This window comes from Symphalangus syndactylus, chromosome 18 (assembly GCF_028878055.3).
Source record: "Symphalangus syndactylus isolate Jambi chromosome 18, NHGRI_mSymSyn1-v2.1_pri, whole genome shotgun sequence".
NCBI lineage: Eukaryota > Metazoa > Chordata > Mammalia > Primates > Hylobatidae > Symphalangus > Symphalangus syndactylus.
This window is the reverse complement of record NC_072440.2, coordinates 95,679,946-95,968,303: the sequence shown is the minus strand read 5'-3', so window position 1 is coordinate 95,968,303 and position 288,358 is coordinate 95,679,946. Positions and strand designations below refer to the sequence as shown.

General features: G+C 42.0%; 1 protein-coding gene across 3 annotated transcripts; it reads right to left on the bottom strand.

Annotated features, from left to right (window-relative positions):
- Window positions 1–166,066: 166,066 nt before the first annotated feature.
- Window positions 166,067–276,866, bottom strand: CYRIA (CYFIP related Rac1 interactor A). Of its 3 annotated transcripts, none has more exons than XM_055251861.2 (12): window positions 276,766–276,866; window positions 234,785–234,940; window positions 204,301–204,380; window positions 182,183–182,304; window positions 180,523–180,628; window positions 178,539–178,675; window positions 177,995–178,072; window positions 177,699–177,815; window positions 177,528–177,607; window positions 175,997–176,123; window positions 171,691–171,761; window positions 166,067–169,615 (listed from the first exon to the last, which is right to left on the bottom strand). In XM_055251861.2, the coding sequence occupies exons 3-12, from the start codon at window positions 204,368–204,370 to the stop codon at window positions 169,552–169,554; spliced, it is 972 nt and encodes a 323-aa protein (XP_055107836.1). In that variant the 5' UTR covers window positions 204,371–204,380; window positions 234,785–234,940; window positions 276,766–276,866; the 3' UTR covers window positions 166,067–169,551. The 3 variants fall into 3 exon arrangements, with proteins under 3 accessions (XP_055107836.1, XP_055107837.1, XP_055107838.1); XM_055251862.2 differs by having other exon boundaries at window positions 234,785–234,937; window positions 276,766–276,849; XM_055251863.2 differs by lacking the exon at window positions 276,766–276,866 and adding an exon at window positions 236,650–236,666.
- Window positions 276,867–288,358: the final 11,492 nt, after the last annotated feature.

Sequence of the window (288,358 nt, the reverse complement as noted above, 5' to 3'; positions counted from 1 at the left end):
TTTCAAAAAATTAGGTTTGAAACTTTAGTCATGAAGTTAGCAACCATTTACATAGTCCAACACCTTTTAACCGACTGCCGAAGTGACAAGGCACTTCAGCAGCAGGACAAATGCCTCCATGGGGGGTTCCTTCAGCCCCACTCGTGGGCTTCTGCCGTGACCTTTTCTTCCCCACAGTGTTCTTGTTGGTCTCTACTGCAGCCTTAATAGCGATATCAGGTGTCATGTCCCAGGGGAGTAAAGAGTCAGGGAGTGAGAGCCCGGAAGGATCGTGGTTGCCCATGCCAGGGTGACATGACCCCTGTGCGTGGAGATGCTCCTGTGAAAGCCCTTCCAGGCCAGGACACAGCTCTACTGGCCTCCTTCCAGGCCAGAGGCTAACACTCAACCTAAAGAGGGACTGGGAAAGAGACGGGAGCTGGGGAGGTGTTGGCCAGGGAGGCTTCAGAGAATGTGGGCTACAGAGTCTGGTGACAGAAGGTCTTGATCTGCTTTTAATTAATTAATTAATTAACTCATTATTTGTCTGAGCAGAACTCAAGACTTGGAGACAGAAAACCATGGTGTGACCTCCAGCTCTGCTACTATCTTATCTTTTGACAATGTGCTCACTGCCTAATCACTTTGGGCTTTTGTTAACTTAATTCTGAAGGGAAATGACCATCTTTATACAAGTTGCAGAATGGTAGGGTATGAGAATAACGAGTGTTGAAGTACTCTGTGAGCTTTAAAAATGTACACAAATAGAATAAAGGAGAGTCATAAGGAAACATGTGTTGATCTTTTCCTAAGGATCCTTTCCTTAGGAAAGGCAAGGTGAAGGAAAGAAACATGAATAAGACATGCTGTTGACATACAAAAACCCAGAACAGACAAGAGTCAAGCTAGACTAAAGGGCATTTTGACAAATGCCCACATCCAAGAGAAGGGGTAAATCCAGGACTCAGTGGGCCATAAACAAGCCACCCACCCCAACATTTTACCAGGAAAGTCCCAGGAAAAGAGCTAATATTAAATTCCATCCTGGGATTCTTACTTATCCAGAATTCCATCATTGCACATCGATATCGCCATACCTGGTCTTGGGGTTTCTTGTCATCATTTCACAATGAATACTGGAGTCAACAGGCAAATAATGTTTCTGCATAAGTCAGCTGGGGCCAGGGTACCTAACCATGGAAGTAGTAACTCTCAAACTTGACCTGGTGAAAGACTTCCTGGTGGTGTTTATTAAAATGTAGAGACCCAGGCCCTCCCCACAAAGATTCTGACTTTGTAGGCAGCAGCCCCCAAATCTGAATTTCTAGAAACTCTCTAGTTGGAGGTAGGCCATATGGCCACACATTGAGAAAAACTGAATTTAGACTTCTCTGAGATAGCCACATGAGTCCAAATTGTCAGAGCTGGCAATCTCTATACAGCTTCATCATTTTATTGCTGAGAAAACTTTGCAGAGGGAGGAGGTTGGTATTCACAGAGCATATGAGATGTGTCGAATGCTGTGCTGGCATTCAACTTAGGCCTTCTCATTTCATCTTCACCATGCATCTGGTTCCTTCCACTGAAGGCACTTAGATGTATTCCACCTTGAGATCAGGACATTAACCTGCCTCTCTGCTCCGACATCTGGGCAGCTGAAGGAATAAAACAGAATGTGTCTACAGCCAGTACACATTTGTGTGCTCTGTGATCAGTGGGACTTTTCATTTTGTGGACTGCTTCCTCTCTCTTTCACCCCTCAAGAAGCACATCATTTGCTTCTCTCTTCAAACTCTTTATCTTCCTCCAGCTCTTCACTCTCAAACAAAATTCCTATTCTTTCTTCATTAAAAACATTGTGTCCTACCATGGTGGCAACACCCATAATCTCAACACTTTGAGAGGCTGAGGCAGGAGTAGCACTTGAGGCCAGGAGTTTCAGACCAGCCTGGGCAACATAACAAGACTGTATCTCTACAAAAAATTAAAAACTCAGCCGGGCATGGTGGCATTCGCCTGTAGTTCCAGCTACTCCGGAGACCAGGGCAGGAGAATCACTTGAGCCCAGGAGATTGAAGCTGCAGTGAGTTATGACCACACCACTGTGCTACAGCCTGGGTAACAGAGTGAGACTCTGTCTAAAAAAAAAAAAAAGAGGCCTGGTGTGGTGACTCACGCCTGTAATCCCAGCACTTTGGGAGGCCAAGGTGGGTGGATCACTTGAGGTCAGGAGTTTGAGACCATCCTGGCCAAAATGGAGAAATCCTGTCTCTACTAAACATACAAAAAATCAGCGAGACATGGTGGTGGGTGCCTGTAATCCCAGCTACTCAGGAGGCTGAGGCAGGAGAATCGCTTGAACCCGGGAGGCGGAGCTTGCAGTGAGCTGAGATTGCACCACTGCACTCCAGCCTGGGCAACAAGAGCAAAACTCCATCTAAAAAAAAAGGAAAGAAAATTCCAACATCTCGCTGGACTTCCCATCTATCAGTCATGAGTTAACTTAATACATCCACCCCTCTCCAATTCCTTTTCTCTGGTCTCTGGGAATGAGGCCCCTTTCCTCCTGCTTGAGGACATCTCTTCTCATGTCCTTGACCTGAGTTTCCTCACCGTATCAGGTGCATTAATTTCTCACCACAACTACTCCTTCCTGTGTCTTAAATCCCCTTTCTGTTGCTTTCTTCTCAGACCAGAAATCTGTTGAAGCCTCTTCTACACTAAAGCACAATCTCTTCCCACACTTTATTTCCTTCTAGTCATGCTGTGATCTCACTTCTTTCCTTGTCACCCAAACTTCTTGAGTGTTATTGTCTCTCTCCACTCTTACCTCCCATTTGCTGTTCAACCCATTTCAATCTGTCTCCCAGTCACACTCCTTTAATACGATTCGATTTGCTAAGGTTACCTTACTGCTGCCCAAATTCAGTGGATATTTTTCAATCCTTCTTCAGTAAGATAGGGATATTAATGCTTAGCTCTTAGTGCCTATCAGGTTGTTTTAAGAATCAGTGCTAAATGTATGGAACTGCTGGGTACACAGACCTATCACAGAATAACAGTTCAGCAAATGATTCCCTTTTCCTTCCTCCTCCTCTTCTTCCTCATTATTATAATTGTTGCTATCATTATTTCAGGGACTTCAGGTGAATTTGACACCACTGGCCATTTCCATCTTTTAGATTTCATGACATCTATCATCTTAGTGCTCTCATCCTCTGACGATTCCCCCAATCTCCATAGGCTTCTGTCTTCTTTCTCCCAAGATCGGTATTCCCTGGGAGTCTTTCTCTGGTCCTTTCTTCAACTTACTCTTCCTGCTGTCCTTGGTTGATCTCCTGCTTGCAGTTGCTAGTTACAAGCCAATAAATTCTGTTTTCCCCCCACTCAGACATGCCCCTGAGCCATGTGTCCAGCCTGCTGGACATTTCTTCCTATTCTGCAAGACCTGGCACATAAGAGTTGCTCAAGAACCGTCTGGCCTCTTTAGGGCCCCAGCCAATTTCTATACAATATAGTGAAGCTTGGGCACAGCAGCCTTGACTCTACCCAGAACAGCCTAGTGTGTGTGTATATGTGTGTGTGCGAGCGCACGTGCACGTGTGTGTGTGTGCACGTGTGTGTGTGCGTATGTGTATGTGTGTTTGTGCATGTGTGTGTGGCAGCTCTAGGCTCTACTGTTCTCCATTAGAGATGGAGCACATTTGATAATATGGAGCTATGGTCACAACTGCCAGGTGGCATGTAGCTACTACCTAGAGAGAAGGATGAAGGAGAGGTTAGCTGAAGAGCTGGAGCCAGTGGCAGGCAGAAGTAATTAAGGCAGCTTTCACAATGCTATGGAGGGCCTGGGCTGTATCTGGCAGAAATCATGGCAGAGACAAAATGGAATCCTAAAGTTTCAGAGATTAAAGTGAAAGTTTGTTTCCAAGTTCAAATACTAATTTCTTATATGCTTAGCTTTTAACTTTCCATAAATATGGGCAGAATTGTTGGCACATGAAAATGCCACATCCCTAAACCTGACACAGGACCAAAGGAGAAGTGTTTGGTTTTGAATTTAGACAAAGCTTGGCTCCTCTGATAACTGTATGACTTTGGTCAACCTATTTCACTTTTCTGAGCCTCAGTCATCTGTATCAGGAGGGTGACAACATCCTGGTTCTCTCATTTACTCAACATTTATTGAGAGCTTTGTTAGTCCCTGGCAAGAAGCTGGGTGCTAAACTGCTGAGATAACTCAGATATGTCCTTGCCCTAGAGGACTGTAGAGAATAGAAGAGGAAATGGGCACACATGCAAGAAACAGCTGTCAGCTTAGTCTGAGGAGTGTGGAAAAGCAAGAAATAAAAAACCATGCCCAGGTTTCTGGCTTTAGAAATCAGGAAGAGGATGGGTCGACTCAACCATGGAGAGGAGGAACCCAGCAGAAGGGCCAGGTTTAGGGTGGGAAGAAGACAAAGTTCAGTTTTGACCATACAAGATGTGAGATGCTTGCAGGGTGTCCACGTGGAGATGCTGGGTAGGAGAGAAATGCATCTGTCTGGGCGTCAGGAGAAACTCTGGAGTTGGAAACACCTATTTGGAGTCCTCAGCACAAACCCATTCTGTGAGCCCTAGAGCAGATGAAAATGCTCAGAAAGTGTATACTAAAAAGACAGCCACCTTGACGAGGGCAAGGAAGGAGAAGCCTGGAAGGGCTCCTTGCATAGGTAGGAGGAAGAATGAAGAGCATGGGAATATAGAAACCCGGAGCAGGAAGAGGGTCAGTAGTTTTGAACACTGCAGAATTCAAGGAAGAAGAAGATGACAGAAACACCTCTGATGGCTTAGCAACAGAGAGGTTCTTGAAAGCAATTTCAAGGAAATAATAAGGCTAGAAGGTCTGGCTTAGACAGGAGAACTGCTGACTCTTCTAGTAAAACTTGAGGAAGACTGGAAAGAACAGGATGTAGGTAAGTTTGCGGAGGATTTGGCAAGATGTTGTTGGATTTTCTTTCTAGGAATCTTTCCTTCCTTCCTTCCTTCCTTCCTTCCTTCCTTCCTTCCTTCCTTCCTTCCCTTCCCTTCCTTCCTTCCTTCCCTCCCTCCCTCCCTCCCTCCCTCCTTCCTTCTTTCCTTCCTTCCTTCCTTCCTTCCTTCCTTCCCTCCTTCCTTCCTCCCTCCCTTCCTTCCTTTCTTCCCTCCTTCCTTCCTTCCTTCCCTCCTTCCTTCCTTCTTTCCATAGGTTTTTGGGGGAACAGGCAATATTTGGTTACATGAGTAAGTTCTTTAGTGGTGATTTGTGAGATATTGGTGTACCCATCACCCCAGCTGTATACACTGAACCCAATTTGTAGCCTTTTATCCCTCATCCTCCTCCCACCCTTTCCTCCTGAGTCACCAAAGTCCATTGTATCATTCTTATGCCTTTGCATCCTCACAGTTTAGCTCCTACTTACGAGTGAGAACGTATGATGTTTGATTTTCCATTGCTGAGTTACTTCACTTAGAATAATAGTCTCCAATCCCATCCAGGTTTCTGTGAATGCCATCAATTCATTCCTTTTTAAGGCTGAGTAGTATTCCATTGTATATATATATATACTACGGTTTCTTTATCCACTTGCTGATTGATGGGCATTTGGGCTGGTTCCACATTTTTGCAATTGTGAATTGTGCTGCTATAAACATGCATATGCAAGTATCTTTTTCGTATAATGACTTCTTTTCCTCTGGGTGGATACCCAGTAGCGGGATTGCTGGATCAAATAGTCGTTCCACTTTCAGTTCTTTAAGGAATCTCCACACTGTTTTCCATAGTGGTTGTACTAGTTTACATTCCCGTCTTTCTTGTGGTTTCTAATTTGTGTGTGACACCATGACTGACACTTGCTCTTAGTCAGGGCCAGCTCGTGAGGTGGGAGGTCTGGGAGAGAGAGGGTCATTTGATATGGACTGAGGAGGATGGGCATGGGCCAAGCGCGGGAGGCATGGAAAAGTTTCAGACAATGTCACAGACCCAGATGGGGAGAGACTATCAGTTTGCACCAATGGCAACCTGTATCCCTGTGATTTTCTGCAGGAATGCACCACACTCTGGATGTAGGTGCAGAGAAGATGGCTGGCTGGCTGGATCCAGGGTTTTAATGTTTCCAGGTAAGTTTAAAGAAAAGAACAACTGACCTCCTGACAAGCTGATGGACAAGAAGAAAGCAGAGGGGCTAAGAGATAAGCGGTCTCTATGAAATCAAATTAGCGGAACGCTGAGGTAGCAGGATGAACTGAGAAAAAGCTGGATGGGTTTGAGAGCTGTGATCAGAGACAGACAGATCTACACTCAGGGTTTCAGGGCTGGGGCAGCTCCAGAGAATGCAAGTTCCAAGGTGAAGTCATGGGAATGGGTGGCTGAAATGGGATGGAAGGAAAGGTGACAGGAACTAGGTTGATGTCACTCAGGGAAAGGGTGGCGAGAAATCCCGAGATCTGGGAGTCAAGCTCCTTAGCCGGAGGACACTGTTCAGGAAGCTGTACAGCTGGCTCAGGAAAGCGGACGTGTATCCCTCCAGTGTGGGGAAGCAGGGGAGTGTACGTGTGTATGCCAGGGATTCGGCATCTGGGCTTTGGTAATTTGGCAATATGCCACTCTCATCAAGCCTCTGCAGTGCTCTGTTGAGCCAGATTCTTCCCAGAGTCCCTGATTCCTGATGCTGAGCCTACCCCATCACCTGCTCTCCAGGGCAACCCTTGAAGGCGGCAATTCATCCTACAGTGGAGCCCTCAGCAGTGACTGGGGAGCCCTAGCCCCTGGGTCAGCCATAACAGAGCAGCTGCCATCGTTGGCTGAAGGCTACTTCTTGGCATTCGCCGGCAGGTTTTGTTTAGACAGAGGAGGCGCATTGAGAAATGCTTCCAGACTTGTGCCTGGGGACATGGGGGAAGCACAAGAGCACATGGAGCGTTTTAAAGCCTTCAAAAGGAGTTTTGGTGCCTGGCCCCGCCCTAAACGTTTGCACCCAGATATGGTGTTTCCGTGTGCGGGTCTCATACCTGTGCCTGACAAGTGGGAGGCCGCTGACAAGCAGCCTCAGTGGCTCACAAATGGAGCTTGGTTTAAAGTTCAAGTCATAACTGGATGGTGCCTATTTGTCCCTGACTAAACTCAGCACAAAAAAAGGTTGCACTTTTTTTTTCCTAAAAGGCAGCAAATGTGGACAAATATTAGCTCTTGGAAATAAAGGGGGAAGTTATTCATTCACTCAGCAGCATTTTCCAAGCCATCAATCTTCCGAGGATTTCTATTGCTTTAATCATCAAGGTTGTTTATTTGGAGCAATTTCTGAGAGAATAAAAGTACCTTTGGCCTTTATCTGCTGTCATCAAAGCATCCATTAGGGGACTGGAGCCCTGTAGGGAGGCTCAAGGGATTATTCCGAGAGGTTTGCTGAAACGCACAGGAATTCTGCTTTTTCTTCTCCCTGGTGCGGCAGTGAAGTTTAAACTGTAATCTGAAAGGTTGAGTTTATCGTCAGGTTTGTACCATTTGAACAGGATTTTGTTCAAGGCAAACCTACTGATAAAAGCATTTTAAGTGACCTGGAAAAAAGGCCGGCCTGCCTGCCTGGAAATTGTGTGGCCTCTGACAGTCCCCGAGCCTTGGGGTTCTGACAATAGCACGATGGAGTCCCTAGCAGCCTGTACAGTAACAGGATGTCATCTTCTTGGGGAGGGCTGGGGGCAGAAGCAAGAAAGAAGACGAGTGGTCCCTGCCCTGCCAGAAGGTGAAGCATCACGCTGCTTGGTGAACTAGAAGTGGGAGGAGAAAGAATTGAAATTATGTGTAGCCTGTGGGTAAATGCTTCTGGATGTACACACATATGCACAGACACAGCACACATGCACACACAGCACACATGCATATACACACACACACTCACACTCACCACCCTGTGCCTCACAGGTGCCTCTGCCTCAGGTGCCTCCCAGCTCCAGTTCTGTCCAGAATGCCACCTCCCTTCCACTGCCTCCCAGGCCCTTTGCACTCCTCTGCCTTCCAGGGCACGTCTTCAGGCCTCCTGGACCAGCCCCTGCCTGTCGGATGTGGACCCCTCAGAGGGACAACAGGACCCCCTGACTGTGAGTGCCCTTGCCCCACTCTGGGTTCCGGGAAGCAAGGGCCGGGAACCCTTTGCTCACTGGAAAACACATGAGCAGCTGCTCCGTGGCTCAGCCTGAGTAAGCAAGAACGGCTGGTGTGGCCGCCTCCCCAGGCTTCTCTCTCAGCCTCCTGCTGTGTCAGCTGTGTCCCCACACACCGGAGAAGCCAGCTCAGCAGTCATCCTAGAGGAGCATATGCCACACACACACACACACAGCATAGAGATACACACACACCATAGACACACACACGCCTCACACACTATAGAGACACACACACAGCATAGAGGTACACACACACCACAGAGACACACACACACATCATAGAGACACACACTTCACATCACTTAAAGACACATGTGCATTACACACACAGCATAGAGATACACACACAGCACAGAGACACACACACACCACACACACATACCACGCACACCCCAGAGACACACGCACTTCACGTATGACAGAGACAAACACACCTCATACACCACAGAGGAAAACACACACCACACACCATAGAGACACACACACACCACACACACCTCACACACCACAGAGACACACACACACCACACACACCTCACACACCACAGAGACACACACACACCACACACACCTCACACACCACAGAGACACACACACCTCACACACCACAGAGACACACACACCTCACACACCATAGAGACACACGCACACACCACACACACCTCACACACCATAGAGATCTTCACACACCATAGAGACACACACATACCACACAGACCACAGAGACACACACCTCACACATGACAGAGACACACATATACACCTTAGAGATACACACATATTCCAGAGACCCCTCTCTATCTATACATATCTCTATATAAATCTAGATAAATACAGATATAGATATACACACCACACACACACACACACACAGAGACACCATGCCACAAGCACCATAGAGATATGCACACACACACATCATGACACAAATACCCTAGAGCTAGACACACACCATGACACACACACCTCTTAGCGACACATACATAGGAATATCTGCATAAACATAGATCTCAGACATCTGCATATCTCCATCTATTTCTCCATCTCTACACACACTGCAGAGACACACACAAGTACCCCACAGGGACCTCTGCACACACACAAACCACACCACACACATATCACAGAACTACATGCCACAGAGACACCTACACATACTACACACACACATACATGCCATGGGAACATCACACACACGTGCACGCCACGGGGACATCTACATACATACATACCCTACAGACAGAGGTACACACACACACCCCATGGAGACATCTACACACACACACTCATCTGTTACAAAGGGAAGAAACATGCCAACCTTTGTGCGCAAAAACGGCCACACAGGCAGGCAAACAACCATGAGATGGACATGTCATGTGCACGTGCTGCACACACTCAATTGTGGACGCCCCTCTGAAGCCTCCAGGCTGGCTTATCAGAGGCATCCCTGGACTGGGCCAGACCTGGAAAAGAGAAGGGGCAGTGCAGGAGAAAAGGCAGTCAGTGTTTGCATAGGAGCTTCCCAGACCCTGCAGCCCGCAGGACCCGAGATCAGATCAGAGGGAAAATCCCTCCTGTGATGGGTGTTGAGACCAAGAGAGTGGGGAAGGGCCAAGCATGGTGGAAGTGTGGCCTTTACTGCAGGCCCCATGGTTGACTTGCTCTGTGGCCTTGAGCAAGAGTCTCCGTGATCTGGGCCTCAGGTTCCCCATCTGTAAAATGGAGTTAATGCAAAAAGCAAATGACAGGAAACACGTAGAGGTGTGGGAAAAGATCAAAGCTGAGAGCTTATTGCTATCTGTGTGGGTATTTTATTTATTTATTTTTTACTGGTAGAAAAAAAAATCCCTTCTTGAAGATCTGCAGTCATCGGAAAAGGAGGTAATAGATCATGTGCTACCAAGGATTATTAAGGGATGCAGGAGGCGTCTTCCTAACGCTAAGGTCTAGATCAAAATCAACCACATGCTTTTTGTTTCTTTTCTTTTCTTTTTTTTTTTTTTGTGATTATTTTCATGGCCACTTCCCAGAGGAGCTGGGACACTGGGATGAGCACCGGGGCTCCTGAACACTGAGTCCAGGGCTCTGCCCTTCTCTGTTTTCCACGATGCCACAACTTTTTTAGACAGTGTTTTCAGGATAATCTATTTCTATTTTCCAGATTCTTGGGGGTGTCCCTGAGTAGAGTCAGATGAAGATGGGAGAAAGAGGGAATGCAGCTAAAAGGAGGTTTGGTGGTAGTGCCTGGCCGGCCTGTAGAGGCCAGGAGCCAAGTGACCATGGTGCTGGCAGCCAGCGAGGCACCTGGCCACCCTGCTGAGCCTCCATTCCCCTACTCCCTGGGGCTGCAGTGTGGCCATGAGCTGACTCTACCTATACTGTGAAAGGTCTATGCCTAGCCTGTGATCCTGGTATGTTTGAAGTAGCTAGTTTAAACTTCAACTAAACTAATTTGTCCAGAAACTCTAGTGGAGCTTTCCAGACCCAAATTCATCACCTTCTATTGTGTGAAGGCTTATCTGAACCCCTTGGTGTCCCAATGCCCCTGCTATGCCACTATGCCACGGGGATCCCACTGCCATAGAGCAGATACCAATTGATATAGATTAGTGACTGTGTTTTCTCCACTAGACTCTGAGCACTTTAATTTCCAACTCTTAGTACAGTATGTGGCTCAGAGTATGTGTATAGCAAAGGTTTGCTGAATCATTGAACTAAGTTGCATTTTCTGGTTTTGTCTCTGGCTGGAAATTCTGTGGGCAAAGGAAGTGCTACAAGAAAGCTAGAGTTGATGCCATGTGTCACAGGAGAGATGTACAAGGAAAGCCTTATGAAGTTCCACAGAAGCGAGGTCACATCCACTCCAGGGCATAAAAAAGGCTTCTGAGAGAAGCCGGCCTTGGGATGGATTGTACAGAATAGACAGGTATCTTGCTTTCTATCTGCCACCCTGGGAGGCTGGGGCTCCTCTGACTTTGACCTTCAGGCCTAATCATTGCCTTGTGAGACGTTATGGAGAGTAGTCACATACATTTGCTTGGAATCACTCCATTTTCTCTTGGCAAATAGGTCTAGCTCAAGGTGGACTCAGTGCTTCTTGTGGACATTGTATCCCTAATTTGAGTGGTTCGCTGCCTCTTGGAAACCCACACTTCACTCTGCAGGCAGCACTCTTCCAGCCTCTATCACACTGTATTAGTGACACATTAGTTTATGTGTCTGTTTCTCCCTCCAGACAGACACCTGTGAGCTCCTTGTAGCCATCCATGCAGTCATCTTTATCACTTTTCCTGTTTGGCACACAGTAGGCAGTTTGTCTCTAGAAAGTACTTCTTGAAGGGTTGAAGGAAGGAACTAGACGTGGTGAAGCTGTCAGGAGGCTGGTGGCTCAGGGATCCCTGGATGGACGGTGACTAGTTTCAGACTCTAATCCCCCACTTCCCAGTGGTTTTCTGCACAGAGGATGAAGCTTTTAAGTTGAAGTTGGCTGGGGAAGCAAAATTTAGAAAGCTGCATTTCATACCCAGATGTACCAGCCATTAGTGACATAGAAGATTTGCTTTTCTTATTTTGGTGATAGTTGAAAGCAGATATTTGAAAATAGAGCTCTGTCTCACAATAAAATAAGACCACTTGGAAAACGTATTCTGAGTTTTTTGTCATTTAAGTTAAAGAGCATCTTCCTAAACAAAAACATATTCCTAGCGTAAGAATTTTCAGTCATTGCTTTTTATGTTCTTTCTAACTCATTCTTATGCCTTCCTAGAAATATGGGATTACTCATTAAATGACCCAAGTCAGCATTTTTTGAGCACAGTGTCTACATTTGTCTCGAGCTCTTAACAAATGAAGTCTAATTCCGGAAAAATAGTAGCATTTCTGCCTCATTTATTACTGTTTCCTTTGTCTGAAAAATGACCACAGGGACTAGATGTTCACAGGTGCAGGGAGTAGTGGCCAGTCTTTTGCTCAGTTTATAATGGGGTGGGGTGGTAGGTGATGCAGCGTAGAGGGAAGAACAAGGTCTCTGGTGTTCAACAGAGCTTGGTTCAACTCTTGGTTGCATATTGGAGTAGATGTGTGCTTCTCTGAACTTCTCTGAAGCTATTTCATAATCTTTAAACTGGGATTTCTCATATATAAATGGTTATGATGCTGGCAAGGTTTAAAGATATGATGTCTATAATGTACCTAGCATTGTATGGCATAAAATAAATGTTGCATAGTAGCTTCTCTTATCATTATCATCATATTATTATTAACAATAATAATAATTATTGAGTGAACAGTAAATATTATAAGTTCATAAGACATTTGGTTCCTATGACTTATAAAAAATCAGTATAAAGAGGCAGGAGCTATTTCACTCATTTCATCTCAATTACAGTCACCACGGAGCATCATCGTTTCTTAAAAGAATTTTAAAATCACATTACAATAGTCAATTCTATCATTCTTTAAATAAATATACAGATTAGATCAAGAGTTCAAAGTTTAGATCAGATGTAATTTTTTAGATTCTAATTAAACATAAGGTCTGTATTTATGTATGGAGATGTGGGTATTTGTATGTGCAGCATATAATATATACATATATTTTTGAATATATATAAGGGAACAATTTATGGCCTCATAAGCATACTAGAAACTATACATTTGGGGCTGGGTGCGGTGGCTCATGCCTGTAGTCCCAGCACTTTGAGAGGCGGGTGGATCACAAAGTCAAGAGTTTGAGATCAGCCTGGCCAACATGGTGAAACCCAGTCTCTAATAAGAATACAAAAATTGGCTGGATGTGGTGGGACATACCTGTAATCCCAGCTACTTGGGAGGCTGAGGCAGGAGAATCACTTGAACCCGGGAGGCTGAGGTTGCAGTGAGCCAACATCACGCCACTGCACTCCAGCCTGGGCAACAGTGCAAGACTCCTTCTCAAAAAAAAAAAAAAAGAAGAAGAAGAAACTATGCATATGAAAATATACCTATGCAGTGGTTCAGGATGTACTCATTTACTTTGTAAGCCAATTTACTATCTGATGCCAATCAGATTTAATATAAAATATTCTATAGCGACATTAATAAATTTTCACAAAATAAACATATATATGTGATTATAAACATATTAATATGTGTTTATTTCAAATGCGAAATTATTTTCAGATGCCCATGTCTTAGGAGAACCCACTGTGAGAAATATAAACACTGTGCCTGACATGCAGCCCCAAGCACAAGCTTGACTGAAGGCTCTAGAGGGCCAGACACCTCAACTGTGTCACACGTAATTGATCCCAAGCAGGCCATGGTTTGTCAGAACAAGATTAGGGCCTATAACGCTGAGGGGAGGATGACTTGAGCCCATTGGACAACTCTGTCCAAGAAGCTGTCAACCTGCTTAGCGTGGCTGGGAAGTGGCTTCATTTATCAACCTAAAATCTCTTTCTGTAATTCTTGGCCATTTCCTTTTTTTCTCTTCTCAGGGAGACTGGAAGAGTAGGTTGTGACCTTTCTTATACTTAGGCTCTGTCCAGAAGGAGCCATAAGGATAACCACCAGCTCTTCAAAGGCGTCAGATCCCTGGCAACCGCACAGGGGATTTTCCCAGCACTCGAGCAAAGGATCCTGGGGATACGGGTGGTTTACCCCACTGGGGCCACTGCTGAGGCTGCATGTGGTGAGCCGTGGCCAGTGCACTGCTTCTGGGGACAACACGGCCCTTCAGCATGACACTCTGCTGGGGGCCACGCAAGGGGCCACAGGAAGGACACAAGTTGACAGTGTTTCTTTTGGGGAAGCAGCTCACACTAAAGAAACCTGTTTCAGGTGGCTTTGGAAAGTTTTCCAAAGTTCACTTTTGATTTGCGGTGACAGGGGGTGGCATGCAGGGCAGAATCTAAATATCTCTGAGAACACACTTTGAAGAAATTTCAGCTTGTAGGTACTGAAGATAACATACCACAGAGTATATATATATATATATATATAAATATACTTATATATGTTTATAGACGTGTGTTTATATATATATATGTTTATATATATGTGTGTGTATATTTATGTATGCGTGTGTGTGTACCTATGTTACATATATATAATATATACACACACACATACATATATATGAGTGTGTACATATGTAACCTACATAAAATACAGAGTTTATATCTTGACTACCTTTTAGTATTTGTGACCTAATTGAATCCTTGCAAAAATCCTGATACAGATATCAAATCCATTTTACAGAAGTGGGAACTGAGGATGCGAGTTTAGCTAGTTTTTCAAGTGAAAAGCTGGGCTTCAAACCTGAGCCTTCTAATCTCCTTTTTCTGATCACCATGGTAGCCAGTGAAAATATGACTTCAGTTATGGAGAGATTGAATTTAAAATTATGGACCACAGCCACATTGCTGCTGATGCTGTTTTGAGTTAGTTGCTTTTCATTGACAATACATCAAAATATGAAAATGCAGGTGCTTTATGTGGACAGAGGAAGACTTTGAGAAGGGTATCACTGTTCTCTAAAAGCTGCCTAAACTTGCTTGCTGATAAGTAGAGCTTTTTATATTCCAGTAGTTATTACAATCATAATAATATAATTATTTATTGAACAAATATTTATTGTGTGCCTGCTATGTGCAGGCACAGGGAACAGAGAGTGAAGTAATTTGCAAATGTCCATGTCTTCATGTAGCTTAAATGAAGTGATAAGTGATTAATTGTCAATGATCCTGTTTCCCTGAGAAGGATGTTTTGTTTGCAGGTAGAGAGAATGTGGCTTGACTCACTGGGATGTGGACCGGGGACATGTGTTTCCTCTCCCATCCAGGTGAAGAGCAGTGTAACTGGTCTCAGGGATGTCTGGAGTGAGCCATCCACACACTGCAGGCTAGACCGTGCTTTCCTCTCCTCTTCTTGGCCTCTCTTGGTGAACGTGATCCAGCTGCTCAAATTGTCCTTCTTCATTTTTCTTACTGCTCCCCCTAGGCCCAACAGACCTCAGTGTCATTGTCAGACAGGGACTGTATCTGTCTCTCTCTGTTCCCAGTTTAAATAAGTTGTGGAAGGGCACTGATGGACCCAGATGGGCTGTGTGTTCTTTTCTGGGTCTGCCACAGATGTGAAGCAAGGCTGAATCTGTGAGAAGCCAGAACTGTCCTGGGAGTATCTGCACCACGCAGTCAGAAGGAGGCAGTGGCGTTTCCCCGATGGAGGGGGACATGATGAGTAAACTACACGCATCTACTACACAAGGTCATTCCTTTAATACTGTATCACATGCAATGGGCTTTTATAAATGTCACTCTGCAACAACTAACTCCACCAGCTCTGCAGGACAGAAATTATGATCCTCACTTGACAGTTGGGGAAACTGATATCACAGAGGTAACACTGGCCAGAAGCCACACAGCTAGTCAATAGCAGAGGCAGGATTTAGGTGCTGATTTTCCAGATTCAAATTCATATTTTGAAAGAGACTGAAAGGGCTTCTGAATTTCCAGAGACAGAGTCAATCGATCTTTGTGTAATCTTTGTGCTCCATATTTTCTTGTAGGTGGATGCCTTGAACTCTGGCAATTCCAGTATGGCTCTCTGTTAAAAATTTGTTGGATCAATGAGAAACATGGCTCCCTGGTCAAGCTAGAAAGTTGGTATTTTGTAAGTGTATGGTAATTTTAGGTGGTATGGGGTAAAAGCATTAACTGGATTTTTCTAAACTATCCACTTTATCACTGTGGGAAATTCTACACCATCCATCATGGCAGCACATCAAAGCTTTTTGTTTGTTTTCTTACTGACTCTCTTTCTAAAGCAAGGGTAGAATTAGGATTCCAGTAACATTTATTTCCTCATCCATCTGCTCATCTATCCACTCATCCATCCAGGCCTTCCTCCACTGACACTTCCATCCATTATGCCGTCTACTCCTTCAAAGTCTATTTACCACGTGCTTTATGCCAGGCAATGAGCTAACAATTGAATGAAACAGAGACAATAGAACACAAACTCTTTCTTCACTGGGCCCTCCGTCAAGGTTAGGAGGCATCCACTTATTAACAAATAACTCTAATACCAAAGGCAGCTCCACTGAGGACATCTAGAATTCTGAGAGTCATTAAATAAATATTCAATGCATAGGAGGTAGCAGAGTGTTTCCAGACCAAGACCTGTCACTTGATTATGATTTGATGTGGCATTAATACATTTAAAGAAAGGGTACCAATAGGAAGATCATGGACATAGAAAATCAGGATTAAGAGAAACAAACGTCAGAATCCATCTCACGGTGTCCAAGTGATGGGCACCTGAGCCTTCAGCCATCAGGTTATTGTGGAGGTTGCCCTTTTGAGGAATAGCATCTCTGACTTCGGAGTCCACGTGTAATATCCTCCCCCAATCCTTCTACTTCTCTTCTTTTGAATATAGGATCATCAAACAACATGTGGAAATAATTTTAATTCTAAGGTACCAGGATGTCAGGATAGGCAGAGTATGTAGTATCTTCAATAGGGTGTTCAAGTAATTTAGTGCCTGCACATAGGTATCCTCACTTATCAGTCAATGGGTTTGCATTCTGATTATTTATAACTTTTTGCACTTTTAGTTAATTTGATCCTGCCACCGACATTCTTCTGGGAATCTCAACAGATCAGGGTCAAAACTCTGAAGCAGACAATCTTCCGTCATGCTATTGTTCTTACAGAGCCCTGCCTGGAACCAGTTGGCTTATCTAGAAAGCATCTGAGTCTCATTCTCATCTTCATCTCCTCCCCATCCACCTTCTCTTTCCACCCCATAACAATATGGTGGATGCGAGGATGAATGGAACATTCGAACAAGTGAAGAAGGAGGCACAATCTCTCAATCAGAAGAACTACAAATGGGAAGTAGAATTTGAGCTGAGCCTTAAAAAGGCGAGAATGATTTGGATAGGTAGGGAATGTAGGCAACTGCCTTCCAGCCTGGAAGAAGCACATGAACAACTACACAGAGGTCATGGGCAAAGTGTATTCAAAGAAAGGTACATGGGGATGTGGTAGAAGCTCAGAAAGTTAGCCCATGAGGATGGAGATGTTGACTGACTTGATACTGTAGAGATTTGCAATGCCTTATAAGGAACTTGGCTTTTCTCCTAGGAAAATAAAGGTGTTAAGCTGAGAGAATGGTGTGATCAGATTTATGTTTTTGCATTTTCCCCCCAGAAGCAGTTGGAGGGATGGGCTGGGGATTGAGGTAGACAGTATAGTTAGGGGACAGCTGCATTGGTTCAGGATAATCTGTTTCCAATCTCTGAGGCAGAATTACAATTTCTGGGACTCTGTGATGCCTTTTACACATGAGGTCAGAATTTCTTCTGAATCGTTATGAGTGTCTACACCCATAAACTACTTTGTGTGTTTTAATTTATTTCCAATCAAACTGAAATGCCAGTAAGCTGTTCCACATGTATCACCAAACTTATGAGAAATTAAACTCAGCTCACAATATTTACTGAGCACTGATTGTGCACACAGCATGCTGTGAGACTCTATGTGGAAGACAAAAGGCATAAGATGCAGATTTGTTCCCCTTTGGCTTATTTCCCATCTCATGGGTGGGTGAAATCTATGGCTGATCCTAGTCCCAGGAGACTTATCTTTCCTGCCGGGTTCTGGGTTGAGTTGACAGGGGTCTTGGCTGGCAGGCGTCTTGCAGCTGGGTCCTGGAGTGGAGAAAAGTAGAGAAAAGGAACTTCTGGGACAGGGACCTTGGGGATGAGATGCTTTCTAGCCCTGGGATTCATTCTTGAGCAAGACCTTTAGTGGAACTAGCATTGAAGTTCTGACATCCTACTTGGAGTTGCGCCTCAGTAGAACAGTTTCAGAACTGTTGGGGCACAGGCACCCATATAATTATGCCTGATTGGATCACAGGCACACAGAGATGATGCTGCCATGAATGTCAGGTTGTACTCCTCTCCTGGAGGTAGAAGGGCTCACCAAGGGGCACAGCTAGCTGCCCAGGCGCAGCCAGAGCAGGTGGGACCTCTCACTGACTCATCTCATAGTAGCAATAGACAACAAGTTTCACTTGATTTTACAATCCCCCTGGGTTTTTTTCCCTTTCCTGTAACTTGAGAAATCAGCAGTTCTAGGTGTTATCTGGGGCCTTACAGTTTGAGGCAGCTCTCGGACAGTGGCGAGATTTGCATCTTAAGTGGCTGTGAGATGTTCTGAGAAAAGAAACTGAGGCCAGGAGATGGGAGGCCTGGGTGAACTGTGGGCTCCACCTGGGGAGATCTTGGGAACAATGACAAGTGTGCAGCCTTTCTGTGTTATAAGACATTGTTCATTTAGCCTCACAATTTTTTAGGTGAGGGAACAGAAACTCAGTTAGGATGTTGTGCCTGCTCTGGAAACAGTGGCAGAGCTGGGACCAAAACTAAGTTTTTATCTGCAATTCGTATGTCCCTTTGTGCCAAAATAGAGAAGTCCCTTGAGCCTAAAAACCCAACAGTATTAGAATTTGTAAACTAAAGACAATAACATATTAGATGCTTGTTATTAGTCTGCTAATAACAAAATACCATGGGTTAGATACTTTAAGCACAGAAATTTATTTTCCACAATTCTGGAGACCAGAATTGGTTTCTTCTGAGGCTTATCTCCTTGGCTTGTAGATGGTTGTCTTCTTGCTGCGCCATCACATGGTCTTCCCTCTGTGTGTGTCTGTGTCCTAATCTCCTTTTCTTATAAGGATATCAGTCATAATGTGTTAGGGCCCACCTATATGACCTTCTTTTAACTTAATTGCCTCTTTAAAGACCCTATCTTCAAATACAGTCACATTCTGAGGCTCTGGGGTTAGGATATCCACATATGGATTTAGGGGAGATATAATTCAGCTCATGACAATGCTTAACATATGTTTATAGTATTAAAAATATCTACTCACTATAGTTAAGGGAATTTTGTGAGGCTTGATGGAGACAACTCATTCACAACTCTTTCAATCACAAAATGCTTACCGAAGATGTCTCCTTTAGATACTTGAGTGCTTAGATACAGTACTGCATTGAACATTGCAGCAACATGACAGGCTTGTTGTCACTATTTCCATTTCACAGATGAGGAAGAGGAGCTTTAGGAAAGGATATAAATCTACTCCCAAAATTGAACACAGAGAACAGTGGAGTCGGGATCAAACTTGCATCTCTGTGGACAACCTCATTGTTAGAAAAAAAGCAAGTGAAAATATTCTGTTTTCAGGATATTCTCTGAAATTCTGTTCCTTTCCCACGTGCCCAGCTTTTGCCTGCACTGAAATTATTAAACTGACAAGGGGGGCAGGTGGGTAGAATGCAGATACTATTGCTTTCAGAGAATCCAGCTCCATTGGGCAATCCTTTCTTACTGTCTCAGCCGAGAGAAAGAGCCCCTAGCCAGAGGGAATCAAATACTTTTCAAATGTCTCATTAAAATAAAAAGGTGATTCTTGCATTGGTCCTATGATAAAGACTACAAAGCAGCACCATGAAAACTCCCTGGTTTACCCTTCTGAATAGGCCTCAGCTCCAGCAGCAGAATGAATTAGCGGCCACCCCATTATCTGTAACCCTTAGAGAGCGCAACCCAGGCTTTGATCTGCCAGTGTCAAGGAAACTGATAAAAACTCGTTCTGTTTCTAAGCTTTCCAGGCCTGAAATTCTCTTTTCCCTTCAGCGCGCTATAAATGACCCTCTGAAGTGGCTAGGCATTCTTTCACAGTCTTGTTTCCAATCTATTCATAACCACGGTTATCAATTATTATACCAGCTGGAATTTCTGAGGGCCAGGAGGCTGTCAGGAGCTCTAATTGTGGTTCAGGGATAAAAGCAAAAACACACAAATTTTAACCAATCATAATTAACTTATTCTCCAAGTGCAAGGAAAAAAGAACCCCCCCCCAAAACAAAACAACACAAAACCAAGGCCTATGAATCCCCTCCACTAATCACTCTTGAAAGCAGCCAGGAAGGGGGAGAGGGACTCTTTTATTACCATGGTCGCTCCCAATTGGCTCCCAGAGGAGGAGTGGGGCCAACTGGCAACCAGAGAAGTTCTTAAATCATCAGGGCTTTTTTTAATCTTAAAAAACCCTCATTTTTCAAAGTAGCATGATGTTTTCCAAGCTCCTGACAGAGCTTTGAATAAAGAGGCATCAATTTCTCATTGAACCCAAACAACTGACTGAGTGGCCCAAAATATTTCACTAAAAAGAAGTGCAGTGGCAGCTATCACATTAATAAAGGAGGCGCGTGTGACCTGGAAGGGGGCCCCGAGTCATCCGATCCCCAGGCGCAAGGTTAGGCAACAGGTTGAGCTGGGGAAAGCCTTACTTAGCACAGCCCCGGCACTTAGTAGGTGCTCAAGGGGCTAGCTCCTGTCCCCGCCCTGCTCCTTTCTTAGACTGGCCAACAGCCAGATGTCTTGGAGGCATCTGGCTAGTGGCAAAGGCATCTGAATGGAAGGCCCATGATGTCATGGAAAAGGCACGGCTTTGGAGTGTGACAGCTCTTCGTTTTTAAGCCTCTCTGAGACTCAGTGTCCTCTCTCTTACAATGGTGATAGCAGGCCCAATTTGTAGAGTTGCTATGGGGGCAAGGGATAAAGCTCTTAGCAAAGTGCCTGACATAAGGTGGGTGCTAAGTAAATGTTTGCTGTGGCTCTCGATGCTGCTTTCGGGATATGTAGTCATTTCTGGCAAAGGGCTTCAAAGACCACCTCCTCTTTCTATATTGCCTTTCAGCATCCACACAGAATTCTTCTGCAATCCTTGTTAGGAAAGCAGATCAGAGGAAGGGTTAGAGTCATCTTATAGCAAACATGCTGGGGAAGGACATCAAAAGAAGAGACAAAACAACGTTTTCCAGGACAAAGAAAAGAAGGCATTAATGAAACGATTAAGCAATATCATTCTTTCCACATAGAGTCTCTGGTTACAGAAAACCATATTTTTATTTTCATCGCTGGTATTTAGCACTGCGAAGGCACTGAAGAAGATCTCACCAGTGTGTATTTATATTATGTTATGAGATCAAGAATCCAAGTGTATTTGTAACATTTGTTGACAGAATTGCAGCCCAAGGAGCTTGAGACTTTGATATATAAAAGATGTGCAAGTATTCTCCTGGTAGTTTTTGTTCATAGAAGCAGACATAACCGTGTCCTAAAATTTTTTCACAAAGGAGCATTTTCTTGAAATATTTACATATATGGTAGGAGAGAATATTTTGAAAACATTCTCCTCCTTGGGTCTAAGTTGGAGGATAGATCATCAGGATAATTAGTTTTAGCTGTCCCAAGAATCAACTCCCCCCCCAAATTGAAATAGCTTAACACAAGAAGAGTTATTCCTCACTCAGGTGACATCAGATGAGGGTGAACATCCTTACTCTATCTTGTGGCCATGATGTGAGGACTATTCATCCAAGATTTTGACAACCTAGTAAGAGGCATACATGCCTGGGATAGCTTCAGCCACAAGTGATATAAATTACTGCCATTCATTCTGACCAAAACTGTGAATATGACCCTATTCTAATCACAAGGGAAACTGGAAAATGTAGGGGAGCACATGAAATATTTGCTGAGCAGAAATGGTCTCTGATATAGGGAACATTAGAGATCTTCCCTTGGCTCTGCACCCATGTCATAGGAGTGTTCTTAGGAGGGAAGAGAAATGAGATAAGGCTGTTGGAATGCAGGTTCCTGAACAGAGTAGCCCAGTGCATAGGGTTGCCTCTGCCCCAGGCAGGAGTTTATAATCTCCAAAGGGCATGGGAATCTGTTGCAGTACCAATGAGTTGATATTTGGGGGCAATGCACGGAATTTTTTGGCACCAGCATTTTTCAGCGCTGAGTAAGGATTTCTATGTCAAGCATAGATCAAGAAGATCCACTCATACCCAGGAAAGGGACTCTGGAAAGGGGCTGTCAGGATGTTGATTAGAGGTGAAGGCCGCTGCTCACCAGCCTAGGGCTCAGGGTTGGAATTCAGCTGTAAATGGAAACTGATGAGAAATGGCCACCTGCTGGAAGGCCGGGCAGGCAGAGAGACTAGTTCCATACAATGGGAGTAAGATAAGGAGGCTGTGGCTTTAGGGTATTGCAGGTGCCATGGTGATGTTCACCCCAATGAACATCTGCTAAGGGAGTAGAGAAAAATTCTGGAGTGCACTGGAAGGGATTTAAGGGAGTCCTATAAAGCCAAAAAGGTCAGAGTGGGCTGAGCCTGCAGGGGGGTAGGTATTTTTAATGGTTGCCAGGAGGGGCTGGGCAGACTAGGACAGATAAAATATATAATATGTTCCTGTACAGTGATACCTGAACGGATAATAATTGCTGCTACTTTAAGTGACTTTTGGGTCAGCTTCTCTCTTTCAAAGCTAATCATCTAAAGGAAGAATGGGATCCTACAAAGGACTCAGTAGGGCAAGTCTGGCAGAGAAGAGACTTATGATAGTAATTGTGAGCCGGGTACATGCAGTGCTTTTCATTTTAATCCATGTGCTGATTTGTCCCTCACTGAGTTTATTAGGCAGGCAAGGATTATATTTGTTACTATGATATTAATGAGGAAGCTGTGATCTTTTGGAAAGCCAAAGTGATCAGCTCATAGATGAGCAGCTAACACATCACAGGGCTGGAATTCAAACCCAAACCTTCTGATTCTAGCTCTGTGGTATTCCTTGCCTGTTAGCAGAAGGAAACAATGATTGTAAGAGCTGCTGTAGTGGTACCTGCCACTTTTCCTCCTTCACTTTCTCCATCATCATTATCATCACCCTCATCACTGCCCTCAACATTACTATTATCACCATCATCACAACCACCAAACTCACAACCATCATCTCCAACATCACCTCCATCATTACCATCATCACCACAATCACCATCGTCATCACCACCATCACCACCATTATCACAGTCATCACCATCAATACCATTATCACCTTCAGCACCATCATCACCGTCATCACCAACGCCGTCATCACCAATGCCGTCATCACCATCATGACCACCATCATCATCATCGCTACTATCGTCATCATTGCTATCATCATCATCTTCTTCATCCTAAAGATAATCCCATTGCTCAGCAATGAGTAATATCTATCCTTTCAGTTTGTTCCTGGTGGCAATGAGTTTGCATTAATTCATTCAAAAGTCCTCACTCACTTCCTAACCAATAATTTTATTCAAAAATGGGTGGTAATTATTTGGTGTAAAAATAATAATCCTCATTTCATTTAGCTTCAAATCTTCTCCTTGTGCCTTCTCAAGGGGCTCACAGAAGACCCAGTTTTATCTGAGAAACCAAGGAAAATGAGTCTAGGAGGGTGAGAATGGTCATTTGGTCATTCACTCTATCAATAAACAGCCACTACTGTACCATGTAGTGCTCTGTAGTTACCAAAGACAGCACCTACTATACCATGTGCTAGCTTGGGGCTAGATGGTGGCATAATAGAGATAAATAAATTTCATTCCCTGCTGTTGGGGTCTACAGTCTGGTAAATGCTACACTTCATTGGATCTCTGTAGAAGTGAATTCTTGAGTCTTCCTTTTTAAATTTTATTTTATTTCAATAGTTTTGGGAGAAGTGGTGGTTTTGGTTACAAGGATAAGTTCTTTAGTGGTGATTTCTGAGATTTTGGTGCAAATAACATCAGGAAAAACTCTTCTTGATTTTTTTTTCATCTCCAAATTTTTGAGCTCTACCTTCCAACTCAAACATTGGGCCAAATGTTTGAACTTACATGTAGAGAACAGATTTGAGAATATTATCGCATGATTGTTCCCTAGACCACTAGGTGGTCAGCAAACTACGGCCCAAATCAAGCCACCTGTATTTGTTAATAGGGTTGTGTTGGAAGACAACCACACTCACTCATTTAAATATCACCTATGACCACTTTGGAGCTACATCAGCAGGCTTGAGTAGTTTCAACAGAAAACATATGGCCTGCAAAACCCAAAATAGCAAATATCCTGCCTTTGAGGAAAAGTGTCCTGGCCTCTGCCCCAGATTCTGCCTTAGATCCTGTTATTGCAAATGAACTATTGTGCCTGTCTAAAGCCATGACCTCTGCTTGCACACTAGATCTTATTCCCCCATCTACTCAAGAACACCATTTTGATTAGTTTCCCTTCATCAATTTTGCACACTCTATTGGATTATTCTATCAGATTACAAACATGCTGTTATTTCTCACATTTTAGACTACAAAACAAAACCTTCTTCTGGCCCCTCTTATTCCACCAGCTACTGCCCACTTCTGAATACTTCTTTGCAGTGCAACATTTCAAAAGAATTGCCAACTCTAATTCCACTTCTGCTACTCTTTTTTGAACTTACTCTGACAATGAAACTGTTTTTGTTAACATCACTGATAACCTTCAGTTTGCCAGATCCAATGGCCAGTTCTTGGTCTTCATCTTACTTGACCTCTCTTCAACATTTCACACAATCAATCCTCCTGCTGCCTTCTGCCTTTACTCCTTTTCCTCACCTGACTTCCAGAACACAGAACTTCCATGCCTCCCTCCCACCTCCCTTCTGCTCCTTCTCAGCCTTTTGTCTGATTCCTCCACTTCTCCCATAGTCTAACCTTTGGAGAGTTTGAGATGCAGCCCTTGGTCTTTGGTTCTCTCTTCACCCACTTCCTTGATTTTCTCATTTACTTTTGTCGTAGTCAGTTCAGGCTGCTATAACAAGTTAGCCTAGGCTGGGTGGCTTAAACAGCATTTGTTCTTCAGGGTTCAGAAGTCTGAAAGCCCAAGATCAGGGTGTCAGCATGGTGAGAGCCTCTCTTTTGTTGTATCTTCTCATGATGTTTCCTTGGTGCAGGCACAGAGAGTGATACAGTAATTCCATCATGAAGGCCTTGCCCTGGTGACTCATCTAAAACTGATGACCTCCGAGAGGTCGAGTCTCCAGATACCATCATATTGGAGATTAGAGATTCAACATATGAATTTGATGGGCACACATTCAGTTCACAGCAAGTCACATGGCTTTAAATACCACCTATATGCTGAAGATCCCCAGATTTTTACCTCTGCCCTAGTACTTTCTCTTTTTATAAGGCTCATATCTCACTGCCTGCTCAACAGATACGTGTGACTGTGGACGAGACATCTTAACATTAACATAATGAAAATGGAAACTTTAATAACTCCTCCTCATATGCACAGTAGTTGAGGCACTTACACTGTTTAAGCCCCACACTTTAGTCATTCACGTCTCTGCTTTAACATCCCATGTCCAATCCATGAGGAAAGCACACCAGTTATATCATCTTGTCCGTTGCTCTGCTACCTACGAGTCTCCAAGCATCTCTCACCTGGATATTACTACAATTGCTTCCTGTTTTCCCTGCTCCTACAGTTGCTTGCCAACTCCCCACCAAGCCCCCACTCACCACATCCTCAGTCTATTCATAACAGAGTAGTCAGCTACTCTTAAAAATAGGTCTGATTGTACCCCTCCTTTCCTTAGTTCTTTCCAATGGCTCCCCATTTCACTCATAGTAAAAGCCAAAGTCCTTCAACAGGCTGGTAGGACTCTTATGTCACCTGGTTCCACATGACCTGGCCCTACCATTCTGATCTCCTCTCTGCTTTTCACCCCTCACTCTGCTCCAGCCACACTAACCTTCTTCAATGCATTGAACATGCTAGGCACCCTGATGCTGCAGGATTTTGCACAGATTGTCTCCTATGTCTGAAACTCTCTTCCTGCAGATATGCAAGTCTTTGCTTAAATATTGCCGCTCACTGAGGACTATTTACGTTTTACTTCATTAAAATTGCCAACTGACTTCTTCAGCAGGTTTTTCATCCATGAGTTATTTTCCCCATAGTGTTTGTCCCCTTCCATTATGCTAGATTCTTCAGTTAACTGTTATATCTGCTGCTGATAATTCACTTCCCTTTACTAGAATGTAAAATCCCCTGGGACAGTGATGGTTGTCTCTTCTGTTCACTGATTTATCCCACATGCCGTGAACAAAGCCTGGCTCCAGTAAACGCACTCAACAAATATTTGTCCAATTAATAAATCATTAAGTATGAGCTACTGATCAGTTCAGACAGTGAGTAACGTTCTCTACTCTTAAAAAGAAAACACTGGCAGCCAGAGATAGACTTGGGAAACTGTCAGGAAGAGGCAGCCGCAGAACAGCCCAGGATGTTTCGGCTTCCGTGCTGCTGACCAGCGGTCAGAGGTTCCCAGGGCACATGGCTAAGTGGAGCTCACTGCAGGAGAGGCCTGCATGTCCCAGATAAGGAGGCATCATGTGCGGTGGCTGTGGCTATGATGAGTGCAAGGACTATTTTTATATAACAGAAGAGAAGATAATCCTACAGACATGATGTCAAGGTCTGAAACAAGTTGTACCATCTCAGGGAAGCTGGCAAGTGATGCTATTTAACCCAGAGACACCTCATTAGCAGACAATGTTTGGAAGCCTTACGAAGGAATTTATAGGTTGTTTCTAGCCAGGAAAGATTTCTTTGTGTTCCCGTGGTGTTTCTATGGCCTATGAGTGGCTTAGGGAACTCTCCTGGGGTTGGAGAAGCACAGACTGGGGGTCAGAAGAGGATTTGAGGTTATGCCTCTGTAACTTGAAAGTCTTCTACATTGGGCAAATTTCATAACCTGTAAACACTTTGATTTCCTTTTTTGTACAGTGGTGATAAAAGTGTCTACTTTTTTAAGACTGAACTTAGGATAGAATAAAACCATAAATGTGAGTGATTTTATCAGTTATAAAGACAATATAGGGCAATTCCTATGATTATACACAAAAACAAAGAATGAATGACTATGTAATGCAAATCTGTGAGATATCACTTAATAAACCCCAAACAATCAACAATGATTTGCTGACTACTTATGTTAAACCCAATACGTGTTCAGCACATCGAGGGTTAGAGAGTGTGGGGCAGGGCCATTATGTGTGAGGAGTGACCAGCCTTGTTATTCACTCATATAGTCATGGAGCAAGGCAAGACATCATTTCCACAATTCTGAAGTGTAGTTGACTGTGTCTCCTGATTTTATTTAGTTCAACTGATATTCTATTGATTTATTACTATGATCCAGGCCTTTAAGATAAGTTATAAGATATATCAACTGAGGAAATATTTATGGATCTAGTTTGCAGATGAGGAATTGTAGCGTCTGATTGGTAAAGTGGGTATCACAATATTGCACAATTATCATGTGGCAGAACCAAGCTCTGGATTTTTCTGATTTCAAGTCCTGTGATTTCCCCTTAGTCCATCTGTGTCACATATGAAAGCCATCTTCCTTTACCTATAGGAGTATGGAAACTTAAGAGGACACACTGGCCAGGCGCAGTGGCTCAGGCTTGTAATCCTAGCACTTTGGGAGGCTGAGGCGGGTGGATCACCTGAGGTCAAGAGTTTGAGACCAGCCTAGCCAACATGGTGAAACCTCGTCTCTACTAAAAATACAAAAATTAGCTGGGCATGTAGTAGGCGCCTGTAATCCCAGCTACTCGGGAGGCTGAGGCAGGAGAATCACTTGAACCCAGGAGGTGGAGATTGCAGTGAGCCAAGATCGTGCCATTGCACTCCAGCTTGGGCAACAGAGCAAAACTTCCTTCTAAAAAAAAAACCCAAAAAACAAAAAAGACACACCAGTACTGTGAAATCTCACTTCAACACACATTTGTTTCTATGAAGTTAATGTTTGTGTCCCTACAAAATTCCTATGTTGAAGTCCTAAACCCCAATGTGATGGAATTTGAAGGTGAGGACTTTGGGAGATGATTAGGTCCTAAGGGTGGAGCCCTTATGAGTGGGGTTAGCTCCATCTCATGAAGGACCCCAAGAGATCTCTCTCCCTCTTCTCTTTCCCTCTTTCAAATGTTTTTTGACTGACTGTACAAACAGTAGAATGAAGGGATGAAGATGCTGAATTCAAAGTACTCTAAGCTCTTTCAGCACTTTGATCTTAAATTTATGTGAAGATTGTGCTGTAGCTTAATCATTTGTATAGACTGTTTCTGCTTTTATCTTTCTAATTTTTATTCATTTACTGAATTTATTTTTCTATTTTAAGAAAAATTTTAATTGACACATAATAATAGTATACATATGTGGGGTACAACAGAATGTTTTGATGCATGGATACATTGTGCAATGATAGAATCACAGTAATTAGCATATGTAATCACCTCAAATATTTATCAGTTCTTTGTGGTGAAAACAACCAAATTGCTCTCTTCTAACTTCTTTTTTGAAATATACACACATTAGTGTTACTATAGTGGGCCTGCTGTGCACTGGAACACCAGAACTCATTTCACCTATTGAACTGAAACACTGTACCAGTCGTCTAACCTCTTCCCAACCCCTTCACCACTGCGCCCTCTAGCCTCTAGTAACATCTATTTTGCTCTACTTCTATGAGCTCAACTTTTTAAAGTTCCACATAGGACTGAGATCATGTCATGTTTGTTGTATTTCCACGCCTGGCTTATTTCACTTAACACAATACCCTTCAGGTTAGTCCATTCTGTCACACATGGTAGAATTTTATTCTTTTTTATGGCTGAATAGTATTTCATCACATACATATACCACATATTTTTTTATCCATTTGTGCCATTCGACAAATGTTTGTATACATTTGTGCCCAGGCACTGTCCTAAGAATAGGTAAATAGCATTAAACAACAGAGTCAAAGTCATTGCCCTCAAGAAGCTAACATCCCAGAATCAGAATGGGAAACAGACCACAAACAAACAAGCAGAGCATGCAATATAAATCTGGGGGCCAGGTGCAGTGGCTCACGCCTGTAATCCCAGCACTTTGGGAGGCCAAGGTGGGTGGATCATTTGAGGTCAAGAGTTTGAGACCAGCTTGACCAATATGGCGAAACCCCATCTCCACTAAATATGCAAAGATTCACCTGGTGTCATGGCGGGCACCTGTAATCCCGGCTGCTTGGGAAGCTGAGGCATGAGAATCACTTGAACCCAGGAGACGGAGGTTGCAGTGAGCTGAGATTGCACCACTGCACTCCAGCCTGGATGACAGAGTGAGATCCTCTCTCAAAATACTACTACTACTACTAATACTAATAATAATAATAAATAAAAATAAATCCAGGTACTGATAAACTAAAGAAAGATGTCAGAAGGAGATGGAGATTCTTTTTTAGGAAGGGGGACTTTGAAGATGAGAACATTTAACTGAAGATCTGATGAAGTAATATTTTATAAAAAATAAACTATTTTATACTATAAGTTATTATGAGCCAATGCTTGCCCTTCAGTTGTACCCTAGGCCAAAACTATCTTTGCAGCCGCCCTGCCATATAGGTTGTCTCATCGTGGCTTGAGGAAGGATGTGGAACTTCTCACAACATCACAAAGCACTGTGTTGCACCACTGGACATTTACAATTTTTAAGTGGTTTTGCTTTTTACTGAACTCAAATGTGTCTTCCATTTAACACCCACTGGAACTAGCTTTTCTTTCTGTGAACAGAAATTGCCAATTGTTCATCAAAATCTTAATTGTCTTCTTTTTGGACCACAGCTGGGTTCCATCTCTCTGTCTCCTCTGCAGTTGGGTGTGGCCATGTGGACATGCACCTGAATTATAGCTGAGGAAATACGGGCAAATTGATGCCCCTACAAGGCCTGGCCCATGAAATCCTCGGGCATGAGTGCCCTCATACTTATTTCTCTCTGTCAGCTGAACCCAGACAATGATGCAGCCCTAGCAGCAGAACTACAGAAAAACTTGGAAGGAGTTCTGGATCCCAGAATTACCAAGGGAAGGAGGGAAATCTCATGCACTTATTTACTTTCCCAAGACTGTCAACATGAGCTAGAAACAACTTTTGGTTTTGTTAAGCCAATACCTGTTTAAGTGTAATTCTATAGCTGTGTTGAGTGTCTTTGAGTTTAATTTTATAGCAGCAAAATTTGTGTTTGAGCTTAATTTTATAGCAGTAAGTCTAATATAACTATGGCACTCTGGAACAGAACAATATATCTGCCAGATATCCATGGCTTTCCATACCTCTGATATCATTGATTGTATTTGCAGACCTATCTTAATATCAAAATTGATTTCCATAAACCCATATATTTCCAAAAGACAAAATGAAGGAAAATACAAGCACATGTAAGATCTATTTCTGAAACTTTATTTCCAATTTAGAGTGTGTGAACTGGCACATGGCAGGTAGTATAGCAAGTGGTCAACAAATGTTTGTCCAGTGAATGAATGGTTGCACTGTGATGAACTTCATATGCCAAATGGGTAGATAGTGGCATCTGGGGGCAAGTTTCTTACCTGCAAGCATTTCTAGGTCAATGTCTGTGGATGGCTGCAGGTACCACAGAGACTTTGAACATTGCACCATACCAAAGGAACATGTTACCTTATTTCTGGCTCAGCAAAGATAGGAGAATAGTAGCCAAAAATGGTTTTACCCACCTGTTTTATTTTCATGGGAATTTGATTTATAAAATTTGAATTACTTATATTTAGAAAAGGATTTTAGAGGTAAAACTGCCAAATTGCTACTGGACCTGGAGTCCTAGGATAGCCCATCTGTTCTGCCTGCAACATTGGGTGTTGCCATCCTTCTGAAGAGACGGCTTGCGCAAACTTGGGAACCAAGGCAGAAATTGCACTTATGTTTTCAAAATTTATCAAAAGCACTTCTATGTGCCAGACACAGGGCTGTGCCCTCTACACACACACATCAAGCAAATAAGCTGAAGTGGAGCTGGCCATATGGGAAGGGGTGCATATCGTATCCCTTTAGGAGTTCAGGCGAAGCTGACAGTCATGAGTCTGGGTGCTTATGAACGTTCTCTTTCTCTTTTATAAATTGTTTCTGGGCATCCATGTTCCAGACTAAGTTGAGACCATACCATGGAGGCATACAAAGATGACAATTCTTAATTATTACTTATATTTGACCCCTTTCCAAAAAAACCTGAGGTAGCTTACACAGATATGAAAAATAGACTTAGATAAAAATAAAACACCATTAAAAGCACATAATTATCAACACAGTAAAACTTGCAAAATTAGAAGAATAATGATAATATCTAGTGGCATACTCTAATGTCCTGCAGTCATTTATGCTGAGCTTCAGTGTGGACTCTGAATGTCCCAGCAGCCAGTGTAGACAGAAGTGTGATCAGTTACGTAATTCAATCATGCATGATGGATGTATATTAGTTGCTCAGGAAAAACGTGTATTCTTAGACTTGGGACATGGAGAAATTGTTACTATGTGATTCCATAGAGACAATTTGCTGTGTTGTTCTGAACCAAGTTCTTAATAACATTGTGATAAGTGTAACAGAGAGACTATAAAACATCTCGGTGTCAGCCATGCTTATAATGCCAAAGTGTCCCTCATGGGATTGATGAGGGATGATTGTCCAGGAACGCAGCTTTCTATGGCCAGATGCAACAAAAGTTTTCATGGAATAGACATTCTATCTGACATCAAATCTTGTTTATTTATTTTTCATAAATGAGCTGTCACTAAGTCTTAGAGAACAGAACTGGTGACACGCCAGTCCCTGATTTAAAGACTCCCAGGGCATAATAGCTGTTTGCGACATGTTTCTCACTTTTCCTTCCTTCCCATGCTTGAGTCCCCAGTTTCTAGAGATTTCTTTTGTTTTTTCCCCCTCACCAATGCCCACTCTTGAAAAAGCACTGATTAGTGAGAGCCAATCTCTGGATCCCTTGCTCCACTTTAGGAAGGCAGTCATTGTTTTTGATATTATTTAAAGACTTCTGCTTCAAAGTGTCCCTAATATAAGCTCTCATACCCTCACATTATAAAGGCAGTTGAACTCTTATGAGACTGGAAAAAATTCATCCATCAACTAGAACACAAGGCAGAGAAGCTGAGAATGATGATTTGTAATTGGTAAATGCTTTGCCACCTGAAAAAGATCAGCACAGCCACCCTGGAACAAAGGTGGGGCACTGGTGTGCTTCTCCCCATGCACTGTATTACCAGGGTCTAGGCACCCAATGGCTGCATATGAGAATGCTACCCAGCCATTCTGACCTTCTTTTTTTTTTTTTTTTTTTTTTTTTTGTGAGACAGAGTCTCGCTCTGTCACCCAGGCTGGAGTGCAGTGGCCGCGATCTTGGCTCACTGCAAGCTCCGCCTCCTGGGTTCACACCATTCTCCTGCCTCAGCCTCCCGAGTAGCTCAGACTACAGGTGCCCGCCACCACGCCCGGCTAATTTTTTGTATTTTTAGTAGAGACGGGGTTTCACCGTGTTAGCCAGGATGGTCTTGATCTCCTGACCTCGTGATCCGCCTGTCTTGGCCTCCCAAAGTGCTAGGATTACAGGCGTCAGCTACCGCGCCCAGCCGAGACAGCCCATTTTTAAAAGGTGATTTTTTTTTGTAGCATTACTACTCTCCACCCTCCTCATCAGAAGCTTCCGTTCACTATCTGGTAAGAGATATTAAACAAAACAAAAGACAAATGATAGAAGAGGATTGGCTATAGAATGTTGCCTTTAGAGAAGTGTCAGTATCAGAAGCAAAGCACTGTAGGCGAGGCTGAGGACAGAAAAGAAGCCCAGAAGGCCTGACCTGAGCAGAAGCTTCAGTCTGCACCCATGTGGCCAAACAATAATTTAGGACCTGGAGAAAACTTCCTTAACATGAAAAAGAATATCTGTGTTCAATTCAGCAGCTGACTGCAAACACACTTCATGGTGAAATGCCATGGATGTTCCTTCCAAAATAAGGAAAAAATAAAAATTACAATTATTACTTAACTTTTCTTTTGCAGATGTTGTGTATTTGCAAATGTTTAATTAGTCTGGCTAATTAAAGTGCCAGATACTGTGTTAAGCATTGGGAACAAAATGATGTGAAAAACATATACGGTGCCCACCCTCATGGAGTTTCCAGTTTGTAAGGGGGATAGATAGCCATTCATTAAGTAATCATATGTAGCATGTGAAACAGAATTAATGATAAAGCTGCAAAGGAGAGCTCCATGGGTACTTTGAGCATATGTAATTGAAGGAGTTGATCTAGAAGGAAGGCTTTCCAGAGAAAGTGAGTCTAAAACTCAAGTGGAGAGATGTTAAGAGTTTACTAGGTGAAGAGGGGCACTTAGAACAGTTCTAGAAATGACACGTTAGAGGGGGCTTGGACGGGTGGGTGTTTGCAGTGGTAGCAGAGGTTGGGAAAGTAGATAAGAACCAGCTATGCTGTGCACTACAGGCCACAGTAGGGAGCTTCATCATTATCTTGAAAGAAACAGAAAGACATTGACATTTGATGCATTCAGGTGGCATGATCATTTCATGTTGAGGATTGTCCAGGTGACAGTACTAAGAATAAACTAGGAGGCTATCAGTGGGAAAGCAGGTGGCCTTGGCAGGAAGCTCTGGCCTCAGTGAAGGTGAGAGCTGACGTGAACTTGGACAAGAGTGGCATTGGTGGGGAAGAGAAGTGGACAGGCTCAGCCAGCACAGTAGTATATGGAACATAATTGAGAGGAAGGATCTTGGAAGGAGGAGCACAGTGCTCTCGTTTACTGGAAATACAATTATCTACCTAGAAAACCAAGGATGATTAGGGAAAATTCTTTTCAATTATTAAGAATTCAACAAAAAGCCAAATTATAGAATATTATATATGGATATCCTATATTTCAGCAAAAAGAAGATGCTATAATAAAGAAGTTAGTGTATTCATAATAGCAAAAGAATATAAAATACCCAACAATAACATAAATAAGAAATGCATGAGAACAAAAAAAAATTTACTTACAAATGTAAAGGAGGACCCAGATGAATGAGTAAAAATATGATATCCTTCAAAGAGAAGAATACATATTGTATTCCTTCCAAATCTATTTATAGATTGAATACAATACTGATGTCAGAAATTCCATAAAGATTTCAAAAATCATGACAAAATAATTTGACAATTCATCTGGAACATAAACAGATAAATAATTTAAATGTTTGTTATAGTTTACTTTAAATGGTTGCTTTTTTAATAGAAAGGAAGGGAAGGAAATTCCCTACCAGATATCAAACACTATAAAGCTACAGTTATTAAAAAAATTAAATATGTGATTCTGGTGCAAAACTCACCTAACATTTTAATAGAAAGATGACATATTGCCTTGAAGCAGATGGCAACATACAATAAAAGTTTCATTACAACCCCATAGGGAAGGAATGGCTATGCAACAAATAGGGCTGGGTTTAGCAATGCAGTTGTAGGAAAGATTCCCATAGGAAGGTCTTTCTTGTTTTGAGCCACAATGGTTCATCAAAATTATCATGGTAAAAACAAAAACAAAAAACTTGTAAATTTTTTGAGTTTTGAATTTTGCACTAGAGAGACTCTAACTCACAGAGCTTTTTCAGGAACTGACATCCATAATAAAGTTAAAGTCTTACTCCAACACTTTTCTTTGTAAATAGAAGGTAAAGAAGCACCGCAATACAAAGACTTTGTAATGATCCTTCTCACCTGTAGGTATTACCCGATTTGGTGACAAAGTGTGATGAGTCTATAAATTGAATATGTATTTTATCGCCTCCAGGTCCCCAAATATTTTTGTCCAGTATGTTCTTAATAGCTTTGTATTTTTTAGATTTTTTTTAAGTGGTCCCTCGAACAACTGATTCAGAAGTATGCTGGCATACATACATGTTTGGTGATCTTTAGTGTATTTAAATGCTACTTGATGGGAAGAAATACTAGCATGTTTTCTCTCTTCTCTCTGCCTGCAGTTACTGATTCACTTCTATAAAATACTCAGAATGATATGGCTAAAGAGAAACATCTAAAGTTTATGCATATTTCAAAATGTTTCTAATTTTGTTTCAATTTTCTGTGAGACCCACAGTTTCTACATTTATTTAACGAAGCCATTAAATATCCCATTGGCTTTGGGGAAATGAAGATTCAGAGCAACAGCATTTTCTGAGTATGTCTGATTCAGGCACTATGGGGTGTGTAGTGGAGAGTTAGAGATGAAGCAGGCCTTGTGCCTGTCTCTTGAGACCTCATAGTCAAGGTCTATGTGAGCCCCCACACTCTGGCCAGTCCCCTTTGACCAATGTGATCAATGGTCGCCTTTGCTCATGGGGTTGCCTATTGTATCTGGGTTAAAGCCCTTTTTCTGTGAAAAATGACATGATCTTGTGGGGATCCAATCTCAACTTCAGTCTTGGTCTCTGACACAGTGTTCTCAATCATAACCCATAGAAACAATTCTTTTTTTTATTTATTTTTATTTATTTTTATTTTATTTTATTTTATTATTATACTTTAGGTTTTAGGGTACATGTGCACAATGTGCAGGTTTGTTACATATGTATCCATGTGCCATGTTGTTTTGCTGCACCCATTAACTCATCATTTAGCATTAGGTATATCTCCTAATGCTGTCCCTCCCCCCTCCTCCTCCCAAAGGACTATAAATCATGCTGCTATAAAGACACATGCACACGTATGTTTATTGCAGCACTATTCACAATAGCAAAGAGTTGGAACCAACCCAAACGTCCAACAACAATAGACTGGATTAAGAAAATGTGGCACATATACACCATGGAATACTATGCAGCCATAAAAAATGATGAGTTCATGTCTTTGTAGGGACATGGATGAAACTGGAAAACATCATTCTCAGTAAACTATCGCAAGGACAAAAAACCAAACACCGCACGTTCTCACTCATAGGTGGGAATTGAACAATGAGAAACAATTCTTTTAGTTTAAAGTTGGGTAATTATAAACTTGCTTTTGAGGGGGCAGGAAGAGGGAAGGAAGTTGGAAACATTGATTACAAGGCTGAATTAAATACTAACACTAATTTCTCATTTCAATTTAAGCAAAAAGGGGGCCTTTCTGAGAGTTCTCATGGTTTTGAAACATTAAAGATTGGGAAGGTGCACCCTATGGTTAATAGTGATGAGCTTCATACATCTGAGGCCATCCTCTTGACCCTCCTTGCTCAGGAAAATTTTCTGTTTGGGAGAATGAAGAGCACAAACCAGATAGTATATTCAACTGTGGAGAAATAATGACAAATTTCATTCAGCAACTATATGGAAGAGAAAATTTGATTTCCAAGTTGTAGTCATTTTATTGCAGTACCTGATCATAAGAGAGTAAAACCTTCAATTGAAGTTACAAAGAATAGGGCAATGATACATGTCAGCCTTTCATGTCTTCCAATAAAGTCTCAGTCACTCCCCATAATTAATTACTCTTCTTAGTGAAGATCTGGATAGTTCATTGCTTAGTACTAATCCCTGTGAACAGGCTCTCCCTTTCCATCGATTTATCTAGATTTGGCTTAGTGTTTACTATTTAGGCATCATTCACTTTGTAGAACCCCTGAAATTCATAGATCTCTGATTGCTTCCCAGGCACTATGCTATGGGTTCGGGCATGCATTATCTTACTCAATTCTCACACACTGTAGGTAGATTATAATTTTCAACTCACATAGTTAAGAATAAATAACCAATAGAGGCTTTGAACAGAAAGTAAGTGGCTTTGTTGCCTGGATTCATCCATTTATAATGAGGTAATTAATATATGGCAATTTAAAAAAATCCCAGCTGCTTCTCCGAATAGGCAGAGAAACCAATATCACAGAACAAATGATGCATATTATGTGAGGAATCATTTGTGTGCCTTCCTAAGTTATGGAACTGTTAGGTTGGTAGGTACCCACTGAGTTAGAGGAAGGTTCAACAGAACCTTTTGGGCTTACTGAACATATTCAGGTGCAGGATTGGTACTGGTATGGGGAATTCAGACACTAATAATCTGCCCTTTCTCCATGAGGCTCTCAGTGTGGTGGGTGCAGTGGTAAGTGAGGGTGTGATGCATTGAAACTGAATACTGGAACAAAGCTGTGTGCATCCAGTGATGACCACTGGAGCTGCCCACCCAGGCAGAGGCACAGGACCTCTAAGCTGAGAAAAGCCTTCAAGGGTGGGTGGGCCCATGCAGGCATCTTGCAGGAGATGAGCTTTGCCCTGGCTCTGAAGCCTGATTTAACCACAGTAGATCATCCTTACTCAAACTGGCTCTGTCAGGAAAACAGTCCCAAATACTAAGAGTTTCTTACAGGGGTGGGCTTATGGTGCCGTGGGGCCAGGACTCCAGCTCCACTTCTCTGCAATGACTCTCAGCTGCACCTTGTGAGTTTTGGGTTGCAGTACAATGACACAAAAGTCCCAGGAGCCAAATCCAGACAGGATGAAGGCCCAGGGGAAGAATAAAAACGTCTTTTTCTCATTCTTTGAAGCAAGAAAAACATTCCCAGAATCCCCCCAGAGCATTGGCCAGAATTGCATTACATGACAGATACTAAACCAATCACTGCCAAAGGGAGGGAGATAACTCTGATTGGCTTGAATCCATCAAAGTTTCCTCTTAGAACTGGGGATAGGGAGTAGCTTGGGAGCAGGTGACTTTCTGAAAGTGATCTGGGTTCTGTTAGAAGGAAGAATGAGCAGAATGACATTGTGCTGCAGGTGAACAGCTGAGCACATTATGCACAGAGATATTTCATTTTTTAGATAATTAGAATAGGAAGAGGACCTTCTACACAGGGCAAAAGTGAGGCTGCCTCGTTTGAGGAGAAATGGTTAATTTAGCTGAAGCATGAAAGCAAGAGGGGGAATCACTGCAGAAGAAGATATTCTGGACAAAAATACAATTATATATCAGAGAACTCTTAATTTCTCAAAAAACACTTCACTGACTCTCACACCAACTAGAACAGCAAGTATCAACAGAGGAATCTGAAGCCCCGAGCAGGTGAGTAAATCTTCCAAGGTCACACAGCCTGTAAGCAACGAGGTCTGGTGACTCTCTGTCTGGGATCCTTTTGCAGTTCCTTGGCAATTAGTTGAGGCAGGTATATTAGTTATCTACTGCTGCGTAACAAATTATCCCAAATTTGGGAGCAGATCAGCTCAGTGGTCCTGGCTCTGCTGAGATTGCAGTGAAGCTGTCAACTGGGACAAACCATCTAAGGCTTGTGTGGGGCTGCAGGATCTGCATCTAAGCTCGGTTGCATGGACTTTGGCAGAAAGCCTCAGTTTTTCCCCACGTGAACCTCTCCACAGGGACCTCTCCACAGGGCTTCTTGCATTTCCTTATGGCTTGGTAGTGGCTTCCACTACAGCCAGCAATAAGAGACAAAGAGCAGGACAGAAGCTTCAATGACCTGTATTACCTAAATTTGGATGCCACACTCCATCATTTCCACTACATTCTGTTGGTTAGAAGTGAGTCAGTAAGTTCAGCCCATACTCAGAGGAAAGGTAATTAATCTCTATCTTTTGATGGGAGGAGTATCAAAGAACTTATGGGCATATTTTAAAACCATCACAGCAGCAAAAATGCAACATGCATCCTGACATCTGGGATGAGTTCACCATAGAGAAATCATTCAATCTGAAGGCATTAAAATACAAAAATGGTACTCCATAAGGATAATAGACCAGATGACTCAATAGGAACCATGGTGATGGTGGGGACTGGGATTTGACTGAGGCTCACCAACAAAAACCTCAATTATATTGGTTCCATAGCAGTGCATAAATTTGGAGAGAGAGCGTGTAATATGTATGGTGGTAAGGAGTAGGTGAAATTCCCTGCTCATCATTCTGCCCTAGTAATATGCATTAAATGCTCACTATTATAATCCAAATGACACACCATCCTTCTTTCTGCTGACTGTGAGGCCTCAGGATACCTAGGTCTCTGTCTCAAGGTTGGGCAGTTTTTCCCATGATCAGAAAATACAAGATCTTTTACTAGTACCCTCTTAGCAATTTCCAAAATGCTGGAGAGAGCTCAGCATTCTTGGACCAGAAAGGCAAGCACAGAGTGGTACCTCCCCCTACCCCTTCTACAGCCCCAGTGAGGACTTTCAATCCAGTGGCCTCATCCCAGGGAACCTTGGGAGAGCTGGCAAATACTCTAAACAGATAAAAGATAATTGAACAAGGAGTGAGTAGTAAACGGTGACAAAGTGCTATTTCCATAATAAGCTTATCTGAGTAAACTTTCTCAGAGCCCCTGAGTTCCAGAGCAGGGTGTGGATTTGGCAATAGTAAAGAAACAGGCCACACCAGGAATGTCTGGGGAGCTAATGAATGCCCCTGAAGTGGTTGACGTTCCTATCTCTGCTTTGGATCCCTGCCACCTTGACTCGAATGTCAGACGGTGTTTAATTGGCAAACAGGGCTTCAAAGGGTTGCTGGGCCCTGCTCCCAGGGCCCTGGGGCTGTTAATGTTTAATTGTCATGTGCAAGGGCCCACTAGCTCTTGGTAGATTTGGGTGTTTTATTGCACCTTGAAAAAGCAACGTTATGAGTCTCCTTCTTGCTCCATGGACATTTTTACAGACATGCTTTGGAGTCACATGTTGCCTCACCTAAACTCTGAGTAGCACAGTCACCATGTTATTCAGCAGGGGTGGAGAGAAACACCTTCAAGCTGAAAATACTCCAGATTTACTGCATGTGTCCTAAAATCAAGAAATATTGATTTCTTGGGAGCATCTGGATCAGCAACAGAGAAAAAAAAAAGAAACTGAGTTGAGGGTTTAGGTTGAGGGAAGAGAAAAAAGACACAGAAGTGAAATTGCTAAATGGCAGATCATACAAGTTCTTCATTGAATGCTGGTGGCACCCACTCTCCTTGACACTGGCTCTGTTACTCATGACTCTGCTGGAAATGCAAATCTTTAAAAAAAATCCCACTCCCAAAAGGGCCTATTTGCTTTATATTGTTCATGTAATTTAAAAAGTCTAGAGACTGTCTTAATAAGACTTTATAACCTTCCTCTAATTACATAGGGAAGAATAAGAAATAATAGAAGACAAATACTTTTTTTTTTCTAAACTACATGGAAATTGTGAATAAAGGAGTAGCTTCCAACTTCCTGACATTTGAAAAGCACTGTTTTGAATTGAATATGAATGATTCCTTTGAATTTTCAATGCAATTCCATTTAATTGAATACGTCTTCATTGAGTGCTTACTAAGTGTTCATATCAAACAATTTCTTTGGTTTTGAATTAGTGGCTTTTACAGAAATTGTTTCTTTTGTTGAATTCTGGAAATGTATCGGTTTGTTGTTTTAATCATCCTTTTGCTGATTGTGAATATCTCTCTAAGGAAGGAATGTAAAGAGAAATATCTAATTACACCACTTATATCAGAATGGCAAAGTGTATATTTATCTTGTTTGTTAATTATATATGTCACAGCTAAAGACCAAACATCAGCTAATGTCGACATTAGCCAGAAGGGCCTGGCACACATCAAGAGCTGGGTGGATCACAAATAAAATACAACATAGAAAGTGGAAAGCATATAGACCTTTTTATATGTTTATATTGAATCAAATTTTTTTTTGTTCTTTTTTGCACGTTCTACATTCCAAACAGCCAGATTTTCATATGGTGGATCTCTAAGAAGTAGGTTTTACAGTAGAATTGCCACTATGAACAGGTTTCAGGGTCTCCCAGCATGTGTTAGATTTTCAGGCAATGTAGCAGACACTTAGAATCTTCCAAAGGATGTAATCTCTTTTCTTTAGCTCTCTTGTTTGCCTCAGTTCCCAGTCCCTCCATCTCTACCACTGATTTAGCGATTCCTCTCCTTTGACAAACGGTAAGCAGACAACCCCTTCCAATCAGAGCCTGTGCTATGAAGTTCAATCACATCCAGGGTTCTCAGCCCCAGAGCTTCAGCCGCCTATGAATGTAGACGGGGAAATAGCCTATTGTGCACAAAGCACGTGCCCTCCAAATCCATATGCACAGTTAATTAGTTGAGAGCCCTAAAATGTTATGTGATTCCTTTCTTAATAGAAATGAGAAGTTGTAAAGATGAGAGGCCTTTATTCACACTTTATCAGCTATTTTAAATTAAGGGGTATATTATCCTCTGGATAGATTTACAGGAACACCCATTATGCACCTAACTCCTATTATCATTAATGGCGGTAAATGCATGCACACACAAGCTCAGCACTCCGGGCTTTACACAAGAGGCCACTCTTTTCCTCCTGTTATTAACAATTCCTGCTCCACATTTCTTAAATATCTGCAAAATGAAACAAAACATTGTTTGTGACTTAAAGACTATCTGGGTATATGTTTTTCAAAGGAAATTACATTGGTACATTACATAGGTTTGCAAATTTACATTATGATAGCAAATGATTATGACTGCTGCTGCTCACCCTCTTCGAATCCCCCTAGAGAGGAACGCACAGGAGCAGGGGTGCAGAGGTGGGTGGCAAGGGGTGGGGTTTCCCATGTCAGTGTGGCATAAGGATCTGGTGGCAAGGAGTTGGAACTTTAGCCTGTCGACTGTTTTCTTTCAGTGTTGGCAAAGCCAGCACTGGAATGTATGGAAGAGATAGAAAAGTGAGAAAATAGACTGCTAAGCAGAACTTCCAACTATGGGGAACAGGCTATTATTATATCCCTTCATTAACTCATTCATTTGCTTATTTATCCGTCCATTCCTTTGCTCAACAAATATGTATTAAATACCTAGTGTGTGTGTGCCTAGCAGGGTGCTGGGCTATGAGCACCTAACAGTGAAGAAAGATTAGGGCTTCGTACCAAGTTTAGTGAAACTATAAAATTAAACAACTAATTGCACAGTTAGCTGTGTGATCTGGGAGACGTGCTGGGAGCCATGAAGAACTTGGCTGAGTGGAGGGGGCAGGCAGGAGAGACGCCTCAGGAATAAATGCAGAGCCTAACTCTGAAATGAACGCACAAGTCATCACGGTGATAGGAGGTGGTTTAGCAAGAGCTTGCTGGGTGGGAGGAGCAGCATGAGCAAAAACCTGAGGAAAGCAAGATCCAAATTCTGGACCTGCCAGTCAATAGTAACAATGTTTGGTCCTTCCTTCTGAAACCCTGTACAGAAAGGTGCATTTACTTTTTCCCGGCTAAAACAGGCATGTAATAAGGGTCACCATTTACTACCATGCATCAGTGTGCCATGAAGCTGAAGCTAGACCCCTGCCAAATGAATTCTTAGGGTTTGGGTTGTAACATCAGCACAATCTCTACTAAACACCCCCGCTCCCCAGTCACACTGGACAAATCACCTCTGTGCTCCCTCTGCACAAGGGTCAAATTTGGCGGGATGGGCTGTGGAAATCCTCTATACCTGTGTTTGTCAAATGATCTGTAAGGAAGGATCAGGTTCTTAAAAATTCTGTTGTAAATGGATACTTTTATAAAATGTAATCAAAACGAATTACTAGAAAAATGATTATGCACTTTGATGTCATAACCATATCAATTTCTGGAAAACTCTTCTGAATGCTTGCTCTCAATATCTGTACTTATCTCATTGCAGATTGATAGCACACAGCTTGCAGACCACACCTCGCCTTCGAGACTAGGACTATCCCTATGCTCCACACCTTGCCTCACTGACTTCCAGCCAGACTGTCAGCTAGGACTATATCTACAACTCTAGAAATTATTTACATTTCCTGCCTGGGCCACCTCTTGGGCAAGAGGTTTTCCTGTATTACACCCCCACAGCAAGAAATAGTATTTTATTAATTAGAAACTCTAAGAGGCACTCACCTCAAGTCCTGGTATTTCTAGGGCTGGGAAAGTGACCCCAGGTGTTTCATGCCTGTTTCATGCTTTGTTTTCTAAAAACTTCAACACTCATGTAAGGACTAAGATTCAAAAGCCAGCAGCACAGCAGATTGGAAAATCTGGGCTAGTGACTCTCAGCATATGCTCAGCGCTGAAGACCCAGACAGTTGGAAAAGGAGACCTTTAGACTCATTGTTCTTTGGATGTGCCTGGGAGTCTAAGAAGGGCATCTCCAACCCTGCTGGTGGGTTGGGAGAAAGATAAGCAAAGACAAGTGATTGACTACAGAGCAGAGTGCAGTGAGATCCCTGCATGGGCTCTGGTCCCTGCTGGAGCTCTCTTTCAGCAGCCAGCCTGTGGGCATCTGTATTATGACCAGTCAGGAACTTGGCCCTGGGAAGTTGGAGGCATGGATATAACACAAGTCCCTGAGAACTTTAAGGAAGGAACCCCAAGAGATATCAACTTCCCTGTTGTTTGCTTTCTTTCCTCTGCATGACTTTATGGACTTGGAGGAGGACCTCAATGCTTAGTTTCCACCTCACTTATCTTACTCTGAGCTATTGTACTGGGTTATCTTGCCTACCAACATGACTCAATTATTTCACTGAAACCAGTAACTTCCAAATTAAAGCTCTAAAGAACATTCTTTACTGAGCTCCAGATTGCATATCAAATTAACTCCTAACTCTACATGATAGACAGAACAATGCTTCCCCTCAAAGATGTCCATGTCTTAATCCTCAAAACCTGTGAATAAGTTATCTTTACATAGCAAAAGACACCTTGCCAATGTGATTAAGTTAAGGATCTTGAGATGAGGAGATGGTCCTGGATTATCTAGGTGAGCCCAAGGGCATCAGGAACCACAGAAGAGGGAGGCAAAAGGGTCAGAGTCAGAGGAGATGTGATGACAGAAGCAGAGGTTGGAGTGATGACGGGCCATGAGCCAAGGAATGTGGGCAGACCCGAGAAGCTGGAGAAGGAAAGGGACAAATGCCCCTGTGGAATATACAACTCAATTCCAGAAGGAATTCAACTCTGCCAACACCTTGGTTTTAGCCTAAGACTATGTCACACTTTTGATCTTCAAAACTGTACAATAATCAATGTGAGTGGTTTTAAGCCTCTTAATAATTTGTAGCAATTTTTTACATCAGTAGTAGGAAACCAGTACACCCCTGGGTATCCCAAACTCACCATCTGCCCTCCAAAATGTGATGCTTCCTCTGAACTATTCATTTCAAGGCATAGTACCACGACTCTGCTAGTTCCCAAACTAGAAACATGGAGGCCATCTCAACACCTCCCACTCGCTTACCCACAATGTCCAGTGGCTTTGTTTTAAGACAAAGTGTTTAAAGGCAAAGTTCAAAATCCTTAAAGGGATCCACAGGGCCCTGAAATGTGCCCCAGGATCTCACTGACCTCCCTGGCATCCATCTTTGGCTGGATGGGCCTTTTGAGAACGCCTAGAGACAGCTCACACGTTCACTCTTGCTCCTAAACCAGCCTGGAAGGCACACTTCCCTCCTCCACCACCCACATCACTGGCAACTTTTTGAGGAATCAACTCTCGTGGCTTTTCCTCCAAGAAGCCTTGTCTGTATCCACCGCTGAAGTTAGGTGCCCACTTCCCTAAATTATCATGCTTCTGTCTTGTAACAGTCACCACAAGTATTATGTTCAATTTATCTCCTTCCAGTTATTTTGCCATCTCATGAAAGCAGGAACCACATCTGTCTGGCTCTTGACTATAGGCTATATTGCTGCACAAAAGCAGTCACTCAGTACTATTTACTGAAAACAAAAACAAAATAAAAAGAATAGGTGAGCAAGATTCCGGGAGGAGCTCAGGGATAGGATCTGGGATGTAGCCACCGTGGGGATACTCAGGAAGGCTCGGACTCCCTGCTCACCTGGAAAGAATGCTGATGGAAGGTTTTGCTTGGCCCTTGTCCAGAATGAATCCATGGATCTGCCCTGACAGATCAGGGGCTGCAGGCTCCCCAGTGGTTGTTCAGGGTCTGGGTGGTAGATCATAATCAGAACTGATGTTTCTTGAGCTCTTACGTAACAGGCACTTCAAGTGCTTTAGTGGATTAACTCATTTATTCCACCCATGAACTCCAGGTTGCTATGGAGTTTCCAACATGGGTTCAAGGTGAGGATTAAATGAGTTGATTCCCTATTATTAATGTTATTAATAACTTAATAACAATTGCATTTAACAGATGAAACAACTGAGGTAGAGAGAGGTTAAGTGTTTTGCCTAAGATCAGACATCTTATAAGTGACAGAGCTAGGATTTGAACCCACACACGCTGACTCTAAAGTCCTTGTCTTAAACAGCGTGTTGTGCTTCCTACAGCAGGAAGGCAGGGACTCGCTGAGGTTACGTGAATCAGTCTCCAACCATTGATATTGGCCTATTTACTTTATTCACAGGTATTTGCTGCTAATCTGCTGGGTGTTAGACACTGTGCTAGGTGTTAGGAATGAGCAGATGAATGTCAGGTGCCTTAAAAAAGTGTGGACTTGAGTGAGAAGGCAAAAAAGAATGAGTATAATGTGATGTGGCAAGAGGGGACATGAGGTCGAAGCCCAGGACAGGACTTAGACCTGCTTCCTGGGTTTTGAAAGGGTTGTAAACTGCCTAGGTGAAGGAGAGGTGAGGAAGGGCTACCAGGTAGAAGAGAAAGTGTGTGTGAGGGCACAGGCACGGGAGGGCAAGACCTGTCGGGGTAAATTGCTCATAATTCTTCCAGCTCAGTGTGGCAGAAAGGAGGGTGTGGAGTGGTGCTATAGTGGTGTGAGGAAGATGAGGCAGACTGGGGTCAGCCTACAAAGACTGGGAACACCATGCCGAGGACCCCAGTCAGGTCACATCATTCCTACCAGCCCAGGAAAGCAGGGACTGCCTTTCTTCTCCTGCCTGGGTTACCACTCAGTTCCCAGCCTGAAGAGATGCATGCAAGCTATTTAGCAATGACAACAGTTGGTTTGAATTGACCAACTGGATCAGATGCTGGCCAGGTAAACAGCTGGAGCCTCCTGGCAGCATATCAGCTCATCCTTAGCTCCAGCACATGGTGACATTCTCTCCAAAGCTGTGAGGACAGTGGAGGAAAGTGCATTTTGTCATTTCTTGGGACAAGAGCATGGGAACAGGCATCTCCTGGAATGGCCCTTCCACAGGAAGAGAAGGGGATGCATGGCACAGAGGAAGGATGGGGCACCTGGATTCAAAATCTGCTTCCACTATCCACAGAGCCTGGGATGTTGAAGAATTAGTTTTTTCTCTTGGAACTTGCTTTCCTTACTTAGTAAAATAAAGTTATTTTACTTGTAAAATAAAGTTAATCCTATAAACACTACAAGGCTATTGTGAAGGTCAAATGAGACCAGGCATAGGAAAGTATCTTGTAAACAGCAAATTGTGAAAAACAAATACAAACACAACAGAAAACAGAAAACAACAACAAAGGTCTTAGTTATAAAGGACATGAAACTTTCATTTGACCCACTTTAGAGATCATTCATTCCTTCAACAAATAATAATTGAAGCCCTACGATGTGCCATACCTTCACACATTCTAAGAATTATTCCTATTTACACACTTTCAAGAAACCCATCATTTCCTGTTGGGAAGGACACCCACAGCATCCCCTCTACCCCAGCCCCCAGCAGAACCCATGGGGATGCCTCTGCTGCTTTCTCATTTTCTTTCCTTGGCTTTGTCCCACCTGAATCACTACTGAATTCCTCCTCTAACAGCTTCTTCCTGGGTGCCCTTGACTGGCAGAAGCAGCCATGGCCTCTGCTTTAAGATGAGGTCAGCTTGTGTAAAGAGTGCAGATTAACTAATATAGGCTCCTCTGTTAGAGGGAGCCAAGTATATTTGTGCACTTGCCCAGCCAAGGAAGGCATTGTCCCTTTCTTAGAGGTCTTCCAGATTGTCAGCGTCTTAATCTGAATGGGCAGCTCTCTGGTGAAGGCCCAGGCGCCAGGGGAAGCCAATTGAGGAGCCATTTACAAGTGGAGAGGGTGATAAAGGAGGTTTGAGTACTTCCATCATTTCCACTGTCTGAAAGAGGCCTGCATTTACTATCAGAAGATCTGTGTCTATCTCTTCAGTCTCAGCAATCTCCTTTGTAAAATTAGGATAATAATAATCTCCTTCTTTCAGGACTATTATAAGGAACAGATTAAAATAATGTACAGGAATCAATTCTGTGTATGATAAACCCCAGGCTGCCATAACAAAATACCACTGGCTGGGTGGCTTGACCAACAGAAATTTATTTTCTCACAGTTCTGGAGGTTGGCAATCCAAAATCAAGGAACCAGCATGGTTGGTTATTTTCTGGTGAGGCCTCTCTCCTTGGCTTGCAGACAACTGCCTTCTCACTGTGTCCTCAGGTGACCTTTTCTATGTGTGGGCACATCCCTGGTGTCTCTTTCTCTTTTTACACCCCTCACTGCCCCTTATAATCTCATTTAACCTTAATTACCTCCTCAAAGGCCCTATCTCCAAATATAGTCACAGTGGGGGCTAGGGATTCAACTTATGAATTTGGGGGGGACATCATTCAATCTGTAACATCTGGTATTCATGCAAACCATATCATCATCAATACTCAGTGCTCACCTCAGAAACAAACATGAATCGGTCATAAAGGTTTTTCAAAGCAAAATGCTTGGAAAATAAATCATGAATTTGTAGGGACATTTCCAAAGCCAAACTGAAATGTTTCCTTTGACTTTCTCTTATTTCACCCACATCCCAGCTACACTTATTGGCCCTCAGAAGACAATATCCAGACTGGATTTCTTGGTGAGAAATGCCCCTTGGAGATCTCCTGCAGTCAGTAGATGCAGAATCGTTTCTCCAGGGAGTGAGCTGGCCCTGCTCTCAGCTCTGAGCCTTCCCAGCTTCTGAGGCAAGACCCCAGATTCAGGGCCCAGACTCCCAGAGCTTTCGGTCATCAAATTCTCACTTGACATTCTGCCTTTAGTACCAGGAACACAGCAAATGATACATTCAGCTCAGCATAGCTGGCTGCCCGCGAACAAACCTTTCTTTTACCTGAAAGCTTGCCTGGTGTTGAAGGGGGCAAATAAAAAGTCACTCTTTTGAAGATAAATACCATTTTGAGTCATTTCTTTCAGGAGCTATTTCAGCCAGGTGTTCCCATCGCCATGGAGTACAGAAAGAGACTTACCTGACAGACCTGTGAGGATGTGAGGAAACTTGCCAGGGAAGTGAATCTAAGATCATTATTCTTAATCAGCCTGGGAATGAATAGAAAATGAGTCAGAGGCTCCCATGAAGCACGTGGCAACAGGAATGGAACCAAAATGCCTATCTTCAAGGTAGGTCTTGACTGAGCTAAGCTTTTTGCTCTTTCAAAGCTTGTTTTGGTCCAAAACTATTTCTGATGGAAAGTAACATTTATACACCAGAAAAAGAGCAATTGACATTTCTTTTTACATTCCATTGGGGCTGCTTAGCCCAGGTCACAGGGCAGAGGGGACTTGAGCGCCGAAGAAGAGAGGTCAAGAGCCCCAACCTGCAACTGGGGCTTGGGGGGTGCTGAGGCTGAATGGGGTGTCCTCTGGTAGGGGCCAGGAGGCACACCCAGTTAAATTTGTAACCCTTAATTGTTTAGAGTTGTTGTTATCATTTTTCCTTTTTGTTTCTCTAGGTAGTCATTCATTTATGCAAAAGCAGTAACAAGAACAGCCGATACCAGGCACTGGGAATGCAGAGATCAATAAGAGACTTTAAAAAAGTCTAAATCGAGAGGAGGACATAACAGCTGGGTGGGTGTCAGGTTTTGTTTATTCAGCTGGTTAAATATGTCACTGCTCTACCGAACACAGCCTCAGTTCCAACCTGAAGCCCTTGCTGAGTTAAAATGATTGCCAATAGTAAATGGGCCTATTCACTTTCTTGTCTATGCCTCTCTTCAAACCATACAACCTTCTGTATGGAACTAATGTAGATGCACAACCCTGGCCCAATAACCGTTGTCAGTGAAATGCCATCAGGTGGCAGATTTAAGGATCGGATCCTGCACACTGCCATCTCTAGAACGGGTCGGAGGTATCAGGATTGTCTTAGACCAAGCAGAGTTCTCAGATGAGCAGCATGAAAACACATTGCTGGTCTACAGTGGGAGGATGGAATGATGTTCTGGAGGCAATAGTAGCCAAGACCAGATTATAACTAACTCTTTCTGTTATTTTACGTTACTTGAAATTGACATGCACATAATTTAACAGAAATCAATTTGTGTTTGCATGCTTATGATGACAAAATGAAGAGCCGTTCTCCCTCCCCCAACTCCGGGTCTCAAGTCTTAGAGGCAATCCTTAAGTCTTTAAACTATTTCTCATTGGATTTAGCTCTTTGTCTTTTTTTTTTTTTTTTTTTTTTTGAGACGGAGTCTCGCTCTGTCTCCCAGGCTGTAGTGCAGTGGCACAATCTCGGCTCACTGCAAGCTCCGCCTCCCAGGTTCACGCCATTCTCCTGCCTCAGCCTCTCCGAGTAGCTGGGACTACAGGCGCCCGCCACCACGCCCAGCTAATTTTTTGTATTTTTTTAGTAGAGACGGGGTTTCACCGTGGTCTCGATCTCCTGACCTCGTGATCCGCCCACCTCAGCCTCCCAAAGTGCAGGGATTACAAGCGTGAGCCACCGCGCCCGGCCTCTTTGTCTTTAAGTAACGCAATTATATTGATCTTTTTCTGACGAATATATTTACGTATTATATATGACATTTCTCTACTGACAGGTGAGGATTTAGCATCTTGTTTCTGCCTCCACCACCACTACCCACACATACTCTTTCCCTGATTCCTGGGGCCTGCACACTACTGCCTACAGGCCGAATCCAGCCACCTGCCTGTTTTTCTGTAGTTCCTTAGATCAGGATGGATTTTACATTTTTAAAAATTTGTGAACGGACACAAAAACAAAAATATGCTACAAAGCCTGTATGTGGCCCACAAAACCTAAAATATTTACTGTCTTGCCTTTTACAGAATGTTTGCCATACCCTTATGTACCCTTCCAAAATAGTAGCATTTAAATTTTGGCAAAATTAGTAATAATTTTTTGCATTGTTATGATTAAGTAAATATTGTTTATTATGGGTTTAAGTCCTGTGATAATATTCCCTGTTTTGTACAACTTTTAAAAAATCTGGCATTAATAATTGTACTTACCAGTCCAGGTGTTCATCAATTCTCAGTCTTTGCCAGGCTCTAGTCATTGTATAATATGTCTATTAACATTCCTTTTAAAATATCAAGACTATCATATAATGCACCTTCTTCTTTTTCATCTCAGAGACCTCTTTCCTGGGTCCCTCTGGCTTTCTGTTCCACTTTACCTTCTGTCTCCAGGCACAAATGCCATTCTGGTGCTTTGCTGGATCACCATTTCTTGAGTCCTATGTCTTCTCCATCTTCTCTTTCCTTGGTATATACACTTTTTTTTTTCCAGGAGAACCGTCTCCAGTAACCTCCCAAGAAAGAAAATATAGAAAATGTGGGGTTTTTTTAAGGCCTTGATATCTACAGATATCTTTATTCTATACTCACACCCACCCTTGACGTTTGGCTAGATGAAGAATTCTACTTTGAATTGGGATTTTTATCTCAGAATGATGAAGGCAGGATTCCCTTATCTTTTAGTATCCTTGTCTTTCATTCCCATTTAAGAGCAGGTCACTGGAAACCTCTATGTCTGTGTGACCAAGCCGCTTAGTTGCTTGACTTCACTGTGTGGTGACAGCAGGAGGGAGACGAGTTGGCCACTTATTAGAGCGTTCCCAGGTGCCCACATCTGGATGTCTCGTATCTGAGCTCTTTCATTCTTATAGACAAGACTCCTGCATTTTCTACCATGAGGAGCGCATATCTGGCTTCCAGAGTTTTCAGGAAGAAGGCTGAATCCATTTCCCCTTAACCCTCTTGTTTTCTACACTGCCTTTCATCCCTCCCTCTCCCATATCTGGTGTCTGAGGCTACAGGTCACCATTTCAGTTTCTCTAAAAAACTAAACTGTGGTCCCTTGCTTGGTTATTTAAGGTCTGGGAGGAGACTTGGAGGCTCAAATGTTTCCCATTTTGATATTAAACCAAACCAGTCATTTTAGCTTCACGCTTCCTTCACCTCCACTCCACTCCCTTCCTCCTGCCTACTGCAGTCTGTGGTTCCTGGCAAGCCCAGGTGCAAAGCTCCCTGACAGTTCCTTTGGACTTTGTGGTTTGCTTCACAAGCACCTAAGGTGCTACTTTCTCCTCTCCGCCACTCGTTCACTCTACTTTGGTCTCCAAAAAGTCTGATTTGCCTGCATTCTCAGTGACTCATTCTGTGAAAGGGTCAGGACAGAACTGAAAGATGGGACTGAAAAAAACCTTTTTCTAAGGAGTACTAAAGAGTGACTTGCAGCGAATAGTTTGTAGTAAGACACATTCAGAAATGATGGTGTCTCAGCATTCATTTAAAAACTGAGTTGTTATGTCCCAGGCTGTGTGCTAGGGGATGAACATGTATGACTTGGTTGCTGCACTCAGAGGCTGGGGTGGGTGAAAGGGTAGATAGATGAATTAACATGATGTAGCACCCAGAGAACATGCACTGAAGCAAAGAAGGGCAGGAGCTGAAAACTCCAGATGAGAGACATATAGCTCAGGAGGTTGGAGAAAACTTCCTGGTAAAGGGTGGAGATAGCTGAGTAGGTTGAACTTTTCAGTTAGTTGAATGAAGTAGTTGTTCTTAAGTTTCCTGGAGTCTCATGTAGGGTGGTCAGTCTCATCTTTTCCTAATGATGGCACCAGACTTGGCATATCTTCCAAGCCTGGACCCTGTCCTATGGACACAGTTTAGTCTATCAGTACATGAGGGACGGGGCTCTATGTCCCAGTTGCAGTGTGCAAGGGTAACATAGAAACCAACTCTTCCCAAGTCTTACTTCCTAAGTCTTACTATGTGCCAGGAATTGCGCTGCTCCTCATGCATTTATCTCATAAAATGTTCACTGTACTTTTATGAGCTGGCTAGGTCCTTTTATATTACTCCCTTCAAAAATGAAGAAACCTAGAGTTAGAGAAGTGAAATCTCTTGCCAAAATATCTGCTATATATGGTAGGACCAGAAATTGAGGTCTAGTTATTTTGAATTATAAGATTATACTCTCAACCACTAAGATACATCATGTCCCATTTTTTTAGGATTGCCCTTTTCTCTGGGAAGGGAGTGAAATGCTGGGCATACTGGGAGTGGTGGTGTGCTAGATGCAGGGATCCACACTTAACTCAGAGTTCAAAACCAGCTCAGGCAGGCCCTGCTCTGGGCCAAGTCTACAAACTGGGAGGTGTCTGGGTTCATACAGGGTAAACGCTCATCCCCAGGTCTCAAGAAAATGCCATCTAAACAAGCAAGGACTTCACTCTAAGCCCTCTCCCAGAGCACAGAGTATGAAAGGCATTGGAGAAATAAGGACTTTCTCCCTGCTGCCCACAGCTGTGAGTTGGTTAATGAAATTGATGGGTCAGGAGCCACTGGCCTCCAAGGTTTATTAGTCCAGTCTTTGAGCTGACCCAAGCTGCAGGCACTCCAGACCGAGGCCACAAACTGTGAGGCCAGGGCTCAGCCAGTCCCCCTGCTTCTGAATCACCTCACAGGACAGGCAGACCCTGTGGCTTCAGAGAGAGTTATGAGCTCTGGCATCCTGTAGTGAAAGAAACAGGCGTCTTCCCTCAGTCAACTGCCCTTGACACACCAAAAACACAATTCATGATTCATGAGAACTGTTTCTTTCTTCAGACAGAACCCTTGGCTTTGCTTTGGGCCTAGGAATAAATTGGCCACAATCAACTCTCCTGAAGAAGTGGTTTCCCCACCACATAATTCTTTTTTCTGAGGACAATGGCTTTGCTCAATGTGGTACAGGGGAAGTTTAACCAAAGGAAAAACTGAGCCCACACTGATAAAATATCACTGTTATCAAGGGACCACCAGGCGTGAGAGTTGAAGCACCCTCGCCTTGCGGTGGCTTCAGAGGCGCCCTTTGCATACATTTCCAACGGCCCCTTAGGATGGATGTCCCCTCCCCCTAATACACACAAACAATATCGACAATTCTAGAGTTCAAGCAATTCAGCCTTTATAACTGAAACTTATCCTCCAGTCCTTCCTTATCCCCCACATGATTCATGATGTTGCCTTTACCACCTGGCAGTCACCTCTCTAGGGCAGGCTGTGTGGCATTGGAGACACCACATACGACCTGGAGGAGCTGCTAGTGTTGACTATTGAATGTCTGCTATGTGTTGAAGAACTGTAATAGATGCTTACATTTGTTATCTCATTTAATCCCCAACAATTCTATCAGGAAAATAGTATTTTTTTAATGTTTACAAACAGGTTCAAAGAGTTAAGCAAATTTTTAAGATGACATATTTATAGTGTGGGGCTTCAACTAGGGCTATCTGAAGCAAAGGAGCACATGTAGGCTGCCACCTAAATGTCTTTACCTGTGTTAACCTGAGAACCAGGTCTAAGAAAAAGGAAAATGAAACCTAGGTATGTTTTTGCATGGAATTTGGATAAATCTGCTCTTTCCACGAAATCCCAAAGTGCAATGGTTTTCTGACTCAGAAGCAGAAGTACCTATGTGTGGACCCCAAGTGGGGAGCATTGCCCAGTCTGGCCAAGACCTTCACTTGCAGGGAGACACTTTAAGTGTGGTGATGGAATGATGGGAGCTAGGAAGTCATCCTTTCATCCCGAAGAAAGAAGAAAAGTGACTTGGGGCTGGCTCTCCAGACCCTCTTCCTGCCCAACCAATCAAGGTGGGTACCAGCGAGGTCCTATCACACCACAGTGTCATGCCCTCACCACAGAGCAAGGCTCTCCTGGTCCTCTAGACTAAAATAGTCCCTCACTCTGAGAACAACAGGCCCAGGAGATGGTCTTGCTCACCTTCTCACTATTGCTTCAGTCTCCTCTATCTTAACCACTTCATGTTTTTAAAAAATATAAATATGATTTATCCCTTTAAGCACAATCTATTGCATTTGATTCTATTAGACAAATCCATTAGATAAGTATTCAGTTGGATTTAGTAGATGCACACTAAGATTGTGCAAAATGAGCTTTAGGGATATGGGGAAACATTAGAACATCTTTTTTTTTTCCCTAAGTTTTTATTGGATATACGGCTTATAACACATACAATACATTTACAACAGATTATATATATATATATTGGCCGGGCGTGGTGGCTCACGCCTATAATCCTAGTACTTTGGGAGGCTGAGGCAGGCGGCTCTCCTGAGGTCAGGAGTTTGAGACCAGCCAGGCCAACATGGTGAAACCCCATCTCTACTAAAAACACAAAAATTAGCAGGGTGTGGTAGTACACGCCTGTAGTCCCAGCTACTCGGGAGGCTGAGGCAGAAAAGTCTCTTGAACCCGGGAGTCAGAGGTTGCAGTGAGCCAAGATCGTGCCACTGTACTCCAGCCTGGCCAGGCAACAGAGTGAGACTTCATCTCAAAATATAAGTAAATAAATAAATTATATATATATATTTGTGCCAGGCCCTGGGAAAGAGGGGAAGGGGTGCAGAAGGAAAAGTGTGTTATTAGATAGTAGTAGTATTTAGATAAACATTTATTGTTTAGATACTTAAACTGTCAGTAGACATTATTTTTAATTATTTTATTATTGTTATCAGTAGGATTATTTAGACAAATTTATTTGACCTTTCAGAGTTCCATCTTTCCTTTTATTTTTTACAAAATTTCAGTAGTTGCATTTAGAATGTTATTTCTAGGTGTAGAATCATCCCGTGCAGTGAAAGGGGAAGGCTCAACTCTGTTAGAAGCTTCCCACACTCCCTGACACAGCCTCTCCGTAAGGCAGTAACTTAGAGTCTGAGGAGGAAGTGGCAGGTGAGGTGAGGCTGAAGCTTCACACTCCAGACAAGTGCAGACCTCGTTCCCTGGCGGCAGCAGGGGACGGCATTTCCTTCCACGTCTCCTGCTTCTGTGGGGGCCATGCCTGCAGTGTACTCCACCTTTTCTCTCTTCCTTCCTTCAGAGAATCGAACTCCTAGTCAGAGTTATCCTGGAGTTCTCTTGTTTCCTCATCATCACTTGACACACCTCTTTCTAGTTCACCAAATTGTTACCTGGAGTCCACCCCCTAAATATTCTGCCTGTTGCCTCCTCTCTGCTTCAACTTCTGTGGCTTTTCATTCTTCATCATTTAGTGCCCAGATTACCCTGACAGCTTCCTAACCTTCCTCCCTGCTTCCAGACTGACATCTTCTCCCAATCTCCATTCTGCAGTTACTTTTTTTTTTAAAGCAAGAATGTGATCCAATCACTGCTGTTGTTGAAACGTCCTTCATTGACTCACCACTTCCTAGCCTGTTAAACCAGGCCTTGCATAGTCTGGCCCCAAGCTTAAGCTCCCACCACTCCCTGACATGCCACTAACATTCCAATTGTACGCCGTGCCTTTGCCCTGTTTGTTTCTAGACCTTTGCTGGAATGTGCCAGGTACCCTTCCCTTTCCTTCTCGAATACAAAATCCTTCCTGTCCTACAAAACCTTGTTCCATGTCACTCACATGACTCAGTTCCTAGACCACAAGAAGAACTGATCACATTCTTTTCTGCTTGCCTACTGCACCATAGCTCTTATGACTCTGTCATCACTGTATGTTTACATAGCTATCTATCGTATTGGACTAAGAGCACCTTGAGGGTCAGGGATTATGTCCTATCATTGCACTCTCCACTCCAGCAGCTCCACACAGTTCTGAGTACTACAGTAGCTCAGACAAATTCCTTCCTTCACTATAGATTGTCACTGGCTCAATTCCTCATAAACCATGGCATTTCTCTCACTGAGAAGTTTCAGGGCACTCCAGTAATGACCATTATTGGATCTAAACAGGAATGCCTCGCCACCAACACAGTTCTGCTAAGGGTTAAGAAATGCACATTGTTTTAGAATCTGGAAACCAGCCTTCCTAGCTGAAGCATCTGGATTCTGGTCAAAGTAGCACTCTAGGGAACCGCTACCACTCATTCACAATTGGGCTGCAAGATAAAAATGTTTTCCACCCTTAGCCTCAACACTCTCTCAGCGATTCAGAGAGCTCCAGACATATGTTGAAATGGCAAACACTGTCAGAAATAATTGGTACATATGGGAAAGGGAGGTGGCACTTAGCAATATTGAGATGCATTTAGGAGATTAACATATTTTGTGGGTCCAAGAACAAAGATATTTGAAGTGAAATTCACACAGGCAGAAGCAATTAGGGAGGGACTGTCTGCATCTTAGGTACATTCTGTCATCACCAAGATGGGGTGAATAAGTTTATTCCCCACCCCACACCAGAAAGCTGTCCCTTTCTCTCTTCTCCACTTTGAGTTCCCTTGTATACTCTTCCTCCCTTCCCCTTAATCAGTTACTCATCTCCAGGGGCATGTAAGTTCCTCTGCATCTTTTTCAGAGATTGTGTGAATAAAGAGTGGTGTAGACCTCTAGGTAATGAAAGAGAGATGAACCTGTAGGAGGAAGAAGTTAAGAGCATGAAAGGGGAGCCCCCATAGCTGGCAACTTCTTGTGCTCAGGCTCAACTGTAAGTCTTCAGCAACTCTACTAGCAAAACAAGAGATTGGCCAATGCTCCAAAAAGTCAGCCTTAGCTGCTTCAGAAGACAGATATTTCTGGCTCTAGCTAGAATCAGGTGGGTAGGAGAACCCTGGAGAAGTACTTCTCTCTAACTATAGCTTAGTGGCCTCATCCCTGGAGAATTGAATGGAGAGATGACATTTTCTTCTGAAGATAAAAGCTGCCTGCAGCTGGTAAGGCTCAAGGCTGAGCAGTGGTATCTGGTTGGCTTTGCTGAAAGCAAGCACAGGTTCTCATATTGGGTTTAAGACTTCTGCATATGGTTATGCAGGTAGTGCTCTGCTCAAATTTAGAAGATGCCACTTGTATAAACTCTACCAGGTGATATTCAGATACACCCTAATTAAATGGATCCCCCTAGAGGTGAACAGTGCATAAGCTATGCAGTGATGAGTGGCAGCCCTGCCTAGGGAGAGAGCTTCAGATCTACCAGAGTAATCCTGTACTTCCTGTAACATAACTCCATGGTTCAATTGGATAGGTTGTTTTCTGATTGGAAAGGACATATATAAATTGCGGTGATCTTCTCTTCTGGAATAAAAATCAGGACCCATGGTTGGCAAAAGACTCTTTGATTTATGATGTCACTGTTAGTGTGTACTCTTAAAGAGTACAACAATACATTATTTTTAGTTAAATAATTAAATAATTTTTATCAAAAAGAATAAACTTAATAGCATATTGGAGTGATCTTGGAAAGCTTGGGGTATTCAAAGGTTGTACAGATAAGGCGCTAAAAAGACATCATATTCCACTAACTCACTCTGCCATAACAAAATACCACAGACTGGGGGGTTAAACAATGAAAATTAATTTTCTCATAGTTCTGGAGGCTGAAAGATCCAAGATAAAAGTGCTAGCCTTTAGTGCTGGAAGTTCTGGCCAGAGCAATCAGGCAGGAGAAGGAAATAAAGGGTATTCAATTAGGAAAAGAGGAAGTCAAATTGTCCCTGTTTGCAGATGACATGATTGTATATCTAGAAAACCCCATTGTCTCAGCCCAAAATCTCCTTAAGCTGATTAGCAACTTCAGCAAAGTCTCAGGATACAAAATTAATGTACAAAAATCACAAGCATTCTTGTACACCAATAACAGACAAACAGAGAGCCAAATCATGAGTGAACTCCCATTCACAATTGCTTCAAAGAGAATAAAATACCTAGGAATCCAACTTACAAGGGATGTGAAGGACCTCTTCAAGGAGAACTACAAACCACTGCTCAATGAAATAAAAGAGGATACAAACAAATGGAAGAACATTCCATGCTCATGGGTTGGAAGAATCAATATCGTGAAAATGGCCATACTGCCCAAGGTAATTTATAGATTCAATGCCATCCCCATCAAGCTACCAATGACTTTCTTCACAGAATTGGAAAAAACTACTTTAAAGTTCATATGGAACCAAAAAAGAGCCCGCATCGCCAAGTCAATCCTAAGCCAAAAGAACAAAGCTGGAGGCATCACGCTACCTGACTTCAAACTATACTACAAGGCTACAGTAACCAAAACAGCATGGTACTGGTACCACAACAGAGACATAGATCAATGGAACAGAACAGAGCCCTCAGAAATGATGCCGCATAGCTACAACTATCTGATCTTTGACAAACCTGACAAAAACAAGAAATGGGGAAAGGATTCCCTATTTAATAAATGGTGCTGGGAAAACTGGCTAGCCATATGTAGAAAGCTGCAACTGGATCCCTTCCTTACACCTTATACAAAAATTAATTCAAGATGGATTAAAGACTTATATGTTAGACCTAAAACCATTAAAATCCTACAAGAAAACCTAGGCAATACCATTCAGGACGTAGGCATGGGCAAGGACTTCATGTCTAAAACACCAAAAGCAATGGCAACAAAAGCCAAAATCGACAAATGGGATCTCATTAAACTAAAGAGCTTCTGCACAGCAAAAGAATCTATCATCAGAGTGAACAGGCAACCTACAGAATGGGAGAAAATTTTTGCAACCTACTCATCTGACAAAGGGCTAATATCCAGAATCTACAATGAACTCAAACAAATTTACAAGAAAAAACAAACAACCCCATCAAAAAGTGGGCAAAGGACATGAACAGACACTTCTCAAAAGAAGACATTTATGCAGCCAAAAAACACATGAAGAAATGCTCATCATCACTGGCCATCAGAGAAATGCAAATCAAAACCACAGTGAGATACCATCTCACACCAGTTAGAATGGCCATCATTAAAAAATCAGGAAACAACAGGTGCTGGAGAGGATGTGGAGAAATAGGAACACTTTTACACTGTTGGTGGGACTGTAAACTAGTTCAACCATTGTGGAAGTCACTGTGGCGATTCCTCAGGGATCTCGAACTAGAAATACCATTTGACCCAGCCATCCCATTACTGGTTATATACCCAAAGGACTATAAATCATGCTGCTATAAAGACACATGCACACGTATGTTTATTGCGGCACTATTCACAATAGCAAAGAGTTGGAACCAACCCAAATGTCCAACAACGATAGACTGGATTAAGAAAATGTGGCACATATACACCATGGAATACTATGCAGCCATAAAAAATGATGAGTTCGTGTCCTTTGTAGGGACATGGATGAAACTGGAAAACATCATTCTCAGTAAACTATCGCAAGGACAAAAAACCAAACACCGCATGTTCTCACTCATAGGTGGGAATTGAACAATGAGAACTCATGGACACAGGAAGGGGAACATCACACTCCGGGTACTGTTGTGGGGTGGGGGGAGGGGGGAGGGACAGCATTAGGAGATACACCTAATGCTAAATGACGAGTTAATGGGTGCAGGAAATCAACATGGCACATGGATACATATGTAACAAACCTGCACATTGTGCACATGTACCCTAAAACCCTAAAGTATAATAAAAAAAAAAAAAAAAAAGTGCCAGCCAGTTCGTTTCCTAGTGAAGGCTCTCTTTCAGCCTTGCAGGCATCCACCTTTTCTTTGTGTCCTCGCATGGTGGAGAGTGCAAGAGAGAGAGAGTGTGAGCCCCTCTTGTTTCTTCCTCCTCTTATAAGGGCACCAGCCCTATCAGACTAATGCATCTTCTGACTTTAGGTTCTTGTGACCTCATCTAACATTTACCACCTCATCACAAGCCCTATCTCCAAATATAGTCACATTGAGTGTTAGCACTTCAACATACAAATTTGGGGGTGGGAACACAAACATTTATTTCATAATAGATATTAAATATTATCAACTTGCCTCATAAACCCTAGCCCAATATAAACCCATCCCCTAAAATGGCTCCCCTAATCTCTACTTTCTGATGTCCATGCCCTTGTATGAACATCAAACACTGAATAAGACTCAGTTCCGAAACCTGTGCCTTCCTCCTTGCTCTTTTAAATCACTTGCTCTAGGGGAAGCTAGCTGCTCTCTGGCAAGGTCAATAGAGAAGCTCTATCAATAGGTCCACATGGTAAGAAACTGATTTATTAGTGACCTGCAAAGTTTTGACTCAAGTTTTATTGGGCAGAAACACTGCCAAGCTTACATAGAAAGGAGAAAGTATAAAATGGAAAGGGATGTTTGGACACCTAAACTTTTGAAGACAGGAAACAGACCACAAAGAGTAATCAGCTACAAAAATATGCTGCCTTCGTGGAAAAGGAAGAATGACTAAAACAGTGGAATCAAGAGCTCAGAAGATGGAGTCAAGAGCCATGGAGAATAATTCTTGGGTAGGAAAGGAATGGATTCTTAAGGAACTTTCAATGAAAGCCTGGCTGGATTTCAGAATTGCCCTTAATCAGTGACTCCCATATGCCTCCATTTCCCCCTTTATTGAGGACATGTGTCTAAAGTAGTCATCCTACTCTTGCCCAACTATTGTTTGTTTGTTGGATGTGTGGAGGGGGATAACTGGTGTCTTCGGTTTTAGATAAACTGATTTGGAGAGGTTGTATTCAAGGAACCAGGACTAAGGAGACTTGTCTGCATCTCATTTAGATAATGAGCTCTTGGATGTGGAACTGATGCCATAACGGGATAAGGTTTTGGGGGCCTGGGCAGAGAGTGAGCGTGTTTTGCATGTGCAACATGAATTGTAGGGTAGGTAGCCTCCCAGAAGGCTCTGGTGATTCTTGCATCTGAGGTCCATGCCTTTGTATGGCCCCTTCCCACTTGGAATAAAACTGACCTGTGTCACTGACACAACACATTCGTAAAAATAATGGTGTGTGACTTTGAGGCTGGGTTGTAAAAGATACTGCAGTTTCCACCTGGCTCTGTTTTGGATCCTTGCTCTGGTGGAAGCCAGAGCTTCCATGCCGTGAGGACATTCAGCCACTGGGAGAAGTCTTTTGGTGATGAACTGAGGCCTCTTGCCTGCAACTAGTAATAACTTGGCATCTGGTGAGAGACTACCTTGTAAGTGGATCCTCCAGCCTTCATCAAGCCACCTCCTGAGAGACCCTAACCTATAGCCATGCAGCTAAGCTGCTTCCAAATTTTTGACCCACAAAAATTATGAAAAATAATAATTATTTACTATTGTTCTAGGCTGGTACACTTTACAGTAACTTTTATATAACAATAGATGACTATTATATACATGATGTGCTTCTTGATCAAAAAATTGATAAATTAAGAAGCAATAAGCAAAATAAAATAAAAAGGCATTCATATCTCAAGGAGCCCTGGACTAAGGTCAGAAGACCCAGGATCACTCCCTATGGTATCATTAAATACTGCACCACCTTGGCCAGGGGACTTGTTCCGTGACCACAGGCCTTAGGTTTCTGGTTTGTGAAAAGGTGCTTGACTCAAATGACCTGCAAAAGACATTACAGCTCAGGCACATAGAGAAATTCTCTAGTTTCTTCAATCAGGCAGTGCCAAGGCCCAGAGTATACAGTAACTACTGGGTTCAGTTAAAGCCTACATAGCCAGACTGGTGCTTTGTGGTGAGGTTGATAAACTGCATACAGATAGTTGTTCAATAACACTACCTGTTTATCACCAGAAAAAAAGTGTCACCAGAATTTTCATGCAAAGTGAAAGAGAGCTCTTGGTACCAAAGCTTTTGACAGTTGCAACAAGCAGAGATGTTTTCGAGGTAGTGTGGGATGGTGGAAGGACCTCTGGAGTTTAGAATCTTGCTCTGCCTCTAACTGCTGGTGTCACCTTAGGCAAGAGACTTCATCATCTCTCAGCCTCAGTTTCCATATCTATACAGTGGAGATAATGATAATTATGAGGACTTGTAGGGTTGTTGATATGGTCTGGCTCTGTGTCCCCACCCAAATCTCATCTCGAATTGTAATCCTCACATGTCAAAGGAGGGACCTGGTGGGAGGTGATTGGATTATGGGGGCAGGTTTCTTCCTTGATGTTCTTGTGATAATGAACTCCCACAAGACGTGGTTATTTGATAAGTGTCTGGCGCTTCAGCCTTCTCTCTCTCTCCTGCCTCCTGGTAAAGAAGGTGCCTGCTTCCCTTTTGCTGGCCACCATGATTATAAGTTTCCTGAGGCCTCCCCAGCCATGTGGAACTGTGAGTCAATCAAACCTCTTCCCTTCATAAATTACCCAGTCTCAGGTAGTATCTTTTTTTTGTTTGTTTGTTTGTTTTTTTTTTTTTTGAGACAGAGTTTTGCTCTTGTTGCCCAGGTGGGAGTGCAATGGTGCTACCTCGGCTCACTGCAACCTCTGCCTCCCCAGTTCAAGCGATTCTCCTGCCTCAGCCTCTCAAGCAGCCGGGATTACAGGCATGCACCATCACGCCCAGCTAATTTTGTATTTTTAGTAGAGATGAGGTTTCCCCATGTTGGTCAGGCTGGTCTCAAACTCCTGACCTCAAGTGATCCACCCGCCTTGGCCGCCCAAAGTGCTGGGATTACAAGTGTGAACCACCGTGCCTGGCCTCAGGTAGTATCTTTATAGCAGTGTGATAACTGACTAATACAGTTGTTGTGAGCATTAAAGAGCAGATATGTATGAACAAAAGTGCTTTTGTTTATTTGTCATTATTTTGGAAGGGTTCCTTTGGGGCAAGTAGGAGATTTAGTAGAGAGCTGCTTATGTTGAATTTTTGCCAAGGTGACATTTAATATATTAAGATTCAACTGACACATTAAATTTAAAATTTGGAGGGACACAAGGCATATCAACCCCCTCAAAAAGACAGTGTTAATAATATGTTTTTTCCTCAAATTGTGACATGATGTCACAGAGTCAGCAGCACAAACCTCAATTTCTAGTTTAATTTGTTAGAAAGAAATGGAAACAGACATGCTTGTGCTAGGAAAAGTGATCCAAATGTTTCTTGAGACTGCTCCCACAGTCTTTCCCTCAAAGAATAGACATTCTAATAAACAAATAAGCCACTGATTATATAGACTTTAGGGCCCAGTTTCCGTCTTCATCCATCTTCATGCCTCCCTGGCCTTCACTGATGATACCTCCCGAGCCTGCAAGGCCCTCTTCTTCAGCTTTCAAGTGTGCTTAAGCTTAAAGCACACTTCCTCCTTCCAGCCCTCCTGGATGTTTGCAGGCAGAATTAGCAGTTACCAGTCATTCCACTGCCCCCTTTCCTAATGTTATAATCATTCTGGTCGAATAACAGACCCTAACTTTCCCTTTACACCAAAGACTGAGCTCCAGGAGGACAGAGGTCATTTGTCTTTTCAGTTTACCTTCTGTAGCTAATAGCTTATTGGTAGCTTTTAAGTGACGTTTATATTGAAGAAGGAAGGAAGGGAGGGGGACAGAAGGGAAGCAGGGAAAGAAGGAAAATGGCGGAAAAGGGAAGACAAAAGGGAAGACACAAGGGAGAAAGAATTATTGCTTTTCTATTACTTATAGGCACTTTTCTGATCAATTTTAGTTGAGGTTAATCATCAAAGTATTATTATTATCTTCATTTTATGGAGGAGGAAATTGACGCTTAGAAGTTGCCAAAGATTATGTAGCCTGTAAGTGATGGATTGAAAGGAAATGCCATGGTGGGTAAGAGAAAAAAAAAAACAAAACAAAACCAGAAGGCTTCAATAGAGGGTGATGAGGAGAGGAGCCAGCTGAAGAGTTGGGCTATTTTGGGGAGGGCTGTAAAAATTGATGATATTGCTGTGCATAACAAAATCCCAACAAACAATGTAATTAAAAGAGAGTTGTTGCATTGGGATTTTTGTGAAGGGTCAGGGAAGAAGTGGATGAGAGGAGTAGGAATCATTTTTATTCAGTATTTTTGGAGCCTCAGAGCTAATTGATAACAAGGCCCCAACATCAAATGTGACTGCAGGGGGAGTGAGACCACAAGCCAGACCTGCACCCACTTTGAAGCTGAGCAGTAACTGATCTTGCCCCCTTGGGTCTAAAGAAGGCTGCCAGCAGGCTGAGCAGAGGAAGCAGGTTTGCTTTCAGTAGTCTCTCCCAGCCAGAACTGGCCCAGGTGAAGGGGCTTCTTCTGATCTAGCTGTGACTCATGCTCCTTCCAAGGTTACCCTTTTTTTATTATTATTATTATACTTTAAGTTCTAGGGTACATATGCACAAAGTGCAGATTTATTACATATGTATACATGTACCATATTGGTGTGCTGCACCCATTAACTCATCATTTACATTAGGTATATCTCCTAATGCTATCCCTCCCCGCTCCCCCCACCCCATGACAGGCCCCAGTGTGTGATGTTCCCCTTCCTGTGTCCAAGTGTTCTCATTGTTGAATTTCCACCTATGAGTGAGAATATGCAGTGTTTGGTTTTTTGTCCTTGCGATAGTTTGCTGAGAATGATGGTTTCCAGCTTCATCCATGTCCCTACAAAGGACATGAACTCATCCCCCCGCCCTTTTTTTTTTACTCTGCCTGTCTGAATTACTGCTTTTTCTTTTTTCAGTCTGAACAATTTCTGTGTGCTCTTCTCCTCTCACAGCTTCAGTTACAAGACAGAAGCTGATAATTTCTGCATCTTAGCTTCAACCCAGATTTCTCCCCTGAGCTCTAGACCCACACTTAGAACCAACTGGACAGCTCTGGCTGACTGTGTCATATGTGTGCCTCAGTCTCTCCAAGTCCCCTTATCAGGGATGAATTGAAATTTTGTTGTCTGCTCAACTTTGAACAATTGGTTCTAAACTTGGAGGTTAACTGGTGAAACAGACATGTTTCATATTGACCCTTAAAAACCTTAATACTCCTTATTTAAAGATGGGGAAAATGAGTCCCAAGGCTTATGGAAACTGAACCCAGGGGGTGAAAGTCTCCTCTAAAGTCACTCACATTAAGAACAGAGTTGAGATATAAGCCCACATTTTTCTGAAGACTCTACCTATGACTTTTAAATATAGGCTTCTTGGAGAGGGTGGACTTAAGTTGGAATAATTCAATTAACCATGTTAGGATTGAATGTAAAGTCATTTATTGGGAACTTTGAAATTATTGGGGATGAAAGACAAGTTTAACTATTATTACCACTGCCTCTTGGTTTTGGATAATAACAGTTGCTGCCTCCAACCACCAGCTTCAGCCAAGCAGCCTCCAGAATTTTGTGTTTCAGATGTGTAAAAATAGGCCGCAATAACAACAACAATAACAACAACATAGCCATCATCAACAACACCAAGAAAATTTTCTCTCAAATACTTAAAATGTATTTCCAGTACTTAAATCAGAAATGTCAGGGGATATGTTGTCTCAGGTAAGCTGCATTTACTCATGATAAACCAAAGATTTGCAAGCAGACATTTTAAATAGACTCAGGATATTTCCTTTTTGTAGTTCAAAAGCCACTTGGTCCTAGGACCATTTAGGCAAAGCAGTTATTATGGTCCCATGTGGGAAAAGGCGGGTGAGGCTGGAATGTGCGCAGTAAATACGAAACCCCATCTACAGAGCTCCACTTGCTCCTGCTGCTCTGTTGAGGCTAATTGGAGGAGAGCAACCTTTTTGAGAAAGGAAAGAAATTTCTGGATTTGAAGCAGATGTCTGAAGCTTGCCGAATCTACAATGCAGGCTTTTAAAAGAAATATTGCAATAATTAGGAGTCCGGTTTGAAGTCAATGTGTTGCTGTAAAAATTAAGGATGTTTACAACTGTGGGAAGGTTCTCTTTAAAAACCCAATTCTGATTCCAATTTGCTAGCAAATTGCATCCTGGCCCCATGGAGGGAGTGATCAGGGGACCTGTTTAATAGATCAGGATGCTCAGTGTGCAACCAAGAGGGTGATTTTCACTTGCTGTTTATGAAATATAAATATGAATTCCCATGTATGATGCAGAACTCATTTGCAGAGTTTTATAACCCCAAAATATAGTTAGAAAGTTAAAACCAAACAGAGTGTTTGGTTTTCAGTCTCAATTGACTGAAAAACAAAAACAAAAACAAACAAAAAGCCCCAGAAGATTTAGCTTTCCTTGTGTGGTCCCTGGAATGGGAAATCTAGTATTTGCTAAAATTACCACCGTTTCTCAGGTATTGGTTAGTGATAAAACACCATATTATATTCAATGTCAAGCTATTCAAGGACAACAAGTGGGACAATATATGGGCTGAGTTTTCCTGCAGTCATGGATCATTATTAAGTATCTGGAAAAAATAATTTTACTTGCATAGGTTAGAAGAGGAAAAGATGCTTAAGTTTATTGGTCAGTCAAGAATACGACATTAAGTAGAAAACGTTATCATAAAGGGGAATTGGAATGCAATACACCTGAGTACAAATCTAGTTTCTACAACTTAGTAGTTCAGTGGTCATGAATTTTTGAACATTGATTCCTTAACTATACTGGGAATAATAATATCCACTTTCGTAGATTTTATATATAGGTATATATTGTATAATATCTACCTTTATTGATGAGAATTGGTTGTAATAGAGCATGTGAAACACTGTGGCATGGAAACACTCCAGGCACATAAGAAACCCTGAACCCTCTCTCACACACACATACTCTCAATACACACACTGTTTTATTTGCTAGATGGTATATTCACACATTAGGAGGTCAGTGTCATTGTTGAGATGATATATCTTATAGTAGTTAAGAGGAGAAGGGAAGGAAACTATGTTAGTGTCAATGAAATATTTCCCAATAGCTCTTCTTCCTTTTTGTAATAGAATCCCCAAGTTCTCACTAGGCACAGAACTGTTCAGCTCCAGGAGAGGATATTTTTCACTGCATCTTTGCCATATAACTAGGTTATGTCCAAAGAGATGTGAGTAGAAGCAATATATGCGATTTTGATATCATGCCACTTGTGCTCCACCTCTTTCTCTTCCTCCATTGGCAAGAACATGTACGCAATGGTAGTGAGGCCATTTTATCCTGCAGATGAAGTCAACACCCCAGTGAATATAGGGATAACAAAATAGAAGGAGCCTGGGTCCCTGGATGACTTTTGTGGAGCAGACCTTCCTATACTTCTGGAACTATCTACACTTCAGACTTTCACAGGAGAGATAAAAATAAAGGGCCGGGTGTGGTGGCTCACCCCTGTAATCCCAGCACTTTGGGAGGCTGAGGCAGGCAGATTACAAGGTCAGGAGATCAAGACCATCCTGGCTAACACAGCGAAATCCCGTCTCTACTAAAAATAGAAAAAATTAGACAGGCATGGTGGCATGTGCCTGTAGTCCCAGCTACTTGGGAGGCTGAAGCAGGAGAATAGCTTGAACCCAGGAGGATGAGGTTGCAGTGAGCCGTGATCGCACCCCTGCACTCCATCCTGGCCAATAGATCGAGACTCCATCTCAAATAAATAAATAAAGCTGACTGGGCATGGTGGCTCATGCCTGTAATCCTAGCACTTTGGGAGGCCGAGGTGGGTGGATCACCTGAGGTCAGGCATTCGAGACCAGCCTGGCCAACATGGCGAAAATCTATCTCTACTAAAAATACAAAAATTAGCAGAACATGGTGGTGAGTGCTTGTAATCCCAGCTACTCAGAGGCTGAGGCAGGAGAATCACTTGAACCTGGGGGGCGAAGGTTGCAGTGAGCCAAGATCGCAGCACTTCACTCTAGCCTGGGCAAAAGAGTGAGACTCCATCTCAAAAAAAAAGCTATTTTGTTTCAGGCACTTTTATTTTGCTCATTGTTAAAGCCCCTAAACAAATATCCTATTATAGAAACTTATCTTTATTGTGGTTAAAGCTCAAATTAGATCACAGCACTTCTCTGATCTGGAAACTTCTGTGGCTTCCTGTGGTTCATCAGTGAATGGCTTGTGACAGGACTAAGAATGGCGAGCTCCATGGCAGGGAAACCAGCCTAGCTGGAGTGGTGAGTAGTGGCTGCTGAATAGAGGAAGATGTTTGGAGAGGAGAGTTGAGGCCACTGTGAGGAGCTTTATTTAATTATAAAGGTAACTTTAGGTTGTTAGGTTTAGAAAGTAATTCTTGGGATTTTCATCTAGCCGGGCTGAATACTAGATAATTCAGTTCGATTTACCTATTGCTAGGCATTTTTAGAGTTCCATTTTGAGTATGCAAACAAACATGGAATTGACACTGAGGTTCTTCTTCAAGGCCTATGCTTCACATGACATGCAATTCTTAAAGAACCCCCTCATTACCCTGCATCATCTCAGTCTAGTTGAATTGTGAGTTCTCCTATGTTCCGTAGTGTTCAATCACTAATTCACTTATTCAGAGTTCACCAATTTCACAGGCTTATTGAGCACTTGCAACGTGCTTGGTCTGTATTGCATACTGGGAGTACAGATATGCATAAAACCTGACCCTTATGGTCATGGACTTTGTAGTCTAGGATTTATTAATACTCATTGTCAGTGATGGGGCTTCCCCTCTATGATGCGTCTTTTAAAAGTGCTGTAAATAAAGAGACAGCCCTTGTCTTCAGGAAGCCCATAGTCCACAATGGTTATTAAATACAGTCTTCATTTCATTCTGCCCTATAATTATAGATAGTTGTATTTTATGCTTGGCCCAATCACCAGAGAGTGAGTTCCTTCCAAACAAAACCTGTGTTATTTATCTCTAGTCCTCTCCCTCTCCACACAAATATTTCCTGCCTAGCATATAGTAAATATGCTACAATATTTGCTGAAAGAAAATTCAATCTATGTAGTCAAAGACATTACTCCACATGTAGACATTTCCATTCTACAGAAACAAAGGCACATGCAGAGGCATTTTTGATTTCTCAATCATTGTAGAGCACCATCACACTAATTATTGCCAAGGGAATAATTTTAAAACACAAAACAATCATATCTGCTTTAATGCTCCTCCTCACATTTCTGTTATTAATGGTAAGAGATGGTGATAATTCATTTCTCCTCTATGTTTTCCAGAAACTCTTTTGTAACTGGTAAAACTCAAGTGGTTTTTATACTTCATTTATGAGGCAATAACTGAATAAGTGGATTTTTACACTTCATTTATAAGGCAGCAACTGAGATACCTGGGTAAAAGTTATTTTGAACTAATTTTTCAAGACAATTTCAATTTTCAGCACCAAAACCTGCATTTGCATAAAGGAGAACAAATTCATGCGTCAAGTCACTTCTTCAATCTTAACTCATTTTGTTTAGAGGAGGGAAAAATTGGTTTAGAAAACATGTATTTAAAATGCATTTCTATATGTTAATTAAAACATCAACTATAATAATCTATTAATTTTTCAATACTGTTAATCAAATCTAATACATAGTGACACATGCAAGCTAGAGCAAAACTGCCTTTAAGATATGTCAATGTGTTCTACACACCTAACCAATAAAGAGGAAGTTGAAGGACTAATCTTAAAGATTGAGTATAAGAAATCCTTAAAATATCTTCCAGAGGCCCAAAGAAGAGTCTTCAAAAAAGGATCAAATAGAAATACTTGCCTAACACTAGCCTGTGTTAAGCATGGTGCCTCTAGCAATTACCCGAAATATGGAAAACAATGACCTTACACAGTGTTTTACTGGTGATTTAAAAAGAAAATGCAAGGTTTATTTCAACTAGAAAAGGAAAAAAAAGTCAAAATAACTGTCTCATTAAAGAAATAACCGATGGTCTTCTTTAACTCAGGGCCTTAAGGCCTTTGGCTTAGATGATTAAAAGAACCTCTTAACTGGCCTCTCACTGCCCTAAATGCAAGCCCCCCTGAATATGGAGGCCAGAAAGAGCTGTCTAACTTGCAAATTTGACAATGTCACTTCTCTACTTAAGATGTTTTAAAGCTCCATCACTTTTAGGATTCACAACACAGCACACAGCAGTGGCTTCAGAGCATGGGCCCAGGGACCTGCTCTGGTCCATGCTGCCAAGTTTCAACTGGTTCATGGCTAAATGACACAAAAGAAGTGCACCAGAGCAGGTTGTTCAAAAAGCTAAATTAGTTTGAACTGATTTGATTTATTAAAAGCATGTTTCTTGATTCTGAGGTAATACCAGTCTCACTTTTTTGAAACTCCTTATTTTGTGAAATGATAGTTATTGATAGGCGTGTTTTGTGTTTTAACGCTCTTATTTGGCAAATTTAAAATTTGGCTTGACCAGCGATCAGTGGCTCTTCTTGCTGACCGAGCCTCCCATCCCCTCTCAATGACCATGGAGACCTTTCTGCATCTCTGGCATGTCTCCTATCAGACCCGTCGGCTGGGCTGTCTATCGCTAGCCTCCACTCCAGAGTCACCTCCCCTGTCTCCAGGGTGCCTCCCCTACAGGTCCACTGGCTCTTGTCTCCACTTCTGTGTCACATAGAAGTGAATGGAGCCTCAGAAACACCAAGACCTTTTCTGCCTGACTGTATCCATCTGTCCTCAGAATTGGGCGTGGAACACTCCTTGTTCTCAGAGACCAAAGGTGAGTGGGGAAAGAGCCCCTTTGTCCATTATCTCGCTTACTTGTCATAATGCTCTTATCAGATATGTACTATTAGGTCCATTTTTACAGATGAGGAAGTGGAGATAGAACCATTGCTCTTGACGGACAGTGCTTGAGCTAGCAAGTGAAAGAGATGAGATTTGAGCTTCAGTCATTAAACTCCTATTCATTCGTCGATCTCCAGCATCTAGCAGAGTTCCTGGCACCTAGAGGATATTTGATAAATAATTCAAATAAGTGAGTGATTTGTTCTTCATTGTTTAATCCTTATTTTAGCTTATGATTTTTTCTGATAATAAATATACTTGCATGTTGTGTGAAGTTCATGTGTTAAAATGCAAAGAAAGCTCACCTGAAATCCTCCCACTAGGAAGTAACTTCGTTAACATTTTCATCACTATCATTTCACACATTTATTGTAAATATATACCTTTTATATTAAAATGTCACAAAATGGAATATTACACATGCTTTTCACAACTTACTTTTTCACTGAAAATATTTTGGATAATTTTTCCAAATGAAAAATAGAGATCTATGTGTGTTTTGTAATATTTTAAAAATTCATTTGGATGTACTGTGATTTAACTATATTCGTTTCATGGCAGTATAAGTTGTTACCAGCTTGTTTGGGTATTATAATGGATGCTGTGCTGAATATTCCCACATATACATTTTAATAAGCTTCTTTGATTATATTCTTAAGATTAATTTCTAGAAGACAATTCTTAGAATCAAAATATAAATATATCTTTAATTAAAATACAGATTACTAAACTGCCTAGAAAAGGTCACTGATGTGCTTTCCCACAAATCATGCCTGCGAGTCAGCACGCTGACAAGCAGGACTGGCAATGCTGGTTTCCTATTAGAGTAACCTGGAGTGCTCTGCAACAAAATGAAAACAAAAGGAAGTGAAGCTCACACACTGTCTCAAAACCAAGTAAATCTGTGTTAAGTGGTAAATCTATATTTAATGTTATAAGAAAAGATGACTGTTTTTTAATGTTATTGTATTATTTTGCTTTTCCTCTAGAAATATATATGTTCCAGTGTTTCCCATCCTTGACAGCATTTGATTTTGTCAGTCTTAATTTTAGTCAATCCACTGGTTACATAGTGCTATATCATTATGGTTTTAATTTGTATGTTCCTACTGACTAATGATGTAGTGTATTTCATGTATACATTTACCATTCATGTACCTTTTTTCATAAAGTGTTTTCTTCCACACTTTTTTTTTAATTGGAATACTTGTCTTCCTTTTGTGGAACTGTAGAATTTTCTGTTTATTCTTAATATACACATATATTTAACGTATTCTGGATATAAGTGCTTTGTAAGATATATGCTTTGCAAACATTTTCTCTTAATGTCTAACATTTCTCTAATACTGTTTATTGAAAGATAAACAATTTTAATTTTTTTGAAAATCAAATTGTTGGCCGGGCGTGGTGGCTCACGCCTGTAATCCCAGCACTTTGGGAGGCTGAGGCGGTTGGATCACAAGGTCAGGAGATCGAGACCAGGTAAAACCCTATCTCTACTAAAAATACAAAAATTAGCTGGGCATGGTGGCACATGCCTGTAGTCCCAGCTACTTGGGAGGCTGAGGCAGAAGAATTGCTTGAACCTGGAAAGTGGAGGTTGCAGTGAGCCAAGATCATACCACTGCACTCCAGCCTGGTGACAGAGCGAGACTCCATCTCAAAAAGAAAAAAGGAAAATCAAATTTTCATACTTTTTTATCCTTTATGTCTGTTGCTTTCTAAGTAATCTTTGCCCATGTCAAAGGTACAAAAATTATTTTCTTCTAGAACTTTTATACTTCCAGTTTTATGTTTAGGTCTATCGTCCATTTTTAGTTAGTTCCACTGCTTTTTAGTTGTATGCTCTATAAATTTCAATTTGGTCAAATTGGTATACAGTATAGATCAAGTCTACTCTGTCCTTAATAATTTTTTTATTTTTTAAATCAATTACTGAGAGACAAGTGTTGAAATCTTTAAGTATAATTGCAGATTGGTGTACTGTTGCAGTTCTGTCAGTTCTATCTTAACATTTTTTGAAGCTATGATATTCAGTTTATACAAACTTAGAATTGTTATATCCTCCTGATTAATTTACCTTAATAACTTCATGAAAGTCTGTCTCTTTTGGTAATATTTTTTGTTCTGAAATTTTGCCTAATATTAATATGCATATTCCACTTTTCTATGGACAAGTGTTTATGTGTTATTTTGTTGTTGTTGTTCTTTACTTTAAGTGTATCTTCATATTTATACTTTACATTTATAGCAGGTTTCTTATGGCAAACATTTCCTTGAGTCAGTTGGCGCTTGTAATTTTTAACCAGTCTAATAATCTTTGCATTTTAATTCGAGTGTTCTATCATTTTCATTTAATGCGATTATCAATGAAGTTAAGTTTAAATCTACTAGTTTGCTATCAATTTTCTACTTATTTCATCCATTCTTTAATCTTTTTCTTTTTTACTGTATTTTGATGATTTTATATATTTTAGGATTCCATCTTCTCTATAATGTATTTTTAGTTACTACTACTTTCCCCACTAGTCCTTGCTGTTATTGCTGTTACACATTCTAAAATTATTAAATCCCACATAGTGTTATTCGTATTACTCTGACTTTAAACATCCCTATAACTTAAGAAATTTTTTAAGAAAAAAAAGGGAAAATACCTTTTTTGTTTTTTTTTTTTGAGACAAGGTCTTTCTCTGTCACCCAGTGCAGTGGCACAGTCATGACTCACTGCAGCCAGCCTCAACCTCCCAGTTTCAATCAACCCTCCAACCTCAGCCTCCTGAGTAGCTGGGACTCCAGGTGCATGACACCATGCCTGGCAAATTTTTTTTTTTTTTTTTTAATTTCTATCTGATATCGTTTTCCTCCTACCTAAACACTGTTACTTCCTTCAACATTTTTTAATAGCATAAGTCAGCTGCCAATAATTTTTTTTCAATTTTTCTTTGCCCGGAAAGTTTTCATTCCATCATTATTTTTAAAATTCACTTGGTAGGTTCTAGATTTACACTTTTTCTTTTACTGCCTTAAAACTATTTCCCATTGTCTTCTGTTTTTTATAACTTTTGTAATAAGTCTGCTGTAATTTTTTGTTCCTGTATATGACATGGATTTTTTTTTTTTCTGTCAGCTTCAAAAAGTTTTCTTCATCACTGTTGTTATAGAAATTTCATGATGATGTGCTCTGGTGTGGTTTTCTTTGTGTTTCTTCTGAATAGATTCATTGAGGTTTTCTGAACTGTGTGCTTATAGTTTTCAGCAAATTTAGAAAAATTATTCAGCTATTATTTCTTCAAACATCCTTTTCCTCCCCACATCTCTGTCTTCTCCTTCTGTGAACTCACTTACATGTATGTTAGTCAACTTGATATTGTTCCACAGGTCACTGATGCTGTGTTATTTCTTTATTTTTATTCTTTTTATATCTATGTTTCATTCTGGATAGTTTCCATTTACTTGTTTTCATGTTCACTGGTGGTTTCTTCCACATGTTTAATGTGCTGCTAATCTCTTTGGCCGTCTTTTTCTTGTCAGATATTGTCCTTTTCATCTCTAAAAGTTTTAGTTTTCTTTTCTTTTTTTTTGTTGTTGTTGTTTTATTTTTGTTTTTGAGACACAGTCTCACTCTGTCCTCCAGGCTGGAGTGCAGTGGCGCTATCTGCACTCACTGAAACCTCTGCCTCCTGGATTCAAGTGATTCTCATGCCTAAGCCTCCGGAGTAGCTGGGATTACAGGTGTGCATCACCACACTTGGCTAATTTTTGTATTGTTTAGTAGAGATGGGGTTTTGCCATGTTGGCCAAGCTGGTCTCGAACTCCTGGCCTCCCAAAGTGCTAGTATTACAGGTGGGAGCCACCGTGCCCAGCCATCTCTTGAAGTTTTATTGGGTATTTTTAGTATCTTCCATTTATCTTCTTATCATGTTCATTTTTTTTACATTCTCGAATTATTAATGTAAATTTATAATAGCTGTTTTAATGTTCTGTCTGCTAATATCATCTGCTCTATCATTTTTAGTGTCTGTTTCTATTGATTGATTTTTCTTCTAATCCTGGTTTGTATTTTTGTGCTTCTGTGCATGTCTGCTAAGCCTGTCAATTTTTACTAGATGCCCAACACTGTGTATTTTATGCTGTTAGGTTCTGGGTTTTGTTATAATTCTTTAACATGAACTCTTTTTTTTTTTTTTCCTGACATGTAGTTGAGTAACTCAGCATAAGCTTGACCCTCTCTAGGATTGCTTTTAAACTTTGTTTTGGGAGAACCTACAGCAACTTTTATTCTAGGGCTAATTTAACCCTATTACTAAGTCAATACTTTTTGGATGACTGTATCAACTATTAACCAATTTTCATGAGCTCCCAGAATTGTTTAGCCTCCTAGTTTCTGATGTTTCTTCTTCTTTTTCCCTTCATTTCACTGAGTTTCTCCTATGCATGAAGAGGTAACTAGTCAGTCAAAGAGTTAGGGCTGGCCCCTTTGCAGATCTCCAGACCTCTCTGCAGCTTCTTTTTTTTTTTTTCCAGTATTTTGCCTGCAAGTTGGCTTTCTGGAATTCTGATTTCTGTCCTCAACTCAGTGAGACTGCTGGGTCTTGTTTGGGTTCTCTTTCCTGCACTATGTACTGAAACTGCCTCCAGGCAGCAAACTGGGCAATTGTAGGGCTCACCTCATTTGTTTCTCTTCTCTCAGGGATAACAGACTTGCTCTGCTATTGCCCAGTATCTGAAAACAGTTGTTTCATGTATTTGTCTGGTTTTCTAGCTGTTTATGGTGAGAGGGCAGTTCCCATAACAGTTCATCCTTCATGGTCAGAAGCAGATGTTGGCATCAATATTTCATAAATTTCTATGGGTTACTCCATTGTGCAGCCAGGGTAGAGAGCAAGTGCTTTAGACACTCGTCAATATCAGTTTTGCTTGTCTTTTAAATCCTTGTCAATTCTTTACATGAAAAATGATGCATACATTTTTTGAACTTCAATGATTTGTGAGGTTGAATGACTTTTTATATTTACTGAGCAATTGCATTTTTCTTTAGACTAGCCTGGTTGAGATTTTTTACTCTTCTTTTTCTCTTTGAGAAATTTGCTTTTTCCTGATAGGTTTGCAGTAGCCCTTTAGACAATAGTTCCCCCTTATCCGAGAGGGTGCATTCCAGGACCCCAAGTAGATGCCTTAAACTGCAGATGCATTGGACCTTATATATTCTGCTTTTTTCTTACACCACATACCCTTGGTACAGTTTAGTTTATAAACTAGGCATGGTAAGAGATTAACAATAATAACTAATAATAAAATAACAAGTATAATAATATGCTGTAATAAAAATTATACAAATATGGTCTCTCTCTATCTCTCTCAAAGTATCTTATTATACTATACCCACCTATTTCCAGACCACATTTTACTACGGGTAAGTGAAGCCAGATAAAGGGGGACTACAATAGGTTACTGATATTATTCTTTCCCTGCCATTTATGTTACAAATGATTTTTCCAAGTTATTATGCATGTGTCAGCCTTGCCTGTGGTGGTCGCAATATGGAGTGTGTTGAGGGGAAGGCCACAGTTTGTGCCATGAAGACTCTTCTGATTTTATACGTAGTCAAATATACCAGTTGTTTCCTTTATGGTTTCTGGCTTACATCTCATCTCGTGAAAAATGCTTTTCTGTGGCATAGTAGATGGATTTATTTTGTTTTCAATAGTTTTCCTAAAGGACATTCCTTCCAGGGCACATTTCAAAGAAAGGGCTTCTTTTTAGTGGTACTTTGCCTTTTTTGGTTAACAAACCCTTAGAAATCTGAAAGACCATAATAGATCTTATGACCTCAGAAAACTGCATATGTGCCCATATGCCAAAAGTCTTCATAGATTCTGGGTTTTAGACCCCTATTTAGTGACCCCTATTGTGTCAGTCAGGTTTCTCTACAGAAACAGAACCAATAGGAGACAGACACAGAGAGAGGTAGATATAGATACAGTAATAGAGATAGAGATAGATGATAGATAGATAGATAGATAGATAGATAGATAGATAGATAGATGATAGATAGATAGAGATAGATATAAAAGAAGGTTTATTATGAGGGTTTGGTTTATGTAATTATGGAGGCTGAGAAGTCCCACAGTCTGCTATCTGCAACCTGGAGACTGAGGAAAGCTGACAGTATAATACCAGTCTAAGAGGGGGAAGAGACTGATGTCCCAGCTCAAGCAGGAAGGCAGGAAACAAAAAGTGATGAATTCCTTCTTCCTCTTCCTTTTTGTTTTATTTAGACCTCAACAGATTGGATGATGTCCACCCATATTGGGGAGGGCAATCTACTTCACCGAGTCCACCAATCCAAATGCTAATCATCTGGAAACATCCCCACAGAGACACCCAGAAATAATGTTTAATCTGGGTGTCCCATAGCATGCTCAAGTTGACACATAAACTTAGCCATTACATCTATCATAGATTGCCTATGAAAGAAGAATCTATTACTGGTATCTGTGAGTGTGAGAGCCAGGAAGGCTGTGGCTGGCTTCCCTGTGGTCAGCTTGGAAGTGCTATTGATGTGGACGAGGCTTTTCCCTGGGGCATTTCTTCTCATAGGGGTCCTCCCTCCCCACCCCAAGATACTGATACTTCACATTTTAGTGAAGTGCACAGTAGAATAGAAGAAGCTCTGAGTTAGAAATTAACAAAGGACTGAGGTTACATTGAGGCAAGTGGGATTCTGACCCCTGCAGGACAGCCACAGTTTGATCCTGCAGATGAGCCCAGTTCCAGACAACATTTTCCTTAATCCTTTAGACTCCCATGCCTCTTGCAATCCACAAGAGATTCCTAACTGACTGTATTTTCTTAGCTTGTTTCCCTCTTTAGGTGATGCAGGAAGCCAAGGGGCTGGAGTGAGAGAAATGGCCTCGCCCTTGTTGAGATTAGGCTCTTTAGAGTCTTTTCCCTGGATAGCAGGTCTTCATCATGGAGGACACTCTGGGCTACTTCAAAATGGTGACTTTCCTCCTCTTCCCTTCCACATTTTCCCCTAGAGGTAGACAGGGATCTTTTCTGGCTTTGGATCTTTCTTTACTTTGAAAACTTGGAGGAGTTCCTAGAGGTAAACCCCACAGATGTCCCACCATGTAACCCTGCCCAAGAAGCCAACAGAAATCTCTTCCTGCCTAAGAGATTGAATGGCTCCTTGACCCCCATGGGGACTGGTCTCTGGAATCTAAAGAGAAAGACAGCAGTGGAGAGAAATGAGGTTTTACAAGCAGTTGGGGCCCAGGCCATGAAAGTTTGTTTAAACTTTCTCATATGCCCATTCTAGGGGCAGTGAGGAACCACCTAAGAAGAGTCTGTAAGTGAGATTTTCAGATTTGCATTTCCAGAGATCACCCTAGTACTTTGTGAAGGTGGGATTAAGCAGAATGAGTTAGGAGTCAATTGCCATCATCTGGGACAGAGACAGGGAGGCAGTGGCCTGAAGTGATAGTCCTGGAGAAAAAGAGAAGTTTAAGGGTCCAACAATATAAAGAAGCAGCACATTTGGTGACTGATGATGGCTGGTGGCAGAAAAAGGCACTGAGTCTGGACAGGCTCAGCATGTCACAGCTTCCAACCTCCCAAAAGTGCTCCATGGAGCTTCAGCCCCAGCACATCTGATCTCCCTCTTGCTCCAAGGAGGCAATGAAGGGGGCATAGAAGTGCCTTCTGAACTCCCTTTATCCACCATCAGGCACAAGAGTCAACGTGTTCACAGGTAATTGTTGAGCATAGTCTACTTAGATTCTAATCATACCATGAAACACTTACTTGAAATTCATAACATGGGAACCATGTTAAACTATGAAAGATTGGCAAAATATGAAAAGAACCTCGTCTACATGACTAACCTGAATGTGCCAATTAAGCTAACTAGCAGCAGCTTATGCAATTGTTTTGCATCTGAGAAATCTCCACGCAGAAATGGACTTGGCTGAGTACAAAGTGCTACTCCATTATAGGCTCAGATAACATTAGACCAGCTGGGTATGCCAGCCAGCTAGGCTCACATCACAGTCATGGGAACAGCAAGAACCCACAAACCACTGTCTGAACCAGCTCCCTGCTTTCTGGAAGAGGCCATTGCCACTCAACTGATGAAGCCATTGCATCACTGAGACATCAAACAAAAAACCCACACCCTTAGAATCAAGCACTTCAATTATGACACATAGCCCAGGAAATTTTCTTTTAAAAGATAAATTATAAAAGCATCAGTGTCACTTTAAGGTAAGCTTTTATTCTTTTTATTTGACCTCTCTGAAATTATATGAAAAACTGAATGATAAAAAATGCCTATGCCAATTGGATAAAAATTTGGAAGGTGAAAAAAATATATGAGTATTCACAGTCAGAAGAGCATTTTTATTTCTCCCAACACTTTCAACCCAAAAGTAAGCTCAGTATGCTGTGCTCATCAGTTCTCAGCAGCAGAGACTGAAATACCATACTTTATTCACAGGACAGAACGTGCGTCTATTCTTGACTCCAGTGGACAGAACATCCTCAGATTCCTTTGCAAAACTATTTGTGAGGCGCATCCATGATGAGCCCATCCCATCGTGGTCCATCCATTCTTAGAGCTGCTTAGGAATTTGGAATTTCCATGAGACACAGTGTTGATTTCCTCAAAAATTCTCGTTCTCAAGAGTGAACATGTGGACACTCTCACCTATCTGGGCTTTTTTATTCTGCAAAAGACTTTCCTTTTTGTAGATTCTTTCTTCAACACCCCTCTAATAGCTGGCTACATGTAGAGCCAACTCAGACTTTGAGTCAGACAGACCTGGGTTTAAGCCCAAGCTTTAGCACCATCTGAGAGTGGATATTTGGGTGAATCACTTTTCCTGTCTGGGTCTCACTTTTTTAATCTGTCTAATGGAGGTGCAGTTTAAGGTCATTGTGAGAAACATATGAAAAAACAAAGAAAAAATGTGAAACTATTTTATAAACCTTAAACTCTCATATAAATGTAAAAAAGAAAAGTGGCTATATGAACAAGATATTTCAAAATGAGCTGAGTTAGTAAAATTTATCCACCTAAAAATAAATGTTTTGAAACAAAAGGAGCAAATCAATCCTGTGATTATTTAAGAGTAAATAATATAATTCCTATTTTGTAAGAAAAATATAATTATGTTCATTTATGTAATGTAGAAATGCCCTCACATTGCACCGTACATAATAAAATAAATGACACAAGCAAAAAAAAAAAAAAAAAAAGACAGAGAGATAATTGTTCACCAAGATGAACATGCAGACATGTCACAGATACACAGTACACCCAATGAAGTCAGCCTATGCTCATGTGCTGGTAGGACTACTGAGCAAACCTGTTACCCCCCTTGTAACAGAATTGTGGGTGTGGGCAAGGCTTTTTCAGTATGATGCCTGAAATCAAGGGGAGTATTGCAAGGGTAACTGTTGGAGCCAAAGCAACCTGTCTAATTGGCTTATGTGGCCTAATCTGTGCTCAGATAAATGTAAGCCTGATGCTACTTGTCATCTACACACAAATGTAGCTACTGTCATCCATGCAAGTCACAATTCTCTTCTCTAGGATGTCAAAAGATAGAGGTGGCCCATTTCTCACTTTAGAGACAGAAAGAAACTCTGAAAGCGGGAATGTAAACAAAGCTCCTAGAAAAAGCAAGCTCATGACTAAGTAAAGCCCCAAAAGTCCACCCAAATCAAAGTAACAAGAGGCAAAGGCCACAGCTCAAATCACAAAAGATGGAACAAGCCAGGTGTGCAGAGAGCAAATGAAGGGGCAGCTGCTCAGTGACAAATGCTCTGTGGGGCTTGGGCCATCTTGTTCTTTCTGAATGGCCAGGGAAGAATGTTTGACAACTTCCTCTGCATTGTATAGCGGCAAATCTATGTTTTTAAATTGAGAGAAAACTTCAGAATATATTAATTTATGCAGAAGAGCTGTTTTGTTGAATATATTTATCAGTCGTACTTCTGGAAATTGAATTACATTTTCAACATAAAAAACTTGCAATATAGGGAGCTTTCTATTTTATAATGCTGATGCTTGCCAGTGAAGATGTGGCTTAGGTAAACGTATGTATATGAAATGCAGCATTTGAATGGCACTCCTAAAATGCAGGCAGCATTCTTGGTGCAAAAGACTATGAGAGCAAAGACATTTACCTAAAACGTGTGCTTCTCAGGTATTTTTCCTAATCATCTGTGTCACACTGATTTTGTAAATAGAATGATAAACCAGTCCCTTAGATCTGCATCTTCCTCTACAAAACCTTTTTCAGCACTCTTTGCACCTGGTCCTTGTAACCGTTCTGGGATATAATGGCAATAATCCCATTTTACAGATGAGGAAGTTGAGCCTCCGAAGATCTAGCTGATTGGGGAAGTGTCACAGGGCCAGTTTGCTGAGCTCATCTAGAGCTAGTCTAGTGTTTTCTTCCTTAGAACTTTTCTTTTCCTTTGAGAACTGCATCGTTATGGAACTAGAAAAGCATTGGCTTAGGAAGCAGGAGAATTGATTTCTCCTTTCTGCCCTGTGACTAATGCATTGTGTGTCAGTCCTGTTAGCCCTTTCTCCATCTATGACTCTGCACTCAACTGGGGGCTCACTGCCCCGCAGTGTGTTGTGACATGGATTCCTTACTGGTTTCTCTGCTTCCAGGCCCCCTTCAGAGTCATTGTGTGTGCACAGTTGCCAGAGTGGGCTTTCCATGACACAGACCTCTGTGTTACACATGCTAACCTAAACCACTTCAATGGCTTCCCATTCCCCAAAAGATAGAGGCCACATTTATTAGCCTGGCTCATATGGTCCTCCATGAGCTAGTCTTTGCCTGTCTTTCCAGCCCCATTTCTTGTTCTTCCTTCCTCCATACACCATGCCACAGACCTGTCAATATGGAGCATACGCAGATGTCTCTTGTCTCTGTCTATATTACCCTTTCTTAACTTGCTTTCACCCATCTGATTTCTACCATAAGACCTTTGTCACGAATTTCTTTGCCTAAGACATCATCTCTTGCCATTGTGTGCTCTGCCCTTCCTCAGCAGGAGGTGCCTTCAGCGTTTCCCCTCTGGGGTCCCGTAATCACTTATAAATATCATCACTGCATTTTGACTTACGAAGAAATAATTTTTTTAAAATAGTTGCTCCTATATTGTCTATAAGGTTTCATTTTTGTTTTGATTTTAAGTTCATGTCTGAGTCATCTTTCAGTCTCTGACATGTAGTATTGTATCCAGCACATGGTAGATGTTAAAGAAACATTTACTGAATACACCAATGAATGAATGAAAACGATTACAGTATCTCTCTGGGGCTTTCTACTTACGATCTTTCCAAAGTCTGATTCACGTGCATGCTCAGAACATCTTGCCAGAACAGATTTTTTCCCCTTAAGGAGATTTTGTTGCTTTTCACAGTGTGCTTCTTTCTAACAAGCCGCCGGAAGAGTTGTGAGATGAATGCCTTGCACTAGAACCCACAGGAACCAGGAGCTGGGCAAGAGCTGCTGTGGCTCTCCTGCTAATCTTGGTGGACAGCTCTGCCTGCAGTGACAATGAGGCCACCCATGCTGTCGATTGATGTGGCCAGGGCAAGCCTGAGCATGGGTGGTCAGCCTCTCTGGCTGGCCGAGGTGTGGGTGTGTGGGAATCCGCTCCATACCCACACAACCCAGGATGCCAGTTCTTTCCTGGGGCAGTATAGGGAGAAGGCGAGCCCACTCCTCCTGGGAGACAGGGCAATGCAGGGCCTTGCCAGGCTTTCCAGGTCCTCAGAGGCATGGCCAGAAGTCGACTCATAAGCTGAAGTGAAACAGAAGAACTTGGTCTTGGAGAACAGACAGCAGCATGAGAGGTGTCATTCATCACAACACCCTCACTTATAGATGAAGAAACTGATCTTAACAGGACGGGTTTTTCATGATGGCCCTGCAAGTGAACCTCAGGGCACTTACCTTTGCATTGCAAAGAGAAAGGAGAAAGAAAACTAGTCCTTCCAATGCTCAAGACCGTGGTCCAGCACACCTGATCCTGAGGAGTTCACAGTGTCACATGCTTCCAGCCCTCCCCGCCCTCACTCTACCTTGAAACATTCCCCGCAGACTACTCTGGACCATGCTACCAGGTTGACTGAACATGTAGCTTGCATACATGTGGATTTCACATTACACATTTCACATATATCAAGAAGCCAGACAGCAGAGAAGGGAAATGAAGAGATGATGAAGATAAACAGTCGGTCTGGCACTTCCCAGCTTTGCCACTGACTGGCTCTGTGGCCATGTGCGACTTATTTAACCCACTGTGCCTCAGTTTCTTAAACTTTTTAACTGGACACTAATAACCCACCTCATAGATTTGCTATGTTAGCTATGGCTACTCTAGTTGAAAGTCTACCATGTTCCAGGACCTTTAAATACATAACCAGCAAATCTCAAACAGTGCCCTGCAGAGCACATGGTGTTATGATGCCTCTTGTACACAGAAAGGTACCAATTCAGCCTGTAGGGTCTCAAGTGCAGATTCCATCCCAGGTCTGGCTGATCTCAAATCCAAAGCTCTTTCAGTTCTAATTCATGTCTTCTGTCTAGGAATAATTACTATTGCCCCCTTCACTTTCAAAAGTGTCCTGGTTTGGACAATAAGTTATACAGTTGTCCTACTTTCTCCACATCTCCCCTCTGAGAAGCAGAGGCCTTTATATAAAAGATATGTTTACCTTTAAAACTTGGGCTGGAGAGACATGTGTGGTCTGGCAAGCTACCCTGGTTTGGTAAATAGATTGGGCATCTTGACTTACTGACCTGCCTCTAAGAGCATTGGTGCCAGTCAAGAAGAAAATACAGGCAGGAACACAGTATTATTTTTCTTTATTTTTGCAAATTTGACCAAAATTCATCTGCTATCCCCTGACCTTTTCACAGGATGTTGTGAAACTTAGAGGCCTGTTATGCAGTAGTTACAGTCATGGGCCCTTAGACTTGGATATTCACTCTGCAATATTTCTTAGGTCAAGCCATATAGCCTCTGTAGAAATGGAGGGTGAAAAGTTTGGAAAACTTTTTTATGCACCTTTACTTAATTTCATTTCTGGGTTCAAAATTCCAATTATTTAATAACAGTTCTCCTTTTTTATAGAAACTATTGATATTAAATACAGAAGCAAACACAAAATAATCACAACACAAATCAGAGAGCAAACAAGAACAACAAAACAACGGAGGTGGAAATAAAATCTATAGTCTTTTGAAACCAGCAATGGCAAGTCATTCTTGGAAGGAAAGAATGTTCTTCAGAAAAGTCTCAGGGGAAGAAAGCTGAGAGCACATGAATGGTGATGACATTGATGTCACATTTGTCTTCCAGATTTGCACGTGCTGAATCCAGAGGAAGGCAAAGTCTTCCTCTCAAGCCTTGCCCTTCACCAGCACACACGTCCAGCAGATTCCCAACCATCTCCAGCTTCTGACCTGCAAGCTGCATGACCTTGGACGAGTCACTCCCTATCTCTCCACCTCAGTGTTTCTGGGAGGTGATTTCAAAGGGCCCTTTCTGCTTGAAATCACCATGACTCTCATCCATTTACTACCATCTTTTATTTGGCCAAGACACCATTTGATGTAATCATGATGGGCAATCTGTCTAGATAAACAAGAGACTGACTAGGTCATTTCTGGTTATAGTAGCCAAGCTTGGAATCCTTGATCTACATTTTCACATATCTTTCATTTTCATATTCTTTCAGCTCTTTGAGGGGTTGGATCGTGTTACTTTTACCACAGTATCACCAATGCCTAGCCCAACAACATATTCCTTAATTATTTGTTGAACAAACGAATAGATGAACAAATTTTTCTCACCATTTGGAAATATAAATTCTTGCTCTAAGTTGTAATATCTCTTAATTACACATGTGAAACAATAACTATCATTTGAAATCCTTTTGTAAAATCAGGTGGGGAAATGAAAGATAGAAATATTCATATGTTATATTCATTAATTATGGTGCTTTATCTCAATAAGTATTATTTTCAGAAAGCAAAATCCGAATTGCTTATGTAGCATACAGTAGGCCCTTTGTCTCCATAGGGGATTGGTTTCAGGACCTTCTCAGATGCCACAATCCATGGATGCTTAAGATCGATTGTTTTCCAGGTTAGTGGAATCTGTGGATGTGGTACTCGTGTATACATAGGGCCTACTGTATGCACTATGGCTCAGCCAACCTAACCAGTTGGCTCATTTGGCCTAATCCAGGCTCAGCTAAAATGCAGGGTCAGTGCTTGGAAGGAAATACATACAATAACCTCTCACCAATGTGGGCACTTCTGCAAAAAACACTGGCTGAAAATCCTTAGTTGGCAAGAAGAATAAAGGTCTTACTGAAAGGGCGTTAGGGAAAAATTGAAAGTGCACTAAAGATAGATTTTTAAATGCAGTAAATAAAACTTCTAGGAAAAATCACTGTCAAAACAAGCCAGTTTTGTTCAAGTTGGAAGTTGAATCTTGGAGGCAATTCTCTTTCTGTTGCTCAGGAAGAAATGCTGCAGGTTCATGATCTGCTGCTATGAATTTTCAGTTTTGTGGATCTGAAAAGCCAATCTGAAGACTAAATCCTGTATGATTCTAGACTCTACTTCATTTGACACTGTTTGAACCTGTCACTACTAAGTTGAATTGCACTCTTTCCCTTTTTTAATTTTTGCAGGTCTTGGCAAAATGCATCTGTAATCACCTGGCCTTTTCACAAATTATTGTGGAATTTACAAACCTGTTCTGTGGTGTTATCGAGTCATCTTACCTGAAACTGGGATCTTCCTTCTTTGCAATGTTTTACAGGTCAGACTCCACAACCTGGGCAAAGAGAGATAATGGTTAGACATAATTTCTACCATGGTTTCTTGCTTGAAAGGACTAAATAAATTCTTAAGAATTAAAAGTTGTCAAAAAATCTGGTGAGGATGTGGGGCAATAGAAGCTCTCATTCATTGTTGGTGGAGATGCAAAATGGCATAGCCACTCTGGACAACAGTTTAGCAGTTTCTTATAAAACTAAACATATTCTTACCATAAGATCCAGCAATCATTGTCCTTGGTATTTACCCAAAGGAGTTGAAAATGTATGTCAACACAAAAACCTGTACAAGGATGTTTATAACAGTTCTGCTTATCATTGCCAAAACTTGGAAGCAACCAAGATGTCCTTCAGTAGGTGAATGAATAAGTAAACTGTACTACATCCAGACAATGGATTATTATTCAACACTAAAAAGAAATGAGTTTGCAAGCCATGAAAAGACATGGAGGAAACTTAAATGCATATTACTAAGTGAAAGAAGCACATCTGAAAAGGGTATATATTGTATGACATTCTGGAAATGTAAAAACTATGGATATGATAAAAGGATCAGTGGTTGCCAGGGGTTGGGAGTGGGAAAGTTGGGGTGAATAGGCAAAGCATGGGGGAATTTTAGGGCAATGCAACTACTCTCTAGAACGCCATCATGATAGATGTGTGTCATTTTACACATGTCCAAACCTGTAGAATGTACAACACCAAGAGTGAACCCTACAGTCAACTAGGGACTTGGGTGATTTAGATGTGTCAATGTAGGCTCATTGATTGTAATAAATGTATCACTCTGGTGGCGGATGTTGATAACGGGGGAGGCTGTGCATGTGTAGGGATGGGAGAGTGTAGAGGAAATCTCTGTACCTTCCCCTCAGTTCTACTGGGAAGCTAAACCTGCTTTAAAAAACATAAAGTCTTGAATAATTAAAAAAAGAGTTGTCAGTTTGAACATTTTAACATACAACTATAAATCAATGCCAGCTCCAATCCATAAAGAGATTATTAAAGCTTCTGACTGCAGATAACACCTGAATTAAGTAGACTGTTCCCTCCTCCCATCTCTTTTTTTCCACCTCCCCTGACAACTCCCCACCGTTATCATGGGAGGCTGAGCAAGCACCAAGGTCCTGTGGGGTTCAGACAAGTAGTGAGAGCATCTCCTGCAACAGTTGTAGAAGGGAGGTGTTTGGGGATGTGCAAGTTGAGATCTGTGGATAATTAAACTGGAGAAAAGGTCCAAATGGGTTGTCAAAACAAGGAGGGCCTGAGGCTTATGTGAGGAATCAGATAACAGTCAAGGTGTGGGAGAGACAGTGAGACTGAGAAAAAGAAACAGTAGGAGGAAAGATGTGTAGGAGGTTCTCTGGGTGAGTATCAGAGACAGGGTACAGTTGAGCATGGCTGGGCCTCTCTGTGTCCCCTGTGATGAGTTATTTGGTGGGTTGGAACCATTCCAAGGGCTTGGGATGAAGCCGGCCCATCATTTTCCCTTGGCTTATCTGTGCCTCTTATTCTTTTCTCTCTTACTTCTCCTGAACCTCCCCTTCCTATACCATATCCTCTCCCCACTGGACTTCCCATCTAATGTAGGTGTTCCACCATAATATACCTTATGGCATTACTGTGCAAAGACCCAGTGTGTTGTTTCATGGGCATAAGGTGTGGGTGGATACGCGGTTAGGGGAAGAAGGGAAATTTATCTGTAGCTAAGGCTCATTTCTAAAGAAGCTCTTTTTCCTGAATCCCCAAGGCCCATGTTTAACATCCCCAAGTCCTGGAGTTTTCTAGACATCCCCGTTGGGGATGTTCTTCCCTAAACGTAGTGTGACACAGAAGAAGGAACGCTGCACTCCAAGCCTGGTCTCCTGGTTTCAAGTGCAAGCTCTGCCCGTGACAGTGTACTTGAAATCTTGGCTGGGCACAGGTGCTGACATACTCCCAGGAACTCTAGGAGAAACAGAAGATGAAGTTTCCCTTTTCTTAAGTGGTACAGCTTATAGTAAAGGAGATGGCACTAACATGCAGTGCAGTGGGAAACAACACAGAAATGATGTAAAACCAGCAAGGTGACGTGAGCGTCACCTGGCCTATAGGTGTTGGGGAAGTCCAGAGGATCAGAGCAGGAGGATGCTAGAAGAGACATCTTCAGAGCCAGGACCTGGACTCTAGGGAAAAGTTTCACATGAAAATGATAATGATGAAAAAACCATAATTGTAATGATAATAACATAACCAATACTTTGAGTGCCTATTGGATGGTAGGATATTGTACTAGGTGCTTTATTTTGATTGTTTTTTATATACTCATGTGAATCCACAAGGTAGAAGTTGCTAGCTACATTCTATGGAAGCTCAGATTAGGATTCTGATCAATGTCACACAGCCAGTAATAGAGCAGGGGACATGTCCCAAATCTGCCTGTTCCTGACACTGCCAGGTACTCTTTCCTTTATTCGACCATGTCTCATATCGGCAATGGAATCTGTGAGAGCTGATTTTGTGTGTTAACCTGACTGGGCTAGGAATGGCCAAGAAGCTGGGTGTGTCTTTGAGGGTTTCCAGAAAAGATTAGCATTGGAATCACTAGACTGAGAAAAGAAACTTTCCCTCACCCAATTAATTGAGGGCATGAATAGAAGAAAAAAGCAGAGGAAGCACAAATTTGGTCTGTGCTTGAGCTGAGACAACCATCTTCTCCTGCCTTCAGGCATCAATTCCCCTGGTTCTAGTGCTTATGGACTCAGACTGGGACTTACAGCATCAGACCCTGATTCTCAGGTCTGCAGACTCAAACTGAATTACACCACCAGCTTTCCCGGTTCTCCGGCTTGAAGACAGCAGATTGTGGGACTTCTTGTTCTCCATAACTATATGAGCCAATTCTTATAATAAATCTCCATATACGTATATAGATATATGTGTGTGCAGATATATGTGTGTGTGTGTGTGTGTGTGTGGATGTGAATAGATAAATAGATACCCTGTTAGTTGTGTTTCTTTGGAGAATCCTTACTAACACAGAATCTTACTCCAGACTCTTTCACTACATAAGGTAAAGGCAGGTCAATCCTTCAATGGGGCCAGTAGTATGAATTTCAAGTTATTCAGCCATTGCTTCCTCAGTTCATTTATAAAAAGACAAGGCCACAAAACATTCTGCAATAGAATTCATAGCCAAAAAATTAATCGGAGACAAAGACTCTGGAATTTCTTTGAGTGTCTTATTTCTAACTCCTTTACTAGGCTCAAAATAACCTATTAAACCATGTGGTAAAAATAAATCGACAGGCCAAGCACAGTGGCTCACACCTGTAATACCGGCACTTTAGGAAGCTGATGTGGGTGGATCACCTGAGGTCAGGAGTTTGAGACCACCCTGGCCAACATGGTGAAACCCCGTCTCTACAAAAAATACAAAATTAGCTGGGCATGGTGGTGCATGCCTGTAATCCCAGCTACTCGGGAGGCTGAGGTAAGAGAATCACTTGAACTCGGAATGTGGAGGTTGCAGTGAACCGAGATTGTGCCACTGCACTCCAGCCTGGGTGACAGAGTGAGACTCCATCTCAAAAAAACAAAATAAAATAAAAAAATAAATTGACAGAAATGGTTATTATTTCAATTTCACTGCAAAATATTTCATTATTCTTATTGACTTATTTGTTGAAGAATCTAAGATTAATTACCAAGTGACACACTCATTAATTCAATTTATTTTTTGTAAATGAAAGCACTGCTCTGGCTGGACCACAAACCACATGTGCTCAGTGGTTGGCTGCCTTCATTTCAGCTGCGTAAGATTGGTTGGATCCAGAGAGACTGTCCTCACTGATGCTCTGAGCCAGCCTTGGGGGACCACCACATCTGACCTCATTCTGTTTGCTGTGACAAGAGAGGGCAGAGTTTTGTGATATTGCTTTTGAAGACAATGTCATCAAGACACAAAAGCCATGGGAATAGTGTGTACAGTGTGTGTATACAAGGGAAATGGGGAAATGGTGTGGGATGTGAACACAAGTGTGTGTTCATAAGGGGTGGAGGGAGGGAGGGAGAAAATGAAAACCATCCCATAGGAAGTGCCAGCTCTCTGCTAGGCACTCAGCCATGTGTCTTACCTAAATCACACACCATCCTCCCAATGTTGAAAGGTATGTGATAGCATCACCATATGATGGAGGGGGAAACTGACACTAAAAGCAGCGAAGAGACTCACACAAGGCTGCAGGAAATTCAGCCAACTCCTATGCTTGTCCATGCTCCTCTGCAGCTTGCTGGGACATTTACTGTGAGCTTAATCCTGTGTGAATGGTCAGGAGGCAGATAAGTCTGAGAGATGGAGGCATGAAAGAGCGTGAATTCATTTTCATTCATGGAACATCCTCACAGAGGAAAAGGGCTCAAACCTCCTGTTTACCTGTTGAGTTAAAGCCAAGGCTTAGCTGAAGTACTTAATGCTAAAAGAACATGTCTTCATACTCTAAAGAGTCTAAAAACACGAGTGTACAAAATGTGAGGTGATGACCTTAATAATTTTTAATCAGCATGCAATTATTTACAAGTTCAACTATTTATTCAGTTCAAAGCAATGTAGGACAATGCAGTGTGGAGATGACCCCTTTCCCACTGGAGAATGGATAGGCTGACTTTGAAGACAAAATCAAAAGGAAGTCCAGAGCAAGTCTAGATCTAAGGTTCCTCACACCATGATAATGTATATCCACAGGGTAAACAAGAGGCATTAGGAAAAGATTAGTTTATGTGAAGTAAAATCTCTTCTAAGAAGATGAGAAAGTGTTAATATATAGTAAAAACCGTTTAATCCCAAATAAAAAATATATGGTTATACAGATGTAATAGACATGAATGTAATATACCTGAAATTTTAAGCTTCAGGTGAGAGGCACAAGATTGAGGGGAAAAGCCATGCATAGCCTTGAATTAAGAAGAAACGGTTGGTGTTCAGGCTTTCTCACTTGCTGGCCATAAATTCTTGGGCTTTTCCTATCTGTGCCATGCTTTCTCCCTCTATAATTGGGGAAAAGCTGCTCCAATCCTGCTTCTCTCCTGTAGGATTGTAGTGAAGCTCAAATTAGAGACTGGTCACCTGTGTGTTTTATAAATTCTAAGAATCACGATCATGGTCACCATCAGGAAGATCTGGCAATGCAGGATGTATAAAATAATTTTGCGCTTGAAATAGAGGCACGATGTGACTGGTAATTTTACTAGGGATTCCTTCCTCTGCCTGTTTTCAGGGTCCTCTCAATCCCAGGCAAGGAGTACTTTGCATTTTCGCTTTCACAAGCAATGTGGCTATAAGCATTTTGTGCACATGTTCTGTTATACACACGGACTTGCATTTCTTTAATGTACATGTCAGCAATTAAATTGCTGATCGATAGGGTTTACACATCTTTGGGCTTGATAAAGTGAAAGAGCTACTATGCCAGAGGTGTGGGTTCTTTCAGACGACTAGTGGGATGGCTACCCTACTCTAATGAGGGTCCCATTGTGGCCACATGCCAATCCACTTGCCTGTAAGTCTTCCCTAGATGAGTTCTATTATTCCATTTTGCATTGCTATAAAGGAATACCCGAGACTGGGCAATTTGTAACGAAAAGAGATTTATTTGACTTGTGGTTCTGCAGCCTGTACAGGAAGCATGGCACTGGCATCTTGCTTGGCTTCTAGTGAGGACTTCTGGAAGCTTTTACTCACAGCAGAAGGCAATGGGTGTTGGTGTGTCACATGGAGACAGAGAGGGAGCAAGAGAGGGGGAGAAGTTACCACTTGTGAAACAACCAGCTTTCACCTGAACTAATAGAGTGAGAATGAGTTACCTCAGCACAAGTCATTCATGAGGGAGCCGCCCCCATGACTCAAATGTTTCCCACTAAGCCCTGCCTCCAACATGGCAGATCACATTTCAACAAGGGATTTGAAGAGGACAAATATAAAAACTATTAGGAGTTTCAAGTTCCCAGGAACAAGAGAAATTTGGACCGGGTAGAAAGGCCTTAGATGAAAGATCAGGTAGAAAATTGGGCCAGGTAGGGAGGCCTTAGACGAAAAAGCAACATCTACCTCTTTTTAGCCCTGCTTCTCCTAGATCTGGACTCCACAAGTTATGTGCATCTGGACAAGGTGAGACAATAGCTTCACATGGGGCTGGGAAGGTCCTGATACTGGGTCCTTGTCACTGCTTGCGTCACAGCTGCCTCTTCACCATGAGCATGGGTGTCTCCCTGTCAGACTGAGAATGTCCAATAGGGGACGTTCAGGGGATCGTGCTTGTTTGGACCCACATTTTATCTTCATAGAAGACACTCATTTTTCTGCTTCTTTCCTCACATACTTTAGCTGAGATAGTGTTTGCTTATTCCAACTCTGCTGACTACGTATTTCCAGGCTTTATAATCCACAGTGGGAGAAAGCCTCCCTTAGTAAAGGCCTCCCTTCTCACTCTGCTTACACACTAATCAGTTGAACACTTTTCTCTTTCCTCTAAGGCCTGACAGAATGCTGCAAGACAGTCAATACTTCTCTGAATTTTTAAACCACCTCCTCTAAGTCTACTGCTTTACGGGTACATGATCGTCATTCCAAAGTAAGTATAAGGTTGATACCACTAAGGGTTTTCAGATGCAAAACCAGGTACCTCTAACATCCCAGCCTGACCTACAGGAGTCTTAGCACTCTTTTTCACCCACTCTAACAGTTGAGCCAACTCTCCATTGTAGGGCCTTTTCTTTTAAAAATTCCCACTTCTTGAGGCCTAATTTTATATCAGTTAGGATTCTTTAGGAGGATGACTGTCCTCTCATCCTCCTCCCAGCAGACACACACCACCTTTTAATTTTAATTAGTTTGTAATATCTCCTTTACTACTCTGTGATTGAGCTCATAGATAATTTAACCCATCCATCATATAATTAAAAATATATCATGCCCTAAAAGTAGTATAGTGGAGAAATGAAAGGAAAGTAATGTATAATAGAAAGACATGCATGTATTAATATATAAATGCTGTCTCATAATTGCACTAGAACACGATTAAGTCATCAAGAGTTTCGACTGTGAGATAGAATCACCATGTGACAATAAAAGCAGACTAATAGAAACACATTTTGTTGGCAACTCAAGCTTCATAAGTGGCATTATCATTGGTAACCTGATTATCTGAAAAGGTAAACAAATCTTGAAAGTGTTTCAAACAAAAGCACAGGATCTTCCCTCGATTTAAACAGTGGAAAATTCAGCGTGTATCAAAAGGGATACAAAGTAAAAACACTTAATGTACGTGCAAAATGGAGTTAGGCTCTAGGCTCAGATAATGAAGGAGTTTTTCACCCACCTGGAAGCCTAATGGGTCATTAAAAAATTGTGTAATATGAGGGAAGATTCTTTGTCATGCAGACTTATCCCACAAATTCCGTCTCGCTTCTTGGTCTCCATATATTAAATGTCAGTAGCACCCCCCACCCCCATTTATTTTGACAACAAAAATATGTGTTTGATTTTTCAAGATGGTACTCATTGAAAAACATCTTCAGGTCAATTCAAACTGACTTAAATTTTGAAGGGGATTTTGCATTTTTCTCTCAGTCCTTCCCTGTGCAATAGTTTCAACCTTTACAAGATGGCTGCAACAGTTCTGGAACTCTGATCAAAACCTTGTCCAGAGAGAGAGAAACACCATCTCTTCTGGTGGCTTTCTAGAGTGAAGAAATTTCTTTTGCAGGAACATCAGGAAGTATGTTTCAGGTCTCACTGGATCAAGATGTAGCCTTACAATTTCTGAGTCCATCAAGGGAATTACTTGAACCAATCAGACCCACTCTTGGAACTGAGTAAGGTCAGCTATCTTAAAGCACAGAAGTGGATGGGGAATGGGTGGGTATCAAAATAAAAGTCAGGAATGAAGGGAGAAGGAGATTCCAGATAGGCAAGCAAAAATATCCCCTGTATATTTGCAAAGCTGAAGGTTGACTTTATTCAGGGATATTCCAGGTTTCTTTGTACCATGGAGGACCACCTGGGCCAGAAGTTACACAAACATAGTATGTGATGGATTCCTAAAGCATAGTCAGAGTAGCTGGGAATGGGAGCTGGGGGCCCGGGAAAGGAGGAGGCGGGTGCCACAAGCGCAAGTCCCGACGAGCTGCCTCATAAAAGGATCAAAGCTTTGTGAGATCCCTCTGCCAAAGCTCTTGCAGCGTGTGACAGGAACCCAGGTGAAAGATGGGTGGGAGTGGAAATTGAAAGAGACCCCTTCATAATTTCCCGAGGAAAATCACCTGTTTGGCAATGACTTTGCTCTGCAAGTTTTCCTTTTGCATCCACATGTCTTCATTAACTCTGAACTCACAGGAAAGTGTGATGGTTGTGAAATGGAAAAGCTACTCTTGGCAAACGCAGGTACCTCAAATTCAAAAGGAGAGGTTATGCAGTACTTTCTGGCACCCACATGACCATTTTCCTCTCCTTTTCCTCCTGCTCTCGGGTGCATCTCTGGTCCTATCCATCTCATCTATACAGTACCTCACAACCAATCTCATCATTATCCCCGCTGTTGCCTTCACATCTCTCCACACTCCCACTGCAGCACCTGTCTTCAGCCTGTTTCCTCCAATCCCTTCTGCTTGTTATGACACAGACATAAACATCTTACCTTAAAACAAAGCTCACACCCTTCACTTCCTCAAACACTTTCCAGTGAGTATCCATTGACTACAGAATGAAATACTAATCCTCGCCCTTAATGTCTATAGTCCTGCCAAACCCAATAGAGCTCTACATGCTGGTCAACAGTTTGACAAACGTTTTGTATTGTGTTTCTGCTCTATACTGGGCATTGGGCAAGGTGTAAGAACTGCTAAACATAATTTTTCGCACTCTTCTTTGTAAAAGTTATATTTCAAGTCCAGTCATTTCCATCCATCAAAGCCTGAGGAGTATGGTTTCCCCTTAGAGTGCTTGGATTGCATTTCTCTCATGACTCCTGCATTGTGGTCTTTTTTAGTCTTGACCAATATCCCAACACCTTAGACTATGACTCAGTCATAGCTGAGTCCCCTCATCTCCCTCTCATGATCCTAGTATCTGGCTCAATTTGTGGTAAGAAGTGTGTATATGCACTGAGTATCTCCTGTAGTTCTGGAACTATGGTAAAATATCATACTCTGGGACTATCACAAAGTGTTCCACTCCTCTGGACTCTACCCTGTTGAAAGCAGAAGAAATTGATTGTCCTCACTGCATATACATTCTGTTTTTAATCAGTTATTTTTCAATGTTGAAGAGTGTTGCTGATTTTCTTAATGTTGAACTTTTTTTTTTCGCAGAAAACAAAGCTCTTACACTCTTGTACTGTTCTTTTGTTGTTCATTGTAGATTTGGAAAACATAATGCTACCAACCTCAGATATTTTGGCGTGTGTCCTTCAAGCTTTTGCTCCTAATAGTTCAGAATTGCATCCAGAATTAACATTTGTAATCTTGCCTTACTTGGCGTTATGCCATAATTTTCCTGGCCACAATATTTTCTGGCCACAGTATTTTACTCCCTGTCCTTTTTGCTGCCATAAGCAACAGTGTGATGAACATCTTCATGTACAAAAGCCTTTCTTACTTTTGTGACTACTTCTCAAAGATATAATTCCAGAACTGAAATTTGCTGGGGCAAAAGAGTATAAGAACATTAAGATTCTAAATTCAGACCTTGGCTTTGCTTTTCAATACATGTTTGAAGGAATGAGTAAAGGTGGCTGATTAGCATAGATCTAAAAGACAGCCTCTCAGTTTCACCATCCTAGCCTAATTTGTTTCATGACTATGTTAATGTTTGTCTTTGCCTTCTTCTCAATTTCAGAAAAGGACACAAAACACTGAAACTGGATTCAGTGCCAGCCCCCACTCCTCTTTTACTTATAAAGTATGCTTTCTTGATGTGAGAGGGTGAGAACTTTAAATCTCTCTTTGGAAAAACATGCAATGAAACTGGAGATGGTGGGACCCCAGACCCAGGGCCATCTTTGAATGGATGTGTTTTTCCAGTGCTTTGGGAGCACTGAAAGCCTCAGCAAAATAAAATCAAGACCAACTTCACAGAGTTCATGTTCTTAGCCAAAAGAATCTCACTTTCTCTATTACTGGGGTAGATATATGCAGATGCAAAACACAGACAGCCTGTCCTTACTTTGAGTTCTGAAATAGCGATTTCTGTTGAAGGTCATTTGGCTTAGAGAGAAAAAAAAGACTGGTATTTGGCAGGGAGGAAGGTGAAGCTGGTGCATCACTGCCAAGGACCTTCCATATGGGTGGCCTGGGAGAGCTTCCACCTGGCCACAGAACAGGTCATGGCCCAGGATAATGAGGAAGAAAGAATGAGGAGGAGAACAGTTTGAGTAAAATGAAAAGAAGAAATGTATTCTCTGAATCCTCTGCATTTTAAAATTAGAGTCCTCCTAAACAAATCTTAAAAATGATTAAAAAGCAACTGGATTTTTGAGGTAATGTATCGAATTCTGTTTACACAGTCCTCCTGAGAAGAGTGTCTTTATTCTAAAAGTGGGATGTTTGAGGGGGGAGTCATCAGCTCCACCTCAGATTCGTGAAAGGATCTAGGGCAAATTGGTGACCTCTCCAGGTCTAAGGGTCTTCAGTTTACCTACTTCAGGAGGAGTTAGAGTAGGAAAGAGAACCCTCCTTCAGCCCACACACTACCAAGCAGAGGACTGTCTCGGAAGTGAAAGCGCGGAAGGTGGGACGATGGCTTTGTCTGATCTGAAGGTTCAAGGAAGTGCACGTGTGCGTTCCCTGGGTCTGACCTCGTCAGACTCTGATGTGTATTTATCCACCTACTTTCAACACCTCCAGAACCCATCTCTTCTCCTAGGATGGCTTTTCCTTTTGCCTTTTTCGTCTGAGTTGATCACTTTAAGAAGCACCTCTTGATTCAACCCAGAAACCTGGGTAGTGCCAACCTCCTCATCATGCACAGCTTGTCAGTTCTCTCTTCCTAACACCTTTGCCTCCTCTTCTTCTGGTCACCTGGCTCAGTCTGCTTCATTTCTTTACAAAAATCCCCTAGTTGGTTTCTCTTCTCCAGTTTCTTCCCAGCTTCATTTCCGCATTCTGTCCCGCCCTCATTCTCCCATCTATTGCCCCTACTAGGGCCAGAGTGATCTCCCTATAATCTCATCAGATTACTGCTATGCTTAAAATATTTCAGGAGCTTCTCAGCATTCCCAGGAAGGAGATCAAGGCTCATAGCATAGTAAGCAGAGTCCTTTGGCTTCTCAAGTTCTTTACATTCCACCTCAAATTCTATGCTCTGCACATAATGTATTCTCCAAATATATCAGGTGCTTTCAAACCTCTATCTTTTGAAATAGGCACTGCTTCTGCCTGGAATGCCCTTCTTTCATGCTTTTTCACTTAACTAAGCCCACCGCCAGACTTATCCAACAGGCCAGTTGTGTGCTGATCCCAAAACTGCCTGTACATATCCCTGTGATAGCATTTATCAACCTGTGCTGTCATGACAAGTCTCTAGGCCTAGCTTCCTCACTGTACTGTGAGTTCCTTGAGGCTATTAGTCATTTCCTTCAGATCTGCATCTCGTAAGAATCTATGGTTATAGACATGCAATACATATTTAGTGTATCAAATGAAAGAATTGACTGTTAAGATAAACAGTGGAGAAGAATTTCGTGCTCTCAGCTCTTTGGCTGAACTATATTACTTGGGCTGCAAGTTCTGTCTATAAGAATACACTTCCCTAAGTTTTGTAGGTATTCAAAAGCTGGGAATAGTGTGTGTGTGTGCACATGTGACTGTGTAACTGTGCATCTTAGGTTGTGTTGATTAAGGACATTATCCGGGGGATTTTTTTTTTTTTTTTTTGGAGACAGAGTCTCACTCTGTCACCCAGGCTGGCATGCAGTGGCTCTATCTCAGCTCACTGCAACCTCTGCCTCCTGGGTTCAAACGATTCTTGTGCCTCAGCCTCTCGAGTAGCTGGGATTACAGGAACCCACCACTGCGCCCAGCTAATTTTTGTATTTTTAGTAGAGACAAGGTTTTGCCATGTTGGCCAGGCTGGTCTTGAACTCCTGACCTCAAGTGATCCCCCTGCCTTGGCCTCCCAAAGTGCTGGGATTACAGGTGTAAGCCACCATGCCCAGTCCAGGATATTCTTATAATAGAGTGTTTAGGAAACAGAGACGAATGTTTCATGATGAACACATTTTCTTTGAAAGGATAGCACTTCTTATGGAACATGCTCAGATTCAAATACAGTAGCTTCAGAATGAAGAATTTTGAGTTGTAACCTGAGCCCATTGATGAATGTGATCTGATGCACTAAATAGTATCAATTTGCAGTTTCATTAGAATAGGTCCTACCTGTTACATGAATTAATATTTAGGCTCCCAGGATGACTTCTCCAATATTAGATATTTAACGATTCAATTAATCACTCCCAAGTGAAGCATTCTAATTGATTGTTTTTCAGTCTCTGTTGGTGATAAAGATAATGGATGTTTTTGTGGAGTAAATTGGCTTCTTTGCTCAATATTTGTTTCTCGATGTCATTGCCCAGCAAATAAATGGTGAAGTGTAGTTCTATAAATAGCATGATGGTTGGCAGATGAAAAAAAATAGCTCTGTTTCCTGACACTGCAAATTTCACACTGTTTTAATTACCACAAACGTTCACTCCTATTTCAGAGAGCTGAGCAGGAAACTGGGAAGAACCAAGCATCCATAGATGCTGCTGCAATGGGCAGCCTAGGATGTAGAGACCCCAGTGTGACCAGGATCTCTATGACATCCTCTCTAGGAGGTAAATGTGGGTCCCCGGAAAATCAGCCAGGCGTAATGGAAATTCGTCCTGCTATGTGCTATTGCTGCTATGCAAAAAGGAGAGACACCTGACTCCCTAAAAGAAACCTGAAGACACAAAAAAATAAAAGCACAGGGGGTTGGGATTTTGCTCTTCAGGCAAACACCTACACACTTTCACAGTTCACAATTTAGACGGTGTTAGAAAAATAACAAGGATAAGGTTACCTTAAGATATTTTCTGAATGCTAGACTTTCTGTCTCCCTCCACGGAGTATTAAGGCCTTTTCTCTCAAGTGGCCAAAATCTCTTTCCGCTTCCTCGACAATCACCTGTCTTCCTTTCCACCTCTCCCACTCTGCCCCATTGCCTGGAGCCATCTCTCTCCTCTTTCCTGAACCCTGGAACCTTTCATTCTGGCTCTCCTGAAATCCCACCTCCACATGAGAATGGTGTGAAAATGGATTTGCTCCAGCACTAAAGATCCTATTCTTGGGCCTCTGGCAGATTTTAAATTTGGGGCAAGAAATCTCTGGCTCAAGTCCAGAAATCTTTACAATACTTTGAAGTAATGGAAAAAGCATGCATGGGCACAGGCACAGATGATTTGCTCCAACCTCTTATACACCTTTTCCCTTGTGAGGATAAATCTCATTGGATTTAGACCCAATCATATTGGAAATGACAGTAGCTTAGGATTATTCAGAGAGGTTTCAAAGCTTAAGTAGGTGGTAGAGAAGGGAAAATCTTCACTTTCCATAATGATAAAGATGTAAGTTTTTACAAAGGGTAGAAGGTGGGCCTCCAAGGTTTGGAAAGGATGAGTTGTGCAAGGAGGGTTTGGCAAGGACCTAAGGACCCAGCCAGGGCAGCAGCTCCACAGATAGAGAGGAAGCAGCCCTTTTCACCTAGCAAGAATAGGCATTCAATGAATATTCATTGATTAAACAAATGAATGCCCAGGCTACACAAATGCCACAAAAGGGTGCAGTGTGGATTTAAAACAACATTACTTAAAGTTTTAATTGAAAGTAAGCTTAATGAAAGTCACCGATCACCAATGTGATACAACAGTCAAGGCCCCTACCATGATAGCATGCTTCAGGACCAGAGAAATGCTGTCTGTACTCAAGTTCTGTGGGTCCTGCTCAGCTCTGTGCTCATTGATAAGTTTAAGTATCCCAATTAACATGGTGCAGAAGACATGTTCTCAGAGGTCCTGAAGGTCAATTCTAAGACTGCGTCAGTGGAAGTTACAGCTGCACAGACATCAGCTTGATATGAAGAATTGCATATGGAAGGCCAGGAGTGGTGGCTCACGCCTGTAATCCCAGCACTTTGGGAGGCCAAGGCGGGTGGATCACAAGGTCAGGAGATTGAGACCATCCTGGTTAACACGGGTGAAACCCCGTCTCTACTAAAAATACAAAAAATTAGCCGGCCATGGCGGTGGGCGCCTGTAGTCTCAGCTACTTGGGAGGTTGAGGCAGGAGAATGGCGTGAACCTGGGAGGCAAAGCTTGCAGTGAGCCAAGATTGTGCCACTGCACTCCAGCCTGGATGACAGAGCCAGACTCCATCTCAAAAAAAAAAAAAAAAAAAAAAGAATTGCATATGGAAGCTGAACAGTCACAGCATGGACAGTTCTGGTTATCAATTTATTGTCTCTTAGTTCCAAATACCCACTTTTTGCCTGCTCTGTGAAAATGGAGCTGGACCCTTTAAATATTTATCTTTTGTTAAAGGAAATGGAGGCTAAGTTTTACCATTAAAGAGCTGTGGAGAGAGGCTGTAGGAGAAAAGTCTTTTGTTTCCTGGTCCCCGTGTGCTTGCTCAGTAGGTCCGTGCCATGCACACAGCTTCCTTCCCCAGGACCATCTCCTGCCTCCAGGTTGGCTTTCATAGCAGCAGTCTCCTATGGCATGCAGTACATGGAGTGCTCCTATTCGCAGTGCATGGAGGCCAGCAGCACCCAGAGCTAGCACCCCCTGGTACTCCCAGCCTCAGATTTGTTTATAGCAAATTGTCTCTCACGAAACACTTTTCCTTGAGCAGCTTCCCCTGGCACCCAAGAGGGCAGGTTTCTAGCAAGTTTCGCTGGTGTGGCAGCACAATGGCTTCCCTTCTGTCTTTTGAGCACTGGCCTCTCCAGTAAGGTCTGGACCTCAGTCCTGAGGAACCTCTTGCTTGGGTGCTCTACCTTAGTCTCAGGTGTAGTGACTCCTCTTTGTGTTTGCTATTCCTATATTCTCTGATGCTCCCTTTACTTCTAACTAGACAGTCCCTCACCATAGTTGATAAGTTCTTATTTTAGATATTCCCTGTTTAAATTGCTGTGTGATTTTCCTCTACTGATTGGACCCTGAGTGATACACCTAGCTACTGCACTGGGTACTGAGGAATAACTATAATTTGGATAAGCAAAGAGGAAGGAGAATGGGAGATTTCAGCTAGAACAAGAGCATTGAGATTCATGTTTTTCATATTTATATTACTTTCTAAGAATGAAAGATGATTATTAAATATTCTGAATCTGATTATAAATTCCTCGAGGCAAAAACTATGTCTGATTCTTCCACAAGGCGTATAATATTGGAATGCTTGATGAAAGATCAAAATCTTGTGGTCACTGGCTGGTCAATCAATTTAACCATAACTGAGACCCGAGGAGAAAAACCTCATTGCAGCACTTTGGAGAGAATAATAAATTAATAATAAAATAATGATAATAATGTTAGAAAAAATATTGAGTGAATATTATGTGCCAGGCTTTATATTACTGGGTGCATATGTAAGGACCTGCAAAACATCTATAAGGTAAATATTATTATTATACCTGAAGCACTGAAAGGTTGGGCAGCTTGTCTATGTTCACAAAACTAATAAATGGCCAAGTCAGGTTTTAAACCAAAGCCGCCTGGTTCCAGAGCCGCTAGGCTCACTACACAATACGACTTCCCAACTATGACCCACTCCTAGGTCACTACACAGTACTATTTCCCAACTATGCTTAGTGTTGTGGTTATAACGCCACAGCAATAAAGATCTTTTCTTTCAAATTCTAGGAAAGCAGAAGACGGTGATCTTTGTACATTAATGCAGAGCCTTTTCTTAATGCTTTCCATTGAGATTTTTAAAAAGGAAGAATTTCAGAATGCCCCTGTTTCAAATATTGGGTGCGTGTACTAACATGCTCTGTATATTAATGGATGTACCTTCTTATAAAAAGTTATATGTCCCTGGGCTCCTACCCTCCAGGGCATTTACTCTTTAGTCTCGTTTTTAAGGGATTGCAGCTGCGAATGTTTGGGGTCCATTAAAGAGATTTAGAGAGCAGCAGGCAGAGCTCATGTTTGGAGCGAAAGTTCCTATAAATATTAGATCCCCTGATATGGCCTCTTCTCATTACCTTCAAGATCTGCTCTGATTTCCTTGTCATGTGATGAAGTCATTGTAAATATGCACTGGCTCACACCCAAGTTTTTCATCTCTACATTTTCTTTCTTTTCTTTTTTCTTTCTTTTTTTTTTGAGACATGATGTGCTTTTAACCTAGAAGATTTGGAATCTAGGGCCCTTCTAATACCTGGATAGGAATGCTACCCAGGATCCCACCTGGGTTACTGACACTTTATGATCGCTTTGACCTATAAAAATACCGATGATATTGCTTCTTCCACCTGAAATGTTTCTTTTCTCCCCTCCATCTCATCCGGCCTGATCACACTCAAATAGGATATTCTTTATGAGGACATTCCCAGCCCGTCAGAAGAATTAGAGTTCTCTGCTGTGCTCTAGAACACTTGGCTGTCATCTCTCTATTAGACATCATTAGGTTGTGCTGGAACTGAAACATGCCTGCCTGCCTCCCCTTCAGACCAGAAGCTCTTGGAAGGTAGAAGACTATCTCATATCCCTATCTGCTTTGCAATGGCCTGACATTATGACTAGGACTAAGTAGGTGCTCAATAAATATCTATTACTTTAATAAATAGATGAATAAGTGAATTAATTGGGGCCTTTTACAACACATACAAAATTTGTGGACCTGGGCAAACTATGTCACTTACTTTAATCTTAGTTTAATCATCTTTAAAATGAGCCAATGTGATCAGATGATGTCAAAAGTCCCTTCAAGTTCTATCATCTTATGGGCATGTAATTCAGTAAGTATTTTTATATATTGCCTCTGAGTTTGACTAAGAAACTTCCATATGCATCCAAAGCTTGTTCATTATTCCAAATGTTATGTACATCAACTCCAAATATCTCAGGTAGAGGAGTTCTGTTAGTGTAAGAGAAAAGTCACATTAATCATTTAAGCATCCTTTTGATCATTCAGCTTCATAGCCACAGCTTTGGAAGTTTGGACAGCAATCTATAAATTTGAGACCGTGTGAAATTATCTTATTTGATACTGTTATAAAACACCTGCAACATGTCTTCTTCTCCACTGTCATTGAGAAATGCAGTGAGGGAGGAATTGCTCTTTTGCTATTCTTATCTAAGTTTTTGGTGTAGAGAGCTTTAACCTACAAAATCTAATTAAATCCCCCTCTTTTTTTGGGTCAGATCTGAGCCTAAGAGAAGAGAGAAAAGAAGAAGGCCTTGAGACATTTGTACACAAATCCAAATGACAATTTTAGGAGGAAATACAATTGGCAGGGAGGCTGCATTCTCAGGGACTTCTGTATGTTGCCATACCTAGAGCAGGCGGCCCAGACCTCCTTAAGTCCTGGGACCTTGAGCACAATTGAAATTACATCTCTGAAGATTTCTTTTCTTTTTTCTTTTCTTCTCTTCTCTTCTCTCCTCTCCTCTCCTCTCCTCTCCTCTCCTCTCCTCTCCTCTCCTCTCCTCTCCTTTCCTTTCCTTTCTTTCTTCTTTTTTTTTTGAGACAGAGTCTCACTCTGTCACCCAGGCTGGAGTACAGTGGTGCAATCTCAGTTCACTGCAACCTTTGCCTCTTGGGTTCAAGCAATTCTTGTGCCTCAGCCTCTTGAGTAGCAGGAATTACAGATGCATGCCACCACACCCAGCTAATTTTTGTATTTTTAGTGTGGAGTTTCGCATGTTGGCCAGGCTGGTTTCGAACTCCTGACCTCAAGTGATCCACCCACCTCAGCCTCCCAAAGTGCTGGGATTACAGGTGTGAGCCACTGTGCCCAGTCTATGATTTTCTATCTATGAGAGAAGATCACCGATTTGGTTCCTTTGTCAATTTGAGACCAGTTTTCGCATTATTTTTATTTTGACCTCATGCAACTATGAAATCATTGTTTTCTAAGAACGACAGTCTTTCTTTGTGTTTGATTAAGAAGCTAAATGAACAGTTTGTATTACAATCCTTTCGCCTAGGAGGGGATGCTCTGCTCTTGAATTAGAAGCTGGGTAACAAACAGCCTCTTACGTCTTCCTTCCAGATGCCAGGCATTGCACGACTAGGAATTATTGGCTGACCGATGCCAAGGGAGACAATGCCCCCAACTGGCCACACAAAAAAAGCAAAATGAAAATAATAATGAAGAAATTAGAGTGAAATTACTGACTTTCCTTTGTAGATGAAGAAACAGGCTCAGAGAAGTGAAGTGGCCCGCCCAAAGTTCCAAAACTAGTAAGTGTAATTCTAAAGCATGGAATTTTCCATGTGTGTGTATATATAACAGATTACATTTAAAAAATACAAAGTCCTAGACACTTGTCTGTTCACATTCATTCATTTCACACACAAAAAGGAAAAAATTGAGGTGACACACAAAGCGCTCAAAGGCATACATCATACAGAAAGGTTTAGAACTTGAGTCTCTTTAGCTTCAGCACATTGGTTGGTGTGGAGGCCCGCACCGAGGAAGGTTTGCACAGCTGTGGAAAGAGCACATGGCGAGGCTGCCATGAAACCCTGGCTTTAGCACTATCAACTATTTGACCAGTGTATCATCCAAATTGTACCAAAGAGAAAAAGCAGGCTAAGATAATAATCACATTGTATGCATTTCATGATGAGTAAGCCAAGATGACGTGTGTATTTCCAGCATATCAGAGGCTCAATAAATGTCATGTCCCTCCCTCCTTGAGCAGGGCCATTTAATATTTTAATATTATTATTATCATTTCAAAGCTAACTCATGCACATGATAAAAATTTCAAAAAGATGCAGAGTTAACGGAAAAAAGGTCATTCGCTTCCTAATGCCCTTCCCCAGTGGTAATCATTTTTAAACTTTCCTGATTTCTGTTATTCTCATCATGAGCTCCATAATTCTAAATATTATTATTGTGGTTTTATTCATTTATTTATTCACTTAGTTACTTTAAATACTATAATTCAACTTTTAGTTTTTATTCTATCAAATTGTGGTAATTTCTTCTCTCATGTGATAGAATGAGAAAATTATGACCCACCATCTTTTATTCATGTAACACTTTCCACAGTCAAATATGGCAGCTCTACAATTACTTTTACATTGTCTAGGTTCACAGTGTAATTACATTTTATCACCTACTGTAATGATTTTTATCTATAGGTTGATCTGTACATGGAAACCAATAAACAATTTTTAAAACATTTGATCATATCAATATTAGTAAGTGCTAGACCAAGTATGGTATCTGGACCAAGATGGAAAGAAAATAGAATTATTTGTCACTAATACTTTAACGTTAAAAGAGAATGATCCAAGCAATATATTCAGAGTGATTTTTTTCTTTGCTTTAATACTTTGAAGCATCACACATTTTAGTTTGCTTTATGTTTGATTCTTAAATTTACAATATAGTTTTATATTGATCTTAGTGTTTCTAGTTGCTTTTTTCTTGATTATCAAAGAAACATATCCCTTATTTACAATATCTATAATAATGTCTATATTTTAAATTAATCATATTAATTATCTAGTGGTCCTATTTGGACTGATTGCTTTCCCAACTACTAAATCGTTGTCTGATTGAGATTAAATAAAAATTAATCCTGGACTTGTTTCTTGAATCTCATGTCTTTCTTTTCAGTGTGTATGTGTTTATGGTTTTGCTGCAATACCCTCAAGTATTTTGTCACCAGAAAGAGTGGATAAAAAGTAACTTTCTGAGTTCTTATGTAAATGAAAATGTCTTTATTCCACAATGTTTTAGGATTTCTCTCGTTTCTCATGTTGTTGATGAGAAGTCGGTTGTGAAACTGATCACTTTTTGGCTTAATTTTTTCTTTTTGTTTAATTCTCTCTCTTTCTCGGCATCTAAGCTTGTCCTTTTTGTTCTTAACATGCTGAACTTTCCCGAGGGTGTGTACGTGAGAATGTGGATCATGTTCCATTCATTCTGCTTGAGCTTCAGTGGTCCTTGCAACCTAAAGATTGCCAGTCTTAGGCCGGGCGCAATGTTCTGCGCCTGTAATCCCAGCACTTTAGGAGGCCGATGGGGGCGGCTCACGAGGTCAGGAGATTGAGACCATCCTGGCGAACATGGTGAAACCCCGTCTCTACTAAAAATACAAAAAAAAAAAAAAAAAAAAAAAAAGCCGGGCGTGGTGGCGGGCGCCTGTAGTCCCAACTACTCAGGAGGCTGAGGCAGGAGAATGGCGTGAACCCAGAAGGCGGAGCTTGCAGTGAGCGGAGATCACGCCACTGCACTCCAGCCTGGGCAACAGAGATTGCTAGTCTTTGACTCTGAAAATATTTGTTCTATTATTTATTTGATAAATTTCTCTTTTTTATTTTCTGTTCTTCTTTTCTGAAGCATCTATTAGCTGTATTGTGGATACCCTGAATTGGTCTTATCTTTTAATTTTTCTCTTTCATTAACCTATTTTTGTTGCTTGTTCTACTTTTTGTGAGAAATTCCTGATTTTTATCTTTCATATTTTTTATATTTTTTGGCCAATCATGATTGAGTAATTTTCTTTTCTTATCTTGCTTACCACCACCATCCAGGTATGGAGCAAATCTTAGGTGCCCATTCATATTTATGAATGAAGAATTCCTTGATTAATACAGATGGCTGCCATGGGTTTCTTTCAATGTTCTGCAGGTTTGTTTGCCCAGCAAGCCTTTCTCCTGAAGGGGGCAACTGATTGTGAACTATGTGTGAGTGTATGTGTGCGCATGTTGACTGGCAAGTATTGGATTGAACTTCGGCAGCAGACTGCCCTGCCTGCACCTTCCCACCTCCCACCAGCCTGTCAAATAAGAGTTTTACTCTGAGGACATCTCTAACACTTGGCCCTCAAGACTACTCACGGCACCTGTTCCATTTCTATAGTATGTGTTAGGGAGTGCTCTCTGCCCAGAGGAAAGTCACGCAGCTTTCTCTGTATAGGTTGAGTAGTTCAGATGGTCCACAAAGAGCCTTTTGATTAAATAGTGTAGATAAGACTCCTTCATTCTTGGCTTTTCTTACCCACCAACTTCAAGTTTTGAACCTGCTTAGGGATCTGTTAATTAAAGCAGCCCCTGCCTCTCACACAGCCTTCTCCTCTCTGTTTTGGTTATCTACTTTCTTCACTATGGATTAGCCACTTACTTGAATTAATCTGTTTTTCAACTTTCAGAAGTTAGTTAAATTTCCCAGTATTTTGGTGTGCCTACTTTGTTTTTCAACATTATTATTTGATGCCCTGATGTTTATTTCTCTGTATTTCAACAGAAATTGGGAAGAAATTAAAGGTCAATATGCATGTTCAGGTATCTATTATGAACCAGAAACATCCAATCATTTTTTAAAATACTGTAAACTTTTGAAGAGATTATATAAAATCTTTGACATTTTTTCATAGTTCTCTGTCTTAGTCTGCTTAGGCTGCCGTAGCAAAATACCACAGGCTGGGTGCCTTAAACAACATAATTTATTTCTCAAAGTGTGGCGAAAAGTCCATCAAGGTGCCAGGCAATTTTGTTCCTGGTGAAGGCCTCTTCCTTTCTTGGCTTACAGAGGGCTGCCTTCTCAATGTATACTCACATGAGAGGGGTGGGGGAGAGGCAGAGAGGGAGAGAGAAAGAGGAAGAGAAAGATACCTTCCTATAACTCCAGAGCCCCGCCCTCAGGACCTAGTTCACCTTAATTACCTCCTAAAGACCCTATCTCCAGACATAGTCACTTTGGGGCCTAGGCTTTTAACATAAGAATTTTGAGGGGACATAATTCAGTCCATAGCAGCCTTGAATAATTTTATTATGAGGAAAGAACATTTTAAAATACAGGTTATAAAAACTATGAATACCCTGGAAAACAACTTCCTGTTGACAATATCATCCTGGACATAGGAATGGGCAAAGATTTCATGACAAAGACACCAAAATCAATCACAACAAAAGCAAAAATTGGCAATGGGATCTAATTAAACTTAGCTTCTGCACAACGTAAGAAACCATTAACAGAGCAACTAGACAACCTATAGAATGGGAGAAAATATTTGCAAACTATGCATCTGACAAAGGTCTAATATCCAGCATCCATAACAAACTTAAACAAATTTACAACAGAAAAACAAAAAACCCTATCAAAGAGTGGGCAAAGGACATGAACAGACACTTCTCAAAAGAAGACATACATGGCCGGGCGTGGTGGCTCACGCTTGTAATCCCAGCACTTTGGGGGGCCGAGGCGGGCGGATCACGAGGTCAGGAGATCGAGACCACGGTGAAACCCTGTCTCTACTAAAAATACAAAATTAGCCGGGCGTGGTGGCGGGCGCCTGTAGTCCCAGCTACTGGGAGAGGCTGAGGCAGGAGAATGGCATGAACCCGGGAGGCGGAGCTTGCAGTGAGCCGAGATTGCGCCACTGCACTCCAGCCTGGGTGACAAAGCGAGACTCCGTCTCAAAAAAAAAAAAAAAAAAAAAAGAAGACATACATGTGGCCAAACAAGCCTATGATAAAAACCTCAATATCACTGACCATTAGAGAAATGCAAATCAAAACCACAGTGAGATACCATCTCACACCAGTCAGAATAACTATTATTAAAAAATAAAAAAACAGATGCTGGTGAGGTTGCAGAGAAAAGAGAACACTTACACACTATTGGTGGGAGTGTAAATTAGTTTAACCATTGTAGAAAGCAGTATGGCAATTCCTCAAAGATCAGAAATACCATTCAACCCTGCAATCCCATTACTGGGTATATACCCAGAGAAATATAAATTATTCTATCATAAAGACACATGGGCATGAGTGTTCATTGCAGCACCATTCACAATAACAAAGATGTGGAGTCAACCAAATGCCCATCAATGACAGACTGAATAAAGAAAATGTGGTACATGTACACCGTGGAATACCAGGCAGGCATAAAAAACAACAAGTTCATGTCTTTTGTGGGAACATGCATGGAGCTGGGGGCCATTATCCTTAGGAAACTAATACAGGAACAGAAAACCAAATACCACATGTTCTCACCCATAAGTGGGAGCTAAATGATAAGAACTTATGAACACACCGAAGGGAACAACAGATACTGGGGTCTATTTGAAGGGGGAGGGTGGGAGGAGGGAGAGGAGCAGAAGAGATAACTGTTGGGTACTGGGCTTAGTACCTGGGTGATGAAATAATCTGTACAACAAATCCCTGTGGCATGTGTTTACATATGTAACAAACCTTCACATGTGCCCCCAAATCTAAAATAAAAATTAAAAAATACAGCTTATAGTATTTAATCCCAAAGAAATACGACACTTGGATAAGACCTAAACTCTAGTACCAAAAGCATTTCTGAGTCCAAACTACTGAGATCAATTTAAACCTTGGATTTTCAAAAATAAAAAATTAAGACCTACAAGACAAAGAGCCCAGCACAGGTAAGTACAGATGGAAGTCAGTCACACACACATGTATACACACATGCACACAGGAATTCACTAGTGTGTGCACACACTCACTCTCCTCTCTTCCGATGGATTACATGATCCTCTAAATCATTGCATGCAACTTCAAACCCATTTCTGGGGCTGCACATATTTTCAGTGAGACCTTGCTGGGCCTTACTGGCAAAGGCACGCGGCAATTAAAATGGCATTGACAATCTTCTGAACTGTCCTTGCAAAATAGAAAATTCAGATTAAAGGAAGATTATGCTAAGGGGGAGAAGATATTAGAGTGAGAAGGGCTTTTGGAAGACAGCTTGTTCAGTTTGCCCAGCGACACATACTTTCTATTGACGATATCCTGCCTGATGTTTTTTTTCTTGATTATCTCCAGTAATGAGAAACTCCTAACCTCCAGAGGCAGCACTTTTTTTTTTTTTTTTTAACAGCATGGTTAAAAGGCCTTTAAGCCTAACCCTGATCTAGCTTTGTGTCCTTCCTAGTCATGCACTCTAGCTGTGTCCTGTACAACATATAGCACAAGTCAAAACCACTGTCATAGGGAAGGGGAATTTGATTTTTCATGTTTAATAGGACAGGTAAGAATGAGATCTTTTTCATGTCAGACAGTTGTCACTTCCCTACCTAAAAATGCTTGCATTTCTCAAGCAGGTCTTTTACAAGATACAAGCTTGTTAAGTGAAAGCTTTAAAAATAATTCCATTACCCACCTTACAAAGACAGAGTGACAGCTGATCATTAGAAAAAGAAAGTCTTCATGGATGATGCACAAGTTGCAAAAGATGTGGTTTCACCCATTATAAAAAGAGACGAACAGTGACATCCCACCAGGGGAAGTGTGTTTGCTGGTGGCCTCCAGCATTTTAATAGCTACTGATGATAGATGACATTCACTGCAAATGCACACCAAACTGTTAAAGAAAGTCTATGGTCAAAAGAGTGTAGGTGTCTTAAGCTATCACCTCTCTGACTGCCTGTAGAGACTGCTGGAAGGTTCAGGAGTGTGGACAGCCCATACTGCCATTCCTGTTGCAAATGCACACCAAAGGTTGTGTGTCCATCTGAGTGTCCCCTGTCTATCCTAGGGGCATGTCAAAAATGCAGAAGCAAGGTCCCCAGATCATAGGGCTGGGAGGTGCTTAGAGTCATCACCTCCAGTTACTTTATCATATAGAGAGGAAATTAGATGCCCAGTGATACAGGAAGTCAGTGACAGAGAAAATACTATAATCTGAGGCTTTGGTTTCCTGGTCCAGAGATGCTTTTCTCTATCTTTGACTCTCTTGTTACAGCTTACAGTTCTTCATGACCTGGCCCCCACCCCCATCTGACCCTCTCCTGACATTCTCCCCTTGATCATTCTATCCCAGCTACATGGGCATCCTTGCTATTCTTGAGACACACCAAGCAATCTCCCACCTCAGGGCCTTTGCATTTCCTGCCTGGCTGCCAGGCACACTCTTCCCTCAAGACCACATGGACCAATTCTTCACCACATCTAGGTCTCTGTTTAGATGTCATCTCCCCAGGGAGACCTTCCCTGATCATTGTATCTAAAACTAGAACTTCCTGTCACTTTCTGTCTTCTTTCCCTTATTCATTTGTCTTCTCAGCATTTACCAGTGTCCTGACAATGTAGTGGAAATCAAAATATGTATGTATGTTACGTGTGTTTCAGCAAGTACCTCTGTTTCCAAGAAATGTCAGTTCCATTATGACAGGAGCCTTGTGAGCTTGTCCACTATTCTATCCCCAGCATCTAGTGGGTTCCAATAAATATTTCTAAATGCATAATTAAACAACACCTTTGAAAGTGTTCACTGCTCTTTACAAGTTTAGATGACACAACGCACCATTCCATATCCAGGAGCTCAGAACCTCATCCCACTAAAGACAATATGGCTTCCTTGTCTTTCATTTCCTTTTCCAGTTCTCAGTTGAACTCAGATATTCACTGAGCCTCTACTATCCTGCATTAGTAACTGTTCCACACTCTGCCTGGCTTACAGATGGCTGCTGTCTCACTGTGTCCTCAAATGAGGGAGAGTGAGGAAGGGAAAGGGGAAGTTAGAATCTAAACAGACCCATTCTTTGTCTTTTAGCTCAAAGTTCTTATATAAGAAAAGATAACCACAAGTCATTGTGTACGTTCAGAGGTGGAACACGAACAGTGTATTATGGGATGCAAAAACACTGAGGGGAGAAGCCATGGTCTGGGAACTGACCCCTAGTGAATGAGAAAGGAGAGTCAGCCTAGAGAGATCATCCTAGGAGGGGGATAATGGCATTTGACAATGCCAGAAGCATCTGGAGAAACCAGGCTCAGAGGCGGAAGCAACTCAAAAGATGACAGGGAAGGGTGAATGAATCATCAATGCAGACAGTTACAGATGCCTAGAATGCCAGGAGATGCCTTGCTGCTATAGGAGCTGTGGCCAAGCATGTTTCCTTCACACTGTATTGTCAGCAACTTGCAATAAGGACTGGGTCCTTTCATATCCAGCCCACCAGTGTTTGTTAAACTAAGTGATGAATACACTCAAGTTTGTTAAATTGAGTAGTGAATATAGCCACTGATTTAAAAGGCACTTTTTCATAGGGGAATAAGCACAGAGGATTCAGCATCAGGAGATCTAGAATGCTGGTCCCTAGGCTTTGCTACCAGCTGTGTTAGTTCAGGCAAGGCCCATGCTTGATCTGCATCTTCAATTAACCACCAACTCGTCAATAAAGAGGATAAAAGAAATCAGTTATAAAAGACCTTCCAACTCTGACATCCTAGAATCCCATAAAATATTCTCTAGGCATTTTTTTTTGGCACTGGCTAATGTTAATTATTTTAGAAATACCATTGTATTTACAGGTCTTAAGAAAATTACTCTTTACCACAACGATGGCCAACGTCCTTCCAAATAGCTAACATGCCAAAGCACAGTTAGAGACCATTTATCCACAGGTCAGTTTCCCAGAAACCTGACTCATTCAGGACCTTTTGATCCTGAGCTCATCAAAAGAGTCCCCTGAGTACTCACATTAGCTGTTCAAAGTCCTAGCATTAATGGCTATGTGCATTGCTGCGCGTGCCCTTTCGCAAAGCCTTATGAAATCTAGATTCTTGTTTTCCATCAATTACTCAAGAATGCTATTTCTTCCACTGGAAATTGTATTCCTGTTTGTTCTTCCAGGTGAACTCCTGCATATTCTCAGAGTTTATCTCAAATTTCTTTGGTCGCTGAGCTGCAACTACATCTTCCTACTGCCTACAGAGTTTGTTGCTCCGTCTTCTAGGTTGTACCTTCCATAAGCCCTTTGCCATTGTGCATTGTGGCTATGCCTGTTGAGAGTTTAAGCTTGTTGATGCCTGTGTCATGATTTATTTACACTATTCCCTGGCATCAAATTGGTGTGCAGGGAGTGTTTTCTGGAGACTTCTAGTGATTTAGTTTCCTGGACCTTAGTACAAGAAACACAGTAATTAGGAAAAGAATGGTTGAAGAAGGCATTCAGGAGAGACAGTTATGTGAGTCCTAAGAAAATCACAGTTGGCATTGCAAGATACTGAGGGAGGAGACAAAGGACCTAAAACCAGATACAGATCTGCATTACTGCTCAGGATGCTAATGGGTGTTTAGAATGACATCTCTGAATGGTTTTGAAATTACGTAGTTATGTATGGCAGATGGGAATTCAGAATTTCTGGAAATGTCAAATACATTTCAGAAAGACGTCTATTAAAAAGAGCTTACTATACTTGTTTGGTGTTTGACAAGCTCAACTTCAGTTATCTGGAAAAGCCCAAGGTGCCAGATGAATGAGACATTACCTCAAATTATAAACTGACAAGATTTGATTAAATGCTATCATACGCCCAGCATTGTGCACATGTACTGTGACAAATGAAAGGCTGGACTTTCAAGGAAGTGAAGAGGCAAAGCTGGCACAGCAAAAATGGTCAGAGCACAAGTTATCACCCAATGGACTGGCACAGATCAGTGAGTGACAGTCCATTAGCAGAGGGAGGAGAGATCAAGCTAGGCTAAAAGAGACAGAGGAGGGAGGCTTTCTGCAAGAAGCGGTACTTGGGCGAACTCTTGCAGACTAGGAAGATCGAGATTAGTAAAGGTAAGGGAAGAAAAGATTCTCCACCTGCTGGGGGCCACTCAAGCAAAGGCTGTGAGGTGAGACAGGCAAGAGTAAGTGAGATCAGCAGTTCAGTAGAGTAGCAAGTAGGATAACATATTGCATAATATGTTGGATTTGGGGACTGTTGACTGTTAGGCAGAAGTACCTGGATCTAGATGTGGAAAGCAAGAGAGAGAAACAAATGAGCTGACAGGTGAGTAGGGTAATTATCTAGTCTAGTTTCCACTAGATGATCAAGTCACAAGTAGCCTGGTTGCATGGAATCCATCTACATCTCTTTGTCCCGTCCACGAACCACAACCTGAGACTCAGGCAGCAGTGTGTACAGACTGCATTGCACAGATTAACAGGCTCTGGTCTTCCTCTGTAGGGTCTTGCTTTGAATATTTCATCTCAGAAAGGTTCAACTAATTTATTTCACAGACTGAGAAACTGTGTTAGAGAAGCAAAGTGATATAGCACTAGTGATGGAGATGAGACTAGAACCCAGATCTCAATACCCTGACTCCAAGTCCAGGATTACCATTATCTTGTACATGCCCTTTCCCCTATGTATTTGCACATAATCTGTTCCATTAAATATTTCATTTATAGCTTGATTTATACCAGCAGGCTTTAAAGGCAATAATCACATAAGTACAAGAAGAGTAAAGAGTTTCAAGAAGGAAAGATGGAGCATCCAATGACCAACAAGATTGGAAAGTTGATGCTATCTGTAGGCCTGAAAGCCTAAGAAGAGAAGTGGTTACCCCTGCAAACTGAGTGCTGTAGTGATAGGAGAGGGCCCTGGCCAAGAGTAGAGAAACACAGGCATTGTTAAACCTGCAGCCCAGAGGTGGTGGGGGGTGGGGGTGGGGGTGGGGGGGGGTGGGTGTGAGGCTGCTCATTAATACCCTGACAAACCCAATTGGAACCTGATGGCAAGGGGGTCAAATAGCGGAGTCCACCCAGATCACTGCCCAGGGCACAGAGCAGGGACGAGAAGGGTACAGAGTTGATCTGGAGGAGCAAATGGAGGTGATTCTCAGAAAGGTCTGTGATGCTCTTGTGCACCATCCTGGCCACCCTCACTCCTTGTTCCTGAGACCATCACAGTCTTTTCCTGACCTTTGTCTTCTGCTAGTGCATAAGGATAGACACAGGAGATGAAAGGCGACCTTCAGAAAACTCAGAAAGACTTGCTAAGGGGAAAACCAGTGGGATACAAGTTCATAATGCATTAATTTCTTCTAGCTCCAAGGACACAGAAGCAGAGAAAGAATACACTAGACTTTCTTTTATTTAAACTTTTACTTTAAGTTCAGGGGTATATGTGCAGGTTTGTTACATACGTAAATTTGTGCCATGGAGGTTTGTTGTACAGATTATTTAATTACCCAGGTATTAAGCCTAGTACCCATTAGTTATTTTTCCTGATCTCTCCCTCCTCCCACCCTCCACCCTCCGATAGACCCCACTGTGTGTTGTTCCCCTCTATGTGTCCATGCGTTCTCATCATTTTTAACTGTCACTTATAAGCAAGAATAAGTGGCCTTTGGTTTTCTGTTCCTGCATTAGTTTTCTAAGGATAATGGCCTCCAGTTCTGTCTATGTCCCTGCAAAGGACATGATCTTGTTCTTTTTCATGGATGCATAGTATTCCATGGTATATATTACCACATTTTCTTTATCCAGTTTGTTATTGATGGGCATTTAGGTTGATTCCATGTCTTTGCTATTGTGATAGTGCTGCAATGAACATATGTGTACATGTGTCTTTAGAATAGAATGATTTATATTCCTTTGGGTACACACCCAATAATGAGGTTGCTAGGTCAAATGATATTTCTGTCTTTAGGTCTTTGAGGAATCACCACATTGTCTTCCACAATGGCTGAACTAATTTACACTCCCAACAACAGTGTATAAGCATCTTTTTTTCTCCACAACCTCGCCAGCATCAAGAATACACTAGACTTTCTTCTTAGGCCATGATGTGTTAAAATGCCAGAAAAGGCGTGAATAAGGAAGCTATCTTCCTGGATGAATAAACAAATACATAATGCAAAAACAGTGACGACCGTGACTCATGAGGACCCAATCCCCCTAAGCAGAACTCCAGGGGCTACTGCACTGGGACAGAAGCTTGATGTCCTCTTCTGTTTCCCCGCCTTCGGAGTCCTCAGGACACCAAAATTCCCACTGCCTGTATTTCCAAAGTTGACCATGCCCACATTCAGCCCGTACTCTGTGGATCAGTGTCTCCCTCCCCACTGGGCTGGAGGATCCTGGAGTCCTCCAGGATCTGCTCAGAAGACTAGGAGCTAAGTGAATGCTGATTAAACGGCTCCCTTGATTGATGATGTAATCTGGTTTGTAAAATTTCTGGTAGCTGCCTTCAATAACATTGCAAAACAGAAATGGGTCGTTAAATGAGAGTTTGCCCATCAGTTCACCTAGTTTGAATACAACACAAATTCCTTGAGCTCACAGTTTTTTACTCCTTTCTAAAAACCTCCCGGTGGCCCAGAAACCTCCCTCTGACCTGCAGAGTGCAAGGTTGGGATCTCCTCTCACTCGTTATAGAAAGCCTCTCATTGGGTCTTTGGGAAACAGTCACTCAAGTGACCTGAGTTTGAAGCTGGCGAAAGCATCCCACAAACAGCATGTACCCATGTTTTTTATACCAAAGACCATGGTCTGTTGATTGTTGTAGAGCCTTGAGTTCAAGTGTTGACCTCTTCTTTATGGCTAAATTCTGTCTACTCACTGCTTCTCAGTAACAGTGTTAGTGACAGTCGCTCCTGCTTGTGTCAGCCAGCCTTAGGGAACTGGGTCTTTCATGCCCACACTGAGCCCTGTGCTTGGAGTACAGCAGGGATATGAGAAGGCCTTATTGAAGCAAATTGAAGGCCAAACAGAGGCACCATTGCCCATGCAAAATGCTATACACCTGTCAGCATTTTCCATAGAAAACACACTCTCAGTGAATATATCTTCAATTATCAGCTTTCACACAAGTTGTGTCTCCAAATGCTGTGTTCTTCTAAGGCAATAATTTTGAGCTCTCTAATTTCAACCTTGGAATTCTACTTTTTTTCTTCTTCCTTTCTCTCTTACTATATTGGCAAATCTTGTCACTTGTATTTTTGAATCATGTATCGAAACCAATCATTCCTTATACCATCCTCCTCCACCATCCTGTACCCATCTCCATTCTCACCTGAGATTTTGCAACAGTCCCCAAATTGCTCACTTTGCTTTCACCCCTGTCCTGGCTCCATGTGGAGTCAGGTGGTCCTTTTGGAATCCCAGGCACACCCTGTTTCTCCTCCTTCTAGTGGCTTCCCATCTAACTCAGAGAAAAATGCGTCCCTGTCAAGACCTACAGGATTCACTACGATCTGGCTTTGGTCTCCTTCCATTCTCCTCGCTGCTTAGACTCCAGGGCCTTTGTCCTTGCTTCTTCTTCGCCTGGAATTCTTTTCTCCAAAATACCTACATAATTTGTTTCTGTTTTTCTTTCTAATTGTGCTAAAATGCCACCTCATCAGACAGGGTTCCTCTGAGCATCGTATGCAAAATAAAACCTCCACAGGACTCTGAATGCCTCTCTTACTGATTCATTTTTTCTTCCTGACACTTATTACCAGCTAATACTTGATATATTTATTTACTTGTATGTCTGTTTACTGTCCTTCCTTTATCCACCCTCACCAGCCTCTAAAATATTGGCTTTTAAGTGCTGAGATTGTTGTTTTATTGCCAGTTCCCCAGTGCTGAAAACAGTGACCGGCATGTGAAGTAACTCAACAAATATTTTTCAAATGAATGAATGAATTGTGAAGCTATAGGAAGTTTCAGGAGGCCTATGAAATTATATCCTAAGTTGTGCCACATTTTTCCAAATCATTTCTAAAATGATCAGCAGTTTTTTCAAAGGGTCCTTGACTGATAATTTTAACGAACTGAAGAGGGCCCGAGTAAACATCAGGAGTCCTGTGATCTCATCCTGGCTACGGACATCACCTACCTGAGGTTCAGTTTCTGTCATCCATAAAGTGGGCATGCAATGCCTGTTTCACCTCTATTACATTTGCAACGGCCAAAGTTGTTGGGGCCTTCCCTATGCATATGATTGTGCCATGTAATGACCAAGATGTCCATCCTTCTAGTCTCAAGAAACTTACAGTTCAATTAAACAATGTAAGGGAGGGTGGCGATAAATTTTAACAACTGTGAGATGCTAATGAGAGCCACTGTAGATATTCTTGGTCAAGGTCACACAACTACAAAGAGAGTTCTATAAAGGAATCTTCTTGCCCATTCCTATCTCACCCCTCCATATTCTACTACACATTTTCAGGGTACCAAATAGTGATTAAGACTGCATTTGCCACTGCTGCCTGGCATTTAGCCGAACCTCTGTGAAGAGTGTTTACATGCCGAGAACACACATGACATCTTTCCTGCAACCTTATGGGGCTGCAATCATAATTAAACGAGATAAAGCCTGGACAGCGCTTATTATAGTACCAGAAATGCAATTATTATTGTTAGCATATACCTGCTAAACTTTCGCTAATGCTGAAGATAATGCTTAAGTGATAATAGAAAGAACTTGGAAGGATAGAAGAAAAATGAAAGAGGAGGAGAATTAAAAATACATATTTTGATTATTTCATCTATAAAGCTATATCCTCTTTGTATATTGTATCAACCAGGTGTTTACTAAACATCTTTGGAAATGATAGAGATAATGTGTAAGACACAGACCCTGACCCTGAGCTCTGCTTTAGGAAGAGTAATTCAGATGTTCATGTAAGACACGTGAGAAACATGGGTTGGGCTAAAGGCAGAAACTTGGCATGCAGTGTCTGTAGTAGTTGAGGTGGGAAATTGGGACTAAAGGAGGGCAATCACTGGAAGAATGGTGAAGAAAAAACAGGGATGTTTTGAAGAAAAAAATTATAGGGGTTTGGTGAGAAATTTTCATTACTTAAGAACTTCATTTATTCAGTTTCTTTTCCTGAGTGTTTTCCTCTAGGCTCTTCCACATCCACTGGAAATATAAGGATATGGGCACCATGAAAAGAAATATTTGTTTTGTGGCTCCCAGGAGCCAGCCAGAGTATTAGGAAGTCTATATATATCATTGTATTTAATATTCAGAAGACCCCTGTAATAAGTATTTTCATTCTCATCTCTAATTATGGAGACAGGAGCTCAGAGGCAAAGGGTAAACAGCTTGCTCAAGCCACACAGCTAGGCTGAGCTGTGGCTAAAACTCCAAGTTTGTGGATTCTAAGCCTTTGCTCTTTCTACTACATCAGGGATGACTAGGGCATGGTTTGTATCACTGAGGGCATCAGAGTCTAGCGAGCTGCAGGTGGGGACAGACTTGATGGAAGGTTGTAACACTCAGAGCACACTCAGAGCTTCTGGAAACAGAAGGAAGAAGAGAAGGAGGAGGAAAATCTCAAGGTGTTTAAACAGTTGATTCTGAAGAATTTTCTTGTTACCAACTCTGTGAAAAGGCATGGAGGCCATTTGGGAAGTGTTCTGAGGGTCTGGGTTTTCTCATCTGCCAGGAGTATTGGACTAAGTGTTCCCCAAAGTCCTTTCCATCTCAAATCCAGAGGAAATACCTGGGGAAAATGAATTCCAGTGGGCTGATTAACAATGAGAAGTAAATAGGGAGAGATTCAGCTGGGTTTTTTGGTCTTTTTTCTTTTCCTCATTAGATGTTTCTTCCATTGCTTTCCTGTTCATCTCTAAAGTACAAGACACAGAATCAAAAGGTTGAGGTCCCAGAAGGATGTCTATGGGGAATCTCAGGGGGAAACCAGATGGGAATTTGGGACAAGGCCTTCTTCTTTGGGTCCCATGACATCATTCACATTTCCTTAGAGCTTGAGGAATAGGATGCCCCATTACTGAGACAGAGAGAGGCATGGTTGTAGAAGACAGGATGCTCATGTGTATAAGTCTATTTGTGCTGCTATAACAAAATACCAGATACTGGGTAATTTATAAACAATAGAAATTTGTTTCTCACAGCTCTGGATGTTGGGAAGTCCAAGATCAAGGCTCCGGCAGGTGTCTGGAGAAGGTTCGTTTCTCATAGATGGTGCCGTCTAGGTGTCCTCACATGGTGGAAGGGATAGGAGAGCAAAAAGGGCCTAAGAAAGCTTCCTCTAGCCCTTTTCTAAGGAATTAATTTTATTCAAGAGGATGGAGCTCTCATGGCTTAATTACCTCCCAAAGGACATACCTGTTAATGCTACTGCATTGAAGATTAAGTTTCAAGATAAATTTTGGAGGGGACACAAACATTCAGACCGTGGCACCATGGACAAAGGCTGGCAGCCTGGCTCTCTGCTCTCACACTAGGAATGAGAATGAATGAGCCACAATATGGCACAGGCAATGGAGGTGGGTATGAAGACGCACGCTTTCTTGCAGCTGACACTCTGTGCCTTTCAGCCAGCACTCAATGTTGGTGAATGGGGAATCTGAGTGCCCTGCCGTAGCCAGAGGCTGAGCTGTTATACACATTTGGGCAAAAGCAAATTTGGGACATAGAATGGACTTCTGTTGAGGCAGGATTTTCAAAGAGTTCAGTGCCTACACTGATGGTTTCTGTTGGCACAGATGAGGTCTGCTCAGTTGAAACTGAACATCTCCATCAACTCCCTTTCCTCCTACCTGCTTTCTTGGTCTCTCTCTTTCCTTATACTTTATTGAACAATATCAAGAAATAGTACTTTTTTGACCCAGTTTCCAGTGAAAATAACATTAGACTCTTGGCAGTGGTATGCTAACAGCCAGTTCCCAAGTTGATTGTTAAATTTTTAGAAATTTTCTGAGCTGGTTGTTAAACATGGTCATTACGAAAAATTGAATTATATAACTTACGATGCAATAATAGTGAAATCAACAGTAATAAATATTTAAAATCACCACTTTCTAATTATTTTACAACAGTTTGCTATTATCTAAACTGCAGATGAAATTGAAAAGATAAATGCACACCATCCAGATATATAGTATTTTCACCATCCAGATACAGTGATATAAGTAATCTCATGTTCAGTGAAGTTACCTTGGTAGCTTTAAATTGTCATTGCTGGAAGTATTTACACAATGAAAATAAGCAAACCTTACAAATCAGGGCTCGATTTATTGATCTGTTAGTTATTTATATGTAAAAGAGTGATGGATAAAATGTTAATAAATGTAAATTAAACTTTAAAGTGTGTTAGTTATGTTTTTATCAGTTACATTGTGAATAACATAAAACATTTTTGAGAAAATATTGTTTCACTATTCCGAAATAATTCTCTGGGTCAGCAAAGGATTTGCTCATGTCATTGAGGAACACATGAGATTCAAACACGTATCTTCATTATTTCACTTTCATCTTAACTAAAATGAGAATACCAACTAATATTCATGTCTAAACTACGTGCATTATCAATAGCCATCACAAATTGGCAACAAATATAAGAGTTTGGCAAAAATCAATGAAAGCAATTGACTTCTATTAGAATAAATTGGTTATATGGAATTTAGAATACAGAAAATCAGTTTATTATTTTAAAATTATAGTACACATACTTTAGTAAATTCATATTCAATTTATATATCTATCTATATGCAAGTTATAAAAATATATGCATATATATTTTTCCTGGAGAACTGGTGGCACATATTTAGCATACCACTGGCTCTTGGGGTCATAATTTGCCTAATAGGAAACGTGACTTATAATGCAATAATAGTGAAATCAAAAGCAATAAATTATGTACATGGAGGCATGTACATAATGTCACTGTTGGTGACATTGGGCCCAGGCAGCTTTGGGCGCAGGGTAGATGCTATAGTTAAGTGATTTAAAGACTGCGTGTCAAGATTCCATAATGTTATAAGGTTATTTTAAAGTACTCATTCTTTTCACCAATGCTGTTTTTTTTTAAATCACTTCCTAACACAGCCTTCATTCCTTATCTCCAAACAAAAATTACTGACTACTGCCTTTGGCATTGAGGACTCTTAGCAAGGCAGAAGCATGGCACAAGTTGGCAGTATTGTGCTTAAGCCATGGGGTCGAGCTCAGAAAGGAAGGAGCAGGCTGACAGAAGTGCCCTCTATGTCAAGCTCTGACTTTCTCGCTTGAAAGTTTGGGTGTCTGAGGCGTGAGACCCTAGGCTAGGACAAGCGGATGGATATTTTTAAAGGCTAGGATCCTGGCAGCCCACTTTCACCAAGCTATTTTACTTCTAAGTGGTGCACATTAAGCACTCCATAAATGCAGAGGCAACAATGAGTCAAAGTTTAAGACTGGTGGGGCAAAAGTTGCCACAAAGTATTAAGAGCGTGCTCTATGCCTAACACAGTGCTTGGGGCTTCATTTACATTAACTTTCACCTTTAAATAGTCCTCTGCAGCCATTATTGTTTCCTGACTTTATTTTACAGATAAGTAAACTGAGGGGCAAAGGTGTTAAGTGACTTTTGTTTTGTTTTGTTTTTTTGAGCCAGAGTCTTGCTCTGTCTCCTAGGCTGAAGTGCAGTGACCTCAGCTCACTGCTACCTCCGCCTCCTGAGTTCAAGTGATTCTCATGCCTCAGCCACTTGAGTACCTAGGATTTCAGGTGCCCACCACCATGCCCAGTTAATTTTTTGTATGTTTCGTAGAGATGGGGGTTTTACCATGTTGGCCAGGCTGGTCTCAAACTCCTGATCTCAAGTGATCCGCCCACCTCGGCCTCCCAAAGTGCTGGGATTACAGGGATGAGCCACCACACTGGGCCTTAAGTAACTTTTCATAACCAAATTTTGTCAGATCCAATTGTTAGCTGTCCTTTCTTTAGGAACCTCTGTGATCCTGTCTTGCTGCTCTAGCACCGTGCGAGAGGTAGCACCTGAGAGCTGGTACCTGAAGAGCGGAGGAGGCGCATGTGCAACCATCGCCCGGGATCTGTATGTGCATTTAAAGGTGAAGACCAGAGTCAGCACAGCTAGGGGCTCTCCTCAAGCATCAGAATGACACAAAGAGCCTCCAGAAAAATATATTTTCCAGCAGGCCTCCCTGTCAGAACAGAAACAAAATGCATTAGCGAGAAGTTCACATGGCCTCAATTTGCTGAGACTGACAGGGCGGGGGCGTGTTTTGAGGCTGCCCAAACAATGTTCTGCGGTGCTGGCTGGAATTCTAGGTGGCTTCCCAGTTTATATATTCAGTGAATTCTTAAGGGACAAGAATAGCAATAAAAATAATAATAGCAAATATTTATGTAGTGTCAGCATGTGGCAGGCACTGCTATAAGTACTTCACAAATATTAAACTAGTAATGTTATCCTCAAAATAACCCTCTGACATAGGTCACTGTGACAAAGGCTGCTGCCTGGTTTTTGTAGTGCATTTGTGTCTTCTTCCTAGGCTCACAGCCAAGGCTCCATATCCCAGCCTACCCCTGGGTTGAGGGAGGGTGTCATGTGACTTGGTGCTGGCCAATGGAATGGGAGTGGAAGGTACAGGTGCCTCCCTGGAGTCACAGGCCTTAGAGCTCCCATGAGCTCCCCTCCCTACTCCTCTCCCTCAGGGCCTCTTTAGAAATCAAGAGTTACAGCTGACAGAACAACTGCCAGCCTGAGTCCCCTGAATTACGGGCACAGAATCCTCTGCTCATCTGAAACTACCCTGGCCTATTTTATGAATAAAGCATAAACTTCTTTTATGTTGAGATAATCATGCTTGAATTTTCTTGTTACTACCACCTAGCCCACTCGAGCCAAATTTTATGCTATTACTATTACCATCATCCTACAGACGAGCAAACTGAGGCACTGGTAACTTGCCCAAACTCACACGTAAAACGTGATGCAGCTGGAATTTATGCAGGCTGTCTGGCCCCAGAGTATATGTCCTTCACCATTACACTATTTCCCCCTATGGGATGGAAGAAAGTGGTCTTCCAGCCCGTCTGTAAGCACATAGGCTGTTGGAGTGGGCTGGGGGGGACACTGGCCTCCAGATGGCCTTATACCCTTCATGCATCTAGCTTGCATGGAGGGGTAACCCAATAGCTAAGGAGAAAAGGCTTCTCCCAGACCCTTCTACCAGGTAGTCACATTGGTGGAACCAGGATCCATATTTCCTGATTCCCAAGTCTCTCTGCTGCATTACTTAGCAACTAAACATAATGTAGCAATACATATTACTACAAATCTCCCTGAAATCTAGCAACATACCTTTTTTTAATCTCCATTTTTACAGATGGGGGAATTCAGGCTTGGGGAAGTGAATTACCCTGCCCAGTGTCTCTGTTAGCAAGTGGGGTAGAGCTAAGGTTCACATCCAGTTTGGCTCGGAGCTTTCTTTTAACCGGCATCCAATCCTGCTTCACCTGAGAGGAGCAATTGTGGAGTGAGAGCTGGGAATACCCACCCTGCAGACTCAGTCTCAGAACAATGGTGAAAAGGGCTTTAAAATCACTCGCCCTCACTTGGAGGAATAACAATGCTCACAGCAGCCGTGTGGTTCTCAGGGCATTTCCCCAAGCTTTCTTTATCCTCCGTGGAGCTTCTGCTCTCACCAGCCGCTCTATCTTGGCACGGGCCTCCGAAGCTCCTGTCTGTCTGGCCCGTCCACTGGGCCCCGTTCAGAGGAAAGGCTGGTCTCTTTCCTCAGGGATGTCCCAGAGCCTGGCGCCGCTGCTGGGCATGAGCAGGAGCGCGGGAACGGTTTGCTGAGTGAGGAAGTCAACAAGGCAGGGCGGGCATCATCATGCCCACTTTGCAGGTCGGGAGACTGACACTTTGGGCGGCGGAGGGACCCCTCGGCTCGCCAAAGCTGCTTCTTCCCGCAGGCGCTGGGTTTGTCCCTTGCAGCCCAGAATCTCTGGGTCAATAATCATGCAAAGTGTGAAAGCCAGAGGAACCTGGGTTAGCAAGTGACACGAAGGGACTTTCCAGGATCCTGCCACCGCGAGGCCTGGCACGAATGAGGGCTCACACCCCGGCTCCCAGAGCCCTGCAAGTTGGGCGCGCTTAGCCCACCTGCTCCCTGCATTGGTGGTGGCGGGCAGAGTGGGTGGTGGCGGGCGGCCCGCACTCCCCGCGCCCCAGGCCCGCCCGCTCCCGCCCGGCCCGGCGGCTCCCTCGGCTGAGCAGCGAGGATCTGCATTGCAGGGGTCCCACCGGGCCGTAGGGTAGCCGCGCCCCCGCCGCTCCTTCCTTTGTCCCTGCCCCGCCGCTGCGGCGTCTGCGGCGTCTGCGGCCGCCTGGGAGCGGGCATGGGCGGGCGGGGTCCGTGGCGGCGCTGCCCGGTGCACCAGCACCATCTAGGGGCGCTACGACAACAGGAAGGGCGCTCCGCTGGCATCCGTGGGTCGCGGCCTGGCCCTCGGCAAATTTTCCCGAACTCCGGCCTCTGTTTCCCGGATTACCGTGGAGGCGACAAGCGGGTCCACTCCTGTCAGGTGTCCTCACTTAGTCGTAATCCCTTAATGAAGGGAATTGATCGTCTCCACAGCCGCTAATAGGCAAGGAGGGAAACTGAGGCTCTGAGGGGTTAAGTAACTTGTTCCAAGGGATATAGTTCTGGGGACAGAACCAAGAATCAAAACCAGGTGCATTTGAGCTCCTAATCTGTGCGTGGAACCCTTTGGCTGTGCGACCTGGAAGAGGGCAGTTGCTCCTGATATGCCACATGCAGTAGGACAGCTTGTCCTGCTCCGTGTCCTCTGCTAGCTACTTTCTGTATGATCAAGTCACGTGACCACTTTGAAACTCAGCTGTGTCACTCACTTCACCTTAGGGATCATCCCAAGGCCTTCCTTCCTCCTGGCTCTCAGGGAGGCAGGTCTCAACCATGAGAAGGTTTCAGAGGATGTGAGCCACAGTGAGAATCAAGAGGAAGGGCCTCTGAAGACAGAGCTAGCTCCATAAACCTGTGCAATTATCACCCTTACAAGCGCAGAGCTCCAGAACCCCCAGGCAGAGGCAAATTTCCCTTAGACCCTGGCTTTGAGACTTCCAGCCCATGTTATTATCTCCATTTTACAGCTGAGAAAATTGAGGCACAAAGAGACTTGGGCACTTTCTCAGAGTTACAGCCCTGGGTGAAATGTGCTCAGGGCTCCCTCTCCTGGGCTGGGGGGCTCCCTCAGGAAATCCCGGATGGTCTGAAGCGCAAGGTTTACTGAGCCCCAGTGGAGGGTGCAGCCCTGAAGAAGAAGAAAGTGGGAGGGTTTGGTCTGGAAAAGAGAAGACCTTGAGAAACTCTAAGGCTATCTCTAAATCGCAGGGGCCTACCATGTGAATGAGTAGGCGGAAGTACAGGGCAAAGAAGAGATATGTGGGGAGAGGGTAGAGTGGTTGGGTTTTAGCAAAAGGAGCAACTGAAACAGACAGGTGAAGAAGCCCTGCTGTCACACGGCATGACGGATAACCTCCTCCCCAAAGCTGCCCTGCGTCCGTCGTCTCCTGAAGGCTGCCCGGCTGCTCCTGGCATCCCTGGCATCCTTGTGTGCCTTCCTCTCAAAGATATCCTGATAGTCAACCTGTGGCTGCCAAGACCTGTGGGAACATTTTTGCATCCCTGCCTTGCAAAGCCAGGTGATTTTGATGAGCCGTATAACTCAGGCCTCCTTGGAAAATGCTGGGCCAGTCATGGGTACACCTTTCTGTGACTCTCATCAGCTCTGAATAATCCCTGTCACTTCAAGTAAACAAAGAAAGTTCGTCTCTTACAACCCAACAGTAATTAATAGAGTCCGCGTCCATTTGTTCATCCTAGAACCACTTCCTAGGGATTAGACTTGTTCCTCAGGCACTATAAGCCTCCTGAGATCTCAGATAGTTCTGTCCACTCTCTGTGTTGCAAACCCTACTCCTACCCCATCATACTCCTATCTCAACAAAGAGAGAGTTTCCTAGAAACACTTTTGAAGTGATAGCAGTGTTTCCATGGGGCATCAAGCGTTCCTTCCATCTATGTCACTTCAGGAGCTTAAGGCTACAAACATTGGCTGATGACATACTATGTACCAGGTATTCTGCCAGACCCAGATGATACACTGACAAATTGTCCCAACACACCTGTATAGGCAGATTGCATGAATCCTATTATGCATGGGACTGGTAGGGACTATTTCACCAGCTTGGGAATATATGAAAAGGTGTCTAATTTTTCCAGTTAATCATCCAAAGTCCATTTGCCCGCTTAGCAGGAAGTTTTTTCTTTCTCAAAATCAACCCCTGTCCCACCTCCAGTTGTCCAACAACCTCTCAAAAACCTTTAGGTCTTGCTCAGGATGAAAGGATTATTAGTTCTGCTTCCAAATGCCAGATGGAAGAGAGAGCTGGAGTCTGGTCAACACTATAGTGGACTTCCATGGAAAACCGGCCCTGGAGAGACTGACGAGTCCACAGTGTGATGCTCTTATTGGCCTGGTCCTGCATGATCACAGTGCTCCCAAGCTTACAGCTTTTGCAGTTTCTACTGATACATTCAGTCATTGAGCTAAATGCTGTCTCCTGGGCCACCAAGGCTGAGTCTGCTGGGGGGCCATCCATCCATCCTCAGCCACAAGTGCTATAAGATCCCACCTTTCCCTCACAATGCAACTGGCCTTCTGCCTGGACCACCAAGATCCTCTGCCCTCCTGATAATAAGGGCTGTCTCATATCCTCAGAGAGGATCCAGTAACAGTAAACCTCAGAATAGGAGTGAGGAGCCTTTCCTTTAAGGATGCTCTCTTATCAGAATCCTTTGTGGAAAAGGCTCCTCACTCCTCTTCTGAGGTTTACTATTGCTGGAGTTAGGAACTTTTCTTTCCAGAAGGTTGCTTGACCCTTGTGAAAATGTGTCCACTGTTTGTTCTTTTTTTAATTAATCAAGTCTTCTGACCAAAGTGTCAGGAAAGGCCAGCTTTGATAGGCCAGAAAAAAAAAATCCCAAACTTCCATCTTAGAGAGCAATCGATGACAACTTTCCTAGTGTTTTACCTAACCAAGGGAAGCTGGTTGGTCAACCTAGCAGAGAAGATCCCTGGGCCATCTAGATAGAGAAAACCTGCCATTCCTCTCACTAAAATAAATAAACAAAGAATGAACCTTGCTTTCCCAGATGCTCTGTCACCGTAGAGAGGGAAGCTGCCAGCGGCCGGGCTAAGAGCCTTGCACAAGGTCACACAACCACCATAGGGTGAAAGAACTGGGATTCCAATCCAGCTCTGCCTCGCTCTAAGATCTGTTTGTCCCATTATTCTTCTTTCTGGTGGGAGTATTTCTCTGTTTCAAGTATGAGCCATACTTGCAACCTGTGGGAGATCTGGCATTTTCACTTCCAGTACTACTTAAAGGACAGTTCCCTTCCCTGCCATATCCCCATCCCTCCTCTCCTTTTCCTCCAACCCCAAATGCCCAAACTCTGGTAAAAGTGTGTTAGAACCAATGGGTCTGTTTTTGCTCCCTGATCCCCAAGCTAAGTCTGTGGTCTCTGGTGGGCATTACGTCACACTATCTGGTCAGGTATACCCACATGGTGCCCTTTGTCAGACCTCGGCCAGTGCCATAGTTTCTCCAGTGAAGGCAATGAGACCCTGGTCTTCTCTGGACTGATAGATTCAATGGGAAAACTTGTCTCATCTCTTCTTCGGAGGACAACCACGTCCCTGTGTGATGAATGGGCAAAATGTGCTGGGCCTTGCCAAAAAGCCAGGACCCAGTAGAGGCCAAGGGTCATCAATTTTCAGAGCTAAGTGAACTCCAAAAAGCATTTAGATTGCCCTTTCCATTATACAGTTAAAGAGACAGGCCCAGGAAGGGAGGATGATTTTCCATGGCCAGCCAGAAATGTTGATGGAACTAGGATTAGAAAAAAGAGATTATATGCATCACAGAGCCTCTTTGATTAAGTATTGCCTTCTCCAGATATTGTCTTTCAAACACATTATCACCAAGAAGTAGGTAGACCACAAATTGACATCACAAATTTGTAAATAAGGAAACTGGGGTCCAGGTAGTTGAAATATCTTAGTCAGGGTCACTTGGTTGGGAGTGGAGCCAGCATTAGGATCCAGATCTCTTAACAGGGAGTTGTGTATTCCCAGTGATTTTTCTGGCCAGGAGTGAAGTGCTAAGATTTTCAACCTTGCAGGTGAGGCTGCTTTCCAATTCTTTCTTTCTGGGAAAAAACAATGACATCTGGATACGACTTCAAAGGAGCTTAGACCTCTGGGCACTGGCTCAGCAAGAACCCACTTGCTCCACACCTCATACCCACTTGCCTTTTCATGATAAATTATGGCAAGGGAAAAAGGACTCCGGTTTTGTGTCGTAAAGACTTCAATTAAAACACTAACTCTATATTTACAACTCACATAGTCTTAGCCACAATTCTTCAAACCACAGTGTTGTTTTTAGTTCACAGTAGGAAAACGTGTGGGTCCAAACTTAAGATGGTTCTCCGCAATAAAGGCTGCCACCTTGCCCTGGCTGCAGCTGTTGCCATTGATCCCTGAGGCCCTCTAGACTGTGAGCAACCTGGATGTGATGCCTAGGTGGAGGGGAGAGTACCCATGGGATGCTCATCTGTCACTCAGAAACAACTTTTTTTTTTTTTAAAAAAAAAAAAAAGAACAAATGAACGTATTTTTCACACCTTTGTCAATACAAGGATTGAATCTGTTCATGAAGAGGAAAGACCTCAGAGAGCTGCTTCAACAGAGTTTTCAGGCTGGGCACAAGGTCAACAGAATTGCTTTCCTTTTGTCCCCAGGTTATTATTACCAATGCAATTGCTTTAAATACTTCCTACTATCTTCATGTTATGGAAAAGATCCTCCCTATTCTTAATGCATCAGTCTGTTCACCTGCTATGCAGTTGAAACTGAGGATGTCAGACCTAAGTATAGCCTTAGGGTTCAAGTAGTAAAGCCTCCTCATCTGAGGAGATAATTCGGGAATAGAAAACCAAACATCATATGTTCTTACTCATAAGTGGGAGCTAAGCTACCAGGACACAAAGGCATAAGTATGATACAATGGACTTTGGAGGCTTGGGGGAAAGGGTGGGAGGGGGTGAAGGATAAGACTACGCATTAGGTGTAGTCTAGACTGCTCAGGTGAGGAGTGCACCAAAATATCAGAAATCATCGCTAAAGAACTTACGCATGTAACAAAACACCACCTGTTTTCCCAAAATCTATTGAAATAAAAAGTAAAAATGAATAAAAATTAAAAAAAAGATGAGCTCAGACCTTTGTCTTAAATCGTGCACAAAACTTGACTCTAAATGGATCATAGAATTAAAGGTAAGAGCTAAAGCAAGAAAAACTTTTAGAAGAAAACATAAAAGAAAATGTTTGAGACCTTGGGTTCCACAGAGATTTCTTAGATACTACACCAAAAGCACAGTTCATAGAAGAAAAAAAAGTGATCAATTAACCCGATCAAAATTAAACACTTTTGCACTTCAAAAAAACATTTTAAGAAAATGAAAAAAAAGCAACATACTGGGAGATGTTTGCAAAATATATATCAAATAAAAGACTTAACTAGAATTTACAAAGAATTTTAACAATTTAATAATATAAAACAAATAATATAACTTAAAAAGGGCAAAAGATATGAATAGACATGTCATCAAAGAGGATATGATGAATAGTGAATAAACACAGGAAAAGGTACTCAGCATCATTCACCATTTGACAAAAGCAGATTAAAACCTCAATGAGACACCACTACACACCCATGAGAATGGCTGCAATAAGTAACATAGGTGATAAGAAGGTGTAAGGCAAATTAGAAGGAAGAACTATACTTTAGCTTGGAGAAGAAAACTAGGATGAGACAAACAAGTGATTGCAAACCAGTGATTAATAACCAAGGAACTACATTGTGCTTACATTTGTAACTTGCACTGTAAAGTATCTTCATAAATGAGAAGTTTTAAAAAGTATTATGCCTAGCTAGTTAAAAATATTCCACTTTTTTGAAGGAAAGATTAGTGTAAATTCTTTTATTCTGATTTAATCTCAAATTAAAGCATGAGCCTTGCAGTTTATAAGGCATATCAGCCAATTAAGGTTGGTGGCTGCTTCTCTGTATAGAGCTTGCAAAGATAATTACCTAATTTAATTACAGAAATGATTTTAATTTATTAAATACCTGAAAGTATGATTTTTAAATAGGAATGGAAGGCAGACTGCACTGTATGTGAAATATACTAGGCAGGGTCTGCCCTACACTGAGTTACACTCATCAGAGAAGAATAATTAGCAAAGTCATTTGTTGAGATTTGATTTATGTTCCTTTGGGAAGGGTCATCCTTTCTTAATTCTACTAGAGCTTTTGATATCCTGATCCTAGGTGTCAGTACAAGAAAGTCTTGGCTGAGCCTTGGTCCTGCTTGAGCAAGGCAGGATGTGTGAACTTCAAACATGCATGTGTTCTGTCATCTTAGTCCCTTCATTGATTGTCCAGAAGTGAGTTTAATGAAGACAGAATGTCTCCTATAAACAAATCATTATCCCTGATCAAGGAAGTGTAAACAGAACCTGGCCTGGGAAACAGGCTCTTTGTCTCTCCCTACCACAGACATGTAAAATGCCTAAGCTCTGGGAATTTGCTGGAATCTGGAGTCAATAATGAAACTTCCTGGAGCATAGGAGGAAGACCCAAAAACCAGAGATGCTGGGAGCTCCAACGATATCTTTGACATCAGATCTTATTCTAAAAATTCTAAAGATCAAATTAAAACAGCAATAGACAAGCTTTATTTTCTTAATATAATATATAATTATATTATATATTACAAATTTTATAAGATATGTAAGACGTATAAGATAAAATTGAAGATTTATCTTAATTACATTACAAAACATTTTCTACAACAATATTTTAAATAACAGGACCTAGAGATTGCAGAGTAGGATTCAATTTACTTACCAAAAAAATTTAACATACTTTTCCTATTCCCTGAGACAAATCATCAGAACCACTTGATTCTTCATTTACAATATAGTCTCTACTGACTTTATAAGATTTATTTAGTTCCTTTTTTTGACAAAGATAAAACTTCTTAGATGATTATTAAAGTGCCAGATAAATAGAAGGGGTTATATTTACACAATTGGCAATGTCTAGCATATACTAGGTCCCCAGTAGGAGGTTGCTTTTGTAACTGTTATTATAATGATCACGAATGCCATCATTCTCACCATTTAATTACTTGTGCATAAAGTGAAGGATATAAGTATGTTCTAATTAATAATGCAATAGCGGATCCCTCTTATTGATTATAAACTATGTGCCAAGTCTCTTTCTAGGTGCTTCACATACAAATTAGCATGTTAGTTATCCCAAGAACATGGAGAGAACATTATTACCATCATTTTACTGGGACTCAGAAAAGTCAGGCATCTTGTGCACAGTCCAGGGGATCTGTCTGGGAGAGCCTTCAAACCCAGGTCTGTCTGACTCTGTATACCCTGCTTTTTCTATTATCCCAAGCTGCCTGTTTTAGAGAGATGAACAACACATTTTAGAATGATTTCAAATTGTTTCCCTACTCCAAATCTGTGTCAGTAACACCCAATGGTAAAACCACCTGAAATATTGGATGAACCTCTTTGCTGAAAGATAATGTAAGCCCAGGGAAGCCTTTTGGGAAGCTCACAATCTTCCTTTCCATTTCGTCACCCTCATTGTCCTGCTCATGGTCGTTCTCACACATGTTGACTCCAGCAGTATTTCCCGAACACTGATGGGTCGCAGCCTCTCCCGAGCATTTTCCATAGTAAACCTGCCTTCCCACCCTAGACCTGCCCATCAATCACCTGAAAATAGCCTTGTGGATTCAGGCTCTCCCTGAAGTAGTAAATAGGCAGGACCAGGGGCGGGATCTTGCAGCCAAGCTTTGTGTGTGTCCTGCATTCCCCACCCAAACTCGGGGAGTGGCTGCATACAGTTCACATTCAGCAAATTGCCCTTTAGATACACTTGAACATCCCCAATAATGAGAAGCTCCCTACCTCCTAAGAAAGCCCATTCCATGACTGAAAAGCTGTGGTGATGGGGAAGCTGGACATGAGCATTCCTATTTTTTAAAAAATTAAGGGAACACAAATTGGTGTACGATTTTTGGAGGACCACTTGTCAATTTGCATCAGGAACTTTAAAATTGTTCGTACATTTCAATCAGCTAATTCTGCTAGTTCAATAAGCTAATTCTGTTCTTTGAAATTTATGCTACCAAGAGAATCCAAAACAGTGGGGGAAAATGTTATATTTTTGGACGTTAAAATTGCAATAGTATTTATAATAGCTTACCTATTACTGAATAAATGCATAATTAAATATTTTAGTTGTCCTAATTCTCGCATAGACAACATGTGTGTAGACACTGAAAGAAGACTTTCTAAAGTACTGTTTTTTCACCTTAACTCTCCACTAGAATGCCCTGGATAAATTAAATGAAAAACTCAGTATAAAAGGGGTATCAGTATTTGTTCAAGCTGCCCAGGTGATTCTGATGTGTAGCCAAGGTTAGGAGCTATTGTTCTAGAAGGAGTTCTACAGTCATCAAAATGGCTCATTTAAATGGATCTAGCTCACATTCTCCAAAAACGGAAGCAAGAGGACAAGCACTCCGGCTTCTTGATATGGGACTGTCTGGAGCACTGACTGTTAGGCACTGCTACTCCCATGGCTAAGAGACTCAGTGCTTGGACCTACCCATGACGTGCTGCTCACCCCAGCCCACCCAAGTTCCCTCATGCTGCTCACAGAGATGAGGTATGCTGGCCCTGCTGGGAAGCCCAGATAATTTTGAAGAGAGGACGCTCAGATGTGACTCACAGACTGGGTCTTTAACTTGCTAAGCAATTCTTCGTATGTCCCTTCCAAACTTGGGGCCTCTATTTTCTTTGTAAGATGAAGATAACTCCTGCCTCACCGGGGTGCTGCACGGTTTGGATCAGAATGTGGCTAGAACCACTTGTGCCCTGCACACAATAAATTGCCTCTGCGCACTGGAAGTTGGCCGAGTGAGGAGACAGTGCTTGATGTTACATCAGAGTGTGGGAAGCCGAGAGGACCACCCTGAGGAGCCCAGGATGTGCAAGCTCATCCGAGTGGTCTCTCTGAGACCAGACCCTTCATCCTACTTAACTGTGAGGACCTGAATCTGGTCATTTCCTGCCAATAGTGTTCCTCCCTCTGGTGGTTTCTGTCCCAATCAGCCAGCCTTCTTTTTCCCTCATTGTCACCTGCATTCCCTACATGTATTGGCTTCTCTGTTAAATTACATTCAGGGGATCAAAACTCCCACTTTTATTCCCTCTGCTTATGTTTCTGGCACAAAGTGAGAAAAGCATCAAAAGATAAATTCCACCAGTTCTCTTTATATGTATATATATTTTTCTGGAAACAGCTCTTCTTGTCCCACATCACAATTGGAGGCACAATTCACAGTTTCTGTTCCTTCAGCTTCTGGGTCCTTCAAAGAGGCAGGGTAAAGCCACAGTGAGATATCTGGGAGTGTGTCTCTGAGAACCAGCATCTAGATCATTCTGGATCTGGTGCATCTATTTGTTTGTTCACTTACTGAAAATAAAAGCATGTTGTTGGTGTGCTGTGTGGTTTCTAGTATAGAGCAGCATTCTTGGATGGGCATTTGTCTGGAGGCAGAGCACAGACAATTGGGAAATAGAAGGCAAAATTCATCCAGAATTCAGCCATTCCTCACTACTCCTGCTATGATCTCCCCAGTCCAAGTTGCCATCATTTCTTACCTGGATGACTGTGGTAGCTTCCTAAGTGCTCTCCCCATTTTTCTTCTTTTCCCCTGCCCCACCTCACAGGCTAGTCTCAAGTCAGCATGTTCTTTTGAAAAGGTAATTTATACTACGTCATTCCTCTGTTCAAAACTCTACAGTGACTCACCATTTCACTCAGGGAACTCAGAGTCCCAATCCAGTAAGGCACTGCTGGCTCTGCCATGGCCCAGACCCCACTCCTAGCTCTCCAATTTCCTGCCCTCTGCCCACCTTATTCCAGCCACACAGCCTCCTGGTTCCAACACAGCAGTTGGAGTACTCCTGACGCAGGGCTTTGGAGGTACCTCTGCTCTCCCTCCACTTCTCTCGTTGCTTGCGGTTCTAACCCAAGGGACTTTATTTTGCAGCCCATTTAAGAATGTTGAGTGAGCTGCAGCCTTAGTACAGGAGACAACAGGGAGGTCTGGAGGTTAGACATGTTAAGAAACACTAGTCTGTTCATTAAGGATTTCCTCGTCTGCTTCTACCTGAAGCCGAACATCTGGATGAAATATGCAAAAGCCAGCTTACATATTTGGGTGTTCTTCACATGGCAGTGTTTGCCAGAAGAATGCAGACCATCTGGTGACTGTTGCAGTTTTCACTTTTTATCCTTGGGTTAAGGTTCAGTTACTTTAAATTCAAGAAACATTTGTTTACACCAACATTTTACTAGAGCCTGTGTTGGTGGCAGGGGATACAGAGATTAATGATTCTCACCGTGGAAGAACTTGAAAGCTAGAGGAATGAATGGCAAGGTCACAGGTAATTCTACCCAAGGCAAAGAGTGCCAGGCGAAGGCTCTAGATCCAGGGGTTGTCTCACAGAGGGGTTCCCAACAGCCAGTCATAGGCAGCTAGGGAGATGGAGCTTGAGAAGTTGTAGTCTAGTAAGGCAATGGGACAGAATCTAAAGCTCAGTTGATTAGTCTCCAGGGTGGGGGAAACAATCTTGTGCTATCCAAAGCTAGGGTGGACAGTAAAAAGAATTCGAGGTCCATGATATTGGGACAATGCTATACTTATCCGCCAATGAGAATATGTGCATGCAAGTAAAAAAAAAAATCAGCTTAACCTATGGGCTAATCAAATACAGGACTTTTACCTCTTCTGAAAATTCTTTCTCTACTGGGTAAACATTTGCTGTCCACTCAAGACACAGCTTAACATCTGCCATTGTCCTAGAGAAGCTTTCTCTGACCGTGAGTATATCAACCACTTTGATCCCTCTGCAGCGACCTCCCAGCAACCTGAGTTCTGCCATAGTTTGCATCACTGCATACTCTGATGGTCTATACGCAGGACCTCACACAGACCAGAAGGAAGGGAACACATGCTCCTTTCCATCCCTGGGCACCTTAAAGCCCACCATCCTTCATACTCCCATCAGGAGCTTTATTTTGATGCTCTCTAGGGAGCAAGTTCTGAAGGGACAATTGAGAAAAGACACAAGGATCCTGGATGGTTGGGGTGTGAGTGAGGGGAGAAAGGGGCATTGCCTGGGGGACAAACAGTGCCAAGCCCTTTGGCTTTCTTTTAACAGGGGACATAGGGGACCCAAGACAGACATTTTCAGACATGCCACATTCTCCCATGGATATGTCATGAAGCTGGATTTCAGGATACCTAGAAGAGCCTTTTCTCTTGTTGTTCCCCTTTTATTAAACCCACGCTGTTCTCTGCTTTTCTTCTTTTGTCTCCACCTCCTTTATTCCTCATTACTTTAACCCTGCCTTTCTCTTTATCTTCCTTTCTACCTACTCATTTGAATTCCTATGTCTTAAGAAGGCCTAGGTATCCCTTCTCGGCTTTTTGGCTAAGATCAAGTGAAGAAGGCCTAGGCTCTGAGAGCCAAAAAGTAATGGAGAAAGAAGAGGGAATAGCATGACTGAGCTTACTACAACTCAGCACCGTGCTAAACGGTTTCCATACATGGTCTGATTTAATGCTCACCACTGTTCAGTCAGGCAGATTTCTTGTTTATATTTTTCAAATGAGAACTCCAGGGCTGAAGAGATTAAAGGATGCTTCCAAAATCATACACCTAGTGTGGAACAGTCATGTCATTCTTTGAGTGTCAGCTGCATACTAGGTCCTGTGTAAGCCCAGGGGTACAAAGATAAATATGACATTTGCCGTCAAGGCCCCTAACCTAGCAGCAGTGGAGCCCCCTGTGATTCTGCTGAGACTCTACTGTACCTTGCTGCCTGGCACAGTTAATTCACAATTCAAGGAGAAACATAACAAGTGAAAGTCTGTGGAGAGTTACAGATGAAGCAAGAATGGGCAAATACTGAAATTGAGTGATTGATACCTGGAGGTTCACCATATTACTTTCCTTACCTAGTTAACTTCTGGAAAACTTCATGTCACAGGCTTGTAATTGTGTCTTTTCTGAAACAGAGACACCCAAGTTTAAAATGGAGCACATCTTCTCAGTCATCGAGGCTCCTAAAAACAAAAAATTTCAAAACAGATGTGTCCTTATTGGGACTTGTTCTTGCTCTCTGGTTTACATAGGGTTTTACAGGCAAACACGGCCCCTCAGAAAGGAGACCATATGTAACGAGCAACCCACACTCCATCTGCCATTAGACACAGAAGACAGGAGAGCCACATGGAATGAGAGACCTCTGTCCAACCGGGACATGATGAGATACTCAATCCTGTTTTTCAAGCCTTCTGTGCATATATCACAGAAGACACAGAAACAACTTACAGTACTCCAAGACACATAGTCTTATAGGAAACCATTCTCCCTGACACTGGAGTCTCCACTTCTGAGAAGGAAATAGAATAACCAATTTCCTACAAGCTTGCTTCGTGCAGGGAAAAGAGCTTGACTGAAAACTCAAACAGATGTTTCTACTTCGCATCTGCTCTGGGCAGGCTTTTCTTCCTGGTCCTTTAAAATCTTTGGCCATGATGGCTTGCTGGTAGAATGGATCCAACTCTGCACGGAAGGTGGCAACAGGCAGGGTCCTTTGCTGATGCCAGATCTCTTTCCACTCAAAACATCGCCATGTGACAATCTCAGAAAGCAGCTCCTCTGGTTCTGCCTGCACTGAGAATGTGGTTTTAGCTGCTGGCTGACATGGTGCTTCTGCTGCTGCACAATCTGGATGTTGAGTCTGGCTTAATCCAGCTCTCTTGGTGGGTCAGTTCTATCAGGCCACAGGGAATGGGGTGATGGTGCCAATCTATCATTCAGTGCTTTTCCCTGAGCACATCCTACATGCTGAGGCTTGTGCTAGGAGCCTGCAGGAATCAAAGAGGAGCATGATTTAGTCCATCTACATGGCAGCTGGGGCAACAGAAAATAACATAACTCAAGCTACATGTTCAAAAGCTTGATCCGCTCCTTTGGTCCACAGCTCACTCCTGTTTCAGTGTGTGACCCTCCACTCCACCCAGTCACTCATACTAGAGACCTGGGATTCATTCTGGATCTTTTCCTCGACTTTTCTCCCCACATATAATCAATCATTAAGTCCTCCAGAGCTTTCTTCTGCATTCTGTGGGTCTGCCCCCACTCAGCCCCTTCCTTTTCCTGCTCCCCTCTCTGGATGTCCCGCGCCATCTTTTCTTCATCTGAGGCTGGAGGATGGTTCACGGCACTTTCGTTTTCAATGTTTCTCAGTGACTCCCCATGATCCTTCTGATCAAGCCTGTCCAGTCACCTAAAACTCAGATGCCCTCCATGCTTCACTCTCATAAGGCATCTCGCATTTCACACTCTACTTCTCTCCTTTGGGAGTCAAACCAGGCTCTTGACTCCTTGCAGGATTCAATTCACATTTTCCTGATACCTCCTCTCTCTTCTTGACTTTTATTCTGTCTGGAATATATCCTGCTTTGTCCAAATACTACTGCCTGTTCTTCATGCCTCGCTCAGATGCCACTCCTGTATGAAGCCTTCCTTGACTTGCCAATCTAAAGGTATCTTGTTTTTCTTTAAATCCCTTTAAGACTTCTGTTTGTAAAAGCATTGAGATTAGAGGAGAAGTTTTATATAAAACAGGTTTGGCCTTGAAATTTGATTAAGCCACTAAATAACAAGGTACTCTTGAGTTAATATCTCGAGCCTCAGTTTTTAAATCTGTGAAAGGGAGAATGATCATACCACCTACTTTGTTGTAAAGATCAGAGCTAACGTATGCAAAGCAGTTCCACCAAACACACAGTAGGTGCTTGATAGAGTAGGAATTGCTGTTATTATTTACGCCGGTATCCTGTACTGTCTGTGAGTTTGCTGGGTGTTGGCTGAGGCTCCTGCCCTCATCCATTTTACAGGGCGGCTGCCCAGGGCCTGCCCCTGGTGGGTGCTGGGGATAGCTGCATTTCCTGTGCTGGGGGGAGAGCAAGGATCTGATCTGGGGCTGCTGAGGGCACACAGCGGTCACAGAGAACAGCAGGCCCAAGACCCACATTATCAAAGGCCCGAGGCCCTGCATGGACTGGCATGTTTCGTTCAAACAAAAGGAAGGGTTTCCTTGAAAATCCCACTCTTGCCTCCCCCACATTTCCCTCTTGGCTGCTTCTGTGGCCACACATGTTTCCGATGAATCCACATTCAAATGAATTTCGGCCGACAGATAACTCGATACAGCTCTTTGGTGGGAGAGAATTCCATCAGGATGAGGTCATGGTTTGGCTACAGTAAAATTAAAAATAACCTAGAGCCCCCCACTGCCCAGCCTGGCATCAGCCCAGGACAGTGCATTTGGGAACCATTATCGGGTTTATCGGGGTAACGTATCACAGAAAACCTGCTTCTGTTTATAGACCATTTTATTATTCCGTTTTGACATTTCCCTTTTTTCTTCAACCCCTTTCCCCCTTAAGCAAATATCTATTAGACTGAGTTGAAATGTGATCCAACCAAACATACTCTTTTTCAATTTTAGGCTAAAGCAGGTCTGACTAGAAGCAGAAATGCTTAAGTGAAAAGTTATGATTTACTTTCTTTCTAAAGGGAAACAGTGTCAGAAGGAGAATTTTATGTGACAAGGGAACTTATGGTACACAGAGCAGGGGCTGACAGCTGACACAGACCTTTCCTGGGAAAGTGCTGGTGCTTAGAGAGCTGGGCCTGGTCTCTTAGTGTCCCTGTGACAAACTAGGAACAGCATATCACCAGAACCAGAATTAGTTTGAAAATGATCATGTCTCCAGAGTGGATTGTAGGCGTGTAGATGGTTAGAATGGAAAGAGAATGTAGAGATCATGTCCATTCTCATTCCCATTATCTTACTCTTGGGTAAACTGAGGCCCACATGGCTGCAGTGACTTGCCCAAGGACACTGCTGGGGCTTGAGTGTTGGAGGGCTTGAGCCTTAGACTGTTGAAGATGTGAGTTTGAGAACTAGCTCCGCCATAAGCAGTGACACAATGGCCATTATCTTGTTGCACCTTGAGTATATTGTCCTTAAAATGGGATAATAATTGCTGCCCTGCCTATATTAAGTGATTATTGAAGGACTGAGTGAACAAACAGCTATTCTAGCAAATATTTACCAAGTGCTTACTTTCCGAATGTTCTAATCCTTCACTCAACCCAACCGCTTCTCACAGCAGTCCTGCCGCTTAGGTACAATAGTGATTTCATTCTCAAGATGAGGGATATTCATGAGCGATATAATTTACACGAGCAAACTATGGAGTTGGAAGATAATAGAGGCTTGATTTGAACCTAAGTTAAGAGCCTGTGCTCTTAACCATGACATGATTCTGTCTCTGTGACCAATTAAATCAGAACCCAGTTGCAAAGGTGAAAGGTGAGATCCAGGGTGAGCCAGAACAGAGACCCTGTTCTTCTCACTCCTGCTTCCAGGTCCTTCTCCAGGACCGTGAGTTGCACTGACTTCTACAAGGGAGGCCGTTGGCTGCTTTCCTGTGCTTTGTTTCTGGCCTGGGCAACAGATTAAATTAAGAAAGAGAAAGATGGTTTGAATTCTCCTTGAATGCATCAAAGTCCAGACCTGAAAGGAATGTTGCTGGTGAGGGTTGGGGGCACAAGAGGCAGGCCTTCCTCTGGAGGTTGACACACATAAAGACATTTCACGCACCACTGGGAGGTTGTGAGGTCCCCGCTGCTGAATCAGGCTTCTGCTCTTGCGCTCGCTCCCCTCCTGTCTTCCTCCTTCCCCTCCACTTTTGATTGTTCCCAGGCATGGCTACCTCCAGGCTGGTCCCTACACTGGACCCTGGGTTACCGCCCCACCTTCCTCATTAGCTCCACCTTCGTCTCCCTTTAGCTGCGTACTCCAGCTCCACTGCTTTGTGTGCGTGTTTGTGCATGTGTGCGCGTGTGCGTGTGTGTGTCATTGTTGTTGATGTTGTGTTCTGATTCCTTCTTGAATGCACCAAGCTCTTGCCTCCTTTAGAACTGTTGCTTCTGCCCAGAACTCCCCATCTTTGCCTAGCTATCAACTCACTCTTCTGGTCTTAGTTCAAATGCCCTTCCTTAGTCACAATTAATTACTCATTACTTCTCTCATAGAATTATTTCCTTTTGTTTGTGCCTTTCTTACATTCTGCACTAGCATATGTATTTATTTTGTTATCTATTTCTTTGTCTAGACCAGCAATCAACAAACTATTAGTGCAATAAACTGCTTAGTCGAGACCAAATTGCCAACAGTTAAGAATAGTTTTTACATTTTAAATAGCTATATTTCAAATATCTATATAAGCATGTATGTCATATCCTCAGTTTTGCTTCTTTGCTTCATAAGCCCTAAAATACTAATGTTCATGTTTATCTTTTTTTTTTTTTTTTTGAAACAGAGTCTCACTCTGTTGCCCAGACTGGAGTGCAGCGGTGCAGTCTCGGCTCACTGCAACCTCCGCCTCCCAAGTTCAAGCGATTTTCCTGCTCAGCCTCCCCAGTAGCTGGGATTACAGATGAATGCCACCACACCTGGATAATTTTTGTATTTTTTGTTAAAGACAGGGTTTCGCCACGTCTCAAACTCCTGGCTTGTCTCAAACTCCTAACTTCAGGTGATCCGCCCGCCTATTTGAAGATAAAGTTTGCTGATCCTGCCCTAGACTGTAAGCTCCAGGAGAGCAGAGACCCTGTCTCTTTTATCTACTCTGCATCTTAATACCTGACTTGGTGCCTGGCTTGGAATGGGTGTTTAATATTTGCCTATGGAAAATCAACGTATTCTCTATTCCTTCTAGTTCCCCCAATGAAAGGCAGTGAGTTCAGTAGGAAAAATTCATGTTACATCCAAAAATCTCATTTGAACCCTAACTGTGTTTACCAGATGCGGGACTCTGAATTAGTAAACACCTTTGACCCTCAATTTCCCCATCCTTTAAATGAAGTTAATAATTGGAGGAATTAAATAAGGTAATAAAAAATGTATAGGTGATTTGACAAAACGTAGAACGTTCGTTACTATAGTAATAATTAATGCTGTTGTGCAAATAGCAATTTATTGTTTTATAGTTTCGCATCCACCTTTCATTGCTTGCTCTGTGATAATGGAAAGGGACCCTGTAAATGTGTCTGCCTTGCCACTTTGTGCAATATATACCTCCTTCAGTAGAGGGTGATGCAGGAACATGTCAGGAGGGGGGCTTCTCTTCTGGATTCTGGTATACACTTGGAGCATGGCATTTGGGGGACAGCCACTGGTGCGCAGACCCATCAAGTTTTGGTGGCATCCCTGTGGACCATATTCTATTAATCTTCAGTGGTAACCCTGTGACAGATCCCCAGTGATTCTTATGGGCACTCAGGGCTAACTCCCCAGCCTTGCCTGCACCATGACGGGTTTCCAGCTTACCAGTCATAGTGTGTGCAACTAACTGCCTGCCAGCTTTGGCCCACATGCACTCCAGAGGCACATTTCTTGCTTTCCAGTTCCTTCTGTGGGTCTCTGCCCACCTGTGTCAGCCTACCTGTATCTGAGGCGGGTATTTTTTCTTTTCTGCCATGTTCAGCCATGGTTTCCTGCTTATCAGCCTCAGTCTGGTATCTGTGGACTAGCTCCAATGTGGAGTGACTTAGGGAACTTCTTGGCCATCCAGCAGAGTGCCAACCCCACCTTCCCAATGAAGGGAGTCCAACTTTGGGGAAGAGACCCTTCCTTCCATGTTTGCTTCTTTTTTAAATGTTCTCCATCAATCTTAGGGAATCCTTTCAAGTATTTTTTACTCTTTTATCGGTTAACTGCAACTGTTATAGCTAAGAATTCCTTATGTTAAACTTTCTCTGTTCAAATAACTCTATAGTTTCTATTTCCTGACTGGACCCTGACTGATACAGAATTGTTGTTAGTAGTTGTCTAAGAAGATAGACACAAAGATGGGATTTAGTGATTGGTTTGTTATGTTTTTAACCTTCAGCGTAGTGCTATGTTTTTTATTTTTGCAATAGGAAGTGAGATGCTAATCCATGACATGCAATGGCATCATGATTGACAGAGCTGTCACCTGTGGCTGAGTGTGATGATATGCCCACTGAGGACATGCCTTGGGAGCTCTAGTGGCTACTGCACTTGATTGCTGTGGCAGTCACAAGGACTCTAGAGACTGTGGTGTGGGATGGCTTCTTCTAAATGAGTTCAAGCAACCACAGAAAGAAAATGACAAGTTCTGGTCCTTTGACTATCAGCTCAAGTCACACATTGGGAATCAAGGAGCTTTCAAGGTAGCCCTAAAATATGCTCTTACTTTTTGTAGCCAAAGGGCTGATATTGCTAAAATCGGACACAAAATTTGTTGGGTTGGTTGCTGAATTATAATAACAGTTGAATTCAGAGTCTTTACAAGTTTCTCATGTAAAAGGACACTTATTGGGAAAGGTTAGGATACTAAAACTTGAAATGAGAACATCTCATTCTCATTGGACCCTGATGAAACAGTAACACTGAACTTCCAAATTTCTCTGAGTTTCCCTTGACATTGAGATTAGCTGGCCTTGCAGTGTCTTAGGAGACTAGCCTTCCTTTCCTTGATAAACCTTATTATAAACTTACCCAGTGTTAATGCCATAATGGTGGACAATCAGTCTCTTCAAAACCCACCACAACTACACTTTGTTGCCATTAGACTCATAGTGGGAGCCATATCTCTCTATGTCCATGTAGGAATAGCTTACACAAAAAAGGATTAAAATTGTGCAAATAAATGTTGGCAGAAACCAGAGGGAAAAGAAGTGGATTTTATGGGTGTTAGATTAAGGAGGATAGAATATTAGAATACGGTCAAGTTTTTTATTACTAGATATTCCAGATAACATGTTTGCTCATGCATCTAGAGGGGGCTTTAAAAGCTTACTTGGTTGGTTGACTGAAACTTGGTCTCAATAGTGGGCTATATTAGCGGTTGATAAACTCCAGTCTTTGGGCCAGCTCCCTGATTTCATAAATAAAGTTTTATTGGAACATGGACACAGACATACTTCATCATTTGAGTATTGTCTATGGCTGTTTTCATGCTACAACAAGAGTTGAGTAATTGTGACAGAGATCACGTGGCCTTTAAGCCTGAGAGATTTACTACGTGACCCTTCAGAAAAAGTTTGCTGACTCCTCGGTTACATTTAATGAGGATAAAATGACATAGTTTCCCTGTGTGGTTGGGGAGATATTGTGACTGAACTTATTATGTGTAACCTGTACACCATTTCCCAACTATGTTCCATGAGGAGGCTGGGAGCATAATTCCTTCACAAGACATTGGCAAATGCATTACTAAGGGGAGCACCTTTATCCTTGAAAAATTGTGGTTCCTGTCATTTACAGATCAGTCGTGAATGGAGGGGATTCCACCATTACGATATGTTTCCTTATTTGAATGAACATGCAAGACTCTTGTAGAAAAAGAGGCCAAATGACTGCACTTACCTGCTAAGGACAAAGTGGGAGCCTCTATCATGAAGGGCACCAGGGAAGTATCAGGGCTTGGATTGATTTGGGCCACAGAGATCTTTCATATGACAAAGATCTAGTAGGACATCAACTATTGCTAAATGTGTAAGAGGAAAAATCCTATTATGTCTGACTGAAAAGAGAGAGAGAGAGAGAGAGAGAAAACTTGACTTTCATCACCAAAGTGGGCATTCTAGGACTCTTTCCAGAGTTAAGTCAAATCGTAGCCCCAGAAACTATGGATTGAAATGAGACCAGGTCTCCTTGAGAAAAGACTCTGAACCATTTCTTCGAGTACATACCATAAATATTCCTCCAAGTATTTCCAAAAGGGAATGTGGCCATTTACAGGAGTGAATGTGCATTTGTGAAGTAGAAATACTCAGACATTTTGCAATTATTAGGTGTTTGTTCTGAAGTGATGTTAATTCCTGGGGACCCTAATAGACACTGCATCCCACCAGTCAAAAAGGGCACTTATGGTGGACAGGTGATAGATAGGGTCTTAGCTTAACTCTAACTCTCAGTGGGCATAATTGGTCCAGGATCCACCCTGTGGTTATTTCCCTTTCTTGAATAAACAGTTGGAATAGATATACTTTGCAACTGGCCGAATCTTCACATTGACTCTCTAACCCGAGAAATGAGGATGATAATGGTAGAGAGGGCTAAGTAGAGTCCCCGGAACTTCTCTTCCTACCAAGATAGTAAACTAGAAGCGATACTGCATAATCACAAAGATTAATGACAACATTAAAGACTTGAAAGAAGAAAAGTGGTGTCACCTACTACATATTCATTTAACTCAACAATTTGGCTTCTGTTAAAATCAAATAGGTCTTAGAGAATAACTGGATCATGTAAACTTAATCAGATGTTAACTGCAATTTTAGCTGCTGTCCCAAATGTAGCATCATTATTAGAACAAATCAGTGCAGGTTTTGGCACATGGTATAACGTTATTGATATGGATAATTCATTTATCTACATCTCAATTTGCAAGGACCATGACAGCAAATTGGTTTTTATCTAGCATGGCTAACAGTATGCCATCACAGTCTTGCCTTTATGTTGATTCTTCTGTCCAGAGTCATTTGACATTCCACGAAGTATCACACATGTCCCCTATCCTGATGGCTTTGTATTGATTAGGTCTTATGGGCAGAAAATGACAAGTATTTGTGATGCCTTAGTAAGACATGTAAACCAGCGGATAGAGACAAACCCCATAAAAATTCATGGGCCCACCAGCTCAGACTCAGTAAATTTCTTTAACTATTATGGAGCATCAGGAAATATCCCCTCCAGGATAAAAACAGAAGTCGATGGACCTCATACTACCTAGGATGACAAAAGAGGTGCAAAATTTAAAGGCGCATTTTGGATTTTGGAGGCAGCACATAGCACATTTGAGTGTGCCATGTTGACCTATTGTCAGAGTCACCTGTAAGACCACCACATTTGAGAGTAAGAAAACAGTAGAAAATTCATTGGCAAGTTCAGTTTGTAGTAAGAGTTGCACTACCACTTGTTCTTTATGATTCAACAGATCCATGGATATTTGAAATGGCCTTGGAAAATATGGGAACTGTATGGAGCATCTGGAAAGCATCTGTGGAAGAATTACCACAAAGACTTCTACAATTCAAGCACAAATCTTTGCCTTCTTCTGCATGCAATTATTGTTCTTTTGAGAAATAGCTTCTGGCTTGCTACTGTGTTTCTTTCTACTTGGTAGAATCTGAATACCCAGCCATGACTACTAGGCAACTATGAGACCTGAGCTTCCCATATTCAACTAAGTATTGTCTGACATATCTAGCGATAAAGGTGGTCTTGCACAACAGCAATCTAACAACAAATAGCAAATTGTATTTCATAGAGAAAGCTTGTACAAGTCTAGAAGGTACAAGTAAGTTGCATGACCAGGTGGCTCAGACTCTTTCAAAATAGACTCCTGTTGTATCACCTTCTGTCTCTCAATCCATGGCTATGGCCCCTGGGGTGTTTCTTCATCAGATGACTCAGGAAGAACCAATTCAAGAGTGGTTTACAGATGCCAGTACTACTCAAAAATGGATGACTGAATCACCACAGCCTTGCTCAGGGCAACCCTAAAGGACAGTGGTGAAGAAAATCCTCCCAGTGGGTAGAACGTAGAGCAGTACATGGTTTCCATGATGCCAGAAGTGAGAACTACACTGATTCATAAACAATTGCTAGTGCTTCACTGGACAAAACAGGATTGAAGGAAACTGACAAGAAAGTCAGAGGAAAAGCTATGTGAATGGACTTACTAGCATCAGCACGGACTGTAAAGTTGTTTATCTCTAATATGAATGCCCATGAAAGGGGATGTATCCAGTGCAGATGGGGCTTTTAATAATTGAGTGTAAAGGAACACAATACTTCAGCAAAATAAATTTGGTTTCCAGGCTTCAAAGACCCAATTGGGAACCCAGGAGAGTCAAGAGCACCAGGGGAAGCCCTAGGAAGGGTGGGCCAGTGACAGATTCAATTTGTTTTGCTTCCCTGTAGGCAAGGACTCCAGAGTTTCATGTCCCAGTCAGCGCATCTGCATTTTCGAGCCCTGTCATGCACAGGGCCTCAGCCTGGAAACTGTGAGCTGGCAGGAGATGTGGGCTTGGCACAGTGAGGAGACACAGAATTATAAGCTTCATTATCCCCATATCCCTAGAAGACTATAACTCTGCTAGGGAGAAAGACACAGAGATCCATGTAAAAAGTGAATAAAAAAAATTCCTCAGGAAGGCAGTTGCCCTGGAACAGTGAGAAAGTAAGCAGCACAGACAGCCAGAACTGTGGCGCTCAGGGGAGAGAAACTCATAGGGGATGGAGGAGTGAAAGTGTTCCTTGGAAGGGAAGGAAAGGGCTTTGGTTGGAGCTGAAGGGGTGCCAATGTTTGAGGAGGTCAAGACAATGGAGCGAGGGTGGGTGACAGGAGAGGCAGGCATTAGATCAAGAGTGAAAGCCAGGCTAGAGATCAGGATCATGAGATCAGTGGAGCTTGACACAAGCCCCACAGATGCCTAGGGCTGCTCCAGCTCCCAACAGGGCACTGACTATCAATGTGTGAAGCACAAACTGATAGTCTTCAGCCTGGGCCCAGGGCTGTGGTGCCTCCTTTCTGCTCCTAACATGTGATTAGCATCGTCTTTGCATTCTACTCCCAAGCACCCACATTTGCCTGTATCAGTGTCTGGATTTAAGAAAACTAAGCCTCAGAAGACTAAGAGTGATCAGTCTTCTGCCCCTTTCTTGAGAGATGCTACTCCTAATCTTAGAGATGTGGCCAACACCCACACCTATGGCTTAAACTCTCAGTGACAATGTTTTGACCAAATACAGGAGTGTTTTGACCAAATACAGGAGTATTTTGACCAGGAATTCTGGCCAAGCCTGTGGCTCAGCCCTTGGACAATCATTTCCCCTTGGGGAGCATGCTGTCTTGCCCGCTGGTGAAAGGCTGGCACTGGACAACCTGTAAGTGTCCTTCCAGCTCCGAGAGTTTAGGACGCTAGTTCCCACATGCTTTAGAGCTTAGTGCGTACAAAGTGCCCTCTTGGAGGATCTGAAAAATAGCAATCTAGGGAGAGTGGTGCCCAGCTTCCTTGGAAGAGGTTACCCAGGTAAAATCAGCATGAGAAGAAAAACTGGGGGCTTTTTTTCTTCCTTTCAGACTCTGACTTTCACAGCACCAGCCACATTTTAGGCTTCTGGGCATTGGTAGTAGTTGGTTGGTTACAAATGCCATAAAAAGAACTGCAGCCCTTGCAGGGCAATGTGCTTGGGAAGAGGCGGATTTATGTTGTGTCTGTATCCCAGTTGGGGTACATTCGAATCTGATGCAGTCTGACTCTGGGACGACCCTCTGGAAGCTAAGCTGCTGTCCAGCTGGAGAGAGTCAAATTGGCGTTATGGGAGAGGGACTCCTCGGGACAGATCAGGGATGAGGAAGCTAGTTGACCATCCACAAGGAGATTGTCCTTTCATTCTTGTCTCGGATGACCAGATTTATATTTTTGTTAATTGTAAAGATATGTTGTTTTGGAGACAGCAGAAAACAGGCAGGGATCTGACCTTCCACAGTAAGTAGGTCATTGCCACATGCTAAAGGAAAAAGACCAGGATGGAGACAGAGCTGGACAACACACCATGTGAGGGACAACTGAAGACAAAGGAAAGAAAGGAAATGTAGATGGGGCTTAGTCACTGTCCTCAGACCTCTGGGAAGAGAAGGTGGCCTTGCTTTGTTTGGCCCAGTTTATATCCATTCCAGTGCTTGGAATATAATGGAGAGTAAATGAATGTTTGAATGAAAGAATGAATGGATTGGAACAGCACAGTCAGACAAGTATAAGGTAAGAACAAGATGTATTTTGGCTGAATATAAACTCATTAAAAATCAAACTCACACAGTTAAACCAGTGTTCTTTTAGAGGCATAGACTCCCCAGCACTGAGAAGCACAGACATCAGCATAATGACCCTCTCCCAGGAATGTCATAAAAGGGCATTTCTGACCAGCATAGAACCCAGGGAACACATGCCAAGCTGTCACTTTCGAGGTTAATGCTGATTAAGTTGTGAGAGATATATGTGCGGTGGCCTTGTGGGGTAGCGTTACCCTACATATCAAAGCAGGGAAAGGACATTTCCTTTGTGGTTCCATCTCCGAATCTCACAGACATTACAGCTGTGTTCTATCAGTACCTCGAGGTTTTTCCCTAAGTAAAGCACAGACTTGTGAAAGGGAATAAGGGAAGACACAGAAAGCTGGGTGACCACCGCAAGGCTAAACTGGATATGTCATGAATTATAAAATAAAGATGAAATATTCCTTATTATTTGCAAATTCTAACTAAATATATTAGAACTATTTAATTATAGCTATAAAAGTTGTCATCAGAATGGTCTACTCTAATATGAACATTAAGAGAAGACACATGAAATCTTTATTAGTTAATTAAAATTCTTAATTTAAGAAAGTAAATGTCATTCTGATAGATTAAGTTAAGTAAATATGGTTTTCCCTGTAGTTTACAAATAAAAGCCCCAAAAGAATAAAGGTTTAAAGGAATAACATTTTTTGTTTTGTTCATTCATTCATTCATTCATTCAGTATCCTCACTATAGTTTAAAATAACAGGCATGCTATTGAATGTCAGAGCCAGAAGGATCCAGGACAAGGGATGGAACTCAGTAAACATCATTGCACACATTGATGATTATCTACTTCAGTTCTCAGCCATGGCTCAACCCAGGGGAAGAAACACTCTGTGCTGAACACACTTGCATTTTACTAAGGATAAAAGACCTCATCTACAAGGACATTGCCACAATGGTGGCATTATAGACGCTATCTGCCATATTTGGATGAGTTGCTCAGTGTAGCTGCCAATAACTCTATGTAAAGCTGGGGAGTAAGAATGAGAATGATTTGATGCCTATCTCCCCCTCTACTGTGTATTAATCATTCCTCACAGATTGCAAAGTAAGTTTAGAAACATTAGTTGATGGTTGGGTGTGACGGCTCATATCTGTAATCCCAGGACTTGGGGAGGCTGAGGCAGGAGGATTGCTTGAGCCTGGGAGTTTGAGACCACCCCGGGCAACATAGTCTCTACAAAAAATTTTTTAGAGAAATTAGCTAAGAGTGGTGGCACATGCCTGTAGTCCAGCTACTCTGGAGGCTGAGGCGGGAGAATCTCTTGAGCATGGGAGGTCGAGGCTGCCATGAACCACGGTTGCACCACTGCACTCCAGCCTGGGTGACAGAGGGAGATCCTGTTTCAAAAAAAAAAAAAAGGAAAAGAAAAGAAACATTACTTCATTAACAGATAACAGTCCAAGCTCAGGAGTTGCTACAGGTGAAAGCAATAACATTTGCTCCTGCAGGAAACTGAGCCCACCTTAGTAATCCAGCAAGAGGTATTATTCTGATCTTGGGTGGCGTGTCCTGCTAACCAGCCAGGATATCCAGATGCACTTGGTAAAGGATTCTCTTTTCTCCTCTCACGTAAAACTGTACTTTGATTGAGGTGATAGTTTGATACCTCGTCTCAGCTGAAATCTCACCTGGCTCCAATCTTCCAGTATCAGAGACTGACTGAAGTCCCCATCTCTTAACCCTCTGTTCATATCTCCTCACCACTTCATGAAGCTTTCTCTCTCCCTTGCTCTGTGACATATCAATCCCTAGCTTGTGAGTGTCCTAAACTTTAAGATATAAGTTTGAGGTTAGTTAGGGCCAAAGCCTAGCATGTTGAGAAAAACACCTGGATGTGTGTGATGAGAACCATGCAGAACTGGAGGCTTAGAGAGTGTCTGTCTAACCCAATCCCCCATACCTCATCAACATCAGGGTGATTTGTCATGGGGCCTGGCTTACTGAGAATGCATCTACCTTTAAACCTTTGTACATATTAGTTGTTTAAACACTCGTGTTCAAATTATGACCCCTTTTTCCAAGTCCAGTTTATGGATTCTGGGCTCTAGAGAGATGGCTGTGATTACTCAAACTTCAGATCATCAATCTTCCCAATCTTTTCGGAATTAGAACCTCAGAGATGCTGGGAAGCCCCTATAAGTTCTGGACCACTAGTTTCCCAAATGTGAAGTTTAATATCCTTGCGCTTTAGTTTTCCGTGGGGATCTGGCAGTGAGTAGTTAGATCTACAGGGCTACCACCGCACTACTTCAATCAGTTCCATTTTTTTTTGTTTTACTCTGCTGTAATTGTAGGTAGGATTTTGTTTGAACAAAAGGGGTTTTAGACAAAAATGTTGAAAATCAAAGATCTACACCACTGTTTCTTAAAATAAATTATATAGATGAATATTAAAAATTCAGACTTCTTGGCTTTCTGCAAAGAAATTTTGATCAGCAGATCTGGAATAGGACTCAGAAATCCACTTTTTGGAAAGCTGTCTAAGGGATTTTAAAACAGACATGTCAAGGCCTGGGGAATATGCAAGGTTCTTCAACAGAATTTTCTGCCCTAACAGAAATGTTCTGTTTGTATTGTCTACTAGAGTAGCCATGGCATGTGGCTACTAAGCATTTGAAATGTGGCTAGATGTCTGACTAATCAAATTTAAAATTTTATTTTATTTATCTAACTTAAATTTAAGTAGTCACATGTGCCTAGTGGCTACCATCCTGGATAGCACAAGACCAACATATTCTCTGTGAAAGAGTCTGCCTGCACTGTAGCATCCTAAGAGACAGACATGCTTCCTTTCCTTGCTCAAAGGTCTTGTGGTCTGTGCTGGACCATTCACAGGTCGAGAAGCATTAATTAATGTGCTCATCTCACATTTAATTTGTATCTGGGAGTATACAGATAAAGAAATCAGGATCCTTTTCTACAAAAAACTCAGAATCTAGTGAGGGAGATTCCATTCAAGGAAACAGGCAAGTACAGTCACCTCAAGGGAAATAGTAGAGAGATTTTGATCATGGCACACTTATTTTTATTCATTCTATATCCTTCAGTTTCTAGCCTCTGTGATGGCTTTACATCAGGTAAAAGTTCTAGCTTCTGCTTCAGTAGTTAGAACCACTCTGCAATTATAGCAATTGCTTCTTCATGGGCAGCCTTGCAGAGCAATTAAAAGCAGGTGCTCTGGAATGAAATAACATGAATCCAAATCCTCATTCTGGATTTGTTGTGAACTCTTGTTCACAAGCTATGCGCCTTTATGAAACGTAACCAATCTTTCTATGCCTTAATTTCTTGTCTGTAAAATTATCTACCTCAAGCCATTGGTGTGATAAGTCATTGGGATAAAGTGTACTGAGTGCATAATATACTGTCTACACATAGTGGGTGCCATAAGAATTCTGGTTCTTGGGGCTGGGTGTGGCGGCTCACGCTGTATTTCCAGCACTTTGGGAGACCAAGGCAGGTGGATCACGAGGTCAGGAGTTTGACACCAGCCTGGCCAACATGGTGAAACCCCATCTCTACTAAAAATACAAAAAATTAGCCAGGCGTGGTGGCCCATGCATGTAATCTCAGCTACTTGGGAGGCTGAGGCAGGAGAATCTCTTGAACCCAGGAGGTGGAGGATGCAGTGAGCCGAGATTGCACCATTGCACTCCAGCCTGGATGACAGGGCAAGACTCTGTCTCAAAAAAAAAAAAGTTTCTTACAGCACAGTGATTGAGAGCACAAGCTCTGGAGCTCAGCTGCCTGCTTTAGAATCCCAGATCTGCTGCTTTACTTACCATCCTTGTGCTGTTAAAGAAGAATATCCAATGATGCTTGTTGAAGATGATAAGGCCAACTTTCTTCAAGGGGTGGAGCAATTATGATAGGCATAAGAGAGATTGGGCTCAACTTCAAACTTGGCATGGACAAGTGGGAATTTATAGTCAAGGAGCAGGGTGGGTGTTGGAAGATAGAAAATTACTAAGAAGAAACATCAGGGTGAGAGAGCATTCTGGTTAAACCGACCTAATAGAATGCTTGCTGAAGGCAGGCTAGGGTGACATCACCTTGAGGTGAAGGCTGAAGAACCTGATTAGATATTGAGGGTGGGGGTCCTGGTTAAACTGACTTAGCAGGATTCTTGCTAAATTTGGACAATGCAGAGACAAATACGAAAGTCCAAAGTCAGACCTAGCTGAACAGAAAGTTCAGAAGGAGCCCAAGTAGGGTTTGATCAAGGAGAGAATCTTGATCAGTACCTCAGTTTTCTCCTCTCTCAAAATGGGATTTATTAGATAGTGTATTAGTCTGTTCTAACACTGCTATAAAGCACGGCCCAAGACGGAGTAATTTATAAAGGGAAGAGGTTTAATTGACTCACAGTTCTCCAGCATTAGGGAGACCTCAGGAATCTTACAATCATAGCAGAAGGGGAAGCAAACACATCCTTCTTCACACGGTGTCAGGAAGGAGAAGAATGAGAGCCAAGAGAATGAGGAAGCCCCTTATAAAACCTGCAGATCTCATGAGAACTTACTCACTACCATCATAATAGTATGAGGGACACTGCCCCCATGATTCAATTACCTCCCATGGGGTCCCTCCCACCACATGTGGAGATTATGGGAACTACAATTCAAGATGAGATTTGGGTGGGAACACAGGCAAGCCATATCAGAGAGCAGTGATCACATAAAGAGGTTAATATATGTAATTCACTCACTGGGCCTAACTCCTGGTGAATACTATGTGAGCATTCACACATATTCTCTTGTTACAAATAACTGGTTTCCTCTCTTCTATCTGTATTTTCCAAATCATCTTCCAACCTAGCAGCCAGAACAATCACTGGAAAGCATACATTTTGACCAAATCAGTTTTCGGTTTAAAATATTTTCATATATTCCTATCACCCTTGTCTGCTTTTACTTTATTGTACAGCCTCACCTCTCACTGGGTTTCCATTATGTATCCTGTCTCAGAAAAAAAATAAAAATAAATAAAAATGATATGTTTCAGTCATACAAAGTCCCTGAGGCCATGCCTTCCTGTCTTAGCACATGCTGCTACCTCTATCAGAAACAGGCGGCCTCATCTTTCCCCCTTTGGATGTTTTACCTTCCAGTCTTCAAAGCTTAGCTCAGCTGCCATATCCTGGGCAGATTTCTTGACTTTCCCCCAACCTGACCTAGGTTAGGTTAGATTTCTCATGTTATTCCTATTCGATTACTTGTGTTTATCTCTATCATAATACTTATCCAATTGAATCATACTTTTATGCCCTGCCCCTGACAATTAGCATGTGAATTGTATGACTTTCATAAACCATGTTCTTGGCAATTAGCACCTTGTCTTACACTGAGTATAAGTAACTCAGTAACACCACAATAAATGCCTAAGTGCCTGAGTTCAGGAGAAGAAATGAAGGCTGTTTCTACTGAGAGCTTCTTCTCTATCCCGTGTCAATGATATTGATGTACAACAACAGGAATTCAGGGATGCTAAATTGACAACCCTCTGAAAAAAATGGTGCACAGAAAACTGTAATTCCACAGGTAGGGTCCTGCTATCTTGAGGCTGCAAAATGACTTAATAACAGGCAGTTGAAATCAACATGCCATTCATGGCTGCTTCTCAAACAACCCAACTCTGTCTAAGGCTAGAATGGGACATTTATTAAAAACACTAGCAAAGTCTGTCAGTGTGAAACCTTTCATATCCATAATTCCTACCATCTGTAACATCTTATGTTACATAAGATTCCCTATTACCAGTAGCAGTGTTAATCCATCATCTGTCTTAAATATTTTTGAATGTTCTTCATATACTCTACTTTGCTCCCCTTTCTGTTCTTCTAAATGTATGCTCTTTACTTGCCATAATTAATTTTATATGAACTTTATCATATTAAGGGAGTACCCAAAATTTTTTGGAATGACTTTTCAGTAGAATAGGATGTAATAACAATTTATATTGAAATCAAAGAAAAAAATACCAGTCTGATAATTAGGAGAGGCAATCAAGTTTTCCCCTCTAATAATTTAATATTAGAGATGTGATTTTCTTACAGGGTTATCATTTCTCTCTAGATAAGAAGTTGCTCCATCAGGTGAGTGTTATTATTTGTAATAACAGGAAAGGAGACAACATGTTTTCAGGAAATTACTAATGCTAATTATTTCAGAATGTGTCTGTTCTATCTATTCTTAATTAATACCGAAGTGTTATTTACTCTTCAAGTTCCAGTTTTACATAAATAAACTTAGTCAAATAAATGAGAAAAATTATTCATCATTTGTTAAATAAGAAGATACAGAATTATACTTCTTTTCTCATAACATGGTTATGCTATTATATATACCAAAATATAATTGTCTTCCTTGTGATGTATTGAGCTTCTCCTCAGTGCAAGATTAGAAGCAAAGACTGGAAATTATGCCTCAAAAACATCCTTAAAAAACAAAACATTATTATTGGCACACTTCAAAAATGCAAGCGACTTTATGTATAACCTGCCATCTAGGTCTCCAGACTCCCTGAGGCAAACGTGATGTCAGCTGCAGCTGTGGTCGACAGTTCATGTGCATTGTCAGTGGCCTGCTGCTGCAGACTGAATGCGCATGTCCTGTCCAAAAATCTCTTTACTGAAATCCTAACACTCAGTGTGATGGTGTTAGGAAGTGGAGCCTTTGGGAGGTTGATTAGGCCATGAGGGCAGAGCCCTGAGAAATGGGATTAGTGCCCTTATAAAAAAGGACCAAGGGAGCTCTTTCACCTCTTCCCCTCCCAGCACGTGATACTAGAGTAAGAAAGCATTGTCTATGAACCAGAAAGGGAGCCCCCGCCCAGACACCAAATCTGCTGATGCCTGGTACCTTGATTCCAGACTTACCAGCTTCCAGAACTGTGAGAAATACATTTTTGTTGTTTGTGAACTCATCTATGACATACAGTTATAGCAACCTTAACAGCCTATGACACCTACTCAGACATTGAACTCTCTGCCTCCGCTTTTCAGTTTCTCAGCTTTCTTTGAAGTCAAAGAGGCTTGAGGCTTGCTCTGTCCATGCACAGGTGCATCTCAGAAGGACAGGGCGCAAATACTACCCCTACCCCGGGCAAAGTTCAGTTAATGGGGGCTAGGAAAGAGTGGATAAATGCCCTAGCATCAGTTCTTTGAAAAGACAATACTTAGGAGTTTTCTACATGGCTCCTCAGAGGGCTTTGAAAGGACTGAGCTCTAGTTTCCCACAGAAGCAACTTGCTCAACAACGCATCTGTTGTCAGGTGCTCCTCTTTCCCTGTCTCACTCCCTCTGTCCTCTTGCCCCTGCTTCCTGGGTTTCCTTCCAAACAAATGATCTGGGCCTAAGTCCTGGTATCAAACTCTGTTTTCAGGGGAATTCACTATGATATTACTTAGAAAATCTTCGTGAATTCCAAAGTGGTAATGATAGTATAGATCACACATTCTGATTGTGATGCAATACTAACATTAATGACAAATGACAAAAGTAGAATGCAAAGCCCAACAAAATCCTCAACTACTTGGATTTTTAAAATCACTCCTAAATAACACTTAAATGGATAAAAAATATATACAGAGTATAAAACAGCCTGGTAAAAATAATTATGAAATGCAGCTAAAGATATTGCGATAGAAAAATGCATTTCCTGAAAGAGATTTCCCATAAACAGAGAAAAAAAGCATGAAGTAGTCCACAAAATAAGTTACAAAAATAAGAAATAAGAAAGTTAATAAGAGTAGAAAAGTTTAAGGTGGTAGAAAATAAAGACAAAAATTACTAAAATTGATATATTGATAATTGTAACGAATAATTATTGATTGGTTACTATATACAAGCCCCTTATTACATTTTTATAATTAACAGCCCAACAGTCCACATTAACAGTCCATTAAATTGAGGTACAAATAAAGTTGTCCAAGAGTGTACATTTAATAAGTCATGAAACTTAAATAAAAACCTAGGGTGTCTGCACTTAGAACCTCACTTTCTCTCTCAAACCATTTACTATTATCCAGTAGCTACTTATTACAACACACACAAATACAACCATGAGTGCACAAATGCATACACACAAATAGACAAATATTGTATTTGTCTAATCAAGGTAAATAAAACAAAAAACAAAAATTCAAAAAAAATAGTTCCAAAGAACTCAATATAACTACAAGTAAAAAGAAAATAATTAAAAAGATTGAAAAAAGTGTAAAAGTTTTTACTAAATGTTTTTAAATGTGGATAAAATGTATCATTTTCTATAAAAATACAAATCACTAAAAATCAAAAGAAATATGTAGACTACATGAACAAGGGTCACAAATGCAGAAGAAATTGAGAACATCGACTGAGAATTCCTCCCCTAAAAAAATGGGGTTGAGAGGGTTCCTTGTTTCAGATTTTTCAAACAACATATATTCTATAGTTTTTTTATGCTAGAGTGGATAGAAAAAATAAATATCTGATTCTTTTAAACACTATAACAAAGATTGTGAACCTGCACATGTGCACACATATATAATATGCTAGTATTAATATTAATACTGATAAAATTACTAAATAAAACTAAACCAAGGAGAACCCAGAAGTATACACCATTATACTATAAAAAATTGTACAGTATGACTATATAGAATTCATTTCAGGATGTATGAATTGTATATATTAAGAAACTAGAAACTTGTACAATTTTGTTCTTGATTACATTTTATTTCACAGGAAAAAAATGATCTTCCCATTAGATATTTAAGAGCATTTGGTCAAAAAATTATTAATTTACTTAACTATGAAGTTTTCCAGCCTTACTATGGGCTGGGTATTATTAGACAATGGCGATAAGGCAGTGAACAACACAGAAAAGCACTCTGACTTCATGAAGTTTAAAGTCTGGCAGGGAAAATTCATCATAATAAAGCAGTTATAGATGGCATGTGCATTAATGAAAGAAAAAATATAGTGGATCGTGGTAACACATACCTAGGAAGGATATAAAAAATCTAAGAATTCCAGATGAGATCTCCTAAGAAAGTAATATTTAAGCTAATACAAAATGATTAAGAGTTCAAATTTAAAGAGTTTGAAGAAGGGTGACTGTTACTCAAATCTTCCAGAAAATTGAAGAGGATGAAAAATTTCCTAACTCATTCTATGAGGCCAGCACTAGTCTGATACCAAAACCAGACCAACATTACAAAGATAAGAAACTACAGACCAATATTCCTTATAAACAGATGCAAACATTATTAACAAATTTTAAGAAAATCAAATATTAAAATGTATAAAAAAGATAATAAATTATAACTAAGTGGGGTTAACCTCAGTAACGCAAGTTTGGTTTAACATTCAAAAGTCAATTAATTCACCATATTAATATTAAATAGATTTAAAAAGAAAAAATAATACGGCCATTTTCATAGATTCATAAAAATATTTGACACAATCCAGGATGCATTCCTGACAAGTACTTAGCAAAATAAAAGGAAATTTCTCAAGTTGATAAAGTGCATCTACATAAAACCTACAATTAAAGTCATTCTTAAGCTGAAAGACTGAATGAATCCCCCTAAGATCAGGAACTAGGTAGGAATGTCCACTCTTGCAACATCTGTTCGACATTGTGCTAAAGATTTTAGTTAGCGTTATAAGTTTAAAAAGTAAATAAATAAAAGGGATTCTAACTGATGAAGAAAAAGTAGTCAAAGATTATCTATGTAGAACATCTTACAAAATTAAAGACCTAAACAAATGGAGAGATTTACTACTTTTTTTTATGGATCAGAAAACACAATATGGTTTATATGTCTATTCTCCCCAAATTAATATATATATATATATTCTAAAAAGCCTCAATAAAAGTCTCAGCAGGATAATTTTTTTGGTAGGAATTGACAAGGTAATTCTAAAATTCATAAAGGAATTGAGAGCATCCAGAACAGCCAAAATTGATTCGAAAATGAACAAAATTGGAGGATTTCCATTATCTCAGTTCAAGATTTATTATCAAGCTACATTAATCAAGACAGTGTAGTATTTATGCTAAGTTGTTAAGTTATACAAATAAATCAATGGAACTGACTAGGAACTGGAATTAGATCCACACATATACAGTCAATTTATATTTGACAAAGATGCAAAGGCCATTCAGTGGAGAGAGGACAGTCTTCAGCAGTTACATAGGAACTACTGGAATCCTTATGCAAATAATGAAATTCAAACCATCCCTAACACCATAGACACAAATAGACAAACACTAACACAAATTGATTATGGACCTAAATATAAAACCTGAAATGTTAAATCTTTCAGAAGAAAACTTAGGAGGTTATGTTTGTGACATTCGTTTAGACAAAATTTTTTAGATACAACTCCAAAAGTGCAATAGAAGAGAAAAAGAGTTGATAAATTGGACTTCATCAGAATCAACAAGTACTGCTTTTCTAAAGCTACTGTAAAGATAATGAAATGATAACCACAGACTATGAGAAAATATTTGAAAATCTTGTATCTGATAAAGGACTTGTATTCATTACAAATAAGTCTCAAAACCCAATAATAAGAAAACAATGAAGACAATAACAAAAGCAGAAGATACGAACAGTCTCTTTACCAAAAAACAAACAAGACATATGAATAACAAATAAAGTACATGAATATACTCTAAACACCATTAGTCTTCAGAGAAATGCAAATTAAAACCACAATAAGATACTACCCCTACTCATTAGAATGGCTAAATTTTAAAAGGCTGGTTATACCAATTGTTGGTGAGGCTTTGTCGGCAACTGAAACACTCATACATTGCTTTTGGGAATTTGAAATGATACGGTCATTTTGAGAAGCAATTTTATAGTTTCTCAAGAACTTTAAATATTTTTGCCATATGGTCCAGCCATAGTACTCCTAAGTAAATAGAGCATATGTCCGTATAACACTTACAAATGGATGTTTATAATATCTTAATTTGTGATAAAAAATAATTTAAATGTATGAATGCATAAACAAACTGTGTTACAAGCATGCAATAGAATAATAGTCAACAATAAAAAGGAACAACCTATTGATACACGCAACAACATGGATAAATTTAAAAGTGTTCCTAGCCGGGTGTTGTGGCTCACGCCTGTAATCCCAGCACTTTGGAAGGCTGAGGCTGGTGGATCACTTGAGGTCAGGAGTTTGAGACCAGCCTGGCCAACATGGTGAAACACCATCTCTACTAAAAATACAAAAATTAGCCAGGTGTGGTGGCCCATGACTGTAATCCCAGCTCAGGAGGCTGAGGCAGGAGAGTTGCTTGAACTCGGGAGGCAGAGGTTGCAATGAGCTGAGATCATGCCACTGCACTCCAGCCTGGGTGATGAGAGCAAAACTCTGTCTCAAAAAAAAAAAAAAAAAAAAAAGCCTTTATGATGAGTGAACAAAATGAAACAGAAAAGAATAAGTATTATACTATTCTACTTACAACAATTCTAGGAAATAAAAATGTACTTACAATGACAGCAAGCAGACCAGTGGTTGTTTGAAAATGGCAGGGGCTGGAATAGGAGACGAAGATTAAGAAGGGGCATGAGGAAACAGGATAGTGAACACATTTATTGTAGCGTACGGTGTGGTTATGGTTTCACATTACGTGTGAGTGTGCATACATGTCAAAACTCACAAATGTATGCATTAAATAGGTTCAGTCTACTGTTTGTCAACTGAGCCTCAATAAATCTGTTTAAAAAGTAAGTGAAAATAAATTGGATTAATTATATATAAAAAACAAATTTTAAGTATAATTGTATGTATGTATGTGCTAATGTATACACCTGCCCCACTATCATATGCACACACACACTGGCCTGGAAAGGTGTTCATTATATATTTTAAAAGTCAAGACACATAATTCACATAATTATATACAGTTCGAATCTATTTTCATAAAAATAAGAATTTTTTATTCCATGTAAACAATAATGATAATAAATAAAAGACGTGAAAATATTAAAAGTTTTGAAATAATGGCATATTATGGGAAACATTATTTGTTTTAAAGATATTTTTCTACACTTCACTTATATCAAGCCTGAAGCTTTTCACTGTAGGCCAGTGGATGGGATCAATCCTGAAAATGGCTTTAGTTATCGCTCCCCTGGTCCAGTGGCTAATCCTCCATCATCTTACTCAGTGCCTAGGCATTCATGGTTGTTGACCCAGGAACTTTGAAGATAGCTGGGTTTCACAACTCAGCAAAGAGAGCTATTCTCTAAATAAGTTCACTTTCCGTAGTGGAAGCCTATCACCTTATATACTAGTGTGTTTACATTTCTCCACCTTATTGAGGACAATCTCTACCTTCTTAGGCCAACCAGCCCAAATGCTATGTCACCTGGTAATCATGTCTCTGTCTCCATATTGTATGATTGCATTGGACTACAATTCTGTGATATATCAGGTTCTGTGGTGATGTATCCATTCTGGCACTACAAGAACTTTAGTGTGGCACAGGCAGCTTTCAGCATTAAAGGTGGCTCACCCTTGCCTCCACCTTTAAATTTGACAATTACCATAGAGATCAGTGATGAACATTTGTGATTAGGTTTTGTTATTCTCCCTTACCCAAATGTGTCGTTGAATAATAACCCATATCTGAGACATGCTCTAGCATGAACATCTTGGGGAAATGTTCCTGTAGGAAAATCCTATCAGCATCTTATTGACAGATCCTGGGGAGATTTATTTAGGTGAGAGTAGCAGAGTATACTGGCAGTACCAAATACACTAACAGGAGTAACAGAGAACCAATAGTTTCTGGATGGCCTGGTGCATGGCTATCATCATTCATGCTTGCTTTGTGAGAACACAAAAAGAAGATTCTTCTTCCAGGATTGCACAGTCCATGCCAGAATCATGGCTTGGAGAGTAGAGCAAGAGCCAGACTATATCCATTACCATGACATCTATTTTGAATCTTACATAGTCGTTCTGGACAAGCATCCTCAGCAAAGTGAAGCTCCCACCAGAGGGAGATCAGCGGGCAGAACTGCATTTGTGCAAAAGCACACAAGTTCATCTTGCTTTGAGTGGTGGGATGGCCTGGGCTTCAGCTCTAAGCGAGATGAGCGAATTCATTTAAATATGCCTTTAGCAGACATTGAATGCTATGCATTTCATTAGATTATGTAAATAGAGAGGTTAAGAGAGAAATTAGACATAGTCACTGCCTTTAAGGAATCCATTGTTCAGTGAAGAAAGCATAAGTAAACACGTAGGTGAAAAATATTATGATGAACATCCATATGTAACATGTTTTCATTTATGTTTGTCTCTTTGTGTTTATTTCTCCAATCTCACTCATCTTTAATATAATATTAAATACCATATTATATATAGATTATATATAAAACTGCATATATATTAAAGTGTATGTATTGTGTATGTGTGTATATAGGCAGATCGAGAGAGAGAGAGAGAGAGAGAGAGAGAGAGGAGAGGGATAAGAACCACAGAAAAGAGTTCATAATTTTTTTGGGATAGGACACAGAAAGGTCCAAGGAGGAAGAAACATTTGAGCAGTGCCTTGAAGAATGAATATAATTTTATAAGGCAGATGAAAGGAAGTAGAATTTCAGACATAAGGGGAAGCATTATTAGCAACATATAACTATGAAAAAATTGATGATATGTTAGAAAACTGTAACCAGTTTTGTAGCATGGGAAAATGGGATGGGTGTTTGATAGAAGGTAAGTGAGATGGGAGAATTAAGTAGTTTATCTCATAGAAGGCCTTGTATCTCAAGCTATTGAGTTTGACTTAGTAATGTTTTTGCAGAATGCTAATGTCCATGAGAAATTATAGATGTTTTGTGAAATATACAAGAGTCTTTAGACAAATAAACTTGAGAATTGATATATACCATATGGTATACCCTCCCATGGAGATTTGCAATATACAAAAAAAATCCGGTAGTAAAAACAATAGTAAAATAATGTCTTTAATCTTGTTTCACAAATATTTGAAAATTGACATCTTCCTCTCACCTTACACATTGAAAACCAATTAAAAACTCTGAAAATATATTTCAGGAAACTTTCTAAAGACATCAATATGGTCAGATACATGTCAGCAAAATGAGTGTTGGCTGTGTGGAGAAAAAATTGCAGCCACAACAGAAAAGGCTGGGTGATCTAGGGAGGAGATGATGATGGTTTGAGAAAATAAAGCAAAACACACTAGGGAAAAGTTGCTATATTTTGAGAGCTCTTTTGAAAGAAATATGTATGACTAAGAGGTGTGGGACTAAAGAAGAAGAAAGAGTCATGCCTATAAGTTTGGTTTAAATCTGAAAACACCATAAATATGAACACTCAAGGTGATTCCTCGGCATTTCAAAAACTTCTTTCTGCCCATTTTGTGTGATATTCAGAAGTTCCACAAAGAAGAAAGTGGGTTTCTAGCTACCTGGTAACTTTATTTTTAGAAGGAGCATATTATCTTTGAAAACCAGAGTTCTAGAGACAAAGTTGAACCAACTAATAGGGCTTGTAGAATCCAGTGTAAAGACTATGCTGTTAGAGCACAACACCTAGGTTGCTCTCCAAGGTGCTGAATCAATTTGTCTGGTTATGTGAACTCCCCTGCTGTTAGGGCACAACACCTAGGTTGCTCTCCAAGGTGCTGAATCAATTTGTCTGGTTATGTGAACTCCCCTGCTTCTGGTGCCTTTCTGCCTCTGAGTGTGTCAAACTCAGCTCTCTTATAAAGTAGCAGCCTTGTCCCAGACTGATGTCCCAAGACATAATTTAACTACTATGTTGGCTTCCTGCCCTTGCCAGGACTAGCTGACTGACTTTTGATCAAGACAACAGCCTGATTTCTCATCTGGACTCCTGGCAGAGCAGCCTCAAGCTGTAGGCTGTGTCCACAGAGGTTGAAAACATCCTGACAGGTAGGTAAATATTTCCTCTTGAAATAAAATTGACCAGCCAAGGAAGCAGATAATTTGTTATTGTGGATGGTTGGTGAGCTGTAGAAATTAATTCTCAGGGTTTGATTTTAGTATATCAGGTCTCAGGACCCTGAAGTTTCCCCTTGGCAGACAGCCTCTTGGCCACTGGCTTATATTGAGCTCAGCCTTCTAAGCGACACACTGAGGAAATCAAAATCTAGTAGAAAAGACAAATGCTTATTTCAAGTGCTATAAAGTGGCCTGTATTTAGTATCAAATAAATTAAATGCATTAGGGACCCAGAAAAGGAAAGGTTAGCATGGGCTGGTATAATTAGGGAAAGCTTCACAAAGGAGGTGGAGAATGACCTGGGCTTTAATGTACACAAGTAGACTTCATATAGACCAAAAAAAGAGGATGTGCATTAATGACAGCACCATAGATGTGGAAATGCCCACACATCTGACAGATAATAAACACTCACCAGGTTCAGAGTTCACCAGAGCTCCCTATCATTTCTATGCATAGTCTAGCTTATCCTCCCCACTGACAGTCACATGGAACCCCACTGCTACCGTACCTTTCCCCACAGTGATTTTATTATTTGTCTCATATAAAAGGAACATTTTCTTTCAAATATATTGACATTTGGAAGAAAATAATTTGATAGCCTCACCCAAGTGCTTTTGATATTTTCTAGAGGCATGTTCTTCAAGGTGTAGGGAGCCTCTTAAAACTTCCGTTCCTCAAATCACAGCACTGAAAACTTTACCTCTTGGGTGGCTTAAGAATGGTGAATAAAATGTAGCTCCCATCTTGAAACAATGCATGTCATTGTGCAAACAAGGAACATTTAAAAATACACAGAAAAGGCAGGCAGATAAAAGAAATAATCTGGCAGTGTGAGATTTGATGGGGGAAAGTAGAAGATGTCATAGAGAAAAGATTTTCTTTTTTCTTTTTCTGTTTCCTTTTTTTTTTTTTTTTGAGATGGAGTTTCACTCTTGTCACCCAGATTGGAGTGCAATGGTGCAATATTGGCTCACTACAATCTCTGTCCCCCGAATTCAAGCGATTCTCCTGCCTCAGCCTCCTGAGTAGCTGGGATTTCAGGTGCATGCCACCATGCCCAGCTAATTTTTGCATTTTTAGTAGAGACAGGCTTTCACCGTGTTGGCCAGACTGGTCTCAAACTCCTGACCTCAGGTGATCCACCCACCTCAGCCTTCCAAAGTGCTGGGATTGTGTCCTGCCAAGAAAAGATTTTCTTAAGTAAATTTTAAAAAGGTGTGTCTCCAAAGACACTCTTTTAAAATTAAATTCTGAGATTTACCTAAAATTCTACATAGCACAATTTTAAATGGCAATCTGATGGGAGTATTTTGCAGAACACATTTTCAGAACATCCATTTCCAACAGTTCCAGAATTTTCAGACTTTTATGTAAGAGAAATAGGCAAGGAAAGCAGTAGAGCGTCACAGACACAGCCTCAGGAACCTGATGGGACCAGCGCAGGAAACCTCTCTTCTTTAGAGTTTGACTTCTGAGCAGAAGCAGACAGAATGGCCTAGAACTTTATTAATGATATAAGAGGCACTATGAAGGTGAGGTCAGCGTGGTATTAGGCCAGTCTGCACTAGGATTTAGGTATTGGATGGATTATTGTATTTAATGAATATGAATAGCTTAAATAAACTGATCGATACAATTCAGTATTATTTAATCAGTCACTTAAGTTGTGATGGCCAAATATAATATAGACCTTTCAAGCAGAAAACACCTAGAAATTCTATCTACACATTGATAAGCCAAAAGGTAAAATCAGGCATGAAGAAAGACTGCAAATATTCACCAGGTTTCATGAATGTGGTCAGCTGAGCTCCTCATCCCCATCCTTTCAAGAGAACCCTGAATAACAGTCAACTTTCTGGCTGGTATAAAGACTATTCTGAATTGCACATCCATCAGTTCCTCACTATCTGTATTTCCTTGACAGTTACGCATATTCTTCCTTCCTTATTTTTTCATGTCTTTGACTCTCAACACTCATTTAATTAGGGGCACACACATGCACACTCTTCAAGGCCCCTTTTCCTTCCCTCTCCTTCTAGCTTTTATCTCTTTAAATTTGTCCATTTGTCAATTTACAGAAAATTTCCTATTTCTATTTCTTTCCCTTTGTGTCACAAATAATCCTAATAATTGTGCTTTTGTCTTTTGCACAGGGCATCATGGAAGGTCTCTCTTGGGAATTCTGAGCCATTGATAGTACACACAATTAGAACTCAGGTGATCAGCTTCAGAAGTGCAGGGATTAAAAGCAATGCTATAGGAAAGCCTAAAAGTTGAATAGTTAAAAGAATTATTTCAGGGCTTACATTGTCTGAAAAATACACTTAACATAAAACAGGCTATTTGCTGATCTTGCCAAACCCATAAAGTAGTATTGCACTCAAAAGAAAGAATAAAAGATCACTTATTAGTGTTTCTTAGCATCTCTCGACAAGTAGGGCTCAGGCATCTCTAGATATCAATCACGTCTCTGTTCATTTTCTGCCTTTTTTTTTTTTTTTGTAATTTCCTGCCTTTGGCTGTTATTCAGGGTTCTCTTGCAAAATGAACAAAAGACAGCTGGTACCAAGAGTAGCACATTTTGTGTATGACTTTTTTTTTTTTTTTTTTTTTTTTAAGAAATTCAGGTATAGAGAGGTGAAGGGCTGCTGGTGTGATCTTCTCAGAGTACGGGTCTAGCAAATATCTATGTAGACTAATCATCATGTGCTTATCACCCACTCAACCCTGAGCATCATATAAAATAGAGGTGCATTTTTAAATATATGTACCAAACTTTAATTTTCATTTCACACTCAAAACCCCTGTACAAAAAAGGCAAAGCAGGCAAAAAAAATTACAATGACTTCAGCAAACAACATATGAAAACTTCAAAACAGCTTTGGGTCTGTAATGGCCTTTACAGATGTAGTGAGAAAACTGGGTTCCAAGGTTTTAAACTCTTTAAGACAAAATTCCAATGTTTATTACTAACATTTAAAAAATATCTGTAGCTGCATAGGATATAAGATTGAATGAGAAGTCTCTGAATTCTACTACACAGTTGGATCCTAAGATTGGGAGGCTTAATTTTTCTTTGGGGAAAGCATGAAATTATTTTTACTTAAATGTGATGATGCATCAGTAACCTCAGTTTACCATTAATGTCTTAATTTAATGGTGATAACTAGGAGCAAATGTTGATCAAGCATGATGTTAACTAGTAGTTAAAAGGCAATATCCAAACTTTCTTTCTGGTTGTTAATACTCCACTCCTAAAGTGAAGACATCCATTTCCAGTTGTTTTTTTTTTTGTTGCTCTTGTTGTTGGTTTTCTTTCTACTACTAATTCCTTGTGGCACACAAAGAGTTTCTGAGAACAGAGTAATAACGCCAAAGTAGCAGTGCATCTGAGAAACATAATTTTTACCTTGTTGCTTTCCCAAAAATAAATATCTCAGTCATGGAAAACACTGTTTATTTGAAAACAATGAGACCTCAAATATGAAATATAGTTAACAATGACATTGACACTGTTGCTAGCATTTTCCCCTAAACCACCCATAAGTCTTGGACGCATGTGCATGCAGCACACACACACACACACACACACAAAACCAAAAACAAAGCAAAAAAAAAAAACCCAAACACAACAATCCATGATTGTTCAATGACTCCTGATGCCAGGAGGACAGGCTGTTAAAAGAATTTGTCTCCCACAATGTCTCTGGAGTGGGCACAAAGCCCATCACCTGTTAGTGATCACAGACATTCAGTTAACCTGTCCTTCCAGTAATCAGAGACAACAATTCAGACCCCGGACTTCCCAGAATCCATGTACTGCTGAGTCTTGGCTTTGAGACAAGGTGGCCTGGCTAAATTGAGGCAGGACAGCAGCCCCTTCCATATGTTTGGTCCCATTTGATAGCAAGTCTAATTTAGAGTTATAAATGTGCTCATCTATTTACTCTGAACTCAGTCTAATTTGACAGGTAATTCCTCACATTTTCTTCTTTAGCCAGCTGAGAGTCAGCTGTGGTAGAGGCACACGACATGGGTTCAAGCCTCTCATGAGCCCTGTGGTGGTTGGCAAGTCCTTTCCTTTCTTTAAGCCTTAATCTCCTCACTTGATAGAGGGGGAGAAATTGACCCAATGATGATAAACACTGTGTGGTTCTATATTTCTAGTCTAGACAATTGTTCCTCAAGTGTAACATGTGACTGCCAAATAGAATATCTCTTAAGATGAATATCTCCTAACTTTCCTCATCTGGTATAATCACATATTCTGGCTTCCTCTAAGGTTTAGAATCCATAGGTTCAAAAAGGTCTTGAAGACCATCTAGCGCATTTCTACTCTGATGAGAGAACCTCCATCCAAGCAGCTGTACTTCAACTTGAAAATCTCCAAGGAAAAGAGCCTTTTCCTTCTCTGTTGACTGATGTTTAGATGCAGACCAGGGAATCTCTCCTGCCACTTGGCTGAACTCCCTTGCTAAAACAACATAAGACAGGTATTTTTTCCCCTTTCTTGGAGGATCCAAGGGAAGATCAGCTGGTCACTAAAGTCCAGAAAGCAATGGAGTCTTACAGATCATCCCTGGGATGTTGCAAATAATGCCAAACTCTGATGTACTCAGACTCAACTTCTAGGATTATCACTCACTAAATGTCTGGGTGACTCCTTCTAGTGGAAACAGGCAAGTAACAATATAGACCAGACTCAGGATTACTTAGAAGGGTTGAATCCCATCCCATAGTATATACTCACAGCCACATGGTATAAAAGGAAGAGCATGGAGTTAAGAGTGAAGCATCCTGGGTTCTAGGACCGCATGGGAGCCATTCTGTATGACCACATCCTCTGGGTTTCATTTTTCCTTAGGAGGCCAGAATCAGAGATTTTCATGATTCCATTCGAACTAAGCTCTGATCTACAGAGAGAATGACTGCAGGCTTCATAATATTGTTCATCAACAAGACAAGGTGGGGCAATGCTTTCTGGATACTACTTACTAAGGAAGAAGGGTGGAGTCAGTCGTTTTATCAGCGTTAACCTTACAGGGCTCTTGAAGATTGTTTTAATTGCCCATTTTAGAGACAAGGAGGTTAAGACTCAGAAAGCTTAAACACGTTTCCCAAGATCACACTATGAATCATTAGTAAGGTCAGGAGTAAATTCAGGTGCACCAGGGCTTTTATATTGCAACAAGCTAGCAACAGGGTTGGGAAGAGCTACTTTTTAAAATCCTGGGAAACAGAAAACATGGATTGGATTTTTTTTTCCCCTCTAAATTCCCCTAGTTTTCTGGTAACTAATGCAGTATCCTAGACCTTTGTTCTCATATGAATGGTCTTCAGAGAACAGGGCTCCTATGAGGGGTGGCTGTGCACCCAGAACTCTGCAGGTAACTGGAAGGTTGCTAAACTCACAAATAACTTCAAAGCCAAAGCTCCATTTCCCTAATCCCTGTAGGCAGAGGGTTGAAGCACAGAGATGGCTGTCCTGTTGCCTGAGTGCACCTCTGAGGACCTGTCTCCCAGTTCCAAGACAGCCACCTTCATCAGTCCAGTGGCAACAGCACATCTATCTATTTCTGCTGCTCTCCCACTAACTGATTAAAATACAGGAGATTTTTTTTTCTTGTGAAATTAAAGGAGAACATTAGAGGGATATAAATCCAAACAGAAAAGGAATATGCTGATTAATAAAACACGTGCAAACAGAGAAGTTGCACGTGTGGACTGCAGTCTGAGGACAGAGAGGGGGTGTGCTGAATTCAAAACACTTGGGTTTAATTCTCCACATGCATTTTTCTTGGATTCCTCTCTTCCTCTGTCAAGATAACAGTTGTGTTTCTTGTAGCTGAGCCGACACAGGAAATCAAATATTTTGTGTTTCTATAAACTATACTTCCCAGAGAGAGAACACATCTAGAATTAAAATACTACCACAAACAATTAGGAATTGTTTATCGTTACAGGTGTTGCTAAAGGACTCCAGTAGCAAAGATCAAAGTCTCCGAATTTTGCCTTTGGAGAAGGGGGTTTCATTTCAGACATCAAAGGTAAGGCTCTCAAGTCAATTTATGCTCTGCTGGGTTGAGTCAGTCAGGATACAAATTAAGGTCCATATATTTCAGTGACAAGAAGGAAACGGTTATGTAAATACACAAGTATTAACATCAATCTGTATTAAATTATGTAAACATATACATCTTCTGAGGTCAGCACATAGATCCTCTTCTTTGAGCAGAGCTCTACTGAAGCATTGCTCGAATCTGTTTGGAAGTCGATTCATCATTCAAGTGCTTTGTAGTGAACCTGGATGGAGACAGAATGGTAGAGGTTAGCGGCAAACAGTGCTCCGTGTAAGCTTCAGCCCATCTTTACCTTGGGAAACACAATTGATATTTGGGCTTATTTCTTTAGACAAAAATCCACACTTCAATGCTCACAGTCATCTCAGATTTAATATTTGATTCTTCCTTCCAAAGGCATTTTGTATTATGGTTATTAAACCAAGTAGATATTTTACATAATCAAATAATTACACAGAGGAGATATGAGTGGTCTCATTTTCTAGGGAGGTGGATTTCACGGGATTGAGTGCAGAATCCTGACCACTGAGGCTGCTCCTGCTGACTCACAAATTTCAGAATAGAGATTTGCATAGCAACATTGCCAGAACTTGAATATTTATGGTTCTCCACTTTCCTGGCAATGCTTAATTAACCTCATCGCCACCACAAGGGGGCACAAATGCTGGCAAGCAAACCCACAAAAATGGTGCAATCTGTAGCCTCCCAATAGCCGGGTGTAGAAATCATTCATGCAAAAGAAGGAAAAAGGAAAAGAGAATTAACATGTAATAAAACTTTGGCCAGGTCGTGGGCACTCTATGTTAAGTTTCATGTTACAATAACTTTGTAAAGGTGAAGTTATTGCCTTCATTTTACAGAAAAGAAAACTAAGATTCAGAGAGGTTAAATGATCTATTCCAGATCAGAAGGTTACTGAATTGAGATTTGTGATTTCTGATTCAAACCTACATTTTGCTATCTGGAAAGCCTGTGCTCCTCTGACATCATCACAGTGTCTCCAGGAGACACAAATTCTAACAAATCAGATGGGACTCAGGGCCTAGCACAAGGTTTTGCTTGATTGAATAAAGCTGGAAAGCTCAACACATTCAGAAGTTAAAGCCTTATTCTTGTGTATAGAAAGTCATCCTGGTGTGAAATGGACACCAGAAGAAAACCTTGCTTTTTTCCCATAGACTCTGGAAGGCTCTTATATTAATACTAAGTCTCTTCTAAAGGATGATGACTTAGCAACACCGCAAAACAGCATCAACCTCAGGGTCTATTTTGTTCATTTTATGTGTGTCTCAGTTTCTTCATTTATTAAGTGGGGGTAACAGATCACCCTTACCTCTCTGACTTGTGATGATTAAATGAGACAATATGATTAGAGGTGGAGTACAAAACATGAGTGTTGTACATACGTAGAGCATTATTGATCCATCCCACTTAGACTTATTGAACACTTACTGCATGTACAACACTGAGTGGAACTCAGGGGAATCAAAGATGAATAAGACAACAGGGGCCATAAACCTTCTAGACTGCAATCTAGTATCAGAATGATTTACATAGCAGTGTGATTCAACCAATTCTTGTAGATGTGTCAGAGCTGAAAAAAAGCATCCCCTCTCGGAAATGGATTAAGCACTTGCATCCCAGGGAAGAAAGCAGCTGCCTAGGCATCACTTGCTAGCAATGAGAAGCTGAAACATGCCACAGCTGGCCAAATATTTAGGCATCTAGACAGTGGGTTCTCAATTCTGGTAGCTGCACATGTGAACCACCTGGGGAGCTTTAGAATAAACAAAGAAACACAAAATGGATACCTGAGACCCTAGCCCAGAGATTCCAATTCATTTGGTCTGAGTCACATGCAGTCAGAATCACATGGAGTGTTTTCAAAAGGTACCCACATAATCCTCAAGTGCAGCCAGGTTTGGGAACCACTGGTAAACTGTAAAGTGAGAGCCTGGAAGCCTCTTGTTCTGAGGAGTCTCTTTAAGCCCCAAAGCAGTGTGGCTGAGAATCAGGTCCATGACCCGTGGGGTGACCCACACCTGGGTTCAGGTCCTAGCTTGGCCATTTACTGTGTGAATTTTGGCAAGTTATTTGACTTCCTTAAATCTCATTTTTTTTCCATCTTTAAAAAGGGGAATGATAAAAATGGGGCTGACCTCAAAGATTGTTAGGAAGATTCAATGTGTTAAAATATGCAAGGGTTAAGTTTGGTGGTATCCACAACAGTATTTAAATTTGCAATAGCCCTGAAAGGCTGGCTGTTCCCTGTGAGCCTGACACAGGGTTGAAGCTCACCTGAGGGCATTTAGCAGCCCCTCCACACTGTCTGGGGCCTGCTCCTTCAAAACTTTTATGCAGCCTTTCATCTAGGAGGAGAAAGCACAATGTTTGTTAATATCTTAGTAATACTGTCTATGCCAATGTCTACACATAATAACATGTGCCCATTATGTCATATTATTTCTTCCCATAGAAATCCAACGCAGAAATGGCCAACAGGCTTTCCTACCCCCTCAGGCTGGTGAGCTGTTCCTCTGGGCTTCTAGAGGATTCTGTATGACTGCAATCATTATCAATTTTCATACTATATTGCAATTGTACATTTCACTTGCCTGGCTTTAGGGACAAAGACTTGAGACTTTGATCTTGCCTTGTACTATGGAGCCAAATGCAGGGCCTTCCGTCCACTCAGTGCTCAGTTGAGATTTACTGAATGAAATCTGAATAATTTTATGCCATTCTTCTGCGCTGAATGCTTTCTGTCCTTCACCTGTTTGACTGGCAAACCCTTAACACTTATTTTAGACCCAGCTGAAGATCATTACCTCCTGGACTCCTATTCTGACCTCACTACCTTCATTAGATAGAAGCAATCAACACCTTTCTGTGCTCCCAATATGACTCTGTCATTTATCAGAGAAACTTGGAGAATTTAGTGCCCATATTAACTTCTTTCCTTCACTAGATCAGGAGCTCCTGGAGGTCCAAGTCTATGTCTCAGCCATCTTTGAGAGGACTGATGAAGGGCCACTGTTTAGAATGTGAACTTCACAGAGGCTAAATGCCTGAGTTTCCTTCATGCTTGTTTCTTTAGTATCTTCACAAACCTAGGCAAGTGTCTTACCTTTTTGTGTCCGTATAGTATAGTTGACCCATAATTTGGAGAGTGCATGGAAACTGAATTTATATAGATCACATTACATTATGCATATCCTGGAGTATTTTTTGGCAAAGCAAGAATCTTCCTGCAAAGCTATTCATACGCTGTTATATATTGGATTTGGTTATACTTAGAGCCCCTTTTGTAACAGCCCTTAGAAACATTTTCTGTCACTGTGCTTCTTGTATGTCAAAAGTTTTATCTTACAGGCCTGACAGACCCTGATAGACTGATGGAGGCTGCCAGAACACAGGGTTTGGGAATCATGTGAGGATCACTACAGGTTCATCAAAAAAGAATGTCATGGCAAACAAGAGGTGTCTGTCATGCATACCAGATTGGGAGAAGCTACAAGCATGCCAGGTATATGCCACCCCAGGCCTGGGATGGCATCAGGCCCAGGGATGCAGAGCTTCTGTCCCTCTCCCATAGTTGATTATCATAGTGTAGAAGTATTCTTGTGAACCAGGCCTAAGAAGCAGTGAGAATGCAGATGTGGAAGGGGTGGAAGAGCAGGGAATGCTGTTTGGGAATCTGGAGTTCCACTTAGGGTGATTTAAGCTGTAGGTGTGAATAACAAGATGCTGTCAAGGATGCAGTTGGGGCCAGATGCAGTGTGAATTCGACAGCATGTTCAGGAGTTGGGGGCCTTTACCTGTGGAAAACATCCTTGATAGGTGTTAAATAATCTAGTGATGTGGTGAATATGGAAAGGGACCAGAAGGAAGCAAGAACAGAGAGAGGAGGGGCAGTGAGAGCCCCTGAGGGTGTGAAGTGTGGCAGCAGCAGTGGGCATGGAGGAGCAAGGAGAGACAGGGACTAATCTGAGGTCAACTCCATAGGATTTGGTGACTGATGAGATATGGGGTGAAGAAGCCATTCCTCGTTCTCAGGGACAATTCCAGCCTCTGGCTTAGACACTGGTTGGAGGATGTGAAATACTTGAGACAGGAACCCAGGAGAAGGAACAGGTTTGTGAGGGGAGGGGAATCTCTGTTTTGGGGATGGCCATATTTCAGGTGTCCATGGGAAATGGATCTGGAATTCTGGATGAAATCTGAGATGGGGACAGGGGTTAAGAGGTGATTACTTATTGGGTCATTTCAAAAGATTCCAAGGAAATCAATTGAAAACACCACCTCTCCCAACCCTCCTTTCCTGGCGTCCACAATTAGCATTTCTTCTCTAAATGGCTTGTGCCGCCTTGGCGGCCACTTTGATGATTCCCCCTGCCTGGAGGACTCTGCTTTCCCTCTGTCCTTTTGGGAAAATCCTACATCTTCTTCAAGGTCCACCTCAAACATCACCCTCTGTCTCTGCTCTTCAGCAAAATTAGTTTCTCCCTCCCCTAGGTTTCTAGAGCTCACTGCATGCCTATTCTGCTCTCCAAAGCATGCCCTTTGTAAGTACACACAGTGCCTACCTCTCCCGGGCCCTCACAAAGAGATCCTGGGGTTTTCACAGTTGATGCTGATGCCCTAATGATTTATAAGCCCAGTGACTATAACTGCTGGCTTAGAAACAGATTAGTATCTGAATGGAGACCCTATATGTCATAAAAAAATGGCCCGTCTCAAATGGTTTACCGTGCCTGTTAAGCCTGAAACTTTCTTAGAGGTACATGCAAACATCCATACGAACAAGCCTTACGTAGTGAGGCCTCCATGGACAAAAGCAAACTTCATCAAGACTATGCGTGAAGACTTAACATGATATAAGGTTTACAGCCTCGACCGAAAGACTCAGTAAATAACATATAAAGCCAAGCTTTTTAAAGATTAGGGTTACAAGGCATAATTTTACCCAGTGTATTTTTAATTGTTGACTCTGTGACAAGTTAACAAATGGCTATGGTAATGAGAATATCTTATGAGTCTCAGGTAATGAATTGAATCCATAGTCAAATAATATTTATAGAGTTATTTATACTCAATCTATAGTATGAAAATGTTAAAGCCTCACAAAGGATACAGTAAAAATATTTATTGGTATAAAAATGCCCATAATATACTTTTATGTATTCAAAATAGCACATAAAGCAGGGTCCTAATTTGTTAAGGACATCCACACACACGTCCACACAAGCATCTATACTAAAAGAAGGTACACATGCATGCTGCTGTATGAACAGTTATCCTCTGCCTATGGTGAGGTTATTACAGATACATTTAATTTACTGTGTCTTGATTTCCTACGTGTCAAAATTTTTTTCACATAAATATTTATTTTCTTGGTACATAGAAATAATTACATTAAAAATAATAGTCTATGAAGAAACATGACTAACTATACTACGAACTCAGAACCTTAAAATAAGTAATCCAAGTTACATTTTTTTATTGATACATTATCTTGCATTCTTCAGATCTATGGCCCTCCTGGGCATGTAGACTTTCTCTTGCATAGGGCCAGAGCATCAGGACACTGTTCTCTGCAGATGAGTGAACACAGTGTGTCACCCAGACTCAGCTATACTGGAGTAAGTAAGTTACTACCAAGAGGTGCTATTCTGCACTTTAAAGGCTTTATATGAGTACCTGGGATACACTATTGGGTTGGTGCTGCAGGCAAGTGCTGGATGAAGAGGAGGTGTGCTTTATGCCACAATCAACAGCAAAGCAACTGCACACCAAAATCATGTGTTTTCAATTATCTTCATTCATCCATCAAAACACCTACAGGGTGTCTGTTGAGTTCCACCCACTATGTGCCAGGTACTGTGTGAGGCAATAGAGCAGACATGAGGTATATAGATATTGTGGTCTCTGTCCTTGTCAAGAAATTGTCTGTGAGGGAGTCAGAAAATACAGAACGGTGAGTGCTCTGGGGACCAGAGAAGCAAGAAGGCTCGTCCTGTGCAGAAAATGTGTTCTTAGATGAGGTGATGTTTGAAGCATATCTGAAAGGAACCCACCCATCAGAGAGGAAGAGGAAGGGATCTCTGGGCAGGAGAAAGGACTCACACATATCATGTATATCCAAATGATGAGGAAAGGCATGGGACCTGAGTGGAGCAACAGGTAGTGGTGGGAGAGGAAGTGAAAGGGTAATTTGGGGTTTGACCATAGTGTCTTGTAATGCAGTATCTCCCAACTCTTCACAATAGGACACCCGTAAGATAGAAACCATCTATTTGTACAGCACACTGGATAAATGAAGGGACTGCACGCAACTAAGTGACTGTTCATTTGCTCAGCTCCATTAGAGCCTGAGGGGATCAGCATCGTAACATTGCTGCTATGCTTTTGAGGTTGAGTGTTTTATCCTAAGCACATGAAAAAGCCTGGACATCTTGCTGTGAGGACAGCTGCCAGGATGAGCTGTGCATCTTAGAAAGATCACTCTCAGTAGAGTGGTCTTGAGGCGCCTGAGGAAGAAAAACAAGGTCTGGCAACATTCATGGGCCCTTATTTGGAAAGCACATTTCACAACTATTCTTACATCGATCTTGGACGTCTTGCAGAAAGCTCCCACAGGGTGGACATGGTCATAGAGGATGATGACTCCCACCATCACCCTCATGCAGAACATAAGGGTCTCTTCACTCGTAAACCTACTTCTGTACTCCCTGCAAGAGAAGAAACAGCAGTGGCATCACTTCCTTGTCAGAACATGTGCATTCTTTGGCCCCACAACTGGATACTTTAGATGCCTCCAATCCTCTCTTGGGAACAATCCCAGACCTGCAACAACCAGTTAATATGCTCCCGAGGAAATCCATGATGATAATTCTCCTTGAATCTATTCAACCAGCAATTCAGTGTGAAAATAAGGTAAATTAAAGGGCAGTAAATTCCCTTCTCATCTGCCCTTCAGTGGGCTAGCTCATCATGTACATCACTCCTCCACCTATCAATCTTGAATATTTTATAGCAGGTCCCTCTGGCTGCCCAAGATTATAGAGAGTAATGGCTTCATTACAGAGAAAAAGAATCGGGCTCATTTCTACGGAGCAGCTATCATTTCTCCAGTCAGAGTAACTTCCTTTGTTAAAACACAGGCTGCACATTGTATTGGATTGGCAAAAATCCCTAAAAAAAACTATGTATCATTCATTGAGCATCCAAGAGTATTTGTAGAGTTTGAATTTTGTCCACTTACCTTGACAGGGTCACTGATGATTCTGATAATTCAGGCCAATTCTAGGGGCTTTTTTTCTAGAGGCTTTCTTAGCATCTATTTCATTATGAATTGGCTCTGCAATGAAGATGATTACTATTTCTGCCTTGGAATAAATCTTAACTTTGGTACAAGTGAAATATTTGAAATTAATGCCATCTTACATTTGAACAGGCTATCAGATTTTATAAGGTACTCTTGATGCCTCTGGTCTTCCTAAAGACTCTGCAAAGTAGATGGCCTTATGGGAACTTCATTAGATGAGGAAACTGAGGCTCAGGAAGTCAGGCCAGTTATTTACAGGCATAGCAGGGCCTACAGCCATAAGTGGAACTCAGAATTTTGAGCACAGATTACCATGCTGCTTCATCCTCAGTATTCTCAATCATTTTTAAATCTAACAAGTAGTAACTAGTTTAGGTACAAAAAGAAAGAGAGAGAGAGAGAGAGACAGAGACCTCCATTTTCACTCTTGAAACAGTCTTATCATGTCAACTTTTGGTTTTGTATCTTCTCTACAATATATTTTTCATGATGTCCCATCATTTAACACACCCTCCATTTGGTTCTTACACATCTTCTACAGCATCTTTGATGTGAGCCTTGGTTCTACCACCTAACAAGCTATGCAGTTGTTGGGAAGTCAGCCAACCACTTTGGGCCTCAGCTTCTTCAGCTATGCAATAGTGATAGTGACACCTACCATTCAGAGTTCTTAATGAAATTAAAGCAGATAATATACATGAAAACTTTAGGGTGTTGACCCAAATGTTACATGTCATTAACATCATCATCTTAACAGACACTGGCTGGGTGAAGTCTCAACCACGAATACATCTCTGATTTAACTTACGGAGTTTCCAGCATGACTTTACAGACACTTGTCATTGTGCTGAGGCAGTCTGTGGTGTTCTCTATGGGCAGAGTTTTGTTCTAAATGGGAGACACAAATGTACATTAGCCCTGCTTGCAGCTCCTGTGTGGAATTAAGAAAAAAAGCCCCTCATTGCTCAACTTCACTTACTTCCGAGACAAAGTGCATTGTGGCATTGCTAAGGGTTTTCAGCATTGGTGTGGCTTCTGCATAGAAGAGGGACATTCGATTGGCCATCTCGTTATTGACCTCATTCTCAATGTCTAGCTGATGAAAATAAGAAGAGAAGATGGATTTATAAAGAGAAAGTCCAAATGCTCCAATTTTTTTTTCTCTGGAACTGAATTATAGACAAGGACATTGTCTTCTCTCTGTGCTCTGCCTGTTGCAGAAATCAAAAGAGCCATGGAGAAGGGTGCAAAGATCAAGGCGACCCAGGGACTCACATGCATGTTGTTGATGCGGTTGCGACTGATTGTTCTTCTGTAGTAGCTGAAGTCATTCTGAATAGCCGGGTTCCTCATCTGAAATTCAGAAGACAAGAGCGAAGGTCATCTCTCAGGCAGATGGGGGATATGCATTAGGAGGCCAGACATTAGATTTTATAAATACTCCAGGACTTCTCTTTGTTACATAAGAGTCAAAGCAACTTCTGGTTAAAAATAAGGACCCACAACTTCATTATTTTAAAATATGCCCTGTGGGCTAGATTTCAGGGAAAGTATATTTGGTCTCAATGTGGAACAGATACTTGAAAAGGTTTTCTCTGATTTCATTTAGCAGATTTAAAATTTCCATATACAAATCATCATCTTAAATTACTTTTACCACATGGAATGCAAATTCTGACCACATTATATGTCTCTCTAGGGAAGGAATTACATCTTACTCATTTCTCTACCCACCCACCCCACAGCACTAACAGAGCAGCTGTAAACAGTAGGTACTCAGTACAAGTTTATTAAATTTTCACAGTACATTTGGCCTAACCTTCAGCTCATCGAATCGAAGGGTAAAATGTAAAATTTCAGCAAACTCCTTTGCCAGGGCCTGTTCCCTTTCCAGATGTTGGGTTGGTGTGTACGGTGGACAAGTCAGAGATTCCAATAAACTCTGAAGAGCTTTTTCTGAAAATCAAAGGGATAAATAGATATATTGGAGGTGGCCCACCGAGGTCCTTCACAGAACACAATTCCCAGCCTCAGTTGACAATCTCAGAGATCACCTGCTTGAGTCTTTCCCAATAACTATGTGAGGTGTGCTGCATGCAGACCAGGAAGAGAAGGAATCCCACGTGGCTGGGCAGGCGGCCTCCCCTGCGGAAACCCCCCATGGCCACAGTGTTTTGTAAATTTCTCTCTAAGCTCAGCTGGACCTGGACATATTTAGTAATCTCAATTTCTGACACTGTTAGGAAACCACAAATATGTGTTTTCGGGCCATGTGCATGAGACAGCCATTCATGATTCAGGATGAGATGTAACAGTGCCCTAAACACATGGGTTAGATGACCGGCTTTGCAGGGAAAGACCTCTGCCCCTATTGGACTTTTCTCTGCATCTACACTCTAACCTAATCCCAAGAATATTTTTCTATGAACCCATTGCCCTATCTACCTCCATTATTTTTCTTGCAACAGTTTCACCACTCCCACTTGTCTGTTTCTAAACATTCCCTTATAGCTTGTTCTTCAATATATTTCTAATAGCACAGAGTCATTTAACCAATCCTCTAAAGCAGGGATTGGCAAGGTATGACCCATCAGCCAAATCTGGTCCATTATTTGTGTTTTGTAAATAAACACAAGTTTTATTAAAACACAGACATGCTCATTCTGTTGTGTAATGACTAGGGCTGCCTTTACATGAGAGTGGCAGAGGCGAGTAGTTGCAAAAAAGACAGGACGGCCCACAACTCTAAAATATTTACGATTTGGCCCTTTACAGAAAAGTTTGCGGACATCTGCTCTATATAGTTCTTACGTAACTTTTATAGCATTTCTACACGGATGTCTCTGGCCTTTTTGAGATATTTCCATCTGTAAGAATACACTCTCTTCTGAGGCAGCCAGTTCTACCTTGGCCTGCTCTCGTACGGAATTGTTTTCCTTCTGTTGAGCAAAAATTTGGCTCCTCAGAATTTCCATTCACTGGGTCTACCCTTTGAGGAAATATAGAAAGAAGTCTATGTTCTCTTTTACTCTCTTCTATCTGAGAGTCGTCAGAAACCCTCTCTTCTTGGAAAACTGGTTTGGTTCATTCAAGTACTATCCTTGGTCTTAACTTCTAGTCCTCTCAACATCATGGTCATTACTCCTCAAAGGTATTTCAAGTCCTCTGTTTTCCTCTTAATCTGTGGCACCCATTTTATGGCAAAAGTAGAGTAGAACGTGCCTTCCTCATTCAAGATATACTGTATTAACCAATGAAGCCTCTGCCCTGGGGAGTGATTCTGTCATATTGCTGGTCACATTGATCCTATTTCCAACCAGATTTGGCATTACTCAACATCTACAAAGCCATCCTGTACTTGCACACTTTTTTAAAGCTTAAGGAAATAATGTTACATTTGTTTTTCTTGTATTTTACTCTATTAAATTTATCATATGACTCCAGACAAGCAAGTTCTTTGTTGGGTGAGCAGGTAACCTGTTATCTTTTAAATTCTCTGTTATTTAGAAATGTGATCAGCCCACAGTAAAACTATTAAGAGTTGGACACAGATGAGAACAGGACCAAGAAGATACTCACTAGTAGAGACACACTAAATGTGCCAATAACTTCAGGGGAAGAAACTTTGTGGTGCATTGACAGAAATGAAAATGACAAGAGTTGTTGCTCATAAATGGCCTCTCATTTGACACAGTGGATGGATGTGGGACATTTTCCAATATGCCACACTGTTCCCACTACCTACTCAAACACCAAAACAGAACTCCGTATGTGGGCCACAAAAACTACAAACACATACTCACCTAGTCTAATGGAAAACTCGTAAAATCTCTTTAGCCTTACAACAAGAGGGCACACCGCATTCCAAGCTTTTTCTTGAAGCTGAATGTCATTGGGATTTTGAATTGCCTACAAAAACACAGTAGAGCTGATTGTTTAAAAAGAAGTGGTAAGCTCCACATTAAAATGCCCTATGATTTAGTTTAAAATACAATCCCTGCTATATTTTGCTGATGTATACTACTTAAATCAACACCAGTTCATCGGACGGTCCTCCTACATGCTCATTATGAATGGAAATTTTAACACTTGAACATACAGCAAATGGCTCTACAATTACGTCCTGTGTCATCTGACTTGTTTCTGTTATCTTGAATACAAAAAATTCACACCTAAATTGGAAGAAACTCAGCCTTCTCCATCACCATTAGACCCCTCCAAAGTGGAATTAGTGCTCATTATAAAGTGCACATTCTGTAGATATTTCCTTTATCTTTAATAGGTATTGCATTCCTGCCAGTTTGTCACGTTACCTAAATTGTCTAAATTAAATGGTGACCCCTAAGTAGAAAAACCACCTCTTACTGGACTGTTACTTTCTTAGAAACTCCGCCTTGTCTGAGTTTCAGCAACTTGAGGATTATGATGGTGGTGGTGTTCTTTTCAGAAGGATGGGGGCAGTGGAAGTACTGTGTGCATGTGTGCGTATGTGTGTGTGTGTATGTGTGTATTTGCATGCATATATGTATGTGTTGGTATTGCCACAAAACTAATGCGTTCAAATAAAAAGAGCGTGAAGTTTCTTGCTTTTAAGGTATTGTGAAGTTGCAAAAGTCAAAGTGGTGATTTTACTTTCTGTTTTTGTTGTTGTTTTGTTTTCTGTTAATTTTAGAAAATCTCATAAGACATTTGAGATGACAAACTGAAAGCAAGGTGGTTTTGGCTGTTGTGTATCACACTGGTGGAACCTGCCTGAGTAATTACCAAATGACAGAAAGTACATGTCCACCCAGACTTCATGGTTCATATTTCAACTGTTGTTCACAGACTTTACATTGTTTCTCTTAAATGAAATAATATATTGACAAGTTATTGTTGAAATGTGAGTCCTGCAATATCACTTGTGTGTTTGAGAAGAGAATGGGTACTATTAATCTAGCAGATTAATGCATTAGAATAAAAGGGGCGATTCATGCTTCTTCTTTTTTTTTTTTTTTTTTTTTTTTTTTTTGAGACAGAATTTCACTCTTGTTGCCCAGGCTGGAGTGCAATGGTGCGATGTGCAACCTCAGCTGACTGCAACCTCTGCCTCCCGGGTTCAAGTGCTTCTCCTGCCTCAGCCTCCCAAAGTAGCTGGGATTACAGGCACCTGCCACCATGCCCAGCTAATTTTTTTTTGTATTTTTAGTTGAGTCTGGGTTTCACCATGTTGGCCAGCCTGGTCTTGAACTCCTGACCTCAGGTGATCCACCCCCCTCAGCCTCCCAAAGTGCTGGGATTACAGGCGTGAGCCACTGCACCCAGCCCATGCATTTTGTTTTTAAGGACACATTACCCTCCTTGTTCTTTCTGGTACTCTAGGAAATACTATAGCTATTACTTAATCTTGCGTGTGTCCGTGTGCATGTGTGGTTTTCCCTCCCCTCCTCGGGTGTTGTCAGTTCAGCGTGATCATTGACATACGTCTCGGATCTCTGGGCCCGCGCCTTTGTAAGCCTGCAGGTCTGCAAGGATGCTCTCAGAATCCTGAAGGACGGCGCTGATCTGGTTCCAGATTTCTCTCTCTCCTTCTGTAGGCTGAGCATCTAAGAAACAGGGAAACCGAGAGACAGAGTGCTGGTGTTTACAAATAGCTTGGGAGGAGGATGGATATTCAGTTTTACCTGCTTGACAATCCTATCATATTCTGCTGCTCTGCTATTTACTCTTCAACCTAATAAGCTGCTAGGATGCTAGGAAGGGAAAACTGACAAAACTTCTGCCCATTACTCAGTTTAAAATAGTCAATGATCTTCTTATAGTCATAAAACAAGCATACGGAAATCATTATAGGCACTTATTTATTTATGTGGAACAATTTTTTTGCACACCTGCTATGTAAAACAGTGCACTGGCTGATAGAAAGAATAAGCATTGTCTTTTTGAGTCCACATTTTTTGGTCTTTTTATTATTTTAGTACTTTTTCAATTACTATTTTTATTGTAGTTAAATACACATAACATAAAATTCACCATCTTAGCCACTTTTAAGTGTACTGTTCATTGATATTAAACACATTCATAATGTTGTACAACCATCGCCACACTCCATCTCCGTGACTCTTTTCATCTTGTAAAACTGAAACTCTGTATTGCATCTGCTTTTTTAAGGAGAAGCAACTGAATATTTCTGCTTTGATTGAAAATCTGTGAATCTGAGTGTAGATGGGAAAAACAGTCTGCCTTATATTTCTATATTTTAAAATATGCTTAAAAACTGGATAACTAAAATCCTTCAAACCATGACAGAGGCATATCATACCTGAACACATGGGTATGTGGAAAGCACTTCTCATTGAACCTGATCTCATGTTCAGGAGGTTTGGCAAAGACGTGCAGGGAGTTCATTTTAAAGACAAATGTTCTGTTTATCTTTGGTCTTGACCATGACTGTTACCCACAAAAACAAGTGACACACTGAAGCTTCCATAATGAAAACAATATTCTAACAGTCACAGAAGCACCCTCGAGCTCTTCAGTGAATTCTCACTTGATTACTTTCCTGGAGCTAGTATGCATTCTTGTTCCCACGAGCATTTCATGGGAGCTGGTGGGTGGTGGTGGAGAGGTAGTAAAGATTGGGTTTTATTTATCTTGCAATTCCTATGCAATAGGTTATCTCCCTGGCCTAGTAGGGAAGTTCATCTCTCCATCTAAAACAAAGGCACTGCTCATGGAGAGGGGACAGATGTTATCTTATAAAACTCTGTTTTCAAATATCCAGATCGTGAGGCACTGCATGCTTGCAGCAGACCTCACTAACAGAGGGTGAAGGCCAAGTTTACACGTGGTCTAACCCTCCCCAGATCAAATCTCAGTTTTAACTAATCTTCACGGGAGTACAAGGGGCTGATCCTGCAAGAGGGTTGTTTACCAGTGGTTCTCTGGGGGTAAAAAAAAGACAGGGCCGGGCGCAGTGGCTCACGCTTGTAATCCCAGCACTTTGGGAGGTCGAGGCAGGCAGATCATGAGGTCAGGAGATCGAGGCCATCCTAGCCAACATGGTGAAACCCCGTCTCTACTAAAAATACAAAAATTAGCTGGGTGTGGTGGTGTGTGCCTGTAGTCTCAGCTACTTGGGAGGCTGAGGCAGGAGAATTGCTTGAATCCTGGGGGCAGAGGTTGCAGTGAACTGAGATCATGTCACTGCACTCCAGCCTGGCAACAGAGCGAGACATCATCTCAAAAAGAAAAAAAAAAAAAAAAAAAAAAACAACGAAACAAAAAAACAAGACACAATCCACAACATAAGTGATGGTGAAGTGGGGCACTGGCTATGCTGACTTGGTGTTCAGAAATGCTGAGATCGGGGAGGAACTGAGGCGGGGTGGCTGCTCCTGCTTCAGTTACCTAAACTCTCCATGACTGAGGCCCATGGAGATTTTTAGACTAGGTGACTCACCAGGTCCTGCCTAAGACCGGAGAAACTGGTAGAATTTCCTAAGAAATGAAGAGTGACAATCATCAGTGCCATGGCAATTCTCTTTGAAGAAAAGATCATAGGTCCTCATAGGTTATCCAGAAACTTTGCAAACTATACATTCAAAGAATGAAACCATTTCAACTAGGAGGTAAGGAGGTACTAGAATGCCTGTGCACCAGGACTCAGAGAAAGAGATGAATGTGGTCTGGAAAGAGTGGAAACAGTTACATGTAAGGGATAGGACTTGAGCTGGGGCAATGGAAGGTGAAATGGAGTATATTCACGAAGAGCGCACGGCTTGGAAAAAGGCTTGGCAGCTGGAGAAAGCAAGGCTGGGAAACAAACAAACAAACAAATAAACCTGCTAGGTTAGAAAACAGAATCTACTGGAGACAGTAAGGGAAAAAGACATTTATTACAGGTTGAGCTTCCTATATCCAAAAATCTGAAATGCTCCATCTGAAATGTTTTTAAATGCCCACAGGGTGCACAAGGAAAATTCTCACTGGAGTATTTTGCATTTCAGCATGTTGGATTTGGGCTGCTTAGCTGGTAACTATAATGCAACTATTTCAAAATCAGAAAAAAAAAAAAACCCAAATCTGAAACACTTCTGGTCCTAAGCATTTTTGGATAAGGGTATTCAACCTGAACATTTTTAGGTTTTTATGGCCTATCAGTGTTTCCCAAAAACATTTGGTAAGTTTTTTCAGATACGATGTTACTCACAATATTAATCACTTTGTATTTTACCTTTTTCTGCTTTCTCAAACTTTTCTCAAAGTGATGCAAGTGTCTTAAACAGAAACCTAAAAATCCACAAGCTAGGAAGCCCATAACTAGAGAAAGTGTTCTGGTAGAATAGAATTCCAGGGTAAGGCTGGCAGTTTCTGAGTAAGGAAAGTGTCAGGAAAGTGTCAGGGAAGAAAACATAAGAAAAAATGCAAAGCAACGAGCCTAGAAAACAAATAAAAATAAAACACTGACTATTCAAATCCTTTCTCCTTTTGAAAAATCATAAGCTAAACAAAGACAGTTTCCTAGAGATGTATGTATTTGGAGAAGAAGAAAAGCAAGATAGTCAGTGACCAAGATTCTCAGGGCTAAGACTATTTGAATATATTTATAAAATAGTATGGGAAAGAAGAAGGCACTCTGAGGCCAGAATAGAAAGCCTTCTAATCCCAGCTGTCACCTGGCTCCACCCTAGCAAGTCACCACTTGATAAGTTTTAGACAAAACAGAATTAAAACTAAGTGGGCCAGAGAGGAGAGCTGGAAAATTTTTTTAAAAAATCCTGTTGATGATTACTTAAACAGAAAAAAAGAAAGATTTCAAGTCAGTCTTTAAAAATAGAGGCCTTTCTTAACTGTTTCAAAAATAAGACTTTCTGATAGGGTGGCCTGAAAAAGGTACTGGCACTAGAGACAAACAAACTGTGCTCTCCATCCCAGGTAAAGGGACCCTTTCAACAAATCAGCATTGATATTTATATGACCACAGAGTTGCATCAGTAACCAGGGGGCTGGTACCACTTCTCTCCCAGAGGAGGCAGATTTCGGGGGCTGTGGTAAACAAATACCTTCCATCCTACAGTAATTCTCTCCTGGCAGCTGGGGTGATCTATAAGACAGGACCCTCAGTCCTCAGCCTCCCTCTCTAAGAAACTGTTTCTTTTGGCAGATTTCCTGGTGTCCTATTAGAGATAGTTCTCATGTGGTTTAGCAGTGGTGGGATGCGGTAGGAGAAAGCCACTCCATCATTTCCATCTTTCATCCAGGCTTAGAAATATGTTGCCTCATTTTCATCCAAAATTTTGTTGGTTTTATTGGATGTCCAATTTCTTCCTTCTTTCCTGTCATGAAACTGAAGTCACCTCTTCCAGCTATAATTAGACGGGCAGCACAGTTCCTGCCTTCTGGGCCAGAGTGCCATAAGATTCTCAGGGGACTCAAATCACAAGTGGTGTCAGCTTTCAAGGAAGAGTGACAACTGGGAGAAGCTCTAGTCTGTCTGTCTGTCTTCTGTCTGTCTGTCTTTTCAAATGGGAAAAGAACTGTGTGACACACAGTGACATGGGACATTGGCCTAAATCCCTATGGAAGTCCATGATTCATTCTATTTTCACCCCCCAGCTAAATGATCATACAGTCAGAACTAATTAATGAAAATCTTATCCATTCGACTGTAGGACTCTGGTCATATTTGTTTCACTTGACATTATATTTCTAGGGTCTGGCACAGGGCCTGGCACATAGTAGATGCTCAAGAAAAATTTGCTGAACAAACAGTTGAACAAATAATTTGAATATACTACTCATACTGTTTTGTGATTTTTCTTCTGCTTGTCTTTGAATTCTAAGATCTTTTGAGAAGGCCATTGGAGACAAGCAATAAACGTGTGATGAATCAATGAATACACGAAGAAATTGGTAAGGTGGGATAGAATGCTGGGTACTTGAAAGCAGTGTAGTAAGTAAAGGTCTTATTACGTTTAGATCCTCTCCTCTGTCTCTACTCCCAAAATGACTTTATTTTATTTTTTTAAATGACAAGGTCTGGCTCTGTCACCCAGGCTAGAGTGCAGTGGTATCATCATAGCTCACTGCAGTCAAATGGCTTTTGTATAGTTACATCTCTCCTGGTTACCATTAAGATGTAGGTATTTACCTACAGTCAAATTGGCCATCCACTCTTTCATTAACATCCATGTTCTCAAATCATCCATTATTGATCTATGGCCTGGATGTCTCATCAGTGTGGTTAACATACTAATAGGGTATTTGTTGAGTCTGACACAGTGAAAAACTGCACTCACGTTTACTTTTTTAATCTGAAAGCTGTTATCATTTTGCCATCTGGAAAATCCCTTTGAGAAGCTTTGGAGTCTACACTTGGCCTTCTCGATATTCAGATTCAAGTGGTGAGCACGTTTTTGAAATTTATTGTGTTTTCAGATGTCATGGAAAGACATCTTGAAAGGAACCCTGAAGAACTAGTGATTGAAAAGGTTACTAAATTTAAGCTATCAGCAACCCCTTAAAGCATCTGCTGAGTGAACAGGAACTCTGAACTGTGTGTGCTTGGCTTTTCTATTTTTAACACAAAGACTGACCTTTAGTCAAAGAAAGGTACAAACACTCCCCACCACACACACACCAACAATGTTACTGGTGAAAATGGGTCCTTATTTCTAGTTGCAGCCAGTGTTTTCTTTGGTAATGTTCCTTCTAAGAACCACATTCTAAGCTTCTAACCATTGCCAATTATTTCACGGAAATTGAGGAGAATGGTTACATAAAGCTGGGGTTACTCCTGTCTAACAATAAAGCTATTAAAAATCTCTGTGATTTACACGGGCAGTTTCAGAAACCAATACTTCCAGGAGCCCTGGAATAAGTGTATCCAGGACATTATCTGGGGGGATGATTTAAAGTCCTGTTCTGGACTTGCTACTGTGAAAGTTTGAAAATGTATCATGTGCCCTGCGACCTTGCACACATATACATTTGTTGTCAAGAACTCACTAAATTCCAAGTGTCTAGAATTTGCAATAGCATAAGTACCTTATACATTAAGATAGTTAAACAGGATTAGTTTTGTTTGCAGGGGCTCAATTTGTTAATGATGGTGAATATTAACTGTCAATACTTTCCTGTCACCTGAGGCAGCGTGGAAGATTTCATTGTGGAGAAGAGTGATATTTATTTACACCAATGCATGGCACTCCTTGATGCTAATGGAGAAGAAGGTGGCTATGTGCTTTGTTTGTTGGGAAGGTCTTTGGTGAACCTGCCACAGGGCACAACAGCAGGGCTTGCTCTGGAGAAGGGCTATCAAATCCATGTATTCTAATTTTTATAAGTCGGCCAAAGACTTACACTGTCTTCAAATGCACCAGGAACATATACACATTTTCCTAACAACCCATTTAGGACTGTATGGACAATTTGACAGAGAATCAAACTAACCTAAGATAATGTGAGTAGAAAACACCATTTACATAGAGATGTCTTTGGTTTTGAAAGATGCCCTGGCATTTCATCAACAGGATATATAGCTATCTCTGTGCCCCATGACTGTTGTATAAACACTGAAAAAAAGTACAGCAAAATGGATTCGCCAAAGCTGTAAATTAAATTCTTCCCTTCTTTCCCACCCACTTCCTCTCTCCTCCAATCTCTTTCCCCTTCAGGATAAACTAAGAAGCATAAATAATTATCTATTATTAATATTGGGGGATGTAAAATGGAAGTGATTTATAGCACAATACTAACTGCTTATGAAAACAGAATAAAATTGCAAAGGTCTGCCAGAAAATATGTGTGACAGGGCTGGCATATTTACTAATGTTAGAGGACATTAGTCATCTTACACCAGGGCACGAAGCCCTTTTCTATGGAACAATCACAGTAGGACTGAAAAGAGTAGGAGGGTCAAAGTTCCTGCAGGCTGTCTATTTTCTTCAAATGCAGTGGCCCTGTGGTGGGAGCAGTCCAAGGATGGCATTTTTGAGACCAGGTTTCACTGCCACTCAATGTTAGACCTCAGGGCTAGCCAAGTAATCTCTCTGGGTCCAGATTCATTCTTGTTAAAAGAGAGGGAAGCTAAGAATAGCCTGTCTCCTCCCTACCTGCAGGGTCATAATGAAGATGATGGAATAGATTTAAAGCATTTAAAAAGCAAAAGTGCCAAAAAATGAATTTTTTTTTGTCACGGAATCTTTGTATTGCCATCAAAAAACTGCTTCCCAGGTATGTTCTGTTTTTGTTTGTTTGTTTTCTTTTGTAAAGTGAGGATACTAGACCAAAAGACATCTGATACTTCCCCTCTTCTTCCAAGATTATCAAGCCTCCTCTGAACAGCTTAGCAGATGGGAGGGGCAGCAGAGAAGAACAGAGGAAAGAAGAAACCAATAGTGGCAGGGAGTGGTCTGAGTTAGCAACAACAGCAACAATCCCAGATGATAGGCGGATTTGACTCAACACCTTTGTTTTAAAGAGTAGGAGTCTATATTCTGAATAGGTCAACATAGCCAGAGTATTTTTAAGAGTACAATGATTTGAAGACTTCAGAATTTCTTTCTTTACACCCCAGCCCCCACCACATCCATTACTGATCTTGGCATTCCTATTATGTTAATTAATGTGAGTTTGTCTTGCAAGAAAACCATTTTTTTCAGCCACTGTCTTCTAAGAAACATTTCTTTAGTCCAATATAGAACCTGTACTTCTGGCTAGCATATCACTTACTCTCTGCTCTGTTACAGACTTCTTCCCTACTACCTGCACTACTGTCTCTTCCATGTGCTTACATCTTATCTCCTCAACAAAATTATATGCTTCTTGAACAAGAGATCATGTTCTTCCAATGTCCCTATATTTATGTGCTATATTTCATCCCTCCAGGCCCCCTGCCACACTAAGAACCCACACCCCACTGCTGCTGTTTCTGCCTGAGGAATGCAAGAGATGTTCTGCATATAGTTTCTTCACTGGTAACTGTCAATCAAAGCCAGTGTTCCTCAGCTTACATTTCATGCCCAGACCTAGGCTGGACACTGGATAAGACACAGAATAATATAAGCATAAGATGCCATCTAAATTCTCCCTTCAGGGATGTGTACAACAATGAGTATACAAACATACATTTGCAGAAGAAAACTACCAAGGCTTGATCCCTGACAGTGTCTCAGACAGTTGGTGATTAACCACCGGATGACTGATTCTTGACACTAACAGACTGACTTCTCCCTGCAGTTAATTCTAACACACTGATCAAATATTCTATATTTCCAAAGTAGTACCCAGCCAAAGTATGAGAGAAAGATAAAATCCAGAATTGAAAACAGAGAGTAGAATGTTATGAGATAATAGGAAAATCAATGAAGCATATTTATTGAGCACCTATGATATGGTTTGACTGTGTCCCCACCCAAATCTCAATTTGATTTCCCACGTGTTGTGGGAGGCACCCAGTGGGAGATAATTGAATCATGGGAGCAAGTCTTTCCCATGCTATTCTTGTGATAATGAATAAGTCTCATGAGATCTGATGGTTTTATAAAGAGGAGTTCCCCTGCACAAGCTCTTTCTCTTTGTCTGCTGCCATCCACGTAAGAAGTGACTTGCTCCTCTTTGTCTTCTGCCATAATTGTGAGGCCTCTCTAGCCATGTGGAACTGTAAGTCCATTAAACCTCTTTCTTTTGTAAATTGCCCAGTCTCAGGTATGTCTTTATCAGTAGCTCGTGAAAATGAACTAATACAGTAAATTGGTACCAGTACAGTGGAGCTCAGCTGAAAAAATACCTGAAAATGTGGAAGCAACTTTGGAACTGGATAACAGACAGAGGTTGGAACAGTTTGGAGGACTCAGAAGACAGGAAAATGTGGAAAAGTTTAGAACTCCCTAGAGACTTGTTGAATAGCTTTGACCAAAATGCTGATAATGATATGGACAATGAAATCCAGGCTGAGGTGGTCTCAGGTGGAGATGAAAAACTTGTTGGGAACTGGAGCAAAGGTGACTCTTGTTATGTTTTAGCAAAAAGGCTGGAAGCATTTTGCCCCTGCCCCAGAGATTTATGGAACTTTGAACTTGAGAAAGATGATTTAGGGTATCTGGTGGAAGAAATTCTAAGCAGTAAACCATTCAAGATGTGACTTGGGAGCTGCTAAAGACATTCAGTTTTAAATGGAAAACACAGCATAAAAGTATGGAAAATGTGCAGCCTGACAACGTGATAGAAAAGAAAATCCCATTGTCTGAGAAGAAATTCAAGAGGGCTGCAGAAATATGCATAAGTTACTAAGAGCCAAATGTTAATCGCCAAGACAACAATGGGGAAAATGCCTCCAGGGCATGTCAGAGAACTTTCCCATCACAGGCCTGGAAGCCTAGGAGGAAAAAATGGTTTTGTGGGCCAGGCCCATGGTCCCTCTGCTGTGTGCAGTCTAGGGACTTGGTTCCCTGCATCCCAGTTGCTCTAGCTGTGACTAAAAGGGACCAAGGTACAGCTCAGGCTGTGGCTTCAGAGGGTGCAAGTCCCAAGCCATGGTGGTTCACATGTGGTGCTGAGTCTGCAGGTACACAGAAATCAAAAAACTGAGGTTTGGGAATCTCTAGATTTCAGAAGATGTGTATGAAATCTGCCTGGATGTCCAGGCAGAAATTTGCTGCAGGGGTGGGGCATTCATGGAGAATCTCTGCTAGGGCAGTGCAGAAGTGAAATGTGGGATGGGCACCCCCACACAGAGTCCCTACTGGGGTGCTGCCTAGTGAAGCTGTGAGAAGACGGCCACCATCCTCCAGACCCCAGAATGGTAGATCCACCAAGAGCTTACACTGTGTGCCTGGAAAAGCCACAGACACTCAAAACCAGCCTGTGAAAGTAGCCAGGAAGGGTGCTATACCCTGCAAAGCCAAAGGCGCAGAGATGCCCAAGGCCATGGGAGCCCACCTCTTGCATCAGTGTGACCTGGATGTGAGACACGGAGTCAAAAGAGATCATGTGGTAGCCCCTCTGTTTTGGCCAATTTCTCCCATTTGGAACTGTATTTACCCAATGCCTGTACCCCCATTGTATCTAGGAAGTAACTAACTTGCTTTTGATTTTACAGGCTCATAGGTGGAAGGGACTTGCCTTGTCCCAGATGAGACTTTGGTCTTTGGACTTTTTAGTTAATGCTGAAATGAGTTAAGACTTTGGGGGACTGTCGGGAAGGCATGATTGATTTTGAAATGTGAGGACATGAGATTTGGGAAGGGCCAGAGGCAGAATGATATGATTTGGCTGTGTCCCCACCCAAATCTCATCTTGAATTCCCACGTGTTGTGAGAGGGACCTAGTGGGAGGTAATTAAATCATGGGGGTAAGTCTTTCCTAGGCTCTTCTTGTGATAGTGAATAAGTCTCATGAGATCTGATGGTTTTGTAAAGAGCAGTTCCCCTGCACAAGCTCTCTCTCTTTGCCTGCTGCCATCCGTGTAAGAGATATGACTTGCTCCTCCTTGCCTTCTGTCATAATTGTGAGGCTTCCCTAGCCAAGTGGAACTGTAAGTCCATCAAACTTTTTTCTTTTGCAAATTGCCCAATCTCGGGTATGTCTTTATCAGCAGCATGAAAATGGACTAATACAGCCTATTAAGTGCCAATGATGCCAGACACTTTTGGGAGATATGGATTCAGTGATAAAGTTCCTGTCCTCAAGGACCTTAGGAGGGTGAGGACAGGATCATTAGATTCAGAAAGCATTTATTGGGTACTTGTTATATGCCTGCCACAGTGACAGGTGATGTGGGGGATGAAGTAATTAATAAAATAAGACTGACATCCTAAAGTGAAAGTTACAAACTATGAGTAATAATTTAGTAAAACAGTATAATAAAAGTCATCATGCAGTGATAGCTAAATGGCATTAAATGTAGAGACTTTTTTCAGGAACAACCTAAGTGGAAGCTAAGAAAGTTTCTCAGAAAGGAAGATGTAAAATATGGCATCATTGAAGCTACTATTTCACCCTTTCTTGGAAATCTTCCCAGGATTGTCCTTCTGCAACTGTCTCTTCTATCTTTTCTCAGATGAAATTAGTTATTCTCTCCTATGAATCCTAGAGCTCAGGTCGTGTCCCTGCTACAGCATTTACCAATATTGCATTATTGATGTTGGTCATCACGTCTGCCTCCTCCAGTAGAATGTAAACTTGCAGCTATTCACACCACAACTATCAGAAGCTTAGCACGAGAATACCCCTTTTATGATAACGTGAAAAATTGAGCCAAAAGTGTTGAGTTGTTTCCATTTAAAATAAACAGATAAAGGAAATGTAGACTATACATACAATGCAATATTATTCAGTCTTAAAAAAAGAAGGAAATCTTGCCATATGCAACAACATGAATGAACCTTGAGGATATTATGCTAAGCAAAATAAACAAGTAACAGCAGAACTCAAACTGCATGATTCCACTTACATGAGGTATTTCAAGGAGTCAAACTCATAGAAACAGAGAGTGGTATGGTGGTTTCCTGGGCATGGGGAAGGGAAAATGAGTAGTTGCTAATCAATGGGTATAAAGTTTCCATTATGCAAGATAAATAAGTTCTAGAAATCTATTCTACAACAACTTGCCTATAGTTAAAAATACTGTATTATACACTTAAAATCTGATCAGAGGGTAGATCTCATGGTAGGTCTTCTTACCATAATAAAAAAGAAAAGAAACATAATCCAATATATTGTGTGAATTCATTTCAATTCTGATTAGAGTAAAAAAACCCTATTAAATGCCATTTGAGAAAATCAGAGAAATATCTATACATACTATATATTTGATGATACAAAATAATGTTAATTTAGATAAATATCTGTAACACATTTATATATAAATATGTAACACATTTTCATATTTTTAAAGAGATGTAAAATTCACAAACAGTATTGCTCTCACCCTAACAAGAGAACAAGTTATATACTCTACAAAATCCTTGTTATTTTCAACTATAAGAAAGTTGAGGTTGCAAAAGTCCTTAATGAATTATAATCCATAAGGTGACAAGACTTTCCTAGGAGATGTGAGACCACGGTGATTTCAAGTTTGACAGGGAAATGGTAAGAGGAGAAAGCTGCCATAAATGCAGGTAACAAGAATATAGCTGACATTTTCACATACTGTAAAAGGAAGAGTGTGAAGTGTCATGAAAGCTAAGAGTCCCTGGGAGCTCCAGGCAGAAGGACAGTCTATGTCAACCCGCAAAGTCTCTTCCATGAACCTTCACCAAGTGCTAACAAAAGAAGTTGAGAACAAGAAAGGAAAAAAGATTTTAAAAAAGAAACCCTCTGGGTAGGGGAAGATACACAAGAGAAATGCTCCTACACTCTCAGTCTTACCTAAGGGTGAAGCGTGATCATCTATGACTGAGGGAGGGGAGGAGCATTGGGAAGGTGCCCTCTAGGGCCCAGCATGCCAGGCCTGCTGTGGTAGACAGAGCAGAAAATGAAGAGAAAGCCACCAGCCACACCCCAGTAAATAAAGAACAACTGTCTGCCTGGTGAGGCCGAGGAGGTTGAGAAAAGCCATCCTCAGAAGCAGGTGCTCTAGAGGGCCTTCTGAAGCCTGAAAATCTGACAGTGAAAACTGAGACAAACTCTTCAGATCCCCAGCTCTGGTAAACGGCCTGCTTTGATCCTTTCCTCAAATATCTGAAATTTACAGTGAACCAGGTATAACAAGAAACAGTGTAGCCCAGATCCAGTTTGGATGGACTCAACCACACTAGTGGACTGACAGAAGGAAAGGCATGTGATTTTCTGAGTGCACGCATTATTCACATCAGTCATCACTGTTCTGCTGCCTGGCATTTGTTCAAAAAAAGCAAAGGAAAAAAATTACCAAACACAAAGCAAGAAAATATTACCAAAAAAGTAAAGATTCAATAATAGAGTCTAGAGATAGCCCAGAGGTTGAAATGTATAGATGAGGATCCTAAAATAACTATAAAAATATGTTAAAGAATCTCTAATGTTGAATAATGTATGTGTAAAAATGGAAAATTTCAGAAAATCCATTGAAACTATTTATTAGGTTGGTGCAAAAGTAATTGCTGTTGGAAACAGAAATGCTAAAAATGAAAAATTCCACATTATGTGGTTTTTACTAATGATAACCTCCTTGATAAGTTTATCATTAGTAGAAAGTATAAGTAAACTTGAAGACAGACCAATAAAAATTATACAAACTGTATACAAAGAAAAAAAGAATTTAAAAAATAGAACAGAGTATCTGAGATCTGTGAAGCAATGTCAAATCAACTTACTTATACAATTGGTGTCCCAGAAGAAGAAGAAAAAGAAAACAACAGAAAAAGATATTTGAAAAGATAATAAGCAAGAATGTTCAAAATTAATGACAGGTATTAATTCATAGATCCAGGAAACTTAGAGAACCATAAACAGGATAATTACAAAGAAAACATACCCAGGCACATCATAGTCAAACCACTACAAAACAAAAATAAAGATAAATTATTGACAGTAGCCAGAGAAAAGCATATTACATCTAGGGGAGCAATGATAAAAATGGCTTCTCATCAGAAACAATGAAAGCCAGAAGACAATGGAATCATTTCTTTCAAGTGCTTTAAGAAAAACAAAGCAAACAATAACTGCAACACCAAAATCCCCCAAACCTGTGGAACTAGAATTCTATGTAAGTATCCTTTAAAAATGAAAATTAAATAGCAATATATTTAGACCGATAAAAACTCAAAGAATTTGTTTCCAATAGACTTGAACTAAAAGAAACATTAAAATAAGTATTTTAGACTTGGGTAAAATGACACCAGAGAGACCTTGTTATGTGAGAAGGAATGAAGAACACCAGAACAAGTAAATAAATATGCAAGTAAATATAAAGGCCTTGTTAAAATCACATGCATGTGCGTGCACACACACACACACACTCTTAAATGATAATTAACAATTTAAAATAAAAAACACATTGCAATGAGAAGTTTATGGCATATATAGAAGCAAAATATGTAACAAAAGCACAAAGTGAAAAGGTGTTAATTTACAGGTACACTGTGATAAGTTCTTAATTTCTTTACTATGTAAAGAATAGATTTTGAAGGCAGATCACAATCATGTATATTATAATCTCTAAAGCAAGCAAAAAGTGACATAACTAAAAAGTCAGCAGAAAAGACAAAATACAGTACCAAAATAGAGTATCCCAAACAGTTTGATTTATCAGAAAAATATGAAGAAAAAAAGAAGGCAAATATGATAAATAGACATAACACCAAGATAGACTGAAATACAAACATGGATTAAATGTAATTCAATAATTAATTGTATAGACTCAAATACTAAGCTCAAATACAAACATTAATTAAACATATATATAAACATTAATTAAATGTAAATGGACTAAATATTCAATTAAAAGGAAGTTTTTTTTTTTTTTTTGAGACAGGATCTCAGTCTAGCATCCAGACTGAAGTGCAGTGGTGTGATCTCAGATCACTGCAGCCTCCACCTCCTGGCCTCAAGCAATCCTCCTGCCTCAGCCTCCTGAGTAGCTGGGACTATGGTGCATGCCACCATGCCTAACTAATTTTTGTATTTTTTGTGGAGATGAGGTCTCGCTATGTTGCCCAGACTGGACTTGAACTCCTGAGCTCAAGCAATCTGCCAGCCTCAGCCTCCCAAAAGTATGGTGGTATGAGCCACTGTGCTCAGCCTAAAAGGCAGATATTATCAGCCTGGATGAAAAAGCTAGGACCAGCTATATGTTGTTTATAAGAAACACACTATAATGATAAAGACATAAACAGGATGAAAGCAAAAGACTGGGAAAATATATACCATGTTAAACACTAACCATAAAAAGGCTGGTATAGTCAAAATATAAAATGCTTAGGGGTATATTTGACAAAAGATGTGCAGCACTTCTATATTAAAAACTGTAAACTATTAGTGAGTAAAATTAAATGATATATAAATAAAAGGAAAGATGTGCTATATTCATAGATAGGAAAAGTCAATATTAAGCAGATGGCAATTCTCCCCTAATTGTTCCATAGATTTGATGCAATTATAATCAATATCCCAGTAGAATTTTTTATTGTAGAAACTAAGGACTAATTAGAAAATTTATTTAGAAAAGTAAAGGAGTTAGAATAGCCAAAACAATCTTGCAAAAGAGTTAAAAGACTTACTCTTTCTTGACTCTAAGACCTATTATTTGTTATATTTGGTATTAATTGGTGAGAAGGTAGATCAATAGAGCAATCAGAGAAAACAGAGAGTCCTGAAGTAGCCCATATCACACATATTACAATTAGCAAATTTACGAAATGGACATTAAAGCAATCCACCTGTGCTACTACAATATTATAGACTATGAAAAAATAATACACCTTATACCTTTATCACAACATATACAAAAATTAGTTGAAGATCAGTCACTGATCTAAATGTAAAGCTTAAAACAATATAGCTTTCAGAAGAAAACAAAGCAAAATATCTTTGTGACCTTGGTATAGGTCATAATTTCTTAGACTACAGAAAGTGTTTAGCATAAAATTTAAAAATTATAAACTGTACATCAAAATTTGAAACTTCCATTCATGAAAAGATATTAAGAAAATAAGTAGGTAAGCCTACTATGTAAAAATATTCGCAAGATATATCTCACACGCATCCAAACTACAATAAAGAACTCCTACAATTTACCAATACAAAGACAAACAACCTAATTACAACTAGGCAAAAGACATGACAAGATATTTTCTTAAATAGATAAGCAACTATACATTAAGCACATGAAAAAGAGCTCAACACTGTCAATCGTTATGTAAATGCAAATTAAAAACACCATGAGATACTACCCCACCACTGCTAGAACAGCTAAGGGGAAAAAGACTGACAATACCAAATGTTGGAGAAGATGTGGAACACTTGGAGTTGCTTAGTTGTTGGCAGAAATGTAAAATAGCACATCTCATTTGGAAAGCTGTTTCACAGTTTCTTTTTTTTTGTATGTATAAGCACGTTTATTATTATTATTATTTTTTTATTTTAAATCCAGTGGGTACATATGCCACGTGTAAGTTTTTTTACAAGGGTATATTGTGTTGTTTCAGTTTCTTGAAAAGTTACATATAACTACTCTATCACTGAGGAATGCCACTCCTAGGTATTTACCCAAGGAATATAATGCCCACAAATATTCTACAAGAATGTTTATAGCACAATTACTAATTATAGCCCCAAACGGGAAATAGCCCATATGTTTATCAACAGGAAAATGAAAAAAAATTGTCATACAACAGAAGAGTACTCAATAACAAAAAGGAAATAAACTATCGATACATGTAATGACATGGTTGGATGTCAAAAACATTATATTGAGTGAAAAACATACAAAAAAGCATATTCTGTATGATTCTATTTATATGAACTTAAATAACTTATAGATTAGCTAAATTAGTCTTTTACAATATAAGTCAGACCTGATCAGTAGCTGTTTTTGGGGTCTGGTAGGTAGACTGCCTGGGAAGGGGCTTGATGGAACTTTCTGGAGTGACATGAATATGCTGTGTCTTGATAGAGTGTGGCATTTGTCAAAACCAACTAAAATGTGAACTTAAAACCAGTGCATCTTAGTGCATGTAAATTATGTCCCAATGAAAATAAAATTTAAAAAGTGGAGTTATCAGGAAAATAAGAGAAATAATATATTCTGTGAAGAAGGAATAACGTCAGCATTAGCCAGAAGAAAAGAATTGGATCTTCCAAAGGAATCCTTTTTTAAAAACAAAAAAATTTTACAACTTTGTTGAGATTTAATTCAAGTGCCATATGATTCACCCATTTAAAGTGCATAAGTAAACAGTTTAAAATATATTCTTAGTGTTGTGCAACCATCATTACAATCAGTTTTAGAATATTTTCATTAACACCCCATTGCTAATGGGCTGTACCCATTAGCAGCCACTCCTCACTTCTCTCCAACCCTCTCCCCACCTCCGGGCCTAGACAACTAATCTTTCTGTCTCGACAAATTTGCCTATTCTAGACATTTCATATAGATGAAATCAACAGTGTGTGGTCTTTGTAACTAGCTTATTTCACTTAGCACAATGATTTCAAGGTTCATCCATGTCATATCACATATCGGTACTTCATTTTTTTAGTTGATCAATAATATTGCATTGAATTGATATAACATTTTATTTGCCCATTCATCAGCTGATGGGCATTTGGGTTGTTACCACTTTTCAGCTATTATAAATAATGTTGCTATGAACATTAATGTGCAAATCCTTGTGTGGACATATATTTTCATTTTTTTTGCATATATATCTAGGAGTGGAATAGCTGGGTCATATGGTAGCTTTATGTTTAACCTTTTGAAGAATTTCCAGACTGTTTTCCAAAGCAGATGTACTATTTTACATTCCTACCAGTGGTGTATGATAATCCTATTTTTTTCACATCCTCACTAACACTTATTATCTCTCTTTTTGATTAGAACAATCCTAGTGGGTGTGAAATTCAATCTCATTGTCATTTTGATTTGCATTTCCTTCATGACTAATGATAGTGAACATCTTTTCATGTGCTTCTTGGCCATTTGTTTATTTTCTTTGGAGAAATGTCCACTCAGATCCCAAAGAAATCTTTGATAGATCAAATTATTTGATGATTAAAAAAAATAGTTTACTTGAAGTGAGAATGCATAGATTTGAATATACTTGAACCTCTACCTAACTTGGAGATCTTCCACTCCAAGCTTTGGATCTTGGAGCTCAAAAAGTTGCATGGGTTAGCTCCTCTGTTGTAAACATTAACTATGTATCCTCACCTAGATGCATGAATTAAAGGTGGTTCACAAAGCAGCTTATCATCAGAAGCTCCTGGAAATGTGGGAAAAATGGATTCTTGGGACTAAACAACTGAATCTGATTTTTTAGGTGAGTCTCAGGTAATCATATAAAAAGAAGGTTCACAAGATGTTTCTAATGATCATTTCAGCCTTGGAATTACTGAAACTACTTCATTGAAAGGTTAATGCCTGCTGCCCATGTTGGGTGCCATAATGGTGGGTCTGATTGCACAATCTTGAGTAGAACTTCAGACATACTTCTTCCTGCAAACTGAAGCCATCACTCATGAAAGATTAGTTTGCTACATTAATCTTTCATTCCTCCCTGTCTCCCAGACTTCAAAGAGGACATGGAGACATGGCAAGGAAGTAGAGAGAGAAGAAAAAGAAATAGAGGGATGACAAACAACAATAAAGAAGATGTTAAGTGGTTGCAGAGAAATGTGAATAAAAAGTATATAGAATGCACTGTAAAGGTCAGATGAGAATTTAAATCAGAGCTATGCAACAGGAAAACCTAAGGACAGATGTGTCTAATTTTGTATTGTTTTGACCCAGCTTAATTATATCTGTTTGACCCAGTTCAATTATATTCTATCACTAACTTCAAAAAGAATATTTAACACTCAAAGTAGAGGTGCCAAATTCATTAAAGTTGTTACTACATGCTATTCAGCCTTCCTCCTTCCCGCCACCTCTTCCTCCTTAACTCTTTACAATCCAGCCTCTATATTCAAAGCAACAAATTCGGAATCTGCTCCCCTAGTGGCCACTAGTGACTGGACCACTCACTGCCTAATTCATCAGTCCCTTTTCAAGCTTCATTCTTCTTGACAGCTCTGCAACATTGAATCCATTTACACTCCCTCCTTCTTGATCACCTGTGCTCTTGTGACTGCCTGGATAGAGCCCGCTTCACTCTGTTCCCTCATGGGATCAGCATCTGTTACTGAGGTTCATTCATGGGTTAAGTGCTGAGTCATAAAACTGAGGGGGGCCCAGACCCTGCCTCCAGGAATCTCAATTTAGTAAAATGTCCTCCTTCTTCTACAGTCTGACCTCTCTCATGGATCCTCGGACTGCTCAAGCCCCCTTTAAACATAAGCATGCCTAATGTTCCCATCTGCTCAGCTCTCTGGTTTTCTGTCAGGGATGTCAGCTATTCTCTTTGGAGGTGAGCCCCAGTGCTGGACATCTAGCCCTAAGCTCCTAAGCTTGGCAGCCTTACCTTCCATGGTCTAACCAAAGCCAGCCTTCCATTTCATCCCCCATTTCTCTCCAGGAAGCATTTGGTATTTTGTCTAAATCGGACCTCTTGCTGTTCTTCAAACATGCCCTTCTTATTCCAGTTTCCATGCCTTTAATCATACTGTTTCCATCTGCTAAAAAACTCTCCATATCTGTGCCTGTAGAAAAACCACTCATTCTTTAAAGCCCATTCCAAATGCCACCTCTTGCAAGAAGACTTCTCCAATTCCTTCCATAGCCTTCTGCTTCCCGAAACTAGAAGTATGCTCTTTTTCCTTCCTTACTCTCATGCCACACTGTACTCTTGTAAGTCCTTTATTCATTTCATCTTAAACTGAGTGACTATATTGTCCTCCACTCTAGCCTGAGACTTCATTGGGCAATGACTGCTCTTGTTTACTTCTGTGTCCCTAACACTGAGTGGCTTACAAGTACACTCACGACCATATTCAACATGCCCTTAGTGGACTGAATTGAAATCCGGAGACTCAAGGAGAAATCATGATAGCAGCCCACCTTCCCTACCCCTCCAGTCCATCATCATTTCTTGAAAATCATCTTTAGGAAATAGGATTTTCAAGATAAAAATTTTTTTTCCATGGAATGTGTTAGTTTGCAGACAACTAAGATGTCCCTCTCTGGTCAGGGATAGAACGATTGCCGTAGCTCTTCTAGGAAGCTACTGGTGGTGAACTCTTAGGGGAAGTAAAACCAGGGGAGGAGGAGAGCCAAAGAGATCTGTGTTCCCATCTTGATCTCCTAGTCATTTCCTGTGTGACTTCACCCTAGTTATTTATCTTCTCAGAGTCTCAGTGGAATAAAGTTAATCTTCTCCACAGGACTGATGAGAAAACAAGCAGGATTTTATATATGATTATAAATTTATAGTTCTATATCTTCCTTAAATACTATAGCGCTAGTCCCAGGAATAAGCCACCAGACATGTGAATCCAGTCCATACTTCTTCCTCTTGAGGAAATTACATCGACAAATGGAATTTTAGTACCATAAACTATCATCAAAATTTGAGACTTCTAAATGCTCTGTTTAGCCACCATGACCTTTCTTTACATAAAGCATTAAGAAAATATTCAAAGTACCAGACTGGGCAAAGCAGAGTACGCTGGTAGTAGTGGGTGGGGGTGTGCACAAGCCCCTCTCAACGCCTCCCTACGTGCTATGGCGGGGGGGATGGAGTTTTTGAACATAGACTCAGAAATCTGATGCTCAGGAGAATACCAGTTGAAAACCAGTTTTAAATCCCTGCAAATTCTACTTGGATCACTTTAAAGGCTTTTGAGATTAGACTTGACCAAGAACTCAACACTGGTCTTTCTGGAAGCATGGAAATCTAAGACTCCAAGAACAGCTAAACAGGCAAGTGAGGCCACTGAATTCTGGGAGGTACACATGAGCATGCACAGATGCATACGGAATTTAGGGTTTCCAAAACAGAACAAGCACGTTAGTCTCCTACTCCCAGGCCTTTATACACCCCCACAGTTGTGGATAAATGGGACACGTTACCACTATTTTGGCCTTTGTACACACTGAATGCAACAATGTAAAATGCATCTGATAAGAAATGGATGGGAACAATTAAACACGTAAATAGTAAAAGAAGGGTGGTAAGATTATAGATAATTTGTTTTGTACTTGTTAAAAAAATTAATAAACCATTCTTTTAACAACATATATGTGTGTGTGTAGGGGTGTGGGTGTGTGTGTGTGTGTGTGTATTTTTTTTAGAGGAATACCAAAAGTTAAACCAGTAAAAAAAGCCCATTTGTTTGATATATCAACTCACTCTGCCTCTAGCTAAACCAGTTAAACCAGTAAAAAAGCCCATTTGTTTGATATATCAACTCACTCTGCCTCTAGCTAAACCCCTTACCAAACCAAACCAAACCCAACAATAAGAACAACACAGAACGCTGAGTTAAATCAGAAGCAAGGCATCTTTCATTGACTATAAACTAGATTAAATGTGTTTTCAGAACATACGAGCTTTGGGGACACTTTTCCTTTCCAAGCGGCTATTTAAAACCTGCCAAAGACAGCAAAAAAAAAAAAAAAAAAAAAAATACACCTACGGAGCTTACACTTTTGGTTTAGTGCACCTTAGAAGGGTCTTATAGCATTTCCTAACCAAACTTCTGTTAGAAGGTTTAATCTATATGCAAGGAAGTTCCAATTTTTATTTTTAATGGAGATAAAATACTTGAAAAATTAAAGTTTAAAGCACATTAGAGTTTGCAACAGATGGTGATTACTGGGAAAAAAAGACATTTAACTGTGCTTGCTATTGTGAAACTGGAATTTTGAAAAGGGGTGAACATGAGAGTTAAGGAAGAAACATGAGCTTAGTCTGAGCAAACATAAATGTTCCTCATTCATGTACTCATTCTCATTTGTCAATATATTCAATCAAAAAATAAGAAAAAGTCTCTGTCTTTTTTCAGTCATGATTCTTAAGCCATTTCACCTGAGAAAAACTTAAAGTTTTTGATAAGAGAAACATAACCTTTTGGATAAAAAGGATATACGTCAAAATCCTGAAATAGTTTGTACAATCAAATAATACATAAAGAACAAAGGAAATACTAAAAATGTTCTGTAAGCCTTATTTCTGGGTATTGATCATGATTTTCTTTCACATTTAGCAATATTTGTTTTATATGAATCTTTGTAAATTACTGTCCTTAGTACTTTCTTTGGAATGTGATACAGCAATTCATAAACACTTTTAGGAAAAATACATGATGGTTTTCTTCACATCTTTTTTCCTTTGTATGCACTTAATAATTGTGGGCTTACGACCTTCAAAAGGAAAGCAAAGACTAAAATGATCCTCTATTTAGGCTAGGGCTACAAAAGTTGATCACTTCTAAAAATCGAAGAAAGCCATGGGTACATTAAACACATTTTCCATTGGATTTCTTAAAAATTAGGGAAAAAAGAAGGAAAATGACATTAGAAATGATTTCAGAAAAAAATGCATAGTGACTGATATGATTTGGCTGTGTCGCCACTCAAATCTCATCTTGAATTGTAGCTTCCATAATTCCCATGTGTTGTGGGAGGGACCAGATGGGAGGTAACTGAATCATGGGGACGGGTCTTTCCCATACTGTTCTCATGGCAGTGAACAGGAGTTTCACGAGATCTGCTGGTTTTATAAAGGGGAGTTCCCCTACACAAGCTCTCTCTTGCCTGCCACCATGTAAGACATCCCTTGCTCTTCCACTATGATTGTGAGGCCTCCTGAGCCATGTGGAACCGTGAGTCAATTAAAGCTCTTTCCTTTATAAATTACTCAGTCTCAGGTATGTCTTTATTAGCAGCATGAGAACAGACTAATACAGTGACCTTTGGATTTGATTCAACTATGATATAAAATCTTTATGTTACAACTTCCTTATCAACAAACTATAAGGAATGTAAAAATGTTTCCATTATTATAATTTTTGGAACTTACTTTCAAAATCCAGGAAAAAGTGTGGATAGTTTTCAATTTCCCTGGTAAGGACTTTGAGCAGGTTTCCCATCCCAGCAAACCTAGGAAAGGCAACACAAAACCAAATACCATTAGCAACATAAAAAAATAGACTTGCATGAATATCCCTGGGTCCCCCCATAGCTACCTTTGAAGACCAGAAAGAGAGCATCTCCAACCCAGGGGTTGAGCAATAACATAGCAACTCATTTCTAAATTGGTGACAGATAAATATCTCTGAGGTGCTGGGTCTCTAAAACTTAGGGACATGTCATACAAAGTGTGACAATGATAGAAGTGTTACAATCTCTTGAGAATACACCTGTAGTCCATATCTCGTTCACCATATAAAAAAATAAAGAATAGTCTATGAAAAGAATCAGGTATTTTCATTATAGGAGACAAAGTTTAGGAATATTCTCCGAAGTGCTTCCCTTCCACTTTCCTAATCCCCTGGATCCTTACAGCAAATGTTTCGGCTTTGCTTTGTTTCCTTTGGATAGATGTGGCACATGTCACGTCAGTGGACAAGACAACAAAGAGGGCATTTTAAAAATACCTGTCCAAAAAAGTAAGTTCCTGAAAGCTCATGAGGAATAGAGTTTAGAAACATATATTTACACTGCCAGGAACTCCTCTTAACATGTATAAGAGGCCAGATTTCTCAGAGGAGTGGCTCCCAGGCAAGTTAGAGGATCTTGTGATCTGATATTTCAATGGTAATGAGATTGGATACTTCTGGAAGCTTAACAGTGAAAAGGCATAATGCCCAAAAAGTTACTCTCAGTAAAATTGCAGCCTAAGACGTCTGCAAAGGTGAGTCAAATCAACAGAAAATTACAAGCCTGTTACATATCAGCAGTCTCAACCTAATAAAAAGAATAGCTAAAATGTAAGGCATTTTCTAATAAACAGAAAAATTTCTACTGCTCTCAGCACTATCTTCTTAGGGAAGTCATCAATCCACTCATTCATTCAACACATATTTACGGAGGAGCAATTAGATGCTGGGCACTGTATTCTTGGGAAGACATTCCTCTAACTCTGCTGTAAGTGAACTCTTGTGCCTCAGATATCTCAGTTTGTGAAGGATCATTTTGAAAAATTACTGAACTGGTGCAAGGAAACTGCTGGGCTTCAATTTTCTATGGCTATAGTTTCCAACAATATTTATGTTGATACAAGGAATTTAAAAAAACACACCATTCTAAGCAAGATGTGGTGAGGAAGAATGCACTAAAAGGATGACTCTGCACATGAGAATATGTAGCAAGTGGTGGAATCTGGCCTCCATAATCCTCCGCTGGGAAAACGCACATTTGCAGACGTACTCCCCAATATAAATCACTAACATGAAATCAGAAGACAGACTGTTTAAGTAGTCTATCCTTTGTTAGATGGCCGGTGTCTAATCCCAGCTGTTTTCTACTACCTCTGTTATCCAGGGCAAGAGATTTCATCTCTGTAAACCTCAGTTTCCTCATCTGTAAAATAAACTTTTGAAAAGGATCTATTTCATCAAGTTGTGAGAATTAATGAGATAAAAGTATAAAATGCTTAGCACAGCACTTACAGGAAGTGCTTGAGAAGAATTACGTGCTTTTACTATTGATGATGATGGTAGTCACCATCATCATCATCATCATCATCATGATTATCCTAACAGCCTTCAAATGCTTGTTTAGGATTAGCCTATGAAAGATGGATTATAATAGGCCATATGTTGTGCTAAGAAAGAGAAGACTAACAGAGAAATGATGAGAAAAAATTTCTAAAAATTATAGTTGTCTGAATTTTAAGTGACTTGCCTAGTGAAATAGTAAGTTTTCTCTCATTGGTGATATTTAAGCAGAAAAATGCTGTATCAGCCCTCAACATCGTTGGAAAAATGAGTTATGTGTGGGGCAGAAGGCTGGGCTAGATGCATCCTAGACATCTCCCACCTTGAGGTGTAGGAGTATATTTGGGCATGCGCACACACACACACACACACACACACTGGAAAGCAAACACCATATTTCTCTCTTCACAAAGATCATTGTCTTTTCTGTCATTCTTCCATTCCTTCCCTGCCTTTACGCCCATTTCCTTTTAAGATATTTTTGAGCAAAACCCTGTGTGAGGTAGGTTCTGCCAAATTAAAAGTTGGGCTGGTGGAATCCATCCCTGCCATTGGGCAGCATTCACTAACCTCCTGGGTCTCTAGGAAATGATCTGTTTCCAGACTAAGGAAAAATTTCAGATTAGGTCTGGAGTCACTTCTTGTAGGAAGATGATTTTACTGTTTGTAGGAGTACTGACTTTCATACAAAGTGCTTTAATGGAAGTTAAATATTCTTAGGTTTCTTAGTTTTGTGCTATGAATGTGTCATAAGAGACCTGCATGGATTGGGCTTCCTCCTAAAATTCTGTCCTGTATGTGATTTTACTGTCAGCGTACCTGAGTAGAAGATATAACAAGCCTTTGAAACTCGTAACAGATAGAAACAAGCACATGAAAAAGTATGTCTAAATATTGGCTGTGGAATTCCATGTCTTCAAAAGGTTATATCAGTGGATTGGCTGATATCATCAGATATTTTTGAACATCATTCTAACATCAACCAAGATTAATTACTTGAAACTCTCAGGATTCTAGATGTGTCACCTCTCAAGCAAGGACCTCTAGAACAATGACTGCGGACACTGTGTAGAGATAGAGTACAAGTCTAGTCCCAAGGAACCTAGAAAACAAGTGTTTCATCTCATTATGGCCAAATGATTTGATGCTTACTGCCTCACTCCAAGGTTGATAAGAATTCATGGGAGTGTCTTCTGGTTTAGGGGGATCTGCAAAGTGAATTGGTCCATCATCACACAGATGGTCACCTAGTAGACATCATAGTTATTTTTAATTGGACCCAGAGTTTCACTTGGAAAGGCCTCTCATCCATGTTCTGCATGACAGATTACTCTCCAATTTTTTCAAGCAGCTCGTCAGTGAATACAAAATATACATTGCTATTACCATAGTACTCGTGAAATAGCTTAATTAATTCATATAGAGCTTATTTTTTATTATTTTATCTCATTCAATAAAATAACTGGTTATTATGCACTATTAGAGAATGCAAATAAATAATGGAAGTAGGGGGAGTAGGAGAGTAAAAGTGAAATAGTAAGATAAAGGTAGAGGCAAGAAATAGATGAATTATAAGCTATTCCACCCAGAACATTTGTTGGAGATGGCTTATCGTTTGCTCCTGGATAGCCAAAGCAAAGAAGTGTCCCCTTCGATATTTGGTGTTCAGAAAATACAAACAGATTATACTAGAGAAGTACAGATTTTTTTTTAAATTGAAAAAAAGGAAAAAAAGTCATGACTAAGACTAAGACCAAGACAAGACAACGAGAAATCTCCTCTGGTTTCTAAAAGGAGAGGCTGTTTCACAGAGGAAGTCATATTTGAGGATGAGCTGAGTCTCAGAGCTCCCATGGGCAGAGCTGTGGTTACACAGCCAAATGGGTAGCAGAGCAGCTTGGTTGGGGTGTACTCTGAAGGGCTGGGAGTTCTGGTTTCTACATTCTATTTGGTGATACCCTCCTAATGACCTGCTGTTGGATCTATCCCAAGGGACATCAGTTTACGACTTTTCCCTATGGTATGGGAGCTTATATCAGAGGGAATACGGCAATCCAGCAGGTACTCTCAGCTCCCTAGGAGGACTTTAATATGAGTATCTGAGTTTATTACTTAAATATAGTATGTTGTGTATACTGTAAAGTTTAGACTTACTTTAGACACACACACATATACACACAAGTACACACACACACACACACACACACATGCACAATGACTCCCTTGGCATTCTTCAGAAATCATTTCTAAGTTGAAGTCCTACTGGGACATAATGTAGCTACACTGGTGCACATAGAAGTTTTCAGATCTAAATGCATTCCTGCGGGGAGGGTCTGGTAGGAGTGGAGCAAGGACAGAGAGTACAGGTTGAATACTCCCATTTCAAAAACCTGAAATCTGAAATGCTCCAAAATCTAAAACTTTTTGAGCACTGACATGACACTCAAAGGAAATACTCACTGGACTCCAGATTTTTCTATCTGGAAGGTTCAACTAAGAGGTATGATATAAATATTCCAAAATAAAAAAATTTGAAATTCAAAACACTTCCGGCTCCAAGCACTTTGGATAAAGGATACTCAAACTGTACAAGGTCTTAGCTACCAGATGAAAAGACAAGAGAGGATATACCAGTTGTATAAGCACTCATGAAGGGATGGGGTCCTGAAAATCAACATCCTTTATTTGGATGTTTCCTGCTTTGGAGAGTGATATTGGAAGGTGGTCCTCCTTTTATCCATGTCCTCTCTGGGAGGCCTTTTGCTCTTAGAGGCGCAAGTCTTCCCTGCCTAGATTTTCCAGGACTCTGCCCCTTCTTTACTGAAATGAAGGTGTCTGGGCATCTGGGTCACTGGTCCTTGGCATTGGCTGGGTCTATTTTCCCATGCTTTGCAAGCTGGAACTAACTTACAGGGATTAAGACACAGTCTTGAGAATCTGAAGCAGAGTAGGCCAAAGTAACAATATGATGTGTTGACTCAGCTCATTCTCAAATATGACTTCTACTGTGAAACAGCTCTTCTCTTAGAAAACAGAGGAGGTTTCTCTTTGTCTTGACTCTCTCTTAGCCATGACTCTTTTTCCTTGTTTTTCAATCAAAAAAAAAAAAGCTGGATTTCTCTAGTTTAACCTGTTTGTATTTTCTGAACACCAAATCTTACCCAAAAAGGTGTGTACTGTAAGTAATAAATGAATAGGATCATAGAAAAGAGTGCTTGAAAGAGTCTCAAGAATATAAAGCACCATCTAACTGCCTGTTACTCCAGAGCAAGTCATTGTAGCTGTGAGTCTTGGGTTCCTCATTTGCACAACAGTATGATAATAGTATCTCCTGGATGGAACTCTTTTCAGGACTAAATGAACTGGGTGTGAAAGCACCATATATACCGTAAAGGGCTGGGCAAACGTTACCTATAATTGTTCAACCTTACAACTCCTCTTATAGTTTAAGATATTCAGGGAATCCAATAAATGGATTAATGTCCCCAGCATTGTATGATTCCATATGATTTCCATTTTTCTTTATTTTTCAAGAGTGGTGTCCTAAGATTCATGGTCCTTTATGTATATCTTTTCCACATTAAACTATAACCAGGTAAATGCTTATGGGCATTAATAGTTGAAAGAGACTTTCTACAGGCAAGACTCTGTATTTTAGATACGTTTTCTTTTTTCATATTCAAAATATACATCAGGCAGATATATATTATTAGAGCTTAGAAAACTAAAAATTATTAAAATTAAGTGTAGAAGCTGATTAAAAAATATAAATTCCTATGGAAGACAACTAAATTTTCAAAAGAACAATTTTTATATAAGTTTGTGATAGATACATCCCATCAATACCTAATTTATTGAGAGTTTTTAGCATGAAGGTTGTTGAATTTTGTCAAAGGCCTTTTCTGCATCTATTGAGATAATCATGTGGTTTTTGTCTTTGGTTCTGTTTATATGCTGGATTACGTTTATTGATTTGTGTATATTGAACCAGCCTTGCATCCCAGAGATGAAGCCCACTTGATCATGGTGGATAAGCTTTTTGATGTGCTGCTGGATTCGGTTTGCCAGTATTTTATTGAGGATTTTTGCATCAATGTTCATCAAGGATATTGGTCTAAAATTCTCTTTTTTGGTTGTGTCTCTGCCAGGCTTTGGTATCAGGATGATGCTGGCCTCATAAAATGAGTTAGGGAGGATTCCCTCTTTTTCTATTGATTGGAATAGTTTCAGAAGGAATGGTACCAGCTCCTCCTTGTACCTCTGGTAGAATTCGGCTGTGAATCCATCTGGTCCTGGACTTTTTTTGGTTGGTAAGCTATTGATTATTGCCACAATTTCAGAGCCTGTTATTGGTCTATTCAGAGATTCAACTTCTTCCTGGTTTAGTCTTGGGAGGGTGTATGTGTCGAGGAATTTATCCATTTCTTCTAGATTTTCTAGTTTATTTGCATAGAGGTGTTTGTAGTATTCTCTGATGGTAGTTTGTATTTCTGTGGGATTGGTGGTGATATCCCCTTTATCATTTTTTATTGCGTCTATTTGATTCCTCTCTCTTTTCTTCTTTATTAGTCTTGCTAGCGGTCTATCAATTTTGTTGATCTTTTCCAAAAACCAGCTCCTGGATTCATTAATTTTTTGAAGAGTTTTTTTGTGTCTCTATTTCCTTCAGTTCTGCTCTGATTTTAGTTATTTCTTGCCTTCTGCTAGCTTTTAATTCTACAAAAATTAAAATCCATTTTCAATGCAAAATTCCCAAACGTAAACAAATGCTTTAAAAAATATGAATGGTGTAGTCACTCTTTTAGTAATACTTGGATTATCATCAAAGATTTAACATTTTTTTTTTTTGAGACAGAGTCTCACTCTGTTGCCCAGGCTGGAGTGCAGCAGTGCAATCTCAGCTCACTGCAACCTCTGCCTCCCATGTTCAATCAATTCTCCTGCCTTAGTTTCCCAAGTAGCTGGGATTACAGGCACCCACCACCACACCCAGCTAATTTTTGTATTTTTAGTAGAGATGGGGTTTCACCATGTTGGCCAGGATGGTCTCGAACTCCTGACCTCAGGTGATCCACCCGCCTCGGTCTCCCAAAGTGCTGGGATTACAGGCGTAAGCCATCGCGCCCGGCCAGATTTTACTTTTTAACCAAACAGTTGTGTCTATGTGTACCCCATGTCATATAGCACAAAGTCTAAGGAAAACAAATGTCTAATAGAGAAAACCCAAACAAAGTGGTTCATAAATACTTCTACTGAAAAGAAATAAATGCCAAAGCATAAAGAGTTAACACATAGATTTTCTAGCAATCTGAAGTGGGGGACTTGGGGTGGCTGCCCGCTCTGGTCCTAGGAGATCTGCTTTATCTTCCTCAACACTGACTCTCTTGGTGACAGCAAAATAAAAGGAAAAAGCAATGCCTATCCCATGAAAAGGTAATCTGAAGTTTGGGTGGCAAGTTTCTTCTTCCTCCTTTGGTTTTCTAATGAAAATGCTACCTTTAACAATTACTCTGAGAGAATTACTCAATCCCCAGGGCACTTACAGGTGGGGTATGCACTGAGCGAAGACATGGCTTCCACATTCAGGTGATGCACATTCTATTTAGGGAAACAGCACGAGTTAAATTAAACAATTTAATCTACCTAAAAGCATGTATCACATTCCTGATAAATCGTAAGTACTCAAATATATTAATTGAATGTGAAAATAATAGTATGTCCCCGGTATGTATTAAGTAACAGAGTAATTATAGTTATTACTACTATAATTTATGAGAGAAACAGGAACATCAGCATTTTATTGAGTGCCCACTGTGTGTGTGGCACTATACTTGAAGCTTTCACACACTTTATTTCATTCAAACCTTACAGCAAACATCAGGTAGCTATAATTATCATCACATTGATTGGGGGGATAAAAACGAGGTTCGAATGGCTAAACAATTTTTCAAATACTACAAGAAAATAAAAGACAGAGTCACATTTGACATTGAAAATCTGTGAATCTGAAGACTACACTCTTTCCTGCACAGTAGAAGTCCTGGGGATCCACATCCCTAGGAGGCGCCTGCTTGGGGACTTCAGAAAGTGTGGTCAGCTGAAGGTATGTGTAGGGTGCTGTATTGTTGAATGAACATGCTCATTTTTTCTGGGGAGAGAGCCCATAGCTTCCATTAGATTCCAAACGGGTCGGCTCTACACTAGTGCTACTCAATAGCATGTACAGGAAGGAGGTGTTTCTTTAGGAAATGAAGGAAAAGAAAACTACGTGGGGTGAAGTCTTCTAGAAGAGTTTGCTCGATAGAAGAAGCAAGCTGCCACCCAGACGTGAAGAATCCTGGGAATCCGGGTTGGCTGAGAGAAGCCCTCCAGCTGAGGGGGGTTGGGGGGATTCTGAGTGTGAAGGGAACACAGAATACACATTGGGTGACTCCTCAATCCTCCAAAAACGGAGAATTTCTTCCTCAAGATTCACTTACTGCGCTAGTATTTTGAAATAGGTTCTTCAAATTTTTTTTCCCCAAATAGTCTAGAAGAAGGGTGTTTCTCTAGTCATTTTAGGAGTGGTAGCAGTGCCTCTAAAGCCCGCCTGCATGCCCTTGCCAAGGGAGGCACTCATCTTTAAGGGGTGACAATTTTGGATGTACTCATGGTATTTTCTATGACCACTTTCTTGGCTCTCAGTTCAAAACCACTTCTATGAGAGTTGGCTTTGAGGCTGTTCAGTGGAAAACCATGACTCTCTTTAAGAAATAATTCTCTAGTCACATTTCCAGTTTCAAAAAAAAAAGAAAAGAATTCATATACACAGACACTGTTTTTCACTATTTGCATGTCTATTTTTGTTTAGAAGAAAAATAAGTTGATAGCATTAGCTGCACTCCCAGAGTATAAAACCAAATGAATTCAAGCAGGGTTTATTTTAAAAAGAAGTGACTGTGGTTTATGGAGAAATTCATTTGTTTCTATAAATAAGACATATCAAAGGAAGCAGGCATAGGGAACAGGGCAGTGTGAATGATGACCTCTGCCTGTGTATACTAAAATTTCAATGCGCAACCTTCATGAGTAGATCACAAGCTCCTAGATTTCTTTTTTGGTTATGACTATTTGAAAGGAGAATTCCTAAGCCAATGCTACTTTTTATCAATAATGAACAGAAGGTGAAAAAATAAATCAATACAACAGCAGCCCTACCAGTGTTTATTTTCTAACATTTTTTTAAAAGTCTAAGACAATAATACTCGTCTCTAACAGATAATAAGACCTCTATCAGAAAGGATAGATTTTCTTATCATTTTGAATGACCTAATACCTTCCAGAATCTATAATCTTTAGCATCTCTGGTGCAAAGGCTTTAAGAAATCGAAGACTCAGATTACCTATAACAACATTTTGGGAATAAGGAAGTCCTGACTCATCCAATTTTTTTTTGGCAACATAGCATTTAAACTACAGACTGACCATGAATACACCAATAACATATATTTATATAATTTCACATCTTTGTCAAAGATGTGTCTGACTGCATTTATCTTCAGTATGAGCGTGTGTCAAAGGAAGAAAAGTTATCATTGGACCCATTTTACAGGTATAAGAACTCCATGACCAGGTATAGTAAGTGTCCTTCCCAAGGTCCTCCAGATGACTCCTGGACTTCATAATATACAGGCCCCCTAAATCCCCAAATTTAATCTGAATACACTTCACATTAGAACTGGGGTCATCTTTTTAAAGCTCTCATTTTAGGAAAAAGGGATGGGTCCAAGAATCCACAGCACATTAGGGTCAAAGAAGGGACTAGAAGAGAGATGTTGTGGCTCTCAATCTCATGCTCTGTCCATTAATACAAAGAGTAAATGGGACATCAAGTTCATTTTCTAAGACATGATGAACACAGAATGCTCTTTGCTCCCTAATAAGGACACCCTCGCTGGTGGTCCAGAATAAATTTGCACACTTCCCTTCCTTCTCAATTTGATTTTCCTGATTCATACCGTTGGCAGAGCTTGCCAGTATCCTGCAAATAGCCTCCAACTTGATCTTCCTGACACTAGTCTTGTCTCCCTTCTACTCATTTCCATGCTGCTAGCAGAGCCATTTTCCTAATCACAAATCTGAGATGCTACTTCCTTGCTTCGTATGTTTCTGTGGCTCCCCAGTGCCTGTTGGATAGAATGCATTCAAATGCATGCACTGGGCACAGAAAGCCTGGACCCCACCCTCTCCACTCCAGCCTTGCCCTGCACATCCTGTCCCTACAGTGGCTCCGCTCTTGACTGCCTCAGGGCCCTTGCACATGCTGCTCTGTCTGCTTAACATTCTTAATGATCTGCAGGCCAGAGTGAGGAGGGCGCTTTATGTATTGCCATATTTTAATTTTTACAACAACCATATGAAATAGTTACTGCTATTATCCCAGTTTCAGAGATAAAGAAAGAATCTCAGAGACAGAAACTTACTGCATCTCACCAGCGACAGATCAGGATCACTGGAATCCCCTTCTATCTGACATCTAAGCACCAGCTCTTGGCAATTGCTTCCCCCACACCTCCTTTGAAGTAGCAGGGTGAAAATCAGGACCCTTGGAAGGACCGCCTGAGCCCTCCTCCCCTTCTATTCTACACCAGTAAAAACAAAAGCCACTCTTGTGAGTGAGCTCCTTGTCTCTGCTCACCTAACATGCCTTGTGTGCCATGCGACAGTGCCTATTGCAGCAAACCATAATTACATACGCTTTCTCCTGTATCTCCCTGTCTTCTGGGGCAGGGCTGCTTTTACACCTCCTTGTATTCCCAGCACTTAAGGACAGGCCTGGCATGTAGTAAGCACTGAAAAATAAATCCTTAGGATTGTTCTGACTGGTGGTTCCCAAGCCCTCCAAGGCAAAATGAGAAAAATAAAGCCTACGTCATGAGCCTTTCAGAAAGTTATTCAAACACTTCTATGTTACAAGGTTTTTATTTATGTTGGAAAATGATGTTGTAATTATATCCTAAATATGCCAGGTTTATTTGGAAACGTTACTGACTTTTGAAATCCTGAAGTCTAGGAACACGCACCTGGGCTATGCCTTGTGTGGGGCTGGGAGCAGAGCTACAAGCATGACCTGGCCTCTCACATCGTCAGGCCAGCGCCTTCATCTGCACCTGCTACCTCGTTTTGTTTTACCGTGTAAGTCTGACCTTCTAGCTATAATGGGGCCCCAAGATTTCCCCAGCAGGGTAGAAGAAAACAGAGTAGAGGAAAACAGTCCAGTTTTGGCTTTAGGAATGTTTCTGGAGACTGGATGTGATTTTAGGAGGGCAATTAAGACAATCTACCTTTCAAGCTTATCAGCAAGGTTCAGAGTTGGAGAAATCCTGATGGGCAGCCAGGGCAGCCACTGCTGTCAGTGACATCAAAGGCTTGCATGTGTTCCACAGTGCTCTGCAAAGCCAGCAGCACTTCTGGCTCCTCCCAACCATCGGCTGGCATCCAGTGGGTGTCCCAGGAGGAAGGGTGTCAGCCCTGACATGTCTAGTATTCAGATGACTCAGACACGCTTTCTCCTGGTCACCACAGAACCCCGTATACGGCATGTACACCATCTGACTGTTTTGAATTACAAGCAAAACAAACTACCCACTTCCATTTAATCATCAGTTTACAATACGTCAATAGGTGGTGTTAAAAAATACTTCTCCTCTAAAGGTACATTTCTTAAATGACATAAGCAGCAGCTTTTCTGGGGAAAAATATGCACCACTGGAATGAAGTAGCTCAGTTGATACATTCTGGGAGCCTGTATTTGCTAAACCAGGTTAGCCATTTTAGATGGCAGGGCTGGGCTTGCACATCCCTGCTCCATCTGCCATTTTTTGCAATGAAGTCATGAGGTTTTCTGTTCCGTTGTCGAATGTATTGCCAAGAATCCAACAGATGATTTCATTCCAAGATGAAGGAAGAAAACTGAAGTGGAGTGAGTCTATTAAGCACTTTCATCTGACAATAAAAATGAGTTAATGGCTAAAATGTGTTTTCAAAACGTTTTAACACTACAAGTAATGGCACTCAAATGAGAAAATGCCTTGAATATTCTCATCGATCATTAATACCATGGTGTCCCTCAAAAGGGCTTGGCATTCCCCATGGAATACAAGCTGCTAGAGTCCAGCTGTAAGGCAATTCATGGGAATTATAAAAAAAAAAAACAAACCATGAAACCATTATGGAATTGAACAATTAAGTGCAGGTTTGAAATAGCTCTTTCAATATCTGAGTTCAGTTTTCTAAAATAGACTATTACCTCATCATAGCTAATTTTTCCATAAACATCAGCAGCAAAAAGTACCTAAGAAATGACGGCAAAATTAGATTCTTTTTTAGGGAGTGAAAGTCAATGTGTCCCCCACTTTCAAATGCTAGTGACATGGGAGCAATCAAACTGGGCTCAGCTCTGGCCCAGGCCACCGCTGGGAAGTCACTAGTGAATCTGTCCCCTTTCTCTTGGTAAATCAAGAACACGCTTATGAAGAAACTGCTTGAGACACCTGCTTCTTACCTAGGCAGGTGGACACTCTTAGCCTACCCACGCCCGTTCTGCCTAATTTCAAAGGGAAAGGTACCCCATGCAGGGCAAGGGGCCCCAGAGACCCAAGCGCTCATCTTGGAGATACCATTCACTTAGTGTCATGTTGGGCAAGTTGCTCTTCCTCTCTTGGTTGGTTTCAACTCCATTCTAGAAAGTAAAATGGAACACCTAGAAGTTACGTCAAATTTGGGCTGTTCTGATAGTGAATTCACTTAAACAGGCTGTCAGTTTTTTGGATTACAAACCTCCTTTCTCCAGAATTCATTCTCAAGTATTTAAATAAACAACATCCAAGACCCTCTAACCCTCTGAGAGCAGAGCTGTAGGTGAAGGCTTGTCATGGGCACCGCTGATCAACTCCTCCTTGATGAGATGCTTGGGACCCATCTCCTTCCTCATCTCTCACCTCTCTGGAAGTTCTCCCTCAAGTTTCTACTTTCTCCATCTGGCCTTTAAGTCTTGGTGTCCATGTGCTTTCTTCAGCCTTTTCCCATCCTCCCTGGTGAGACCCTTCTGACTCCAGTTTCCACCCACAGGCAGATGACTCTCAACCTCTGGTTCTATATTAGACTTCTGTCCCCAGCTCCAGGCCCATCAATCCAAGTGAATGTCCCACAAGCATAGCCATTCGGGGAAGGCCATAGAAACCTCACTTTCCACCCTTTCCAAAATCTCCTCCTCCTCCCTCACCCAACAAAAAGCATTATTATCCTCCCAGTGACATAACCAGAGCCCTGGGCCCCACCTGAGATTTCTCTACCTGCTGTACCCCTTGAACCACTCTCCCACCAAACTCTCTCCACGTCTCCCTTAGATCTATTCCTCTTCCCGATGCCCTTCTCTTGGGTGTCTTCGTCCTCTCTCTCTCTCCAGTCCCTCTCTTTCCTCCTCCCAGTCTTATACTGTATACTTAAGACCCCTGGGATCATTCACCAGTCTCTGAACATGTTAAAGGGAATGTCACATATACAATGAATTCTGGGGAATTAAATCTCTTCCATTCCTGTTGTCTTACAATATAACTAAAAAACAAAACAAAATGAAAAAGAGGCCTTCTCCTTTTCCCTGCCCAGCTTTCACTCCACAGGCAACTGCATCACACATTTGTTCTTGAAATTTATCTGCCTCCATCGTTCTCTGGCAGGTGGTAAAATACAACCTATCAGGTCAAGGGACCGGGAGGTGAGTCCTGATGAAAATGTTCCTTCTGGGAAGCAAAAGATCCTGCAGAATTCAATGGCTCCAGGACCTTGGGATGACTTGACATCTAAGAAGATTTTTAGATGTTGAGTTTTCTTAAACTGGAACTCATCTGGGTACCAAAGGAGGCTTTGGATGTGACATGTCAAAGCAAAGGAGCAAAGGAAATTTGCCTACGAGCAAAGGAAATTTGCTCCCAGGTCAAATTTATTTTGGAAAGTGCAGGGGGGATATAAAAATTATTTTGGTACTGAAACAAAAAAAATATCCAATAAAAGCCATCACATACAAAAAACCTCAAGAATTTGAGGCCAAGAGAGATTAGCATGCTCCGTGAAATCTCAAGCATCAAGAATGTCCAGAGTGTCAAAACTTCACTTGAAATCTCAGAGACAGGTGCGGCTCTGCCTTTGTTTCCAGCTTCTGAAAGGAGCAATTGCCCTTGTTTCAATGTACTCATCGTTGCAAACAAAACTAACATGTTAAAATAAAAGCCCTGGCTTGGTACCTGAGCAAGCTGTGCAGACGGTCAACCTAAGACTGGGACAGGAAACGTCGATGAGGTGAGAGTCTGCAGAGTGGTGGGAGGTGGGCCTGTCAGGCAAGGAGGAGCGGGTGGGGGGTGCTACTTCCTGAGACAGAATCCAGGGAACAAATAGAATACAGAGTTAGCTGAGTTGATGAAGTTAGCCATGGTTAGCATAAACGCCTGCTAAGCTGGCTGTCAAATAAAGGTGGGTAAATTTTTTACTTGGTATGCAAGGCTATAAGCCTGGCTTAGAGCTCTCTTTCAAGATTCTGCCCCTCTGCTGAAGCTCCTCTGATCACTCTGTACGTAAGCCACACCAGAATATGACAGTGGAAGGGTTCCTGCCTCCTTGCTTCTTCTTTTTTTTTTTTTTTTTTTTTTTGAGATGGAGTCTGCTCTGTCATCTAGGCTAGAGTGCAATGGCACTATCTTGGCTCACTGCAACCTCTGCCTCCCAGGTTCCCGGGTTCAAACGATTCTCCTGCCTTAGCCTCCCAAGCAGGTGGGATTACAGGTGTGTGCCACCACACCTGGCTAATTTTCGTATTTTTAGTAGAGACAGGGTTTCACCATCTTGGTCAGCCTGGTCTTGAACTCTTGGCCTCAAGTAATCCACCTGCCTAGGCCTCCCAAAGTGCTGGGATTACAGGTGTGAGCCAGAGTGCCTGGTCCTTGCCTCTGTTTTTTTACTCATGCTGTTCCTTTTGCCTTGACCGCCTAAAGACGGCCTATCGTTTCTCCCAGCAACCTCCTCCCCAAACCCCAGGCATAAGTAAGCACCTTTGCTGTTGTGGATTCTTGCAGGGGCTATCTCTGACTGGCTGTCAGCGTTTTAGCCATTTCAACCACGCCTCCTCACTCCTGCCCACCCAACCACCAAGCAGGGTCCGACACATCACATTATTCATTTACGGCCACTGAGATGGATGGGAAGGGCTGAATAAGTAGTCACTATCCAGCAGCAACAACAAAGACGTCAACCACACAGACTGAGCAGAGAAAACAGTCACTGGTGAGAGAAACGGGTCAGAGAAAAATAAGCATTTCCCCAAATATAAACACTTTTGGGTGATTGGCCCTTTTGTTTTAGGACCACAGACTACTTTGAAAATCGAATGAAAACTGGCTTTCTCAGAAAAATGCACACATGCAGACTGATATATTTTCAGGAGGTAAAATAAATACACGGAAGCCCAGAAACGAGGGAATCCCTCATCTATTTTAAGATCGCAAATTTCAGTTTATAGATGGCCAAGTGGAATGAGGACGGCGTTTTGTAGTGTGGACTACGGACTAAGCTACTCTAAAAAGGAAAGGGAATGATTTCATGGAAACAGCACGAGCTTTGGAGACGTTGGGAGGCTCATCGGACTCTATTGAATCTGAGTTTCCCCTGTTAGTAAAATGTAAATCAAAATATTCCCTTTTTAGCATTGTTACTAGGTAAGTAAGATAATGCAGGTAGAAGTTCTTAGTGTAGCATCTGGCATGCAGTAGGTCCTAACAAATAAGTATCTGCGCCCCCTGCCTTGCATTTCAAAAATTGCAACCACAGCGCAAAGTCATTGCCCTTTTAGCAATAAATCCTGCACTGTTGCTTTGGAGCTGGAGAAGAATGCCGACTCAGACCACCACGTCAGTGAAGAGGTGAAGCTGGGTGCTGAACTGCTGCTGCGACGGGATGATTCACATGGCTATTAATCATACAAGAGCCCATTTATGACAAACGCAGGTCACTCCCTTTGCATGACAAGGCACATGGGTCCACAGAGCCCCATTATCCAAAAAAAACACAGAGCATTGTGGGCGATGCAGGCGAAGGCGAGTGCACATACACAAGCGGACATTGTAAGGCTGTTTGCACAACCCCGCCGTGCTCCTCGCGGATTTCCTGCCAAGGAGACATTTAGATCTCACAGAGGCGGCTGCAGACATTTGCTCATTCAACATGGCTTCAGGCAGTGGCTGCGGAAACCTGGTGCATGGTACCCTCTGCTGGTCATCTCTGGAACTGCGGGCCAGGGATACCGGGGATAAAGCACACAAGGGGGACCCCAGGCTCTTCTCTCCCTCCCTTGTCTAAAGAGTACAGTGCAATAGACATGAGCTTTGCTGTCTGAAAAGTCTGACTTTAAATATCAACATCTCAATTGTAACATGGATTAGCCACAAGACCCTGGGCATGTCATCTCACCCCTCCTCAGACCTCAGCTTCTAGCTGGAGACCACATATTTCTACCACAGGACCCTTGCACTTGCCAGTCCTTCTGCCTGGAATGTTTTTCCACAATCTGAATAGATTTTCTTTATATATTCATTCGGGATTTATTTTTCAGTGGAGTTCAACCTAACTGTTTTGTCCAAAATACTATTTTACTCCCACTCTCCAGTAACTCTGCTTTTCTTTTTAGTATATGTCATCATTTATTTATGTACCCTCAACTCCTAGAATAGGGCCTGACACATAGAAGGAATGTCATACATATATGTGGAATAAATAAGGACATCTTCCATGACTCCCCTGTCGCTTCTCCTCCTAAAACAAAACATATGCTTCTTCCTCCATATTACAGGGGAAAAGAGGTTCTCAGATCATCCTGATATTTTATTCACACACTCTTACTGGTCAGAGAATCTACTACTGTGTAGTATCCAGAACCGTTTCCAGGCCTCTGAGTATGGTCTGACCAGAAGGACTGCATCTCGCTTCCATCTGGACACTAAACCTCTACTGATGTAACCCAAGATGGTACTGAGGCATTTTGGCAGACAGACCATATTGCCAATATGTACTGATTTACAGCCAACAAAAAATGCAATTAAGTACTTACTGCTTACTTAGTAAGATGAATAATAATAATAACTTCCACAGAGTGTGCATATATTCTGTGCTAGGCATTGTGCTAAATACATATAGTGTCATCTTCAATGCCAAAAGCAAACTCAAGATTCTGTGCTACTACCATCTCCCTTTCAGAAATGAGAACACTGAAGCAAGTGAATAACTTGCCTAAGGTAACTCAGTTAATCACCAGCAGAACTGGAATTTAAACACAGCCCATCATACCAGGAAACTCACAGTCTAAGCCACTATGTTATTTTGTCAAATACTCCTGCACTATTATTACATGTTTTTGGGAAACAGAAAATGGCTTAAGACATGGCCTGCGGCCATGGAACAGGGAGAAGTGTCCCTGATCCAGCCCAGTGGCCCAGTCCTGTTTAGGTACAGACGATAAAGTTGAGACTCAAAAATCCCAAGGCTTCGGCAGCCTATGTACACTGCCCCATGTAGTTGGAACACATGATAAACTTCTGTGAAGTTCCTAGAAATTACAAGCATAACCAAAATTTCTGTATAGTTGGCAAAACTGTATAGGCTCTGCTTAGTTACCTAACTACCCACATTTCACTTCCCATTTTATTCAATTCTGCTGATCCTCCCTCTATCCATCACCCCTCATCATCCTTGGCACTTGCCTCAAAAATAGGATTGACTTCTCTTAGTCCCAACATATATATATATATATACCCTGTATATCTTGCATATATTTCTATCAAAAATATAATATTTACACCTATCTGTTGAACTTCTTGAGGACAGGTATTAATCATCAATCCATCCCCTGTACCTAGCACAGTTCTTAATACAGAGTTGAAATCTAGTGACTAGGCCGGGGGCCGTGGCTCATGCCTGTAATCCCAGCACTTTGGGAGGCTGAGGCGGGCAGATCATGAGGTTAAGAGATCAAGACCATCCTTGACAACATGGTGAAACCCTGTCTCTACTAAAAATACAAAAAAATTAGCTTGTGTGGTGGCATGTGCCTGTAGCCCCAGCTACTTGGGAGGCTGAGGCAGGAGAATTGCCTGAACCCAGGAGGTGGAGGTTGCAGTGAGCCGAGATTGCACCACTGCACTCCACCCTAGTGACAGAGACTCCATCTCAAAAATAAATAAATAAATCTGGTGACTAGTCAAAGAAATAAATACATGAGCATTGCTCTTTTTAGAGACTAGGGCTAAATAAAACACGGCTCCTGTAGTAAGGACCAGTAAGGATGAGAATCTGCGTTCCAAGACAACTATAATGGGGAGGAAGACTCTAGTGAGGACTGTGATCTGGGTAAAGGCAAAGTGTTTGGGGAAAGGAGTCTAAAAGAGGAGGTGCCTCATCTGGACTAGAATAGTCTGGGAGGGTTTCCTGCAGAAAGGGGCTGTAGCTCGAGGTGGAGGAGAGGGAGAAACTCCCAGTGAACACCCCACTGCCAAGACACCTGTGAGCTGTGAAGAAGGGAGCCCAACGTCCTTCACTTTGGGATCTGCTGAGATCGCACGTACTGGGCAGAGGGGCAGGGGTGGTGGTGGTGGAGGTTGGACATGAGGGGTCTCTGGAGTGGCAGCCATCACAGGGTTGGCTTTAAGATCTGCGAAAGCCAAGCCATTGCCATCTCCCAATCTTCTGGTTATGTTGAAGTAGTGGGACCAGGTTTCCTGTGTGGCTCTTAAGCCTGCTCTGAAAGTAGTTTCCTGCCAGGCCACGATACCTGTCCCAGTCCTGCAGGAGGGACTCCTTGCCCTCTGCACCTTGTGCCACAGCCCCCTGTGTCCTCTCTCCCACCACATTTCCACATTCCTGGTCACTCCTGCTTACCTGCCTGGCTCTCCTCCTAGGAGGTGAAGACCCCCTGGATGGGAACTGGAACTTACTTGTGATTGAATCCACAGCAAACCACCCAGGGAATGTGTGTGGCTGAATACATGAAAGAATAAGTGAAGAATGATAGTGTGAAGGCCACAATCAGAATCCAAGTCCTTCCAGCCTGAGGTTCTTCCAGGCAACTACTTAGAAAGAGAGAAAGAGGGAAGGAAGGGAGGGCATGTGGATGGGAGGGGGGAACAGGGTGAGAGGATAGGAAGAAGGAAGGAAGGAAGGAAATAAGGAAGAAAGAGAAAAGGAGGAAAAAAGAGGGTGGGATGAAGGGAGGGGAGGAATAAAAATGGTTCCACCATGGTGACACTCAGTTTAATAAAGATATAGCTAAAGATCTCATGCTATGCTTGAAAGTTAAAAGAAAGATAATTTGAGTCAACAAAAAAAGTGAAATATGTCCTCAATGATGCACAAATTAACTTCTAAAAAAGACAGCATGATTTGAGAAGAGCCTGCCACCCACTGCTAGGATGTGATGGCCAGAGACTTACTTCCATGATGAGAAGCCTGCAGAACCATCTCTGCTCTGGCCTCTGAAGCAGCCAATCAGCTGCAGGAGGCTGAGCTAGGTGAGAAGTCCAACTTCAAGGATAGACGCTGAAAAATAGCAATGTCTCCCCACCAAGCGGAGGTGGATGCTCATTTTATGGATGCTTCTTGATATGGTTTGACTGTGTCCCCACCCAAAATCTCATCTGGAATTGTAGGTCCCATAATCCCGACACGTCGTGGGAGGGACCTGGTGGGAGGTAATTGAATCATGGTGGCAGTTCCCCCCCCCATACTGTTCTCATGGTAGTGAATGTGTCTCATGAGATCTGATGGTTTTATAAATGGGAGTTCCCCTGCACAAGCTTTCTTGCCTGCTACCATGTAAGACGTGACTTTGCTCCTCATTCGTCTTCCTCCTTGATTGTGAGGCCTCCACAGCCATGTGGAACTGTGAGTCAATTAAACCTCTTTCCTTTATAAATTACCCAGTCTTGGGTATGTCTTTATAACAGCATGAGAATGAATTAGTACACTCCTTTAAGTCAAAATTCCAGCTGAAGGAATTTTGAAGAATGCTGAAGGCTGGGAGACTTCCATGCATTTTCAGGAGTGCATTTTCAGGTATTTACTGCCTCCACCTCTGGGCAGGAGAGCCAGCGGGTAGTCCTGTCCCAGGGGAGGACATGATTCTCTTCAGTCCTGTTTCCTAATGCATACCAGAGCAGTCACAGAGGACCCTGACACTGAAATCCCAAGGAGACTCATTCCCTGCTTTCAAAGCCCTTCATCTAAATCAAATTCTCATGATCTGATAACTACACTAACAGCAGCCATTCGCTAAGTGTCAGCCCTGCACTCAATGCTATGCTAAGTGCTACACGCAAATGCCCTCATTTAATTCTCACAATTACCCTCCAGTAGGTTAGTTTGAAGAGTTACTGTATTGTATATTTCTGCTAAATTGGAGAGCTTTTCTTTGGGCAAATGCAAGAGCTTGCAGTTAAGTACTTTATCCACTAAGGGGCATTATCATCTCACATTAAAAATGCCAGACCTGGTCAGGTAGGTACAGAATACAAATGTAGAAATTTGTGAAAAAAGGACAAAGCAGAAGTATCAAGTTCAACATCCTGAACATTTTCTAAAAGTGATTCCCCTCATTTGTAAAAAGTGTTTAAACTCACAGTTGTAGTAGCCAATGCTTACTTAATGTAGTAGTAACCCAATTCCCGCTTCAAGGTCATTTCAAAAGCATCTGTCTTGACCACTTTGCCAGAAAACGGGGCTATGACATTTGAGAAGGAAACATGAATAGACTTAGCCATTTGGCTTAGTAATTATCCTCTCCAGCCCCTTCAACTAGTTTCTTAAGTCACGTTTTCCACTGAGGAAAACATCTGCGTTGTGGCTGAATCAACTTCACTCAAGTTAAGGGTAAAAAGAAAGGTTGGAATCCTACCACAAGCTTATCAGAATGAGTTTCTATAACTCATTTAAACAAAACCTCCACTTAAAATTATATTTTGGGTCTGGAAAATACTCTGGAAATGGAAATGCACATAGTTGAAGACCCTCAATTCAAGATCTGTACCCCCGAGCCTGCTCTTATGGACAGATGGGAGATGGACAAAGGTCCAAGTTGCTTCCATGGTGGATGTCCCTGCAGGAAATCTGCAATCCATAAAAGAAGGCAGCAAAGTCCTTGTGGAACTTCCCTGTTTAGATTGATAAGCCAAGACCACAATTAAACCAAACAAACAAACGCACAAAGTTTATCTCTGAATTTCTGTGTAAGCGCAGCCTGGCTCCTGATGACTCAGCCATGCTCTATCCTGATTTCAACCTTCCCCTGTCGTCAGGGTTCCCAGGCTGCTGTCTGTGGCCACACAGTCCTCTACATTTGAACGCTTTGCCTTTCACCCTCTGGAGAGCTTGCAAGCCTCCCAGACAGATCACACACTCTTTGGGCTATTTCTTCATTCCACTTGAAGACAGCAAATTGTGATTCCAGCACGAGGTCTGAGTTGCTCCCCAGCTCATATCATCTGACAACCAGCTCAGCTACACAAAATAATCTCAGGTCCTCTGGTGCTCAGTGGAGGATGGAAAATACACTGAGGAAGGAGTGTGGAGACACCCGGTCACCTGCCACGTAGCAGCTGTATGGCCTTGGCAAGGTGCCACATCCCTCTCCACAGCTGCCTTTTCTTGAATGCCTACTGGATGCCAAGCTCTTTGCTGGCTCTTACTCATCTTCAAAATCTCTCTGCAGAGTAGTGCTTTCAGATAAGGAAACTGTGGCACAGCAAGATTCTGGTACTCACGAAGACCATTCCCTTCTGTGTGACTCCATTAGATGGACTGAATCAGGCTCCAAACAGGAGCCAGTAGTTCTTGTCCATAAAGGAGCTCTGGCAATGAATTCTGCATAAATTGTTTCTAATCATAAAATACAAAATGGCTTATTTTTTTTTCCTTTGAGTTTTCTAGGCTCTTACTGCTCTGAGCATGGTCTGGAGACTGGCACCCACCTGGGAGCTTATTACAAATGCAGTCTCTCAAGCCCCACCTCAGAACTGCTGAACGCAAGTCTACGTTTTAATGGAATCCTCAGTGTCCTCAAGTTTGAGAACCACTGCACTTGACTAAGGATCTGAAATCCCAGTGTCATATCCCCTTCTTTTCTGCCTCCCCCAAGTACCCAGTGGTTGTTCTAGGATTGGTCCCGAAATCGGGAGTCCCTCTCCCACTGGTTTAGTATGCATTTGGTTTTACAAGTGGACCCCTTGATTAGTCCCACTTGAACAAATGAAAGTTTACATTGCAACCAGGGATAGGACTTACTGAGCCCCCACTGCAGGCTGGGCTTTGTACTAAGTGCTTCACATACAATATCTCAGTCCTTGAACTGGACTAGACAGCTATGAAGTCTTCACTCTTTCTACAACCAACACTGCCTCCACTCTCCCAGCCTGCTTCTTCACCTGCAAATGGGATCACACAGAGGTAGACCCAATGATCCCTCAGATCCCTCCAAAAGTAAGCTTTATGAAATTTCCAAGGTTCAACTCTCCACAGAAATCTCTGTTATAATAGAAAATCTAGATCGCTAAATGCAATGCAAAAGCAGAAAACAGTCAATCTACATATTGCAGCTATTACTGAATGTTACTGTAACATTTGGTGGCTCAGTGACGAGGCAGCTGGTCTTTCTGAAACGATACCAGCAGCTCTCCCACTGGGATGTCCCTGGTGCAAACTGGGAGGTGCAGACGGGACACAGGGCAAGTGCCCTCCGCAGGCCTGGGGTTGGCATGGTGACGCCTGGGACCATCTTCACTCAATTCTTCTTTTCCATTTCGCTCGATTATCACTGTGTGAGATCTTGCCCCAGAAGGACAGAGCAATCCTGAGGGCGAGGCCTGATGTCAGGGGAGAACAAGCCAGTCTTTGTCAGGTCCCTCAAGGGGACGAGGCCAGCCTGGCTCAGGCTGCACACAGAAGAGGCCTGTGCTCACTCAGCCGTAGAGTGGTGGCCTGCTCCATCCTTCATGGTGGGAACCCGCCACTTGAACATTCTACATCCCCCTCCTCCTGACTCCAGGGCTGGGCGAAGTGGAGGGATCTGCTCCTGGGGCCTGCAGGCATTTGCACTAAAAAGGCTTCAAGTAGAACTTACTGCTCACACTAGCACCAAAAACTCTTTGTTGAACAATTCCTCTCCCCTTGGCTGGTTTCCCACTATCCCATTCACAATGGCATCCTTTCCTACGTCACCCTTTGTCAACTCTCCAGCCTTCCCTGGCTCCCCCGGGCTCCTGCTTCCACACTGACTCTGGGCCTCTCACTCCCTCTGAAAGGTTTCCTCGCTCAGAGGACCTTCCTGCCTCTGGACTCCTAAGACCTTTCCTTGGTTGTCTGAAGGGCACAGATGGCGTCACACTCTAGGGATGTCGGCCGGGTGTTCATCCTGATATCTGTCAGGATGCTGGCCTCGGTTTTGCAACTCAGTCATCCAGGAGATGCTTCATAAATGGTCAGCAAGTGTTTGAACCTATGTTGTACTGCAGACACTTGCTTCTAATAGAAAATTCAACTGAGGCTTTAAGTCAAAATAAAAATCGCTAACAATCACGGAGTCCTTACAGTGCTCCAGGCACCTTTCTAAATGCTTACCCATATTAACTCATGCAGTGATCCCAGAACCCTTACAAGGTTGGTGCTATTAGTCCTCTCATTTTAGAGATAAGGAAACTGTCCTATGAAGAGGTTTGAAAACTTGTCCAAGAGCATCTGGCTCTAGAGCCTGGGCTCTTAACCGCAGCACGACAAAGGATTATATTAAGACCACAATTAAAGCAAATCGTACCTGAAGCCCACTAACATGTACAATATTTGCTATACAGGGGTCCTGAAACTAGGTAAGTGTGCCTCTGCAAATGTCATCAAGTTTCTAGGCTCCTTGTATTACACATTATAGCAACTGAAGACAATTGATAGATGGCTGTTCCCCTTCTCCCTTGATTTGCAGCATAGTCAAGCCTTCAGGTCTGGAGACAGGAAAGAGCTGAGGTACGAGAAAGGAGGTCCTAAGAGGAGCACTGATGACCAAGTGGGGTCCTTAGAGGACATACTGGCCAAATTGGTTTCAGCAGTCACGATTCTTCATAACTCCTCTGCCAGTGTGCACCTGGCCCCAACCCCAGGACTCTGCCTACTTCCGGGTCAGTGCAGTCTCTATCCTGGGGCCAGTGTGCCGCCAGCTTACAGCTCCAAACAGAGAAAGACAGGCTTGCCATCAGGCCTAGGCCAAAACCCCCTGCTAAGCCGGTTCTCCTAGATTCCAACCCAAAGAAGGAACAAAGACAGGGTTGGAAGAAGGAGGGAGAACTGAAACCAAGGAACTGAACATTGTAGCTGCGCCAGAGCTCTCAGCACAGGGCTGGTAGCTGCCTCATTAAGGCCTGCAGCCAGGAGGGTAGGGTACAAGCTGAGCCCCTTTCACTCTGTGAGCCAGATCAGCTGTTGTCTGTTGAGGGCTGACAGAGGCCTTGCCTGCTATGAAGAGGTGAGAGGTAATTTATCTCCCTCCAGCGGGGCTTCCTGTTGGTGGTGGTTTAAGTGCAAACTCCACACCAAGGTCCTGCCAGGTCATGTGCGATTTAACAGGACTCAATGACTCTTTTGGGAGTTGGGTATCTTAAAGACAAGTTCAGAGATGGAAGAAGTTGCATGATCAAGCCCAATTCCCTCATAGTTATGATGAAGGGAAGAGGGCTGACCAAGGTTAATTGGTTACTCAGTGGCAGTTTGGACTAGAATCCAAGTTAAACCCAGATATCATGGTCACTTTTTGTTTTTCTCCCTCTCTCCCTCTTTATTTATTTTTAAATCTGTATCCTTGTTGTACCAAGAAGGCGCCACAGAAAGGCAGCACTGTGGGGTTTTGAAGGAGAAAGGAACTCTTTCCAGCTGGGCTATCAAGTCAGGCTTCCTTGGGGAGGTGGTCTTTGGTGTGGATTCTGAGGACGTGGAGGACTACAGAGCCCAGGCCAGCATGAGAGTGTGCTCAAAACTGCCTCAGTGCAGGAGCAGGGGCAGGAGGATGCTGCCTCTAAAAAGAACACTGCCCCTTTCTCTCTTCACTCCCTCTTCCCAGCATATTCTCTTTCTTTCTCTTTTTAAACAATCCTTTTGAATTTCTCCTGATATAAAAGGGAATGCTCACTCCCCCTGGGTGCAGCCCGGGTTTTGGAGAGAATGGAGTCAGAGAAAGCACTTGTTGAGGTCTACTTTTCCTTAGAGAAGAAGAGAAGAAACCCAGGTCATATGTCTTGTCCCCAGCCCAGCCCATTAGGAAGAACAAATAGGGCCCCTAAGAACAAGAAACCAGACAGCCCTGGCTGTAAGGAGGGCAAGTGATTCTAAATGCATTTCGGTAAAGAGCATGTCACAGAGCTGCCCTTGTCTTCAAAAGACTCCATCAGAGCAAAGCACCCACCCCAAAGCCCCTCGCTGTTGAGATGTTTATGCCAACTAGAACTGAGGCATGGTTAGGTTTAGAGATGATTCTGTAAGGAGGGATGGCTGCCCAGTCTCTAGAACTAGAACCAGCTTCCTTGTAAGGTGGTGAGTTCCCCGTCCCTGAAAGCATGTGAGCGGACACCCGAAGGGAAAGATGTAGCTTTCAGAGGGCTTCTAGACATATGCTGCTCTGACTTCACTCTTGCCCGGTCCTGCATTTTGGAGTCCAGGTGAGACTCAAATCCAAACACAATGCTTAGTTTCATAATTTCCTCCTTGATCTGCCTGAAGCCCCATCTGCTTGTGGAGAGGGTGATACACAGCATGAACAGTGCAAGAGGGGACAATTAGACAAGAGTTTGGATCCTGATGTCCTCACAGCTATGGGCTTTGGCCAAGCCATTTCCTCCCTGAGCTTCAGTCTCATCTTCTGTACCTGGTCCCAAGCTACTTCCTGGAGCTTGTGAACATCCAGTACCATGAAGTGCAGAGATCTTGGCACAACCAGGGAAGTGTGCAGGTGAAAGATTAAGTCTAGCCCATCCATTCATCTTCCAGCCAACAGGGGTGATGGGAGGTCAACTGCACCATGCTCTGAGCTAGGTTCTAGAATAAATTCTACATAATGTACACGTACATACATACACACATATATACCCATATATACACACATGTAGGTACATGCATATGTACATACACATGTACATAAAACCCTCTGTGTGTGTGTGTGTGTGTGTATATATATATATATACATACATATATATATGTATATATATACACACACACACACACATATATATATACACACACACACACATATATATACACACACACACACACACACACACATACATATTCCACCCCAAGTGTTCCACCCCAAGAGTTCCAAAGGGAAGGTAGCAGGGGAAATACAGTTTTCACTTAGAAAAAGCAGACTCGGGTCTCTGTAAAGCGGCATTTTACCACCAGAGAGCTATGGTGTAATCCATGCTGTTAAATGAGTGTTTCTGGATGATGAAGATGAATTCCTCCTCCTCTTCTTTCTACTTCTTTTCTTGGTCCCCTTACCCTATTCTGCTCACTAACACCTCCATAGGGTCAGAGAAAAGATCAATTCAAATTAGTCAATTCGCTTCTTTTTAGTCACTGTTGGGAACAAAGTGGGAGGATGAGGAGGTGGCTACTAATGGATTTTTGAAAAGCAGAGTTGAGGCATTATCTGAGCATGATGAGCAGGCTGGCTATTTCCTCCTCACCCATGACAGAGAAATGAATGTTGGCCCTTATTTATAGAACGCAGTTCTGTACCTGAGCATCTCACTTCCAGCTCCCAACTCCTACTCATCCTTCAATGCCCAAATCATATGGCTCCTTTTGGAGCCTTCCCTGACTTTCCTGGGCCGAGAACACATTCCATCCTCTGCATTCACATCACTGTTCATGTCTGGGTTCTTATCTGCCATCTGCTCCTCTGACTGTTGGCTGCTTTTGTCTTTGTCACGTGATTAGAAACTCCTTGAGGTTCTGACCATGTCCGATTTGTCCTGATGTTCACGGCCCAACACAGGGTGTGGCCCTTGGTAGATACTCAGATATTCCTGTTTAATGAGTGTGTAATTTCTAAAAGAAAACTCTGATTTTAGTATTCAGTGGAGACCGGGTTAAGGAATGTATATTACTCATTCATTTTCTGATGAGAAGAAAATGTAACAAGACCTAAATCCCATCATTTCTACTAGAATAGTTTAAGTTTTTGCCAGCCAATTCTAAGAGAAACAAAACTTATGTTCTAACCATTTCACAGCTATCTGTGTACTAAGACTGGGCATGAAATGACGAGTTTAGCATTCACTACAGCACCAATGGTGGGAAGGGTCATTGTATGCATCTGCTACCCACAGCCATCTCATTCAGTTGATCTGTGTGAACTTATTTTAGAGCCAAGGAAACTATAATCTTATGACAATATATGAAAGAGGTATAAAATAAGCATTTTAAGGAACCAGGGTTTCAAATAAAATTAGGCTCTTTGCCTCTTAAAACTCCAATCCTAATAACTCATCCATTTTTGCTTAAAAACTGTGAGCAGCTCTAAGCTGTCCTCAAAACAGACTCAAACCACTTGGCTTGGTCTGGAAAATCCCTCATTCATACCCTCACCTCCCTCTCTAAGTGAGTTCCTCGGTCTCTCAGACTCACCTCTCCACATTCCACAGTCTCAGGAGGGAGGTGAAGGTGCACAGGATTCCCCAAGGCACAGTCCTTGCCTATGTATCTCCATCTCCCGGCCTGGAAATTCCTAACACCCTTCCCTGAAGCATCTTGACCTCCTTGCTTGGTTCCTGCCTGGCTACATCTCATCTCCAGGACTGAGTGCAGACAACCTGCTCCCAAGAAGCTTCCGTGGTTCCACCCCTCAATCTGGGTCAGGGACTCCTCCTCTGAGCTCCCCAAACACCCATTCCTAACGCAACACCGATCAAAGTGTGTTGTCTAGCCATTAGTGCGTCTCCTGGTAAAACCAGAAGCAACTCAGCCGCAGGGGCTGACCTAGTCCTCATTTATCCCCAGTGCCTGGTGCAGCACTCACATAGAAGAGGCACTCATATATCTGCTGAATGAATGATCCTCCTTCTACCCCGAAGGCGAGACAGACCAATAGTCTATTATGTAAGTAAATTCCAAGAGAACAGGTAAAAGTGACCTGTGGGAGGCTCCAGTGGAAAATCCCTACTCTAGCAAATTGACTCTACGATGATCAAATTAAGACAACTGTTTACATCAACGTACTTTATCGATGCAACTTCCCCAAGAAGCTTTGATAGCACCAGGCCATGGAGTCCTAAGAATGGGGCCCAGACTCATTAATCTGCAGAGTCCCAGTAGCTAGGGCCCAGTAAAGGTTTTTGAATGAATGACTAACACTACATTGGGAAAGAGCTCTGGGGAAGAGAAAGAAAGGGTAGAAGAATCTCCAGAAAAGCCAGGCAGAACATAAACGCCCAAGTCCTTTCTGCCCTCACTTGATTCCACAGGCTCCTCATTCCTTCTGCTCCAATCCTACTGTCACTCGAGGTTGGGTAAAGCCCAAGCGCATAACCTGCTCAGAGAGTTAGTTCTGGCTCTTCCTTCTAGCCTTGCTCCCTCACTTTCTCCAGATCTTGCCCAAATAATGCCTTATCCAGAGGTATTCCCTGGCACTGTATATAAAACAGTAATGCCCATTTCCCTCAACTCTCTAGCTCTCTGACTTAGCTTTATTTTTTTCTGCTTTATTTTTTTCATAGCAACTAATATTGCCTGATGTAATACATGCATGTTTGTTAGTTGTTGATGATCCCTTGACCCTACTTCAATGCAAGCTCCTTGAGAACAGGAACTTGGTTTTGTTCTGTCCTGTATCCCTATCACCAAGATAGCAAGAGCCACCCACTGCATGGTTCATGTTCCATGAACATCTATTGACTGAATGGATGACTGGATGAATGACTGCCTTAGAAAAGCTAACAGGCAAGGAAGAAAGCCCTGAATGAGCATGTGCTTGGACCCTGACTGTCTTGCTGAGTGCCAGGCCAGGATACTGCCCCAAATCAATTGACTCTTACTCTTGGTCTTGGATGTAGGCTAGCCTGAAGGGAAAAAGCCACTGGGAGGGAATTAGTTTTCAGCTAATACATCATGGGACAAAGGGCTAGGAAAGTAGTAGTTCTAACTTTGGGTATGGCAGAGAAAACCTTCCAATGGCCAGGCTGGAGAGGCAATCTGGCTAAAGTCCAGGTGAGAAAAGGCTTCTATGGATGAAGAGCTCTGAAATAAAAAGGCTGTTAACAGTTTCTCTCCTTTTTAAATCACTGGGGCTTAACAGTATTTGTGGACAAGGCCTGTCCTAGATTTTATGCACAAGGCTCAAATGAAATCTAGATATGGGATCAAAGCTATATTTAAGTAGCTCTAAAAATGGGTAGGTAGGGAAAGGAGATGGTATTTGCTGAGGTCTCCTATAAGCAAGAAACCATGCTCATGGGTGAATCTCACTTAATCCTTAACACCAGCTTATAACATGGAGTGTACTATCCCTACCTTACAGGTGGGGAAACAGAAGCTTGGGGATTTAAAATGGTGATTTAAGCAAAATCACTGAGCCAACACATAGCACAGCTGAGATCTGAAGTCAGGTGTGTCTAAGTCGCAAAGTTTTTCTCCTTCCTCTGAATTATGCTATAGCTCAGAAACCACTCTAGAGAAAGAAACTACAAGAGGAAGAAAGGAAGCAGGCATGAGATAAACATGTTCCCCAAAGAATAAGAGTCTGGCATAAGAAACAAGTCTGGGATAAGACAATCCTGGGAATGCAAAACAAGCTTTAGATATCACCTGGTCTTACCTTCTGTCCTATGCTTAGCTTCGTGAAATGCTTCTGGTTTTAGTTTTTCAGAAAAGGCAAGGTATCTAGCTGAAAAAGAAAAGCTTCAAGACAGAGGACAGCAGAAGATAACACCAAAAACTAGTGCAAGAGTGAAGATGTGTGTCCATCTCAGTGTGTTGGCATTTTTTTCATGACTCCTGACCATGATTCCTTACGCTGGGCCTGCGTAAGGGAGATGTGTTAATATACCACAGTCCAGGCAGCTGAACGCTTGACCAAACTTTAGTCATCTGGGAGGGAGGTCAGCCTACATCAGGTGCAATTCCAATGAAGACATTCTAGTAGATGTGGCCACATTCCTTGCACATAAGAAGGAAAGGATCCATAAGTGACTGGGAGGAGGGGAGAGAGAAGAGCAATAAGCAGACAGAGCCATTGCGTTGGTGGTCAGGAAAGCGGGTGATGAGAGTGGTTAGCTGCAGCCTGTCTGCTGTAAGCGCTCTTGGATGAAACTTCATGAACTGAATTTGTTTCTAAAGATGTTGTAGCAGGTGGGATGCAAATCCGTTCTCTGACATGGGATCTAAATTCCATCTCAGATTGGCTACCAAAGGACCTCTCCTCCTACTGTCTAAATCTAGTTGGCTAGCATGGGCAGAAAGGAACACTAAATGATTCTGCAAGGAAAAAGGAACCTAGATCTACAGCTCGACTGTTCTTCCCCTGCATGTAATTCTCAGCTACCCTCTTTCATTCCTTAACCCTCAAAAGACTCAGGATAGCACAGATCTCACTCAGAATACAGCTATAGAACCCAGAGCCTTGAACCCTTTCCTTAATACTTTCATGTCTTTCATAACATAAGCATGCATATGACATACTTCCTGTGGTATAATGATGGTTATCAGTGTGCTACACGTTATAACCAAAGTCAATTGTTTCTTACCTGGAAATATCTCCTGTGATTCAGTTTCACCAATCCAGGCTGATGGGATGAACCAGCTTAGCTGCTGTCTGGCCAAAGTAAGTTGGACTTCCCAAATCAGGACAGTGGCCTCCTAGAGTCCTGTAGCTTTTCTGTCCTTAAGATGGTGGTACCCTGCTAAAAAGGGAATGCAAGTCATGTTACTGTGAGAAGCAATTTCCTATTCTCCACTAGTCACAATATATTTTTTAAGGAGAGCAGAGAGTCACAAGATCATAGATTATCAGGCCTGAAGGACATCTAAGAGACAGTCTTGTCTAATTCTTTCATTTTATAATTAGGGGATTGAGGCTCAAAGAAGAAACCAGCCTCACTCGGGGACTCAGCAGTTTGGGAGTTGAATCCACACTGGAACATGTCTCTGACTCTCTGGCCTTTGACATATTTTTTAAATGCAGCCATGTGGTCAGGCTGACTTCTCAAACAAGTGGTCATTGACCTTGAATGGGAAGTCTTTTTATTTTTTGTTTAACAGATTTTGAAAAAGGGAGGTGGCACTTTTTCCAGATTGCTGTTTTTGTAGTTTCACCCCTGGGAGCTAAATTAGTAAAACAGCCCACCTCAGGCATGTGGTTGGGATGGTTCTCCCTGTTTCTCATTAGAAAAATATTGTTATAAAATACCATGACCCATGAACACAGTGACACAGTGGGGAGTGAGTGCTGCTCTTCAGCGAGAAGCACATGTGGCCCCAGGTGTCTCTCTCTCTCTCTTTCCCTCCGTGTTTCAGAGAAACACAGCAACAGACATGAACTCTTTTTCCATGAGTATCATTTATTGCTTTTTCCATGAGTATCATTTATTGGCTCCTGTGCATTTGAATGGCCACTCCTTTGTGCAGAAAACCAAATCATAGAAAATAGAGGGGAGCTCTCACTTATTAAGCAAATATCTCTCAGGCATACCATGAGAATTGTATAGATATACTTTCTTATTAATTTGTCCTCAAAAAATCCCAGTGAGATACCATTAATTCCATTTTTCCAAAGAGGTAGGAAACCAATCTTTCAAGAGCTAGGATGATCTGCAGAGTCAAAAAGAGATACAATGCAGAAGCAGAAATAAACTCATGCCTCCTAAATCTACTTTTTGCTATCTAAACTGAACTATATAGTTTGTTACCAGGGCAAACACTAGAGTTGTCTGTTTTTTCCAATGTTTCAGCTCAAATGCATGAGACAGTTCTTTAAAGCTGAAATTGTTGTAAGGGCATGAAAGATTATTCTTATTAGATTCTCTTTCTGACGGGGGTGGGGGATGGTGGTGGGGCTTGTGGGGGAAGTAGGGGTCTAAAGTCCAAGACTTCCTGCCAGGCTCCCAGCTGGGGCTCCCAGGCCCCCAGAGGCTGGGCTGGTTCTGGCTCTCAGAAGCAGGGGCAGCAGCAAGAGGGCACCTCAGGAAGTCACAATTATCAACGCTCCCTGGCTCAAGGCTTTGTTCCTGTTCTCAGACAACAAGGGACATGCCAGGAGAGATGGGGTGGGGGTGGAGAAAGAGGAAGAAAAAACAGGAAGTGAAGTGGGGGAGGAGGGAAGGAAATGATAGAGAAAACACAGCAACTCTGAAATGTCCTTGGCTTGATGAGAAAGTGATTTCTGAGTGGACATTAGTGGAGCTGGGCCCTGCATTTTAGGAAACCGGATTGTGATGGTAACAGGGCGGGGCAAAGATGTTTACTTCCTCCAAACTCAGGGTTGGGGTCCACAAATTCCATTTCCCACCACCAAGCACAGCCTGGCACAGGGCTATTTTCCACACCTCAGGTGTAGACACGGAAGGTGGTGAATTTCCAAAGAAGGATTCTGGGGTAAGGCCCTGTTCCTCACCTCTTGACTGTGGCTGAGGGGCCAGGCATGTCACAAAATGATCTGGAAACAAGAGAAAAGCTCTCAAAGTGATCAGGTATCAGGGAGAGCTATCCCATCCTCACTGCTTTTTTTTTTTTTTTTTTTTTTCCTCAAATGTCCTCAAAATTGAACCCATTTTCAGTGTGCATGACTGGGATGGATTCACTCAGCTGGGTTCAGCACAAATGCTGCTATCTTCCACTACAAAACTAAGAGGATCAGTCAGGCGGAACACTTGGTTTCCTCCTGATCATGATTCTAAGACACCTCCTGCTTGTTTTCCTATCCACTTTGTTCACTCCATTTACTTACTGAGGCTTACAGAAATTCCCCAACTCCAAATGCACATTGTAAAGAATGACAGTCACCTGGTAACTTGGAACAACCACACACAGAGATGACCCTAATAATAACTTAATAACGGAATACCACTTCTACTAATGCTAATACTATTCATAGACCCCTGATGGGCACCAGGGGGTAGAGAATGCAGAGCCCCTCATGGGTAAGCCATTACATACCGGTCCCCCCTACTCCAGCGGGTCCCCCATACTGGCTATGCATCTACGAAGCTAACAAAAAATACAGACCCAATCCAGAGTAGCGGTCAGGAAACTTGTATGGCTAAAAATCTTCTGAGAGGGTTTTAGTGTCACCAACCTGGCTCTGATCTATGGACTAGCATTCAGTTAACATGGACCCCCACTCAGCTCTCACCCTCACCCCACCTTCTCCCACCTTACAGATGCAACCACAAAGGCTCTCCAAGGGCAGGGGCTCACTCCAGGTCCCACAGCTAATGGCCTCCCAGGGATCTGCCCCACTCCTCCAAACCAAACATAGAACAACAAAAAGTCAGCATATGTTTGAGAGGACTCCAAGCCTTCTGAAGCAATTGCTGATGGTTTACTGTGTGAGTCACCCCGGGGCCAAGTGTCCATTAGGGAGAACAGAGAGCAAGGGGCGAAAAGAAACTGAAAACTCTCATCTCGCATCTCCACAGGCAGCACAACCTCACATATCACCAGCAACACCAGCATGCATTTGCTCCCATCCAAGCAGTCACAGGTGGCCCAGGCTATTTCCACAGTGCTATGCCCTGTGCCTGGCCTGGTGGGGATTCACACCACCCAACACAATCAGGAGTTTGCCCTTCTGTAGCACCTGACAGCCAGTGAAATGCTTTTCCATATCTTTTCACCTTTGCTCATTTTGAGAGTGGTACAAAGCTGAGGGGTAATCACCCCAGTTTATAAATGGGGAAGCCGAAATCAGAGACAGGAGGTGCCTTATCCAGAGTCTCAAAACAGAACTAGGACCTGAAATAGGCATCTCCTGTCTTCCAGTCTAGCGACCTTTCCCCGTGTCCTGTCCCTCCCCACCCCATTCAGGGGAGGGCTAGGGAACAGCTTCAAACGGCTGCTGCCTTCCCCTTCTGAATGGCTTTGGAAATTGAAAAGCAAGGCACAACAACTGAAGGGAAGGCAATATCCACTATGAGAGGCCGAAAGGGCCCCAAAGACCGCGTCCCCACCCTCCAGGGAGGGCAGTCAAGGGACAAAAAGTCCAGGGTGGGCATGCCTGTGCCCACAGTTCACCAACAGCAGAGCTTAGACTGAGTCCCTCAATGCCAGCAGCACAGACCAACACTGAGAAACCAGAAGGGGCAGGTGTTTAGATAATAAAAATAGCTAAGACTGATTAAGTACTTACTGTGTGTTGGGCTTTGTTTAGCACTGTACATGTAGCGACTCCCTGAAACCTCATGGCAATCGAACTAGGTAGGCATTATTATTGTCCCCTTTTACAGATGAGGTAACTGAGGCACAAAATGGTTAAGTCACTTGTCCATGGGATTTAGCTTTTGAGTGATAGAGTCAAGGTGTGAATTTAAGCAGTCTGGCTCAAATTCTGCAAAGCCAAACAGTGGAAAGAAAGAGAACAAAGCAAATACACTAGGAACAGATGACACCTTCCTTCAAAAGGAGAGAAGGAAGATAGGAGACTCTCCAGGCAGGAAAGACTGAGAGCTGCTGTGCAGGCAGAATTAGGAATTTGGTACCTAGTCCCCTTTGGGTAGCAGCCGACCAATGTCAGCCAACACCAGTAAATGACATCCTGGTGTTGGTGTTTACACAGCACCACTGTGGGAGGAGGGAGTGGCTGGGCCAGGGAGGGGATGAAGGGAGGGCCTGAGATGGGAGAGTCACCAGGATGGGTGGAGGGGATGATGCCTTGGGAAGCCAATTCCTATGTCCCAGAGGGATGGAGCAGCTGGGCAGGCAGGCAGGCGGTTCCCTTTCTGCATCCCCAGCACCAGCAGTGCACACATGCCCAGGACACCAGGCTTCGGGGATGCCACTGGGTTTCAGCCTCATGAAGCCTGGGAAGCCAGGAAAGACAGGGGTCGTCTCTCACCATTTCCACAACGAAGAGCTAAAGCCAAAAATAGTCACGGTCCTAGAATAATAACAACAACAACAATAGCCACCATTTGTTGGCAGGTTATGATTTGTCAGGAAATATGCTAGATGTGTATATAGATTATGTAAAAATGATACCAACTCTGAGAGGTCCATATGATTATTCTTAATTTACAGTTGAGGAAAGCTAAGTAATTCTGTAAAGGTCAAAGCTAGCAGGCTATGAGGAAGGATCTGAATCACCATTTATCGGACCGAGGCCCCTGATCTCACCTCAAAGCTGTGTGTGCTGTGAAATGGTTAAGTGACTTAACCACAACCGTGCAGCCGTGCTAACCCACAGCCAGCTTCTGGGCTGTGAGAGCACATGGGCACAGGTGTTTACGTCCACATACTCCCTACACTGCACATCCACACTAAGTGCTGCTAACCACTTTTATATACACAGTCATACAATTGGGGTGATTTAATGGTTTATCATCCAAATGAGGATACCTCTGAGAGTGAAAGGGGGCCCTTTTAATAATATTGCTGGGACAACAGGCAGACACCAGGATGGTCCTAGGCGTGTAAGAACATGCAGTCACCCGAATACAATCCAGACTCCCACAGGCTGGTTACTTTTATGTCCAGCCGTGTTGGTAGAGGACCCTAGTGGGCAATGCCTTGCTTCCCAATCCACACAAATACTCCTTCCCAATAATTCACTCTCCCTGTGTTCACCTGCCTGTCTTCTGAATTCACGGAGCTTGCTGGCCTTATAGATAAACAGGCTGATGCCACTTGGTTATAAAGCAGTCATGCTGTGGTTTGAGAAGGCAGGGTGTCACTAATTGAAACAGTGTATTTTAAAAGACTGGTGGGTTCCTTGTGCCCTGGCAGCCCGGAACCCTAATACCCAGCTGTTCTGATAAGCAGCCAGTCCATCAAGAGTGAGGGCTCTGTGGCTGTCCCATTGAGGACAGCCTGAGACAAGCAGATGGGAAACCAGCACAGGAGTACAGATGCCACCACTACTGGACCTCCTGGAGAAACCGCCGTCTACTGGGAGGACATAGACCTGGGGTCCTCAGGGGACAGGCGCATCTCTGAGACAAGGCCTGGCCTTTTTCTGCTGCCAGCAGGCACCGATCATGCATGGAGGTGAGCAGCTCTAGCCTGGTGAGAGATCCTCCCTTTCCCCCTGACTGGGCCTAGTGGGGAAGGAGGTAGCATTTAAAGCTTGTTTTTGTTTTACTCTTTCCCTAAGAATCTGCCTTCTTAGGAATCTCTGACCAAGAGGAAGGAAGAATCTGCTGTTCTTTTGAAGCCAGGAAGTCACTCTTAACAAACTCTCCCATCAATACAGGTAAAGTGCAGAGCTAATGAGAAAGCAGAGGGCATTTGTCTGTTCTCTGAAGACACCGTTTCTGGCATATGTTTAATCGTGGAGCATCATAGGACCTCGACGCCAGGGATTTTCAGAGGCCCCAGAGAAGCCTGCCAGCTCCTAGCAGCCCTGGAAACTGGCAGGGCTCTTGGAGGCACTGACGGGCAGGGCTCTAGGCCCTCATCCTGCAATAAAAGGAATAGAGATACTTTTTAGCTGTTTTGTGTAGGGACTTCTGCAAGTGATGATTTTTTGGTAAATAGACCCTTTTTCCAAATTAGGCCACATGCACAGGTTGTGGGAATTAGGGAATGCACTTAGATTCTTACCAGTTACCATTCAACACACAACAGCAGTGATTATGACCATATGTTATAATGTTATTCTGGGGGATGCTTAAGACCTAGAGAAGGAAAGGATTTGTCTGATGCCACCCAGCATGCAGCCTTCCCATGGTGGGAAGCCCAGCACAGAAGGAGCCCAGAGACCAGATAGTGACTAACTGGGAGTGGCCGTGGCTCAGGCAGTACTAGACAGTCAGAGGCCAACATGCCGGTGATGATGGTGATGGGGCAGAAGATACCAACCCTTATTCACTGAGCATTGACTGTTTGCCAGGCATGGTCTAGACATCACCTGGATGTTCCACCAGCCCTCTCCCCACTCTTGCTGGAAATGGCAGTGCTCCTATTATCCACATCTTACAGATAAGGAGCTGGACGGTCACTCAGAGAGGCTGAGTGATGAGCTCTGGGTTAATGGCGAGCAGATAACGAAGTGCGCATTTGGACTCACATCTGAGGGACCCCCACCTGGGCCCTGACCACTGTACTCTACAGCAAAGGAGAGGACCCAGGCCACCCTCAGAGGTGGCATTTATGAGTCATGGGGTGGGGAAGGCAGTTGCAAGCGGCAAATGGTAGCAGAACCAGAACAAGAGCTCAGATCTCTACTCCTGGGCTCACATTAGTCCCATTTCCCAAGGCTGTGGTTTAACATCTCTCTGTGGTCTTTGTAACACCTGAATAGCCATTAAGGTGAGTGCACCCATGTTCAGGGCAGGAGAACACCTGCCAAACTGGCTGCAGCAATCAGGAAACTCCACCAAGCTTTTCGATGAGTTCACATTGCACTGCCTGAACATAACCGGGGGGGGTGGGTTCCTTCTCCTTCAGACTGCATTTCAGAATGTCAGTTACACCAGGTCTCCTTTGAGTGAGGAAGTGGGAGACACATTAGAAACCCAAGGAGGCCAGCTTCCTCTCCTCTGACAACCCCAAGCAACAGCACAATTGGATGCCAGACAAAGGGGCATTTTTACCTCCCCCCTTCCCATCCACGGCTCCAACTACAAGAGCATCACCATTAGGGAGGGGTAATGGGCACACCTTAAGCAGGTTTGAGATGTCAGCAGCTGACAGCCTGCCTTGTCTCCATCAGGAAGGCAGCAATAAGACGAAAACCAACAGTCTGGGCTGAGTCTGAGCCTGACCACTCCCAGGTGATGCAAGCCAGGAGGATGCCTTGACTTAGTCTTGACCTGGGTCTACCCCTAACTTGGCCTTGCTGGGCTGTGTGACCTTTAGTCAGTCACTACTGTCAGATCCTGAGATACAACACCTGTTAAATGCAGATCATATGGAGATATATACCAGCAAGCCTCTTTGGACTACTTTGAAAACCAAATGAGCTATTATATTTGTGTTCGTGTTTTATCTCCACCATTGGGTGGAAAGTTACTTAATAGGAGAGGTCATGTCTCATTCATCTTTACAAATGATTGTAACTAGGCCAGAGCCCTGCACAAATGAGAAGAGGTGATGGTTGAATTTGTAAACTTCAGCTTCTCTGAGGGCAGTGAATAGCCCAGCGTAGCTGGGGAGGAAGGAAAGAGGTGACAGAGATACAGTGAGTGGAAAAAGAGGCTGTTGTCAGACTGTGGAGGGCTTTACACATACCAATGCTTCTAAATTTCATCTGTAGCTGGATGGTAAGCTGATATCCCAAATGCTTTAGTTAGCATTAGTGGAGGATGGGGCTTCAGAAAGAGCCTGGGGTCTCAAGCCCAACAATCATGAACCTCAGTCTCAGGTCTTTGGAGCTAAGCCTTAGTTGCTTTATCTGCAAAATGAGAATAACAGCTTCATTCCAGGGTCATTACGGGTACCTAGCATTTAAAGTGACCAGTGCAATATTTAGTATCTATTTGAATTTTAGCAAATACTACTGCCCTAAATGAGTGAGGCCAAGCTGACCTTGACTATCAGATGTAAAGGCATGTTACAGAGGTTCTAGGCCAACGCTGCCTTGGAGTGAGAAACTAAGCAATGGTACCATGGCCATACTGCAGTGAGGACGATCTAGAGTCAGTCTGGCTACAGTCATGTGTTGTCCAAGTTTCCAGCAATCGTGGTATGCTCTGGCATATCCTGTGAACACCTATAGCCCTCATGTACCCAAAGGCCACATGGTGTCACATGGCAAATACCCCCTGAGTCCCACAGACCACCTCAAAGCTTCCCAGTGCCCCAGCCTGCAGCACTATCTACAAGGGACACTGTCAAGTGGCTTCTGTTGGGTGTTCTGTAGAGACCACTTATGCCATAAGGCCGGCTAGGAGGCACAGCACTCTGGGCTGAGAAGCAGATCTGGGTTCCAGTTCCACATGGCAAGTGACTTGCCCTATGCACAGTGGCTGAACAGTCTTGGGACTCTCAATGCCTAGAAGTGCCCTTCAGTGGAGTGTTTCTGTAAGAGCTTCACCTAGGATATACACTGCCATTTGAGAAAGTCATGTTCTTATCAGGCAAACCTCTGCTAAAACTACCCTGACAATGAAGCCCCTTCTATAGAATGCTCCTGTTCAAACCCAACAGGAATATGCTGAAGTTCAGAGGGTGCCTGGTTTCTAGTTTCCACCTGACCAATTCCTGTCTGTGCCACCTCAGGTGAGTCATTACACACCCATGAGCCTCAATTTCCTCATGTGAGCCTCAGAGGCAACGATGTATCGCTCATACTATTTTCTAGCAAACTGTTTCCTAACACTTCACAGAAAGTACAAATCTCATTTTATTTGGATACTCTGAGGTTGGTCATCCTTCATCTTTGTGGGAAGAGTCAGACACACTTTCACAAAGCAGGCACGGGATAAAATGAAAAACTTCCATCATTCTTGGGAAGCCAGAGAGAGTCAGAGTCTATAGGATGAGGAATGATTGAGAATGCACCCATAACAGCTGGGAGCCGGCTTATCTATGATGCTGGCAAGGGTCACCCCTGGCCTCAGCAGACAAACACTGGCAATTGCGCTCCAGACAATAGCACAGCTGCTCTTGTTCCTGGGCTTCCTGCTGTGAGGCAAAGCAGGGGTCATATGATCAGTATTCAGCATTGCATTCGTCCCCACGATGCAAAGGGATTCTGCCTTCCCCAACAGCACGGGGCTGCAGGAGGGGGTGCATCCCCCCCACCCCAATGAGGGGAGCAGTGGGTAAAAGAATGGATAAGGATAAGATACCCACAGATACTGACTACAGGAAAATGCAGTTTCCATGTGAGAACCACCACCTCTAACAAAATCCATATTCCTAAGCTGAGGGTACAAGTTCTTCCATAAACAACTGCATACTAATTAGAGCCATCCTTTATGTAAACTCCCAGCTTAAGCCCAAATGTGATTTACTGCAGCTTTGTACTCTCTTGCCCTGCCCTGCAGCCTAGACTTTCACCCCCAACCCTGTCTACCATCCTTCAAGGCCAGCAGCAGAGTCTTACTTCCTCCATGAAGTGTTCTCTGATACCGACCTAAGACCGCAATCCATACTGACCTCTCCCTTTTCTGAACTCTCATAGAGCTTTCTGTCTGTGCCACTCAGCATTTAGTGCCTATGAGTTGTCTCATGACTTTTATTTATTTATTTATTTTTGAGACAGGGTCTCCTTCTGTCACCCAGGCTGGAGTTCAGTGGCATGATCTCGGCTCACTGCAACGTCCACCTCGAATAGTTGGGATTACAGGTGCAGATCACCATCACTGGCTTTTTTTTTTTTTGTAGAGAAGGGGTTTTGCCATGTTGCCAAGGGCTGGTCTCAAACTATCTGCCAGCCTCAGCCTCCCACGGTGCTGGGATTACAGGCATGGGCCACCGCACCCAACTACCTCATCACTTTCTGATGGGACTGTTACATCAATCCCCTAACTGGTTTGATCCTGCTTGAGCTGTGGCCCTGTCCTCTGCAGAAAAAAATTTTCAAAATACACATTTGATGATGTGTCATCCCTGCTTAAAACCCTTCAAGTATTTCCTACCACCTTCATGATAAAGTCCAAATGCCCTACCATGCTCCTACCCTTCCCCTGGGAGTATCCACATTCCAGTCACACCAAAGTGTTTCCCAAGGTTATATAATGAGGTGATATCAGAGGCAGGAGGAGAACCTGGATCGCTGAATAACTAGCTGAGGCTTCTTCCTTCAGTCCCAGGTGCTTCCCAGGCTAATGTTGGACCACAGATAGGATGACTAGGAGCACATGACACTGAGTCATGGTCAAGGTGAAAAAGTCAAGACCAACTAAGTCTTTCGGCTTGATAAGCTTACACTGTTGACAGCCAGCCGATCCACCAAGCAACCAAGTGGGCAGTAGGCATCTGAGACTCAGGCAGAGGTTCATCTACTCTTTATACCAACAGTGGGAAGGGGTTCACTATTTCTCCTTTTGCAGGTGTGGAAAATGAGGCTCCCAGTGGTCATAGCTGCTGTCTGGACTAAAACACCAGCCACACCCCTTCTCTTATATTCCAGAATGGTAAAATCCAACAGCCCCCCGCTGTCAACACTTTGATGCCTCCCAGGCATCTTACGGTAGACACATCTGATGGCGAGTAACAGCACCTAGTCCCTGCCCAAGAGACCATTCTGTCCAGGACCCCCTTCTGGGGAACTTCATTTCTGCTCTAAGACCAGAGCTATCCCATGACTTTTCTAATTCCTTCAACGGAAAGACTGTGAAAAGAAACTTTCATTTAACAGAAGAGAGGGAAAACTCCACTCTAACTGCTTTATGTTTATCCAGAGAAGTTACCAAAAACTCTTACCAGGTGACTGCTTTCCCCACAGCACATCACAGTGATAAGTGCATGTGTCTGGGGGTGGCAGAACAAGGTCCAGAGGAGAGCAAGACTAATACGTGATCAGCAGCACACATGGACCTGGGGGCATTCTGAGCTGGCTGGCACCAGCTCACCAGAGCCAACTGTACAGATCGCTTCCCAACTTCACATTCAGCGAGGCCATGGAAGTAGCTTGAAACCAGCCATGGTGGAAGTATTTACACCATGGAAATTGTCTCACACTCCCAGCAAGTTTGTTTGGCTTTTGTTTATCCCAGATAATTGGTTATTAAGCATTTAGGAGCAAACCACTGAATGGATCCATAAGATGGACACTGGGTGGGGAAGACAAGACTTAAATTGTGGCTAAAGCTCTACCTCCAACTCACTGTTTGACTTGGGCAAGTTTCTTCCTGGTCCTAAGTTTCCTTAACTGTAAAGGACATAAAAAGCACTTTGGTAAATGTAAAATAGGGAGGAGATATTTGGCAATGTCTGCAGACATTTTTGGTTGTCACAACTGAGGTAGACGTGGTGCTACTGGACAGGGATGCTGCTAAGCATCCTACCGTGCACAGGAAAGCCCCTCCTCCTCCCTTAACAGAGACCTACTTTGCCCAACATGTTACTAGTGCCAAGGTTGAGAGATCCTGATGGGGAGATATTCTCACAGTAGCCCATTGAAATACCTTGAACACATCAGCATGCAGAAGGAAAATAAAAGAAGTCAGCTTGCAGGAACCCTGGGAGGGCAGTGGTGTAAAACATTGCCACGGATGCTACAGGTTTACAATGCAAGGATGAGGTAGATCTCTTGCCCTAACGTAGTGCTGGGCACATCATAGGTGCTCAGTAATCATTTGCAGGAAAAGCAAATGTGTCTAGTTGAAATAACAATGCAGTCTCTCTTTAGCAAGCCTATACTCCAGTGTGTGTGCATCCCCCCACAGTGACACCAGGCAGAAGAATCTGACAAGTGTCTATTCACCTCCTCTCACCTCCTCTGGGAGGGTAGTGAAAAGACACGGTGTGAAGTTCCAGCCCTGGAGACTCAGGTTAGACAAATAATCACTAGCCTGGCATCCAGAGCAGCAATGGTCAGAAGAGCAATTTTATTTAAGTCACTTTCTAATAGGAGTTGAAGCATTTTAAAAAGTGAGGTTTCCAAAGGCTCCTCTGGGGAGGCAATTGTCAAAAACACACAGCAGGCAACCTTGCTTTCGACACATTCAAAGCCACTTTTTAAAGACAATCCTTTTCTTCTCTGTACCACTTGGGATTGAAAATGCATATAGCACAAACCACCAGAAGCGGAAACAGCGTTGGGTAATAAATGCGACCGACATTGTGGCAAGCACGGGGAACTGCAACAGAATCTGATCAGGCTGGCACCACTCAGACATGCACAAGGAAAGAGGCAATGGCAGGCAGCATATCTACTGTCCCTCAGCCTCTGGGGTCTGGAGTCCGCGAAAGTGGGGGGTGAGGTGTAACCACAAGCTGTTCCTGGAAGTCCCTTGCAAAACTCCGGATTCTGAGTTCTCACACTGAGAGAGGCAGCTGATTTCTAAACAAGCAGATGACAGAACAGAGGACCTCCCTCTGTGTCTCCCTGAAGATCTGAATCTGACCATAAACCATCTGACTCACAAAGCCCTTTAATTAAAAGCCCAAGGGCCTAGACCTAATTCGAGATGTGGCAAGACCCAGTGGCTTCTCAAGCACCAGAACTGTGAGCAGATTAATGGGGATAATTTCGCCCTTCCTGGTCTATAAATGACAACTCACTCAACTATAAATCAGATGCACTGAATGCCAGAGCTGGAAGCCACCTGAGCAACCCTCCGCCCAGCCCCTTGCTTTGTGAATGAGGAGCCCATGGTCCAGGATAGGAGGCCGATTGCCCCAGGCCTGGTCCCGAGTTTCTTACTGACTTTCAGCTAAATGCAGCTTTCTTGGTGTCCAGTGCTGAGTCACCTATCTACTCAGAGAAAATGTTTTTGTTGAGGTCTCTACACTCCCTCTGCAAGGCTTACTCAGAACTCCGGACAAGCTGGTTACAATCCATCTGGGACCTATGGCCACAGGTTGGAAGTAGGACAACGTCAGGGAAAGAAATTACCCTTGCCTGGGCAACATAGTAAGATCCTATCTCTCCCCCCACCCCTTGCCAAAAAAGAAAGAAAGAAATACAAAACATTAGCTGGGCATGGTGGCATGCGCCTGTAGTTCCAGCTACTAGGAAGGCTGAGGTGGCAGAATCACCTGAGCCTGGGAAGTTGAAGCTGCGGTGAGCCGTGATCATGCCTCTGTACTTCAGCCTGGGTGACAGAGCAAGACCCCATTTCAAACAACAAAAAATAGCAAAGAAATTTCCAAAATCCCCACATACCAGGAGCTGGCTATCTCCTGGGCTGAGTTTGGCCCCTTTCATCACTCCTCTGTCATTCATTCCTCACATCCACATCCCAGCACAGTGGATCTTGTGACGCCCAGGCTAAGTGAGATAAAGAAATCTGCTTGGCCAAACAGCTAAATGGATTTCTTTGATTGCAATGCTCATCAAACTCTTTTCTTTTTAACTTAAAAGTTGTAATATCTAAAGCAGCAACAAGATGAATTCTAGGGACTGAGTGTTTGTATCCCCCTAAATTCATATGTTGGAGCCTACATTCCCAATGTAATGGTATTTGGAGGTGAGGGAAGATTCTTTGGGAAGAATCAGGTCATGAGGATGGAGCTTTGTGAATGAGATTAGTGGCCTTCTCAAAACGGACACAACAGAGATGATGTTTTTCTCTCTTCACCATATGAGGATGCAATGTGGAAACAGCCATCTGCAAGCCAGGAAGCCAGCTCTCACCAGACACCAGCTCTGCCCACAACTTGGTCTTGGACTTCACAGCCTCCAGAACCGTGAGAAATGTATTTCTGTCATTTAAGTACTCCAGTCTATGTAATCTGTTACAGTATCCTGAACTGACTAAGCCAATGACTTCTGCAGTAATGACAAAATAATTTTGCCACATATTATTAACAAACCCCTAATATATTGGATTGCAAACTTGAATTTTTTCAGGCTAATAATGGCTAATACTTATACATATGATTTATGTACCTTTCATTATACAAAATAATCTCTCATTAACAAAATAGCTTCAAGTAGCATCTACCACTCTCATTTTACTGGTGCAGAGACAGAGGTCCAGAGTGCTCAGGTGAATTTTCTGAGATCACACAGCCAGTCAATGGCAGAAGGGCATCTGATCCTGAACTCTGTGTCCTTCACCAGGGACTGTGTCCACTTAGGGACCAATCAGATGCCACAGACCCTGGAAATCAGTATGTTTCATTAACATGTCTGCTGAGTGTGGTGCTGAGGGCCTGGGTAATGAGGGGTGATGGGTGGCGTGGCAGTTGTGACCTCATCTTGGGGTTTGGAAGGAGCCACACACCTGAATGGCACACAGTTACCAAAGCCTACCTGTTAGGTAAAGCCTTTGAGGTGCATTCAGACAGAGGAGCGGTAAGAAGGAGAAGGAATCTCACTGGAGCCCACCCTGCAGGCTGTAACTGGTTTCCGGAATTTCTTCCACCCCTGGGGATGAAGATTCAGAGAACAAGGTATGGTACCTCCATCTTGTTTGCTAACAGCCCATAAGCTTCCAGGAAATATAAACATAGGAAATGACGATTAAGTACAGTGTGGCAGTTGCACAGGCTGGTGTGGAAGCATCCTTGGTGGGCACCGGACTCCACCTGTGTGACAGGATCTGGCCGGGAAAAGCTTCCTGGAGGGCCTGGGGCCTAATCAAAGTGTGAATTTCATACACCACTAAGGGAGGCTTTGAGGATGTGAAGTGGGAATAGGGTGTTCAGGCAGACAGCACAGGCCTTGAAAATGAACAAGTGACAAAGCTCCTCATGTGAGGAACTCTGAGTGAAGGGGTGTGGCTGGAGCATAAGAAATTGATGGGTTGGACTGGGAGGGAGGCTTGCACCTCATGTGAGGCAGGGGCTGGGTGGACCACAGAGGGCCCAGCAAATCCTTGTAAAGGAATCTGCATTTTGAACGTAGGGTTTTACCTTTTATTATTTTGCAGAGACAGGGTGCTATTGTCAGGTTTGTATTTTATATCGTGTGAGTGTGGAGTGTTGTGTGTGTAGATCTATGTCTATATCTATGTAATATCACTACTCTGGCAGTAGTGCCCTTAGTCAAGTGACTTCACCACTCCTTCAATTATTTTCTCTCTAAAATGGGAAAAACATGATGTGCCCTCCATATCTCAAAAGTGTTGTAAGAATAAAGTGAAACAATGAATAAATAATTATTAAAGATAAAGAAAATGACAAACTTATATAAATAATTATATCTGGATTCTCTCAAGGCTGCATACAGAAAAGCTCAGAACTTTAAAATATCCACTTCAAAAGAATAAATTGGGAGGGAGAGTATGAAGCATGGAGGGGAGAAAGCCACTTCCTGCAGCTGTCGCTGTCACTGTCTGGAAGGCCCTGCCCAGCAATGCACTCTGGTAATCGCTCGTCCTCTGCTCCCTTGTTCTGGGCTAACTTTCTGACCCATCCAATAGTGGTAAGGAAGCAAAATACCAAGACCCTCAAAGCCACCTTTCTTATTTCGCCAATGAATGTACATTTCCAATTTTAGATAAAAGAATGACTTTCACAGAGCTCTTCCTGAATCTTAGAGAATAATAAATAGATAGGCAAAGAATATCTGATATTCAGATGAAATGGCAAGGTCTTTGTCTTACTTGATGGGCACAGAAATGCCCAGTTGATTTCAGTTTCCCTCTTTCAATCTGTCCTCACCCTGGATGTATTCGATTCCAGCTAAAAGAAGGCAAGACAGTGGAAGCAGCCTGCTGCCTAAGTACCTGCAGTGTGGGGCAGTCTGTGGAGGATAAAAGCCTCATTCAGGAAGGAATGGTTTCCAACCACTGCACAATTACCTTTATTAGCATAACGTCTCATTGTGCATTTTGCAAAACACTTTCTGATTCCATCTCACGAAGACTGCAGTGACAGAAATTGCTGCCACTGGGGGGAAGAGCATGTCTGTAAAATTTAAACCATTGGGCATTTGTTCAAGACTCCTGGGAAATGATGTCCCTTGATATATAATTCATAATAGCCTTAAAGCTTGCCCTACTTCTGACACATAGATGATATATTTTGGATAAGTCAGAGAGGGAGGAGGGAGAAAAATTACTTTCGAATGGCTCTGCTGTTCTTTGCCTTTTGAGTAAAGCCTGACAATATTTTGGACCACTCTTTTCTACCATAAGGGCTTCCCTTTAAGAGCTTTTTTATTTTATTTTTTCTCTTTTAAATTGAAGAGGCAGCATATCATCCAGTTTCAGTTTTATCTTCTGTAACACCGGATAAAAGATGAGGCTGAATCCATCTGTTAGCACATACAGGCTGCAAACTGTGTGAACACAGGCACACCCGAACGCGTGCGCCTGCACGCACACACACATATCCTTGCAAAAAGGGGGAAAAATCCACACTTTTAAAAAATTTATCATCAGCAATCCTACCAATGCCGACCAGATAGCAGCACTTTTATCCTTTTATGGGCAGATTCAGGAGGAAGCCAGCCTCGCCCCCACAGAGGCTCTTCCCCCTGCACTGCCATAGGAATTGGGATGCTGGGACTGGCAGCAGGCCAGCCCTTTCCCCACAGCGCTAGGGTTCTAGCCTCCTGAAATCACTGATGATACCATTGGGGGCCATAGCCTGCCATGCCCCAGCCGGCCCTGGCTGGGGACTGGGAGAACCACAGGGCATTGAGAGGGCTTCCATCCTCTGGCACAATTGGCCAAGTGACTAGGCTGGTTTTCTAGGGAAAATGGGCAGGCAGCCTGCCTAGATTTATGGAGGCAGAGTGGAGAGCCCCATCTGGTTGCTTGGCCTTTCCTATGGTGCTGCTGGTTGGGTGGCACTGTGTATCGCCCTCTCTGGGCCTCCAGAGCAGCTTTTGCTCAACAATTACTGGCAATGCTGCAGGCAATGGATCAGATCAGGTGCGACAGAAGATCAGAGATTGGAGGCCAGAGATGACCTGGATGTGTCCGTTCTCACCTTTTTAGGTGGACACAGTGCAGGTAGAGAGTCCTGAAATGCACAGGGTTCTTTTGTTTCCTAAACACAGAAACTATGTTAATCACAGAGTTCCAAAAATAAGCAGCTTCATTTCATTAACGAGGTGAAGCTTGAGCACACATGGGCTTGGAAGAGGATGGAGTGGGGGTGGGGATGACAAGCACAAGGGACAGCTGAGGCCACTGACCTCAAAAGGCTGACGAGTTTCTCAGAGAGGGCCCAGGGCCCCAGATCCACACCATGTGCCCATCGCTCTGGAGTGCTGAGCCCGTGAACTCTGCTCCTGCAGTGCCTCACATCTGCCCCCTCCTCTGCTCCCACTTCTGCTGCCCTAATTTAGGCCCTTATTATCTTTCTCCTGGACAGTTTTGCACACACAGACAGATGACTCTTCCCAAAGCAGCATGGCTATTATTGCATCACTCTATGGCTCAAAAACCTTTAATGATTCCTCCATTGACTAAGAAATAAAGCCCAGCTTCTATTTTCTAAGGCCCTCTTCATCGGGTCCCTGGCCCAAATCCTAGCCTCATTCTCCACTCCTCCTTCTCCTCCGTATGCCACTCCTTCAGCCCAGGGTCCCCTTTCCAGCCTTCCCACCTGCATGCCCTTACTCCTATATGCCCCTTTTTCTAAAATATTCTTCTTTCTCCTCCATTTCTTTAATTCTAAATCCCATCCAGCATTCAAGGCCGAATTTAAAAGCCACTTCAGCCATGGACTCAACCTTGACTCCCAGAGAAAATTTCTTTGTCCTCTGAAGTCTCATAATTTTACTAGCCCTCAATCCCTTTCTTTTGCTGTAACAGATTCTAGACACCCTGCTTTTCTCCTTAGGCTGTAAGACATCTGAGGGTAGAAAAATACCAAGTTCAACTTTGCATACTCATTCCATCTAGCACAGTTCCTGATACATGGGAGGTGCTCACCAATGTTGCATAAGCACACAAGTGAGCGTGTCTGCAGGATGGCAGACAGAAAAATGTTTTGCAGGAGATGCAGTTACATAAGCAGATCATGCCATGATGGCATGCAAGGGGGCAGGCTGGGTGGGCTGAGGGTGAGAGCAGAGGACACGATGATCTCCACAATGCTGAAGCCAATGGTCAACTCTGTCTTCATCTTTATTAAACCCACTAGCAATAATCGACACAATTGAGTTATTATCCCTTTCAGAAAGTCTTTATTTACTTGACCTCTAAGAGGTCAGGGTCTCTTAATTTTCCTCCTAGTCGATGTCTGCTCCTTCTCGGTCTCTTTGGTTGCCTCTTTCTCTTTTTCTAAATTCTTAATATTGGCACTTCCCAGGACTTGGCCCCTCAGCCTCTCTACTCTATCAGGACTCACTCCTTTAGTGATCTTGCCTTAGTTTCACGCCTTTAAATATCATCTCTATTTTGATAAATACCATATTTATATTTCCAGCTTTGACCTCTCCCTTGCCAGCAATAACCAGCAGTCTACTCAGAAGCTACACTCCAATGCCTAACTCAAACTCAGCGTGGCCCAAAACAGAACTCCTCCTCTTTCCTCCCAATCCTGCTCTACCCACATTATTTCTCATGTCAGCTAATGACAATTCCATCCTTCCAGTTGCTAGGACAAAAATACTGAGTCATCTGAGCCTCCTCTTTATTTCACGCCCCAAATTCAATCTTTCAGAAAATTCTTTTGCCTTTACCTTGAAAACATATCCGGCATCCCTGCATACCTTCCATACTAGTCCATCAAGAACATGCTGCCGCCAGGGTCCCCCCATTCCATCCCTGACACCCTGTTGTTTTCTTGCCATAGAGCGGCCAGAGTGATGCCACTAAAATGTGAGTCCCACCAGGACCCTCCGCTAGTACACGCTCTCCAGCAGCGCCCTCCATCAGACTCAGGGTGGAAGGCCTTGCCTCCCCAGGATCTTGCTGACCTCATCCACAGCTACTCTTCTTCCTTTGTTCTATCAGGTCCATCACATTGGCCTCCTAGCTTGTCCTCAAATCTATCAGTCCCACTGCCCTTTCTCTTTGCCTAGAACACATTTCTCCCAGATATATGTGTGCTCACTCCTTCACCTTTTAATAGTTTTTGCTCAAATGTCATTTTCTCAATGAGAACCATCCTGACCACCCTTTTCGACTGCAATGGCCTTCCCTGCAGCAGCCATAATCTCCTTGGTTCGGCTCCATTTTTCCCATTGACCTTTTGACCTTCTAATATACTAGAAGGCAATAAATATTCCTTTATTACCTTACCTTAAGGTTATTATTATTATTTATAATAGTATACTATATATAATAATATAATTATTACTTAAATAAGATAAATACATTACTTTAGTACTTTTTTCTTAATGTTATTACCGTAATAAAATATTATTATTGTTACTTTAACATTATTAAAGTTATTATTTACTATCTACTTTTTTTCTTAACTGATATGTCATATCCTTACTGCCTAGAGCCATGCCTGACATGAAGTAGACATTCAATAAATATCTGTCAAATACAGGAATGAATCACTTTAGTCATTCATCCTTGAACTGTAGCTTAGACAATGAATGGCATTGAGCCACAAAGAAAGGCAGCTGAAAGGCTCCTGTAGGCAGGGGGAGCTTGAGGAGCCAGGGCCTGGAGATACAGTCTTCTTCAATACTTCAAGATGGGACAGTGTTGCACAAGCCTGCCTAAATTAAAGGATGCCACTAGAGAAGCACCACTGAGCCCAGACCTGCCATGGACAGTTTCAAGAGACTTCAATATGCAGCAATGCTTTTTACATAAACTTTTAAGACATACAGTCACGATGTAAATGAAACACACTAAAGTTGGTTAATAATTGTGTACACGTTCCCTCTACAATTTTGTTTGCATTACACATATATTCACACCTTTAAAAATGGTTACAAAGACCATATTCCCAGTTTTATCTGTATTCGCCCACAATTAAGACACCCTGCAGGCTTCCAGGGCCAGGCTCACATCAGTGTTGCCCACTGTTATATTCCTAGAGCCCACCCAGACATAGTGTTTTAAAGCCTTTGTTCAATGAATGAAGAGATAAATGAATGCCTTCTGAGCATCTCCTGCTAGGACAAGTTCCACGATATAAGAATATATTCTGAGAAACAGCACTCCACTAGGCTTCACCTATGGGCAGAAAATGCATTAACCATCATTAGCTCCAGTGCCAAGCACAGTGCCTGCAGACATTCCATAAGTATCTGATGACTGAAGATCAAGCTCATCTACCTGCAGGCCTCGGCATAATAAAGGCCACTCCTCAACTCTCTGTGCCAGCATCTCAGGGCTCTCTACCCTGCTGCCAAGCCAGAGGTTTGGCTTCAAGTCAGTCTGGAACTAGGTACCTCCCCTCTTTGAGCATCAGTTTCCTTATATAATAAAACAAAGCTGATATGCACCTTATATAGCTGCTGTGGAGTTTAAACGAGCTCCTGCAATGACACAGCTGGTGCAGTATTTGATATGTAATAGACATTTTAAAATGCAGAGTTAGAATTGAATGCCTGGTTTGACCCCAGGTAGAGAGCCAATGTGAGTGAAGTCACATATCCCTCTTAGTTGCTGTGTCTGTCCCACCACACAGGGAGGTTAGAACTGAAACTCGTAAGATCAGTCCCTTTGGTGGATGGGCTGAGTCATACTGGAAGACTGCCCTTGTTGTGTTCCAGCCTCAGGTGACCATTTCTCCTCTGGACAGTCCTTGCCATGTCCACCCATGAGCTGCAGCCTATCACACTGCTCAGCTGGCATCTATCACACTGTTGCTGGGGCTTAACTACTGTTGTCTGTCAAAGCTTCCTCTAAGCTTGTTTTCTTCCTAGATGTTTGCAAAGACACTTGTCATTACCAAATTCGGAAGCATGATTGGGGCTTCCGGGCTCTGATTAAGTCAGAAATTAACTGGGCTCTAGAAGTAACTTCCTTGGAGGCCACACTTAGATAACCACATGGAAGATGATTCCAGCATCACTGCGCATGCCTTCTTCTACCTTTGCGGGAGTCTTTAACATGCAAGGGGGTCAATTATTGCTATGGGAAATAAGAAGAAAATAGAGCAGAAAAATAAAGACAGCCCTGCCCCACCAACCCCCTACACGTGGAGCCACAACCATTCAGTCTCATAGCAGACAGCAGCTGATTGAATTTACCTCTTAAAGACAAGACTTATTAAGGAAACCAATTACCATCAAAATGAAAAAGTATAAACCTCTGCTTTGATGTTGGTAGAAATCAGGAAAGAAAGCCTTGGGACAGTGATAGCATTCTTTCATCTGAAAGTCATATTTCAATTGAACTTGCAGATGTTTCAGGGACAATCCATAGGCGAGCAGAACTGATCCATGAGAATCAACGTTCTTTTCATTTTTTACAGTATAAAGGTATTTTCACAATGATTTCCAAAAGCCACAAATGACTTATGTTCAGCATTTGCTAGCCTTCAAATGAATTAACTCACCTATTCTTGGCTTGCATATTTATTCCACAAACATTTGCTAAGATAAGCAGGCAACTACCCTGGGCTAAAACAAGGGTATGGCATTTGGAACCAGAAGTTTGGCTTCAACTCAGTCTGGAACTAGGTACCTCCCCTCTTTGAGCATCAGTTTCCTTATATAATAAAAACGAAGCTGATATGCACCTTATATAGCTGCTGTGGAGTTTAAACGAGCTCCTGCAATGACATAGTTAGTGCAGTATCTGATATATAATAGACATTTTAAAATGCGGAGTTGGAATTGAATGCCTGTGACGTAAACACTACTGTATTACACGAGCCACATGTATTCTACCTTCAAGGTGGTCACGTCATTGGAAAAGGAGATGGGATATTTCTACCTATGACTCTAATATAAGGTGGAAAGCAGTAAAAGCTCTACCATGTCACAAAGAAAATGCTTTGGAAGGTGAGACAAACCAGAGATCATTGACAGCTAGGTATCAGCAAATACTTTTTGGAAGAAAAGACATTTGAAGTAGGAGGATGCTACAGTTTATTTTAAAGGCTAATGATGGATGATTATTCATTTATACTTTAATACACAGAAAAGTAGGATCTGGTATGCCTGGTAATTTGGAGGGTATAAGAAAAGAAAGAGAACGCGACAAAGACCCTGTCCCCAGATGATTTATTATCTAATTGGGAAAAGATCATATGTGCTTATACACGCACACACCCACACACCCACACAAGTCAGCTGTCCCTGACAGTCTGTGATAAATGCCCAATGAATAATTCAGAAATGAGGAGGCAGAAAAGGATCAGGCAGGCAATGCAGTATGACCAGAACTGCATAGGCAGGTCCCAGGAGAAAAGCAGGTGGCTCTAGCTCTAGTCTTTCCCTCTCTGGGCCTCAGTATTCCCACCTATACGATGGATGGCTTGATTTCAATCAGATTTTTCCAACCATGTAGCAAAGGTACACTTGTGGTCTAGGGGGACAGTTGGTAGAATCAAGGTGTCTAGAATTCCTCCTCCCCCACTGGGCCACTACTCTGTGACTACAAGCAGCTTCATCCATTTCTTCTGTGTGCTGTACAAATATGACCATTTTCCATGCAGCCATGACATAGCACATTTTGAAAATCCCTAATCAAGATTATCCTAAAGAATGCTTCCTGTTTAGTTGTCCTGTGAGGCAGAGCTTTTGAAAATGGAGAGGACTTGTACAGGCAAAATAAGTCTCAGGAATCTAGAGAAGCTGATCAGTGCAAGGAAAAATGGGGCTCTGGGGCAGGCAAGTTCAGGCCTCCCTGCAAGACCAGAGAAGCCATGTGCAGTGTGGGAGCCTCCTTGTTGCAACTTGACATTTTCTTTAATTGTACTTATATTCATAAAAAATGGTCTTTGTGATGGTTAATTTTATGTATCAACTTGACTGGAGCATGGGGTACCCAGATATTCGGTTAAACATTATTCTGTTTGTTGCTGTGACAGTATCTTTGGAAGAAATTAACATTTAAATCAGTAGAAAGAGTAAAGCGGGTGGCACTCTTTAATATGGATGGGCCTCAACAGATCCCTTGAAGGCCTGAATAGAACAAAAGGTGAATTAAAGGGGGGGATTTTCTCTCTTTGCCTCTATGTCTTTAAGCTAGAAGATGAGTCTTCTCCTGCATTTAGATTCAGACTTGAACCCAGACTTACACCATCAGCTCTCCTGGTTTTCAGCCCTTCTGACTTAGGCTGGAACTATATGATCAGCTCTCCTGGGTCTCCATCTTGCCAGATGCAGATCTTGGGACATCTGAGCCCCTATAACCATGTTGGTTAATTAGTTAAATAAATCTCTTTCTATCTGTAGCCATATCCACATCCATATCTATCTCCTATTGGTTCTATTTCTCTGAAGAACCCAGATTAATGCATACCAGGTAACAGGGGATGTGTTAATTTGCTCAAGCAATGAAACCACATCTGGTACAACCTTCCTTCCAAAAAGATTTTTTACAGTCATTAATTGTGTTCATGCAAATTAGCGAGTTGAAATTTAGCTTTCCTGTATCATCTCAGTTGACTTGAAGCAAAGAAATGAACAAGTATATTCAAATACTAGATAATTAACAAATGTCTAAATTTGAAGCAGGTCTGGAGTATGCTCTGAAATCCAAAATACCTTGTCTAAATTCTGGTTTTGCCATGTGTGAACCACCTGATTGATTATACGCAAGAATGTAAGCTCCTCTTTCTCATCTGTACCAGCTGCTCTTGCAGAATTATTTAAAAGATTAGACCCAGCCCAGGGCTTAGCACATGATGTGTCCTCAGTAAGTGCCAGTTTCCTTTCTCCTTGATGAAAACCCATACTACAAGGTCCTGCAGGTCCAGTCTCCCTCTGAACCATATCACTGCTGTCTTCATTTACTCCTCACCATACATACTGACCTCTTGCTTTTCTTTGAATTAGCAAAGCATACTCTCATCTTGGGCTCTCCCCAGTTTCTTTCTCCTCTGCCTTGTACAATCCACATTTTTCCTTCAGATTCTGGCATGGCTCACCCAGCCCCCACAACCCCACAGTTCAAACACTTCTTCCAGATGTCTGCTCATCAGACTGCCTTCCCTGACCCACTCATATCAAGGTGCATGACAATGTCCCTGTGAATGGTCTTTGTGCTTCCAATGAGCATTACTTTGAGAGGCTCCTGTTGGAGCCACCACTACAGTAGTTTGAGGCCCACGGCCCTGTCCAACCAGGATGCTCATCTCATTCCCCTGACCTCCCAGGCTCTAAACACTTTACATGTATCACCTCATTAAATCTTCACAGCACCCCTAAGAGAAAATGCTACTATTATTATCTTCATTCCATTAATCTGACTAATGAGGCATAGAAAGGTTAAGTAATTTGCCTAAAGTCACACAGCTAGTGAGTGGAGAAGAAGTGTCCCAGGTGGTCTTATCTATGTCAGAGAAACTCAGCCAGGGGGGTGGAGTCTCTGCCACACCCACTGCATAGCCTGGCCCTACCCTCACATCTTGTTGCCTTGGTTCTGTTGTTTCTAAATTTAAGAGGTTACCATTGCTCCCAGCAAGACAGGGTAAGAACAACAATGACAACAGCAAAAAAAAAAAAAAAAAAAAAAAGAATGCAATGAATACTAAGCATTTGGGACGGCCCCAAAGAAAGACACAACAATGGTCAAAACACTATGTCAATACTGTCCCTGTCAAGGCCACTGCCCATCAACAATGCTGGGGACCTTGAGTTAAGTCTGTGCCACTAGAGTTATTTGATGTGATGACATGAGTTTCATCAAAAGGGGAATTTCAGCAAAAGGCTTTGTGGATGTGATTACACTTGAATTTAAGAAATAAATTGATAAACCTGTTTATCTCTCTAGCATGCAGCTGAAAATTTGGCTTTGCTGTTTTCTAATCTTAAATAGACTTCAGAGACTTGAATTATATTTTACTGTCTTGGGTTCCCAGATTATTGGAGCAGCTGTGATCTCATGAATTTACTCAGAACAACTAGTATGTACTGAATGCCTACTATATGCCAAGAAGAGGGTCTAGGCCTTGCTTTTAAAATGTAGGGGTGGGTGACACAAAATTTCCTCCATCATAGACCACTACATTCTAGTGTGATATTTCCCAATAAATATTGATACCAGACATAAGCTCCATTCTCAGTATCCAATCAAATATTATTTTACTAAGAACATAATGTTCACACCGCGTTTAATAAGCTTACAATGTACTTGTTACATTGCATTATTTCCTCAATTGTAAAAGATGTTACAGTCAGCCTTCCATATTCACAGTTCCACATCCTTGGAATTCAACCGATCAAGATTGGAAAATACTCAGAAAAAAAAATAAAAAAATAACAACAATAAAACCTAATACAAATTTAAAAAACAACATAGTATAACAACTATTTACTTAGCATTTACATTGTATTAGGTATTGTAATCTAGAGATTATTGAGAGTATATAGGAGGAGATACATAGGTTATATGCAAATACTATGTCATTTTATATAAGGGACTTAATCATCTGCAGATTTTGATATCTTGGGAGAGGGGTGGTGTCTCTCCCAGGGACGATTACAGTACAGGGGAAGGATGTACAGCACAGGGGATGGTTGTACAGTACAGGGGACAGTTATACAGTATGGGGGACAGTTAGTTGTACAGGACAGGGCATGGTTACATAGTACAGGGGACAGTTGTACAGTACAGAGGATGGTTATACAGTACAGGGGACAGTTGTACAGTACAGGGCATGGTTGTACAGTACAGAGGACAGTCAGTTGTACAATACAGGGCATGTTTATACAGTACAGTGGACGGTTATACAGTACAGGGCATGGTTATAAAGTACAGGGGATGGTTGTACAGTACAGGACACGGTTGTACAGTACAGGACATGGTTGTACAGTACAGGGCATGGTTGTACAGTACAGGGCATGGTTGTACAGTACAAGGCATGGTTATACAGTACAGGGGACAGTTGTACAGTACAGGGGACAGTTGTACACTACAGTCTTACTGGTTGCCAGATGACTTGGATGTACCACTTGCCCTCCCTGGGAGGAGGTTACAATTGGTATAGGACTTGGACATTTGCCTTGTTTACCAAATGGAGTGAGAATAGAATAAAGAAAGACACATCCCAGTAGAAGTTTCAACAAGAGTCTCAAGTTTCTGCCACCTTGCTCGATCGCTTCTGTCATGAGCATGACACATTCCAAGAAGCAGACACCCCCTCAGCCCAGGTTCCAGAATGAGAAGAAACGTACATCAGTGCCACAGAAGCCAACCTGCAGCCCCTGACACAGGGCACAGCAAGACAGTCGTCGCTATCAGCCACTGAGATTTGAGGGTTATTTCTGACTGCAGCAAAAGTGACATACTCCACATTTTTCCAGATTAAATAATTTTATATTCACAGGTATTATGTTGGGGTCTGCTGAGAAGAAATTATGTCCATTTTATGGATGACATCCCTAGGACGTAAGAGTGGTTAAGCAATGGCCCAGAAATCAACCAAAAAGAGGAGCAAAGCTATATACTCAGCAGAATGAGTATATAGCATAAAACAAGACTGACTCGTTTTAATGTAAAAATCTCTGCAAACTGCAGATCGATTAAAGCACTAGCAAATCACAAAGGTTTCATTGGTCTCTGGGCCGGTTCCTGTTATCAGGGATGATGCAACAACAGACCAAGAGGCCTACAACAGAACAAATGCAGAACCTTCTCTGTTAAGCTTCACGGGCTGGCAGCCCCAGCTCTCACACTCAGAAGCTCCACAAAGCAACCCTAAACATCTCAGAGAGACTGGATGCTCCTCTCTGGCCATGGAAAGACCTTCGGAGCTCAACAGACAAGCTCTGTAGTACCTCTGTGACAAATATCTCAGAATGCCCATTACATGCCTGCAACTGGCACCGGTAATGGCAACAATCAGAGGGTGTGTTATTTCACCAGGAAATTCAAACAGAAAGACCGTGACCTTAAGGCAAGTCAAGGAGGAAGGTAGCAATTCAGGACAGAGGCTCACAGGATTTGACATGAGTGACTAATTCAATTTTTTGCTCCTATTGTTTTAAATTCAAACCTTATTGTTCTTTTTCTTTGCTTTATTATCTTCTTTCTCTCTTACTTTCACTTTAAAAAAACATTCCATTCAACGGGGGCGAGTGAGTCACCATAATCATTTATTTAGACACATTTCAGGCTCACTCTATGCTATCTGGCCCCACTTGCTGACATATATGGAAGGCGTTTCGCAGCAGCTGATCTTTTCACCAGAAAGCCCAATTTTCAACAGCTATTTCTGGGGGGGTCTGGGATGGTTGGCACCTTGCATGTGGCTTTTCATGACAATTCACACCCTTGGTTTCCTACCCTGACCCAACCTAGGCTGACTTCTGACACCTCCCACTCCTGTATACCCACAGATGCTGTTTTCAAGCCTCGTCGTACCTGGAGCAACAATCCTGGCCTTTGCCTTCTTATACTGTCATATCAACTACATTAAATTATCATCCTAAAGCAATTAGGTAAACATATACGTGCACATGTTTGTAAAGCACCGCACTGCAGTGCAGAAGCCAAATACTAATATAAAATCAGGAAAAGTATTTCTGACAGCTGGAAAAAATCCCCAAACAGTTGCAGACAAACCTGGAGAAGTAAAGATGATAAAAATTGATCTGTGAACAGACTCTGTCCTTCATCCAAAACCTCTCACCAGGTAGCACCTTGTGAACACGGGTCCCTCACAGGCATGTGAGTCACGCCCTGAAATTTATACAGAGCTTTCAACTTGTTTTCAAAACTTGTTATCTTCAAAATATTCCTGAAAGGGAGGCAGGAAGGAAGATTAGTTACACTGGAGGATGAGATGAAGACCCAGGGAGGCTGTCCACTCACTTTGAGCAGGTCACTGGCAGACCAAGAATTAACTTTTTATTATTTTAATATCAGGTGCCGTGAATTTTTTTTTAATTTCCCCATTTAAAAAACTTGTAATATGGAGTTGAATGTAGGAAATTCCAGTCATCTTATCTCAAGTACCTTCAAGTAAGGTTCTTCAAGGAGGCTGCTTGGAATGGGTTCCATGAGGGCGGGGTTTATCTGTGGGAACAACCCCAGCACCTAAGCACAGTCAGTTCTCAAAAAACAGTTTTTGAATAAGGAAAAGGCAAGTCTTTGCTTTTTCCCTTTTTAATATTTTTAAGCAAACCTACTACCTGATCCAGCAGCTGAAAGCAATCTTTCCTCCCCAGCTCTCGTTAATGAACACTCCACAACTTTGTAACTATGGGGTCCATCCTTTGACACCCACACATACTTCTGGTTGGAAATCCATTTCTATCATTCCTTTGAGAAAATTCCCTAAAATCTTCCCACAGCTTCAGGATGTCCTCTAGCTTCAGTCTTCAGCAAGCTCTACCCATCCCCCTCACACTCTAACCCTATTGAGCTACTTGTCCCACCTGCTCTAAGTTGTTACAAGTTGCTGTAAGCCACTTTTTGTCCTGAGGAGCAGGATTCAGATGGGCAGAGGATATGAGGTGGGATCTGGCAGCCTCCAGAGGTCCTCGAGCCTCACTGGGGCCAAATGCTTTCCTCAGCTAGCCTCTCTCCCCTTGCTGTAGCCCCATTACATTTCCTAGGATTTTTCCCTGCATTTGAAGAAACTCAAGCTCCTCTGAGATGAGCATCTTGCTCTCTAAAGGGAAAGGACCTGCCAGGGGAGGTTCTTTTCCTTCTGCAAAGGTCTCCAGAGACAAAGTCTTCCGGGTCCCACAGGCTCCCCCTACTACCCCCTGCCACCCCCTGCATCAGCAAAGTGGAGAGTGGAAAGTCTTGGCTGAAATCCTGACACACTTTGAGGGTTTCTCGAGAGCCTCCCTGTTCCAGCCTTTGGTCAGTTTTTATAAACACCAGTCCCCAGCAGGGATCGGATGAGCAGTTAATCCCCAGGGATTCTGAAGAAGCCCTCTTCCTCTGGAGTCTAATTACACTCTCCTCCCCCACAGCTTTCACTTCCAGCTTTCTCCTGGCACCTTATCCTTTCCTTAGCAATCCTGCCCATCTGATGGTTGTCCAGCTGGCTAATTGGGATTTAGAGCCAGCATTTCTTCAAAGTTCCAACGTTTATTTAAAAGAAATCACAAATAATATTTAACTAGGACTCTTGGACTTAAAAAAAATAAATAGGAGCAGAAGTCTTCATAAAAGCTGGGCCCTCTTTCTATCCCAGACCCTGTGCTATGTGCTGGGGATGTGAAGATTGAAGACAAGCCTGGGCCTGCCCTGCATAGTGCACAGGCCAGCGTGAGAACAGGCCAGTGTACTGGAGACAGCAAAAACATTCTGGGTCAGAGGGAGGGCCAGGAGTGCCTTGAAATCACAGGCTGGCCTGTGATGTCTCCATGACCCCATGGCCTGCAACTGGTCACTTGTCCACTCAGCTCTGGCCCTGGCCTCCCTGCAGTTTCTTCACCTGGCCAGACACACTCCACTCTGGTTTGGCCCTCGCTGAGGCTCAGACTGGAATAGTTTCCCTCGATTATCCACATGGATTATTTTACGTCCTTCAGGCCTTCACTCAATCCTCACCTTCTCTGACAACCCTATTTAAAATAGCAACTCTTTCCTCAAACTTCCTGTCATCCACCCATCCTTCTGTATACCCATCTCTGCTTCATTTTCCTTCATGGAACTTACCACTATCTAACATGTTATACATTTTACTTGTTTATGTGTTTATGGTCTATCTTTCCCCAACAAAATATAAGCTCCATGGGTTAGGGAGCTTTGTGTGTTTGGTTTACTGCTGAATCCTCAGAAACAGACCCAGAGAAGTGCACAACTCTTTGTAGGTGCTCAATAAGTATCTGTTGAATAAGTGGATGGAAGGATGGATGGATGAATTTGATGGGGACCTGTGGAAGGTTTCTGGCGAATGTTATACCAGAAGCGAATCTCAAAGGGTCTGTCCAGGCAAAGAAAGGGCATTTTGAAAAGAGGATGTAGCTCATGTGTGATCCTGGGTAAATCACATTACCATTTTCTCTTCTGTAATACGAAGCTAACACATAGTATTTGCAAGTCTATGATGAGCCATGAAACTGAAAATGGACTTTGGGTGAGCTAAACTGAGCCAATAGTGGGGCAGGCTGAAACAACATGGGAAGAGACAAGAGGAAATTGCCTTTCTCCACAGCCAGCAGATTGAGTTATGACCAGCAGACAGATACTGGGGAAGCCCAGCCCTGTGAGGTGGGAGCTGGTGGGTCAGCTTGATCTCCTGGTTCAACAAGGAATGTTTCTGTTCCAGGGCAAGGCAAAACCCCAAGCGCTCTATAAAACTGCAGCCTGTGAATCACTGATTCACCAAGCAAGCCACAATGTTTGCATCTCTCCGAGTCTTGATTTTGCTCTCTATATAATAAAGAGCACAACTTCTTCTCCCATTGAATGACACATCTGAAAGTATCCAGAAAACTGTCTGGCACTTTGGGAATACATGGTCAAAGTTTGTTAAGTAGAAATACCATATACTATTTGCATGAAGTTTACATTAAGGTAGGGAGTGCCATGGGACTCCATTCTGGAAAAAGGCAAAGAAATCAAGCTATGATCATATTTTCTGAGGCTTAAGAGATTCCAGTCATGGAAGGAAAAAGGATTTTATTTTCTTAAAAAAAAAAATAAAATTGTGGCCTGGAAGCAGTGTGAGCTGCGTGGTATGGAAACTTGTAGAAGTTTTAGAGCCAGGCTGACTTCAACCAAATCCTGGTGCCCCATTTTCAGCCCTTTTCAATCCTATGTCTTAGAGCAACTTTTAAAAAACTTCTTAGCTTCATTGTCTTTATCTTTAAAAGAGAAATGAAAATATCACCTTAGAAGGTTTCTGTGGGATAAAAAATGTATACAAAAATACTATCCAAATAGTTGGAATTAATAGGTGCTAAATGTAAACTGAATAGCATAATTCACTGTTGTTAACATAATTAAAAATTTGGGAATACTATGAAAAATTAAGGGTCATGTCTGGACTGGGCAACCTATAAGTCACTGGTTAGAAAAAAATAACTCACATTCATATACCACAAATAGCGATCACACTGTAGCTATTTTAGTTTCTATGAGCTACTCAATCTATTTCCTGAATCTGAGGACGAGTTAATGGGTGCAGGAAATCAACATGGCACATGGATACATATGTAACAAACCTGCACATTGTGCACATGTACCCTAAAACCCTAAAGTATAATAAAAAACAAACAAACAAAAAAAAAACAGATAAATTTACACAACCCATGACCTTACTAGCAGGTTGAGCATGTAGTGTGAAAGGGAGAAAGAGGGACGAGGCCTTGACACACAGATGTTTTAAAGGGAGAAAAAATAGGAGATACGCACTTAGCACTCCATCCACACCCGTATAAGCTCACTCGCTTGCCCTGAATGATGCAAGAGGAAACCCCAATTCAGACCCATGCGGAAGAGGGCTCTTGGCTTCAGTAACTGCAGGCCAGAGCTGAACAATCTTCTCTTCCATCTTGAGAATGCCTCTGGGCCTGGGGTGTGGGGCCCAGTGTGTGGGCTTGCCTCACCAACCCAGGAATGGCTTTAGACTTAATCTAGTCAAACACACTTGTTAAAAATGGAGGAACTGAGGCTCAGGGAGGGGAGGGGGCTTACAACAAGTTAGGCAGAAAGTCAGTGGCAGAGCTAGGCTTATACCCAGGGGACTCCTTGGACAGTGCTCGCTCCACTGCCCACATGGTCTTCCTGATCCTCTGCAGTTTGATAAGCAAAACTGCAATAATCTTTCACATTCTCTTCTGTTCCTTCTCCCTCACATCCAGTGTCTCAACTCTGCTAAGCCCTGCTTGGGTTTGACCCTAAAGAACTTGAACCTGAAGGAGTTGCAAATGTGCGGCAATGGGAGCACGGCCTGATCACACAGGGGCTCGGACAGATGCAGCACAGCTTCTCCTGCTCCCTCCCTTTCTTTTCTCTTTCATAATCTTTTCCCTACTTTCCCCAACTGACTATTACATAAAATTGAATGCATTCTTGGTCTTTTTTTAAAAAACCTGAATTGGGTTTTTCTTTCACTTATTTTTATTTCTAAAGTCACATATGCAAATGATTTGGGTGTTTTTAAAATGTATAGCATAAGATTTACAGGGTTCTATGTTTCTGAAGCAGCAGAATTGGATATTTCTCCCTAAGAAATGTAATTCAGTTGCCTTCTGCCAGTTAACGTCAGAATTGCCTTTCTTGGTGGTCACTGGTCCTTGAAAGACAAAAGGTCCCTTGGCTTGCAGGGGCATCTGAGTAGTCGGTTCCACCTGTGAGCTACACAAAGGCCAGGGCAGAGCCTTGTCCAGAGAACACCTGGCAGATTCCTGCCCTCTGCAGCGCTTCCTTGGAACTAAAAAGATTCCCCCAATGCACCTGTACATGCTTACACATACACCTGTACACATCCACATATTCACCCCCACACACCCACTCACAAACTGCACACACATACCCACACTCACACATACCTATACACACACAGCTATACACATCCACATATCCACACCCACACACCCACTCACAAGCCACACATAAACACACATACATTCAAATCACACACATCCATTCAAACCACACACATCATACTTATACACTCATAAGTCCAGGCCTCTTTAGTTTCTAAGGGTCAGCCATCCCCAGAGGCACCCTCTTCTCCATGTGCACTGATGTGAAACATATTTACAGCTCCCTAGTGGCTCCAATAGTCTATGCAAACCAAAGGCCTTCAGGATCCTGGAAGTTAAGGTCACTCCTCCATGGCGGAAGCCACATGGCTATCACTGGTTATGAGTGGGTGAGACCCTCCTCCAGAAGGACATAGTGGGTCCTCAGAGAGGAGGAGCTGCTGACTTTTAAGCATCATCAGATTCTGAAAGAAATGTTAATCTTTTGATCTGGAAGATGTCAGAATTATGACGCATTAATAATAAACTCAAAAGATAAAGATATAAAGAAAGAGAAAACAGGAGAGAAATGCAGAGCAATCACTGGAATGGCAGTTGCCATTAGGGTCACTGCCAACGGCCATGCTTGGTCAAGCAGCCAATGAGACCTCGTGAGCATCAGTGGTGTGAATGGCAGTAGAGGCACCAGGGCCAAAATACATCTGATGCAAACCAGCCAAAGGCACAGAAACACTAGAGCTGTGGAAGAAGTAAAGGAAGACCCAGGAGGGAACCCAGCAGAGCACAGGGAAACTTTCTACATCCCTCCAGAGGTCAGCCTGGGGCTGGCAGAAGTTACCAGTACAGCCAGACAGACAGCTCAGTGCTTCCCACTCTCCTCCTCTTTTGACGTCCTAGCCTCCATGTCTTAATTCTCAGAGAGACAAAGGAAGAAGTCATTTACTTAGACACTCAGTTCCTAGGGGCCGAGGAAGGGAAGTGGCAAGCTCAAGCTCACTTTACAACCGAAGAACAGACCCAAAATAAGAACCAAAATGTTCTCACGCTCGGCTGAGGCTTTTCACTTCCCCATGCTCACTCTTCCAGCCCTGGCTCTTCCTCACATGGGTAAAATGATGAGTAAGATTTAAAAATTCCCTTTACCATCCCCCGACAAGGCCAAAACCGAAACTTAATTATAAGCCACACTCAATAAAAAATTCCCAGCTTATTTTTACTTCTCAGGAAATTTTCTTTTTTAAATAACTTTGTCTCAGTGAAATTTGAGAGCCCATGTTTTTTGATGTTTTTTTTTTGGCTGTTTTGTTTTTGTGCCAAGCATGGTCATTTAATTCAGTTAATTGACACAATATAAAAATGGCCACTAATGCTTTTGATAAGCATGAGATGGGCCATGTCACCATACCCTCTAATATCCAAAGATAGGATATTCACTTGTGTCATCTGGACTTTGCCGACACAGTCAGTTCTTTTAGGCTTTCTGCAAGATCCACAAACCCTTCTTTGAGACTCTTTGCTCAGATGTGCTTCCAAATTCAGAAATGTCTTTTAGAAAGGTAAAGAGTGCATAAGCCATATATTACGTACATGCCCAGCAGGGTCTGGGACACTCATCTTTCTGCTGAAAAACTCATTCATCTTGAGTGTAATACATAAAAGTTATAGAGTCTCTGGGCCAGCTTTTGGTTTCAAATGCATGATGAAATAAACTTCCCATTTTCAGAGCTTTTTGGATTTTGGACTTAAAAATAAGCAAATGTGTATGTGTCAAAAAATAGCTTATGACCCCATTTATTACTTCTGAAGGTAGTCAAGGACCTGGATTTAAAACTGCAAGACTCCAGAAAAAAAATACATGTTTAAAAAATAAGAAAAAGGCTTAGGATAAGGCGATTGATCATATAGTGCATGTACAGTGCTTGATGCTGATGAGAATCATTATCCTTGTTACAGTCTAGGAAATAACGTGGCTAGGTTCACTTCAGGCATAAATCGAAAACTCGAAAGCTAGAAACAGAAGTCTAGAGGGGTTGACTATGTGGGGCTTTTTCAGGGACAATTCAGGAATGTGTTGTCAGAGAAAGGAGAAGTTTCATGTCATTTCCCGCCCAGAAAAACAAATAAAGAGGAAGCTAGAGGACGTAGCAAAAACTTTACAAACAAATTTTATTCAAAGGTCAGGCCAAAAGAAAGATGGATGTATATTTAATTCACATATTCCTCACAATATTCCTGAGACACAAACATTATTAACTTTAGTTCACAAACTGGAAAACTTAGCAAGCTTAAGGAATTTGCCCAAGGAAAGGGCCAAGATTCCATCCAACCCAGGTCTGTTTGCTTCCAAACACTTGCTTCAGAACTTCAAGGAGCAGATGTCACTTGTCTGGATTTCAAAGAGCTGTGGTAGCTGAGTTCTTGTCTCAGCCTTGGAAAAGCCACTGGTCTCAGTTTCTCTTTCTTCCTCTTTTCCCGTCTTTCCCTTTCTTTCCTTTCCTATTTTTCTTTTCTTTTCCTTCCTCCCTTCCTTTTCTCTTCCTTTTCTTTTCTCTTCATTCCATCCATCTACCTAGCTATCTAATCCCCCAGTTTCTGTGGAATAGAGGAGAAAGAGCAGGGGTGTTCATCAGCATGCACACCTGTCACTCTGTAAGCTGAGAACATAGTTATCTTGTGTTCCTTCCCATGACTGCAAGCTGTCCCAGGGAAGGGCCTGAGAAGTAAGTTGGATACCACCTGCCTCGACTGGGAGCGATCCACAGCTCAACAAGGCTGTATGCTGCACTCACTGCAGGCTCAGCTCATTACTTCTGTGTGGCATCCTCCGTCGAGGTGGGCTGAGCAAAGGACACCCTGAAGGACGTCAGCCAAACACAGACACACCAGTCATAGGGAAGCACTTGAAACACAAGCTATATTTCATTCAGTTCAAAGGTATGGAGGCTCCTCTGGCTAGCAGAAACTTACCACCTCTTTGAGATGAGTGTTCTGCCCAAGACACATGCTAATTAACTCCACGCTCCTCACATATGCACAGCTCTTATTTATAGTGTGGGTGGTACAGAGAGATTAGGCTTTGAAGGCACACAGATGTGGTTTCAGATACCAGCTATGCCACTTTTCTAATGAGGTGACATTCTGCAAATTCCTTAACACCTCTGGACTTCCATTTCCCCATCCATAAAATGGGGATAATACCTGTTTCAAACGTTCTTCAGAAGATTGCTAAAAGTGGGTACAAAATGTTTATCATTGTCCTGCCGACAATGCCCTACATGGCTCAGTAGGAACACAAGACTCAGGAGATCAGACAGCTTGTCAAAGCCCAGGCTGCTTGTGAGTGGGCAGCGTGACTACAAGACCCCGGGTCTTCTTGGACTCTCCATTTGCTCTTGCCCCAAACACAGCATGAAGCTTCTTACATGAAGTGACTGGGAGCCAGCCTCATCGTTGTGGCTGGAAAGGCCTGCATCTGGTTGCCAATGCTAATGAGAGAACTGGAAGAGTGTTGGGATAAGAGTGTGTCACTCATTGTTCCTCACGATCAAAAAATGATTGTGCATTTAAGTTTGAAACTCAGGAATCATCAAACCAAATAATGATTTTTAAAAAACAACATTAACTTAAAACAGAAGAGCACATTGCAGTAACCAAGGCATCTGTGAGGTCAACCTTCTTCTGCATTCACTGTGGTAAAGGCTCTGGAATATGGGAATAAGCTGGTCTCTCTGTGCCACTCCTGTGTCTCTGCTTGTCTCTTCCCACTGTCATCAGCCTCTTATCAGGATGCTCAGCCAGACAGTGGCTCCCATTCTGGGAAGGAAAACAGGGCTTCTCGCCTCCTTGAGAGGATTCCTTGAAAACACACTTGGTTCTCTGCATCCCAGCTCTCTCTTGGCAACCCTGCTAACTAAAACAGCTAGGTTTTGCCTCTTCACCTGTCACTAGAGGAAATGAGTCCAAGAGCTTATTAGAATCATCAGGCTAGATGTGGAAAGGCACTTTCAAGTCATCAAATCCAGTCTTCTCATTTCACCATCAGTGAAAATGAAGCACAGAGACCTGCTCCTCCCTTACGAGGAAGTGAGGACTGCAGCTGACAGCTGAGCTTAGGTGGGCAGCCTTCCAGGACATGCGTGTTTCTGTTTCGTGCTCCCTCTCTATGCAGCATCAGGTGTAATTCAGGTGGTGCACGGAGAGTACCCATGTGGAGGGAAATTGACTTTATTGAAATAAGAGTCGAAACAATACTTCCCTCTTCTCCTAGCACACTGCACTCTGTATAACACTGGCCAGGCTCCACTGGGCCATGTGTTTCCTCCCCTGATTTCCCATGGAGGGAGAACTACCTGAGGGCAGGGGTAATGTCATATTGATCACTGTATCCTAGCACAGTACAGAGCAAGAACCCACCCCGTACATATTTGTCAAATGAATAATCTCATTTTTATGCTTGATCCATCATAAAACTGCAATTAAACTCTTTGGGGCACTCCATTTCCCCAGTTTCATTTAAAAAATCTAATTATCTATGCCATACAGAATTTTTATTAGAAAGTGAAGTCATTAAATAAGCAGACACCAGACTCAGGCCCTGAGATAATTGCAAATAGAAACGCATCTGTCTGCAGCGCTAAGCTGGACCTGGTAAACACACTGCTGGGAAACATGGCACCCATTCTCAGCACTTGGATTCGTGGGGGAAATGGGATTCTTAGGCCAGGGAAATTAGGCTTCTAAATTACCCAAGAAAGGCTAATGGGCAATTCTATAACTGCTTTTCAATACCTCCAGCTTCCTAGATGATAGCTGTACTGACAGACTGAATCCCAGCACCTCGGGAGGCCAAAGCGGAAGGACTACTTGAGCCCAGGAGTTCAAGACCAGCCTGGGCAACATGGTGAAACCCCACCTCTACAAAAAGTGAAAAGATCTTGGTGGTGCACACCTGTGGTCCCAGCTACTCAGGAGGCTGGGGTGGGAGGATCACTTGAGCTGAAGAGGTCGAGGCTGCAGTGAGCCATGATGGCACCCCTGCACTGTAGCCTGGGTGACAGAGCAAGACCCTGTCTCAAAAAAAGAAAAAATAAATAAACTGAATCCAAGTCACCTTTGTATTTGAAGAGCCATCCACCCATATGTTCTGACCTTGTTTCTCCTGTCTCTGTATCCCTGGAAAGCAACTGTTATGCTTTCCATTCATAAGTTCAATCGTAAAATCTTGGCCTGCTTAAAGGTTCAGTTTATTTCAGTGACAAATCAGCAATCCATTCTTGTGCAAAGGAAGCTACTTCTAGCATCATCAAACATTTTCCTTTAACTCAGATGTGTCAAACTCCTCTTCTATTTATCACTTAAAGAAATAACATCCCAGCCAACTGCAGAAGCAATTCTTAAGGCTGTGGTGAGAGCAAAATCCTAATAAACTCTCTAAATATTTACTAAGAGACTGAGTTACAACACTGACCGGTTCCACCCCTGTTAAAGTCTGTCTGCATTCTCCAAACACAATTATTTTAGGTCACTGACACGCCAGCCAAGGAAACGACAACACTGTGTACTACAGCACAAAGAGCAAGTAGAACCTAGCTTTAAATTCTGGTCCTGCCACTTCCTAGCTTCTAGGCACAAGGCAAGGGACTTTACCTTTCCCCGTATTCTTAACTGTAAAATGGGGACAATAATACTAATGTCATAGAATTGTAGTGATAATTGAGAAAAATGTATATTAATGTTTAAAGTAACTTAAAAAAAAGAAGTTCAACATGCTCAGAATAAAAAATATGAGGCATTCATTTTAAAGTATTCTCACAGATAGAATACGTTTCTAAAACTCAGGGTGTTTGCTGCCACTTCAAATTTGTTCTCCTTTGAAAAAAAGAGTGTTGGGGATTCGTGCATTGTTGTGGTATTGTAGAGCATAGCTTACCTAGTGAGCAATAACTTGAAAATTAACCAGCAGTGCTAGGAGCCTGAGCATGGGCAATTTTTAACCTTCTCAGATAATGAATGGATCTCCAAAGGCTAGAATTCATCCAAAGAGCTTTGTACCATGGTTTTAAGGGGACCCAGAGGTCCAGTAACTGAGAACGCTTTTCTAATCAATGTAACTAAATAACAGCAAGTCTACTGTGAGGTGGGCTCAATGCCAGACCCTTTAAATACATAAGATCATTTAAATCTTAGAAGGCAAGTATAATTATTGCAATTTCTCAGATGTAAGAATTGAGACCCAGAGAGGTTAGATGCACCTTCAACCACAGTTAAGGCAAAGCAGCAGTGGAGTTTGAACTCATGCCTGACTCTTAAGACCACTTTCTTTCCAATCACCATGATGCCTTGTCAGGTAATTCATGCAGCTCCTGAGACAAGATTTTAACCATGATGAAGTGGGAACCGGAGACTTCTATGAGAGGATGAGTCAAAACTCAGTGAGAAAGGCAGGCCTGGCTCCCTGCCATGCTTCTCTCCCCTGCCCTGCTCACAAGGGCTGATGTGTGGCTGGCTCTCCAACCATCACTCCATTGCTCCTCAAGTGGGCAGTGGAAGGACAAATGTATTTCAGCCCCAAAGCACAAATCACCTGATTCACCCCTCATGGATGACCTAGTCAAGTGGCCATCTCTGGGCCCTACATCAGCCTGCCCTTCCTTTTATCATACCACCTAACTGTATTACAAGGATCTTTTTCCATGACTAAATTTTTTTTTTGAAAACAGAAATATTGCTCATTTTTTGAACCCCTAGTTCCCAAAACTATATATGGTACAGAGCAGATACTCAACAAATGTAAGGTACATAAATAAATTAAAGGATTCAACATCAAGGCTAGGCAAAATGCCTCTGGAGGATGCCTCTAACCCTGAGATTTTACAGCTTAATTATTCCTAAATTGGTTTTCAATCTCTGGACAGTGGTCCAGGTCTCTCTTTAAGATTGAGATCTCCCAATAGAACTAGGACATTATGGGTCCTTCAGCCTTTCAAAGTGTTCAAAGCATTCCCGGTAGGCTATTCTATGCCATCCTAAAAGAACACGAAAATGTGGCCAATAGTATAGATGCTGTCAACCCCATTTTAAAGACGGAGAAACTGAGGCTATATGAGTGAACTGACTTTCTCAGGACCAACACTTGACACTGAGGCTGCTGATTCGCTGGTCTTTTTGTGCTACCATAATACAAGCTCAGCTTATTTTTAACAAACCTAGAGCATGGCAATGTGAAGGGACTGGCAGGGAATGGAAAAGAAGAGCGTGTACTGAAGAAAAAAACACCAGGGAAGGGAAGGAACAGCCTCACTGGAGAGTGTCACTCACAGCTGACAGTGGGTGCCCCTATGGCCCTGGGGAGCTATGAACTCCTTGCCCGGGGCTGGCTTGGGAGGGTCTACTTGAATCTGGGTCCCTGACTTATCTAGTTGCATCTAGGCCTGGGAGTAAATGCAAACTGAATTCTTCTTGGTGCTGAGTAAAAACAGGAAGTCACAAGTGGCTTTGCTCTGCTCTCAGCTGGGGTCCTCAACAGTTCAGGTCAAGGGTACACTTGGGACACTCCAGACAGCTTCCTGGCAGCTCCCTCCACAGTAGTCCAGCAGGGACAGGAAAAGTGGAGACACCTTCCAAAGAGCCTCCTGTAGTGTGGGTTTAGGCAGCTGGACTAAGGAAGTCCCTGTGATCCCTCTGGGACAGGACCAGGGAGCCCAACAGAGATGCGTGTATGTCAGCTTCATCACTTTTCCATTCATTCAACCAAAACTGAGGGCTGACTGTGTGCTCAAATCAATGTGACCTTAGGGAAATAACTCACTTGCTCTGAGCTTAGTTTCATCATCTGCAAAGTGGAAAGAGCCCCTGCCCCACGGGGCTATTGTCAAGATGAAAGGAAATAACACCAGTGAGGTCCTTCGCCACATTTGTTATCTATTTTTAGCACTGAGGCAGTATGCGCCCACTATGTGCCCAAGCCCATAATGCTGCTGCTGCCCCCTTCACAGAGCCAGAGCCCAGAGGCAGGAGGGAATGTGGGCAGGTCTGTTTCCACCTCGCTTTCCCACTCTCCCCTCACAGGAACCCAGGGCCAGCAGGAGGTGAAGTTCTGCCAGCCCCCAGCCTGGGCCCAGAGCCCATGTTTATGACTGTTTATTTCAGAGCAAGTAGAAAGGAGAAATTAGAGCCATGAAAGACAGGACAACGGACCAATAAAAACCAGCTCCCAGAAGAGTCAGAAGGAGGAAGACAGGCAAAACTGTCACCATAGCAACACAAGACAGTCAGAAGCACGCAGGAAAAACAGCCCCTGCTCTGCCTCCTGTCTCCACTGCAAAGCAAAGCCCTCAAACCCCAACCGGAGATCAGTGAAAGCCGACAGCGATCCACCCAAAGAACTCTGGTACCCAAGCGCAGACCTGGCTAGCAGCCACTCTCCTCCTGCTGCCCCAGCACAAGTCTTAGCCTTCCAGGGTCCCAGATCAGCATTCTGTGCCCTGGGGACTGGACACTGTGCAGATGGCCCAGGTCCCATCCAGAGGAGACAGTGACTGGAGACAGAGAGGAAAGTTTCTAACAGGGAAAAAAGGAGGGTCACAGAGCTTCAGGGGAGATCAGGGCCCTAAACTCCAGCCCCGTGACCCTGTCTTGGGTTCCCTGGGGAGCAGGCGGGTAAACAAGGGTGTGGGAGAGGACATCAGGCCCTGGACCCAGAAAGATTGCTCCATCAGTTCTGGACCTGGCACCCCCAAAACAGTGGCTGGGGGAATTCTGGGGATGGGTGGGGAAATAGCTTTGGAGGCCTTAAATGACAAAGATCTTGGCCCTGGTCTCTGGTGACACTGGCTAGCAAGTAGGAGCAGCTTGGAGGAGGACCCAGGGACGGGCTGGCCCATTTTGACAGAGAATGTCTCCTGGCAGACAAGACAGGTGTCTCCACCAAAAAGCATGGCTGGCCTGGGACCAGCATTTTGGGAAGTGGGTCAAATTGTTCCCAAAGCTCAGTATCGGAAAAGTGCCTTCTGCCAAACTGGGGTTCTGGGTTCTGGGGGAGGAGACAGGGTGACGGCAAGGTGTGCTGGGTCCTAGGCACAGCAGCTTTCTGGCTGGCTAAGAACGTCTGTGGCAGGTGGCAGCAGAAGGGTCCAGGTGTGCAGGGGCTGGGGAGGGAGCTATCCCTCCCTTTGGGGCTGTAGAGAGTACCCAGGAACCCCGGGCCTCAGGTGGTGGGAAGGGGAGTGTTAGGGGTCCCCTGCAAGAATGGAGCTTATGATACCTGGGGGTGGGGGGTAAGTGAGTGAGGGACGAGGGAGGGTGGTCTGGGAAAGGAACACAACCAGGAGGCAGCCCTCTCAGAAAGAGGGCAACGGGGCACAAAGCCGGACTCCGGCCGGCAATCGCTAGAGAAGGGCTCCTGGACGGTGTCCTCCACTCTCCCTCCCTCCCAAAGGCTGCAGGGGCGTCCGGGAGGAGAAGGATGGCAGGGAGGCGCCCGCCGCGCCTCGCGGTGCCCCGCGGTGCCCCGCGCAGGCCGAGCCCCGCGCCCGCAGACCCCCGCCCGCGCCCCTGCCGCGCCCCCAGCCGCGCCGCGCTCACCGAGTCGCCGCCGCCCTGCTCCGCCGCCGGCTCCGCCGCCGCCGCCGTGTACGCCTCTCCCGCGGCTGCCTCAGCCTGAGAGACGGCCTCGGAGCCCCGCCCCGCCCCGCCCCGCCCCGCCCCCAGCCCGGCTCGCGGCAGCCGCCCCGCCCCGGCCCCGGGGGATCCCCACCCGCGCTGTCACCGGCCGCGTCTTCACCCTCGCCTGGACAACCCCATCTCCTTGCCTGGCTCTGCCCTCTGCTCCCAGGAGTTGGTGCGGACCCGCCCCAGCACGGTCGCCCCTGCCTCTTCTCAGCCTTGGCCACTTGGCCTTGCCTTCCCAGAGGAAGCCTGAACCAGACCTTTCTGTTTCTGCACACCGAATTCCTCCACACCCACGGCTGCCCTCCAAGAAAAAGGAGAAATCCCCGCAATCTCTAGACGCATATTCACCTTCAAATTAATGCCCAGCCAAATCATCCCAATCCCTAGGCACACTCCAAATTACTTGAGATTCTGAACCCAGTCTCGCTCCCAGTCCCTTTCTGCCCACCCTATTAACAGATCTCCAGTCTTGGGGCCCGCAGTTATCCGATGGGACCACCGTAAAGTCTTCCCAAAGGCTCAATCCAAAAAATGTAATTAACCTCAAAGAGTAAGTCTGCAAAAACACTTAAAAAATTCTATGATGCAAAAAGAAAGTAGTGGGTTACAGCATCATTGACGTGATCATTGTTCTAAAACATCTGCCATGGAGGCTTTCTGCATTAGAGAGAGGGAGATTCAGGAAACCAGAGAGGACTTAGCAGTGCCAAACAGGTTGTGAGTCAGAGCTCCTGTTGAGGGGAGGGAGAGCTCCTGGGGACCCCGGCTTTGGCTGCTTCCTTTCCCAGTCCATCAGCCAGAACATCATGAAACGTGTTAAATCCCCATAGTGTGCCAAGGTACGTGCCCGAAGCTGCATGGGTTGGGGCCCTGTGTGGGCTAGGATCACAGGAGGCGGGAAGCATCAGGAGAAGGTGGTCAGGCCCCTCTCCTTTCTGAGATCCAGGGTGTTTCCCCTGCGAGGACTTGCTGCCCAAGCTTCCTTTGCGCTCTGAAAGGCTCTCCTGAGCTGCCCACAGAGGCTCTTGGTCTGTTTTTTGGCAAAAATTCACACAAGGCAGGAAGGCACTGTCTAGTTAGAGTAAAATATTTTCCCACTTGGAAGGGGTCCTTAGGACCAGAAGAAACACTTTCCCGTTCTCTTTTTGAGTTTTCCCCATGCCCTAGACCAGCCTCTGTTGTCAATTCCTGCAAAGGTGTTTTGTTTTTGTTTTTGTTTTTGTTTTTTTGAGATGGAGTCTCAATCTGTCGTCCAGGCTGGAGTGTAGTGGCGTGATCTCGGCTCACTGCAACCTCCATCTCCTGGGGTTCAAGCAATTCTCTTGTCTCGGCCTCCAGAGTAGCTGGGATTACAGGCGCCTGCCACTACACCCTGACAATTTTTGTATTTTTAGTAGAGACGGGGTTTCACCATCTTGGTCAGGCCGGTCTTGAACTCTTGACCTCATGATCCACCCACCTTGGCCTCCCAAAGTTCTGGGATTACAGGCGTGAACCACCGTGGCCGGCTGACAATGGTGTTTTATCTGTGAGTGGCTCTATGAGAAAAGCCTTCTTGCCATGAGGTAAACCATGTCTACTACAGACACACACACACACACACACACACACACACACACACCCCTAAAATTTTCTGGCTTAATCTGTCCACCTTGAGTTTGGCCAGGTTTTGGGAAGAGTGAGGACCAATCAGCCACAAACACCATTCATCCCCATAAAACACTATCATTTCAGACCATGAGAGGACTTTTCACTTTACACCCATCTGTCTCTAATAATACAGCTTAAGTTTGTGAGTAGACTATTTGATGTATGAGATTTCACTTCCACACACTTAGAGACGGCTTCTGTTTCAATAATTGAGGGATACCTGCATGGTATTGCCCAGTCCATTATGAAATAATAGGGTTTTCTAATGATCAGTGTGGAATTTAATAATTGAATGTTTCCTAAGACACAATTACCAGATGAAAGTCTTTTAACTTTATCAGTAATAACAAGTTTAAAGGTTATTATAATAAAGATTATAGTGAAATTAAACTGCCATTTAGGAGGCAGGTAAGTTGAGATTGAATTTCAGATGGTTGTCACTCACAATATGTTTGCTAAAACAAACCTTAATATCTTAATTAAATTAAATGTATACTGAGCTGTTCTAGTTTCAAGGACATCTTTTTCATGTATTTATTTTTTTAAAAGAGATTGATGAAGCATGGACAAAGTGCCAGGCACTGTGCTAAGTGATGGAATAAGGACACAGTTCCCTGGTCTTGAGGAGGACACAGGCAGGCTGCCTGTGGAAAAAGACTAACAGATATTTGCCGTGCGGACCCAGGAAAAGAAAGAATTCTTTGTGATTGGGGAAAACTGAGAGCAGATTCTTGAAAAGCGCAGCTTTAAGCTAAAATCGGAGGTGGGAAGCTACACTTCAATAGGCAGGAAATGGGGAAAAAGACACTCCAAGTAGAGAGACAAAGTGGAGGCCTGGGTGAAAAGTGGTCTGGGGCGGCCAGCGTACCAGGGGGATCCCTCAGTGTGGGACAGAGAGTGAAGAGCTAGAACATCAGCCTGAGAATCTGCACTTGATCCTGGGAGCTCCTGGGGACTGAGTGGCCTTAACCAGAGCCCCGAATAAGGAGCCTGATGATAGGCTAAGGTCCTTAGCAACAGTGAATGGAGAAAGAAGAGGAGGCAGCAGTGAAAATGGTAAGCCCCACAAGGCTGATTTTATCAAGGGCTCCTCTCCACCCACTGAGACGTATTCAAGGGCATGTGAAACATTCCCTCTAAATCCCTCAACAACTTAGATTTCCCTTTACCACCTGACTGCCTTGTCTCTTCAAAGGATCCTTTCTGCTTCTGGACTTTTGCTGACATACCTACCTCTGCCATCTCAGCTACCAAAAATTGTTTCTTCCAATGCTAGTGATGTGCCTTGGGGACAGTGTGATACTTTGGACTCAAACTTCTGTCCTCTGAATATTTCTATAAAATTGACAGTCTGAGCCACTTACTCCTCTGACACATCACATGTGACAGCTGTTTCTCAGGAGTGGCATGCAGGACTTTTCACATGCACAAGCTTCTCAAGGACAGGGAAGCTTCTCAAGGACAGGGACTTTTTTTTTTTTTTCTGAGACACAGATGAAACCGTATATTTGAAGTCAAAGCCAAACATAAATCCTAACTCTGCCACTCACTGGATACTTTATCATTTGGTGTTTTTGTTTCCTCTTCCCCAAAATTGGAGTAATAAAATCTATCTGAGAAGGTTGATGTGAAGGCTATTATAAACTGCTTTGTAGCAGTGAAAGAAAAAATATGTAAAGTGGTGTGTGTGCGTGTGTGTGTGTGACCTCGTGGTGCCTTGAATTGGACTGAGCATGTAGGAAGTGCTCATTACAAACTGTGTTAAAGTGCTTATTAACGCACTGGCTAGTGGGTTAATTCATAGATAAGGACAAGGAGGGAGACGGAGGGATCCTGTGTTGTGAGGCCCTGTAGTGCTCTCTGCTTACTACTCTGCAAGGAATGAATCTTTATTTTCACCCTCCAAGCCCACTAATCTCCAGCAGAAATTATATAATGTTTTCCCCCTGGCATTACTATAATGTCTTACAAAGGTGGTGGGTTTTCTTGCCAATTGCTGGCCTGGGTCCCTTTATGTAACTAGGGGTTTCTACGGAAACATGGACTAGGCTTCAGAGGGAGCATAATAGATTTGATTATGAACATTGAGCCAATTTTCACAGCTGACATGAAGCGCACTTCCTTGTTGCAAAAATCACAGCCCAAACTGTGTAGAGAAACTTTGTGGTGGCTGGAAACCCTTGCCTGTGGCTGAGTTGGAGCACACAACTTAAGTGCTCTGACTTTACTTGCTTTTAATCACTGAGCATGTCAGGCTCTTTCAGACCTTCCTTCCTTTGCACGTGATTCGCCACTGCCTGGAATGACCTTTCAACCTGGTCCATTCTTTGAGTTTCTACTCATTATTTTGAAACCCTAATCAAAAGCAACCCCTCTATAATGACTCCTTCAACTCTCCAAGACCAAGTCAATTGTTCTTTCCTGTGTGCTTCCAAAGAATAGCACTCACACCTCTACAGGAGCACTCACCAAGCTGTGATGATTGGATACGTTTATAAACAGTTGATTCTTTTTATGTGCAGTAGCTATATTCTATGAAGTCATCTTAAACACTGAATAAATGCTGAGCGATAGCTTCTAGGGGAAATGTAAGGTGAAGTTCCTGCAAGAGTCACATATTTGTCAACTAATCAACACATAACCTTGCTTTATGTGTGTTTTGGTTTAAAGGTACTTTATTTAATATACAATATTGATTCATTAATATTGAACTTATGGTCAACGGCACTATAACTCATGCCTGAATGAAGTTTATTTAACACATGTATTTTCTCTGTAAAGAACTTCACAGCCTTCTTGTGCTTAGAAACACTAGATGACACTTCAGCACTGTGCTCAGAGGTCTTTTTTTTGAGATGGAGTCTCACTCTGTTGCCAGGCTGGAGTGCAGTGGTGTGATCTCGGCTCACTGCAACCTCTGTCTCCCAGGTTCAAGCGATTCTACTGCCTTAGCCTCCCAAGTAGCTGGGACTACAGGAGCATACCACCATGCCCAGCTAACATTTTTCTATTTCTAGCAGAGACAGGGTTTCACCATGTTGGACAGGATGGTCTCGATCTCTTGACCTTGTGATCCACCCACCTCGGCCTCCCAAAGTGCTGAGATTACAGGCGTGCACCACTGTGCCTTGCCCTCAGAGGTCATTTTAAACAGTGAAATCACTGTCAACAAGTACAAAAATGTGAAAGAAGTGTAGCACTAAATAGATCACAAAAAGGACACTGTATGAAAGCTGAAACAAGAAGGCAGAATACTGTCTTGTTGGACCTCAACTCGGAACATGCATGTCTGGGTGCCTCAAGTGTTTCATGCTTGGTGCATGTCTACAGATCACAAAACCAATGAGAGTATAGATTTTGGGGTTACGAATAAATTTTAACAAGTAGGCAATATCACAAATATAGAATCTTCTAAGAGTGAACAGCAACTCTATGTCCCTCCCGAATAGACTATGAGCTCCTTGAGGCCAGGATTTATGCTTGATTATTGGTCTTCATATCTCCTCAACACCCAGAAGAGCACATGATACATTAAAAAAATTAATATTTAACAAATGCCAATTGACTGAGTGAATCATTTAATCTGGCCTTGCATTTCTTTAGGTTTTTACCAACAATTTATAAACTTACATTAATAAAGCAGAAAGAATCTTGCGGGTTCTTCTCTCATATGAATGTCAAAGACCTGACTTGGTTCCTGCCAGTTGTTTGACAACAGCCCCCAATTTTGGATGTAAAGAGCATTCTATTTAGAGTAGATTTCTCGTATGTATCAAATCTGGATAATACGTATGTTGACTTCCAAGGTGAGGAAGAGTATAAACAGCACGATCCACCTCTCTCCCCCAAAAAAAGAAGTTGGGGGGCGAATTCTCAGCATCTGGGAAAATAGAGTCAAATGACAGCCAACAATGAAGAAAAATTACATAGCCCAGGAACTGTAAGGGTTGCTGGTGACACAGTGAAAATAGGGAAGGAAAGTGGAGGCAGGGAAGTTAGAGGAACCATGTAGGAACTTTGCATTGTGGTCCAGATGTAAATCTGGGACCCTCCTCACACCTAACAGCAGTATGACTTTGAGCAGGTTATTTAATTGCCGTCAGTCTTGTTTCTCATCTTCATAAATAAAATGATTGTAACAGGACTTGCCACAAGGAGTTGTTTATGCAACTAATGTTTATTGAGGGCCTACTGTGTGCTAGACAGAAATGTTAATAAGATCATGACTGTGCAGACTAATGAGTGCTAGCCCAGTGCCTGATGTAACCCAGCATATTAGTTTGTTTTCACATTGCTACAGAGAAATACCTGAGACTGGGTGATTTATAAAGAAAAGAGGTTTAACTGGCTCACAGTTCTGCAGGCTGTACAGGAAGCATGATGTTGGCCATCCGCCCAGCTTCTGGGGAGGCCTCAGCAAACTTATAACCACAGCTGAAGGTGAAGGGAGGCAGGCATGTCTTACATGACCAGAGAAAAAGTAAGAGAGAAAGTGAAGGAGGTGTTACCCACTTTTAAAACATCCAGATCTCCTGAGAAGTCACTCACTATCACAGGAGCAGCACAGAGGGGATGGGGCTAAACCATTCATGAGAGCCCTGCCCCCACGATTTAATCACCTCTCACCAGTCCCCACCTCCAACACTGGAGATTACAATTTGACATGAGATTTGATGGGGACACAGATTCAAATCATATTACCCAGCTACCAAGTTTAAAAAGTGATTATAGTTATTTTCACCCACAAATTTTTTTTCTTTTCTTTCTGTCTCTTCTTTTCTTTCTCTCTGATTTGCAAACTCTCAGCATGTTTCTTCTATTTCTTCTAAGTCCAAATCTTCTGATAGTTTTTTATAGGTCAGTTGATCTCATTCTTTGGCTGGCCAGGTAAACCCAGAAATTGCTGATTGTCCCCTTTAGGGGACTCAAACTCACCACCTTCAAAGCTCACGGTCTCCAAAATCCCTGCCAATGAAGTAATGACACCTATATGGGAACCTTAAGCAGAGGCTTAGAGCATTTAACAGGCATATCCTAGTCATCCATTCAGCTACACAAACAGGTAAGTAGGGGTCATTTATGACTATACCCATTTATAGCCTAGAAATTAAGGCTTGATGTAACTTGTTCAAGTCATCAACTGAGTTACAGCCACAGCCAATAAATTAAAACACGGGTGTCATGACTTACAGTTTAGGACCAATTCTTGAATTATTTGGACAACCAAATCTACTTTTTCTTTGCAAATACTTTCTTTGCTTTTCAAAAAATATATTAGTGAGCAAGTGGGCAGGTTTGATTCATACATAGGCCAGGATTCTCTCTTACTATCCACTCTGTCTCTGTCTCTCTTTCTTTCTCTCTTATTTGAAAAGTTTCAAAAAATGACTTCTGTTTCAAGTCCAGATCCACTGATGCTTTTTCATAGGTCAGTTGATCCTAATCTTTGGCAGCTGAAAAATACAATTTCAGCAATAATACAGTGTTAAAATTACCATCAAACAGAATGGTTGACTCTGTAGAGCTTCTTCATAAGCTATGCTAATATTATATTAATATTTTATGTTTAAATGCTCATTACTACATGCGACAACTACATAAATGGCTATATTCATGGTTTGCAGCCTATTGTGTTTGCCTTTTAACCCTGTAACTACTTGAGAAATGCCTTAGAATAGTCATACTTGGAGGAAACTTGCTGTCTTTAGAATTCATATTTATTATATCTTCTTTATTATCCCCCCTTCAGCCACTGCCCAGCTCAACCTCTTATCAATTTTCACCACAGTTATTTCAACAGGTTTCTGGTTGGTCTCCCTGCCTTCATATCTACTCTATCTAATTCACTGTCCATCCTGAAGCCCAAGTGACCTTTCTAAAAGACAACTATGATCACGGAATCCCTTTATTGAAACTCTTCAGTGGCTCCCCATTACACTAGACCAGAATCTTATATTCTCTGCAGAACTCATATGGCCAAATTACAATCTGCTTTTACTTGTTCTTTCTGCTACATTTCTCTCCACTCTTTAACTTGAAATATTATATCACTTCTATCTGCTTTTATACCTGCTATTTCCTCTTCCTAGAATGTATCTCACAGTGTTTTAATTCTGCCCATTACTTCCTGGGCTCCTGAAAATTAGAAATTATACATACACACAAAAACAGACAATGTTTGTGTTCTCAATGTTTGACATCTAAATATCTAATATAAACTTAATTTAAACTTAATATTGACATCTAATACAAACTTAATTAATATCCACTGAGTTGATCTGAATTACACCAAATCCTGAATCTTCAAGATCCAGAGATTAGAAAAATTGCCCTCTCAAATTATTTCTGGAAAAGTACAATCAAGCCCAGAAGGGCAATGTAATAACTTTTTCATAAAGAGAGCTGTTTGGCTGCTTTTGTGTGTGTATGAATAAAGCAAAACTCCACACTGTTGTGTGATCTTAAAATAAAATCCACATTAGTGATTATTAATCAAATCCAACAAATAGTTCTTGGCTTCTGATGTTGAAACACTTCCTTTTCTCACATGCCAACACCTCTACATTTTCTTTGTTTTAATTATACTAAGCGTCCTTTTGTTCTTCCTGGGACATTTGCCTGGAGGCTGGGGCAAGCTCTAAATAATAGTCATCATCATTATAAAAAATAGTATTTACACAGTCTATTTTTAGAGCAGAAGACAAACCTCCAGGCAAGCCCAGTATGACCCTGCCAGAACTGCAGTAGTTTCTTGAAGACAGTCTTGGGCTCTTGAATATTTCACCTGTCTCATTAGTGTCACTCATGTAGGATGGCAGCTGCTTCCTCTGATAAACTCCATCAAACTGCTTCCCATCTGTTAGTGGGAGAGAAAATGGAAAATTTTAGAAAATCCAGTGTTTTCTTTGTTTATATATATAAACGCTGTTAATTTTCTGATTTCTATGTTTCATCTATACCTAGGCTTCAGCTAATCCACTTAATGTGGGTTTTTTTCTAGAAAGAAAAAAGGAACATTACCTTTTATTATACATAGTTAATCATTTCCAGCTCTTAGAATCTCAGAGAAGAAGGGGCTTTAGACATACACTAAACTTATTTATTCGTTTGACAGACAGAGAAACTGAGGCCCAGAGAGGGCAGATGATTTCCCAAAGTCATAAGGCAAGTAAGTGGCAGAGCTGGGATTCAAAACCACAGCAATCATGTGCTGCATCCAGGCTGGTGTTTTTGGGTCTCCCTGATACTGAACATTTACCCCACCTTCTGATATGAGCACTAAAGTTTGCAGCACATTGCATATCTAGGATGCTTGTCTTCTGTTTGTAAATTATCAAGTTCCTCCACAATTTCTCATGGATTCCATTGGCTTCCATTAAGTCTTGTCTCCAAGAAGGATGAGTGTATATAGAGGAAGGCCCTGGCCAAATATGTGGACAAGAATCAGAAACTGCCCTTCTAAACAGGCAGAGTGATCTAGTGAGAAGAGCTTGCCATCTTCAGCCCTGGGTGGTGGGAACAGCTCTGCTTTGAATTCCTTGTATGATTTTGGGTGTGTCAGCAAACTTCTCTTGTCTCAATATCTTTATTTGTTCACTCTGGATAATAAATGCCTGCCCTGTCAACCTCATAAGGATGTTGAAAGAATCATATAAAGTGACAGAAGTGAAAGGACTGCGAAAAGCAAAACAAAAAAATCGTTATTTCACCTAGCAGAAGAAACACAGCAGAATATATTGGTTTTGTTTATTGCCAAAGTGGCATGCATACTAATTTGATGCTCATTTCCTGCAGGTGGTCAAGGGTTTTTTTTTGTTTTTTTTTTTTTTTTGCGTTTATTTTTTTCCAACCAAATGTCACTGATGTTTGGAATACATTTTATGTTTTTGCATATTTAGGCTGAGTAGAATTGACCCAGAGGGAAAAGGGAAGAAAGTTAGAAATAACAACAAATGTACCCAGACGTGAGTTTACTCAGGACATTATGAATACTTCAGTTTGACTGAAGTGATGGGAGATTTAGAGAGTGGCCATTATAGATAAATTTTCTAACTTTCTAAGGAGATTTTACTAGTTGTTGAAGGTGATGGGGGAATGTGTCAGTAACTAAAGTGTGATTTCAGCATGCATCTATTTCTTTTTTATTTTTTGTCTCGATCCAAGCACTGATAATCTAATTCACACTAAGGAGTAATGATTGAGAGGTGCTTACCTCATTCTAAGGGATACATTGACAAACATTAATGTAACAAACATCTATGTTCTTGTCACCCAGAATATTAACATTTTGTTATTTGTGCTTTAATGTTTCCTCTTAAGTAATAAGATTAATGTTCAACTGAAAATTGAAAATCAGTGCCAAGTCACTTCTGGTTCTTCTCTTTTTAGGGGCATTGAGAGGACTACATTTCCCTGCTGCCTTTGCAGGGTCATGTGATCAGTTCTGACCATTGGTTTGTGGGCAGTCATAAGTCACTGCTGGGTTGGAAGCCTTAATTGGCAATGTGAGCAATGTGAGATGCTACAACAACTTGTACCCCTCCTGTAGCATGTTGAAGTTGTTATAACCATACTTAACCCAACTGACACATCTTCCAGCTCCATTGCCATTCTTCTCCTTCCAGAGACAACAACTATCATGAATTTGTTGGGAATCTTTCCATTCACACTATCTGCACATTCCTTAAAGAGCTATATACACTTAATATATTGCATGGTTTTAAAGTTGATGTAAATGCTATCATATAATATTATGATTCTTTTGTTTCTTCATTCAATAGTTTGGGTTTTTAGAATGCTCCTTCATGATAACTACATGATTCTGTAGACTACGTACATATTCAGTTTTACCAGATATTGACAAATTCCTCTTTAAAATGGTTCTACCATTTTATTGCTCACAGTAACAATGCATCAGCTTATTGATGTCTCCACATATTTTCCAATATTTCTGTTGTCAAATTTTCTGGTATTTTTTATCTGTGAGATGTAATTTTATTGTTTTCATTGACATTTTCTTAATTACTAATGACAGACTGAAAACTGAGCATCTTTTCATATGTTTACTGATTTTTCAGGTTTTCTTTTCTGAAAAATATCTAAACCTATCCTTTGTAATTATAGCTATTGTATCTTTTATAATTTATAATTTTGTAGTTTATTATTGTTTATGAAAGTCAGATATTATTTTCTGAATATTAATCGCTTACTAGATGTATTGCTAATTTATCTAATCTGTGGCTTTCTTTTTCACTTTGTGGCATCTTTTATCATATAGAAGGGCTTAATTTTGTTGAAGCCAATTTATATCGTTTTATAATTTTGGGTTTTTTTGTTTGTTTCTTCTTTAAGCTTTTTCTCACCAAAAGTCAAAAACGTATTTTTTCAATGTTTACATCTAATGTTAAAGTTTATTTTTCACTTTGATACGTATAAAATATATTTGGGAAAACAGTATAAGAAAGGGATCTAATTATTTTCTTTTAGAAAAAGCCATTTGTGCCAACACCATCTTTTCCATTTTGTTTTCTAATACCTCTTCTAATGTAGACCAAGTTCACATCTATCCCTGTTCACATGCTACATTGTTCTGATTAATCTATTTTTATAATACATCTTCATCTCTGATATTTAATGTGTCCACTTCTTTTTCCTGATTTTTATACTTGATCTTAGCCAAAAGATTGAGAAGCGATTTTTTCCTGATTTTTATACAAATTTATTGGCTTTCTTTGGAATTTTCTCTTTGATATGGACTTTGATATATATATATATATTCTAAAGTCTGAATTTATAATATATATGTATTCACACACAGTCATACATATATATTAATGTGTGTGTATATATAGACACT

Bases quoted from the DNA above. Each gene is read 5' to 3' on its own strand.
- CYRIA (XM_055251861.2), bottom strand. From the start codon at position 204,370: ATGGGAAACCTGCTCAAAGTCCTTACCAGGGAAATTGAAAACTATCCA. The intron at 182,305-204,300 runs GTAAGTTCCAAA...CCTGTTTCTTAG, and splicing joins CTTTTTCCTGGATTTTGAAA to ATGCTCAGCCTACAGAAGGA. The intron at 178,676-180,522 runs GTGAGTATGTGT...TTTGATTTTCAG, and splicing joins CGAGTTTTCCATTAGACTAG to AAAAAGCTCTTCAGAGTTTA.